The 279730-nt window shown below is 51.6% G+C and overlaps 8 protein-coding genes and 1 long non-coding RNA gene across 33 annotated transcripts; 4 read left to right on the forward strand and 5 right to left on the reverse strand.

The window, feature by feature from the left end:
• Window positions 1-6907: 6907 nt before the first annotated feature.
• Window positions 6908-19020, reverse strand: LOC114020748 (immunoglobulin superfamily member 1). Its single transcript, XM_037877248.2, has 9 exons — window positions 18988-19020; window positions 17951-18050; window positions 16626-16664; window positions 14674-14982; window positions 11636-11923; window positions 10629-10970; window positions 10422-10523; window positions 8086-8207; window positions 6908-7353 (listed from the first exon to the last, which is right to left on the reverse strand). The coding sequence occupies exons 1-9, from the start codon at window positions 18988-18990 to the stop codon at window positions 7303-7305; spliced, it is 1356 nt and encodes a 451-aa protein (XP_037733176.1). The 5' UTR covers window positions 18991-19020; the 3' UTR covers window positions 6908-7302.
• Window positions 19021-19068: 48 nt separating this feature from the next.
• On the reverse strand, window positions 19069-37446 carry LOC114022607 (Fc receptor-like protein 5). The gene is made up of 14 exons (XM_037877132.2): window positions 37251-37446; window positions 36733-36771; window positions 35369-35665; window positions 33244-33516; window positions 31977-32288; window positions 29779-30075; window positions 28561-28908; window positions 27877-27975; window positions 26985-27006; window positions 25638-25675; window positions 25238-25380; window positions 24650-24750; window positions 20393-20484; window positions 19069-20308 (listed from the first exon to the last, which is right to left on the reverse strand). Exons 1-13 carry the CDS (start codon window positions 37279-37281, stop codon window positions 20433-20435), a joined length of 2052 nt encoding a protein of 683 aa, XP_037733060.1. The 5' UTR covers window positions 37282-37446; the 3' UTR covers window positions 19069-20308; window positions 20393-20432.
• A 46218-nt stretch (window positions 37447-83664) lies between these two features.
• On the forward strand, window positions 83665-99982 carry LOC119563652 (immunoglobulin superfamily member 1). 6 transcript variants are annotated; one of them, XM_043526838.1, is made up of 15 exons: window positions 83665-83753; window positions 84318-84606; window positions 85085-85123; window positions 86184-86480; window positions 88785-89057; window positions 90008-90319; window positions 90995-91288; window positions 92877-93173; window positions 94171-94217; window positions 94296-94524; window positions 94783-94887; window positions 96152-96173; window positions 97873-97910; window positions 98844-98986; window positions 99448-99766. In XM_043526838.1, exons 2-15 carry the CDS (start codon window positions 84576-84578, stop codon window positions 99553-99555), a joined length of 2235 nt encoding a protein of 744 aa, XP_043382773.1. In that variant the 5' UTR covers window positions 83665-83753; window positions 84318-84575; the 3' UTR covers window positions 99556-99766. The 6 variants fall into 6 exon arrangements, 5 of the variants coding, with proteins under 5 accessions (XP_043382773.1, XP_043382772.1, XP_043382771.1 ...); XM_043526837.1 differs by having other exon boundaries at window positions 94171-94524; window positions 94786-94887; window positions 99448-99982; XM_043526836.1 differs by having other exon boundaries at window positions 94171-94524.
• A 9466-nt stretch (window positions 99983-109448) lies between these two features.
• LOC119567945 lies at window positions 109449-120463 on the reverse strand. Its single transcript, XR_005227883.2, has 3 exons — window positions 118759-120463; window positions 113697-114044; window positions 109449-109506 (listed from the first exon to the last, which is right to left on the reverse strand). It is a non-coding gene; the product is annotated as an uncharacterized LOC119567945 (long non-coding RNA).
• A 1295-nt stretch (window positions 120464-121758) lies between these two features.
• LOC119567943 (immunoglobulin superfamily member 1-like) lies at window positions 121759-141709 on the reverse strand. Of its 6 annotated transcripts, XM_043526851.1 has the most exons (10): window positions 141474-141639; window positions 141299-141337; window positions 139162-139467; window positions 137465-137770; window positions 134021-134326; window positions 130576-130881; window positions 127153-127482; window positions 126490-126591; window positions 124135-124256; window positions 121759-123003 (listed from the first exon to the last, which is right to left on the reverse strand). In XM_043526851.1, the coding sequence occupies exons 1-10, from the start codon at window positions 141502-141504 to the stop codon at window positions 122857-122859; spliced, it is 1995 nt and encodes a 664-aa protein (XP_043382786.1). In that variant the 5' UTR covers window positions 141505-141639; the 3' UTR covers window positions 121759-122856. The 6 variants fall into 6 exon arrangements, with proteins under 6 accessions (XP_043382786.1, XP_037771795.1, XP_043382789.1 ...); XM_037915867.2 differs by lacking the exon at window positions 139162-139467 and having other exon boundaries at window positions 141474-141709; XM_043526854.1 differs by lacking the exon at window positions 134021-134326 and having other exon boundaries at window positions 141474-141641.
• On the forward strand, window positions 140603-187782 carry LOC119567944 (Fc receptor-like protein 5). Of its 7 annotated transcripts, none has more exons than XM_043526878.1 (9): window positions 140603-141361; window positions 157061-157365; window positions 163563-163664; window positions 171954-171992; window positions 175954-176250; window positions 177398-177688; window positions 179268-179597; window positions 179965-180065; window positions 185879-187782. In XM_043526878.1, the coding sequence occupies exons 3-8, from the start codon at window positions 163589-163591 to the stop codon at window positions 180057-180059; spliced, it is 1128 nt and encodes a 375-aa protein (XP_043382813.1). In that variant the 5' UTR covers window positions 140603-141361; window positions 157061-157365; window positions 163563-163588; the 3' UTR covers window positions 180060-180065; window positions 185879-187782. The 7 variants fall into 7 exon arrangements, 6 of the variants coding, with proteins under 6 accessions (XP_043382813.1, XP_043382812.1, XP_043382814.1 ...); XM_043526877.1 differs by lacking the exon at window positions 140603-141361 and adding an exon at window positions 141642-145059; XM_043526879.1 differs by lacking the exon at window positions 140603-141361 and having other exon boundaries at window positions 156264-157365.
• LOC114019551 (alpha-1B-glycoprotein) lies at window positions 186358-210874 on the reverse strand. 5 transcript variants are annotated; one of them, XM_043526893.1, is made up of 7 exons: window positions 210507-210640; window positions 210366-210404; window positions 206943-207236; window positions 199567-199866; window positions 196300-196629; window positions 195790-195891; window positions 186358-188239 (listed from the first exon to the last, which is right to left on the reverse strand). In XM_043526893.1, the coding sequence occupies exons 1-6, from the start codon at window positions 210535-210537 to the stop codon at window positions 195797-195799; spliced, it is 1089 nt and encodes a 362-aa protein (XP_043382828.1). In that variant the 5' UTR covers window positions 210538-210640; the 3' UTR covers window positions 186358-188239; window positions 195790-195796. The 5 variants fall into 5 exon arrangements, with proteins under 5 accessions (XP_043382828.1, XP_037733122.1, XP_043382829.1 ...); XM_037877194.2 differs by lacking the exon at window positions 186358-188239 and adding an exon at window positions 192363-194047 and having other exon boundaries at window positions 210507-210874; XM_043526894.1 differs by lacking the exons at window positions 186358-188239; window positions 206943-207236 and adding an exon at window positions 192363-194047.
• A 30856-nt stretch (window positions 210875-241730) lies between these two features.
• On the forward strand, window positions 241731-261629 carry LOC114021652 (Fc receptor-like protein 5). 4 transcript variants are annotated; one of them, XM_037877109.2, is made up of 9 exons: window positions 241731-241928; window positions 242042-242080; window positions 242904-243203; window positions 248763-249092; window positions 250170-250499; window positions 252703-253023; window positions 253723-254043; window positions 256644-256748; window positions 261129-261629. In XM_037877109.2, exons 1-9 carry the CDS (start codon window positions 241898-241900, stop codon window positions 261224-261226), a joined length of 1875 nt encoding a protein of 624 aa, XP_037733037.1. In that variant the 5' UTR covers window positions 241731-241897; the 3' UTR covers window positions 261227-261629. The 4 variants fall into 4 exon arrangements, with proteins under 4 accessions (XP_037733037.1, XP_043382849.1, XP_037733039.1 ...); XM_037877110.2 differs by having other exon boundaries at window positions 241911-241928; window positions 242042-242122; XM_043526914.1 differs by lacking the exon at window positions 252703-253023 and having other exon boundaries at window positions 241774-241928.
• A 3722-nt stretch (window positions 261630-265351) lies between these two features.
• Window positions 265352-273667, forward strand: LOC114021661. 2 transcript variants are annotated; one of them, XM_043526917.1, is made up of 5 exons: window positions 265352-265553; window positions 268266-268304; window positions 268893-269206; window positions 272244-272345; window positions 273141-273667. In XM_043526917.1, exons 1-5 carry the CDS (start codon window positions 265411-265413, stop codon window positions 273305-273307), a joined length of 765 nt encoding a protein of 254 aa, XP_043382852.1. In that variant the 5' UTR covers window positions 265352-265410; the 3' UTR covers window positions 273308-273667. The 2 variants fall into 2 exon arrangements, with proteins under 2 accessions (XP_043382852.1, XP_027687266.2); XM_027831465.3 differs by having other exon boundaries at window positions 265362-265553; window positions 268907-269206.
• The last annotated feature ends 6063 nt before the right edge of the window (window positions 273668-279730 follow it).

Consider the following 279730-nt stretch of genomic DNA (forward strand, 5'->3'; position numbering starts at 1 on the left):
AGGACCGGAGTCTATTTGCAGCTGGTTCAGTTCCACACAGGCAGACTCCGGATGGCGCCCCTCACACCTGCCTGGGTCCCCCTCCCCTGGGCTTTTCCCGGCTCCTCAAAGGCAGCTTGTGGAGGCTCGGTATCTCCTTGGGCTCTAGCTCTGCAGCTGGTCATTCTCCGCTGGGCGAAGCCCTGCCTCAGTTTCCCCATTGCCCTGCAGCACAGTGTGTGCTGGTGTGCAGGGAGCTGCAGCACGGAGCCTAAGCGTGTTGTTTGATGGGGAGTTTCCCAGGACAGCGTCCCTGTCGTGCTCTGTTCTGCCCAGACCCTGGCTGAGATCAAGCCCCCCTTTGCGCCGGGTGCTGCCCAGACAAGGATCAAGGCCCCCCTAGTGAATACACACACTGAAACTGACAAGAATCGTGTCAGTTTCACACAGCGGCTGCCAGGGTCTGGGGGCCCTGCCACGTGCCAGACTCTGCCTCCAGGGATCCCGGGCTTCAGGGCCGGCTGGTTCCCCAGCAGGCAGCGGGAAGGCCTGGCCTGGCAGGGCTGCCCGGATCTGCAGGGCTGGGAGCCCAGGATCCCCTGCAGCCTGCCAGGAGCCTGGCCTGTGACCACTGACAGGCTGTCGAACCTGAGACCTTGCCAGGCCCAGCTAGGGTGGGACCAGAACCCAGGTGTCCTGACGTCCAGCTCCGGCCCCATCTGCCGACCCTCCTCCGTGTCCAGCCCCGACTCCTTCTGCCGACCCTCCTCCGTGTCCAACCCCGGCTGCATCAACCAACCTTCCTCTGTGTCCAGCCCTGGCCCCATCCACTGACCATCCTCCATGTCCAGTCCCATCCCAAGACACTGAATGAATCTTTTCCTTTCTTTCTTTCTTTCTTTCTTTCTTTCTTTCTTTCTTTCTTTCTTTCTTTCTTTCTTTCTTTCTTTCTTTCCTTCCCACCCTCCCCATAACATACTGGGATAGACTGTAAATCCAGTATTCTGAGTCCTTTGCCCCACACCCCTTGATCTTGCCCCCCATGACCCATCCCACCCCAGAGCTCTCACCCCCCTCTTGTCTCCTCTCTTACAGCCTGGCTGCAGATCCTCCCCTGGCTGGTGTGGTTGGATTCTTCCCCGGTCTGTGATCGGGGGTCTGTACAGTGTAGTTGGAAGGGGGGCCCTGGCTGGCTCAGGGGTGGGAAATGGGCACGGGGCCTTTCCCCTGTAGGGGGCGCTGGCTCCCATGGCTCCCTGGCGTGGGGACCTGGCTGGCTGTGGGGAGCGGGAGATGGGCTGTTGCTGCCTCTTGTCCCCTCCTCCACTTCCTGTCTCTCACTGGAGCTGTCTGCTCTGACCACAGACCTTGGGTGGGCTGCTCCCTCCCCGCAGAGCCAGGCCCCGGCTGAGCAGACTCTCCTGGGGTTGCTGGGCACAGACAGACCCTGTGGGGCTCTGCATCTCCCGGCTGGCGCTTCCCAGCCTCGCCATATGGGGTTCCCTCTGAGTCCACCCCTCTGCAGCCAGGGACAGGGCAGGGGGGAGCTCGGTGTGGGGTGGGGGCAGGTATTTGGGGCCCTGAGTCTCCCTGTGGAGATGGGGGAGATGGAGATTTCACGACTTGTCTGGGGGTCATGAAACCACCTGGGGTGATGGAATGGGAGGCTGAATGGGGGGGAAAGAGGGTGGGTGAGGACCCAGAGGGGTTAGAAGCTGGGGGGGAGGAGGGGTTGTGTAACAGGTGCTGAGAATCCCCCGAGAGCCATCCTGTCTCCATCGCAAGGACCGGTGAGGCCCCGTTCTCGTGGTGTGTGGGACGAGGGGGCCGGGGGGGTGTCTCTGCTCAGGTCTCCCACAAGCACCAGCTGGTGCCTTATGTAAATGAGGGGGGGGCTGCAGATGACAGACACCCCCCAAAATTCACCCATCTCCTTACTTCCTCTCCAGCCCCCAGCGGCAGCAGATGGTACTGCAGCCCCAGCCCCACCAAGATACCCCCAGTGGCATCAAGCGGTACTGCAGCCCCCAGTCCCACCAGGATCCCCCCAGTGGCAGCAGGCTGTACTGCAGTCCCCAGTCCCACCAGTATCCCCCCAGTGGCATCAGGTGGTACTGCAGCCCCCAGCCCCACCAGGAGCCCCCCAGTGGCAGCAGGCGGTACTGCAGCCCCCAGTCCCATCAGGATCCCCCCAGTGGCAGCAGGCGGTACTGCAGCCTCCAGCTGTAGCAGGATGTCAGGGTGAGGGATGATCTGTTCTGTGGGTCACCTGCCATCTGCTGTTCACAGGCTGGGAGAGTGCACGAGGCAGAGAAATGTGGCTGGTTTTTTATCACTGTTTTCAGGGTGTCACCAGCCCCTTTCCCCTCCCCAGATGTCTCCTCCTCTGCCTCTGTTCCAGGCCCCTGGCCACCCCCTACACTCTTTCTGAGCTCCCTGTACCCTGTGTATTACCGGGGGAGTGAAAGAGCCAGCTGGTTCAGGCTGAATGGAGGTCTGACCCTGCTGCCATAGCCCCACCCCAATGTCAGCTCTGAGATCTCCTCTTCCTACCCCTCAGGTGAACCCGACCATGACATTTCAGCCCCCACGGAGCCCTGTGGGACCCCAGAACCATCCTCCTCTGGTTCCACCACTCCCCAGCCTGCCCCAGCTGCCCTGTGATGGACACGTAACCAACCAGCAGGAAGCACTGGTGCAACATGATGCTCACGGGTGGGTCCCGGGCAGTGGGGATTGACCCTGGGGTCTGAATGCACTGGTTCCACAGATTGACCCATGGCTGGCAGTGCTGGTTGGAGGCACCCACCTCTGCGTGTGGCCTGGTGAGGCTGGCATTGGGGGGGATGAGGGCCATGTGGGGAAGTGGGGCTCTCACTGGTGATCTAACATGCGCCGTGACACCAGCCACTCTGAGCCCGCCTGGGCTGCAGGGAGTGAATGGGGGAGGGGTTGGGGGCACTGACTCACTGGGGGGCAGGGCCCCATCCCTGGGCTCACTGGCAAATGAGCTGGGGGGTTTCTCATCTGAGCTGTCTCTTTCCCCCTTTCCCACCCCATTCTGTCCATCTACTCCAGAGCTGCCCCTTGGCCCCTGGCTTGCTCTGTCTCTCACACACACCGTGTATGTCCCAGGGGAGTGGGTGACCCTCAGGTGCTCAGTTCCCCGGGGCGAGGGTGTGTCCAGGTACAGATTCTACAAGCAGCCAGTGGGGCTGATTGCTGACGGGGATAGCTGGGCTTTATGTCTGTGTACTGGACACTGTGCTCCGGGCAAGAGGTGTCATCCGGGGAGAGCCGGCCCATCACCATGTCCGTGACAGGTGAGCTCAGTCCGGTCTCTGATACCCGTCCCCCTGCACTGCCACACCCCCCTCTGCCTGCAACCCTGTGCCCTGTCCCTCTGCACCGTATCCCCCTGCACCCTGTGCCCTGCCCCTTGCACCCCATCCACCTGCACCCCTGAACCCTGTACCCCATCATCCCTGCACCACACACCCCAGCCCCTTCCACCCCATCCCCTGCTGCCCCTGCACCCTGTCCCCCTACACACCATCCCCCACTCCCCTGCACGCCACACCCTGGAGTGGTTAGTGGGAACTGTCCTCCATTAAGGCCCACCAATCCCCAACATGGCCAGGTCTGCGGTGGAAGGTGACCCCATTGGGTTCCCAGGGGCTGACCAAGCTCAGCTGGAAGCCTGACTCCGGTTCTGGGCACCCGTGTTGGGAGATGCTGAATCCTGGCTGTAGCAGGGGCAGGGAAGGTCTGAGGGATGGGGTGGGTGGGCGCCAGGGGCATGGGGAGCTGGTCCCACCAGAGGGGACTCAGGGAGCTGGGCTGGTTCACCCCAATCACCAGGCATGCGGGGTCTGATGGTGCCTACTTCCATTCAGGGAGGGGTTGGGGAGGGGCTGAATGATGGAGGCCAAAGGAAGCAGGAGAACAAAAAGACAAGCTGGGCAGGGCTCGCTGGAGGCTGGTGATGGGGAGAAGGTTTCTGACCATGGGGGTGGGATGCCCTGGGCCAGATTCTGGCAGAAGCGGGGGCAAAGACCCAACCATCCCCAGCTCCCCCCTGGGTAACTTGTATGGGATGCGCCAACTTGGCGGACAGGTCTTGAAGCCAGTGGCACCGGAAATGCCACCCAGTCCTTCTCCTGCGTCTATGTGCAGCTGACCCAGGGGAGGGAAGTACTCTCTTATTCCAGTGACCCTGTCTCTGTCTCCATGTTCCCAGCTCTACATGAAGGGGGAGATGGTGACAGCTGAGTGCATCCTCCCTGCTGGGCCCTATGTCCCCCAGGTCCCCTGGGTGCTGCGAGATGGGTAGCCTGGGCCCTGGCTTGTCCTGAATGTCACCCCCAGTGACAACATGACCTACTGGTGTGGGTAGAGCTCAGAGCTCCACGGGCGCCACCTCCGCTCACCCCCCAGTGCCTCGGTGCAACTTGGCGTGACTGCTACGGACACCCACAGCGCCCATTCTACATTATAGAGAGCCCTCCCCCGCCCCTGCTGCCTTACTGCCCATTATACAGTATAGCCGCCCCTTCCCCACCCCCACCCTCTGCTGCCCCCAGTGTCCTCTTCCCCATGCTGAGCGTTGTGGTTCCCCTGTTGACTCCTCTCTGTTGCTGCTCCCCTCAGATCCCCCTCCCCAACCAGTACGGCGCACGGATCCCCCGTCCAGAGTGGTGAGTGAGGGGCTCCCCTGCTGATCACCGGTGCAGCCCCCAGGGATGCCAGTGAGAGGAGGTTTCAATTCTACAAGGACAGAGTTGAGATTGTCCCTGTGGACGTAGAGTTTGAGATCAGCCCTGTGGAGCCCGGCATTTGATCTAGGAATGTCTCTGTGCTCAGCATCCTGTGGGCCGGTCCCAACAGCACTCGGGAATTCACCTGCAGGTACCAGGAGAACATGAGTGGGAGATGGATCCCGTCCACCAGGAGCCAGGCTCTGACTCACTGGGAATGTCACAGTGACAGGTGAACTCATAGTCTCCAGCCCTATCACACATAATCCAGCCCCTCTGTGTCTGGCTTCCAGGAGAGTGGCTTGTCTGGAGCCCAGTACCCCTCATGGGGAAGAGTCATAGAGTTCAAGGCCAGAAGGGACCCCTGGATCAGTGTAATCTGATCTCCTGTATAGCACAGGCCACCACCTTTGTGGGATAGACAGAGAGGGAAGGAGCCTGACTGGGGGCTGGAGAGGTGCCAGTTGAACCCTACCAAGTCAAGCAGTGGGAATTATCTCCAGCTGGCTGTATCTTGGAGAGATCCCAACACACCTGAAATTTCAGGAGCGAATCCCTTCTGTCCACAGTGCAGTGCGTCACTTTCCCATTGGCCGTAGATCTTGCAATGGGAGGCTCCTTCTTCATCATCAATGCCCTCATCTTCTTCATCACCCACCGCTGCCTCTAGAGCGAAGGTAGGTGTCCCATTCAAGGCCGGCTGCCTCTTGGTGCTGCATCATTGATTTTCAAGGGCCTGGTGCTTTATGGAGACAGCCAAGAGGTAGGCAAGGAGGGGACTTATCAGCTGGAAAAGGAGGCGAAAGACATGGGTACATTTGTTGATCACAGGATGACTATGAGCCACCAATGTGATGTGGCCATGAAAAAGGCGAATGCAGTCCCAGGATGCATCAGGCGAGGCACTGGTGAGACTTCATCTATAATATTGTGCGTCTCATGTTTAAGAAAGATGAATTAAAACTGGAACAGATGCAGAGAAGGGCTATGAGGATGATCTGAGGAATGGAAAACCTATCCTATGGTAGGAGACTCAAACAGCTTGGCTTGTTTAGTGTAACCAAAAGATGGCTGAAGGGAGATACGATTGCTCTCTGTAAATACATCAGAGGAATAAGTACCAGGGAGGGAGAGGAGTTATTTATGGTAAGTGCCAATGTGGACAGAAGAAGAAATGGATCTAAACTAACCATCAACAAGTTTAGGCTTGAAATTAGGCGAAGGTTTCTAACCATCAGAGGAGTGAAGTTCTGGACCAGCCTCCCAAGGGGAGCAGTGGTGGGAAAAAAACCTAACTGGCTTTAAGAAGGAATTTCCATCCAGGTCAGACTGGCAGAGACCTGGGGATTTTTCACCTTTTTCTGCAGCGTGGAGAATGGGTCACTTACAGGTTTTAACTACTGTAAATGGTGGATTCTCTATAACTCAAAGTCTTTAAACCATGATTTGAGGACGTCAGTAACTCAGCCAGAGGTGAGGGGTCTATTACAGGAGTTGGTGGGTGAGGTTCTGCAGGAGGTCAGACTAGATGATCATGACGGACCCTTCTGACCTTAAAGTCTATGAGTCTCTGAGCAGCGGGAGTTGCAGCCAGGGCTGTGCCCGGTGGGGTGGGGGCTGGAGGCAGAAGGGTCCTGCCCCAACGTGGAAGTGAAGTGCAGAGTAGAGGTGGAGGGAAGGGAGCTGGGATCTCAGCAGCAGAACAGTGGGTGTGGCACATCCGAAAGGGAGATGGTGCGGGGGTGGAGGGTGGGGCATTTCAGATGTCCCAGCATCAGACTCACAACTGGGTCGATGCCTTTTCATTGCTGTCAAGTCTCTGTTACAGTTTTCCCGGGGAGCCCGGAGCCCAGAAAAAAAGTCTTGTTTTTTCCCCGGGATCTCCCTTTTGGTTCTTTGCATTTTGGACCTGTCTCTCCAAAGGGGATAACCCTGCCACAGACCCCACAGCAGCTGCCTGGCCTGGCTGAACCTTCCATTCAGTCTCCTCCTGATGTGATCACCAACGCCAATGGGCAGCTCCCTCCAACTCCCGTAGGTGGGAAGGATGTTCTTCCTGATCCGATTCTCCCCGGGGCTCGGTGTTTCCTTTCTCCTCCCAGCAACAGCACTGCGCAGTTTGGGACAGAAACAGCCATGCCTTTCTAATTGAAATTGAGTTTATTCTCTGTCCTTGGAGAATGAATGTTAATGGAACAGCAAATGCAGCGAAAGTAAGAGACAGTGATAAAGGTTAAGAATGGTAGGAAGTGTGTGTGTGTGTGTTTCCCTGCTGCCCCCTGTTGGAGGAGATGGGACCTTCTCCATGTGTGTGTGTGTGTGTCCCTGCTGCCTCTGTTGGCGGGGACGACCCTGTCCGTGTGTGTATGAGGGCAGCTGGATGATTGGCCACAGGGGGAGATGCCCAGGCTGGGGTGTCTGAGCCCTGATTGTTAAAGGGCCCCTGATTTGGATTTCTGGGTTCTCTCCCTGCCCCTCACCGAGTGGCTCCCTGGAAGTCCCGGGGCAGCCCCTTGTGGCGAAGCAACCCCTCCGTTCCCGATGCTCCATTCCCCTTCCCCGGTGCTCAGGGCGGTGCAGAGGAGGGGAAGGTCAGGAGTGTGTACACATCGGAGCCCTGAGGAGGGAAGAGACACAGTGAATGGGGCAGCAGGGGAGCCATGAGGGGAGAGGTGAATTCACAGTTCCCCCCAAGGGGGTGCTAACTAAATATCAAACCATCCCCTCAACCTGATCCCGATCATTAACTATCCCCTGGCGCTTCCCCCCCATGAGTCACGTTGTGAACCCTGGTGTCTCGCCCGCACCCCTTCTTTATTCCATTCTGCCCTGCTCTGTTGCGTAGGGGATGCTGTATGTCACCCCCTACTTTGCGGCTGTTCCACCACTGTCAGTTTCTAACACCCCCATCTGCCCCAATCTCCGCAGAAAGGGGAGTTAATGAGACTCAAAACTGCCTCCCTCACTCACTGATGTTTCCTCAGAACTCCCCCCACTAGCTGCGGAGCACATCCCCAAATCAGCTGATCCATCCTGCCTGTCTGAGTCCCTCCAGCGGTGTCTATTGGATACAGGGTTCTCCTGCACTTCCTGTCCCAAAGTGCTGCTCAGTGTGACTATGGTGAAGGTGAATAGAAGGGAACTGATGGAGCTGTGGAAGTTTGCAGAGTTATCCCCCATGGTTATGGCCCCAGCAGGAACGGCAGGTTGATGGAGCTAATGTGCATTTCAGTTACTCTCATTTCCCGCCCCCCCCTCCGACTATTTTCTCTGCAAGGAATTTGCAGGCTCAAGGAGGCTCTGGATTGTGGAGGTGTTTGAAACTCTGATGTTAAGAGATCCCGGTTACCTCTTCTGGTAGCTCCACTCTGACACTGTTGGGTTTCAATTCCTCACGGCACCTCCTGGGGTCCAGTCCCCCATCGCCTTCCCCGGGCTCAGATCCCCTCAGATATTGCAAAGGCTCTGGAACTAAACCGCAGATAGAGGAAGAGCATGGTGAGAGAACTGCCCTGACCAGGGCGTGGGGGCTCAGATTTCATTGGTTCACTTTTGTTGAACTGACGAAACATCGACCCCCGAAATTAGGAGACAGTTGAGGTTTTTGAAATCTTTCCCCTTATTCCCTAAACTTAACCCGAACCCAGGACCTTCACATTAACTCCAATACTGAAATTTAGTCCCATCATCTTTTCTTAGCATTCATCTTAGCAGCTGGCTCTAATTTCTAACCTTATTCTTAGCAGTAAATGTGACTCCTTTACAGAGAGAATTTTATCATAACGCTTACATTTAAAATGAACCTTAACCCCACGAGGAAACATTAACCTTTATCATAATCTTAAAAGCTAACCTTAGCCATACTGCTGAATCTGTATGTAGTCCTATCACCTGAGTTTAAAACTAACCCCTAACTTTTACCCTAACCATAATCTTATCCTGTAACCTCAAACTTACTTATAACTATCTACTGGGGAACAAATATTTAATAGTTGGCTCTTTAGTCTAGCAGAGAAAGTTCTAACTTGATCCAGGGGCTGGAAGTGGAAGCTAGACAAATGCAGACTGGAAATAAGGCATACATTTGTCACGGTGAGAGTAACTAACCATTGGAAGAGTTTGCCAAGGGGCATGGTGGATTCTCCATCACTGACCATTTTTAAAACAAGATAGAATGTTTTTCTAAAAGATCTGCTCTAGGAATTATTAGGGGGAAGTTCTCTGGTCTTTGTTATGCAGGGGATCAGATTAGACTAACAGTGGTCTCTTCCAGTCTTGGAATCGATGAATCTATGAACCTAACCTTAAGATCTGAATCTAATTTTAACCCTGAAATCCAATATTAACCTTTATCCCAATCATAAAACCTAATCTTAACTCTAACATCTAACCCTAGTTCTAATTCCTGACTTTAATCCTAACCTCTAGCCTTTATTATACTCATAATCTTTACCCTGTCCATAACCTTTCCCCCTAACCTTAACCATAACCCCTAACAAGCCTAATACCTAGTCTTACCCTTAAAGCCTAACACTTGATCTGAACTCAGACCATATCCCCTAGCCCTGTAAATCATTTAAAACTATTTTTAGTCATAACAAGCTGCAAAAGACCCTCTGTAGAAAGCAAGCATATTCTAGGGGTTGGGGAATTGTCCTTTAACTTGGGAGACAAAGGTTCAATTCCTGACTCTGCCATGGACTTCCTGTGGACCGTAGGCGAGTCATGTCCTCGCTCTGTGCCTCATTTTCCCATTTATAAAATGGGGGATAAAATGGCCTATTTTTGAATGCATAAAATGTTGCAGAACACTCCTAACAGGTTCCCCCCCGCCACCTGAATGTGCAGGTTACAACCCATTGATTGCCAATGTATATACATTGTTATTTCCAGTCATACATGCTTGGTAGGGTGTACATGTTTTCATTGACCTGCCCCTCAGTGGTTCTCATTTTGAGGTAGAGAACATCATTTCAAGTCAGTGTTTACACTGGTTCCCCATAGACTCACTACTGAAGTATTGGATGCTGCTAATGGCATTACAATATTGTAGTGACTAAGAGAAGGGTCTTTTTAGTTTAACGAGGACTATGACCATTTCTTATTATAGGTGCTTTGCCATTTCCACCACGTGTTGACACGCTGATGAGCCACCAGTCCTGTGCTGGAGGGAACCCTAGACATTTCAGCCGGCGTTTGCCCGCTCCTCGTGAGCTGGGAATATTACAGGGGCTTGGTCGAGTCTTCTGCTCCCACGCCAGTCCCATTCCCCATCCCAGTCTCTCCTTCGCCGGAGCTGGTGAGCGGTCTGGGAGCCCCACGGGGGCAGCTAGCTCAACTCTGATAATGAGTACTAGTGGCACCTTAGAGACTAACCAATTTATTTGAGCCTAAGCTTTCGTGAGCTACAGCTCACTTCATTGGAAAGCTTAGGCTCAAATAAATTGGTTAGTCTCTAAGGTGCCACTAGTACTCCTTTTCTTTTTGCGAATACAGACTAACACGGCTGCTACTCTGAAACTCTGATAATGTCACTCAACACCACCCATGTGGCCAGTTAAGGAACAACTCACCAGGGTGCAGAGAAGGAGACTCATGCGGGTCTTGGCTTAGTTTTGGGGTGCAAGGGGGAGTCAAATACCTAGAGCTCTGGGAGTGTCCGGTGGCTATGATTCCCTGACGTACCTCTCTTGTTCCTCCTGCAGTAGCAGACGAGGGCAGCCAGAGCCATGCCCAGAACCACGAGGATCCCACATGGTAGCAGCTTGTTTCTAGGTTGGGCCCAGGCTGCTTGTGACAGAAGAGAAAAGGGGACAAGGGACTGGTCAGGAACCAAGAGGGATGTTCTATGTATCGGAGCTGAGCAGACACTGTCTGGAGAGGGAAACTCACCTGTCGCTGCGATGTTCACGGTGATATTCACGGCCCGGCTCCTGCGGGACGGGACCCACCTCCCGCTCACGTTCTCCTCGTACCCGCAGGTGAATTCCCCAGTGTTGTTGAGACTGGCCCTGGGGATCCTGAGCACGGAGACATTCACAGAGCTGGCGCCGGGCTCTGTGGTGCTGATCTCAAACCCAACATTCCCAGGAACAAGCTCGTCTCCATCCTTGTAGAATTGAAATCTCCAGTCGCCGGTGTCACCGGGGGCCATGCAGCTGATGAGCAGGGGGAGCCCTTCACTCACTGCTTCGGATGGGGGATCTATGCTCAGCAATGGCTGGGAAGGCAGATCTGAGGGGAGCCCAATGGGGAGGGGTCAGCAGGGGCTTTGATAGTTAAATACCCATCTCACCCACCTTCTCTAAAGTCCCATTGGCCCATGGAGGTTTCCTCAACCTTGAGGCCAGGCTGACTGAGGGCATCATGACCCCAGAGGTATCTACAGTCAAAGAGACCAGCAAAGTGGAGCTTTCTTGTTTTTGGCATGTGTTGGTAGCTGATCGTCCCGGTCAGGCTGCCTGTGGAGGACATATGGGGCAGACGTGTTGTAGGCACTTGAGCACTTATGCTGGCTTCATCAGGCAGCAATGTTGCTTGAAGTTAGGTGGCCATGTTGGGAGGCCTTGTTGGCAGTTGGGCTGCCATGTTGTTGGCAGTTGGGTGGCTATATTGGGCTGCCATATTGACAGCAGATGGGCAGCCACCTTAGTCCCAATCCGATTGGATGAGAGACTTCAGGGAAGATAAGTGAAGAAAAAAATCCACAGAACAGGAGAGAAATGCTGCCAGTTCGATGAGGAAAACTGAGCGACTTGATTAGAAAGTGAGTCAAATTCAACGCAGCAGCAAAAGGAGAACAAGACCAAGAGCAAATCCGCATCCATGACTGCAAGACGGCCAAATAAACTATCCCTACACCCAAGGGGGAAACGTGTGAGAGTCAGCGCAGAGCTCACCTGTTACATTGATGGAGATGGGGCGGCTCTCCCAGGACTGGATGCACCGTCTGGATGGGCATATCCAGTACAGGCAGGTGAAGGACCCAGCATCAGCCAGCCCCGTGATGCTCAGGGTGTGGGTGTCATTGCTTCCAGATGAGAGGTTCCTTCCACCAACCCTGGAGAACTGGAATCCTGCAGCTGGGTGAGCTCCAGGGGGAGCCATGCACGGGAGGGTAACAGCTTCTCCAGGGAGGTACACGGGGTGCCGAGGGCTCACGGACAGGGACGGGGCTGTGGGATGGTCTGGAAAACACAAAGTTCAATCGGCAATGTTGAACGAGAGTCTCATATGCATCCCCATGCCCTCTCCCCAAGCTCTGGAGAGCCCTCCCTGACTCCCAGTCATGAGCTCCTAGGACAGGACGTTCTCCGTCCTACGACAGATCAGACTAGCCTGACCTTCTGGCCTGGGAATCAACGAGTCTGTGAATCACCCAGCGTAAGTTTCCAGACTCACCCTACAAAAACCTCACATCTCTGGTTACACTTCAGCCGGCCACCCCTGAAAAGGGCTTCCCATGGTGTCGATCCCCTTACACCAGGGAGAAGTGTTTTGGGGAGAGAGAGGGGCCTGGGAGCACCAGAATAATAGACAGAGAAAGACTGCGATGAAACCACACATGGCTGCAGTTGAATTTGTGTTTGTAGCTGTGAGAGATATGGACACTCAGAGAGCAGCAGCCACGGCATGTTTTGGGAATTTAACGTCAGGCTAGAAGGGACCCAAAAAGGCATCTAGTCCAGCCCCCTGTGCAGAGCCGGGCCTAGTAAACCTAGACCAGCCCTGACAGGGCTTTGTCCAGCCTGGTCTTAAAAACCTCCAGCGATAGAGATTCCACAAGCTCCCTTGGAAGCGGATTCCAGAGCTCAACTCCCCTTAGAGCTAGAAAGTTTGTCCTCATATCTAACCTCAATCTCTCTTGCTGCTGGTGAAGTTCATCACTCCTTGTCCTGCCTTCAGTGCACATGGAGAACAATCGATCCCCGTCCTCTCTGTAACATGTCTGAAGGCTGTTCTCAGGTCCCCCCTCCATCTTCTTTTCTCAAGTGTAAAACATTCCCAGGGTTTGTCACCTCTCCTCGGAGGTCAGGTTTGTTAAACCTTTGATCATTTTTGTTGCTCTTCTCTGGACCCTTCCGATTTGTCCACATCTTTCCTAAAGTGCAGGGTCCAGATCTGGACACAGTTCTCCAGCTGGGGCCTCAGCAGTGCCAAGTAGAATGGGACAAAGACCTCCCAGGACTCACCTACGGCACACCTGTTCATACACTTCAGAATTAAATTAGCCTTTTGTGCCGCTGCATCACATTGATGACTCATCTTCAGCAGGTTATCCACTATCACCCCCTGATCCTCCTCAGCAGTGCGACCTCCTAGCCAGTTAGTCTCCAGTTTGTAGTTGCACATTTGATTTTTCCTTCCTAAGTGAAGTACTTTGCACTTGTCTTCATTGACTTTCACCTTGTTGAATTCAGAGCAATTCTCCAATTTGTCCAGGTCATTTTGAATTTTAAACCTGCCCTCCAAAGTGCTTGCAGCCCCTTCCAGCTTAGTGTCATCTACAAATGTTATGAGCATACTCTCTACTCCGTTATTGAAGTCATCAATGAAAATATTGAATGGTACCTGACCCAGGACCCACCCTGTGGGACCCCCGCTAGATACACCCTCCCAGTTTGACAGCAAACCATTGATAACCACTCTTGGAGTATGCTCTTTCAACCAGTTGTGCAACCACCTCATAGTAATTTCATCTAGACCCCATTTCGCTGCTTTGCTTCTGAGAATGTCATGTGGCACTGTGTCAAAGCCTGACTCAGATCAAGATATATCACGTCTACGGTTTCCCCTCTATGCCTTAGGTCACGAGCCCTATCGAAGGAGGAAATGAAGTTGGTTTGGCATGATTTGTTCTTGCTGGCTCTTTCTCCTCACCCTAGTATCCTCCAGGTGCTGACAAATTGATTGTTTAATAATTTGCTCCAGTATCTTTCTAGGTATTGAAGCTAGGCCGGCTGGTCTGTAATTCCCTGGATCTCCTTGTTCCCCCCTTTGAACAACAGGGACTATTAAGCTATTTTGTGGCAGTGAAACGCGGGCGCCGAGGAAGGCTGAAAAGCAGCGGATTGCGGGTTTTGAGTCTCACCATCTTCCTCCGTTGGGTGGAAAACCGACAAATTCCGATGCCGTGTTTAGCAAGGAATTGATGGGCCGTGGCTGGCGATCACACAGTTGCCAAAAGCTTTGGCAGCCCAATGGAATCACCAGTGATGGAGGCAGGAACTCCCGCGTCACTGGCATCCGCACAGCACTGCTCTGTCTGGGCAGGACGTGTCGCCCAAGTTTCCTTCACCAGTACCTACAACCGTACACCCGACCGGTCCCCACGTCCACCATCAGTTCCAACCAGGCAGCCCCCACGCGGCTTGGGATCTCCTTCCCAGATCCGCTTCCTGTTTTGGGTGGGGAATCTGTACCCTGACGGGAGCTGAACAGGTGAGGGTGATGTGTAGACAGGGTTGGAGATTTAGGGAGAGGTGGAGGCCTGGAAAGGGGGCTGGACAACGCTGGGTGGAGGAGATGACTCTTGCTCGGCTGGAGGGGTCTGGACTAGAGACGGGATGAGTGCTGCGGGGGAGTGGGGCAGCAGGGAATAGGTGGTAGCAAGACCCCAGCATAGGAACATACAGTATACTCTCCTCCCATCTGCCAGCCCAGGACTGAGCTCCTCATCTATGAAATATCCTGTGATAAACCACGGGTAAATTTACGCTCCCTCATAACCCAGTGGGAACATCCCCCCCATCCGCTGATAACCCATTGGAGGTTGCATCTCTGCCCTGACATCTGCTGGGGAGAATATCGTCCACCCCGGGGCTCAGTTTCCCAGCCTGTGACCACCCCGCAGAAAAGGAAACTGCTCTTCTCCTCCCCCTCAATCTTTAATAATCTGCCCGCAGAACCGCAGCCCCAGAGCAGGTGCTCACGGTACCATAGACAGAGACGGAGATGGGGTTACTCCTCCAGGATTGCCTCTGTCCCTTGGATTGCCGTAAGCAGTACAGACAGGTGTACGTTCCAGTGTCCTGCACCCTGAGCTGTGCCAGAGGGAAGCTGTGAACCCGCTGCCCGCGGCTGTCCGTGGGGGGCTGTGCTTCCCCGTCCTTCCACAGCTGGAATTGCACCACCTGGTCCCCTCCGGGCACGGAGCAGGTGAGGTTCAGGGATTCCCCGGGGAGGTAGGCGGGCCTGTGGGGGTTCGCAGACAGCGCCGGGGCCCGGGGAGCCACGTCTGGAAACTCTGTGGAGGTGGGAGAGAAGGAAAGCCAAGGACATGGTGGTTACGGGATCTCTCTGTTTGGGTGGCTCATTCCCACCTGTCTGTGAGCGGCCTCCACAAAGCTCCGAGTGCAGCCGATCTGTCCGAATCTGGAGCGCCCAGCACGGCCCCCAGGGCACAACTGCGTTTCTCTTTCATAGGCCGATCCCACTGGCTCACCCCACATGTGATCCAAGCTGGTCCTCCCAGCCCCACCAGCACGGGAGGTCGCTATCACAGGCCAGGGGAGGCTAAGGCTCCCCAAACCGCCAGGTGTGGCCCTGCCCACGCTCTGCCCCAAGGCCCATTCATGGTTCTGTACTCTTCCCCATGGCCCCAGACTAGGCCGGGACTCAGGGCGACTGGGGCAGGGCTCCTCTGACCATGTGGAGGGGGGCTGGGACTCTGGCAGGGAAGGGGGTGGAAGGGATGGGCTGGGGACTAGCCTCCCCAAATGGGCAGTTCACGTGCTGCCCATGTGAACCAGCTCCCTTTCCCTCTCCTGAGCTGTGTGGCTCACAGGGCCCATGGGAGGCAGCGTCTGTGCAGAACTGCAGCTGCGGGGTGAGAGAGGACGGTGAGAAGTGCTGCCGGATGTGAGCAGGGGGATGGGTTTCCTCCATGACTGGGGTGGGTTTTGCAGCCTGGTTTTCAATTGCTGTTTGAAGGTATCGGCTCTGCAGCGCCTGGCGGCTCTGTGGGCAGCCCGGGCATGTGCCCCCCAAAGGGTCCCTCAAAATGTGCCATCCCCTGCCCTGAATGGACCACTCGTCCGTTGAGAGGGGAGCCCAAGTTCCATGGCCCGTTGCTCTCAAGTATCCCCTGCACCATGGACAGCTACGGACATGGCTTGGCCCTGTCTGGATGGATCCATCTGCCCAGCTCGGCGGGCCCAGCACGTCCAGCTGGACAACCCAGCGTTCAGCATGCCGGGGCTGGGCAGATGGTCGTGCTGAGTGCACTGGCCTAGGGCTGCTGGGAGGCCCTGCGCGGCCCAGGGTCAGAGACCCGCCAGTGGGGTTGCAGTCAGTGACGGGGCTGGCATCTGAAATCACGGAGGGCTTTATACGACAGCCAGTGCTGGAGTCTGGCCCAGGTTAGACCCAGCAGGGCCCCCCAGTCCTGTAGCTCAGTCAGCCCATCTCACTGGCAAATCCCAACCCCACTCGCTCCCCTCGCCCCACAGCTCCGTGTCTGCAAACTTCTCTGGCCAGTGGAGCGCGTCGGGGGGGAAGCCGAGGAACTGCAGCTTAAAGGAGAGACAGATGCTGAGAAGGGGGCTTGTTGGGACCTCCCCCAATCTTTCCCCATGGAATTCCAAGGCCCTCTGTTGTGGCCGTCAGTGCAGGGAGCAGTCAGCGACCCTGGGGAGCCCCTGTTTCACTGGGAACTGACATCCCACAAACTCATCTCACCAAACAGGCCTCAGGCAGGGATGCTCTCTAGTCCCGTCCACCGGAGGCTGGGTCCGAGCTGCATCTGTCAGATCGCAGGAAAATGCAACAGGCCTACCTCTGCGTAACACCTGCAACCCCTGCAGCGTGATCAGAGGGGAGGTTCCCCCACTCCAAGACCCTCCCCCAACCCCGGAGGCAGCATCTCAGGAAGGCAGGAGAGACGATTACCTGCGGGTGAGACCAGCCGTGGGACAGTCGGGAGACAGGCTGCGCGGGAGAGGAGAACAGGTCAGAGCCCCCAGAGGGGCGACACGGGAATGGAAGAGGAAGGGACATCGTTAAGGGGGGGAAGATGTTATGATGGGCTAGCGTGAGGGCGGGAAGAACTCTGGAGGTGGGGTACAGCAGATCTTGGGAGGAAGGACAAATGACCCTCATGAGCCGGGGTAACCCTGGCCAGGAATCTCAAGTGACGGTACTGCTGGATTCCAGAGAAGACATCTCGCCCGTGGGGAGGGGAGAGGGCTAGAAGGGGGGACCCCCAATGTTCCCCACCCACTGGCACTTTCAAATCCTGCCATGGGACGAGAGAAGAGTGCGCCCGCCACCCAACACTCCTCTCTGGCAAGGGCCTCTTAGCAAGGACAGGAGACGTCACGCCCAGTTGGGGAAAGCTAAGGTGACCAGGTGTCCCGACAGGACCCGATAGTTGGGGCTTCGTTTTCTATAGAGAACTATACTGCACACCGTGAAAAAAAGTGTCACAATTTTTCACACTCGCTAGCTGGTCACCCTATGAACACGGGCCAGGAGAGAAGCTGGAAAGGGGCATGTGATGGGTGTAGAAACCCCACGCTGGGCCACAAGGGGTTCAGGGATTATTTTGGGCTCAGCCAGCCCCTCCCCTGTGCCCCACCACACATGCAGCAAATGCTCGGTCTGCTGGAGGCATTACAAGACAGGCAAGAAGCTGATCTGGGGGGCAGAGATGCAGGTGAGCAGACTTGCAGACCCTGGCTCCAGGAGAGCAGAGAAGAGGGATGCCTAAGGCTCTGACACAGCTGCCCAAAGGGTCCCTCCCTGAGGTATGGGAGGACACCCCCCGACCCTCCAGAGACAATCAGAGAGGGAAGTATCCCTGTCCCTCCCACCTGTGAAGCTTGGACATTGGTAACCCCCTCTTACTTATTGGGTTTGGAATTCCCTACCATGGGAAAGCTTTGGATGAAACGTACCCATTTGGGGATGAGAGGAATTGGCCCAGGGAGGACAGCCTTAAGCAGCCTTGGTTGCCAGACCACTGGTAGGCCAAAGGCCCCTGGGTTGGAGCCTGGTGGAGCGGGGGTGGGGGTGGGGGGGCTCCCCTTCCTGCATGCCCCTTTGCAGTCAGGGGTTGCGGCTGTGACCAATAGACCATGCTCCCCAATCGAGTGAGGACCATCATGGGGTGAGAGCTCCTGGGAGGGGACGGGGGTGGAGAGGGATGGAGGGATGGGTTGGGGGGATCTCTGGATAGATAGACAGAGGGATGGAGGCCAAAGGAGGCCACTTACCCAGCACAGGCAGAAGGAGAGTTAGCGCCATGCGGAGCCGGTCGCTCTGGGGTGGGAGCTGGGTTCTTAGCTCAGTCACTGGCCCTGTCTCTGCTTCTCTCTGAAAAGTGACAAACACAGGAAATGCAGTGACAGCCCACAGCCATGCCCCCCCACGAGGCAGACAGCTCCCTTAGTTGCTGCGTGTTCAGCAGCACCTCTGTCTTCACGAGAAACAAGGTGGCAAGGGGAGCCGGCTGCAGCTGGGCTATGGGGTTGGCTCCTGGACATCCCTTGCAACTGGAGCCCCAAGCAGGCTCTTGGGGGATGGCTCTTGGGGGAGGTCAACCCTCCCCCCTCTCTCACCTCAACCCATCTGCATCTCTCTGCACCTTTGCCTCCCTCGGTGCCGCCACCTCTCCCACATCCCTACCCCAAATGCTCCTGGATACCTCCCCTTTAAGGCAGTTTTTCTGACTGTCAGGCTTTTATTTGTGTAGCTGTGTCATGCTGCCCTCAGTGGCCAGCAGAGGAACTGTAGCCCTGGGGAAGGAGGCATCATAGTCCAGACCATGGGAGAAGGAGACCAGGAAAGGTGTCAATGGGTCTGTTGGCAGAAGCCCTGCCTAGTTTAAGACTGAGCTAAGTCCCTGTCATAAATATAAAGGGAAGGGTAAACATCTTTAAAATCCCTCCTGGCCAGAGGAAAAACCCTTTCACCTGTAAAGGGTTAAGAAGCTAGGATAACCTCGCTGGCACCTGACCAAAATGATCAATGAGGAGACAAGATAGTTTCAAAAGCTGGGGGGAGGGAGAAACAAAGCCTCTCTCTCTGTCTGTGTGATGCTTTTGCTGGGGACAGAACAGGAATGGAGTCTTAGAACTTAGTAAGTCATCTAGCTAGAGATGCGTTAGATTCTGATTCCTTTAAATGTCTGAGAAAAATAAGCTGTGCTGAATGGAATGGATATTCCTGTTTTTGTGTCTTTTTGTAACTTAAGGTTTTGCCTAGAGAGATCCTCTATGTTTTGAATCTAATTACCCTGTAAGGTATTTACCATCCTGATTTTACAATGGTGATTCTTTTTACTTTTTCTTCTATTACAATTCTTTTTTAAAGAAACTGAATGCTTTTTCATTGTTCTTAAGTCCCAAGGGTTTGGGTCTGTGTTCACCTATGCAAATTGGTGAGGATTTTTATCAAACCTTCCCCAGGAAAGGGGGGTGTAACGTTTGGGCGGATTTTGGGGGCAAAGATGTTTCCAAACGGACTCTTTCCTAATAATACTGTTTAGACGTTTGGTGGTGGCAGCGAAAGTCCAAGGGCAAAAGGTAAAACAGTTTGTTCCTTGGGGAAGTTTTAACCTAAGCTGGTAAAAGTAAACTTAGGAGGTTTTCATGCAGGTCCCCACATCTGTACCCTAGAGCTCAGAGTGGGGAAGGAACCTTGACAGTCCCAAAGGGGCTGTGTGTTTTCCCTGCAGTCGTGTCTCTGATGGCAGGTTTTCTGGGCAGTTCAGAGGCTGGCATTGGAACCAGACAATGTCCCTCAACACATGCCCAGATCTGCTTGTTCAAAGAGCCCCCATCTCCAGGCCATTCTGCTTTGTACTTTCTAAGGTTGTAGGGTCTTTCTGGCTCCTCTTGTATATCTCACTCAATCGGTGCGCGGCCCCCGCCTCTTCTGAGACTGGCTCGCATAGTTCAGTTTCTTGAGGGCTGGGTCTAATTGGGTCTAATTCTGGTGCGTGGGCTTGTTATGGGGCAGCTAGGTGCTGCTTAGTGGCCCATGATGGACCCTTTTGGGCCTTAAACCCTGTGTCTCTGTCTATGGCCAACTACAGCCCATATCTGAGGCCTGGTCTACAGAGCAGAGTTAGGTTTGTGCAAGGCAGCTCATGTCGACCGAACCATGGAAAAGTCTGCTCTTAAGAGGTTCAACAGTCTTGCTCCCAGTCAAGTGGAGCTGGGATTTGAACTTGTATCTCCCAGATCATGGCTCTAACCCCCCTGGCTCTGATCTCTTCTGCTGGGGGCGGTTCCACTTTGTAGAACTAATAGTCTTTCTTCAGCTTGATTTGGAGAACGTGGCTCTCCCGTATCTGGGCGAGTGCTGGGCGCTTTCGGGTGGATTTTGACAGCTCTAGTTTTCACTCTGAAGAGAAATGAAACCAAGTGTCAAAACGTCCAACCGTCTGGTGAAAGGGAATTCCTGACACCCCCTCTCTTCACTGAGGTTCTCGCTGGAGGTGTCAGGGTAACACCTCTGTACACATGGCCCTGTTTGCTCCTCCCGGCTTCAGTTCATTTCACCGACGATGGCACTGGAGGGGCGGCGGAGCTGGGCATCGGGGTGATCGTGTAGGCGACAGCGAAGTCCTAGAGTGGGAAAGAGACACAGTGAGTGGGCAGGAAAGAGAGAGGAGATGGGAGGGCCGGGCTGGGGGACAGGGTTCATGTTACCTCTGCCTCCAGCCACTGTTCAGGGGGCTCACAGTTTTTATCACAGCTCCTGGACTCCAGTTCCAGAAAGCTGGAGGTTGAAGGCTCCAAATCTAAATGACAAAGAGCGTGAAGAATTGACATGCTGAGAAATATGGAACCCACCCCCCCAGCCATGGGCGGAGGGTGAACCCCCCACCCTTTGGAGAGAATAGCCCGCTGGCCCCACCCCTTCTGCCTGAGGCCACACCCCTATCGACCAGAGTCCTGAGACCCCCCCACTGCAGCTGAAGGAGCCCCGGTCCTTCTGCCCCAGCCACACTGGCCGCCCCCTCACCTAGCATCGGACCAAGCCACCAACCCCCCAAGTGCCAGGCTGGCCCCACCCAGCGGTGGCCTGAGCCGCCAGCCCCCTACCCAGGACTGGGATGGGCTATGCTGCCCCCACTGGCTTCAGGGAGGAGGGGATGGGAGGGTGGGACCTCCTGGCAGATCATGGGCAGGGCCCTAGCTTGGGTCAGGGCAGGTTTAGCCTGCTCTGGCCTTCGATACCCGCCGCCTATGTCCCCAGCTTGAATTTCTGATCCACCCAGCTGTAGCAGAGAAGGTGCCATCCAGGTGTTTCATAGCAGCTGATCCATAAGACATAGGATGGACGGGATCTCCTGCGTCATCCCTGCCAACACAGGCAACCCCATCCCACTCATGAATATATCACACTCCATCTTAAAGCTACTTTGATTGTTTGCCCTCCTTTTCTGGCTGGGAGGCGTTTCCTCTGATGGTTAGTCACCTTCTTCTCTTTCCTGGCCAGTTTACGCCCATTTGTTCTCAGGCCAATATTGTCCTTGACTTTCAGCAGCTCTTTCCCCCTCCGGGGGGTTCATCTCCCTAACGGAGAAGCCAGTGTGGGTGGGTGTTTTAGTTTGGCATAAAACCTGACCAAGCATAAACCCTGCAGAGTCAGGAGGCTGCTAGTGTCAGGAATCAGAGCATGCAGCTAGCCAATCTTCCTGGCAATCTAATTAGCGTTGCTGGCCTGTAATAGGCCGCCCAATTGGCTACATTGCTTGGCTGAGGGGTCGAGTCAAGTCAGCTGGCCGGTACTGAAGCCCAGCGGTGCTGTGATAGTTCTTGCTTCTTCCCAGCCATGCCACTGCTCTGTGTCACTCCAGGTAAACTGGCTCTGTCGTTGGGCTCTGATTCCTGGCTACCAACTCCTGTGCTAACCACTACGCTTGACTGCCCGCAAGCCAATCTCTGACACCTAAATGTTAACCTTATAATTGGCCCTAACATTTACCCTGAGTCCTTTCACCCTAGCCCTATCTTCCCATCTTAATCTTAATCCGCTGTCTCTGCTACCTAACCTCTGACTCTAATTTTAATGGAGGTGACGCATGGGAGGGGGCACATGGGGGTCACAATCGAGAGGTCCTCCAAGCTGCCTAGAGTGGCTGTGTGGGACACAGCCAATGAGAGAGTCTGCAGGGAGCAGCCAATCAAGGCCCAGCAGCCCCATATAAAAGGAGCTGCAGGGCCCAAGTTATTTTGGTCTGTGTGCAGGGAGCAGAGCAGTGGGAGGTGCTCCTGGATAGCTTCAGGAGCAGAAAGGCTGGACGGAGCTGCGGCTGGCAGGCCTGGTGGAGGAGCTGCGAGGGATGAAGCAGGTCAATACAGGGCGTGACTCAGCGGGGAGCTGTGGTCAGCGAGCAGAGTCCAAGAGGGTGGTTCAGCAGGAAGGCTGGGGACATGGAGGACTCCAGGAGAGGCGAGGGGTCCCCAGGGAAGGAGCCCTTGGGGTGCTGCTGAGTTCCAGAGTAGGAGCCTTGCAACCTAGCCGGACCAAGTGAGGGAACCGTGACGGACCCTGCTGGGCAGCACGAGGGCTGAGCCCGGGAAGGGCTGGAGGACATGCTGCTGAGGGGGTGGAATCTAGTTCTATTGCTCAGGAGAAAACTCTTCAAAGAGTGAACAGTAGAGACGGCAGCATGGACTAGTGGGAGGGACGACTCATATCTCTGCACTTGCGGGCGGGGGTGCGATCTAAACTGGAGGACATGTGACCACCCCATGGGTCTCCTCAGCAACCCCCACCCCCATGCACCCTGCACCCAGCCTGGGGCGGTTGGGGCAGGGGGTCCCGGGAGGGGGTGGTTAGGGGACAAGGAGCAGGGGGGTTGGATGGGTTGGGAGTTCTGAGGGGGGCAGTCAGGGGGCAGGAAGTGGGAGGGGGTGGATGGGGTGGGGGCCAGGCTGTTTGGGGTGGCACAGCCTTTCCCACCCGGCCCTCCATACACTTTTGCAACCCCAATGTGGCCCTCAGGCCAAAAACTTTGCCCACCCCTGTTACTGGTTGTAATTTCATGTATATAGTTATGAGGCTGACAATGTGTCCTTATGGCTTAAAACAAGCCCAGGCAAAACTCTCCAGAAGCAGAGGGGCAGTTCACACCTCATCAGGGCATGTATGGGACAAACCCAGCCCAGCCTCAAAGGAAGAAAAGACACTGGTCTAGGCAACAACAAAGGATCTGTTGGACTCTCGAGTGAGTCACCCCCCTTCCTTTGGTCAGTTTTGGATTACAATGAGGTAATGCTCACCTGACCCTGAAGTGGGGGGTAAAGCCAAGAGGGAAAAAAGGACATGATAAAAGGGAGAGATGTTTAACATGCTCTTCCTCTCTCTTCCACCTCCATCTACAGACATCACCACCAAGTGACTGAAGCGCTGATCAAAGGGGAGAGCCTGGCTGAAGGGCAACCATCCAGCCTGTGGTGAGAAGCCTCTAAGTTTGTAAGGGCACTGAAAATGTTAAGATCAGCTTAGAATGCGTTTTGCTTTTATTTCATTTGACCAAATCTGACTTTTTGCCCTTTGACTTATAATCACTTAAAATCTGTCTTTTGTAGTTCATAAATCTGTTTGTTTCTTCTACCTGAAGCAGTGCGTTTGGTTTGAAGCGTGTCAGACTCCCCTTGGGATAACAAGCCTGATACATATCAATTTCTTTGTTAAATTGATGAACTCATAGAAGCTTGCAGGGCCCAGTGGGCAGAACTGGACCCTGCAAGACGGAGGTTCCCAGAGTTGTGTCTGGGACCAGAGATATTGGCTAGTGTCATTCGGTTGCAAGTAGCTGGGAGCAGCTGACATGCCAGGGGCTGTGCGTGAACAGCCCAGGAGTGGGGCTCTCACAGCAGAGCAGGGTCAGGCTGGCTCCCAGAGTCAAGGATTGGAGAGACCTAGCAGATCACTGGTCTAGATAACACCAGGCGCTCGTCACACTCCCATCTCCCAAACAGCTCTGCCAGGCAGCTCTTCAAGAGCTGCCACATTCCACCCTAGAAATGGCTGTGTTTTGGTGCTGGAGGCGAGATTCCCCTTCTGCAGCCTTTGCCCCGAGGCTGCTAAACTGCTGTCAAACCATCCCCCAGAAATGGCTGCATTTCAGCCCTGGGTGAAGAACCCTTTGGAGGGGTAGAGCTAACTGTGTTAGAGTGGTCAGTCCTCACCCCAGAGCTGGCTGCATTTCAGTGGTTTGATTAATGTATCCCAGTATGGGACGCTCTTCTGATGCTGGGGATGTTGCATAGATCTCTTGCTCGCAAGCTGTCCTCCACTCGTGTGTGTGTGTGTGTGTGTCCTTCCCTTCTGCCCCCTACTGGAGGGGATGAGAGGTGTGTGTATGTCAAGGCCACGCCCCTATCTAACCCCTTAATGAAAACCAATTTGATTTCATTTTGTTTAAAGGATTTTTGTAAACACAGACCCAGAACTCCATGGCAAAGGAACAAGAGTAATAATATCCAGGGGGTCCCACTGTCAGAGAAAGTTTCCCACAACAAAAGGGTGCAATGTGCATTTGAACAGATGTAGGGGCCCCTCTGGACTATTTCACATAGTTTTGAGAGTGCTTATCTTTGACAGATTAAAACCCAAACTCCCTCCTCTAACCTGTATGTTGAAAATAACCCAAGCATTAGGAATTCCTACTCTCCCTGCTCTAACCTACTCCCTTCGCAGAGCTTGGCTCCCAGCCCCACGCCCTGCTTTGACCCACTAGACCCCACTCCCATCCCAGTGCCGGGGATAGAACCCAGGAGTCCTGGCTCCCAGCCCCCCACTCCCTTACATTCAAAGTACACCAGGAAGAAGTTTGTGGCCATTAGTAGGTTTTGCAGGGAAGGGAAAGTTTTTGCAGGGGATGGAGCATTATAAGAGGTGTTCTCAGCGGGGGGTGGGACTGGGGTGGTTGCAGAAGCCGTGATCAGTACGGGATTTCGCTGTACACCACAGCCTCTGAGACTTCCTTTCCTCCCCTCTGCTGGGCCACGGCACTAGGGGGACACAGCATGGAATAGACGGTATTGATCGCCTAGGAAAGAAAAGACAGGGCCTCATGTCAGCTAGGGGATGCTGTGCTGCAGTGAGCAGGGTGGGAGGCTCAATAGGGGGTGCTCTCTGCTCAGTGCAGATCACAATGCCCCAGTGTGAGTCTAGGGGGCGCTGTGCTGCAGGCTGTGGGATGGGGGGAGGTCGTAGGGAGAGCTCTCCCCATGCAGTCTATGCTGACCCCAATGCCCCAGTGTGGCACTTGGGGGCACTGTGCTGTGGGGAGCAGGATGGGAGGCTCAGAAGGGGGGGCTCTTCCCTTGGAGTCTATGCTGACCCCATGCAGTGACAGGGGGAGCTGTGTTGCAAGGAGCAGGGTGGAGGCACAATATGTGGAACTATCCCCATGCAGTCATAGCTGACATCAGTGCCCCAGGACGGCGCTGGGGGTCACTGTGCTGCAGGGAGCAGGATGTGGGGCTCAGAGGGTCGGTGCTCTCTCCTGATCTTACCAAGGAGTTGCACCCTACCCTGGCATCTGCATCCTCTTCTCTCTTGCCCCGTTCCTGGGGGTTTCGACCCACTACGGGCTTCTCTCCAGGGCTGTTGGGCCGCGCTGGCTGGTTGTGGGTCACCGGCTGGACCTGCCCATCACGGCTTCGTTGCTGCAGAGCTAACCACACAACAGATCATCCCTCCTGCCCTGTGGCCTGGTCTCCCAGAGGAGCCCAGAGGGTGAATATCTCCTCTGTGCTGTGGTTCCCATCTTTAACCGCTAGGTGATAACCTCACATTAGAGTTACCCACAAGGAAGCCAGAGTGTGGCAGTCAGAAATTCCCCTCTTAAAGGGGAAGTGCTCCAGAGACCCCACCCCAGGGTTCCAGACCCCATGTCTCCCACCTGTGGGGGCACCTGGGAGCGTTACTCACCTGTGCCGGCCCTGGGATGTCTGTTGACATACAGGGGCCTGAAAGAGGGAGAACCAAACATCAGTGGTGGAGCAGGGTCTGCTAGGCTGACCAGACAGCAAGTGTGAAAAATCGGGACGGGGGTGGGAGGTAATAGGAGCCTATATAAGAAAAAGACCCCAAAATTGGGACTGTCCCTATAAAATCAGGACATCTGGTCAACCTAGGGTCTGCTGAGCAGGGCTGTGGTTCTCATCCCAGGACAGGAAGATTTAGGGTCACTGGGGGAACGGCACTGGGGATAGAATAGGTGGGTGCAGTGGTTGGGTCAAGGTTACTATAGCTTTTGCTTTTTGCATTCAATCATTCATTCATCTTTCTTTCTCATTCATCTCTTTGCAAACTTGGTCATTCATTCTCCTTCCTTTATTCTGTGTCTCTCTCAATCATCTCCTCTTTTTCTTTCATTCTCATAATCACTTTTCTGTTCTCTTGGGTTCCCTCTTTCACACACCCCTTCCTCCTGTCTCCCAGTCATCTCTTGTACTTCCTTCCTCATACACTCCTTTAGTCTCGTTCTTTCATTCTGTCTCCCATTCATCCTCTCTCTCATTCATCTCCTCTCATACTCATTCATTCATTCCATGTTCTCTGTTTCATTTGAAGGCTTGGGAGCATTAGATCTTCCTTGGTCAACATCGGAAAAGGTCGACTTTGCCGTACAGACAGACTGACTTGAAAAATATTTCCACTGATGGTGATCAAAGTTTACAAACAGACAAAGTAAGGAAAATGCTGCCTGAGAACTGATTAGTTTGCTTTAAGGATATTTATTTTGCCTATTTTGACATGGGACGATGGCAATTTGTTTTAGTGGTTAGCAGGCTGTGAATTTTTTGACTCTCAGTGTCTCCTGTTCTTAAATAATTAGAGGTTAAGCCCTGCTCCAAATTTCCTGCGACTGTGACAATTTGAAGAGGGAAAAATGGGGGGGACACACTTAAAAATAACCATTGATATTATCAATTAAAATTACAGAAAAATGAAAACCGAACTCTGCCAAGCCCAGTCGTTCTCAACGCGGTTCCTCCCAGCTTGGCCTAGGGGAGAAGATGCCCCATCCCACCAGGTGGCAGTGTTCCATCACAGATTACCTGACCATAGATTAGAAGTTGGGGACGTAGGAAATTTACCCGGATCAGATGCCGGGCTGGGGTAGGTGTTCCCCTTGCCCCTGGCTAACAATGAGTTTCTTATGGGATGGGCCAGTCTGTTGGGGTGGGTGGGATGGACAGCCCTGTGAGGGACGGACAGAGCCAGTCCCTGAGGGGTGGGGGTGTATCGGCCTCTGGAATTGGGGCAACTTACTGTGTCTCTGCCACGACACCACCTGCGAAGAGAAGGGGAAACCGAGCCATGAAACCGGAGCCCGTGTGGTCCAGCGGACCTTGGGGCCTCGGCCAAAAGCGAAGACCTCAGGATCGCCGTGCTCAGTGTGAGGCGTTTGAACGGGGAACCAGTTTAAAGCAACATAAGATATTGTGCGCTGAGCCTGTTGGGAGAGAAACCCACCACCTGAAAGGGGGATCTCCCCGCTCTGCGGATCGGACAAGGCCGCAAGGCCGGCGGTTGGGGTGAGAAGGACTGAAGAGAACGGGGAAGTACCGTGTTCCCAAGCACTGGTTCTCGATTGCATCTCATGGGGTCTTTTCACTTGTCACCTTCTGTTTCCAAATCCCGATTCCTGCTTCTCTGCATCTTTACCTCTAGCCCCATGAAATAACCTTCAGTTTGGTGTCCCTGGAGGCACGGCCAAGCACCTCGCGTGCAGGAGAGCGGTGCGCTATGGTGAAGCCGGTGAACTGGGTCTACCCCGGCCACCCAGAAACTGAGGGACTGGGCAGGCATGTGTGACCGAGCTCGGGAGCCAGTCTGCTTACAGAGGAGCAGGGGTTGGAGCTGGTGGCCAGGCAGCATATCCCTGGCGGCTGCCCACCGGGCTCCCTTCTGCTGATTGACCCTGAAAAGTTCCGCCCCCCGTGTCTGCAGAAGGGGGATCTGATACAGTTTTCCTCTGTTACATGCTTTGAGCTCTGCACGAGGTAACATCCACGGATAATAACTAATAAAGGCCTGTTGGATCCCCCCGATTCCCCAGTCCTATATTCTCCCACCCCCATATCCAGGTGCTGGCAGCAATCCAGGGCTCCTTAGTGGGAGTCCAGCTTCCACCCCTCCTCCCGGTCCCCCCCAGCAGTACCTTTCCTTCTCCTGCAGTGGCAGATGAGGAGAAGCAGCAGGGGGAGCAGAGCTGCGGCCCCGATGCATCCGGCCACCTGGGGGATCCACGGAGGCCAGGCTGGGGATGAGAAGGGGACGGGTGAGCCGCCGGCAAACGAGGGGTATTTTGCGCCCACTGCTAGAACACAGGAGCTGCCCTCGGCTGCAGTGCTGCCCTCTGGACCTCAGACATGGGAGCGACACGCCGGGTCATAAATCCCACCAGAGAGTCTCTGGTGAGGCAGGTTCTGTCCCTGCCCTTTCCATCCCTTATGCTCCATCTCCCAGGGGTGATGCCTGGCTCTGATTTCTCCCCCAGCAAGCAGCTGGCCCAGTGGTTTGGGGGTGTATCTGAGGGTATGTCCCCACCGCATTGTGATCCCGGATGTCGGGACCCAGGCTGGTGGAGCTGGTGTTTCTCAGTCCATGCTGGGATTGCAATGGCTGCACCCGGGTCTCTGGGCCATGCTAACTCATCCACACTGCACCACACAGACCTTCTGAGCCAGGTCTGGGGCTTGAGCAGTGTCCGCACTTCAAACGGATGGGGCTTGAACCCGCATCACAGTGGGATTTGGGCTCTGACCCGCCCCCAGAGCAGGGTCCCAGACTGATTTATTTGTGGATGAGTGAGAGCCGGGCTTGGTGTGAAGTGTAGCCATACCCTGAATGGAGCCTGGAGAAGCCTTCGCTGTCACAGTGACATTCACAGCCCGGCTCCTGTGGGAGAGGATCCACCTTCCGCTAATATTCTTCTTGTACCCACAGGTGAATTCCGCGAAGCTCTTGGGACCGCCCTGTGGGATGCTGACCACAGAGACATTCATAGAGCTGGTGCCAGTGCTGATCTCAGAACCCACGTCCCTGGGGATGAGTTCGGCTCCATCCTTGTAGAAATGAAACCTCCGCTCGCTGGCATCCTCAGGGGCCATGCAGGTGATGAGCAGGGGGAGCCCTTCGCCCACCACTCCGGATGGGGGATCCACACTCAGCTCTGGCTGTGGAGGTGGATCTGAGAGGAGCAGGATACGGGAAGGGTCAGCATAGGAAGAACCTTCCTGAATGTAGGGAAGGGGCGGCTATACTGTGTAATGGGCACTAGGGGCAGCAGAGGGTGGGGGTGGGGAAGGGGCAGCTGTACTGTGTAATGGGCACTAGGGGCAGCAGAGGGTAGGGATGGGGAAGGGGCGGCTGTACTGCATAATGGCACAAGGGGGCAGCAGAGGGTAGGGATGGGGAAGAGGCGGTTATACTGTATAATGGCACCAGGGGGCAGCAGAGGGTGGGGGCGGGGAAGGGGTGGCTGTACTGTATAATGGCACCAGGGGGCAGCAGAGGGTGGGGATGGGGAAGAGGCGGTTATACTGTATAATGGGCACCAGGGGGCAGCAGAGGGTGGGGGGGAAGGGGTGGCTATACTGGATAATGGGCACTAGGGGGCAGCAGAGGGTGGGGGCAGGGAAGGGGCGGCTATACTGTATAATGGGCACCAGGGGGCAGCAGAGGGTGGGGGGGAAGAGGCGGTTATACTGTATAATGGCACCAGGGGGCAGCAGAGGGTGGGGGCGGGGAAGGGGCGGCTGTACTGTATAATGGCACCAGGGGGCAGCAGAGGGTGGGGATGGGGAAGGGGCGGCTATACTGTATAATGGGCACCAGGGGGCAGCAGAGGGTGGGGGCGGGGAAGGGGCGGCTATACTGTATAATGGGCACCAGGGGGCAGCAGAGGGTGGGGGTGGGGAAGGGCAGAGGACAAAGAGGTTTGTGGGAGGGTGGGGGGCATCTCTGCTCCCCCCGAGTCCCACTGCTCACCTGGCTGTCTAGCAGCACCTGAGATGTGGGGAGAGACCCGGCGGGAGCATCCCGGAGGTCAGAGCCTCACCTGACACTGGTACAGTGATGCTGTTACTGTTCTCAGATACAATCTCCTGCCCGGCCTCCCGTCTCCAGTACTGACAGGTGTAGGAGCCGTCATTCCCCATCTGCGCCATGAGCTCCATCCAGGGCCCCCCGCTGGCAGCTGGCAGCTCTTCAGGGGTCTGATCCCCTCTGTGCTGGTGGAACCTGAACCCCGCCACCTCCTTGCCGTGGGGGACTGAGCAGGTGAGGGTGACCTTCTCCCCGGGCAGGTACATGGGGAGCTTGGGATGCAGAGAGAGTTGGGGGGCCAGTGGAGGAGCTGCAATAGAGAGAAAGGGGTCAGTGCAGAGGGGCATCCCCCCAGAGTCAAGAGAAGTCGATACGGGGAGTCCAGTGATCCCCCAGCCTGTGAAATACCCCCCAGCAAACACCGCACAGGACAGATGACAATCCCCAGTCTGAGAGAAACGGCATCTCACAACTGGCAGAGCTGTGGGGAAACTGCTACAATGCCTAACCGAATAAGCACCTCAAAATACAACAGGAGAAATTCCTGGTGAGACTTTCGAGTGATTTACAATCAGAAGTGCTGAACTTTGAGCTGCTCAACGTAGAGCAAATGAGCCTGGACAAGCCCACACTTGGCAAAGGTGAGGATATGACGCCAGAAGGACCCGGTGGTCTCCATAAATTTCCCTACTCAAGAAAAATAAAGGTTACGATCCTGGATGATGGAGGACGAGACACAGGAAATGAGCTGTGGCACTAAAGAGTGAGAAATGTGCTGAATGGTATAAATCAACTCTGTGGTTTGGTAGTTTAATACTAATCGTTCATGATGATGGATGTTGAATGGTCTTTTTCATCTTGTGTCCTCCACCACAAATGTAAATTTCCCAGTGCTGGGCACATGCTATGGCCCAGTCTGCAGATCTTCCCCCAGGAGCCGGCAGACCAAGAGATGTTCCCTAGTTTGCGTTTGCCCGCAGTCACTTGTGTCTGGGTCATTGGACGAGCCCCACTTCCACAGATTGACTTTGGACCTGCCAACTTTTGTTCGGAGATGATTTAAAGATCTCAAGGTCGACCAACCCTTCCCTCCTCTGGGGAGGCATTCGGCGTACCACTGTACATTTTGACTAGCTTGGTGAGTACTTCAAGTCATGTGTGCCACGTTTCCAATTGTGTGGCCGTGGATTTTTGTAAGCAATTCCATTGCAAATAGGAAGAATTCTGTGATTTCAGGGCCACCATTGGCCATGTATTGGGTGGTCTGGGATGGCAAACGCGTGCACGTCACGGCCCATGTCAGACTGTCTCAATCTGCGTATCCTGCTGAACACCTCCCACGGCAACATGTGGAATGGGAAAAATAAGGGCTGTTTTATTAGTTTAATCTTCCTATTCACGACAATGTACACTGAATGGCAAAAGAATCATGGAGTTATGTTGGTGCAATGCCAAGGATTTGTAACAACACAGAAGAATGAAAACAACTTACGAACATTTGGGGAAACGTATAACTGGAGACATGGGAAGACAGACGTAGAAGGACAAATTAATGTATAAAAAGAAAGTGACGGAGGGCCCAAAATGGAGAACACTGGTCCAGAGACTGAGACAAATTTGGATACTTGGACCCCTGCCTGTTCAGTCCAATCTGTCTTATTGTTTGTCATGTGTGTATGATCAGAAATGACAAGTGTCAATGATTCAATCTGAAAATGTATAAATAAATGTGAAAAAATTGACGAAGCCAATATTGGGTGCCTCAGTTTCCCACCTTACAATGGTCACTGAGATTCAACAGGTGGCCATGAAGAGTCTGAAGTCCATGGAAGGAGTATGGCCTCTCTAGAACACACACGGAAAGGGCAAAGGGGTGCTGGAGACAGGGCTGGACTCACCAGCATATCTGGGTTCCCAAAAGTACTGGATCCATCCATGGAGGACAGGTCCATCAATGGCTCTTGGACAAGATCGTCAGGGACACAACCCCATGCTTGGGGTGAGGCTGAACCTCTGACTACTACAAGTCATGATGGAAGCCTGGGCTGAATCCTTCCATAATTGCCCTGTTCTGTATGCGCCCCCTGAAACTCTGGTATGGGCCACCTTTGGAGACAGACTACTGGGCCAGATGGACCAGGGACCAGCATGGCCACTCTTGTATTCTGATGCTGGTCCCTGTTATCACATTCTGAGAGAAAGGGGCCTTACCTGTGACTGTGATGGAGATGGGCTGGCTCTCTAGGGAGGAGATCTCCTGCCCAGGTTCAGCTACCCGGTACATACAGGTGTATGAACCAGAATCCTCCATGCTGAGTCTGCCAATCTGGTAACTCTGAGAGTCCTCCAGCGCCTGTCTTGTGCATGCCACTTGTGCCCCGGCCTTGAGGAAGCAGAACCCCATCTTCTTCTCCCAGCTGGGAGCTGAGCACGTCAGGGTAACAGAATCTCCGGTGGTGAACTCAGGACCCGTTGGTGACAGCTGCAGAGTTGGCCGAAAGGTTTCCGGGAGCACGGAAGGCCCTGAAGAGAGACAGTGGGGACTGAGCCCTCCAACAAACCCCAGTGCTATGGAGCTCCCTCCTCCCAATCCCAGGAGACGGCTGATGTGTCCAAAGTCATTTGCTACCACACCGTATTTCCCTCCCTGGTCACTAACGTTCCTTTCCCACCCAGACATGTTTTCTTTGAGGAGCATCAGCTCTGGGTTCACCCACTTTTCACTTACTGATTTTTCTCTGTTTTCTTGCCCATTTCAGGGAAGGTTGATTGGCCTTTAAAGACCATCAGGTGATGCTCCTGGCATAAGACAGGTGTGAGCCTTCAGCTAACCCAACAGGCCAACCTGTGCTCGGTCTCTTTGGAGGCAGTGAATTTAAGAATTCCTTTGAGTCTCCCACCAGCAGGACTGGGAACTGCAGGGAGATGCCTCTGGGGACATCGACTGAGACCTGCAAGGCCAGGTTTGGACTGGCAGATCTCAAGAAGTTTGCCAGCAAGGCTGACAGGTGGGAATGTCAGGGAGACATTCCCTGACAGACATTTCAGCAGCACCAAAGCTCTCCCTTGCTGAGGAGAACATCACAGGGACTTAGTTTCTAACATGATCTCCCTTGACAAACCAGCTATCCTGGACAGGAGCTCTCTGATTGCCCATAGCAAACACTTTGCAATGGCCGAGCATTTTAACTCAATGACCCTCTTGTGTGATTCTGTTCCCACCTTCCTTCGGAAGTTCAGCCAAAGATGGAGATCAACTGACCACAGCAAAGGTAAAGAATCCCCCATCCAAAGTGAAGTCTTCAGTCTGGCCCAGATACCAACCCCCAATATCAGACAGGATTCATCAGCTCTACAGACAGATTGCTCAGTCCATCGCAGACGTACCGGTCAGTAGCCCACAACCCTTCCAGTCTGCAGGCCGACGTCTGGACAGCCATGGCCTGACCCAAGAGGTGTAGATGGAAAGATGACTCACCTGTCAGATGGATTGAGAGGGGGTCACTCGGTAGTGACTGGATCATTCTCCCTGAGACATTGACCTCATAGCTGCAGGTGTAAGGGCCGGTAGCGTCCAAATCAGATTGACGGAGCTGGAGACGGGCACCCGACTGTGAGACAATGACATTCCCCTGCCTCAGGAACTGGTACCTTTTAGCCACATGTCCCTGAGGGGCTGAGCATACGATGGTAACAGGGCTCTTCCCGGAGGAATCAGAAATCGCAGAGATGGATGGCGCAAGAGGGAAATCTGTGAAGAGCAACAATAGGCGAGAAGAGGGAGTGTTAATGTACCAAGAGTGTGGAAATAGCAGAGCAATTGCGCATGAGGAAGTGGGGTCTAGAGGTCAAATCAAGGCATGGCCTGGGAGCCAGGACCCCTGGGTTCTATCCCCGGCTCTGAGAGTGAGTGAATTTCAGTTCTTGAAAACCTGACACAACTAGAAGGAGAAGAACCAGACAGCGAAACTGAGCTGATGCCCTTGACAGCAGCTAGATTGCTGGTTGTGTCTCAGTCACTGTAGGGGGAGAAATGCCCGCGACCCCAGCTCAACCAGCCCTAGGAAACAGATGCACCCGTCGCTAGGGCCAAGCAGGGATGGCTGCGCTCCGAGATGGTTTCCCACCCAGACTCTGCTCCCCAGTACAGGCAGGTGTATGCTTTGGGGATCCCCATCACATCCGTGAGCCCCAGATGAGCACCCCTGTTCTGAGCGGGGAGATCTGCAGAGACCTGCACCCCGATTTCATTGCAGAAGTCCTATCTCCCTCCTGGGAGCCGAGCACCGGAGAGTAACACACTCCTGAGGAGAGAGACAGAATGCTTAGGGACTCAAGAGAGTGTGAGGGCTGGATGCCCCCTGCACCCCAAGGGGCTGGGAGAAAGCGTCCTAGGAGATGCTGGTTCAAACCGGGCTCCTTTAGGGCCTGGTGAGGTGAAGAGGAAGAGGCCCCCAGCTTGCACGCCACAGGCTGTGCTCACGCAACGTGGCCGGCCCAGGGCTTGTGGTGTCACCACGCAGACAAAATATACCAAGTAAATAGCCTGAAATAGATCTCAGTCGTCATTGTCCTTACTTTGCTGAGTGGTGAATTTCAGTTATGAAGGCTGGAAATATTTCTCTGTTGTAGGTAAACACCGATTTTGCTGCCCACACACAAACCAACAATCTAATGCAGAACAGACCCCTGCTCCGGATTACATCTGCCAAGATACACAGCGGTCACCCCTCTCATTGAACTGCTGCAATGCACCTGGGGGGCTTAGTTCTGAGAGGGGGGCTGGCCAGGAAAGAAGAATGGGGGCCACGAAATACCAGAACTGAAACTCCCATCAGGCACCACAGCCGCTCTGGGCAGATACAGGATACGAACAGAGCCAAAAATAAAGGATTTTGTTTCAAGAAGGAGGAAAATGTCTCATTCTGATCCACAATGTTTAAATGAAACATTTTGACGTGTCCGCAACGAATTTCAACCCTCTCCTCCCGTCCCATGCAAGGACTTTGGAGGACAGCGTGAGAATTCAAAGAACCACAAGCCCTATGGAACAATGTGCTGTATTTGCAGTCAAAGGCCAGAAGGAACCATCAGGAAGCTCCTTCAAGCCAGAATCAAACCAGCGACCTAAAACTTAGCCACGTTCTTGAAATCTATAATCGGCCTCACCGCCAGCTTGGGTGCTGAAGGAATCTCTAGAGCTCAACATGTTTAGCTTAACCAAGGTGAGGGGGTGATTTGATCGTGGTCTCTAAGTACCGAATGCAATGACAGAAATCTGACACCAAAAGGCTCTTCAATCTGGCAGCCAAAGATCTAATGGGATCCAATGGCTGAACACTGAAGCTAGACAAATTCAGACTGGGAAAGTTTCAACAGGGAGGGGAATTCATCACTGGAATAACGTACCCACGGTTGTGGTGGATTCTCCATCACTGGCCATTCTGGTTTGAGAATCTGTGAAATGATTTTGATTTGTCTGGGCGGGTTGTTTCTTTTTTGGGGGTAAGTGGAGAGAAGACAACGGGACCATCCACGTTTCACATGCGATGGAGATGGGGACGGGAATCCCTTGTTTAAACAGCAGGAGAAAGGGGACTCACCCATCACTGGTACCAGGAGAGGCTGGCTTCGTGCAGAGTAGATGGGCCTCCCGTCTCTCACTGCCCAGTACTCACAGCTGTACGCCCCGGCCTTCCCTGTCTCAGCCGTCAGGACCAGCCAGGGCCCCCCGGACAGGCTGGTGGTTTCCGTGAAGACTCGCTCCCCACGCTGATTGTAGAACTGGTAGCTGCTCACGGCCTCCCCGCCAGGGGCCAAGCATCTGAGGGTGAGACGCTCCCCCGGGAAATACACAGGGTGCTGGGGGTCCATGATGACCCTTGGGGCTTGCAGGGGGGCTGAGGAAGGGCAGAGAGATTCAGCAGACATTATGCTCCCCCCAACCAAGTGCTGTCTCCCAATTCCTACCCCCCTTGGCTGGAGCCGGCAGCCCCTCACACCTCTCCGTTCCTCCCACACAAGACACCTGGTGTCTGCACCCCACAGGCCTCAGAGCTCTGGCTTCATCCCTCCTGCCGCACACACCCCCTGTGCTCCATGGGGACGCGGCAGGAGCCACTGTCACCTCTAGGGCGTTCTGGTTCCCACCTGGCCACGCCATACGTCACGGGCTCCACTGGGCGTGGTGCAGCTCAGTCAGCTCCGTAGGGTGCTGAGACCGGACGGATGAGGGAAGTGGGAGTGGGGGTGGGGAGATGAGAGGAGATGGAAGCTAGGGAGAGAGACCTCCCCCCACAGAAACTCCCAGGCTCAGATCCCACCCCACCTCCCAGCTTGCAGCCAGCCCTGCTGAGATTTCACTCTGCATGTGGCCCTGGGGCCAGGGCTAGATTCTTTTCTTGGGGTGCTCCATTTCAAGCCGCTTAAAGGGGCCTGGTTCTAAGGGGGGTGGCTCAGCCCTATCAGAGAATCCAGCCCCTATAAGGCTTCCAGGGGACCCCAGGAAACTGAGCCCCCCACAAATCACCAGTCACTTTGGGAAGTCTTGCCCAGGGCCCTGCAGGTCCCAAAACTGGGAACTGAGTGGAGCAGAACCAGAGTGAGACGCACTCCAAAGTGGGGTGGGAGGGTCCCTGCACCCGATGCCTGGGAGGGCGGTCTCTACACACAGTGCCTGTGACCCCACAGTGAGAAACCAGGCACATAAGCAAATACTGGAATCAGTGTCCCCTGTCTGTTCCCATTCCCCACCCCACAGACCAGCCAGTTTCTCTGGGGCAGGATCAGAGCTGGCAGCCCCTAGAGATGAAAGGCCCCATGTGCCATTGTCTGACCCAAGCAGCCAGACCCCCTACCATGGGGCCAGACTGGAACTGGAAGTCTGCCCCATGGGGTGACCCCTTTTCATGGATGGGACCCACCTGGACGGACAGCTGGAGCGTGTGTGGATCACGTCCCTCCTTACCTGCAGGTGACGCCAGCTGGGGAAGGATCTGGAGAGAAGCTGAAGGAGAGAAGAGGAGAGACAGGGAGTGAGAGCTCCGGGAACGGCACAGGAGGGAAGGGGGCTGGGGGACAGGGAATGTAATTTAGGGAGACGTGGGCCCAGGTGGACGAGGCTCAACATCTTTTTCCCTTGGGGAGAGCGACAGGCAGTAGGTGGAAGGAAATGACCGTTGGGGAAAGACCAGGAGCTTGATACTTGAGTAAAGCCCTAGGAAAGCAGCCACCTGGTTACTGTGAGACTATTTGCTGAAGCCCGAGGGTTAGGGTTTGTACTCCCTGTACAGAAAGGCCACGTGAGCAGACCCCGTGCAGCTAGGAAATGCCAGACGCCCGCCAGACTGTTGCTGAATTGAGACTGGAGATGGAGTCTGGGGGACAAGAGGCCCCAAGGAGCTGGAGGTGGACGGAGAAGGTGAGACGCATGCAGGGAAGGGGGGAAGGAGAGACAGGCTGAAGGAGGAGTGCAGGGTCACTCACCCAGGAGATGGAAGAGGACGCTGAGCTCCATGCTGGGTGTAACAGGATGCTGCTGCCAGGTGAATCTGCTCCTTCAATGGGCTACCTAAATAGCAACTGAGCTCTTACAAATATCTGTGATCGTCCGTCCCTTGGAGCCAGACACTTCCCCAAAGTCTGCGCATCCGAGAGAGGAACCAGCTCCTGGAATGGGTCAGACAGTGTCTGAAAGGAGCACGGACGGGTGATCACGATGCAGCCTCAAGACCTGCTGATGGCTGGGGAACCCTGGTGTCCGGGATGGAGAAACCTGACTGATTAAAGGGAGGGATGGAATGAAAGAGTGAGAGAGGGAAAGGGGGAACGAGACAGAGGCAAAGAGATGAATGAAGAGACAGGCTCCAAATAGAGGAAGTGAAAGGGAAAGAAAAAAAGAAAGGGAGTAAACAGATGAATGACAGAGCAAGAGTGAGAAAAGGAAAGGGTGAATGAGACAGTGAGAAAAGGATGAGTGAAGAGGGAGAAGAAGAGACAGTGCCTGAAGAAGAGGGGAGATGAAGATGGAGAGAGTGAAAGAGAAAGACACAGCAGGAGACGTGCAGAAGGAGGTCACTGACCGAGAACAAAGAGGACAGTCAGAAACAGAACGACTGAACGAGACACAGCCAGGAGGAGGAGTGGAGAGGCGACTGTGGGGGGGGCAGAGAGAGGGGGAATGAAAGTCAGACACACGGAGGGAACATGTGAATGAGGGAGAGAGATGGAGGAGTGGGGAGGATGAAGAGGAGTGTGACAGAGCGAGGCAGGGAAAGGGGGAGACGGAAGGAAGGCGTGAATGAGGCAGGCAGGGAAGGAGTGCAGGGTGAGTCAGTCACCTGGCACAGGGAGACACGTTTAGCTCCGTGCTGGGGGGACCAGTCTGAGCCTGGAAGCTGCACCCCCAACGCCTGTCTCCTGTGAGCCGCCTGCTCCCCTCTGATCACAGCCAGAGGAAGTCCTGCCTAAGGGACGCAGCCACCTCCCCGCCCCACCATCGAGACACCACACGCTGTGGGCTGACCACGGCCAGGCTGGGGGTTCCCAGCATGCCTTGCAGCTCCCAGCCGCTCTGCAGGGCCTGGTCCAACAATAGCAGAGGGGTCAGCTACAGGGTAACCAGGTAACGGCTCCTCACTCCATCCATTTCCCTGGCCAGGTACACCAGGGCTAACGGGCCCAGCAGCAAACCCGCGCTCCCGGCTGTGAAGGGCCATGGGGCCAGCACTGGGGCATGGGGGTCAGCCCTGACTCAGAACATGTAACTGGACAGAGCTGAATTAGACCTGCACTTCTCACCCAGCTCGCCGGTCCCTCAACCTCTTCCTTCCTTTGTAAAAATAACAGGAGTACTTGTGGCACCTGTGACAAAGTTCCTCCTCAAGCTTGGTGGGTCTTGTGCTTATTGGTGGATTTGCTCGCCTTGGAGCTTCACGGCAGCCCTCAGCTTGGCTGTTTTCATTAACCCACAGTCCACGTCAACTTCTCCTGTGTCTGACCAGGAGTTGGGAGGTTTGGGGGGAACCCAGGACCGCCCTCTACTCCGGGTTCCAGCCCAGGGCTCTGTGGCATGCAGCTATCTAGAGTGCCTCCTGGAACAGCTGTGCGACAGCTACAACTCCCTGGGCTACTTCCCCATGGCCTCCTCCCAACACCTTCTTTATCCTCACCATAGGACCTTCCTCCTGGTGTCTGATAATGCTTGTACTCCTCAGTCTGCGGATGATAGACTGAAGTTCTCAGGGTATGTATATGGAGCAGCGTACAGAGGTCCTTCATTAGCTTCGACATAAATGGAGTACCTTGGTCTGTTAATATCTCCTTTGGTATCCCCACTCGGGCAAAGATCCCCACCAACTCTTTAGCTATCGTTTTAGAGGCCGTGTTCCGCAGGGGGACGGCTTCTGGGTAGTGAGTAGCATAATCCAGAACGACAAGTATATATTGGTGGCCCCGGGCTGTCTTCTCCAGGGGTCCCACTAGGTCCATGGCTATTCACTCGAAGGGGACCTCTATGATGGGAAGGGGTACCCTCAAGTGGGTACCCTAAAGGTGCCCTCAAGTGGGAACGGGGACTGTGCAGCTGACACTCTGGGCAGGACGCACAGTACCTCCGCACTTCTTCATGTACTCTGGGCCAGAAGAATCATCACAGGACCTGGGCCAGGGTCTTCTCTACCCCCAAATGCCCCTCAAAAAGATGACTATGGGCAAGACTTAATACAGCATTCTGGTGTTTTTGAGGTACTAGGATCTGCTGTACCTTCTGCCCCTGTACTGGTGCAACCCAGTATAAGAGATTGTTCTTCATTATGAAGTAGGGTCCTGGTCCCTGTGTTTTCCCTTCCTCGGTGACCCCATCTATTTTGGTCACCTCCTTCCTAATGTTGTCGTACCTTGGGTCTTCAGCCTGGTCCCGTCCAAAATTTCCTTTTCCAGGGCTAATCTGCTCGAGATCTAGGGACCAGTCTCTGTTGTCTCTACTGGTTCAGAGGCGTTAGGGTGTGGGTCCGACTCGGGTGCTTCTCTCTCCTGGGCGGCCTCCTTTTCAGCTGCTCTGGTCTGCCTACCTAAGAGAGCGACCCTGTGGCTTTGGGCCAGCGTCTGGGTTCCCAAGGCCTTAGCTGCCCTTCTTTCCCTTTTCGTCTTTCTACGCTGTCTGGGAGTGGAGAACAAATCTGGGGATATTTCAGAGAAGGTTGGGGGTTGATAGTCTACTGTGGATGCCTCACTAATTTCAGGGCTTCCCCCTTTCTCCAATTCCCCTACCGGGAGTAAGTCTCCAAACCCTGGTGTCACGGAGTCCCCGGGCAGTGCTCTGGAACTGCTCCCTACGAAGCCAGTCAGGACTCTGGGGAAGTCTCCTTTCTGTGAGCAGACTGTCTTCAGGGCAAGCAGCTCACACAGCTTCCACCTTCCTGGGTCTGACTTCGGAGCATTCAGCATCCTCTGCCCCCGGGCGGGGTCCTGGGGAAGCCAGAGGGCCCTGCACCCCAACTCCACAGTCAGACGTGACTCTCAGCCGGCCAGTAAAATAGAGGTTCATTAGACAACAGGAACATGGTCTAAAACAGAGCTTGTAGGTGCAGAGAACAGGACCCCTCAGCCGGGTCCATTCTGGGGGGCAGTGAGCCAGACAACCACGTCTGCACTTCACTCCATGTCCCCAGCCAGCCCCCAACTGCCTCACCCTCCAGCCCCTCCTCCTCTGGGCTTTGTCCCTTTCCCGGGCCAGGAGGTCACCGGATTCCTTTGTTCTCCAACCCTTTAGCTCTCACCTTGCAGGGGGGAAGGGCCAGGCCATCAGCTGCCAGGAAACAGGGTGTTGGCCATTCTCTGTGTGCAGACCCCTGCACACACCTGCCCTCTAGGGCTCTGCAATGATCATACACCCTTATCCCACCACCTGGATACTTAAGAACTGCCATGGGGAAACTGAGGCACCCCCACAATATTCAGAGGAAACATTAGGAACAGTCCCACTCTGTCACACCTGGGAAGTCCCTCCCTATGAGCACCGGGTATGGGAGTTTAGGGACTACACCTGCTGCTACCTCAGTAGTGTTCCCCTGAATCTCGATTTTTACTGGGATGGTGGGGTAATAACCAACTGTCCCCGTATGCTTAGCCCACAGCAGCTGACTACGCTTCACGAGCTTCCTCGAGACAAGTGTGATAGCACTCCCTGAATCAACCAGTGCCGTGGTCTCTATCCCATTTAGCTTCACTGGTCTGGTGTACAAATGTGGGGTTAGTGAGACCCCCACAAGGTGGATTAGGGAGCATGGGTCTGCCCACTTCCCCAGGTTACACTGCATAGGCTCATCAGCATTGGGACACTGTGCAGCCATGTGTCCCCACTCCCCGCAGGTGTAACTTCTGTATGGAGCCCTAGGCGTTCCCCGGTCTCTCGATTTGGGTAGTCTAACATCACGATCCTCTTCCCCCTCAGTGCTCCAACTCTTTGTGGCTTCTGGTGGCCTTCAGCCCCTCTCTTTTTCCACCTGGGCTCTCCGGGTGGCCCAGTCACCCGAGCGCTAGGGCTTGGTGCTGCTAGTTTAACCCGGGGTGCTTCTTCCTTAACCGGTCGGGTCAGCTCCCTCGCCGTGCTTCGCCTTTCTAAAAGCGCGACAACCTCGTCGCAGGTGGGGGGTTCGTTCTGGCTTACCCAGGCGTGAAGGTCTGGCGGTAGTCCTCTCATGTACCGGTTGATGACCAGAACCTCTGGTATCTCCTCCGGACTCCGGGACTCAGTTCGTAACCAGTTTCGTGCAAGATGGATGAGGTCATATAATTGGGACCACGGGGTTTTGTTTTCCTGGTACCTCCACTCATGATATCGCTGGGCCCGCACTGTGGTCGTTACCCCAGATCTGGCCAGGACCTCTGCTTTCAGCTGGGGGTAGTCTGCCGCAGCCTCTTCAGGCAAATCATAGGAGGCCTTCTGGGCCTCCCCACACAGGAATGGAGAGAAGATGCCAGACCACTGTTCTCGGGGCCAAGCCTCCTGCAGGGCTGTCCTCTCAAAGGCCAGGAGGTATGCCTCTACATCATCTTCCCGCATCATTTTCTGCAGCCAATTGCTGGCCCGCATGATCTACGTCCCATCATAGCCGCGGTTCAGCTCTGTAAGGGCCTTTACCTGGTTTACCAGTTCCCGCAACATAGCCCAGACTTGAGCAGCCTGGTCCATCAGCAGGCGATTACTCTCTTGCTGCAGCCGCCCTGCGTCCTGTTGGGCGGCTGCCTGGACACAGGTAGCCTCCTGCTGGGCAGTCGTGGCTTGTATCAGTGCCCGCACTACCTCCTCCATTGTGGTGAAAAAAAATAAAAATAAACCCTCTCCCTTTTTAAAATTTTTTTTTCCCAAACACCCTCCTTCTTCCACCACGCTGTGCACATCAAATCCCACTGCTGACACCAGTTGTGACAAAGTTCCTCCTCTAGCTTGGTGGGTCTTGTGCTTATTGGTGGATTTGCTTGCCTTGGAGCTTCACGGCAGCCCTCAGCTTGGCCATTTTCGTGAACCCACAGTCCAGGTCTACTCCTCCTGCATCTGACCAGGAGTTGGGAGGTTTGGGGGAAACCCGGGCCCGGCCTCTTCTCCGGGTTCCAGCCCAGGGTCCTGTGGAATGTAGCTGTCTAGCGTGCCTCCTGGGACAGCTGTGTGACAGCTACAACTCCCTGGGCTACTTCCCCATGGCCTCCTCCCAACACCTTCTTTATTCTCACCATAGGACCTTCCTCCTGGTGTCTGATAATGCTTGTACTCCTCAGTCCTCCAACAGTCCGCGTTCTCACTCTCACTCCCAGCTCCTCACATGCGCACCACAAACTGAAGTGAGCTCCTTTTAAACCCAGGTGCCCTGATTAGCCCGCCTTAATTGATTCTAGCAGCTTCTTGATTGGCTGCAGGTGTTCTAATCAGCCTGTTTGTCTTGTTTCCAGAACCTTGTATGATTACAAGGTATGTAAGGGTGTATGATTGTTCTGGAACCTTCCCTGTTACCTTACCCAGGGAAAAAGGACCTACTTAACTTGGGGCTAATATATCTGCCTTCTATCACTCTCCTGTAGCCATCTGGTCACACACCTTAGAGACTAACAAATTTATTAGAGCATAAGCTTTCGTGGGCTACAGCCTACTTTACTGGATGCATAGAATGGAACATATAGTAAGAAGATATATATATATACATACATACAGAGAAGGTGGAAGTTGCCATACAAACTGTAAGAGGCTAATTAATTAAGATGAGCTATTATCAGCAGGAGAAAAAATCTTTTGTAGTGACAATCAAGATGACCCATTTAGACAGTTGACAAGAAGGTGTGAGGATACTTAACATGGGAAATAGATTCAATATGTGTACTGACCCAGCCACTGCCAGTCTCTATTCAAACCCAAGTGCATGGTATCTAGTTTGCATATTAATTCAAGCTCAGCAGTTTCTTGTTGGAGTCTGTTTTTGACGCTTTTCTGTTGCAGACTTGCCACCCTTAAGTCCTTTACTGAGTGGCCAGAGAGGTTGAAGTGTTCTCCTACCGGTTTTTGAATATTATGATTCCTGATGTCAGATTTGTGTCTTTATTCTTTTGCATAGAGACTGTCAGGCTTGGCCAATGTACATGGCAGAGGGGCATTGCTGGCACATGATGGCATATATCACATTGGTAGATGTGCAGGTGAACGAGCCCCTGATGGCGTGGCTAATGCGATTAAGTCCTATGATGGTGTCCCTTGAATACATATGTGCACAGAATTGGCATCGGGCTTTGTTGCAAGGATAGGTTCCTGGGTTAGTGCTTTTGTTGTGTGGTTGCTGAAGAGTATTTGCTTCAGGTTGGGGGGCCTGTCTGTAAGCGAGGACTGGTCTGTCTCCCAAGATCTGTGAGAGCGAGGGATCATTTTTCAGGATAGGTTGTAGATCTCTGATGATGCGCTGGAGAGGTTTTAGTTGGGGGCTGAAGGTGACGGCTAGTGGCGTTCTGTTATTTCCTTTGTTGGGCCTGTCCTGTAGTAGGTGACTTCTGGGACCTCTTCTGGCTCTGTCAATCTGTTTTTTCACTTCAGCAGGTGGGTACTGTAGTTTTAAGAATGCTTGATAGAGATCTTGTAGGTGTTTGTCTCTGTCTGAGGGATTGGAGCAAATGTGGTTGTATCTTAGAGCTTGGCTGTAGACAATGGATCGTGTGGTGTGTCCTGACTGGAAGCTAGAGGCATGTAGGTAGGCATAGCGGTCAGTAGGTTTCCTAGAGAGGGTGGTATTTATGTGACCATCACTTATTAGCACAGTAGTGTCCAGGAAATGGACCGCTTGTGTGGACTGGTCCAGGCTGAGGTTGATGGTGGGATGGAAATTGTTGAAATCATGGTGGAATTCCTCAAGGGCTTCTTTTCCATGGGTCCAGATGATGAAGATGTCATCAATGTAGTGCAAGTAGAGTAGGGGCGTTAGGGGACGAGAGCTGAGGAAGCGTTGTTCTAAATCAGCCATAAAAATGTTGGCATACTGTGGGGCCATGCGGGTACCCATAGCAGTGCCGCTGACTTGAAGGTATATATTGTCCCCAAATGTGAAATAGTTGTGGGTGAGGACAAAGTCAAAGTTCAGCCACCAGGTTTGCCGTGACATTATTGGGGATACTGTTCCTGATGGCTTGTAGTCCATCTTTGGGTGGAATGTTGGTGTAGAGGGCTTCTACATCCATAGTGGCCAGGATGGTGTTTTCTGGAAGATCTCCGACAGATTGTAGTTTCCTCAGGAAGTCAGTGGTGTCTCAAAGATAGCTGGGAGTGCAGGTAGAGTAGGGCCTGAGGAGAGAGTCTACATAGCCAGACAATCCTGCTGTCAGGGTGTCAATGCCTGAGATGATGGGGCATCCAGGATTTCCAGGTTTATAGATCTTGGGTAGCAAATAGAATACCCCTGGTCGGGGTTCTAGGCATGTGTTTGCACAGATCTGTTCCTGTGCTTTTTCAGGGAGTTTCTTGAGCAGATGGTGTAGTTTCTTTTGGTAATCCTCAGTGGGATCAGAGGATAATGGCCTGTAGAATGTGGAGTTAGAGAGCTGCCTAGCAGCCTCTTGTTCATATTCAAACTTATTCATTGTAGTACAATGGACGAGGTATCTCTCCTCCCAGGTCCCCTGCCCCATACGCCCTCCCCCTTCCTCCCATTCCCCTACTGAGTCCCCATATTGCTCTCCAACTGTTGTCCTGTTTTCAGTGGCATCACAGCTAATATGGGATATGACGGTGAAGCCTGAGGTGGCTTTGCAGCTGTTTCTGGAGAGCTCTTCCTATGAGTGGGGGGCAGGCTGGAGAAAGCACAAAGAGACTTGTATGAAAATTTCACGTGTGCTGTCCGGGTTGGCATCGCGGGCAGATGCGACTAGCAGGGCGTGAGGCAGGGTTGGGGCCTGCAACAAACAGAAAACTGAAGCAAAACAGAGACTAGGGAGAAAGTTAAGAGGGTTTTATTGGGGCTGGAAAATTTCCTCCTTAGCTGCCCCTGAGAATCTGCGCCAGAGAGAAAGGACAGTGAAGGGAAGGCCCTGACTTCCTGGCGTTAGCTCTGATGCTGCTGCCGAGATCCTGCTTATAGACTGCTCCCCAAAACACCCTCTATGGGCTCTGGCACCCCTTGAGACCCCAACGTGCCCCAAATTCCCCAGCTCCAATCAGAACCTCTTATCGTTCTCCCAAATTTTCAAACAAGCCTTTTGGTGTCCCGGCAGGGCTGTTATATCTGCGTCTGGCCAGTTTCTGAATATTACACGCAAGGGGAGAGATGCATATACCACAAGCAACTGACTGGCTGAGTACCTTGTCCTGGCCTCTTCCTGGATCCCAGACTGGCTCAAGGACCCCCAGAGTCATTGGAGGTTCTTGTGCAGAGTGGAAGCCAGTGTCCGAATGAGCTCCCCCTCGCCATCCAGCGATGAACTGGGAATGGGGGCAGTCTTCGGGAGCAGTGCGTCTATTTACGTCAACACAGTTACTCTACCTGGGTGTTCAGTAGCCAGGACTGCTTTGCCAGTGATCAGCTGGGGCCGTTCTGGGATGAAATTCCCTTTAGGATTGAATGCCAGGGTAATGAAACATCATGTCTTTAATTGTACGAGCAGAGGCCAGCAGAAGTGTCCTTAGCAGGCCCTGATTGAGGGCATTACCAAGAGCCGTGGTGGATTCTCCATCACTGGCAAGTTTTAAATCAGGAATGGGGGGTTTCCTTGTAGTTCTGCTCTAGGGATTGTTTTAGGGAGGTGTTACACAGGGGCTCAGCTGGGATGATCACAGATTATGAAGCCAGAAGGGACCATTATGAGTAGCCTCATGGCTATGGAAGTCATCTAGGATGGAGAAGACCCAGGGTCAACTGCTTGACACAGACCAGAGACCTGAAACTGGGTTCTCTACATCCCAGAGCAGGCCTGTGAAGAGAAATTGGGGGGCTCCATACATCACATTCACTTGGGCCTCACTCTCTCCCATGTTACAGACATTTGGGGGGCAATTCAAAACTGTGCCTTTATTGTTTCATCTGCATGTGGCAAAGAAAAATATTTGAAATCTCAAAACATTTCCCAGCCCGGGATAACCTTTTCCCACTGGCTCTAGAGGTGGGTTCAATTCCTGAGTGGGGGAAATGGAGGCAAGGCGCAGGGAAGTGAAAGAGTTTGGAAAGATCAACAAAAATATTTTGGAGGGGGACTAGGAATTTATAATCCATATAGATCCCCCTCCCCCGGGAGGGTATTGCCAAGTCCAGAAAGACATCAAAGGGGTGTCACTAAAGTCACTTATTTTGTAGCGTATCTCAGATTTGAACTTTTGCTCCTTAACTTTATGAGAACCCTAGTTAGTAGCTGGGGATCTCAGTGGACTAGAAGGAGTCAAATAAATCAGCATCCTTGTTGCATGGGGATGACACTGGAGAGAGGCTGGAAGTGAGAAGAGAAGAGAACTCCAGAATGGGAAAGAGAGAGAAAGGCAGGGGGATAATCGAAGAGTCAGCCACTGACCCAGAACAATGAGAACACGTTCAGTCCCCGTGATGCCTTAAATAACCTGTGGTTTGAGGTTATTTATGCTCAGCTGCCAGTCCCGTCTCTGCTCTCACAAAAAACAACAGCTGCTTCCCCCTTGGGCCATTTGGGGATGAAATCACCCCAGCCCCAGGGACTGCAGACACATGCTCCTGGTTAGCGCTCCCTGCTGAGACACGGCAGGGCACAAAATAGCACGCCCTGCAAATATAACATATGTCTGAGCTCTGCAACCGCAAGACTGAAGTGACTACCTTAGCTTAAACTAGGATGTCTTGCAAAACAGGCTACTTTGCAGGTTTGGGGAGGGGTCTCAATGCTGGCTCCAAGTCCCACTGCAACACTAGAGGGTATTGGATTGCACAGGGCAGAGAGTCGCTCTGCAGGGGGGGCTCTCTCCTCACACCCAGTCCTGGCCCCCATGTCCTCATTCAGTGCTAGGGGGCGCTGTGCTGCAGAGAGTGGCTAGGAGGCTCAGTAGGAGGTGCCGTCCCCTACGAATCAGCATTGAGACCCATGCCCTATTTAATACAAACAAGTACTTCTTCTTGTTCGTGTTAAACCTGCAGCCTCTTCATTTCATCGAGTCACCTCTGGTTTTTGTGTCCTGGGAAAGGGTAAATAAGACTTCCCTCCTCCCCTTCTCCACACCATTCCTGATTCAGAAACCTCTGTCATATCTCCCCTGAGTCATCTCTTTTCTCATTTGAGCAGCCCTAATCTATCCTCGTATGGAAGCTGCTTCATACCCTTAGTCATCATTTTTGCCCTTCTCTGAACCTTCTCTGGTTCCTTTTTGAGATGGGGCACCCAGAACTGGATGCAGCATTCAAGGAGTGGGTGTACCAGGGATTTATATAGTGTCATCATCCCGTCTCCTTTTCTTATCCTTTTCCTAATAGTTCCTGATGTACTGGTAACCTTTTGGACACCCTATATGGGAGGCTGTTCAGAGTGGGCCTGATGGGGATCAGGCAGGAAGTAGAGAGGCAAGAGAGTAATGGAGACATGGGAGATTGGCTGCAAATAATTGAAAAGGCTGGCGAGGGTGTGGTGTGGGAATGTCATGGATGTGGGCTTCAGTTTATGGTGCTATGTAATTGCACAATTAGCGGCTGGGATTTGCCCATCAAGAGGCATGGGGAATCATGGCTTGGGATCAGGGTGAAAGCAGCACCCTGGAGCTCTTGGGATGACCCTGCAGACTTCAGGGCTAGGGTGGGATGAGAAGCTGTACTATACTGGTTATTGTCAATATTATTAATTAATTAGCAGTCTTAAGGCAGAACCTAGAGGCTGTGACCAAGACGAGGGCCCCACCCAACACCCTGGATGCTGCCCAGATCCCCACTGAGATCAGGCCTCCACTCCATAATGCTAGCTATGGCACACACTTCGGCCAGGATGCCCCCCTCTCATACCAGGCACCCAGACACTGACTGAGTTCAGGGATCCCCCCTTATTGTACCAGGCACTGCACAGACCCCCCCCCTGCAACTGAGATCTGGCCCGCTCCAATTGTCCTGGGTGCCACACAGGCCCTGACCCAGATCACCCCCTGCAGCCCTCTACATGCTGGGTCTTCACATAGCCCAGGGGGTGTGGAGTGGGGATGGAGACATGTAGTTCTCCCCAGCACTTCCTTGACTTTTGCTTCCCCTTTTGGGTCCCCTCCTTTCTCAGCCAACCTCAATCGCCTCCCTCAGGAGGCTGCCAGCCAACCTCACTTGCCCGACCACCACCAGCCCTCAGATTGAGTTGGATTTCTAAAAGTCCCACATGCATAAAAGGGAGCACATCCAGATGAGATACTCTGCTTCAGGGGGCTCAGGGCCAGTCAGGGTCTTATTCTTTAGGCTGAGGAAAAGAGTACATGGGCAGTGGCTGGTGTCTCAGAGAAATGAAACCTGGGAGATCTTTGAAAGTGGGCAGGAACCTGCAGGGACATTTGCTGGCTCCTACCAGACAATCCCCACCAAGTGGCATCTCTGCAGAGCAATGGGGCCTCATGGTCTTGGAGAGGTGTAAATGCAGTCTCCTAGGAGTGCCTAGAAATCAGCAGTTCTGTGAATTCATGTTGATGCTGGATGGAAGGGGGACCAGGATGACCCCTAGGATTCCTGGGTCCAGGTCTCAGCTCTAGGAGACAAGTATCAGATAATGTTCAGAGAACTCAAAACTGCTGGTTCCTCCTTCATCCATGCCCATTACACAGTATAGCCACCCCTTCCCCGCCCCACCCTCTGCTGCCCCTAGTGCCCATTATACAGTATAGCCGCCCCTCCCCCACCCCACCCTCTGCTGCCCCTAGTGCCCATTATACAGTATAGCCGCCCCTCCCCCACCCCACCCTCTGCTGCCCCTAGTGCCCATGATACAGTATAGCCACCCCTTCCCCACGCCCACCCTCTGCTGCCCCTAGTGCCCATTATACAGTACAGCTGCCACCTCCCTCATAATTTGCTGGTCAATGTTGTCAGCATAAAATGCGTGGCAACATTTTGAGTGAAGTTATAAGATTTCAACACTTTCCAAACCCCACACCCTGCCCAGACAGAAGTCTGCAAACAGCTCTGTCATAAATATAAAGGGAAGGATAAACCCCTTTAAAATCCCTCCTGGCCAGAGGAAAAATCTTCTCCCCTGTAAAGGGTTAAGAAGCTAAAGGTAACCTCGCTGTCACCTGACCACCCAAAATGACCAATGAGGAGACAAGATACTTTCAAAAGCTGGGAGGAGGGAGAGAAACAAAGGGTCTGTGTCTCTCTGTATACTGCTTTTGCCGGGGATAGAACAGGAATGGAGTCTTAGAACTTTTAGTAAGTAATCTAGCTAGGTATGTGTTAGATTATGATTTCTTTAAATGGCTGAGAAAAGAGCTGTGCTGAATAGAATGACTATTCCTGTCTGTGTGTCTTTTTTGTAACTTAAGGTTTTGCCTAGAGGGATTCTCTATGTTTTGAATCTAATTACCCTGTAAGGTATCTACCATCCTGATTTTACAGAGGTGATTCCTTTACTTCTATTAAAAGTCTTCTTGTAAGAAAACTGAATGCTTTTTCATTGTTCTCAGATCCAAGGGTTTGGGTCTGTGGTCATCTATGCAAATTGGTGAGGATTTTTACCAAACCTTTCCCAGGAAGTGGGGTGCAAGGGTTGGGAGGATTTTGGGGGGAAAGACATGTCCAAACTACGTTTCCCAGTAAACCCAGTTAAAGTTTGGTGGTGGCAGTGGATCCAGGGGCAAAGGATAAAATTAATTTGTACCGTGGGGAAGTTTTAACCTAAGCTGGTGAAAGTAAGCTTAGGAGGTTTTCATGCAGGTCCCCACATCTGTACCCTAGAGTTCAGAGTGGGGGAGGAACCTTGACAAGCTCTGTCTCCAACAAAGGAGCATGTGCTTGCTTAATTTGCATTTAAGCGGTAAACAGAGTCATGAGGCAGGAAGGGAAGACAATGGAAGTTCAAACTGGTGAAAAAACCAGCAGGGAACATCCTTCCACAGGGACTCTTTGGCTCCTGGTTCTCAGCTGGAAATGCTTGTCAAGAGGGAAATGGAAAAGGGGGGACAAACACCCCATAGCACCCCTCTTTCTCTGCCTCTGCCCCTTCCCCTCTCAAGGTAGGTGAGGTGATTGCTTTTATTGGCCCAGAGTTAAGTGGAAGTTGGTCCACTACAAGATATTTCCTCACCCACCTTGTGGCTCTGTAATGAAAGAAAACTCCATTAACATCTTGGCAGCAGCATCAGAGCTAACCCCAGGGAGTCAGGGCCTTTCCATGGCTGTCCTTTCTCTCTGGCACATTTGCTCAGGGTCACCTCAGGAGGGAAATTTCCAGTTCCATTTAAACCCTCTTAACTTTCTCCCCATCTCTGTTTTCCTTCCGTTTCCCTGCTTGCCCGGCTGCCTTAACGTTATAGGCCCCGACCCTGCCTCTAACCCAGTGAGTCGCATCTGCCTATGATGCCAACCCGCATGGCCCATGTGAAATTTTCAGAGAAGGCCTTTTGTGCTTTCTCCAGCCTGCCCCCAGCACTTGGGAGGAGCTCCCCAGAAACAGCCGTGAAGCTACCTCGGTCTCACACAAAGTTATCCGTGATGCTGCTGAAAACAGGACAATAGCTGGAGAGCAGGATGGAAACTCAGTAAGGGTACAGGAGGAAGGGGGAAGGTGTGTGGGGCACAGAACCCAGGAGGAGAGTCGCCTCGCCCATTGTACTAGAAAGGAAGGAAGAGGTTGAGGGACATGAGAGACAGAGAGACAAGGGGATGAATAAAAAGACCTGCACTCACCCAGAATTAGGCCAAACTCCACCTCTGTGTCAGCTTGAATGGTCTCTGACATGAGGTTCAGCACCGTCGCCGTTCCTTTAAAAAGTAACAGCCACTTCCCCATTGGGCTGTGTGGGGATGAAATGCCCCCAGCACGATGGACCATACAACCCAGCTCCTGTCTGATCTGCCGGCTGAGACACGTCCGCCAGCCCTGCCCACGCTGCATTTGTCTGAGAGCCGTGACCGCAGGGCTGCGGGGAGAAATCCAAGTGTAATTCTGTCTCTCTGCAGCTACGTGTTCTGAGTTGGGGCTGACCCTGGGACCCTGCTGTGATGCCAGGGGACGCTGTGCTGCAGGGACCGTGTTGGGGGCTCAGCAGGGGGTGTTCTGCCCTCCCAGTCAGTGCTGACCCCCATGCCCCTGTGCAATGCTATGGGGCACTGTGCTGCAGGAATCACGGTGGGAGTTCAGTTGGGGTCGCTCTCCCCTCCCAGTCAGTGCTGATGACCATACCCCAGTGCTGGCCCCATAGGCCTGCAGAGCAAGGAGCACGGGTTGACTACTGGGCAGCACCCCTTGTGCAGCGCTGGTGTCCTGGTACCCGGCCAAGGTAAGGGATGGAATGAGGAGCTGTTACCTGGTTACCCTGTATCTCCATGGCTCCTTCACTGGTCTGGTCTGCCATTGTCAGCTCAGGCCCTGCAGAGCTGCTGGGAGCTGCAAGGTATGCTGGGAACCCCCAGGCCTGGCCATGGTGAGCCCACAGGACATGATGCCTCGGCAGTGGGGCGGGGAGGAGGATGCGTCCCTTAGACAGCACTTCTCTGGCTGTGATCAGAGGGGAGCAGGCAGCTCGAAGGAGACGGGCTGGGGATGCACCTTCCGGGCTCCGCCTGGCCCCTGCAGCACGGAGCTTAAACATCTGCCTCCCTGTACTGGGTGAGCAACTCCCCTGGCACCCCTCCTTCCATGTCTGCCTCATTCACACCTTCCTTCAATCTCCCCCTTCCCTTGCCTCACTCCTCTTCATCCTCCCCAGTCCTCCTTCTGTCTCTTCCTCATTGACTTTCATTCCCCTCTCTCTGTGCCTCCTTCTCTCACGGTCGGCCTCTCCACTCCTCCCTCTGCCTGTCTCTCGTTCAACCCTTCTTTCTGTTTCTGTCCTCCTTGGTTAGCATCCTCCTTCTGCATTCCTCCTGCTCTGTCTTTCTCTTTCATCCTCTGCATCTGCATCTCTCCTCTTCTTCAGGCACTGTCTTTTCTTCCCCATCTTCACTCATCCTTTGGTCAATGTCTCATTCACCCTTTCCTTTTCTCACTCTTGCTCCATGTCACTCATCTGTTCACTCCTGTTCTTTCACTTCTTCGATTTGCGAAGAAACCTGTCTCTTCATTCTTCCATTTGCCTGTGTCTCAGTCCCCCTTTCCCCCTCACTCTTTCATTCTCTCACCCACATTAATCTTTCAGGTTTCTCCATCCTGGACACCAGGGTTCCCCTGCTAGCAACAGGTTTTGAGGCTGCATCGTCGACACCTGTCCCTGCTCTCTCAGATGTACAGACTGTGGGGAAGTGGCGGGTTGGATGAGATGGCCAGATATTCATAAGAGCTCGGTTGCTACTTAGGTAGCCCATTGAAGGAGCAGATTCACCCGGCAGCAGCATCCTATTACACCCAGCATGGAGCTCCTCCATCTCCTGGGTAAGCGACCTTGCACTCCTCCTTCAGCCTCTGTGTCCTTCCCCTGTTCCCTGCATGCATCTCACCTTCTCCTTCCACTTCCAGGTCCTTGGGACCTCTCATCCCACAGACTCCATCTCCAGCCTCAATTCAGCAACAGTCTGGGGGATGTCTGGCATTTCCCAGCCGTGGTGTGTGTGTGTGTGTGTCTCCTCACGGGGACTTTCTGTGCAGGGAGCAATAACCCTGAGCCTCGGGTTTCTGCAAATACACTCACAATCACCAGGTGGCTGCTTTCCTAGGGCTTTACTCAAGTATCAAGCTCCTGGTCTTTCCCCGACAGTCATTTCTTTCCACCTACTGCCTGTCGCTCTCCCCTAGGGAAATAGATGATGAGCCACGTCCACCTGGGCCCACGTCTCCCTAAAATACATTCCCTGTTCTCCAGTCCCCGGCCCTCCTGTGCCGTCCCCGGAGCTCTCACTCCCTGTCTCTCCTCTTCTCTCCTTCAGCTTCTCTCCAGATCCTTCCCCGGCTGGTGTCACCTGCAGGTAAGGAGGGACCTGATCCACACACATGCCCCAGCTGTCTGTCCAGGTGGGTTCCACTGGGCAGACTTCAAGTTCCAGTCCAGCCCCAGGGTGGGGAGAGTGGCTGGTTGGCTCAAGGGGGCAAGTGGCCTTTCATCTCTAGGGATCACTGGCTCCGTTCCCACCCCAGAGGGACTGGCTGGCTAAGGGGCATGGGAAATAGGAGTAGACAGGGGACCCTGGTTCCAGTATGCCCTTGTGTGCCTAGCTTATCACTATGGGGTGCCAGGCATTATGTGTGGGGATCCCCCACCCCCACCTCTGAGTGTGTCTCACTCTGTTTATCCTCCACTCAGCTCCCAGATTCGGGACCCGCAGGGGCCCCCGGGCAAGACTTCCCAAAGTGACTGTTGATTTGTGGGGGACTGAATTTGCTGGGGTCCCCTGGAGGCCTTAGCAGGGCTGGATTTCCTGATAGGGCTGAACCACCATCCCCTTAAAACCAGGCCCCTTTAAGTAGCTGCAAACGAAGCACTCCAAAACCAGACACTCTTGACCTTTTCCCTGGCCTCTGGTCGTCTCTCTCCCTAGCCACCATCTCCCTGCCCCCACTTCCCTTCTCTGTCCAGTCTCAACCTCCAAACAGAGGCAACCCAGTCCCTGCACCGGTCCCTGCAGAGCCCGCCATTCACAGCACAGCCAGGTGAGAACCAGCACCCCCTAGAGGTGACAGTGGTTCCTGCCCCTAGCCCTGTGGAGTGCAGGGTGGTTGTGAGGTCAGGGGGATGCAGACAGGGCTCTGGGGCATAGACATGTGGCATCAGGCATCTTGCTGTGTGGGAGGAATGGGGAGCTGTGAGGGGCTGCCGGCTCTAGCCAAGGGGGGCAGAAATTGGAAAGCATAACTTCTCCTGCCTCTCCTTTCCCTTCCTCAGCCCTCCTGCCGCCTGCCAGGGTCGTTGTGGATCCCCAGGACCCTGTGTATTTCCCGGGGGAGCGTCTCACCCTCAGATGCTCAGCCCCTGGTGGGGAGGCAGTGACCAGCTACCAGTTCTACAATCAGCGCGGGGAGCGGGTCCACATGGAAACCACCGGCCTGTCTGGGGAGCCCTGGCTGGTCCCGACAGCTGAGATGGGGAAGGCCGGGGTGTACAGCTGTGAGTACTGGGCAGTGAGACATGGGCGGCACATCTGCTCTGCACGCAGCCAGCCTGTCCAGGTACTAGTGATGGGTGAGTCCCCTTTCTCCTGCTGCCTAATAGGGATTTCCCTGCTGCATCCCCATCATGTGAGAGACCCCAGCCTAGCCCCTCATGTGTGGGGAGGGTCAACAGCCTGCTCATTTCCACCCCCAGGATCTCCTGCCCTTCGTGGATAGTCCCATTGTCTCTGCTCCATCTGCTTCTCAGCCTAACTCCGCCCATTGCTCTAAACACTCGACCCTCCCAAGACCTGTCATGGGCTCTGCTATTTCTACCTTCACTCGTGTACATTCCTCCTGCTCTCCTTTCATTTCTACTCTCAGATCGTCCAGCAGCCCCGTCCATCTCTGCGACTGCAGGTGGTCCCTGGAATGACTCTGTCACCATTGCGTGCTCACTGCCCGGGAGCTACATGTCTACAACCTTCCAAATGCTCAAGAATGGGCACATTGTGCTGTTGGAATCCAGCCCTCCTCGCAGGGGGCCCGTCTCCAGCTGCATACGGCCGATCCAGACATTGCTGGCTCCTACTGCTCTAGCTACGAGATAGACATGTCCGGGAGGAAGACGCAGTCGAATCTGAGTTCTCCCTTCTTAATCCATTTGCCAGGTGATTAAGTACATTCAACCATCGCATCCCTGTGATATTTCTCCTGAGGGCATTGAGAGGGCTGTTTGGAAAATGCTGATTATATTTGGTGTGAAATTTTGAAACAAATTCGTTTTTCCACCCCAAAACATTCCTGCAACATTTCACTTTTTCCAGGAAAATCTGATCACACTCTTGTTGAAATGTTTTTAGTTCAAATGGCTGGTTTCCAAAGAAACCAAACCAAACAAAAAACCCTTCAGTTACTTTGCTGAATTACTTTTTGCCGAAAAATTTCAAGATTTGGTTTCGCTGAACAAAAACGCCGAGAACATTTTGGCCATAATGAATTTTTTTTCTCCGGTGAAAATGTTGAATTTGGTCAAAAAGCCATTTTTGATTAATAAAAGGTTTTGAGGACCTTTTTTCCACCAGCTCTGGTAGTCACCTACCAAATTCCTAGGGCTTCTGTTGCTACTTCATTTTCTAATTTTACTGATGCCTGGGCCATTTTAAAATATGCTACTACTGTACTATTATAATTATTATTATTTGTATTTCTGTGGTGCAGTTAGGGATGGCAGGATAGTGGGAAACTCAACAATGAACTTATAAGCAGAGCAGGAAATAGAGAAGTAAGGGGAGCGATCTGAGATAGGAGAATGCCTCTCAAGTTGAACAGTAAAATCACAAGATGGTAATTGGGCCTCTACATTTGCATGGCTCCAAATGTTGGGGGTTGAGGAAAAGACCGGGCAGATCTTGAATGCCGTGGAAATGAAAATGTTAAGATGGATGCTTGGCGTTGCAAGGATGGGCCATGCTCAGAACGAACGAACCAGGGGAAGCATGTAGGTGGTACAGGTTATCAAAAAGCTGAGGGACTCCCAGCTTGGATGGTTTGGGCGCGTGAAAAAAAGAATATATAGGAAACAAGGTATCATGTTTAGAAGTAGCAGGTTAAAGAAGGGGTGGAAGGATGTTATATGAAAGGATTTGATTAGCTGCGGAGTTTCTGAGGAACTGCTACACGGCAGCCTGGAATAGAGAAGGACTGAAACAGTCGACCCCATGTAGATGGGACGAAGGCCAGAAGAAGTTAGAGCTGGCTGGGAATTTACTGACAGAAGTTTTTCCCACACAAAAATGCACATTCATCAAAACTGACACCCTTTGCACACAGTTTGAAGGAAAGTAATGAAATCCACATCTATCCATCCATCCCCATACTCCCCATATACCCCCTCTATCTATCCTCATCCTCAAAGGAAACCTGGCCAACACCTTCAAACGACGAGCCTCGGAACTTAATTCCTAACCTGTTGGACACGACAAACCAAGAACTGAATAGAGACACTGGTTTCGTGGCTCATTACCACAATCTGTAACCCTCGCTATTACCTGCTAACCCTCGGCTGCCCACTTCATGGTCTACTTCAGCATGTGTGAGCCCCTTATGCTTAATCTGTTCCACCTTGTTTGTAGCTCAGACATTCTGGTTCCCCTCTGTGGCTCTGCGGCCCCGAGGAAGAGCTCTGTGGAGCTCGACAGCTTGTCTCTTTCACCAACAGACGTTGGTCCAATAAGAGATATCACCTCCGCCACCTTGTCTCCCTAATATTCTGAGACCAACGTGGCTACACCAAGAGTGCAAATATCAGTATATACACATCCATCCATCCACAGACACACCCCTCCATGCATCCCCATACACCCCCATCCATCCATGCATCTCTTCATCAACCCATCCATCCCCATACAGACCCCTTCATCCATGTATGCATTTATTCATCCATCCATTGCCCTGCATACCCCTCCATCTATGCATGTATACATCTATTCATCAATCCATCTACCCATCCACACCCCTCCGTCTATCCTCAGACATGCCCCCCTCTATCCATCCATCCCCATACACTCCCCTCTGTCCAGCAAACCCTACGCACACACATATATGGCAGTATCCAAAGGGCAGGAGCAACGCCAGCCCAGCCATGCAACCCCTGGTGGTGGGAGGCGGTACTGCACCCACCACAGCCGCACTGTAATTGCTGCAGTGGCTGAGACTTTCCAAGCCGCTGAATGCGTTCGGGATAATCGCTCCAGGGAGCCGGGCCGGCGGTGGCAGCATTTGGCCCATGGTGGCTCCCTGCAGAGCTCAGCTCCGGGGCTCCTAGCAGCATTGCTGCCCATCAGGCTGGAGGGCAGGGGGTCGCCCCGCTGGGCGGGGTTTGCATTTCACGTTGGCTTTTCCTTTGTCACCAGGGCTGGGCGACTGAGTCACCTGCCAGGGGTCCCCACTCACTGCCTCGAGGCCCCCTGCCATTGCATGGGTTGCAGGTGCCTAACACCACCACCAGGGGCAGCTTTGGCATCTAAGCCAGGGGCTGCAGCCCGGCAGAGCTGGGGGATCTGGGGTATATCACTGAGGCTGTCCCAGCTCCTCTCCCTCCAAGCCCCTTTTCCGATATTGATAGACATTGTTTGTCTTTTCCAGGACCACCTGGAGCCCCATCCCTCTCCCTGAGCCCCCAATTTACCGTGTACCTCCCAGGAGAGACTGTTGACCTCACGTGTTCGGCCCCCGCGGTAGCTCACACGGCGACAGGATTCCAGTTCTCCGAGGACAGCGGAAGGAGGGTCTTGCCTGGAAGCAGCAACACACACGCCCTGAGCCTCATGGGGCTGGGGGACTCCGCCTCTTACATCTGTGCATACTGGATACGCCCATCCAGCTGGGGGATCCTATCCAGGGAGAGCCAGCCGGTCTCCATCTCTGTCACAGGTGAGCATTGTGTCGATGCCAACTCTCCTGTGATGGTTTCAAGGAGATTCCATGAATACTGGGAGACTCCAGACCTGGCTGTGATCTGCCCCCAACCCCACGGATAAATCTGAGTGGCCCCACTCACCCCAAGTGTGGCTGCTATTGGTGGATGGGTGGTTTTCTTCAAATTGCCCTGTTAAGTCCCCTCTGCCCCTGCCCAGCTCTGGTATTGGCCACTGTTGGAGACAGGCTCCTCGGCTAGATGGACCACGCTCTGACCCACTCTGGCTGTTCTTAAGAGGGTGCAAGCCCTTTGGTGATTGAGAACTCAGAGACTCCGATTCCAAGGCCAGAAGGAACCATTGTGATCATCTAGTCTGATGTCCTGTGTCTCACAGGCCAGAGACCTGCCCCACTATAATTCCTAGGGCAGATCTTTTAGGAAAACTTCCCACCTAATTCGATAATTGTCACTGATGGAGAATCCACGGCGATCCTTGGTAAGTTGTTCCAATGGTTCATTACTCTCACCATTGAAAATGTACCCCTTCTTTCCAGTCTGTATTTGTCTAGCTTCAACTTCCAGCCATTGGATTGTGTTAGACCTTCCACGGCTAGATTGAAGAGCCCATATCAAGTAGTGGTTCCCCATGTAGATACTTAAAGAGGGGGATCAAGCCACCCCTTAACTTTCTCTTTGTTGAGCTACATAAACTGAGCCTCTGGAGTCTATCAGTGTAAGGAAGGATTTCGAATCCCATGGCTGACCCCTCTCCAGTTTACCTTCCTTAGGGTTGCCAACTTTGTTTAAAAACCGGACACTCCAGCAGGAGTACCGGAACCTCCCCTGCTCCACCCACCAAGGCCCCACCCCTTTCTCCTCAGGCCTCATCCCTGCCTGCCTCTTCCCTGAATCCCTACTCCTGCCCTGCCTCTTCCCCCTGAGGCCCCACCCCCATTCACTCCTCTTTCCCCCTCCCTCCATTGCTCACTGCTTTTCCCCACTCCCCCCCTCCCTGCGTGGGTCGGGAGGGACTCACCTGCAGAGGCAGGGCTGGGAGCTGCAGCCACCTGATGCAGGTAGGAGGTGGCCCTGGCTGAGTAGGGGCTGACACGGGTGATGACTCAGTGCCTCCCCACCTCCAGTAACTGGTCTTTGGGTGTCCATTCAGTAGATCTGGTCCCCATCAGGTCCCCTTTTTGACTGGATTTTCCAGTAAAAAAACAGACAGGTGGCCACCCTATGCTGTACACCGTATTCCAGTAGCCATCACGCCAGTGCCAGACGTGAGGGGAGGGCCCCGAAGAACACTCTGACATGGGTATCAGCTGCTGCCATACCTGGCATTCAGGGTAGATCGGGCACCCGCCTTATGTCCTAGTGATGGACGCTCCATTGGATATCGCCTTCCCTACTCTCTCCGCCCAAGGCCCTGGCAGCTACTAACCCTGTCCGCCCCGTACTACCCCTTCCCACCCACTCCCAATTCTGCTCTAGGCCACAGGGCACCCAGTAGGAGGTGCTCATGGGGTGAATGACACCATTTGCCCAAGGCAGCAGAGATGTGTTGAAGAGTGGGTTGGAGTACAGGGGCGCTGTTGGGGGACACAGGGACATGATGAGGGGGGATGGCAGGGCCTTTTGGGTGCATCTCTACTGCACACTGAGGCTGGGTTCTGATTCAGCTGTGAGCCCAAGCTTCCCTTCCCTCCACACACAAATTAGCCTGACCCAGGTCCTAGGGCCCTGCTGGGAGCGTGGGCAGAGGCCAAGTCTCACAGCGATTTGGGTCCCAGCCCTGTCGCTTTGCAGTGCGGACGCGGCCCAAGCTCTGCATGGTGCAATACGGACGTGTTAGCATGACAGAGAGATCCGGGCCCAGCCCTTGGAAACCCAGGTTCACGAAGCAGGGCGGACACTCACACGTAGGCTTGGATACAGAGTCCACCAGGCCAGGTCCCGCAGACGCCAACTCAGCGTGCCTTGAAGACGCGCCCTGTGGGATCACTTGTTAACCGAGGGACAATTTCTCATTCTAAGCTCTCTTGTTTCCTCCCTTTCATCTCTTCCACCCCCTTCATCTATTCCAACTCCCCCGCCACCCCCCACTTTAGTCCTGGATCCCCCACAGCCCATGTATCTCCGAGGGGAGCATGTTGCCCTCCTGTGCATGGCCCCACAGGTGAACGAGAAGATAAGATACAGATTCTTCAACCAAAGTAAGGAGCAGAACCCAAATGAGCTTCCTGCAGCCGCCAAGGAGGGAGCCCGGCTGGAGCTTCATGCTCAGCTAGGGACCGGCAGGAGGTACACCTGCGGGTATTCGTTATACTGGTCTGAATGATGGATCCCCTCTGGGCGGAGTCCACTTGTCTCTGTGTCACTGACAGGTGAGGTGTCCCTCTCGCACAGGTCTGATAGCATGGGGGTAGCATGGGACCAGGAGGCTGCTCCTTCCAGCTCCTTCCCCATGCTGGGACCCGCTAATCCCTGCTCCACTGATGCATGCACTGCAGCTCCCAGGGCTACTGAGGGTCCTTGCCACAGGGAAGCCCCTGACACAGAGTTTACAACGGTTGGGTGGAGAAGACGCCTACTCTTCCACCGGCTCGGCCAGGGAGGACATTGGCCCCCTGGCTATGTTACCCTACTTCCAGGTCAATACCTTTCAGGTGGTGGGTTTCTCCCCCAATGGGTCTTGGTGGATGACGGTAGACTACTGGGCCCTGAACAGGGAGGTGCCCCCCCTCACGGCTGCCATTCCTGAAGCTGTGATTTTAATTGAAGCCATCGGGTGGACCGAGGGGGAATGTTATGCTGTTATAGATTCATAGATTCATCAGAAGGGACCATTATGATCATCTAGTCCGACCTCCTGCACAGCGCAGGCCACAGAATCTCACCCACCCACTCCTGTAATAAACCCCTAACCTATGTCTGAGCTACTGAAATCCTCAAATCATGGTTTAAAGACTTCAAGGTGCAGAGAATCCTCCAGCAGGTGACTCGTGTCCCATGCTACAGAGGAGGGTGAAATCCCCCCAAGGCCTCTGCCAATCTGCGCTGGAGGAAAATTCCTTCCCGACCTCAAATATGGCGATCAGCTGAACCCTGAGCATGTGGGCAAGACTCACCAGCCAGACACCCAGGAAAGAATTCTCTGTGGTAACTCAGATCCCACCCCATCTAACATCCCATCACAGGCCATTGGGCCTATTTAACGCTAATAGTCAAAGATCAATTAATTGCCAAAATTAGGTTGTCTCATCATACCATCCCCTCCATAAACTTATCAAGCTTAGTCTTGAAGCCAGATATGTCTTTTGCCCCCACTGCTCCCCTTGAAAGGCTGTTCCAGAACTTCACTCCTCTGATGGTTAGAAACCTTGGTCTAATTTCAAGTCTAAACTTTCTGTTGGCCAGTTTATATCCATTTGTTCTTGTGTCCACATTGGTACTGAGCTTAAATAATTCCTCTCCCTCCCTGGTATTTTTCCCACGGATATATTTATAGAGAGCAATCACATCTCCCCTCAGCCTTCTTTTGGTTAGGCTAAACAAGCCAAGCTCCTTGAGTCTCCTTTCATAAGACAGGTTTTCCATTCCTCGGATCATCCTAGTAGCCCTTCTCTGTACCTGTTCCAGTTTGAATTTATCCTTCTTAAACATGGGAGACCAGAACTGCACACAGTATTCCAGGTGAGGTCTCACCAGTGCCTTGTATAACGGTACTAACACCTCCTGATCTCTACTGGAAATACCTCGCCTGAGGCATCCCAAGACCGCATTAGCTTTTTTCATGGCCATATCACATTGGCGGCTCATATGGCGGCTCATAGTCATCCTGTGATCAACCAAAACTCTGAGGTCCTTCTCCTCCTCTGTTACTTCCAACTGATGAGTCCCCAGCTTATAACAAAAATTCTTGTTATTAATCCCGAAATGCATGACCTTGCACTTTTCACTATTAAATTTCATCCTATTACTATTACTCCAGTTTACAAGGTCATCCAGATCTTCCTGTAGGATATCCCGGTCCTTCTCTGTATTGGCAATACCTCCCAGCTTTGTGTCATCTGCAAACTTTATTAGCGCACCCACTTTTTGTGCCAAGGTCAGTAATAAAAAGATTAAATAAGATTGGTCCCAAAACCGATCCCTGACCTGGCCAACGTCTTTCTCTCAATTCCCACTGCTGAAGAGACACAAGCTCAATTTGCCTTCACCTGGGGCAGGTGCCAGTACACTTTCACGTGATTGCCACAGGGATATGTCCACAGTCCCACGTTGTGCCATGGGTTGGTGGCATGTGACCTCCAGATGTTTACCCCTGAAGAATTGGTGACTATTCACCACTATACTGATGATTTGATGATTCAGGGGATGGATCATGATGTAGTGGACCGAACCTTGCAGGGGCTCACCACCCACATGCAGGCCAACATAGTACAGCCCACCAGCCGATCCGTGAAATTCCTTGGGATTGTGTGGCTAGGAGCGGGGAGGGTCCAGGACTGTCCATTAAATACAGTAATGGCAAAGTTCTTGGCTCAGGCCTGTAGCAGTGATGGAATAAACTGAAGATTCAAATCAAGTTTCTGGAGTACATCCACAGCTGGGATGGGTCATTCAGTCCTCTGTTCAGAGGCTCAATTTGTAGCAAAGTTCCCTGTTTCTTCAGTGGTGTTGGCAGAGGATGGGGCCAGGGGCCGAGCCAAGAATCCAGCTCCTTGCCCCAGCGGGACTGGCTCAGCATGCGCCAGCTGTCCTCCTGCTGTTGGGTAGGTGACCTCCCCCTGTCCTGAGCAGCCCATCCCCGTAACCCCCAACCTACCCCCTCCAGATTCTCCCCCAACCGGAGACCCATTCAAGCCACACTGACCACATGGCAAGTGTGAAAAATTGGGGTATGACGGGGGGTCAAGATGCTTCTACAAGACAAAGCCCCTAATATCAGGATGGTCCCAATAATATCAGGACATCTGGTCACCCTACCTTCTGGAAATGCTAATCTGGGGAGGGGCATCGTGAGAGGTGGGGCTACAGATTATGAGGGCCAGGGGAAATGGAAACTTGGAGGGGAAAAACCCACCTACCCAAAAACCCACACAGATTTCCCCCAAGGCCCAGTGTGAAGAACTTAAAAGTGTGTGTGTGTGTGTGTGGGGGGGGGAATTGAGAAGAAGCCATTACATGGAATATTTCCTCTCTCAGAACCAACAGTTAAAGAGGGAGGGAAGAAGTAAAAACAGGACCCCACTGAGGATTACCAAAAGAAACTACACCATCTGCTCAAGAAACTCTCTAAAGAAGCACAGGAACAAATCTACACTGACACACCCCTAGAACCCCGACCAGGGGTATTCTATCTGCTACCCCAAATCCATAAACCTGGGAATCATGGACGCCCCACCATCTCAGACACTGGCATCCTGACTGCAGGATTATCTGGCTATGTAGACTCTCTCCTCAGGCCTTACGCTACCAGCACTCCCAGCTATCTTTGAGACACCACTGACTTCCTGAGGAAACTACAATCCATTGGTGATCTTCCAGAAAACACCATCCTAGCCACTATGGATGTAGAAGCCCTCTACACCAACATTCCACACAAAGACGGACTACAAGCAATCAGGAATAGCATCCACAATACCATCACGGCAAACCTGGTGGCTGAACTTTGTGACTTTGTCCTCACCCACAACTATTTCAGATTTGGGGACAATTTATACCTTCAAGTCAGCGGCACTTCTATGGGTACCCACATGGCTCCACATGGCGTGAGAGGTGGCTCTCTCACCATGAAGCACAGCCCTCAGGATTATAAAAGCATTTTTTCTTTTGGCTGATTGAAAACCAGCGTGGGTTTTTTTAAAAAGGACACTTTTTTTTTAAGATGAGAGCAGCTGGAGTTTTTTTTCTTTGCCTGGAGGCAGAGTCATTAAGTTCCTACAAGAGAATTCACAAGCTGTTTTTTTTTCCTTTCTAGCTCTTGGATTAGGCTAGGCTAAGTGCAGAAAGGCTAGGATGACAGAAAGTGAGGTCCAAAAGAAACTAGAATTAGCCAGATTGGAAGCTGAAGAGAGACAGAAAAAACATGAAAGACAAATGGCCTTAAAGCGCTTGGAGTTGGAGGCAGAAACAGCCAGGGAGGAGGCTGCCCATAAAAGAGCCCTGGAGTTAAAAGACAAAGAAATACAGTCCCAGATTGAGGCCCAGATTTCAGCCCAGAAGCATGAACTGGCTGTTATGGAGTTGAAAGGACAGAACGCTTCAGCAGCTGGCTCCACTTCCCCAAAAATCCACAAATGGGAGCGACTATGTCCACAGTATGATGAATCCAGTGATATTGCTGAATATTTCATCACCTTTGAGAGACTGTGCACCCTCCATGCAATTCCTGAAGATCACAAGATGACCACACTGGTAGCAAAATTGACTGGAAGAGCTCTGGACATATTCAACAAGATGCTTATTGAGGATGCTTCTGACTATGGTAAATTTAAGGATTTGGTTTTGAAACAATTTCAAATTACACCTGAAACTTACAGAGTAAAATTTAGACCCCTAAAGAGAGGGGCTGGACTAAGTAATGTTGCTTATGTAAACCAGATGAAGGATCTGTTAGATGAATGGGTCAGAGGAAGGGGTGTAACTAGCTTTGAAGGAATGTGTGATTTGGTTGTGCAGGAGCGGTTGCTGACTATGACCAATGATGATGTAAAACAGTGCTTATGGGATAAGAAAATGGACTCAGCAGAAAGTCTTGCTTCTTATGCTGATCAATATGAGCAGTCCCAGAGCACCAGAGAGGCGGGGCAAATCGGAACAAAACAGGTGGAAGTAGCAGAGAGGAACAACCCCTGTCGTAGTTTGGGCAGACACCAGAAGGGACACCACACCATACCACCGGGGGCAGCCCAAGGGCCCACCTACACCCCAACAAAAACCCCAGACAACTTATCATCCCACCACACCATTCTCCAGCAACCCACCTCACCCCACTGACCAGTCAGCTGGGGGATGTTTTAAATGTAACGAGCTGGGGCATGTAAAGGCCAACTGCCCCAAGAACCCCAACAGATTACAGTTCATTGCACCGGGGTCACACCAAAGGTCCTCAGGCCCAGATGCCTCCCAGATACCCTCAGAACAAAGGGAAACTGTGAGTGTGGGTGGGAAGAAGGTTATCACATGGAAGGACACTGGAGCACAGGTGTCAGCTGTCCACCAATCCTTAGTGGACCCCAAATTCATCAACCCAGAGGCCCAAGTGATGATTCAACCCTTCAAGTCAAACTCTTTTGACTTGCCTACAGACAAGTTGCCTGTCCAGTAGAAGGACTGGTCAGGAATGTGGACTTTTGCAGTCTATGATGATTATCCCATTTCCATGCTGTTGGGAGGAGACTTGGCCAACCATGTGAAGCTAGCCAAGAGAGTGGGAATGGTCACCCGCAGCCAGGCTAAGCAAGCCGTCATGCCTAGCTCTGTTTCTGAGCCTTCTACAAGGGCCCCATTGGTGTTACTAGAGACCCAGATGGAGGTGGTGGAACCGGACCCCAGGCCAACGTCTGCGACAGCATCCAGTCGCAGAGACCCAGCCAGAGCCAGTCCCAGAACAGGAATTGGCAGAGCAACCAGCACCAGAACCATTGCCAGCACTGAGCCCAGCGCTTGCAACTCTGTCTGCAGCTCCAACGCCAGAGGGCACCACTGAGCCCGCACTGGCAGCAGCAGCAGATGACCCTACACAAGAGGCTCAGCCAGAGCCTGAAATACCCCATAGTGCACCAGCAGAGAGCGGTTCACAGTCAACGGAACCAGCCCCATCACCTACATCGCTTCCAGAGGGATCAAGCCCGAGTCCACAATCCAATGAGGAACTGATGGCTCCAGAATCAAGGGAACAGTTCCAGACTGAACAGATGAAAGCCTCCCGGGAGCTTGGATGGCGGCTTGGAGCAACCCACTGCCTCTCAGCTCTTCTAATCAATCCAGGTTTCTTGTAAAAAGAGGACTTTTATCCAAGGAAACTCTTTCTGGTGGGCACCAGGAAGACTGGCATCCTCAGAGACAGTTGGTAGTTCCAACTAAGTACCGGGTAAAGCTCTTGAGCTTAGCCCACCATCGTTGTAGTGGCCATGCTGGCGTGAACAGGACCAAGGACCGTTTGGGGAAGTCCTTTCACTGTGAGGGAATGGGCAAGGACGTTTCTACTTATGTCCGGTCTTGTGAGGTGTGCCAAAGAGTGGGAAAACCCCAAGACCAGGTCAAAGCCCCTCTCCAGCCACTCCCCATAATTGAGGTTCCATTTCAGTGAGTAGCTGTGGATATTCTGGGTCTTTTTCCAAAAAAGACACCCAGAGGAAAGCAGTACATACTGACTTTCATGGATTTTGCCACCCGATGCCCGGAAGCTGTAGCTCTAAGCAAGAAGAGGGCTAAAAGTGTGTGCCAGGCACTAACAGACATTTTTGCCAGGGTAGGTTGGCCTTCCGACATCTTTATGGATTTGGGAACTAATTTCCTGGCAGGGACCATGAAAAGCCTTTGGGAAGCTCATAGGGTGAACCACTTGGTTGCTACCCCTTACCACCATCAAACAAATGGCCTGGTGGAGAAGTTTAATGGAACTTTGGGGGCCATGATACATAAATTCATAAACGAGCACTCCAGTGATTGGGACCTAATGTTAGAGTAGGTGTTCTTTGCCTACTGAGCTGGACCACCTCCCAGTTTAGGGTTTTCACCATTTGAACTTGTGTATGGCCGTGAGGTTAAGGGGCCATTACAGTTGGTGAAGCAGCAATGGGAGGGATTTACACCTTCTCCAGGAACTAACATTCTGGACTTTGTAAACAACCTACAAAACACCCTCCAAACCTCTTTAGCCCTTGCTAGAGAAAACCTAAAAGATGCTCAGGAAGATCAAAAGGCCTGGTATGATAAACATGCCAGAGAGCGTTCTTTCAAAGTAGGGGACCAGGTCATGGTCTTGAAGGCGCTCCAGGCCCACAAGATGGAAGCGTTGTGGGAAGGGCCATTTATGATCCAAGAGTGCCTGGAAGCTGTTAACTATCTCATAGTATCCCCCACCTCAAACCTAAAGCCTAAAGTGTACCATGTTAATTCTCTAAAGCCCTTTTATTTCAGAGAATTAAAGGTTTGTCAGTTTACAGCCGAGGGAGGAGATGACGCTGAATGCCCTGAAGGTGTCTACTATGAAGGGAAAAGTGATGGTGGCGTGGAAGAAGTGAACCTCTCAATGACCCTCGAATGTACACAGCAACAGCAGATCAAGGAGCTGTGCACTAGCTTTGCGCCGACGTTCTCAGCCACGCCAGGATGGACCGAACGGGCATACCACTCCATTGACACAGGTAATGCTCGCCCAATTAGAGCCCAACCTTATCGGGTGTCTCCTCAAGCCAAAACTGCTGTAGAACGGCAGATCCAGGATATGCTACAGATGGGGGTAATCCACCCCTCTGGCAGTGCATGGGCATCTCCAGTAGTTCTAGTTCCCAAACCAGATAGGGAGATATGTTTTTGCGTGGACTACTGTAAGCTAAATGCTGTAACTCGCCCAGACAACTATCCAATGCCACGCACAGATGAACTATTAGAGAAACTGGGACGGGCCCAGTTCATCTCTACCTTGGACTTAACCAAGGGGTACTGGCAGGTACCGCTGGATGAATCCACCAAGGGAAGGTCAGCCTTCACCACACATCTCGGGCTGTATGAATTTAATGTACTCCCTTTTGGGCTGCGGAATGCACCTGCCACCTTCCAAAAACTTGTAGATAGTCTCCTAGTGGGACTGGGAGAATCTGCAGTTGCCTACCTTGACGATGTGGCCATATTTTCTGATTCATGGGCAGAACACCTGGAGCATCTACAAAAAGTCTTCGAGCATGTAAGGGAGGCAGGACTAATTGTTAAGGCTAAGAAGTGTCAAATAGGCCTAAACAGAGTGACTTACCTTGGACACCAGGTGGGTCAAGGAATTATCAACCCCCTACAGGCCAAAGTGAATGCTATCCAAAAGTGGCCTGTCCCAAAGTCAAAGAAACAGGTTCAATCCTTCTTAGGCTTGGCTGGGTATTACAGGCGATTTATACCGCACTTCAGCAAAATTGCTGCCCCACTGAAAGACCTAACCAAAAAAAACAAACAAACCAAAACCAGCCAAATGCAGTTCAGTGAATTGAAGAGTGTCAGAAGGCCTTTAACCAGCTTAAAGCGACACTCATGTCTGACCCTGTGCTAAGGGTCCCAGACTTTGACAAACCATTTCTAGTAACCACAGATGCGTCCGAGCATGGTGTGGGAGCAGTTTTAATGCAGGAAGGACTGGATCAAGAATTCCATCTGTCGTGTTTCTCAGCAAAAAATTGTCTGAGAGGGAAAGCCACTGGTCAATCACCGAAAAAGAATGTTATGCCATTGTGTATGCTCTGGAAAAGCTACGCCCATACGTTTGGGGGCGGTGTTTCCACCTGCAAACCGACCATGCTGCGCTAAAGTGGCTTCGTACCATTCAGGGCAATAACAAAAAACTTCTTCGATGGAGTTTAGCTCTCCAAGATTTTGATTTTGAAATACAACACATCTCAGGAGCTTCTAACAAAGTGGCTGATGCACTCTCTTGTGAAAGTTTCCCAGAATCAACTGGTTAAAATCATCCTTGAATTGTGGGAAATATTGTTAGTTTTTATATAATCAGTAGTATATCTAAAGATGCATGTGTCTTATTATTTCTTTTTTCTCCTTGAGCTCCAGGAAGAAATCACAGCCAGTGTGGAACAGGCTGTCCAGCACCGTCTGTGATTTAGGGGGCATGTCATAAACATACAACTAAGGGTAGCATAAAATCCCACCTTTACCTGTAAGGGGTTAAGAAACTCTAACCTAGGTGGCACCTGACCAGAAGGACCAATGGGGAAAGAAGATAGGTTCAAATCTGGAGGCGTGGGAGAAGGTTTTGTTTGTGCTCTTTTGTGTGTGTGTTCCCTCTTGAGACAAGGAGAGAGACCAAGCAGGTAATCCAGCTGAAATTATACTTCCAAAATTACAGAAATTGTAAGTAATAGCAAGGAAATGCATTAGATTATCTTTTGTTTTAGCTTCTGAATTTTCCCTATGCCAAGTTATTCCTGTTTTGTAACTTTGAAGTTGAGCCTAGCAGGGGAATCCTCTGTTTTAAAACTTTTTATTACCCTGTAAAATTACCTTCCATCCTGATTTTACAGAGGTGCTTCTTTTACTTTTTTTTTTAAAGAACCTGATTGGTTTTTAGCGTCCTAAAAACCCAAGGGTCTGCTCTGTGCTCACCTTGTTAACCTATTTGGTTAGTGTATTATTCTCAAGCCTCCCCAGGAAAGGGGGTGAAGGGGCTTGGGGGGATATTTGGAGTGTGGGGGGATAGGGCTCCAAGTGGCCCCTCCCTGAATGTTTGTTTAAATCACTTGGTGGTGGCAGCAATACCGTGCAAGGACAAGGAAAGGAATTTGTGCCTTGGGAAGTTTTTAACCTAAGCTGGGGGAATATAAGATTAGGGGGTCTTTCATGCAGGTCCCCACATCTGTACCCCAGAGTTCAGAGTGGGGAGGGAACCCTGAGACCCTGGTGCCAACTCTGTCCACATATGTATCCAAGGGACACCATCATAGGACCTAATCACATCAGCCACACCATCAGGGGCTCGTTCACCTGCACATCTACCAATGTGATATATGCCATTGTGTGCCAGCAATGCCCCTCTGCCATGTACATTGGCCAAACCAGACAGTCTCTACACAAAAGAATAAATGGACACAAATCTGACATCAGGAATCATAACATTCAAAAACCAGTAGAACACTTCAATCTCTCTTGTCACTCAATAACAGACCTAAAAGTGGCTATTCTTCAACAAAAAAACTTCAAAAACAGACTCCAACGTGAAACTGCAGAACTGAAATTTATTTGCAAATTGGACACCATCAGATTAGGCTTGAATAAAGACTGGGAGTGGATGGGTCATTACACAAACTAAAAACTATTTCCCCATGCTAATTTTTCCCCCTACTGTTACTCACACCTTCTTGTCAACTGTTTGAAATGGGCCATCCTGATTATAACTACAAAAGTTTTTTTCTCCTGCTGATAATAGCTCACCTTAATTGATTTGTCTCCTTAAAGTTGGTATGGCAACCCCCATCTTTTCATGTTCTCTGTATATATATATCTTCCTACTGTATTTTCCACTCCATGCATCTGATGAAGTGGGTTTTAGCCCACAAAAGCTTATGCTCAAATAAATGTGTTAGTCTCTAAAGTGCTACAAGGACTCCTCATTGTTTTTGCTGATACAGAATAACACAGCTACCACTCTGAAACCTGTCACCATGCAATTAACTGACAATGAACTTTGGGAGATGCCAATCCACATCTGAGCTTTGCTGGGAACATTCAAACCAACATGTAAACAATGGCGTCGGCCTGTAAAGAACTGAGTCATGCATGGACATGTGGCTTGCCCATGTGACTCCAGACTCCATCTTGCTGCTGTGATTTCCACAGTAAGAAAGGAGGAATGTCCTTCCACATGGCAGAGGACATAAAAAGCCCTGGAAACCCCTCCATTTTGTCTTCAATCCTGCTTCTTACTTCTGGAGGAACCTTGCTACAAACTGAAGCTCTTAACAAAGGACTGAATGACCCATCCCAGCTGTGGACTTGATTTGAGCCTGCAGTTTATTCCATCACTGATACAAGCCTGAAACAAGAACTTTGCCATGACTGTATGTAATTGATTCCATTTTACCAATTCTAGCTCTCATCTATAGCTTTTTCCATTTATGAATAAGCCTTTAGATTTTAGATTCTAAAGGATCGGCAGCAGCGTGATTTGTGGGTAAGATCTGATCTGTATATTGACCTGGGTCTGGGGCTTGGTCCTTTGGGATCGAGAGAACCTTTTTTCTTTTACTGAGATATTGGTTTTCATAACCATTTGTGCCCATAACGATTGGCGCTGGTGGTGATACTGGGAAACTGGAGTGTCTAAGGGATTTGCTTATATGACTTATGGTTAGCCAGTGGGGGAAAACCAAAGTCCTCTCTGGCTGGCTTTTTTGGTGTGCCTTTGAAGTGGAGAAACCCCAGCCTTGGGCTGTAACTGCCCTGCTCTAAGCAATTTGTCCTGAATTGATACTCTCAGAAGTGTCCCACCAAATGCAGCATCGTTACACCCCCTCCTGCATTAAAAAATCTCTAACTCTCGGCCGCACAGCGCCTGCCAGCAGCCCTAGGCCAGTGCACTCAGCGCGACCATCTGCCTAGCCCCAGCGTGCTGCATGCTGGGTTGTCCAGCCGGACGTGCTGGGCCCGCCGAGCTGGGCAGATGGATCCATCCGTTTGGGGAGGCTAGACCCCAGCCCACCCCTTCCGCCCCACTTCCCCACCAGAGCCCCAGCCCCCCTCCCCACGGCCGGAGGAGCCCTGCCCCAGTCGCCCCGAGCCCCAGCCTGGGCGGGGCCAAGGGGGAAGATCAGGGAACCATGAGGGAGCTTCGGGGTGGAGCGTGGGCAGGGCCAAAGTCCAGTTACTGCAGGTGGGGAGGTACCAAGTCATCACCTGTGTCAGCCCCTACTCAGCCAGGGCCATCTCCTACCTGCATCAGGTGGCTGCAGCTCCCAGCCCTGCCTCTGCAGGTGAGTCCCTCCTGACCTACACAGGGATGCGGGGAAAAGCAGTGAGCAATGGAGAGAGGGGGAAAGTGGAGTGAACGGGGGGTGGGGCCTCAGGGGGAAGGGGAGGGGCAGGAGCAGGGATTGGGGGAAGACACGGGGCAGAGATGAGGCCTAAGGGGAAGAGCCAGGAGCGGAGCCCCAGGGGACGGGGCAGGGGAGGTTCTGGTACTCCAGCTGGAGTGTCCGGTTTTTAAACATTACAAAGTTGGCAACCCTAAAGAAGGTAAATTGGAGAGGGGTCAGCCATGAGATTCGAAAACTTGCTTTACAGTGATAGCTCAGTCTACGTAGCTCAACAAAGAGAAAGTTAAGGGGTGGCTTGATCCCCTTCTTTAAGTATCTACATGGGGAACCACTACTTGATAATGGGCTCTTCAATCTGACAATGGAAGGTCTAACAGAATCCAATGGCTGGAAGTTGAAGCTAGACAAATACAGGGGTACATTTTCAATGGTGAGAGTAATGAACTGTTGGAACAACTGATGGAGGATTGTGGTGGATTCTCCATCAGTGACAATTATTTAATCAAGGTGGGATGTTTTCCTAAAAGATCTGCCCTAGGAATTATTGTGGGGCAGGTCTCTGGCCTGTGTGACACAGGAGGTCAGACTAGATGATCACAATGGTTCCTTCTGGCCTTGGAATCGGAGTCTCTGAGTTCTCAGTCACAAAAGAATTTGCACCCTCATAAGAATGGCCGTGCTGGGTCAGACCATGGGTCAGACCATGGTGCATCTAGCCCAGGAGCCTGTCTCCAACAGTGGCCAATACCAGAGCTGGGCGGGGGCAGGGGGGACTTAACAGGGCAATTTGGAGAGAACCACCCATCCACTAATAGCAGCCACACATGGGGTGGGTGGGGCCACTCAGATTTATCTGTGGGGTTGGGGGCAGATCACAGCCAGGTCTGGAGTCTCCCAGTATTCATGGGATCTCCTTGAAACCATCCCAGGAGAGTTGGCATCAACACAATGCTCACCTGTGACAGAGATGGAAACCGGCTGGCTCTCCCTGGATAGGATCCCCCAGCTGGATGGGCGTATCCAGTATGCACAGATGTACGAGCCAGAGTCCCCCGGCCCCGTGAGGCTCAGGGCGTGTGTGTTGCTGCTTCCAGGCAAGACCCTCCTTCCGCTGTCCTTGGAGAACTGGAATCCTGTCGCCGTGTGAGCTACCGCGGGGACCGAACACGTGAGGTCAGCAGTCTCTCCTGGGAGGTACACGGTAAATTGGGGGCTCAGGGAGACGGATGGGGCTCCAGGTGGTGCTGGAAAAGACAAACAATGTCTATCAATATCGGAAAAGGGGCTTGGAGAGAGAAGAGCTGGGACAGCCTCAGTGATATACCCCAGATCCCCCAGTTCTGCTGGGCAGCAGCCCCTGGCTTAGATGCCAAAGCTGCCCCTGGTGGTGGTGTTAGGCACCTGCAACCCATGCAATGGCAGGGGGCCTCGAGGCAGTGAGTGGGGACCCCTGGCAGGTGACTCCGTCGCCCAGCCCTGGTGACAAAGGAAAAGCCAACGTGAAATGCAAACCCCGCCCAGCAGGGCGACCCCCTGCCCTCCAGCCTGCAATGCTGCTAGGAGCCCCGGAGGTGAGCTTTGCAGGGGGCCATGATGGGCCAAATGCCGCCACTGCCGGCCCGGCTCCCTGGAGCGATTATCCCGAACGCATTCAGCGGCTTGGAAAGTCTCAGCCACTGCAGCAATTACAGTGCGGCTGCGGTGGGTGCAGTACCGCCTCCCACCACCAGGGGTTGCGTGGCTGGGCTGGTGTTGCTCCTGCCCTTTGGATACTGCCATATATATAGAATCATAGAATATCAGGGTTGGAAGGGACCTCAGGAGGTCATCTAGTCCAACCCCCTGCTCAAAGCAGGACCAATCCCCAACTAAATCAACCCAGCCAGGGCTTTGTCAAGCCTGACCTTAAAAATATCTAAGGAAGGAGATTCCACCACCTCCCGAGCTAACGCATTCCAGTGTTTCACCACCCTCCTAGTGAAAAAGTTTTTCCTAATATCCAACGTAAACCTCCCCCACTCCAACTTGAGACCATTACTCCTTGTCCTGTCATCTGCTACCACTGAGAGCAGTCTAGATCCATCCTCTTTGGAACCCCCTTTCAGGTATTTGAAAGCAGCTATCAAATCCCCCATCATTCTTCTCTTCCGCAGACTAAACAATCCCACTTCCCTCAGCCTCTCCTCATAAGTCATGTGTTCCAGTCCCCTAATCATTTTTGTTGCCCACCGCTGGACTCTTTCCAATTTTTCCACATCCTTCTTGTAGTGTGGGGCCCAAAACTGAACACAGTACTCCAGATGAGGCCTCACCAATGTCGAATAGAGGGGAACGATCACGTCCCTCTATCTGCTGGCAATGCCCCTACATATACATCCCAAAATGCCATTGGCTTTCTTGGCAACAAGGGCACACTGTTGACTCATATCCAACTTCTCATCCACTGTAACCCCTAGGTTTCTGCAGAACTGCTGCCGAGCCATTCGGTCCCTAGTCTGTAGCGGTGCATGGGATTCTTCCGTCCTAAGTGCAGAACTCTGCACTTGTCCTTGTTGAACCTCATCAGATTTCTTTTGGCCCAATCCTCTAATTTGTCTAGGGCCCTCTGTATCCTATCCCTACCCTCCAGCGTGTCTACCGCTCCTCCCAGTTTAGTGTCATCTGCAAACTTGCTGAGGGTGCAATCCACACCATCCTCCAGATCATTTATGAAGATATTGAACAAAACCAGCCCGAGGACCGACCATTGGGGCACTCCACTTGATACCAGCTGCCAACTAGACATGGAGCCATTGATCACTACCCATTGAGCCCGACAATCTAGCCAACTTTCTATCCACCTTATAGTCCATTCATCCAGCCCATACTGCTTTAACTTGCTGGCAAGAATACTGTGGGAGACTGTGTCAAAAGCTTTGCTAAAGTCAAGGAACAACACATCCACCGCTTTCCCCTCATCCACAGAGCCAGTTATCTCATCATAGAAGGCAATTAGATTAGTCAGGCATGACTTGCCCTTGGTGAATCCATGCTGACTGTTCCTGATCACTTTCCTCTCCTCTAAGTGCTTCAGAATTGATTCCTTGAGGACCTGCTCCATGATTTTTCCAGGGACTGGGGTGAGGCTGACTGGACTGTAGTTCCCAGGATCCTCCTTTTTCCCTTTTTAAAAGATGGGCACTACATTAGCCTTTGTCCAGTCGTCCGGGACCTCCCCGGATCGCCATGAGTTTTCAAAGATAATGGCCAATGGCTTGCAATCACATCCACCAACTCCTTTAGCACTCTCGGATGCAGCGCATCCGGCCCCATGGACTTGTGCATGTCCAGCTTTTCTAAATAGTCCCGAACCATTTCTTTCTTCACAGAGAGCTGGTCACCTCCTCCCCATGCTGTGCTGCCCAGTGCAGTAGTCTGGGAGCTGACCTTGTTCATGAAGACAGAGGCAAAAAAAGCATTGAGTACATTAGCTTTTCCCACATCCTCTGTCACTAGGTTGCCTCCCTCATTCAGTAAGGGGCCCACACTTTCCTTGACTTTCTTCTTGTTGCTAACATCCCTGAAGAAACCCTTCTTGTTAATCTCAACATCTCTTGCTAGCTGCAACTCCAGGTGTGATTTGGCCTTCCTGATTTCACTCCTGCATGCCCGAGCAATATTTTTATACTCTTCCTTGGTCATTTGTCCAATCTTCCACTTCTACATATGTGTGTGTAGGGTTTGCTAGACAGAGGGGAGTGTATGGGGTTGGATGGATAGAGGGGGGCATGTATGAGGATAGATGGAGGGGTGTGGATGGGTGGATGGATTGATGAATAGATGTATACATGGATGGATGGAGGGGTGTGCAGGGCAATGGATGGATGAATAGATGCATACATGGATGAAGGAGTCTGTATGGGGATGGATGGGTTGTTGGATTGATGAAGAGATGCATGGATGGATGGGGGTGTATGGGGATGCATGGAGGGGTGTGTCTGTGGATGGATGGATCTGTATATACTGATATTTGCAGTCTTGGTGTAGCCACGTTGGTCCCAGAATATTAGGGAGACAAGGTGGCGGAGGTGATATCTCTTATTGGATCAACGTCTGCTGGTGAAAGAGACAAGCTGTCGAGCTCCACAGAGCTCTTCCTTCGGTCCGCAGAGCTGCAGAGGGGAACCAGAATGTCTGAGCTACAAACAAGGTGGAACAGATTAAGCATAAGGGGCTCACACATGCTGATGTAGACCATGAAGTGGGCAGCCGAGGGTTAGCAGGTAATAGCGAGTGTTACAGTTTGTGGTAATGAGCCACGTAACCAGTGTCTCTATTCAGTTCCTGGTTTGTCGTGTCCAACAGGTTAGGAATTAAGTTCCGAGGCTCGTCATTTGAAGGTGCTGGCCAGGTTTCCTTTGAGGATGAGGATAGATAGAGGGGGTATATGGGGAGTATGGGAATGGATGGATACATGTGGATTTCATTGCTTTGCTTCAAACTGTGTGCAAAGGGTGTCAGTTTTGATGAATGTGCATTTTTGGGTGGGAAAAACTTATGTCAATAAATTCCCAGCCAGATCTAACTTCTTCTAGCCTTAGTCCCATCTACATGGGGTCGACTGTTTCAGTCCTTCTCTATTCCAGGCTATCGTGTAGCAGTTTCTTAGAAACTCTGCATCTAATCAAATCCTTTCATATAACATCCTTCCATTTAGTTTTGGGTCTTCCAACCCTTGTCTAAGCTTCTACTTCAAAATGTAATGCCCTCTTTCCTAGATATTCTTCTTTTCACATGTCCGAACCATCCAATCTGGAACTCCCTCAGCTTTTCGATAACCGGTACCACCTAAATGCTTCCCCTGGTTCGTTCGTTCTGAGCATGGCCCATCCTTGCAACTCCAAGCATCCATCTTAACATTTTCATTTCAACAGCATTCGATATCTGCCCGGTCTTTTCCTCCCCACACTGATTGTAGAACTGGTAGCTGCTCACAGCCTCCATGCCGGAGGCCGAGCATCTGAGGGTGAGATGCTCCCCCGGGAAATACACAGGGTGCTGGGGGTCTATGATGACTGTAGGAGGTGACAGGGGTGCTGAGGAAGGAAAAGGAGGGGCAGGAGAAATTACGCTCTCCAAGTTCTGCCCCCCTTGGCTAGAGCCGGCAGCCCCTCATAGCTCCCCGTTCCTCCCACACAGCAAGATGCCTGTTGCCATGTGTCTGTGCCCCAGAGCCCTGGCTGCATCCCCCAGCCTCGCACACACCCTGGGCTCCACGGGGAAACGGGCAGGAACCACTGTCACCTCTAGGAGGTGCTGGTTCCCACCTGGCTGTGCTGTGTGTGACGGGCTCTGCAGGGACCGGTGCAGCAGTGTGGGCTCCGTTTGGGGGCTGAGACTGGACGGACAAGAGAAGTGGGGGTGAGGAGATGGTGGCTAGGGAGAGAGACTTTCCCCAGGGAGCCCCCCAGAGTCTCCTCCTTAGCTTGCAGCCAGCGCTACACAGCACGTGGACCGGGGGGGCAGGGATAGGGTCAAGAGTGTCTGGTTTTTGGGTACTTCATTTGCAGCCCCTTAAAGGGGCCTGGTTTTAAGGTGGTGGCAACTCAGCCCTCTCAGGGAATCCAGCCCCACTAAGGCCTCCGGGGGACTCCAGAAAATTCAGTCCCCCACAAATCAACAGTCATTTTCGGAAGTCTTGGCCAGGGTCCTCTGCGGGTCCCGAATCTTGAGCTGAGTGGAGCATAAACAGAGTGAGATGCATTCACAGGTGGGGGATCCCTGCACACAATGCCTGGGACCCCACAATGAGAAGCTAGGCACACGGGAACATACTGGAACCAGTGTCCCCTGTCTGGTCCTATTTCCCACCCCCCTGAGCCAGCCAGTCCATCTGGGATGAGAACGGAGCCAGTGCCCACTAGAGGTGAAAGGCCCCATGGCCCCCTGAGCCAACCAGCCACTCTCCCCACCCTGGGGCTGGACTGGAACTGGAAGTCTGCCCGATGGGACCCACCTGGACAGATAGCTGGGGTGTGTGTGTGGATTGGGTCCCTCTTTACCTGCAGGTGACACCAGCTGGGGAAGGATCTGGAGAGAAGCTGAAAGAAAGAAGAGGAGAGACAGGGAATGAGAGCTCCGGGAATGGCCCAGGAGGGAAGGGGCTGGGGAACAGGAATGTAATTTAGGGGCATGTGAACCGAGGTGGATGAGGCTCAACATCTAATTCCCTAGTGGAGAGTGACAGGTAGTCGGTGGAAGGAAATGACCATTGGAGAAAGACCAGGAGCTCGATACTTGAGTAAAGCCCTAGGAAAGCAGCCACCTGGTGACTGTGAGTGTATTTGCAGAAGCCCAAGGCTCAGGGTTCGTGCTCCCTGCACAGAAAGGCCCTGTAAGGAGACCCCGCGCGGTTGGGAAATGCAGGACACCCGCCAGACTGTTGCTGAATTGAGGCTGGAGATGGAGTGTGGTGGACGAGAGGCCCCAAGGAGCTGGAGGTGGAAGGAGAAGGTGAGATGCATGCAGGGAAGGGGGGAAGGAGAGACAGGCTGAAGGAGGAGTGCAGGATCGCTCACCCAGGAGATGGAGGAGGATGCTGTGCTCCATGCTGGGTGTAACAGGATGCTGCTTCTGCGTGAATCTGCTACTTCTAAGGGCTACATAAATAGCAACCGAGCCATCTCATCTGACCCACGGTGAAAGCCACTTCCCCAAAGTCTGTACATCTGAGAGAGGAACCAGCTCCCGGGATGGGCGAGTCAGTTTTTGAAAGGAGCAGGGAGGGTGTTGACGCTGCAGCCTCAAAACCTGTTGCTAGCAGGAAAACCCTGGCGTCTGGGATGGAGAAACCTGAAAGATTAACGTGGGTGAGAGAATGAAAGAGTGAGAGGGAAAGGGGGACTGAGACAGAGGCAAATGGAAGAATGAAGAGACAGGTTTCTTCGCAAATCGAAGAAGTGAAAGAACGGGAGTGAACAGATGAGTGACACGGAGCAAGAGTGAGAAAAGGAAAGGGTGAATGAGACACTGACCAAAGGATGAGTGAAGATGGGGAAGAAAAGACAGTGCCTGAAGAAGAGGAGAGATGCAGATGCAGAGGGTGAAAGAGAAAGACAGAGCAGGAGGAGTGCAGAAGGAGGATGCTAACCAAGGAGGATAGAAACAGAAAGAAGGGTTGAACGAGAGACAGGCAGAGGGAGGAGTGGAGAGGCCGACCGTGAGAGAAGGAGGCACAGAGAGAGGGGAATGAAAGTCAATGAGGAAGAGACAGAAGGAGGACTGGGGAGGATGAAGAGGAGTGAGGCAAGGGAAGGGGGTGTCAAGGTTCCTCCCCCACTCTGAACTCTAGGGTACAGATGTGGGGACCTGCATGAAAACCTCCTAAGCTTACTTTCACCAGTTTAGGTTAATCTTCCCCAAGGTACAAATTAATTTTATCCTTTGTCCCTGGATCTCCACTGCCACCACCAAACTCTAACTGGGTTTACTGGGAAATGTAGTTTGGACACGTCTTTCCCCCCAAAATCCTCCCAACCCTTGCACCCCACTTCCTGGAAAAGGTTTGGTAAAAATCCTCACCAATTTGCATAGGTGACCACAGACCCAAACCCTTGGATCTGAGAACAATGAAAAAGCATTCAGTTTTCTTACAAGAAGACTTTTAATAGAAGTAAAGAAATCCCCTCTGTAAAATCAGGATGGTAGATACCTTACAGGGTAGTTAGATTCAAAACATAGAGAATCCCTCTAGGCAAAACCTTATGTCTGGGTGCCTGGTATGAGAGGGGGGCATCCTGGTCGAAGTGTGTGCCATAGCTAGCATTATGGAGTGGAGGCCTGATCTCAGTGGGGATCTGGGCAGCATCTGGTGTGCTCAGTGCGGCCCTCATCTTGGTCAGAGCCTCTAGGTTCTGCCTTAAGACTACTAATTAATCAATAATATTGACAAATAAACAGTATAGTACAACTTCTCATCCCACCCTAGCCCTGAAGTCTGCAGGGTCATCCCAAGAGCTCCAGGGTGCTGCTTTCACCCTGATCCCAAGCCATGATTCCCCATGCCTCTTGATGGGCAAATCCCAGCCGCTAATTGTGCAATTCCATAGCACCATAAACTGAAGCCCACATCCATGCTATTCCCACACCACACCCTCGCCAGCCTTTTCAGGTATTTGCAGCCAATCTCCCATGTCTCTATTACTCTCTTGCCTCTCTACTTCCTGCCTAATCCCCATCAGGCCTGCTCTGAACAGCCTCCCATATGGGGTGTTCAAAAGGCTACCAGTACGTTAGGAACTATTAGGAAAAGGATAAGAAAAGGAGACGGGATGATGACACTATATAAATCCCTGGTACACCCACTCCTTGAATGCTGCATCCAGTTCTGGTTGCCCTATCTCAAAAAGGAACCAGAGAAGATTCAGAAAAGTACAAGAAGGATGATTAAGAGTGTGGAACAGCTTCCATACGAGGACAGATTAGCGCTGCTCAGATGAGAAAAGAGATGACTCAGGGGAGATATGACAGAGGTTTCTGAAATCAGGAATGGTGTGGAGAAGGGGAGTAGGGAAGTCTTATTTACCCTTTCCCAGGACACAAAAACCAGAGGTGACTCGATGAAATGAAGAGGCTGCAGGTTTAACACGAACAAGAAGAAGTACTTGTTTGTATTAAATAGGGCACGGGTCTCAATGCTGATTCATAGGGGACAGCGCCTCCTACTGAGCCTCCTAGCCACTCTCTGCAGCACAGTGCCCCCCAGCACTGAACGAGGACATGGGGGCCAGGACTGGGTGTGAGGCGAGAGCGCCCCCTACAGAGCTACTCTCTGCCCTGTGCAATCCAATACCCTCTAGTGTTGCAGTAGGACATTGGAGCCAGCATTGAGACCCCTCCCCCAACCTGCAAAGTAGCCTGTTTTGCAAGACATCCTAGTTTAAGCTAAGGTAGTCACTTCAGTCTTGCGGTTGCAGATCTCAGACGTATGTTACATTTGCAGGGCGTGCTATTTTGTGCCCTGCTGTGTCTCAGCGGGGAGCGCTAACCAGGAGCATGTGTCTGCAGTCCCTGGGGCTGGGGTGATTTCATCCCCAAATGGCCCGAAGGGGAAGCAGCTGTTGCTTTTTTACGAGAGCAGAGACAGGTCAGTCATCTGAGTGCAAAGCACAACCTCAAACCACAGGTTATTCAATCTGCTGCAGGGACTGAATGTGTTCTCATTGTTCTTGGTCAGTGGCTGACTCTCTGTTTATCCCCTGCCTTTCTCTCTCTTTCCCGTCCCTTGAGTTCTCATATCTTCTCAATTCCGGCCTCTCTCCAATGTCACCCCTGTGCAACAAGGATCCTGAATTATTTGTCTCCTTCAAATCCAACGAGATCCCTAGTAGCTGACTAGGGTTCTCATAAAGTTGAGGAGAAAAAGTTCAAACCTGAGACGTGCTATGAAATAAGTGACGTTTAGTGACACCCCTCTGTTGTCATTTCTGGACTTGGCAATACCCTCCCAGGGAAGGGGGATCTATATGGATTATAAATTCCTAGTCCCCCTCCAAAATATTTTTGTTGATCTTTCCAAACTCTTGCACATCCCTGCCCTTTGCCTCCATTTCCCCAAGTCAGGAATTGAACCCATCTCTAGAGCCTGTGGGAAAGGGTTGTCCCAGCCTGGAAAATGTTTTGAGATTTCAAATATTTTTCTTTGCCGCATGCAGATGAAACAATTGGGGCAGAGTTTTGAATTGCCCCCCAAATGTCTGTAACAGGGGAGAAAGTGAAGCCCAATTGAATATGATGTATGGGGCCCCAAATTTCTTTTCACAGGCCTGCTCTGGGATGTGGAGAACCCAGTTTCAGGTCTCTGGTCTGTGTCAAGCAGTTGACCCTGGGTCTTCTCCATCCTAGATGACTTCCATAGCCATGAGGCTACTCATAATGGTCCCTTCTGGCTTCATAATCTGTGATCATCCCAGCTGAGCCCCTGTGTAACACCTGCCTAAAACAATCCCTAGAGCAGAACTACAAGGAAACCCCCGATTCCTGATTCAAAACTTGCCAGTGGTGGAGAATCCACCACGGCTCTTGGTAATGCCCTCAATCAGGGGCCTGCTAAGGACACTTCTGCTGGCCTCTGCTCGTACAATTAAAGACACAAAGTTTCATTACCCTGGCGTTCAATCCTAAAGGGAATTTCATCCCAGAACGGCCCCAGCTGATCACTGGCAAAGCAGCCCTGGCTACTGAACACCCAGGTAGAGTAACTGTGTTGATGCAAATAGATGCACTGCTCCCGAAGACTGCCCCCACTCCCAGTTCATCGCTGGATGGCGAGGGGGAGCTCATTCGGACACTGGCTTCCACTCTGCACAAGAACCTCCAATGACTCTGGGGGTCCTTGAGCCAGTCTGGGATCCAGGAAGAGGCCAGGACAAGGTAATCAGCCAGCCAATGACTTGTGGCACATGCGTCCCTCTCTTTGGGTGTAATATTGAGAAACTGGCCGGACACAAATATAACAGCCCTGCGGGGACATCAAAGGGCTTGTTTGAAAATTTGGCAGAACATTAAGAGGTTCTGATTGGAGCTGGGGAATTTGGGGCATGTTGGGGGTCTCAAAGGGTGCCCGGACTAATGAGCCCATTTGGGGTTTTTAGGGAACAAGTCTGTAAACAGGATCTTGGCAGCAGCATCAGAGCTCATCCCGGGAAGTCAGGGCCTTCCCTTTACTGTGCTTTCTCTCTGGCACAGGTTCTCGGGGGCAGCTCAGGAGGGAAATTTCCCAGCCCCAATTAAATCCTCTTAACTTTCTCCCTAGTCTCTGTTTTGCTTCAGTTTTCTGTTTGTTGCAGGCCCCAACCCTGCCTCTAGCCCAGCGAGTTGCATCTGCTCGTGTTGCCAACCCGCACAGCACACGTGAAATTTTCAGAAAAGTCCCTTTGTGCTTTCTCCAGCTTGCCCCCCATGGTTGGGAAGAGCTCTCCAGAAACAGCTGCAAAGCCACCTCAGGCTCCACTGTCACACCCCAAATTAGCCGTGATGCCACTGAAAACAGGACAACAGTTGGAGAGCGGGATGGGGATGCAGTAGGGGGATGGGAGGAAGGGGGAGAGAGTGTGGGGCAGAGGACCTTGGAGGAGAGATGCGTTCCTTCCTTTGTAGTACAATGGACGAGAGGGTGAGGGACAGGACAGAGAGATAGAGGGATAAATAAAGAGGCACCCAAACTTAGGCCAAACTCCACCTCTGCGTCAGCGTGAGCAGTCTCTGGCTTGAGGTTGTTCCTTCAGCTCAGCCACTGGCCCCGTCTTTGTTCCATGACTCAGCTGCTGGGTGATGCTGCCGGCTGAGACATGTCCGTGACCCCTGCCCACGCGGCATTCACCTGAGAGCAGCGACCGGCGAGCTGGGTGAGCAGTGCAGGTCTAATTCAGCTCTGTCCAGTTACATGTTCTGAGTCAGGGCTGACCCCCATGCTCCAGGGCAGTGCTAGGAGGCACTTTGCTGTGGGGATCACGGTGGGGCTCACTAGGGGACGCTCTCCCCCCCAGTCAGGGCTGACCCCCAAGCCCCAGGGCAGTGCTAGGAGGCGCTGTGCTGTGGGGATCATGATGGGGCTCACTAGGGGGCGCTCTCCCCCCCAGTCAGGGCTGACCCCCAAACCCCAGGGCAGTGCTAGGAGGCGCTGTGCTGTGGGGATCATGATGGGGCTCAGTAGGGGGCACTCTCCCCCCCAATCAGGACTGACCCCCATGCCCCAGTGCTGGCCCCATGGCCCTTCACAGCCGGGAGCGCGGGTTTGGTGCTGGGCCCGTGAGCCCTGGTGTACCTGGCCAGGGAAATGGATGGAGTGAGGAGCCGTTACCTGGTTACCCTGTAGCTGACCCCTCTGCTATTGTTGGACCAGACCCTGCAGAGCGGCTGGGAGCTGCAAGGCATGCTGGGAACCCCCAGCCTGGCCGTGGTCAGCCCACAGCGTGTGGTGTCTCGATGGTGGGGCGGGGAGGTGGCTGCGTCCCTTAGGCAGGACTTCCTCTGGCTGTGATCAGAGGGGAGCAGGCGGCTCACAGGAGACAGGCGTTGGGGGTGCAGCTTCCAGGCTCAGACTGGTCCCCCCAGCAAGGAGCTAAACGTGTCTCCCTGCGCCAGGTGACTGACTCACCCTGCACTCCTTCCCTGCCTGCCTCATTCACGCCTTCCTTCCGTCTCCCCCTTTCCCTGCCTCGCTCTGTCACACTCCTCTTCATCCTCCCCACTCCTCCATCTCTCTCCCTCATTCACACGTTCCCTCGGTGTGTCTGACTTTCATTCCCCCTCTCTCTGCCCCCCCACAGTCGCCTCTCCACTCCTCCTCCTGGCTGTGTCTCGTTCAATCGTTCTGTTTCTGACTGTCCTCTTTGTTCTCGGTCAGTGACCTCCTTCTGCACGTCTCCTGCTGTGTCTTTCTCTTTCACTCTCTCCATCTTCATCTCCCCTCTTCTTCAGGCACTGTCTCTTCTTCTCCCTCTTCACTCATCCTTTTCTCACTGTCTCATTCACCCTTTCCTTTTCTCACTCTTGCTCTGTCATTCATCTGTTTACTCCCTTTCTTTTTTCCCTTCCCTTTCACTTCCTCTATTTGGAGCTTGTCTCTTCATTCATCTCTTTGCCTCTGTCTCGTTCCCCCTTTCCCTCTCTCACTCTTTCATTCCATCCCTCCCTTTAATCCATCAGGTTTCTCCATCCTGGACACCAGGGTTCCCCAGCCATCAGCAGGTCTTGAGGCTGCATCGTGACCACCCGTCCGTGCTCCTTTCAGACACTGTCTGGCCCATTCCAGGAGCTGGTTCCTCTCTCGGATGCGCAGACTTTGGGGAAGTGTCTGGCTCCAAGGGACGGACGATCACAGATATTTGTAAGAGCTCAGTTGCTATTTAGGTAGCCCATTGAAGGAGCAGATTCACCTGGCAGCAGCATCCTGTTACACCCAGCATGGAGCTCAGCGTCCTCCTCCATCTCCTGGGTGAGTGACCTTGCACTCCTCCTTCAGCCTGTCCCTCCTTCCCCCCTTCCCTGCATGCATCTCACCTTCTCCTTCCGCCTCCAGCCCTTGGGGCTTCTCGTCCCCCAGACTCCATCTCCAGTCTCAATTCAGCAACAGTCTGGTGGGCGTCTGGCATTTCCCAGTTGCGCGGGGTCTCCTTACGGGGTCTTTCTGTGCAGGGAGCACGAACCCTGAGCCTCGGGTTTCTGCAAATACACTCACAGTAACCAGGTGGCTGCTTTCCTAAGGCTTTACTCGAGTATCAAGCTCCTGGTCTTTCTCCAACGGTCATTTCCATCCACCGACTGTCTGTTGCTCTCCACTAGGGAAATAGATGTTGAGGCTCATCCACCTGGGCCCACGTCTCCCTAAATTACATTCCCTGTCCCCCAGCCCCCTTCCCTCCTGTGCCGTTCCCAGAGCTCTCACTCCCTGTCTCTCCTCTTCTCTCCTTCAGCTTCTCTCCAGATCCTTCCCCAGCTGGTGTCACCTGCAGGTAAGGAGGGACGAGATCCACACACACGCCCCAGCTGTCCGTTCAGGTGGGTCCCATCCATGAAAAGGGGTCACCCCATGGGGCAGACTTCCAGTTCCAGTCTGGCCCCATGGTAGGGGGTCTGGCTGCTTGGGTCAGAGAATAGGACATGGGGCCTTTCATCTCTAGGGGCCGCTGGCTCTGATCCCGCCCCAGAGGAACTGGCTGGTCAGTGGGGTGGGGAATGGGAACAGACAGGGGACACTGATTCCAGTATTTGCTTATGTGCCTGGCTTCTCACTGTGGGGTCACAGGCACTGAGTGTAGAGACCCCCCCTCCCAGGCATCGTGTGCAGGGACCCTCCCACCCCACTTTGGAGTGGTCTCACTCTGGTTCTGCTCCACTCAGCTCCCAGCTTCGGGACCTGCAGGGCCCTGGGCAAGACTTCCCAAAGTGTCTGGTGATTTGTGGGGGGCTCAGTTTCCTGGGGTCCCCTGGAAGCCTTATAGGGGCTGGATTCTCTGATAGGGCTGATAGAACCAGGCCTATTTAAACTGCTTGAAATGGAGCACCCCAAAAACAGATTCTAGCCCTGGCCCCAGGGCCACATGCAGAGTGAAATCTCAGCAGGGCTGGCTGCAAGCTGGGAGGTGGGGTGGGATCTGAGCCTGGGGGTTTCCGTGGGGGAAGGTCTCCCTCCCTAGCTTCCAGCTCCTCTCATCTCCCCACCCCCACTCCCACTTACCTCATCCGTCCGGTCTCAGCACCCTACGGAGCTGACTGAGCTGCACCACGCCCAGCGGAGCCCGTGACGTATGGCGTGGCCAGGTGGGAACCAGAACCCCCTAGAGGTGACAGTGGGTCCTGCCGCGTCCCCATGGAGCACAGGGGGTGTGTGTGGCAGGAGGGATGAAGCCAGAGCTCTGGGGCCTGTGGGTGCAGACACCAGGTGTCTTGTTGTGTGGAAGGAACAGAGAGCTGCGAGGGGCTGCCGGCTCCAGCCAAGGGGGGTAGGAATTGGGAAGCAGCACTTGGTTGGGGGGAGCATAATGTCTGCTGAATCTCTCTGCCCTTCCTCAGCCCCCCTGCAAGCCCCAAGGGTCATCATGGACCCCCAGTACCCTGTGTATTTCCCGGGGGAGCGTCTCACCCTTAGATGCTTGGCCCCTGGCGGGGAGGCCGTGAGCAGCTACCAGTTCTACAATCAGCGTGGGGAGCGAGTCTTCACGGAAACCACCAGCCTGTCCGGGGGGCCCTGGCTGGTCCTGACGGCTGAGATGGGGAAGGCCGGGGCGTACAGCTGTGAGTACTGGGCAGTGAGAGACGGGCGGCCCATCTACTCTGCACGAAGCCAGCCTCTCCTGGTACCAGTGATGGGTAAGTCCCCTTTCTCCTGCTGTCTAATAGGGGATTCCTGTCCCCATCACATGTGAAACCCCAAACCCCACGAGCCTGCTCATTTCCACCCCCAGGATCTCCTGCCCTTGGTGGATGATCCTGTGGCCTTGCTCCACCTACCCCACAAACAATGAAGCCCCCAAAGAAAACAACACTATTTCACAGATTCTCAAACAAGAAAGGGCCCCTGTGATCACCTAGTCCCATCTGCATTGGGTGTTGCCAATGTAATTCCTGTTTGAACTAGAGCAGATCTTCTAGGGAAACATCCACCCTTGTTTTAAAAATGGCCAGTGATGGAGAATCCACCACAACCGTGGGTACGTTCTTCCAGTGATTAATTCCTCTCCCTGTTGAAAATTTCCACCTTATTCCCAGTCTGAATTTGTCTAGCTTCAGTGTTCAGCTGTTGGATCATTGGCTGCCAGATTGAAGAGCCCTTTGGTGTCAGATTTCTGTCGGCGCATTAGGTACTTACAGACCACGATCAAATCACCCTTTCACCTTGGTTAAGCTAAACCTGTTGAGCTCTAGAGATTCCTTCAGCACCCGAGCTGGCGGTGAGGCCGATTGTAGATTTCAATGATGTGGCTAAGTTTTAGGTCGCTGGTTTGATTCTGGCTTGAAGGAGCTTCCTGATGGTCCCTTCTGGCCTTTGACTGCAAATACAGCACATTGTTCCATAGGGCATGTGGTTCTTTGAATTCTCACGCTGTCCTCCAAAGTCCTTGCATGGGACGGGAGGGGAGGGTTGAAATTCGTTGCGGACACATCAAAATGTTTCATTTAAACATTGTGGATCAGAATGAGATATTTTCCTCCCTCTTGAAACAAAATCCTTTATTTCTGGCTCTGTTCGTATCCTGTATCTGCCCAGAGTGGCTGTGGTGCCTGATGGGAGTTTCAGTTCTGGTATTTCGTGGCCCCCGTTCTTCTTTCCTGGCCAGCCCCCCTCTCAGAACTAAGCCCCCCATGTGCGTTGCAGCAGTTCAACGAGAGGGGTGACCGCTGTGTATCTTGGCAGATGTAGTCTGGAACAGGGGTCTGTTCTGTATTAGATTGTTGCCGGTAAACACCGATTTTGCTGCCCACACACAAACCAACAGAGAAATATTTCCAACCTTCATAACTGAAATTCACCACTCGGCAAAGTAAGGACAATGATGACTGAGATCTATTTCAGGCTATTTACTTGGTATATTTTGTCTGCGTGGTGACACCACAAGCCCTGGGCCGGCCACGTTGCGTGAGCACAGCCTGTGGCGTGCAAGCTGGGGGCCTCTTCCTCTTCCCCTCACCAGGCCCTAAAGGAGCCTGGTTTGAACCAGCATCTCCTAGGACGCTTTCTCCCAGCCCCTTGGGGTGCAGGGGGCATCCAGCCCTCACACTCTCTCGAGTCCCTAAGCATTCTGTCTCTCTCCTCAGGAGTGTGTTCAAAGGGGGATGGGCTGTTGCCAGCAGGAGAGTGAGTTTGTATGTGTGTGTGTGTGTGGGGGGGGGAAAGGGTGAGAAAACCTGGATTTGTGCTGGAAATGGCTCTACTTGATGATCACTTTAGATAAGCTGTTGCAAGCGGGGGAGTGGGGTGGGAGGAAGTTTTGTTTCATGGTCTCTATGTGTATATAATGTCTTCTGCAGTTTCCACGATATGCTATGCATCCGATGAAGTGAGCTGTAGCTCACGAAAGCTCATGCTCAAATAAACTGGTTAGTCTCTAAGGTGCCACAAGTACTCCTTTTCTTTTCTCTGGTGCTTGGCTCCCAGGAGGGAGATAGGACTTCTGCAATGAAATCGGGGTGCAGGTCTCTGCAGATCTCCCCGCTCAGAATAGGGGTGCTCATCTGGGGCTCACGGATGTGATGGGGATCCCCAAAGCATACACCTGCCTGTACTGGGGAGCAGAGTCTGGGTGGGAAACCATCTCGGAGCGCAGCCATCCCTGCTTGGCCCTAGCGACTGGTGCATCTGTTTCTTAGGGCTGGTTGAGCTGGGGTCGCGGGCATTTCTCCCCCTACAGTGACTGAGACACAACCAGCAATCTAGCTGCTGTCAAGGGCATCAGCGCAGTTTCGCTGTCTGGTTCTTCTTCTAGTTGTGTCAGGTTTTCAAGAACTGAAATTCACTCACTCTCAGAGCCGGGGATAGAACCCAGGAGTCCTGGCTCCCAGCCCATGCCTTGATTTGACCTCTAGACCCCACTTCTTCATGCGCAATTGCTCTGCTATTTCCACACTCTTGGTACATTAACACTCCCTCTTCTCGCCTATTGTTGCTCTTCACAGATTTCCCTCTTGCGCCATCCATCTCTGTGATTTCTGATTCCTCCGGGAAGAGCCCTGTTACCATCGTATGCTCAGCCCCTCAGGGACATGTGGCTAAAAGGTACCAGTTCCTGAGGCAGGGGAATGTCATTGTCTCACAGTCGGGTGCCCGTCTCCAGCTCCGTCAATCTGATTTGGATGCTACCGGCCCCTACACCTGCAGCTATGAGGTCAATGTCTCAGGGAGAATGATCCAGTCACTACCGAGTGACCCCCTCTCAATCCATCTGACAGGTGAGTCATCTTTCCATCTACACCTCTTGGGTCAGGCGATGGCTGTCCAGATGTCGGCCTGCAGACTGGAAGGGTTGTGGGCTACTGACCGGTACGTCTGCGATGGACTGAGCAATCTGTCTGTAGAGCTGATGAATCCTGTCTGATATTGGGGGGTTGGTATCTGGGCCAGACTGAAGACTCCACTTTGGGTGGGGGATTCTTTACCTTTGCTGTGGTCAGTTGATCTCCATCTTCGGCTGAACTTCCAAAGGAAGGTGGGAACAGAATCGCATTGAGTTAAAATGCTCGGCCATTGCAATGTGTTTGCTCTGGGCAATCAGAGAGCTCCTGTCCAGGATAGCTGGTTTGTCAAGGCAGGTCGTGTTAGCAACTAAGTCCCTGTGACGCTCTCCTCAGCAAGGGAGAGCTTTGGTGCTGCTGAAATGTCTGTCAGGGAATGTGTCCCTGACATTCCCACCTGTCGGCCTTGCTGGCAAACTCCTTGAGATCTGCCAGTCCAAACCTGGCCTTGCAGGTCTCAGTCGATGTCCCCAGAGGCATCTCCCTGCAGTTCCCAGTCCTCCTGGTGGGAGACTCACAGGAATTATTAAATTCACTGCCTCCAAAGAGACCGAGCACAGGTTGGCCTGTTGGGTTAGCTGAAGACTCACACCTGTCTTATGCCAGGAGCATCACCTGATGGTCTTTAAAGGCCAATCAACCTTCCCTGAAATGGGCAAGAAAACAGAGAAAAATGAGTAAATGAAAAGTGGGTGAACCCAGAGCTGATGCTCCTCAAAGAAAACATGTCTGGGTGGGAAAGGAACGTTAGTGACCAGGGAGGGAATACGGTGTGGTAGCAAATGAACTTGGACATCATCTCCCTTTGGACACATCAGCCATCTCCTGGGATTGGGAGGAGGGAGCTCCATAGCACTGGGGTTTGTTGGAGCACTGTCTCTCTTCAGGGTCTTCCGTGCTCCCGGAAACCTTTCGGCCAACTCTGCAGCTGTCACCAACGGGTCCTGAGTTCACCACCGGAGATTCTGTTACCCTGACGTGCTCAGCTCCCAGCTGGGAGAAGAAGATGCGGTTCTGCTTCCTCAAGGCTGGGGAACAAGTGGCATGCACAAGACAGGCGCGGGAGGACTCTCAGAGTTACCAGATTGGCAGACTCAGCATGGAGGATTCTGGCTCATACACCTGTATGTACTGGGTAGCCGAACCTGGGCAAGAGATCTCCTCCCTAGAGAGCCAGCCCATCTCCATCACAGTCACAGGTAAGTCCCCTTTCTCTCAGCATGTGATAGCAGGGACCAGCATCAGAATATAAGAGTGGTCTTGCTGGTCCCTGGTCCATCTGGCCCAGTAGTCTGTCTCCAAGGGTGGCCCATACCAAAGTTTCAGGGGGTGCATACAGAACAGGGCAATTATGGAAGGATTCAGCCCAGGCTTCCATCATGACTTGTAGTAGTCAGAGGTTCAGCCTCACCCTGAGCATGTTGTTGTGTCCCTGACGATCTTGTCTAAGAGCCATTGATGGACCTGTCCTCCATGGATGGATCCAGTACTTTTGGGAACCCAGATATGCTTTTAGCTATCACAGCATCCCATGGCAAGAAGAGCAACAGGGACAAGGCAAAGGGGTGGTCGACCTCAGGGGGCTGGACAGTCAATCTCTGGGGCTCTTTCTCCACCTGGCTTGTCCGTACACTTCTGGCTGGGTTTGGCGCTGAGTAATGCTCCAATTTGCTCTTCACTGTTGGGGTGAAGTGGGTGGTCACCAGGGGATGGGAGGTATGAAGGGATTCTCTGTCGAAGGGTGGAAGTGGGGGTGTAGCTTCTCCAAGGGGCACATGACAGCTCCCCATTTTATTTGCACAATCAGTCAGGTGCTCTTCATTCAGAGCCCCTCCATTTCTCTCCTTGCTTTCTCTGCTCTTCATTCTCTCCAGATGTCTCACTGCCCCCGCCGGCCCCCCAAATCATTCTGGATCCCCTGAAACACATCTATTTTCAGGGGGAGCATGTCAAGCTCACCTGCTCAGTTCCTGGCAGCGAGCAGGTGGGGGGATACAGATTCTACCATCAAAGAGAGGAGCAGATCTCCGAGCTGGACGAGGGAGCTTGGCTGGAGCGCACGGCTATGACTGGGAATGCTGGGACATACTTCTGTGCCTATTGGATAATTCGATCTGGGCAAGCGATCCTGTCACGGAAGAGTGACTCCATCTCCATCATTGTGACTGGTGAGTCCAGCCCTGTCTCCAGCACCCCTTTGCCCTTTCCGTGTGTGTTCTAGAGAGGCCATACTCCTTCCATGGACTCCAGACTCTTCATGGCCACCTGTTGATCTCAGTGACCATTGTAAGGTGGGAAACTGAGGCACCCAATATTGGCTTCATCAATTTTTTCACATTTATTTATAAATTTTCAGATTGAATCATTGACACTTGTCATTTCTGATCATACACACATGACAAACAATAAGACAGATTGGACTGAACAGGCAGGGGTCCAAGTATCCAAATTTGTCTCAGTCTCTGGACCAGTGTTCTCCATTTTGGGCCCTCCGTCACTTTCTTTTTATACATTAATTTGTCCTTCTATGTCTGTCTTCCCATGTCTCCAGTTATACATTTACCCAAATGTTCGTAAGTTGTTTTCATTCTTTTGTGTTGTTACAAATCCGTGGCATTGCATCAACATAACTCCATGATTCTTTTGCCATTCACTGTACATTGTCGTGAATAGGAAGATTAAACTAATAAAAGAGCCCTTATTTTTCCCATTCCACATGTTGCCGTGGTAGGTGTTCAGCAGGATTCGCAGATTGAGACAGTCTGACATGGGCCGTGACGTGCACGCGTTTGCCATCCCAGACCATCCAATACATGGCCAATGGTGGCCCTGAAATCACAGAATTCTTCCTATTTGCAATGGAATTGCTTAAAAAAATCCACGGCCACACAATTGGAAACGTGGCACACATGACTTGAAATACTCACCAAGCTAGTCAAAATGTACAGTGGTACGCCGAATGCCTCCCCAGAGAAGGGAAGGGTTGGTCGACCTTGAGATCTTTAAATCATCTCCGAACAAAAGTTGGCAGGTCCAAAGTCAATCTGTGGAAGTGGGGCTCGTCCAATGACCCAGACACAAGTGACTGCGGGCAAACGCAGACTAGGGAACATCTCTTGGTCTGCTGGCTCCTGGGGGAAGATCTGCAGACTGGGCCATAGCATGTGCCCAGCACTGGGAAAACTTACATTTGTGGTGGAGGACACAAGATGAAAAAGACCATTCAACATCCATCATCATGAACGATTAGTATTAAACTACCAAACCACAGGGTTGATTTATACCATTCAGCACATTTCTCACTCTTTAGCGCCACAGCTCATTTCTTGTGTCTCGTCCTCCATCATCCAGGATCGTAACCTTTATTTTTCTTGAGTAGGGAAATTTATGGAGACCACCAGGTCCTTCTGGCATCATATCCTCACCTTTGCCAAGTGTGGGCTTGTCCAGGCTCATTTGCTCTATGTTGAGCAGCTCAAAGTTCAGCACTTCTGATTGTAAATCACTCGAAAGTCTCGCCAGGAATTTCTCCTGTTGTATTTTGAGGTGCTTATTCGGTTAGGCACTGTAGCAGTTTCCCCACAGCTCTGCCAGTTGTGAGATGCCGTTTCTCTCAGACTGGGGATTGTCATCTGTCCTGTGCGGTGTTTGCTGGGGGGTATTTCACAGGCTGGGGGATCACTGGACTCCCCGTATCGACTTCTCTTGACTCTGGGGGGATGCCCCTCTGCACTGACGCCTTTCTCTCTATTGCAGCTCCTCCACTGGCCCCCCAACTCTCTCTGCATCCCAAGCTCCCCGTGTACCTGCCCGGGGAGAAGGTCACCCTCAACTGCTCAGTCCCCCACGGCAAGGAGGTGGCGGGGCTCAGGTTCCACCAGCATAGAGGGGATCAGACCCCTGAAGAGCTGCCAGCTGCCAGTGGGGGGCCCTGGATGGAGCTCATGGCGCAGATGGGGAATGACGGCTCCTACACCTGTCAGTACTGGAGACAGGAGGCCGGGCAGGAGATTGTATCTGAGAACAGTAATAGCATCACTGTACCAGTGTCAGGTGAGGCTCTGACCTCTGGGATGCTCCCGCCAGGTCTCTCCCCACATCTCAGGTGCTGCTAGACAGCCAGGTGAGCAGTGGGACTCGGGGGGAGCAGAGGTGCCCCCCACCCGCCCACAAACCCTGCTGCCCCCTGGTGCCCTCTGCCCTTCCCCACCCACACCCTCTGCTGCCCCCTGGTGCCCATTATACAGTACAGCCGCCCCTTCCCCGCCCCCACCCTCTGCTGCCCCCCAGTGCCCATTATACAGTACAGCCGCCCCTTCCCCATCCCCACCCTCTGCTGCCCCCTGGTGCCCATTATATAGTATAGCTGCCCCTTCCTGACACTGGGCTGTGGTTCTCCTGCTGACCTCTGTATTTTGCTGCTTCCCTTAAACCCCCTTTCCCAGCCGGTGCTGAGCACGGATTCCCCATCTGGAGAGGTGAGTGAAGGCCTCCCCCTGCTCATCACCTGCATGGCCCCTGGTGACCTCAGTGAGCGGAGATTTCACTTTTACAAGGACAGAACCGAGGTCGTCCCCAGGGACTTGGGCTCTGAGCTCAGCACCATGGAGTCCAGCACTGACTGCATGATGCTCAGTTTCCCACGGGCTGGTCCTGTGACCACTGAGGAATTCACCTGCGGCTATGAGGAGAACGTGAGGGGGAGGTGGATCCCGTCCTCCAGTAGTCAGGTTGTGAACGTCACCATGAAGGGTGAGGATGCGCCTAATCCTACAAATGCCATTGAAGATATACTCCGGAGTCCTGCAGTGGGGAAAACGGTTGTTGAAATGATGCAGCTGTGTAGTGAATGGCTGCCTAACTCAGCTCCCATTCTTTATGCTGCCCCCACCCTCCGCTGCCCCGTAGTGCCCATTATCCCGTGTAGCCAACCCTTCCCCACCCCTCACCCTCTGCTGCCCTCTGGTGCCCATTATACAGTATACCAGTCCCTTCCCGATACTGGACTGTGGTTCCCCTGCTGACCTCTCCCTTTTTCTACTCCCCTTAGACCCCCTTCCCCAGCCATTGCTGAGCATGGATCCCCCATCTGGAGAGGTGAGTGAAGGGCTCCCCCTCCTCATTGCCTGCATGGCTCCTGGTGACCTCGGTGAGTGGAGATTTCACTTTTACAAGGATGGAACCGAGATCATCCCCAGAGTTGAGGGGTCTGAGATCAGCACCATGGAGTCTGTCTCCGGCTCTATGAACATCTCTGTGCTCAGCATCCCACGGGCTGGTCCTAAGAACACTGGGGAATTCACCTGTGGGTACGAGAAGAACATGAGCGGGAGATGGATCCAGTCCCCGAGGAGCCAGGCTGTGAATGTTACCTGGAATGTCACCAGGAATTACAGCTGGAGAGGTGAGGCTCCCAACAGCATTAACAGAATGAGAAGGAATATTTCCCCTGAGGTACGGTTCCCATTTTGGACCCATAGGTGTCAGGATCACATCCTGTATCTGGCATGCAGAAATTCCTTTCTTAAAGGGGAGGGTGCAGATTGTCCCTATTCTGCAGGCTGCCTGGGGTATAGCAGAGTCCACAGTGCCATGCAGGGGAAACGTTTACATTGCAGATCCTGGCATAACGCCTGCTGTCGCTCTTCCCCCTTCTCTCAAGCAGGCTGGGCTCTGCCCCTCCCCTTGGTGGCTGGTTGCGGTGGTGGAGGAGCCGCTCTGGGGCTACTGGCTCTTCTTGGCTGCTGCTGCAGAAAGAATAAGAAAGGTACCGGTAATGCAACCTGGATGGGGAATGGGAGCTGGGGTCTCGTTTGTGCAATTCTGGAGGAGGGTGGACAAGACTGGGGTGAAGAATGGGACCCAGGTCTCCAGGGATCCCCAGGGTTATGAGGCACAAGCCCTTAGTGTGAGGGATTCTTGTCTGTGTCCTGCTGTGGATCAGCTCCCGGACTCCGCTAGTCCCTGGCAACACATGCTCCTGGAAACTTTGCTCTCTGTACAGGATAATGATTACCCCCTGGTAATCTGCTGTCCCCAAAGGAATAGGACACTCCAACTTTGGATGCTCAGTTCGGGGTCCCCACTCACCATGCAGCACTTAGATCTGTTTATAAAGAAAACAAGAGGAAGTTTATCATCAAAGCGACCAGGTGGGTGAGGTTTTATTGGACCAATTTCTGAGGGGGAACAAGACAAGCTTTTGAGTGATACAGACCTCTTCTTCCTCTCATCTGAGACCAGAGATTCAAGGAAGAATATTGGAAACAAATGGTTTCATATCAAACAAGATTGTAACATGCTTCCTAGAGCCTAAACTGAACTCCCAGGACATTTTCCTGTCTCCTACGTCATAGCGTTGTCCCATCGTTTTCAGTCAGGTTGGCTGAGATCCTCCTTCCCTAAGATCAAACCTCATGGCAGGTTGTCTTCAGAGATTGAAGGCTTCCAGGGCGCATCTCTCTGCACCCCCTAATGTACCAGATCAGACCTTTGATCTCCACCTGAGAACAAGTTTTCCCCAGCTGCTGTTTACCTCTTCCTGTTAGTATTGCCCCTGATTCTCCGCAAGCTCTTTGTTGGCATTGGACCCAGAATGCTGGTAGACTTCTACAGGGAGACACGCAGTGGTACACTATGGAGATAAGCATCTCCCAGCTCCTGTCCGGAGTTGTTTGTCCCATGGCACGCTACCTTGGAGCAACCTCCCTTTAACCACGACAAGAGAAAATAATATTCAGCATCTCCGCATAACTCCTTGCAGATTTTCCATACACTTGTCTCGCAATGGTCTTGACGATGCATGTGATGCAGGCTTTCATTAGAGACCTCACGTGACGTTCTTTGGTGGACCCATGGTAGCTCTGCACCCCTGTGTGCCCCTCTGTCTGTTGGCATCAAGAAGACCGTGGGTCAGAGCCGTGCCAGGCACTCGCTCCATGCCCCGTGTGGGGGGAGACACTCGGGGGGGGGGGGGGAATAAGGGAAACCAAACAGCTATTTAATGTCTCTCCTTGACCTTTTCTCCACAGGTAGCAGCAAGACAGCAGCTGGGTAAGATATCTGGTTTTCAGAGGTATCACTCCTCCTCCCCGTGGGAGGCTGTCTGTCTGTCTATCTCCCCCAACAGGGTAATCGATATCCCTCCAACACGTTGGCCCATCCCATCTGTTATGGCAGAGGAACCCGCCTCCTCCCACAACATCTACCTTCGTCCCCCAACTTCTCCCCTCTGGACCGAGCTGTGAGGAGCCAGGCTGTGAACGAGAGAGCACAGATGAGTGAATATGAGAAAGGGAGAATGATAAATGAATGGGAGAGAAGGAAAAAGGGCTGGGCCAATGAGATGTTTATTTTCCGCTATCTGTCCCATCCCACTTTCACCCCAAGTCCTTCCCAATGCTGAGTGGGGAAGCACTGGGATGGGTTCCCTAGGGAGGTGGTGGAATCTCCATCCTTAGAGGTTTTGAAGGTCAGGCTTGACAAAGCCCTGGCTGGGATGATTTAGTTGGGGTTGGTCCTGCTTTGAGCAGGGGGTTGGACTAGATACCTCCTGAGGTCCCTTCCAACCCTGATCTTCTATGAGTCTATGATTCTATGATCAGAAGTGTATACCTAGGTCTGGCAGAATTTTGATTATTTTGTTATAATTTCAACAGGTAATAAGCATTCAAAAATATATATTTTTTCACAGTTGCAAGAAATTACCAGGGAGAAGTCAGACAACAGGGGGCTTAGAGAATAATTATTTAATGACAGGCCATGCCAAGATTCAAAAAAGTAAAGCTTTATATCTGGTACAGCCCAGATTGTCAGCCCCACGTGCCAAAATATGCAACATCAATATCTTCAGATCAAACTTTGATTCTCAAACAGCCTTTCCCCTTACATTGCGTATCTGTACATTTCTGGAAATATTTTCCCCATTTGTTTCTGGAGAATCATCCAGTCGATCGCTTGACTGCACTTTGGTTTGTTACGAAACCTGCTCAAGAGACCAAATGACCAATCTCCGTCAGGTTTATTGCAGAAAGGAAATTATAGGACCAGACAGAGGGGAAAGGTTCAATACAATACTCGTTTGATAGATTTTAAGTCTAGAAGTGATCACTGTGATCATCTAGTTTGATCTCCTGCATAACACAGGCCAGAGAACTGCCCCACAATAACTCCTAGAGAGGAACTTTTAGAAAGGCCCAATCTGGATTGAAAAGTGCCCATGATGAAGAATCCACCACAACCCTTGGTGCTCCATTGCTTAATTAAATGTTCATGCATTATTAGCAGTCTAATGATGATGGCCAGTGTGACACATGCTTTCAGTAGAGACCGTACGTGATGTTATATTGGTGACCCTGTGGGTTCCCCATAGCCCCACGTATCCCAGTGCCCTCTGCCAGTTGGTACGAGGAGGTTTGGGGCCAGGGTGAGAAGCAGAGCAAACAAGCGAGAGACGCAGCGAATAGATAGCGAAAAGGAATGGAGGAATGAGGAAGAGAAAGTCAGGGAAAGAAGGAGGTGATGAATAAAGAGGAGAGAATGAGCGGGAATGGAGGAATGAAGCAGAGAGAAAAGCTACCACCTAGAGCATTGTTGGCCAATGATAGCCCCACCCAAAACTCCCACCCTCGCCCATTATCACACTCCAGGAGCCTGTTCCCCAAATCCTCCCAACCCTTAGGGGTAGGAGCCCATAATTCCCCCCTCTGACCCTCCCAGCTCCATCACTGAGACATAGTTCTGACTCTTTCAGCTACCTGGGTGTCAACGGAGCCCCTGGGGTCAATTTAGGTGAGTAATGACCACCCAGCTCCCCGCCGGACACTCTCCCCCACTTTGTAGCCCATGGGGTCTCAGAGGTGGGACACGGTACATGGGAGGTGTCTGATCGGCCTTCTCATGGCCACTTCCCCTTTAAGAGGGGAATTTCTGACTGACACACTCCGGCTCCCCTACTGATGATGTTGAGACTATGTTGCCAGCTAGTGGGTCAAAAATGGGAATTTCAGCACGGAGAAAAGAGACCTTGAGTCTGACTGTTGGGTGGAGGGTCTGACGCAGGGCAGTGGGTAGGGGGGACCGGGTGCTGGATGGAGGGTCCGATCCAGGGCACCGGGGAGGGGAGATCGGGTGCTGGATGAAGGGTCTGATCCAGGACAGTGGGGAGGGGGGACCGGGTGCTGGATGGAGGGTCCAATCCAAGGCAGCAGGGAGGGGAGACCGGGTGCTGGATGGAGGGTCCAATCCAGGGCAGCGAGGAGGGGAGATCGGGTGCTGGATGAAGGGTCTGATCCAGGACAGCGGGGAGGGGGGACCGGGTGCTGGATGGAGGGTCCAATCCAAGGAAGCAGGGAGGGGAGACCAGGTGCTGGATGGAGGGTCCGATCCAGGGCAGCGGGGAGGGGGGACCGGGTGTTGGATGGAGGGTCCAATCCAAGGCAGCAGGGAGGGGAGACCGGGTGCTGGATGGAGGGTCCAATCCAGGGCAGAGAGGAGGGGAGATCGGGTGCTGGATGAAGGGTCCAATCCAAGGCAGCAGGGAGGGGAGACCGGGTGCTGGATGGAGGGTCCGATCCAGGGCAGCGGGGAGGGGAGATCGGGTGCTGGATGAAGGGTCTGATCCAGGACAGCGGGGAGGGGGGACCGGGTGCTGGATGGAGGGTCCAATCCAAGGAAGCAGGGAGGGGAGACTAGGCAGTAGGGTCTGATCTGTTACGTGATTAGCTCTGCAGCAAAAGAGCCATGACGGGTGGGATCAGCCGGTGATGCACAACCAGCGGCGGCTACCCAGCATCCCTGGTGGGAAATCCAAGAAAAGAGGCAAGGGAGAAGAGGATGCAGGCACCGGGGCAGGATGCACAACCCTGGTAAACTCAGAGAGGAGAATGCCCCCTGCTGAGCCCCCCACCCCAGTCTCTGGAGCACAGCACCCACCGGTGCCATGCGGGAGCACTGGTGTCAGTATTCCCCACAATGGGAAAGGGCCTCCTGTTGAGATCTCACCCGGCTCCCTGCAGCACAGCGCCTCCTAGTGCCGCAGTGAGATCATGGGGTCAGCTCTGAGTGTGAGGGGAGAGCACCCCTGATCCCCCACCCCACTCCCTGCAGTGTCCCCTAGTGCTGCCCTGGGGCAGTGGGACCAGCACTGACTCCAAGGGGCAAGTGTCCACTACTGAGGGCCCTGATCCCCGCAGCACAGCGCCCCCTAGCGCCACCCTGGGGCAGTGGGGCCAGCACTGACTCCAAGGGGAGAGCACAACAAAAGTTCTCTACAGCACAACATAAGCTCTTGGCAGACCTGATTCTTCTCTGTTCTCCACTTTCCTAGTACGCTGTAGCCACGTGCTCCCCTGTGAGCCCAGGGAGCTCCACGTTCCACCAGCGAGGAGGGAATTTGGTCTCAGAGGAAGTTGTGTACAGTGAACCCCTCTTCTAATCCCTGTCCCCCAACTTCCCAGCAGCACCCTGCTCCCATTGCCTGAGAATGCCCCGGACCTCAAGCTCTGCTCACTCTCAAACCTTTGTCACAGCAAACACCTCAGTTTTGTTCTTTTCGTCTTGTGGGGTGAGGGGGATGGGAGGCAGGACTCCTGGGTTCTATACCCAGATCTGGGAGGAGGGTGGGATCTAGTGGTTAGAGCGGGGCGGGGGAGCTGGAAGGCCAGAATCCTGGGTTCTACCCTGGCTCTGGGAGGGGGAGTGGGGTCTAGTAGTTAGGGCAGGGGGGTCTGGGAACCAGGGCTCATGGGTTCTATCCCAAGCTTTGGGAGGAGTTTGGGTACAGTGGTTAAAGCTGCTGCTGAAGGATGGGTAAATACCCCTGTCTAACCATGCTCTTCTGAATTAAACTTATTTCTGCCCCAGTTTGGTTGGTGCCATTTTTTACTCATGTATCAACTGTGGAGCAGTGGGAGGTTTGGGGACCCTGGAATTTTCAGGGTGTCCCAAGGGAGACAAACTATGTCCCTATAGTGGCTTGCACTGAGTCAACTGAAATCTCCCGCTCCGATTGAGCTTTTATGCTTACAAGGCTGAGAGCGCTACGAACGGGACCGGACATCAAAGCTGCACTAGGGCAAACCCTGGATGACAGCTTCCTGATGAACTAAAAGTGACTCTGATTACTTCGATCAACAGACATGCAAATCATGCCCTGGTAAGGAGGGCTGGCCCCAGGCCAGGAGGCTGGTTGCATCAAAGATATAATACTGCAATTTCTCTACTTGCGTTCTGGGCAGAAATACCCTTGAGCACATAGGGAACATCAAACAATGAAAAAAACCCTCCAGCAATGACAGCCATTTCATCACTGTAAATGGCCCAGACCCCCAGCTTGGGTCAGTGGGTCAGATCCCCAGCTGGGGTGAATGGGTTGTAGCTCGATTGGAGTCAATGGGGCAGATCCCAGCTGGGGTCAATGGACCATAGCTCCCAAGTGGGTGTAAACCAGTGTAACTCAAGGAAGATTCCTTTACACCAGCTGGTACCCTGGGCTACCCTGGGAAGATCCAGCCCACAGGGACGGCTGCTCTGGCCCCTCCCCCCAGCTCTGCATTGAAGTACAAAAGCCAGTGCAAACACTGGAGAAGGTGGCGGGAAGTGGTCATCTGCCCTCAGCCCCTCCTTACCTGAGATGCTGCTGCCTGTCCGGCCGCCCAGCTGAGCAGTGACTGCAAATGAGGCTGAGAACCCAGAACCCAGCTCCCAGCCCAGAGCGACCAGCTCAGCATGGCGCTAACTCTCCTTCTGCCTCTGCTGGGTAAGTGACCTCCCTCGGCCCTCACCCCCCTGTCTGGAGACTCCTCCTCCACCCTGCCCCACATCCCTCCATCCCTCTGAATCCCCATCCCCTCGCCGGAGTGCTCAGCCCCTCTCTTCTCTTCTCTTCTCTTCCAGCCTCTCTCCAGATGCTCCCCAGCCCGGCGTCCCCTGCAGGTAACGACGTCTCCTGTCCTTGAAGAGCTGCTCGCAGGGGCAAGGGGTGTCTCAGGGAGTGAGGATCCCCCTGTTCTCACGCTGTGATGTTTGGAATAGCAAGGAGGGGAGAACCCCAGTGTTAGGATATAGATATTCAGGCCTGTCGGTAAAGGCCTAGACTCTAAGAATTTAGGTGTATTCTTATCACTTGGCTAGTTCTAGAGGTATAAAAGAAAGAATCAAAATCACTGTCAGCTGGTGTAAGGTCCTTCTCTCACTGTGACAGTCTGAGGCCCTGTTCTTAGGCCAAGGCCTTTGGCGAAGCAGCAGAGGCAGCCATAAGCTGGGAAGCGACCGGTCACCTCCTCACATCCCAAACTAGTCACATTGAAAGAAGGTGCTATTGAGCTGTTAGGATACAATCCTGTCCTGATAGTGCCTATCACCTCCAGAGAAAGGGAAGTGCCTCGAAGATGTAAAAGGAAACTTAGTTTGATAGCATCCTGTCTGGCAAGAACTCACCTATCAATAGCTGGGATGTGAAATCCTCACTTCTGTATTGCTTTGTCATTATAGTTCCCACTTTGCTATTGTTTATTTGCAAGGTCTCTGTCTGGTTCTGTGATTGTTCCTGTCTGCTGTATAATTAATTTTGCTGGGTGTAAACTAATTAAGGTGGTGGGATATAATTGGTTAAATAATCATGTTAGGATTGGTTAGTTAAATTTCAGGAAAATGATTGGTTAAGGTACAGCTAAGCAGAACTCAAGTTTTACTATATAGTCTGTAGTCAATCAGGAAGTGGCGGGGATGGGAACAGGGAATGGGGGTAAGGAAATTGGAATCATGTTTGGCTAAGGGCAGGAATGGGAACAGGGCCACAGGTGTAAGGCTCTGTGGTGTCAGAGCTGGGAAGGGGGAAACTGAGGAAGGAAACTGGAATCATGCTTGCTGGAAGTTCACCCCAATAAACATCAAATTGTTTGCACCTTTGGACTTCGGGTATTGTTGCTCTCTGTTCATGCGAGAAGGACCAGGGAAGTGAGTGGGTGAAGGAATAAGCCCCCTAACACCCAGGTGCCCCCGTGTCGTCCCCTGGGTGGGCCAGGCCACCCTGTTCACAGGCATCTCCCGTGGAACCTTCCCCAGCAGCAGCCCCTGTCCAGAGCCACATTCGTGGGGGTGGAAGAGCGACCCCAGCCGGTCTCTTCGGTGGGTCCCACCCCAGGCCATAGGGGAGAAGATACTCCCATCCCCCTGGTGCTACCCAGCCCCTCATTGGCAGCCTCATCAGAGAGAGCAAGAGCTGGATGGGCCATAGGGACTGAGCATCCACCTCCGCATTACACTGAGGGGCCCATCACTGTGGGGCTGTGTGTGGAGGGGGGGCTCTCTCTCCCCCAGCTCTGGCCTCCCACAAAGAACTCAGGGCCAGGGGGCACAAACTCAGCCTCGCCCAGCGGGACATTAAAAGCAGGTTCTACAGAGACCGCAGAGGAAATGCGGTGGGTGGAAAAACTCTCCCCTCCCTTCCCCACATCTGCCTGAACCTCCTCATTTCTCTTCAATGCCTTCTAGCTATTGCTAGGCAGGTCTGATGGTCAGCTGGTGGATTCTCCCCCCTCTTCTGCCACTGCCCCTGGATAGAGAACATTGGGTGAATACCCTGATGGAAATGGGGGTCTTGGGGTTGAACCATTTGCATCAACAATCCTCTCCCCTTTGTGCACCCCACTTCCCCCGGATGGAGAGTGTGGGGATTTTGTAGTGCACCAGGTGGATGAAGGATTCTTCTTGCCCCAGCTCTGCTCCTGATGCCCCTAATCCCTGATGAGAAAAACAGATTCTCTCCTGGGCTCCTGCCCCCACCCCTGAATTGTTCCTTGGCACAGTCTGGGTCCCACCCACCCTGTCATCTCCTCTGTGCAAGGGAGGGGAAAGCAGCACATTGTGGGTCAGTGGGGGGATATTATTGTGGGGAGCAGGCTGTGGGATGGAGAGTGTTAAGTTTCACAGATGGGGGGAGCTGGAATTTGCCCAGCCACACAAAGGTTGGGTCCATCTTATAGTGAGAGACTCCAGGAGCTGGAGGTGTTTAGCGCAACAAAGAGAAGGTTAAGGGGGAGTTGATCACAGTCTAGCATTTCCTGCGTGGGGAACAGAAATTGGACAATCAACTGCTCTTCAAAAGAACAAAGATCAAACATGACCCAGTGCCTGGGAGCTGGAGCTAGACAAATTCAGACTAGAAATAAGGTGCAGATCTTAATAGTGAGGGGAATGAACCACTCCCACAATTCCCCAAAGGTCATGGTGGATTCTCCTGCGCTGGCGATTTCTGAATCAAGCCTGAATATTTCTCTCAGAGATCTGTTCTAGGTCACAGAGGAATCAATTCAGGGAAGTCCTAGGGCCTGGATGACACAGGAAGTCAGACTCCATGATCACAATCGTCCCTTCTGGCCTTGGAATCTATAAAAAGACCCCAGAAGGAGAGAGAGACAGGAGGTGGTTTATTTGCTGTGGTGTATTTCCCAGCGTGGGGGCGGGTGCTGGACAATGAGATGAGGCTGGTTTGTGATCATGTCTGTCCAGAAATCATCTCTGCCCCCTTCTCCTCATTCCGTCATGGCCTCTCCCTCAACAATCACCCTTCTTCTTCTGTTCTAGCTTGTTCGCCAGCCCACAAACTCTTGCGGGAGTACTGGTACACAGTGTATCTCCTAGGGGAACGGGTTAACCTCACATGCTCGGCTCCTGGGCATGAGGAGGTTTCAGGATACAGATTCTTCTATCACAAAGGGCAGCAGGACCCTAGTGTAGTCCTCAACCCTAATGCTGGAGCCCAGCTGGAGTTCACAGCAGAGAACGGAAATGCTGGGTCATACAGCTGTGCGTACTGGAGATTGGAATCCAATCAAGAGATCTCGTCTTGGAACAGTAGCTCCATCTCCATAACAGTGACAGGTGAGCCCCTGTTTTTCCTGCTGTCTGATGGGAGAGTCCCTGGAATCTGAAGCCCACCCCAACACCCCAGCGTCTCTCCCGTCTCTGGTCAGGGCCACTCCCAGCATCTCAGACACTTTGTGGTGGCCTCAGGAGGTCCCTACTGATCAGCAAAGACTGGGCACTGATGGGTTACTGCTATGGGCAAGCTCAAAGCACCAGGGGGTGCTGTCAGGCCCACCCTCTGTAAATCTACTGCCCTGCAGCTGCCTGGATTCCTCAGTCATGATTTCTGTCAAGGGAGGCATTGGTTACTATCATGTTAACCGACCCCCTCCGGCACCAATATGCCAGGATCCCTCCCTGCCCATGTGTATGGGAAGGGAAGGTGCTATCCTGACATGCTTGGCCCCTGGGGTGAAAGCACCACAGGACACAAATTAGTCTATCATGGCAGGGATTTGGTCTCCAAAGAGGCAAATTTTCATCCAAGAATATTACAGGAATTGGCATATGAAATTGCAAGCCCATGAGCAAGAATTTTTAATGAATCTGTAAACTCAGGGGTTGTACCGAACGATTGGAGAATTGGTAACATAGTTCCTATTTTTAAGAAAGGAAAAAAATGTGATCCGGGTAACTACAGGCCTGTTAGTTTGACATCTGTAGTATGCAAGGTCTTGGAAAAAATTTTGAAGGAGAAAGTAGTTAAGGACATTGAGGTCAATGGTAAATGGAACAAAATACAACATGGTTTTACAAAACGTAGATCGTGCCAAACCAACCTGATCTTCTTTGAGAAAGTAACAGATTTTTTAGACAAAGGAAACACAGTGGATCTAATTTACCTAGATTTCAGTAAAGCGTTTGATACCATGCCACATGGGGAATTATTAGTTAAATTGGAAAAAGATGGGGATCAATATGAAAAATGAAAGGTGGATAAGGAACTGGTTAAAGGGGAGACTACAATGGGTCATACTGAAAGGTGAACTGTCAGGCTGGAGGTAGGTTACTAGTGGAGTTCCTCAGGGATCGGTTTTGCGACCAATCTTATTTAATCTTTTTATTATTGACCTTGCCACAAAAAGTGGGAATGTGTTAATAAAGTTTGCGGATGATACAAAGCTGGGAAGTATTGCCAATTTAGAGAGAGACTGGGATATCATACAGGAAGATCTGGATGACCTTGTAAACTGGAGTAATAGTAATAGGATGAAATTTAATAGTGAGAAGTGCAAGGACATGCATTTAGGGATTAATAACAAGAATTTTTGTTATAAGCTGGGGACACATCAATTAGAAGTAACCGAGGAGGAGAAGGACCTTGGAGTATTGGTTGATCACAGGATGACTATGAGCTGCCAATGCGATATGGCAGTGAAAAAAGTGAATGCGGTCTTGGGATGCATCAGGTGAGGTATTTCCAGGAAAGATAAGGAGGTTTTAGTACCGTTATGCAAGGCACTGGTGAGACCTCATCTGGAATATTGTGTGCAGTTCTGGTCTCTCATGTTTAAGAAGGATGAATTCAAACTGGAACAGGTACAGAGAAGGGCTACTATGATGATCCGAGGAATGGAAAACCTATCTTATGAAAGGAGACTCAAAGAGCTTGGCTTGTTTAGCCTAACCAAAAGAAGGTTGAGGGGAGATAGGATTGCTCTTTATAAATATATCAGAGGGATAAATACCAGGGAAGGAGAGGAATTATTTAAGTTCAGTACCAATGTGGACACAAGAACAAATGGCTATAAACTGGCCATCAGGAAGTTCAGACTTGAAATTAGATGAAGGTTTCTAACCATCAGAGGAGTGAAGTTCTGGTACAGCCTTCCAAGGGGAGCAATGGGGGCAAAAGACATATCTGACTTCAAGACTAAGCCCTGGTCTACACTAGGAGTTGATGTCAAATTTAGCAGTGTTAAATCGATTTAACCCTGCACCTGTCCACACGATGAAGCCCTTTTTTTTCGACTTAAAGGGCTCTTAAAATCGATTTCTTTACTCCACCCCTGACAAGGGGATTAGTGCTGAAATCAGCCTTGCTGGGTCGAATTTGGGGTTGTGTGGATGCAATTCGACGGTATTGGCTTCTGGGAGCTATCCCAGAGTGCTCCATTGTGACCGCTCTGGACAGCACTCTCAACTCATATGCACTGGCCAGGTAGACAGGAAAAGGCCTGCAAACTTTTGAATCTCATTTCCTGTTTGGCCAGCGTGGCAAGCTGCAGGTGAGTGCAGAGCTCATCAGCAGGGGTGACCATGATGGATTCCCAGAATCGCAAAAGAGCTCCAGCATGGACCGAATGGGAGGTACAGGATCTGATCGCTGTATGGGGAGAGGAATCCGTGCTATCAGAACTCCGTTCCAGTTTTCGAAATGTCAAAACATTTGTCAAAATCTCCCAGGGCATGAAGGACCGAGGCCATAACAGGGACCCAAAGCAGTGCCACGTGAAACTGAAGGAGCTGAGGCAAGCCTACCAGAAAACTAGAGAGGCAAACGGCTGCTCCGGGTCAGAGCCCCAAACATGCTGCTTCTATGATGAACTACATGCCATTTTAGAGGGTTCAGCCACCACTACCCCAACCGTGTGCTTTGACTCCGTCAATGGAGAGGGAGGCAACATGGAAGCAGGTTTTGGGGATGAGGAAGATGATGATGATGAGGTTGTAGATAGCTCACAGCAAGCAAGTGGAGAAACCAGTTTTCCCGATAGCCAGGAACTGTTTCTCACCCTGGACTTGGAGCCAGTACCCCCCGAACCCACCCAAGGCTGCCTCCCGGACCTGCCAGGTGGAGAAGGAACCTCTGATGAATGTACCTTTTAAAATAGTATACATGGTTTAAAAGCAAGCATGTTTAATGATTAATTTGCCCTGGCATTCACGGCCAGTACAGCTACTGGAAAAGTCTGTTAATGTGTCTGGGGATGGAGTGGAAATCCTCCAGGAACATCTCCATAAAGCTCTCCTGGATGTACTCCCAAAGCCTTTGCAAAAGGTTTCTGGGGAGGGCAGCCTTATTTCGTCCACCATGGTAGTACACTTTACCATGCCAGGCCAGTAGCACGTAGTAGGGAATCATTGCAGAACAAAGCATTGCAGCGTATGTTTGCTGGCGTTCAAACAACATCCATTCTTTATCTCTCTGTGTTATCCTCAGGAGAGTGATATCATTCATGGTCATCTGGTTGAAATAGGGTGCTTTTCTTAAGGGGACATTCAGAGGTGCCCGTTCTTGCTGGGCTGTTTGCCTGTGGCTGAACAGAAATGTTCCCTGCTGTTAGCCACGGGGAGGGTTGAGGGGGTAGCCACGCACTGGGGGGAGGCAAAATGCGACCTTGTAACGAAAGCACATGTGCTATGTATGTAATGTTAACAGCAAGGTTTACCGTGAAAGAGTGTACCCATTGTTCTAGGAAATGTGTCTTTTTAAATACCACTGTCCCTTTTTTTTTATCCACCAGCTGCGTGTGTTTTGAGGATCACAGAATCTTCTCCTTCCCAGAGGCTAGCGAAGATTAGAAGGCGAAAAAAAACGCACTCGCGATGAAATGTTCTCTGAGCGCATTCTGTCCTCCCACACTGACAGAGCACAGACAAATGCATGGAGGCAGACAATTTCAGAGTGCAGGAAAGCACAAAATGACTGGGAGGAGAGGTGGCAGGCTGAAGAGAGGGCTGAAGCTGAAAGGTGGTGGCAGCGTGATGAGAATAGGCAGGATTCAATGCTGAGGTTGCTGGAGGATCAAACTAATATGCTCCAGCGTATGGTTGAGCTGCAGGAAAGGCAGCTGGAGCACAGACCACCACTACAGCCCCTGTGTAACCAACTGCCCTCCTCCCCAAGTTCCATAGCCTCCTCACCTAGACACCCAAGAACGTGGTGGGGGGGGCCTCCGGCCACCCAGCCACTCCACCCCGGAAGATTGCCCAAGCAACAGAAGGCTGGCATTCAATAAGTTTTAAAGTGCTGTGTGGCCTTGTCCTTCCCTCCTCCACCACCCCACCTGGTGCTTCCCTCCTCCACCACCTCTCCCGGGCTACCTTGGCAGTTATCCCCCTATTTGTGTGATGAATTAATAAAGAATGCATGAATGTGAAGCAACAATGACTTTATTGCCTCTGCAAGCGGTGATCGAAGGGGGGAGGGGAGGGTGGTTAGCTTACAGGGAAGTAGAGTGAACCAAGGGGGGGTGTTCATCAAGGAGAAACAAACAGGACTTTCACATCGTAGCCTGTCCAGTCATGAAACTGGTTTTCAAAGCTTCTCTGATGCACAGCGCACCCTCCTGTGCTCTTCTAACCGCCCTGGTTTCTGGCTGCATGTAACCAGCGGCCAGGCGATTTGCCTCAACCTCCCACCCTGCCATAAACGTCTCTCCCTTACTCTCATGGATATTGTGGAGCGCATAGCAAGCAGTAATAACAATGGGGATATTGGTTTCGCTGAGGTCTAACCAAGTCAGTAAACTGCACCAGCGCACTTTTAAACATCCAAATGCACACTCTACCACCATTCTGCACTTGCTCAGCCTGTAGTTGAACAGCTCCTGGCTACTGTCCAGGCTGCCTGTGTACAGCTTCATGAGCCATGGCATTAAGGGGTAGGCTGGGTCCCCAAGGATAACTATAGGCATTTCAACATCCCCAACAGTTATTTTCTGGTCTGGGAATAAAGTCCCTTCCTGCAGCTTTTGAAACAGACCAGAGTTCTTGAAGATGCGAGCGTCATGTACCTTTCCCGGTCATCCCACATTGATGGTGGTTAAATGTCCCTTGTGATCCACCAGTGCTTGCAGCACTATTGAAAAGTACCCCTTGCGGTTTATGTACTCGCCAGCTTGGTGCTCCGGTGCCAAGATAGGGATATGGGTTCCGTCTATGGCCCCACCACAGTTAGGGAATCCCGTTGCAGCAAAGCCATCCACTATGACCTGCACATTTCCCAGGGTCACTGCCCTTGATATCAGCAGATCTTTGATTGCGTTGGCTACTTGCATCACAGCAGCCCCCACAGTAGATTTACCCATTCCAAATTGATTCCCGACTAACCGGTAGCTGTCTGGCGTTGCAAGCTTCCACAGGGCTATTGCGACTCGCTTCTCAACTGTGAGGGCTGATCTCATCTTGGTATTCTGCTGCTTCAGGGCAGGGGAAAGCAAGTCACAAAGTTCCGTGAAAGTGCCCTTACGCAAGCGAAAGTTTCGCAGGCACTGGGAATCGTCCCAGACCTGCAATACTATGCAGTCCCACCAGTCTGTGCTTGTTTCCCGGGCCCAGAATTGGAGTTCCACCACATGAACCTGCCCCATTAGCACCATGATGCCCACATTGCCAGGGCCCGTGCTTTGAGAGGTCTGTATCCATGTCCTCATCACTCTCGTCACTGTGCTGTCATCGCCTACTCGCCCGGTTTCGCTTTGGCATATACTGCTGGATAATGTGCATGGTGTTTAATGTGCTCCTAATTGCCAAAGTGATCTGAGCGGACTCCCTGCTTGCTGTGGTATGGCGTCTGCATGGAAAAAAGGCAGGGAACGATTGTCGGCCATTGCTCTGATGGAAGGAGGGGCGACTGATGACATGGCTTACAGGGTTGGCTTACAGGGAATTAAAATCAACAAAGGGGGTGGCTTTACATCAAGGAGAAACAACAACAACTGTCACAGAGAATGGCCCTCTCAAGGATTGAACTCAAAACCCTGGATTTAGCAGGCCAATGCTCAACCCACTGAGCTATCTCTCCCCCGGGAGTCCAGTCAGGACTGAATCTCCATTAAACTTTTCAAAGTACCCCTGACAGACCTCCCCAAAACGATTGTCGGCCATTGATTTCACGGAGGGAGGGAGCAAATGAATAGAAAACAAATCTGGTCTATTTCTTGTTTTGATCCACTCCATCTATCTTTTACATCTTTGGCTGGCAGCAGACGGTGCAGTAGGACTGCTAGCCATCCTCATCTCCTGGCTGCTCGGCAGAAGATGGTGCAGTAGGACTGCCGGCAGGACTAAAGAGAATGACCTGGTCAACTCACTCCTATTTCAGTCCCTGCGCCCATGTCTGCCCAGGCGCTCCTGACCGACCTTACCGAGGCGGCCAAGAGCACCTCAGACATGATGACGATAGTTATCAGGCCTATTGTACCATCTACTGCCACAAGGCAATGAGCTGCTGCTGCTGTGTAGCAATGCAGTACCGCGTCTGCCAGCACCCAGGAGACATACGGTGACAGTGAGCTGAGCGGGCTCCATGCTTGCCGTGGTATGGCGTCTGCACAGGTAACTCAGGAAAAAAGGCACAAAACGATTGTCTGCCGTTGCTTTCACAGAGGGAGGGAGGGAGGGAGGGCTAACGACGTGTACCCAGAACCACCCACAACAATGTTTTTGCCTTATTAGGCACTGGAATCTCAACCCAGAATTCCAGTGGGTGGCAGAGACTGCGGGAACTGTGGGATAGCTACCCACAGTGCAACACTCCGGAAATCGACGCTTGCCTCGGTACTATGGAAGCACTCCGCCGAGTTAATGCACTTAGAGCATTTTGTGTGGGGACACACACAATCGACTATATAAAAACGATTTCTGAAAAACAGATTTCTATAAATTCGACCTAATTTCATAGTGTAGACACACCCAGCTTGATAAGTTTATGGAGGGGATGGTATAATGGGATAGCCTAATTTTGGCAATTAATTGATCTTTGACTATTAGCGGTAAATATGCCCAATGGCCTGTGATGGGATGTTAGATGGGGTGGGATCTGAGTTACTACAGAGAATTCTTTCCTGGGTGTCTGGCTGGTAAGTCTTGCCCACATTAGCTGATCGCCATATTTGGGGTCGGGAAGGAATTTCCTCCAGGGCAGATTGGCAGAGGCCCATGGGGTTTTCGCCTTCCTCTGCAGCGTGGGGCACAGGTCACTTGCTGGAGGATTCTCTGCTCCTTGAAGTGTTTAAACTATGGTTTGAGGAGTTCAATAACTCAGACATAGGTTAGGGGTTTGTTACAGGAGTGGGTGGGTGAGATTCTGTGGCCTGCATTGTGCAGGAGGTCAGACTAGATGATCATAATGGTCCCTTCTGACCTTAAAGTCTATGAGTCTATCTATGAGACGCTGGGCTGCCCCTGGGGTCACAAAGCTGTAGGATCCAATTCAACATTGTGGGAGGGTGGAGCATCTCAGCTGGGGGCTGATCTGAGAACAGCTTCATTATACACTGAATGTTACAGGGCTGGAAGTTTCTGGGTTAAACACCGGTTTGTTCCGGGTACTCCCATCCGGCCAGGATATCCCATCTGGGAACAGCCAGCCTGTCTCTAAGAGCCTGGGGGAGGCTACATTGAGCAGGAAGATTGGGGTGGTTTTGTATGTGTGGGTCCTGGTGCTCATCTATCTACCTTTATTCCAGACCCTCCATTGTCCCCCACATTGTCTCTCCACCCCCTGCACCCCATCTATATCCCATTGGAGTCGGTAAAGCTGAGTTGCTCAGCTCCCTTTGGAGAGGAAGTGAAGAGATACAGGTTCTTCATTCAAAGACAGGAGCGGATCTCCAAAGGAGACTGCAGCCAGGGCACCTGGCTGATCACCATGACTTATGCAACAGACATGCCTGTCTGTACTGGAGAATGGCTCCTGGGTGACAGATCCTGTCCAAAATGAGCCCTCCTGTCCCAGTGCCTGTGATGGGTGAGACCCTATTTCCACCTGTGGTGTGTGTGAGACATGAGGGTCTTCAATGGGGAGGACTCTTCTCCATACCTTCCCAGCTACACCTGCGAATTGTGCTGGTGCAGCCCCAGGCCATGATCCCAGGGCTCCCAGTGCCCCCTGCCTCTCCCCAGCAGTGCCCCCAACCTGGATGCCCAGAGACCCATTAGCAGAACCTGGGACTTTCTCCTTTCCCCCTCTGCACTGACCCCTCTGCCCCAGATGCTCCTCTCCACAGAACAATTGTCTTCCCCTCCCGCTGCTCTCCAGACCAGCTCCCAGCCTCTCTGCTTTGCCCTTTCCACAACTCATTGCTCTTAGGCACAGACCCCGCAGCCAAGGAAGGGAGCAGGTCTCTGACACGGTCCTCATCTCAACCAGGAGGGGCCAGCTGGGGTAACAGCTGAAGCAAAGAAACCAGAGCCCCAGGCCTGTATAATGCAGGCTGATCAATGGGTCATAGATCATACTTCATAGGTTGCCAAGCCATAAAGGACCACTGTGCCCATCTATTCTGGCCTCCCGCATTACACAGGCCAGAGAACTAGACCAGAACCAGCGCTAACGTCCCTCTGGCCCGCACTCCTGCCTCTTCTCATTCCACTTTGCTTATTATCCTCTCTCCCTCATTGTATGCTGGATGCTAGACTTTGCATTTGCATCTGCTCCTTTTATTCCCCTCCTCTTCTGCCCTCTCTTTGCTCTTTCATGTTCCTGACGAGTCTCACGACACAACATTCAGGCCCAACAGTGCTTTGCAGCTGAGAAAATGGCTCCTCACTCTCCTAAATGCCCACACAATTGACAACATGTCTGTTATACCAACATCAACACAGCCACATAACACGGCTCAGCACAGCCAAGGACATCTCTACCCAGTATGTCCCCCTGATTTCCAAATAGAGCCACCCTTCAGAGAGCAGCACAATATATGGCTGCCCAACATGGCCAAGAACATGGCTGCCCAATGGACACAGACGTGGACATTCAACATTGCTGCCTTGCACCTCTACCCTCTGGGATGGTAGAATACCAGCAAGGCCGTCCAAGTCTCAGAAAGTCTGGCCAGAGAGGGTGGGATGGCCAGACAACCTGGGTCCTCCCTATCTACAGAGGGCTCCATAAATACTGGGGGCTAGGGCATTAGTAGTGGAAGGGTGACAGAAAATGAATCATCTCCTGGTGACCCTGGCCACCTTATGACCCCCACATCCCAGCCTCACATTGTATCTGAAGGAATCCATCCCTATCCCCTAGCCTGGCTCTCACTTATTTCTTCAGGGAGCCCCTCCGGATCCTGAGGTGAAGGAAGAGGCTCTGGAGAGAGAGCACAGGTCAGCTCTGGGTAAACTAAATTTGGGCATCATCTCCATTTCCCCCACTGCCCTGTCCTTCCTGAATCCTTCCCTTTGCTCCTCCCCTCAGACACCCTTCCACAGCCGGTGCTGAGTGGGTATCCTCTTTCTGGAGCAGTGAGTGAAAGACTTCCCCTGTTCATCACCTGCATGGCCCCCAGGGATGGTGGCAAGCGGACGTTTCGTTTCTAAAGTGACAGAGCCAAGATCTTCCCTGGGGACATTGGATCTGCGGTGAACACCACAGAGTCCAGGACGTGCTCTATGAATATTTCTGTGCTCAGCATCCTGTGGTCTGGTTCCAACAACACTGGAGAATTCACCTGTGAGTATGAGGAGAATGTGAGCAGGAGGTGGATCCTGTCCCCAAGGAGCTGGGCCGTGAACGTCACAGTATCAGGTGAGGCAGGCTATGGCTTTTAACAACTTCCCACATAAATTCACCCTCGAACCCCAGACACAGTTCTCAAGCGAGCAACCAGCACCCAGTGCCCCTGATGGCCAAGCGAGGTCAGGGCAAGTCACAGTGTTGGAGGACAGGAAGAGAGGAGCAGAACAGACACACAGATGGGAAGAATCAGGGGTCGGTATCCAGCTATCTAAGAGACAAGGGCTGGGGTGGGTCTCACATCTCACCTTGATGGCTCTTGAGATCCAGGAGAGTTTGACATGAGTCCTAGAAGTGCAGACACACGGACATCATGTGCATCACGCTCAGCATTGTTCACCTGCCGGTTCTATTCTTGATTCTCCTCTCTCCGCAGCTCGCAGCTTCCTCTGGGTCCAGAAGCTTGTGGTGGGTGGCTCCTTCTTCCTCATCAACAGCCTCATCTTCCTCATCTCCCGCTGCTGCTTCTAGATCCAGGTAACTGGCTTGTTCTGGGAAGGGGGCCCTTCATTCTCTGCCTTGCATTATCTCCACAAGGTGACCCATTTGGGCTGCAATTGCTCCCCTTGAATTTCAGCCTGGAGGGAAGCAAGGTTCTAGTGGAAAGTCCAAGAGTGAGATCTGAGAAACCTCCACAGAATCTGAAAGGGCTTTAGGCACCATGCAGGCTCTAGCAACCAACCAAAATGCAGCCATATCTGGGGTGGGAACAGGGCATGGCTACTATTTCATAGCTGCACAACTCTCATGCACAGAGTTTGATTGCTCAGTGTGAACCCAGGAAGCCCTGCATTCACACCCTACACATGGCTGCAATGATGTGTGTACCAACCCTGCCTTGCGAGGTATCATTTGAAACTCCCACCACATTGATCAATAATATAATGGTGGTACATATGTGAGAGTGCCATAGGTGGAGATATGGCCGTCCTCTGCTAGTCTCTTTTAAAGTCTGTATTGGAACAAAGGGGAACCAGGTCTGCCCAGGGCTTGAATATAAATGAAGCAGGGTGACCAGTGACAAGATAGTTACGATGTACATGTGCGGGTAACATAAGACCAGCCATACTGGGTCAGACCAATGGTCTATCTGTCCCAGTATGCTGTCATCTGACAGTGGCCAATGCCAGGTGCTTCAGAGGGAACGAACAGAACAGATAATCATCAAGTGATCTATCCCCTGTCCTCCATTTCCTGCTTCTGGCAAAGCATGGTTTTGCAGCCCTGCCCATCCTGGCTAATAGCCATTGATGGATCTATCATTCATGAACTTATCTAGTTCTTTTTTGAACCCTGTTATAGCTTGGCCTTCACAGCTGTTAGGATATAGATATTCAGGCTGCTACTCTGAAACCTGTCAAGGTAAAGACAGCACAGGTTAAGGCAGCTGTGTGGCAATAATTGTACTTGGTGGCTAAATTGTTACAGACAAATTGCACTACCTTAAAGAACTAAATGTAGGAGTAAGTGATTTAAAGAAGTGAGTGAAAAGTTACAAATAGCTTTTGCAAAAATTGATAATCCAGGGTTTGCAGGAAAGTAAACGTTTGGGAGTTGTGGAAATGGTAAAAGGTAACAGTTGTGGTGTTACAAGATGGAAGTTTTTGTTTAATGATCAAACCCAGTTATATAAATGTAACTGTATGTGCAACTCTGTGCAGTCACATTGGATGGAAGCTTGGTAATTAAATTATCCCAGGGGGTCAGGCAGAGTGGCTACTCCCACCACTATGCTTCTGTCCCCAGAAGCCTTTACAGCTATTCTGAGGGAAAATGGGCCCTTTTCCCACAGAAATGGTCTACAAGGGACTGCTGCAGGCAGCAGGCAGAGAGAATCTGATCAAAATTATTTGACTATTGGGTAATGTAATCAAAATCACTAAAGGATGGAAGGGGTTTCTATTGGAACTTAACTTGGCTGCTCCTGGTTGTGTCTAGTTGTACACGATGGAAGTGTAATCGGGGTACAGTTGTGTAAAAAAGAGTAATCACAGTGCAAGGGATGTTAGGCAAAATAGAATGTTGTGTGTGTGTGCAGTGCTAAAATCTGAAGCTGTCTCTCAACTATTACCTGAGAATAAACTTAAAGCTTGGTACAGCAGAGAAACTATTGCAAACTTGGTCTGTTGTACAAGAGGGGAAACTGAGGTACACCACCTCATGATTCATAAATGAGGTAATTCACTAGCCTGACTGTAGAACAAAATAAGGACAGCCTGGAGGTAATTCTTCTGTTTTCCCTGCAATTAGCAAGGAAATTTGTAAAAGAAAGTGGTATTATTATTATTAAGCAATAATCTGTCTCCACCAGGGGGGTGGAAATTGTTTCTTTTGTTTTTCAGACACGCTACAAGCAAGCTGGTGCCAGCGGAAGAATAACTCAGAATACCATGGATCTGTGTTTTGTGTTGTTTGCCTGTGGTGTTTGTCTTGTTGCTAGCATTGCTGTGTTTTAATGAACAGAAAACCTCATGACATGGGTGGGGGATGGCTTCACAAGGCTGACCATGGGGGGGAAGATGTGCATGGGAATGCAAAATGCTCAACTAGGAGGCCAGCACCTGTGTAATAGCTACCGTGGTACCTGGAAATGGAATGGCAACTAAGGTGGTCCCCACAAGCCCTATGGAAATAATGAGAAGGGGAGGAGCTCACTGGGAATCAATGGAGGGGTGTGTAAAATAGTGTAAATCAACAGAAGATGTTTGGATGTGCCCCTCTCCTATGACTATGGAGGAGCAGAATCAATGGCCTATGCAAGGGGTGGACAATTGGGTGTACTGTGTATAAGGTGTTTTGCTGGGAATGTACATATTACTGGGGGCACAATTACACCAGCCCATAACCAAACTACACCCATCTACACGCTGCTATCTGGACTTTGGTGCACACATGGATCTGTGAATCTTATTGCTGTGAATAATCAAACCAGGGCATACTGCCTGATTCCATACCAAGTGGTCAAGCTGGTTTGGACAATATCCCCTTTCTCTGTGAACATTCAATGGACTTACGATATGGACAAAAGCAAGCAAAACCTGCAGGGGCAGCTTGTTGCAACTGCCAGCAACTGGACACATCAGATCGTGACCCTGTCGGAGGAGGAGAGGCCGTGTTTTGGGGGTGTCTCGGATGTTGGACCATACTGCAGTGGTCAGGACTCAGTGTTGCTGTGGATTATGTATTATTAACTGTACTTGTGTTACGTTGCATATGGAGATAACCTATAAGTAATGTAATAAGCCCTCCAAACCCTACAGTGTACTAGACAACCCGGACCCAACCTTCTCAGGCACACTATAATGGGAAGTCTGGAGCACTAATTGGAATAGGTGTGGTATGCTCGTACGAGAGAAGGTGCAGGGCATGGTACTACACAAGGGGCAGTGGGACAGATGGAGCATCGACACCTTCCACCTTGATGCCTGGCCCTATCAGGAAATGTGTCGCCATATGTCCTAGGCTTTTCCAGGGATACCTGGGCAGGAGGATCCCAAAAGAAAAAGAAAAAAAAGGGGTGGAGTGTTAGGATATAGATATTCAGGCCTGTCTGCAAAGGCCTGTACTCTAAGAATTTAGGTGTATTCTTATCACTTGGCTAGTTAGAAAGAAAGAATCAAACTCACTGTCTGCCAGTGTAAGGTCCTTCTCTTACTGTGACAGTCTGAGGCCCTGTTCTTAGGCTAAGGCCTTTGGCTAAGCAGCAGAGGCAGCCAGAAGCTGGGAAGCGACCGGTCACCTCCTCACATTCCAAACTAGTCACATTGAAATAAGGTGCTATTGGGCTGTTTGGAATACAATCCTGTCCTGATAGTGCCCAGCGCCTCCAGAGAAAGGGAAGTGCCTCGAAAATGTAAAAGGAAACTTAGTTTGATAGCATCCTGTCTGGCAAGAACTCACTTATCAATAGCTGGGATGTGAAATCCTCACTTCTGTATTGTTTTGTCATTATAGTTCCCACTTTGCTACTGTTTGTCTGTATAATCTCTGTCTGGTTCTGTGATTGTTCCTGTCTGCTGTATCATTAATTTTGCTGGGTGTAAACTAATTAAGGTGGTGGGATATAATTGATTACATAATCATGTTACAATATGTTAGGATTGGTTAGTTAAATTTCAGGAAAATGATTGGTTAAGGTATAGCTAAGCAGAATTCAAGTTTCACTATATAGTCTGCAGTCAATCAGGAAGTGGGTGTGTGTGGGGGAAATGGGAACAGAGAATGGCCTGTTGTTAATAAATTTGTTTTATTTTAATCTAAACCAACCCAGAGCTGGATGTGAATTTAAGTCACTGGTAACTCCAGTTAATGTGGCGAGCAGCTGTGGATTGTTTCTTTAAAGGAGCAAGCAACCCTTATTATTTCTCTGGATGCTCCAGGAGAGGGCTGGACATTTCCGGGCAGATGGTTTGTGGGGAAATTTTGGCCAGGGAAGCATTAGGGTCCCATGGTTAGTAGTAACCAAAACTTGTGAAGACCAGAGTATGGTGAGAGGTACCAAGCAGCCTGCTGGAGTCAGGTCACAGTGTGACCTGCGATTGTGGGTCAGTGGGGGGATATTATCAGGGGGAATCAGGCTGTGGGATGGGGGCGTGAAGTTGCACAGATGGGGGAGCTGGAATTTGCCCAGCTGTGCCGAGAGAGATGCCAGGAGCTGGAGGTGTTTAGCATAACAAAGAGAAGATTAAGGGGGAGTTGATCACAGTCTAGCAGTTCCTACGCGGGGAACAGAAATTGGACAATCGACGGCTCTTCAATAGAGCAGACAAAGATCTAACACAACAACCCAGTGCCTGGGAGCTGGAGCTAGACAAATGCAGACTGGATATAATGTGCAGATTTTAACAGTGAGGGGAATTAACCACTGGGACAATTCCCCAGGGGTCATGGGGGATTCTCCAGTGCTGGTGATTTCTGAATCAAGCCTGAATGTTTCTCTAAGAGATCTGCTCTAGGTCACAGAGGAATCAATTCAGGGAAGTCCTAGGGTGACACAGGAGGTTGTACTCCATGATCACAATGGTCCCTTCTGGCCTTTAGATTTATGGAAAGATCCCAGAGGGAGAGAGAGGGAGAGAGACAGGCCATGGTTTATTTGCCGTGGTGTATTTCTCAGTGTGGGGGTGGGTGCAGGGCAGTGAGATGAGGCTGGTTTGTGATCATGTCTGTCCAGGACCATCTCTTCCCCCTTCTCCATCATGGCCTCTCCCTCTCCACTGATCCCTCTGCCTCTGTTCTAGATTGCCCGCTGACCGCACGCTCTCTCTGTACCCCGGGTACACAGCGTATCTACCAGGGGAGCGGGTTAACCTCAGGTGCTCGGCTCCTTTGTGTGAGCAGGTTTCAGGATTCAGATTCTTCCCTCAAGAAGGGCAGGATGGCTCAAGCATAGTCCAACAGTCGAATGCAGGAGCCCGGCTGGAGCTCACGGTTGAAAAGGGAAATGCTGGACCATACACCTGTGGAGAGTGGAGATGGGAATTTTATGGAGCGATCTCATCTGGGAATAGCAGGTCTGTCTCTGTCAAAGTGAGAGGCGAGCCCCTGCTTTTCCTGCTGTTTGAAGGGCGAGTCGCTGGGAATCTGAAGCCCACCCAGTCACAGAGCCTCGGGTGCCGTGCTCTTGAGCAGCTCTGGGGGAGTTCTTAGAGGGGTCACATGACACACCTTGCTTCCGGTCATGTGTCCGGCTTCACCCCAGAAGTGATAAGCAGCTCTGGAACAGTCCCTGAGAGGGCCCCATCCACACTCCAGCTCCCTTCAGGTCACAGTCTCTGTCTGGGGAAGGCATTTGGCTTCAGTGCCTCCAGGGATCGAACCTTGGAGCCTTTAGCAACCCTGGGTCACCCTGTGAGCTCCCCTGAGTGAGTCCACCTGAATTGGACACCTGAGACAGAGACTTGCACATCCAAGGGGAGCAATACACCCCCACCTGCCTTAAACTGCTGTGACTCTCAGACTGCCGGGTAACAGCAGGGGGTTTATTAGCTGTCTGGGACACAGCAGAGAAAGTCCTTAGTTACCGTACAGAACAGAAGAGTAGTATAAGGGCCCTACCGTCAACCAAACTTTAACCCCATGTCTTGACCCTTTAAGCCCCGCCCCCCTGTCACCAGAAATCCCAGCCCCTGGTTTATTACTTCTGGGGTGAAGCCGGACACATGACTGGAAGCAAGGTGTGTCATATGACCCCTCTAAGAACTCCTCCCACTGCCCTCTACCAGTCGGGATGGGCTTCAGCCACAGAGGATCGCCCCGAGAGCAGATTTGGCCAAACTAGGGCAGCTTCTGGGGCGGGATGAACTGCCCAGAAGAGGGTCGTGTGACCCCTCTAAGAACTCTTCGCACCACCCACTGCCAATCAGAGTGCAGTACCACCACCCCATAAGTGCCAGCCCTGGGCAGAAGAGGCCATCTCTTACAAAGAGTGCATGTTCTAGAAATCGTAGAAATGCTGAGAGGAAACGTGGACTCCTTCACCATTCCTGTGAGAACTTCGGACTTTGTTTTAGCCCCAAGGGCCTTCAACTATCCACAGAGAAAGTGCTACATCAGCAACAGTTCCGAGGAGGAGGAGGAGGAGGAGGAGGGAGTGGCCGAGGGGAGTCCTTTGGCCCAGTTGTTGATGGATACGCCGGAACCCAACCCTGAAACTCAACTGCTTGTGAGACACCCTGATGAGTGTGGCGGCTTCTCATTATCCACCCCCCTGAGGGATTATTTAGGGGACCTCACGAGTGAGATTCCGCCAGATCAACACAACACTGAGTTTGTGTCAGCAGGCCCGAAAATGTACAGGTACAAGCTGTCAGGAGGAAAGGCCTGTATGAAAGTCAAAGGGATTACCCTGAACATAGTAAAGATCTAGTCCTGGACTATTGCACAGTCCTGTGAGGAAACACTGCAGCCCTCTATCGTAAGGAACAAAAATCAGTGGCAAACAGAGTGTGGCAAATTGCCAGCACTACTATGATGGGTCTCACGCTTTCTTTTCTTGGGTGGCGGTTCAGGGCACCGTTTCTTGCCCCTGAACTGGGGTATTAACTGCCCCACTAGTGTCCTAGAGGAGGGGAGTGGAGAGGGAGGGACCCAGGCCTGCCCTCTACTCCGGGTCCCAGCCCAGGGGCCCTAGGGTTAGCAGTAAACCACTAGAACTAAAGGTTCCTTCCCCTGGGCTACTTCCCTCTCTTGCCCTTCAGCTTGTGGGGCTTCCTACCCTCCCTCTGCACAAACCAAGTGTCCCTTTACCTAGGGTCTTGGTCTTCTTAGCCCACCGCAGCACTTCTCCAAACTCTCCTCTGCTCCCCTCCAAACTGCTCTCTGCTCCAACACCAATCCACTCTGCTTCAACTCCTCCTCTTGTCTGATTGAAGCGGGGGGGGGGGGGGGTTATCATGAGACTGGCTTCAGGTGCTCTAATTGGCTTCAGGTGCTTTAATTAATTTATAGCAAACTTTCTTCCCTCTACAGGGAATAAGGTTCCCTTCTAAAACTCTCCTACTGCCCTCTTGCCATGCTGTATCACAAGAGACAAAAACCCTTAAGAAAATGCAGAAAGTCATTTACAAGAGAGTCCTAGGCTTTTGAAAATGGATACATGGTGGTATATTATATCCAGTGGGGTGAGAAAAACTGCTTAGTCTAGTTTTTGCCCAGTCTAATAGGGTTGAGCATTTAGACTGCATGCTTATATGTTATTTCTGTTGGTAACTAACTCAGACTTTTTGTCTATCACTTAATATCACTTAAAATCTATCTTTTGTAGTCAATAAATTTGTTTAACTGTTTATCTTTACCAGTGAGTTTGCTTGAAGTGTGGGGCAAATCTGCTCAGGTTTGCAAAGGCTGGCGTATGTCCTCTTTCCATTGATGAAGTGCTGAACCAGTGAATAGGTTTTCACAGCTCATCTTGAGCAGAGCAAGAGGGTATATTCCTAAGGTGCAGTGCTGGGAGCTGGGGGGATCTGGCTGGTGCTTTTCTCTGTGTGATTCATGAGTGGCTCTGGGAGCACTCATATAATACAGCTGGGGGTGGGGCTCCACATGCGGTTGTGCTGAGTGATCACAGTGCCTGGAGGGGTTGCTGCTAGTCACTAGCAAAGCATCGTGAGAGACAGCCCAGGCTGCAGAGAGTTCAGGGGGTACAGGGGTCCAATGGTCCCAGCCTGCATCCTGGGGATCCCGTCACAATGGTCACTTACACCAAAAATCACGTCTCTCTTAGGTTGCTTCCAGGCCCAAGAGACCAGTCACTTACCCCAAATCAACTTGTACCCTAGATCCTGCACCAAAAACAATGCCTGTAGCCAATCCTATTATAAAGGTTTATTAACTAGGAAAAAGGAATACGAGAGTTATCTGCAGGTAAAAGCAATCAATTAGAGACACGCCAATGAGCTACCACGTAAATCTGAAAAGTGACAGATTTGTAGTGATCTGTCAATTCAAAGGGTCTTTCAGGGTAGATGTAGGAGGCAGCCCCTGGGGATCTCTGGCTTCAGTTCAGAGTCTCTGGCCTTTCTGAGTTCAGACAGCCAAAAAGATGCAATTTCTTCTTGTCAGGGATTTTTATTTCCTTCCCCCAGATTTCAAGAGCAGGGGAGAAGTTCCCATCCACGTCTCCTCTATATGGGTGGGGGGATGCAATCAACAAAGCGTTTTGTCCTCTGACGTTACACAATGGCTTGTCTGGTATCTATGGGCTTTCTTTTGCTGGGCAGGAAATAACACCTCTTGTGGAAAACTTGTATTTCACACTTGTTCATGTTTCTCTCCAGACTGTGGGCGTTTACAGTTTCAGAGCAAACACTTAACTATCACCTTACACCATGGGATATGGACTCTATCCGTGAGGTTAATGCAGGCAGCAACATACAAGCATTTCGTAGAGTCTAAACACTAAAGACATTCTTAGAAGACTAATACCTATTTAGAGCAAATCTAACACACAGGTGACCTGGTCTGGTCTCCAGTTATGAGGTTGTAAGTTCTCAGCTAATACCTGCAGCCTGGGCAAGAGTGGGCATCAGACCGGCCAGCAGCACACAAGCCAGGCTGTTTTTCTTATCTGCCAGTTAGCCTGATTCACGCAGATGCATGAATCCACTTTCCTTTGTCTAGGGCTGGTTTCTTTATCAACTACCTCCATAACATATTTCCAGCATACAAACATAACACTTTCTACACAATCCGTGCATACATCACGCAGTGGTGTTCATGACCAATGGGTTACTAGTTTTTATACGATACCTGACAAGATGCCGGTTGGCTAAATATTCTGTCTGCGGTGCTTTGGGTGTGCCCATTGCCAAGTGGCATAAAAGGGCTCTTGGGGTATAAAGGGTTAAGGATATGGACGCCTGGAGGAGGGGGGAACATGCAGAGAGACGTATAGAGAGCTTCCCCTCCTTATTTAGTTGCCTTCCAGGTGTGTGTTGTCACTATCTCGCTGTACAGCACATGCTCATCTTCAGCGGGTTTTAGATTTTTTGTCGTCTGGGTTGCGTGGGCCTGTGAGGCCGGGAATACCATGAGTGCGTAGGTGACTTCTGAGCCCTGGTGAGGGAGGAAAGAGAAATGGTAATGGGGAGGGGTGCACGGACACTAAGTTCTTGGATGCTGGAGTGGAGACTACGCCTATAAAAGAGGTAGTTGCAAAGACATTGGAGGAGAAGATCAAAGTGATCTCAAAAAAATGGAGAATTCCCCTGAAATCAGTAAAATGGAATTCAGGGAAGTGCAAAGTACTCCCTTTAGGAAGGAAAAATTAAAGGCAGCAGGACAAAAGGGGGTTAACTTGTACGGCAGCAGTACTGCAGAAAAGGAGTTCTAGTAGAGCACAAGTTGCATATGAGTCGATAGCCTTTGTCTCAGCAGCACCGTGCTAATATCATTCTGGGGTGTATTTACAGGACTGTCGTATGTAAGACACAGGAGGTAACAGTTGTCCCACTTGGCACTGGTGAGGACTCAGCTGCAGTATTGTGTCGAGTTTTGTGCCGCTCACTTTAAGAAAGATGTGGACAAACTGGAAAAGATCCAGGGGAGAGCAACAAAAATCATCAGATGTTTGGAAAATATGACCTATGCGGAAAGGGTGAAAGAACTGGGCATGCTTAGTCTGGAGATGTGAAAGCTGGGGGGGACCTTAGAACCATCTTCTAACATGACATTAGAAAGAGGACAGTGCTCGATTGTTCTCTGTATCCACGGAAGGTAGGACAAAATGTAATGGGCTTAATATGCAGCAAGTGAGATTTCGGTTAGATATTAAGAGACTCTTTCAATCTCGAAGGGTAGTTAATCTCTGGAACAGGTGACTAGGGAGGCTGTAGAATGTCCATCACTGGAGGTTTTGAAGAGCCATTGGACACCCCGTTGGGATGGTCTAGGTTTAAGTAATCCTTCCTTGGCACAGGGGGCTGTACTAGATGGCTTCTTGAGGTCCCTTCCAGCCCTACATTTCTGTGATTCAATGGAGTTTGGGGTGATGGGGAAAGGGATGATGAATTCCCAGCCCTGCCTCCTGTGTGAGCAAACCCTGTGCAGCATCTCTTTGTGGCTGTTATCTGTTACCAGAGAGGCAGCTGCACCACAGGACGGGGCAAAAGATTCAGGCCATGCAGTTTCCAGGTGGTTGGACTGTGCTGGGGTTTGAAGCTTAGCCTATAAATCCATTGACGTTACCTGTTCCATCTGCTCTGCTCCGGCACACGTGGCTTTTGATCCCTCATTATCACGACCAGGATCCAGGTTCCTGGTGTGTTCTCCAGGCTCAGATCCCTTGGTGCTTTTCAGAGGCTTTGGAACTGAAAAAGAACCAGATGAGATCGGAGCTGAGGTGGGGAGAGATTGTGAGGCAATGCCTAGCTACAATGTGCAACCTTGAGAAAGAAGAAGGTAAACTCCGCTGTGTAACTATTGATTTCAGTGCATGTGTGATTCTGGGGCTTCTGCCAGGGCACAGGGGGAAAACGGTCCAACAATTTATCTGTACAGTAATTCCTCACTTAAAGTCGTCCCAGTTAATGTTTGCTATGCATCCGATGAAGTGAGCTGTAGCTCACGAAAGCTCATGCTCAAATAAACTGGTTAGTCTCTAAGGTGCCACAAGTACTCCTTTCCAGTTAATGTTGTTGCGTTGTTAAATCGCTGATCTAGTAGAGAACGTGCTCATTTAAAGTTGTGCAATGCTCCCTTATAACCAGGGGCGGCGAGTTATATGGGCCTGTAGTGCCCAGGCTCCAGGAATATTCAGGGCCTGGGGGACCGGCTCCACCAATGTTCAGAGCTGGGTTTCTCCCCCGGCCCTGTCTACCACCCCCGCTTGCCTCCTCCAGAGTGTCCCCCGGCCCTGTCTGCCACCCCCGCGTGCCTGCCCCGGGCCCGCAGCGTCCCTGCCTCAAGTGGGCGGCTGCCCTGCAGCTCTGCTCTGTGCTCCCTTGCCGGTGGCGGCGGTGGCCACTGCTGCCTACAAGACAAGAGCGGTGCCAGTGGCAGGCTGAGGTGGCTGCTACACCTGCGGAGGGAGGAGGTGCTCACACGATTGGCAGCCCGGTCGCACCCACCGGGAGGTGACGCTGAGGGGGCTTCCGGGAGATGGTGTCTGAACCTCACCTGAGCAGCTGCTGGGGCTTGGATGAATGTCTGACCGCGTGATCCGTGTCTTCCCCCCTGCAGCCACCACTCCTGCCCCATGCTGGGCAAGGGGCAGCCCCATCCCCTATGAGGCTATGGTGAGGGGCAGCAGGCTGTAGCAGGGGAGGGGGCCACATGTGATGGCAGCCTCCCCCCCGGCACCCACTACAGGGGAGGCAAGGGGGCTTCTGGGACCCGAGAGGGGCCCGGCCCCTAGGAGCACATGCAGTGATGGTGCTGGATGAGTGTGCTGCCGGGGGGGGAGAGGGCTGGGGGACTGTGGAGTCCTCTTCTCTGGCCCCAGCCCTGTGGCAGCCTGCCTGCACCCCAAACTCCTCAGCCCCAGCCCCGGCCCCGCCCCATCCCAGAGCCCGCACCTCCAGCCAGAGCCCTCACCTTGCTGTCTCAACTTGCTGATCTACTTCAAAAGGCAATGTACTTAGAGTGAGGTAAGCACACTTAAAGGGGCAATGCACATCTCTCTCTCTCACACACACAGGGTGTGTGTCTCTTTCTCTCTCTGCCATGCTGTCCCCTCTCCCTCCATTTGTGCTGCCTTGTAGAGTGTGAGGCTACATTAACAACAATGTGTTAACCCTTGAGGGCTCAGTCGAGTGCTAGTTCATCATTTAGCAGTAAAGCATCTCCTGGGAAATATCCCACCCTCTTCCACCCTCTAACTTCACCACCTCAACCAAGCTTCACAATCATCATTGCTGTGTACAGTATTCAATTGTTTGTTTAAAACTAATAGTGTGTGTATGTGTATGTGTATACATATATATATATATATATATAATATAGTCTTTTGTCTGGTGAAAAAAATGTCCCTGGAACCTAACCCCTGCTATTTACATTAATTCTTATGGGGAAATTGGATTCGCTTAACATCGTTTTGCTTAAAGTCGCATTTTTCAGGAACATAACTACAATGTTAAGTGAGGAGTTACTGCATTTGTTTATATATATATATTTTCCCAGCACAGAGACATAAAGATGTCTGCAAATTTTAAATTATTTTACCCCTCACTTCACCCTAACCACAAGCAAAGGTCTTAGTGCTCACATCAAATGAAATGATTTGTCTTAACCAACTCAGCTGATGTTTGATTTATTTGACATATGTGTTAATAAATTGAACGTGTACCAATACACATTGGAAAGCCCATAAATATTTTTTAGAACTGTATCTTCTTATTGTACTTTGTCTTCTCGTTCAAAAGTAAATACCTCGTTTACCATGCATATTTTAGAATTTGGTTTCCATACCCACATGGTGGTAGGATTCTTTGTGGTTGTTAATGGTTTAAAACTATTTACACTGATCAGTACAGAATAGTTTTTGATGAGACCATATCACAAAAGCAGGTGGGAGATCACAGCCCCTTGCCCCCTTTCACCCACCTCTTTTCTTCCTATGGCAATAGCAGAGCAGAGCAGCCAGGGCTCCAGTCAGAAGTAAGACACCACCAATTCTCAGCAGAATATCACGGGTATAGTGTGAGGCTGTTCATGCCGCAGACAAAGAAAAGGGAGGGAAGGGGACATGAGAACAGCTAGGCAGCCCTGTCAAAAGGTCTGGTACCCACAGAGGAATCCGCCCTTGAAACAAATTTGCTGTGATGACAGCCCCTCACTATATTGTCTATTGCACATTCTGTCTGGAACAGCCTGCTCCCCTTTCCAAAGAGGGGAAGGATGATCCAGTGGCTATGGGGCTGGCCTTCAACACTGGCTATGGGGGTTCAATTCCCTGCTATACAGCAAACACCCTGTGGGACTCTTCTCTTTGCCTCTATTCCCCATCTCTAAAATGGGCACTGAAGGGCTGAATCCATTAACAACATTGTGAGGAGCTCAGATAATAGGTCACGTGGGTCATGGAAGTATCATAGATAGAAAGGGCATGGGGAAAGAGGGGGGTTTTCATCTCCACTTTGGCTTCGATCGCCATGTGACATCTGTCACCTCATCTGACCTCCCTTTCCCACGAGAGCTCCTGGGGATGGTTCTCCTCCAATGGAAGCAAATCAGAGGGCTGGATTAAAAAAATTAGGGAAGTCTCACCTGTCACAGTGACATTCAGAGCGTGGCTCCTGTGGGATGGGATCCACCTCCCACTCACGTTCTCCTCATATTCGCAGGTGAATTCCCCAATGTTGTTGGGACTGGCCTGCAGGATGCTGAGCACAGAGATGTTCATAGAGCTGGTGCTGGGCTCTGTGGTGCTGATCTCAGACCCTGCATCCCCAGGAACGAGCTTGACACTGTCCTTGTAGAAGTGAAACCTCCGCTGATTAGCATCCCTGGGGGCCATGCAGGTGACAAGCAGGGGGAACCCTTCGCTCACCACTCCGGATGGAGGATCCATGCTCAGCGAAGGCAGGGGAGGGTGATCTGTGGGGATTAAAAAAGGAGAGGGGTCAGCAGAGGCATGGCAGTGGAGAAAGTGGAGATGGTGCCCAGAATTCAGTTTATTTACAGCTGAACTTTATTCTCACTCCAGAGTCTTGTGCTTCTCTTCAGCACCCTGAGGGGCTCCCCACGGAAATGAGCGAGAGCCAGGCTAGGGGGTCGGGATGGCTTCCTTCAGATACAAGGCGGGGCTGGGATGTGGGGGTCAGAAGGTGGCCAGGGGCACCAGGCCGTGACTCATTTTCTGTCACCCCTCTATTACTAATGCTCCAGCCCCTGATATTTATGGAGACCTTGGTAGATAGGGAGGGCCCAGTTCTCTCTGTAGATCCCGCCCACTCTGGCCAGACTGGCTGAGAGCTGGGTGGCCCCTTTGGGATTCTACCTCCCCAGAGGGGAGAGGCACAAGGTGGCCTGTTGGATGCCCAGATCTGTGTCCGTTGGGCAGCCATGTTCTTGGCTATGTTGAGTAGCCATATGTTGTGCTGCTCTCCGAAGGGCAGCCACACATTGGAAATCAGGCAGCCATATTGGATAGACATGTCCTTGGCTGTGTTGAGCAGCCTTGTTTTGTGGCTGTGATGACATCAGAATAGAAGCCATGTTGCCAGTTAGCTGGGCATGTAAGGCAGTGAGGAGGCCATTTTCCCAGTTGGGCAGCCATGTTAGACCTGAATGTTGTAGCGTGAGGCTCATCAGGAGCATGAAAGAGCAAAGAGGGGGCAGAAGAGGAGGGGAATAAAAGGAGCAGATGTTAATTCAAAGGCTAGAGTCCAGCATGGAAGGAGGGAAAGAGGATAATAAGCAGAACTGGAATCAGAAGAGGCAGAAGCAGGGGTCAGAAAGATGTTAGCGCTGGTCCTGCTCTAGTTCTCTGGCCTATGCAATGTTGGAGGTCAGATTAGTTGGACAAAGTGGTCATTTCTGGGTTGGGAAACTATGAAGTATGATCCATGATCCATTGACTGGCCTGGATTACCCAGGCCTGGGGCTCTGGTATCTTTGCCTCAGCTGTGAGCCCCAGCTGGCCCCTCCTGGTTGAGATGGGGACCACGTCAGAGATCAGCTCTCCTCCTTGGTTGCGGGGTCTGTGCCTAAGAGGAATGGGTTGGGGAAAGGGCGAAGCAGAGAGGCTGGGGCTGGTCTGGAGAGCAGAGGGAGGGGAAGACGATTGTTCTGTGGAGAGGAGCATCTGGGGCAGATGGGGCAGTGCAGAGGGGCGTTTGCCCCAGGGTCTGCTAACGGGTCTCTGGGCAGTCAGGCTGGGGGGACTGCTGAGGAGAGGCAGGGCATGGCCTGGGGTGCCAGCAGCACAATTCCCAGGTGTGGCTGGGAAGGGATGGAGAAGGGCCCTCCCTAGTGATGCCCCTCAAGTCTCAGCCACCACCAGGTGGAAATAGGTCTCACCCATCACTGACACCAGGGCTCCTTTCAGATGGAATCTTTCATCCACACTCCACTCTCCAGTACAGACAGGTGTACTTTTTGCTGTCTGCTATGTAAGTTGTGCTAATCAGCTAGGTGTCCTGGCAGGAGACCCCGTTGAAAATCCGCCTCCCTCTTTGATTTAAGAACTTATATCCCCTGTTGTTTCCTTACTCATTGGACCAAAGCACTTGAGTGTGACCGGCTCCTCTCAAATATAGATAGGGTGAAGTGGGTCCAAAGAGAGCATGGGGGGAGGTGGAGTGTCTGGTATAGAGATAGAGAGGGGGACCCCCACAACATGAGGAAGGGAGATATATGAGAAAAGTCCCTGACACACACAGACACAAACCACCCCGATCTCCCTGCCCAGTGCCGTCTAACATAGGATGATGGAGATGGGCTGGTTCTTCCCACCTTGGATCTCCCGGCTGGATGGGGGTACCCGCTACACAGGTGCAGAACCCAGAGACCCCAGAGATGTGATCCTCAAGGGGTGAGTGAAGCTGCCCCTGGATAAGCCCCCAGCTGAGATGCTCCATCCTCCTGCCATGTCAAATTGGAATCCTGCAGCTTTTTGACCCCAGGGGCAGCCCAGCATGTGAGGGGAACAGGGTCTCCAAGGAGGTACCAGAGGTGGTCTGGGCTCAGGGAGAGGGTAGGGGCCACAGCAGGGTCTGGAAAACAGGGGTCAGCGTTAGATACAGAAGAAGGGTCACACCCTGCAGGGATCACTGGAAGGGCCTGGGAGGTGAGGGGCAGATGTTACCAGGTAAAATTCATCATAGGAATTAGAGGGGGATGGAGACTTCTCTGTGGGAAACTCCCTGCACCCCTGCACCTCACTGAGCACCAATGTTGCACTGTGATCACATGTTACCCAGCAGGAGGCTGGGTATCTCTGTGTGGGATCCACTGGCTGGACTGGGTTGCCCAGTGCCCAACAGGGGTAAGGGATGGGTGGTCTGTCTCAGCTTTGAGCATCAGCCGGTCACTCCACTGGGACCAGGGACCTCTTTAGAGACCAAATCCCTGCTTTGAGGGAAGGATTTGTATCCAATGGTGCTTTCATGCCCAGGGCCCGAGCACCTCAGGGCAGCACCTTCCCCCCCCCATACACATGGGCCATAGGGATCCCAATGAACTGGTGCCAGCAGTGGGTAAGGGTGACATCAGAAATTGATCAATCTTCTCATAAAAATTATGAATGAAGTGGCGGGGCTGAGGGCGTAGAACTAGAAGACTTGTGAGCCAGGATGACAGGGCTGAAAGTTCCCCCACAGCTGTGCCCTCTAAGTGACAAACTTCTCAGATCAGCTAGGAGCCTCTCCATGCTGTTGGGGTGCCCAGCCCCCCACCCCCGTGTCTGACATCAGGGCCTGACACTGACAAGAGATGGCCCCCAAGTTTTAGATGTTACTGCTGGCTGGGAGTCCCTGAAACCCAAAGTAGCACTATAGCCCCCCCGCAACATCCACTGGAGGAGCCAGAGATCCAGGGAGTGACGCTAACCAGCCATGGTGGGTTTGAAACTGACCCAGCTGGTGGCCCTGGCTGGAGCTGAGTGACTGGGCTGTGTCTCACCCCGTGAATGGAGGAGAGATACCCTGCCAGAGGGCCAGCAAACAGCAGGAGACAGAGGGGTCTCACCTGTCACTGTTATGGAGATGGGTCGGCTCCTCTCTGATGGGATCTCTCGCCCAGACACTGTCTTCCAGGATTCACAGGTGTACGTTCTGGCTTGTGATCTAGACACCTCCGACAGTGGAATGGACTCAGTGTAACTGTACCAAGGTGGGGGGAGATCCTTGGAGTGGATTTTCAGGCCGTCTCTGAAGAACCGGATCCCGGACACATTGGATGCTCTGTCAGCTGAGCACGTCAGGGTCACAGTTTCTCCCGTTACGTAGACAGGCTGCTTCGGGGACACGGTGAGCTGGGGAGCAGGCAGGGGGGCTGGAAAAGAGAAGGGGGTCGGGGAAGAGATGGTTCCTACTTTGGAGGCTGGTGACACAGAAGCAGAGGAAGATACGGAGAGAGAGCAGAAGAGGGAGGGATCCTGGACACAGACCCCAGCCAGCCCCAGCTCAGTGCCCAGTAACCACGTCCCTGCCGGGCCATGCACACTCTGAGCAGCAGAGATCTCACTGCCAGGAAACCCAGTGGGACCAGCGTCCCCTCCTCGTTACCTGAGGGGGCAGCTCCTGCCCAGGGCCAGCTCAGCCTGCAGGGGCTGGGAGGGGAGGGCTTGTGTGGCTGAGGCCGGGGGTGTCAGGGAGCTGCCCCCAGCAGGCACAGACCAGGCTTCCCTGCACTAAGGGCAGGTGGTAGCGACGTGCCTCAGAGCCCTGGGTACCCCCCGTGGGGGCATCACACACGCCAGTTGGGGTCTGGCCCCATTGACTCCAAAGGAGCTAGGGCTCATTCACATTGATCTAGCTCTACCCATAGACTCCCTCGGGGATTTTGCTGATTCTCACCGGCTGGGATCTCGCTCCTTCCTAGCGAAGCCTCTGAAACCAGCCCCCTGGTCCCACTGGGGCCTTGGGGTGAGTTTTAAACTAATGTTTCTGCTGCATCGCAGGGAGCGTTTGCATGGACGGGGAGCGATGGGGCTGGGGAGGTTTTCCAGTCCCCAAACCTTGGCTCCGTGTGATGGGTATTGACCCCGCACTGGCGCTAAGAGGGGCAACAGGAGCTGGAGAGCTTGTCACCTCCGAATCCTGCATGTTGACGATCCCAGCCCAGCCTGTGAGGGGAACTGGCTCTCCAGGGGGGTACCTGGGGAGATCACGGCCCAGGGAGAGGGACCGGGCCACAGAGGGGTCTAGAAAACAGGGGTCAGCGTTAGATATAGAAGAAGGTCAGACCCAGCAGAGATCTCTGGGAGGTGAGGGGCAGAGGTTACCTGCTGAGCCATGCAAACACTGAGCAGCAGAGATCTCCCTGCTGGGAAACCCAGTGTTACCAGTGTCCCCTCCTTCGTACCTGAGCGGGGCAGCTCCAGCCAGCGCCAGCTCAGTCTTCATGGGCTGGAAAAGGAGGGATTGTGCGGCTGAGACTAGGGAGTCAGGGAGCTGCCCACAGCAGGCACAGACCAGGCTTCCTCACGCTAAGGGCGGGTGGTAGGAGCATGCCCCAGAGCCCTGGGTATCCCCGGGGAGCATCACACCTGCTGTCTGCTGAGTAAGTCGTGCTGATCACCGAGGTGCCTTGGCTGAAGACGCCTTTGGGGATCTGCTCCGCTCTTCGAATGAGGAACCTGTATCCCGTCACCCTCTCTCTCCTGGGAGCCGAGCACTTGAGGGTGACTGACTCCACTCGGATATATACGGGGTGCAGGGAGACAGGGGAGAGCGTGGGGGTGGTGGAGAGTCTGGAATGGAGATCGAGGGGGGAACCACCACAAAATGAGGAGCACGGGGAGATAGATGAACAAAGTCCCTAACACACAGAAGCCACCCTGATCTCACTGCCCAATGCCACCTCCCGCAGGCTGGTGGAGAGGGACTGGCTCTTCCCAGCTGGTATCTCCCAGTTGGACAGGCGTATCCAGTAGAAGCAGGTGCATGACCCAGAACCCCCCTGGCCCTGTGACATTCAGGGTTCGCGTGAAGCTACCCCCAGATAAGCCCTGAGCTGAGGTGCTCCATGCACCCACCACATTGAATTGGAATCCTGCAGCTTTGTAACCCCAGGGGCAGCCCAGCATGTGAGGGGTACAGGCTCTCTGGGAAGGTACCCAGGGAGATCAGGGCTCAGGCAGAGGGTCGGGGCTGCAGGGGGGTCTGGAAAACAGGGATCAGGGTTAGATACAGAAGAGGGTCACACCCGGCTGGGATCTCTGGAAGGCCTGGGAGGTGAGGGGCAGATGTTAGCAGGTTACATTCATCTCAGACATTGAGAGGGGGACAGAGACTTCTCCATGGGAAACTCCCTGCTCCCCTGTACCTCACTGAGCCCCAACCCTGCACTGTGCCCACATGTTACCCAGATGGAGGCAGGGCCTCATGGTGTGGGATCTGCTGGCTGGACCTGGTTGCCCAAGGCTAAGGGACGGGTGCTATCTGTCTCACATGTGAGCAACAACTGCTTTCAACTACCTGAAAGGGGGTTCCAAAGAGGATGGCTCTAGACTGTTCTCAGTGGTAGCAGATGACAGAACAAGGAGTAATGGTCTCAAGTTGCAGTGGGGGAGGTTTAGGTTGGATATTAGGAAAAACTTTTTCACTAGGAGGTGGTGAAGCACTGGACTGGGTTCCCTAGGGAGGTGGTGGAATCTCCATCCTTAGAGGTTTTTAAGGTCAGGCTTGACAAAGCCCTGGCAGGGATGATTTAGCTGGGGATTGGTCCTGCTTTGAGCAGGGGCTTGGACTAGATGACCTCCTGAGGTCCCTTCCAACCCTGATATTGCATGATTCTATGATCAGCTGGTCACTCCACTGGGACCGGGGACCTCTTTGGAGATCACATCCCTCCTTTCAGAGAAGAATTTGGATCTTATGGTGCTTTCACCCTCGGGAGCCGAGCACCTCAGGGTGTCCCTTCGTCTCCCATAGACATGGGCAGTAGGGGATCCTGGTGTATTCATGCTGGCAGGGGTGACAACCGAAACTGATCCATCTCCTGATGATAATCATGAAAGAAGCAGCAGGGCTGGGTCCTTAGACCTGGTTGCTCTGTAAGGCAGGACAACAGGGCTGCGAGCTCTCCACAGCAGTGCTCAGGGCTGTGAGCTTGCCCCACAGCAGTGCTCTCTTAGTGCCAAACTTTAGTGATCAGCTGGGACCCTCTCCCCCCAAGGCATGTCAGACACCAGGGCCTCACACTGACCAGAAAAGGGGGAGATTTGGGATTTGTTTCAATAAACATCGCCAAGTTTTCAAATGTTATTTCTGCCTGGGATCCCGCAAAACTTAAAATAGCACCAATGCCCCCGCAAAACCCACCACAGGATCCAGAGAGCCAGGGAGTGACACTAACCCGGTGGGTAGCCCTGTCCCGAGCTTGTGACTGGGCTGTGTCTCACCCCGTGAATGGAGGAGAGATACCCTGCCAGAGGGCCAGCAAACAGCAGGAGACAGAGGGGTCTCACCCGTCACTGCTATGGAGATGGGTCGGCTCCTCTCCGATGGGATCTCTCGCCCAGACACTGTCTTCCAGGATTCACAGGTGTACGTTCCGGCTTGTGATATAGACACCTCCGACAGTGGAATGAACTCAGTGTAACTGTACCAAGGTGGGGAGAGTTCCTTGGAGTGGATTTCCTGGCCGTCTCTGAAGAACCGGATCCCGGACACAGTGGACGCCCCGTCAGCTGAGCACGTCAGGGTCACAGTTTCTCCCGTTACGTAGACAGGCTGCTTCGGGGACACGGTGAGCTGGGGAGCTGACAGGGGGGCTGGAAAAGACAAGGGGGTCGGGAAGAGACGGTTCCTACTTTGGAGGCTGGTGACACAGAAGCAGAGGAAGATACGGAGAGAGAGCAGAAGAGGGAGGGATCCTGGACACAGACCCCAGCCAGCCCCAGCTCAGTGCCCAGTAACCACGTCCCTGCCGGGCCATGCACACTCTGAGCAGCAGAGATCTCACTGCCAGGAAACCCAGTGGGACCAGCGTCCCCTCCTTGGTACCTGAGGGGGGCAGCTCCTGCCCAGGGCCAGCTCAGCCTGCAGGGGCTGGGAGGGGAGGACTTGTGTGGCTGAGGCCGGGGGTGTCAGGGAGCTGCCCCCAGCAGGCACAGACCAGGCTTCCCTGCACTAAGGGCAGGTGGTAGCGACGTGCCTCAGAGCCCTGGGTACCCCCCGTGGGGGCATCACACACGCCAGTTGGGGTCTGGCCCCATTGACTCCAAAGGAGCTAGGGCTCATTCACATTGATCTAGCTCTACCCATAGACTCCCTCGGGGATTTTGCTGATTCTCACCGGCTGGGATCTCGCTCCTTCCTAGCGAAGCCTCTGAAACCAAGCCCCTGGTCCCACTGGGGCCTTGGGGTGAGTTTTAAACTAATGTTTCTGCTGCATCGCAGGGAGCGTTTGCACGGACGGGGAGCGATGGGGCTGGGGAGGTTTTCCAGTCCCCAAACCTTGGCTCCGTGTGATGGGTATTGACCCCGCACTGGCGCTAAGAGGGGCAACAGGAGCTGGAGAGCTTGTCACCTCCGAATCCTGCATGTTGACGATCCCAGCCCAGCCTGTGAGGGGAACTGGCTCTCCAGGGGGGTACCCGGGGAGATCACGGCCCAGGGAGAGGGACCGGGCCACAGAGGGGTCTGGAAAACAGGGGTCAGCGTTAGATATAGAAGAAGGTCAGACCCAGCAGAGATCTCTGGGAGGTGAGGGGCAGAGGTTACCTGCTGAGCCATGCAAACACTGAGCAGCAGAGATCTCCCTGCTGGGAAACCCAGTGTTACCAGTGTCCCCTCCTTCGTACCTGAGCGGGGCAGCTCCAGCCAGCGCCAGCTCAGTCTTGATGGGCTGGAAAAGGAGGGATTGTGCGGCTGAGACTAGGGAGTCAGGGAGCTGCCCACAGCAGGCACAGACCGGGCTTCCTCACGCTAAGGGCGGGTGGTAGGAGCATGCCCCAGAGCCCTGGGTATCCCCGGGGAGCATCACACCTGCTGTCTGCTGAGTAAGTCGTGCTGATCACCGAGGTGCCTTGGCTGAAGACGCCTTTGGGGATCTGCTCCGCTCTTTGAATGAGGAACCTGTATCCCGTCACCCTCTCTCTCCTGGGAGCCGAGCACTTGAGGGTGACTGACTCCACTCGGATATATACGGGGTGCAGGGAGACAGGAGAGAGCGTGGGGGTGGTGGAGGGTCTGGAATGGAGATCGAGGGGGGAACCACCACAAAATGAGGAGCACGGGGAGATAGATGAACAAAGTCCCTAACACACAGAAGCCACCCTGATCTCACTGTCCAATGCCACCTCCCGCAGGCTGGTGGAGAGGGACTGGCTCTTCCCAGCTGGTATCTCCCGGTTGGACAGGCGTATCCAGTAGAAGCAGGTGCATGACCCAGAACCCCCCTGCCCCTATGACATTCAGGGTTCGCGTGAAGCTACCCCCAGATAAGCCCCCAGCTGAGCTGCTCCATGTCCCCACCACATTGAATTGGAATCTTGCAGCTTTGTAACCCCAGGGGCAGCCCAGCATGTGAGGGAACAGGCTCTTTGGGAAGGTACCCAGGGAGATCAGGGCTCAGGCAGAGGGTCGGGGCTGCAGGGGGGTCTGGAAAACAGGGATCAGGGTTAGATACAGAAGAGGATCACACCCGGCTGGGATCTCTGGAAGGCCTGGGAGGTGAGGGGCAGATGTTAGCAGGTTACATTCATCTCAGACATTGAGAGGGGGATAGAGACTTCTCCATGGGAAACTCCCTGCTCCCCTGTACCTCACTGAGCCCCAACCCTGCACTGTGCCCACATGTTACCCAGTTGGAGGCAGGGCCTTATGGTGTGGGATCTGTTGGCTGGACCTGGTTGCCCAAGGCTAAGGGACGGGTGCTATCTGTCTCACATGTGAGCAACAACTGCTTTCAACTACCTGAAAGGGGGTTCCAAAGAGGATGGCTCTAGACTGTTCTCAGTGGTAGCAGATGACAGAACAAGGAGTAATGGTCTCAAGTTGCAGTGGGGGAGGTTTAGGTTGGATATTAGGAAAAACTTTTTCACTAGGAGGTGGTGAAGCACTGGACTGGGTTACCTAGGGAGGTGGTGGAATCTCCATCCTTAGAGGTTTTTAAGGTCAGGGTTGACAAAGCCCTGGCTGGGATGATTTAGCTGGGGATTGGTCCTGCTTTGAGCAGGGGGTTGGACTAGATGACCTCCTGAGGTCCCTTCCAACCCTGATATTCTATGATTCTATGATCAGCTGGTCACTCCACTGGGACCGGGGACCTCTTTGGAGATCACATCCCTCCTTTCAGAGAAGAATTTGGATCCTATGGTGCTTTCACCCTCGGGAGCCGAGCACCTCAGGGTGTCCCTTTGTCTCCCACAGACATGGGCAGTAGGGGATCCTGGTGTATTCATGCTGGCAGGGGTGACAACAGAAACTGATCCATCTCCTGATGATAATCATGAAAGAAGCAGCAGGGCTGGGTCCTTAGACCTGGTTGCTCTGTAAGGCAGGACAACAGGGCTGCGAGCTCTCCACAGCAGTGCTCAGGGCTGTGAGCTTGCCCCACAGCAGTGCTCTCTTAGTGCCAAACTTTAGTGATCAGCTGGGACCCGCTCCCCCCAAGGCATGTCAGACACCAGGGCCTCACACTGACCAGAAAAGGGGGAGATTTGGGATTTGTTTCAATAAACATCGCCAAGTTTTCAAATGTTATTTCTGCCTGGGATCCCGCAAAACTTAAAATAGCAGCAATGCCCCTGCAAAACCCACCACAGGATCCAGAGAGCCAGGGAGTGACACTAACCCGGTGGGTGGCCCTGTCCCGAGCTTGTGACTGGGCTGTGTCTCACCCCGTGAATGGAGGAGAGATACCCTGCCAGAGGGCCAGCAAACAGCAGGAGACAGAGGGGTCTCACCTGTCATTGTTATGGAGATGGGTCGGCTCCTCTCCGATGGGATCTCTCGCCCAGACACTGTCTTCCAGGATTCACAGGTGTACGTTCCGGCTTGTGATATAGACACCTCCGACAGTGGAATGAACTCAGTGTAACTGTACCAAGGTGGGGAGAGTTCCTTGGAGTGGATTTCCTGGCCGTCTCTGAAGAACCGGATCCCGGACACAGTGGACGCCCAGTCAGCTGAGCACGTCAGGGTCACAGTTTCTCCCGTTACGTAGACAGGCTGATTCGGGGACACGGTGAGCTGGGGAGCCGGCAGGGGGGCTGGAAAAGACAAGGGGGTCGGGGAAGAGACGGTTCCTACTTTGGAGGCTGGTGACACAGAAGCAGAGGAAGATACAGAGAGAGAGCAGAAGAGGGAGGGATCCTGGACACAGACCCCAGCCAGCCCCAGCTCAGTGCCCAGTAACCACGTCCCTGCCGGGCCATGCACACACTGAGCAGCAGAGATCTCACTGCCAGGAAACCCAGTGGGACCAGCGTCCCCTCCTTGGTACCTGAGGGGGCAGCTCCTGCCCAGGGCCAGCTCAGCCTGCAGGGGCTGGGAGGGGAGGGCTTGTGTGGCTGAGGCCGGGGGTGTCAGGGAGCTGCCCCCAGCAGGCACAGACCAGGCTTCCCTGCACTAAGGGCAGGTGGTAGCGACGTGCCTCAGAGCCCTGGGTACCCCCCGTGGGAGCATCACACACGCCAGTTGGGGTCTGGCCCCATTGACTCCAAAGGAGCTAGGGCCCATTCACATTGATCTAGCTCTACCCATAGACTCCCTCGGGGATTTTGCTGATTCTCACCGGCTGGGATCTCGCTCCTTCCTAGCGAAGCCTCTGAAACCAGCCCCCTGGTCCCACTGGGGCCTTGGGGTGAGTTTTAAACTAATGTTTCTGCTGCATCGCAGGGAGCGTTTGCACGGACGGGGAGTGATGGGGCTGGGGAGGTTTTCCAGTCCCCAAACCTTGACTCCGTGTGATGGGTATTGACCCCGCACTGGCGCTAAGAGGGGCAACAGGAGCTGGAGAGCTTGTCACCTCCGAATCCTGCATGTTGACGATCCCAGCCCAGCCTGTGAGGGGAACTGGCTCTCCAGGGGGGTACCCGGGGAGATCACAGCCCAGGGAGAGGGACCGGGCCACAGAGGGGTCTGGAAAACAGGGGTCAGCGTTAGATATAGAAGAAGGTCAGACCCAGCAGAGATCTCTGGGAGGACCTGGGAGGTGAGGGGCCGATATTACAAGGCAAATTTCATTTCAGGAATTAGGAAGGGTTGGAGACTTCGCCAAGGAAACTCCCTGCACCCTTGTACCTCACTGAACCCCAACGCTGCACGGTGCCCACATGTTTCCCAGCTGGGGTAAGGTATTGGGTGGTCTCTGTCTGAGCTGTGAGCACCACCCAGTCACTCTACTGGGACCAGGGACCTCTTTGGAGACCAAATCCCTGCCATGATAGACTAATTTGTGTCCTATGGTGCTTTCACCCCAGGGGCCAAGCACCTTCCCTTCCCATACACATGGGCAGTGAGGGATCCTGGCATATTGGTGCCGGCAGGGGGTTGGGTAACATGATAGTAACCAATGCCTCCCCTGACAGGAATCATGACTGAGGAATCCAGGCAGCTGCAGGGCTGTAGGTTTACAGAGGGTGGCCCTGACAGCACCCACCTGGGACCCTGGTGACGGAGGTACTGACGGAGCTACTGTTCCTAGACAAGATCTCTTGGTTGGATTCCAATCTCCAGTATGCACAGCTGTATAACCCAGCATTTCCCTTCTCTGCTGTAAACTCCAGCCGGGCTCCAGCATTAGGGTTGAGGACTATGCTGGGGTCCTGCTGCCCTTTGTGATAGAAGAATCTGTATCCTGAAACCTCCTCACGCTCAGGAGCCGAGCATGTAAGGTTAACCTGCTCCCCTGAGAGATACACTGTGTACCAGTACTCCTGCAAGAGTTTGGGGGCTGGCGAGAGATCTAGAAGAGAGGCAGGGGGTCACTGTTGAGGGAGAGGCCATGGTGGAATAAGAAGGGAGAAGGCGGAAGAGATGAGTCCTGGACAGACATGATCGCAAACCAGCCTCATCTCACTGCTCAGCAGCCACCCCCACGCTGGGAATTATACCACAGTCCGTCTCGCTCTCTCTCCCTCTGGGGTCTTTTCATAGATCCCAAGGCCAGAAGGGACCATTGTGATCATGGAGTCCGACCTCCTCTGTCACCCAGGCCCTAGGACTTCCATGAATTGATTCTGCTTTGAGCTAGAGGAGATCTCTGAGAGAAACATTCAGGCTTGATTCAGAAATCGCCAGTGCTGGAGAATCCACCACAACCCCTGGGGAATTGTCCCAGTGGTTAATTCCCCTCACTCTTAAAAATCTGCACCTTATTTCCTGTCTGAGTTTGTCTAGCTCCAGCTCCCAGGCACTGGGTCGTGTCAGGTCTTTGTCTGTTCTACTGAATAGCCGTCGATTGTCCGATTTCTGTTCCCCAGGTAGGAACTGCTAGATTGTGATCAACTCCCCCTTAACCTTCTCTTTGTTACACTAAACACCTCCAGCTCCTGGAGTCTCTCACTAGAAGATGGACTGACACTTTGTGCTCTAGGCAAATTCCAGCTCCCCCCATCTGTGAAACTTAACACCCCCCATCCCACAGCCTGCTTACCCCTATATCCTCCCACTGACCCTAAATCTGCTGCTCCTTCATCCTGTGGGTGGAGGAGATGACAGGGTGGGTGGGACTAGACTGTTGCAAGGAGCAATTCAGGGAGAAGGGCAGGAGCCAAGGAGAGAATCTGCCTTTCTCACCAGGGACTAGGGGCATGAGGAGCGGAGCTGGGGGGGAAGGGTCCTTCATGTGCCTGGGGAGCACCAGGATCCCCTCTGTGTCCATCCTGGGGCAGCAAGTAAGGGGATGACAAGTGTGGGAGGGTCCTTCATCCACCTGTGGGACCCCAAGATCCCCCACTCTCCCTCCTAGGGGAAGGGGGGTGCAAAAAGGGGGGAGGGTTGTTAATGCAAATGTTTCAACCCCAAGACCCTCATTCACATCAGGGTATTCACCCCAAGTTCTCTATCACGGGGGCCAGGGGAAGAAGAGGGGGGAGAACCCATCAGCCATCCATCAGACCTGCCGAGCAGTAGCTAGAAGGCTTCAAAGAGAAAGAGAAATGAGGAAGCTCAAGCGGATGTGGGGAAGGGTGGGGGGAGTTTTTCCACCGATCATGTTTCCTCTGGGGTCTCTGCAGAACCTGCGTTTAATGTCCCGCTGAGGGGGTGCTGGGTCTGTGCCCCTGGCCTGAGTCCACCATGGGAGCCCAGAGCTGGGGCAGGGAGAGCTCCCCCCTTCCACACACAGCCCCACGGTGATGGCCCCTGCCCAGGGGGGACTCAGTGTAATGGGGAGGTGGGTGCTCAATCTCCTTGGCTGTTCATCCCTCGCTCTCTCTGCTGAGGCTGCCAATGAGAGGCTGGGTAGCGCCCAGTGAGACGGGGGCATCTTCTCCCCTACGGCCTGGGCTGGGACCCACCACGTGGACCCCCCAAGCAGCCATCAGCTGGAGTCTCTCTTCCAGCCCCACGGTCGTGGCTCTGGAGTGGAGCTGATGCAGCTGCACGTTCCACAGGAGACACCTGTGCATGGGGTGGCCTGACCCACCCAGGATGAGAAGGGGGCACCTAGGGATCCCCCCTTCCTTGAAATGCCAAACATCACAGTGTGGGAGGAGGGGGATCCCCACCCCCACTGTCTGAGACCTCCCCACCCCTACCGCCAGCATCTCAGCCAGGACAGGAGACGTCGTTACCTGCGGGGGACGCCGGCCTGGGGAGCATCTGGAGAGAGGCTGGAAGAGAAGAGAAGAGCTGGGGTGAGAGCTCCAGGGAGGGGATGGGGGGAGTAGGGGGATGGAGGGACATAGGTGGGGGGATCACCAGGCAGACTGACAGAGGGAGGGAGGGCGGCCGAAGGAGGTCACTTACCCAGCAGAGGCAGAAGGAGAGTTAGCACCATGCTGAGGTGGTCGCTCTGGGGTGGGAGCTGGGTTCTCAGCTCAGCCACCGGCCCCGTCTGGGTGCAAGGAGGGGAACGGGCCCCTCCCCTCTGATGGAGGCAGAGGAAGCCACAGCCTCAGGCGTGGTCACCGCTCAGCTCGGGGACTGGAGAGACACCGGTTCCTTGTGCGCAGGGCGTGCGGAGGGGAGCTGGCCTTTTCCCACAGCTGACGCTGGTGGGAGGGGCTGGAGCAACAGCCCCAGGTAACTCACACCTCCAGGGGTGGGCTAGGGACTCAGCGGGGCTAAAGGAACCTAAGGTGAGTTAAACTGGTTTACACCAGCTGGGGATCTGGGCCCATTGAGCCCAGCTGGGGATCTTCCCCTTTGAGTCCAATGGAGCTATGTCCCACTGACCCCAGCTCAGGATCTCGCTCATTCATGGCGATGACTCTAAAACCAGCCCTCTGGTCCTGTTGTGGCCCTGGGGGTGTGTTTTAAACTAACATTTAGAGGTTCTGTGCCTCTGTCACGGACTCACAGGACTCGTGCTCTCTCGGCTCCGTGCGGTCCCTGGGAGGAACCTCCTTCAGAATCACAGCCCTTCTCGGGGGTCCACTCTCTCTTGGGGGTTAAGCCCCTCTGCCTCCTGGAACCTCACCTCTCTGAGCCCTCAGCGTGCCTGCCGTGGGCGCCCTCAGGGAGTCCCCTCGCTCTGGCCCCCCGGGGCCTCCACGCCCAGAGGGAATAATGCCACCCTCATCTCTAGACTGGAGTGACTCTCAGCCAGCATAAAGCAGAAGGGTTTATCGAGCATCTGAACACAACTTAGGAAACTCTCCAGGCCCTCAGGCCTAGCAACCCTCAGCACATTTAGGGTCTCTCCTGCATCCAGAGGGGCTCTGGCTGCTCTCTTTCCCCAGTCCAACAGCCCCCTCCTTCCAGCTGGGCATCCAATATCACTTTCCCCCAAGCCTTGCCTCTGACCTTTATCTTTTGTCCCAGGTAAACAGGTTGCCTGGGCCTCCTCTCCTCTCCTCTCAGCCTCTCCTCTCATCTCATCCATCCTTTGTTTCCCCACTGGCTGGATCCAGCTGGTCGGGTCACCGGGGTCCTCTCTCCACAGCCCATTGTCCTCCCACTGGCCAGAACCAGCTGTGACTTCTGAGCTGAGCCTCGCAGTCACCAGGTCACCGGTCGCTGGGGTCTCCATTCTCCAGGCTGATGTCCAGGGTCCCTAATGCCACTACTGGCCCTCTGTAACACCAAACTCCCTGTCCCAGCACCCCGTGAAACCAGTAATACACAGGGAAACAGAGTCCCACACATCACTGAAAAAACAAGCAAAGCCCCAGCTTCGTCACGTCTCTCCCTGCTCTGAGTCGGAACCGTAGAAAACTCTGCCTGATGAACTTTCAGAGAAAGAAATGGAGTGTCTCAGGGATGGAGGGTGCCAGAGACTTTCATTGTTGTCCTTGTGGGCTCTGCCTGGGAGCCTGTTGCAGACCGTGGAGGACACAAACACCAGGAGCCATGAAGGGTCATTAACCCTCCGGGCTCCATTTCACACCATGTCCTGCCTCGTGAGCTCCGATCTCTCATGCTCAGCAAGGTTGGGCGACCCCAACCACGTTCAATGCATTGCCCTTGGGGCACGGTGCTGCAGGGAGCAGGGCGGGGGCTCAACAGGGGCACTTTTCCCCTGCACCTCCCTGCACCCCAACCCTGCACCATGCTCATATACTAACCAACAGGAGACAAGGTCCGCCCTTTGTGGCATCCATTGGTTGCTGGTTCCACTTGTGATTCTCCTCTCTTGTGCAGCTCGCAGCTTCCTCTGGGTCCAGGAGCTGGCGGTAGGTGGCTCCTTCTGCCTCACCAACAGCCTCATCTTCTTCGTCTCCTGCTTCTGGCTTGTTCTGGGAAGGCGGTACCTTCATTCTATGCCTTGGACTCTCTCCACAAGGTGACCCATTTGGGCTGCAATCGCTCCCCTGGAATTTCAGCCTGGAGGGGGAGGCTCTGGTGGAAGGTCCAAGAGTGAGATCTGAGAAACCTCCACAGGATGTGAAAGGGTTTTAGGCACCATGAATGCTCCAGCAACCTACCGAAGTGCATCCCCATCAGGGCTGGGGCACAGCTGCTGTTTCATAGCTCAAACCCAGCAGTGATTTGTTCTCTCAAGATGGAGCCTTCCAGCCGCATCACTTTAAAGATGCTCCCGTGTGGGGATAAACAAAAAGGCCAGTAAACTAAACCCACATAAACATAATTCTCCATCTCTCCCCAGGCTCCCCCACCCCTGCATCCCCTTCATCCCACCCTAAATCCAAAGCAGGACCAAGGGCCTGGCTTCAGAGTCATCACTGTGAATGAGCGAGATCCTCAGCTGGGGTCAATGGCCCAGATCCCTGGCTGAGGTCAATGGCCCATAGCTCCCCAGTGGGTGTAAACCAATGTAACGCAAAGAAGGGTCCTTTACACGACCTGAGACCCTGGGGCAGCCTGGGAAGATCCAGCCCCTTGGGGCTGCTGCTCCAGCCCCACCCACCCGCAATGCGTTGAAGTACAAAAGCCAGTGCAAGGCTTGGAGATGGTGGCGGGAAGTGGTCAACTGCCCTCAGCCCCTCCTTACCTGAGATGCTGCTGCCTGTCCGGCCGCCCAGCTGAGCAGTGACTGCAAATGAGGCTGTGCCTTCCTCTGCCTCCATCAGAGGGGAGGGGCCCCGCCCCCTCCTTGCACCCAGATGGGGCCGGTGGCTGAACTGAGAACCCAGCTCCCAGGCCAGATCGATCAGCTCAGCATGGCGCTAACTCTCCTTCTGCCTCTGCTGGGTAAGTGACCTCCCTCGGCCCTCACCCCTCTGTCTGGAGACTCCTCCTCCACCCTGCCCCACATCCCTCCATCCCACTTGGCCCCATCCCCTCCCCAGAGCTCTCTCCTCTTCTCTTCTCTTCTCTTCTCTTCCAGCCTCTCTCCAGATTCTCCCCAGGCTGGTGTCTCCTGCAGGTAACGATGTCTCCTGTCCTTGCTGAGATGCTTGTGGTGGGGGGTGGGGATCCCCCTCCTCTCACACTCTGATGTTTGGGATTCAAAGGAAAGGGAGATTCCCAGGTGCCCCGTGTCATCCCCCTAGGTGGGTCAGGCCACCCCTTTCACAGGCATTTCCCATGGATCCAGCCCCAGGAGCAGCAACTCCAGTCCAGACCCATGTCCAATGGGGTGGAAGAGCTACCCCAGCTGATGCCTCCCTGGGGGTCCCTTTGGTGGGTCCCAGTGCAGGCCGCAGGGGAGAAGATGCCCCCGTCTCCATGGGTGCTACCCAGCCTCTTATTGGCAGCCTCAGCAGAGAGAGCGAGGGATGAACAGCCAAGGAGACTGATCACCCACCTCCCCATTACACTCAGTCCCCCTAGGCAGGGCCCACCAGGATGGGGCTGTGTTTGGAGGGGGGAGCTCTCTCTGTTCCCCGGCTCTCTGCTCCCACACAAGACTCAGGGCCAGGGGCACAGACCCAGCACCCCCCAGCGGGACATTAAAAGCAGGTCCTGCCAAGACTCCAGAGGAAACATGGTGGGTGGGAAAACTTCCCCTCCCTTCCCCACATCCAGCCAAGCTTCCTCATTTGTTAGTCTCTAAGGTGCCACAAGTACTCCTTTTCTTTTTGCTCATTTCTCTTGAATGCCTTCTAGTTACTGCTAGGCAGGTCTGATGGTTGGCTGACAGGTTCTCCGTCCTCTTCTGCCTCTATCCCCTGGATGAAGAACATGGGGTGAATTCCCTGATGGGAACGGGGATCTTGGGTTGAACCATTTACATCAACAACCCTCCCCCATTTTTGCACCCCACTTCCCCAGGATGCAGAGTGTGGTGATCTTGGGGTGCCCCAGGTGGATGAAGGACCCTCCCACACTTAACATTCCCTCACCTGCTCTCCCTGGATGGACAGAAAACATATGCTGGGGCATACTCCAGCTCTTCTCCCTATGCCTCTAATCCCCAGTGGGAAAGGCAGCTTCTCTCCAGGGCTCCTGGCCTTGGCCCTGAGTTGCACCTTGGCACAGTCTGGGTCCCACCCAGCCTGTTATCTCCTCTGTGCATGGGAGGGGGGGGCAGCAGATTGCAGATTGCGGGTCAGTGGGAGCTTATGCTCAAATAAAGTTGTTAGTCTCTAAGCTAGCACCTCCCTGGTTACTCAGAAGCCCAAATAATGCAGTTCCCCTAAAGTACCCAGCCTCAGACCTCCAGCCAGACACACCTGTCAAACATGGGATGATAAATTCTGAAAATCTGATTTCATCATATAAAAGAAAAGGTTCTTCCCATCCCAAAGGACCAAGCCCCTGACCCAGATCAAATGATAACTCAGCTCTTACCCAAAATACACACTATAGTCAATTCTTTTTAACTCAACTAAAATTTATTAAAAAAGAAAAGAGAGAGAGAGAGAGAGTGTTGGTTAAAAGTTCAATACACATGCAGACTTGAATTCAATTCTTGAGGTTCAGATACAGAGCAGAGATGAGCCTGTAGTTGTCAAAAGTCTTTTTAGAAATAGGCCAGAGGTTATAGTCCAATGTCCATATTCAGGGTGACTCCAGTCAGTGACTGGGGATCTCAATCTTTATGGCTTAAGGTTTCCCCCTCTTGAAACCCAAAGCAGATCTGAGATGAAGAAGGATCGTGTCCCAGGGTTTTTATACATTTCCAGCAGCCTTTTGGCCTGAGAAAACAATCGGCTTAACTTTCCTTCTCCAAAACATCCTGGCAATTAGCACAGGATAATTTATCCATTAAACAGTTTAGATACAGGTTACCACAGACTTCAAAGAGACAATAATATATTTCACTCTAGTGTCTTCCTAAATGTTAATATTCCTCTTTTGATCTTTGAATCAAAGCTATAGCCATAGACAAGACTTGTTTGCTGACATCACAAGACCTGAGCAAACATCTCCCCTTCTCTCTCTAACAATACAGACTTGCATTTCAAAGCTCTGTTCATTTCCATCTCTTCCTAACCAGTCTTTAAAGTTCGGCCATGGGTCAGGTCAGTCTGTGAGTTAATTAACTCTTTCTGGCCCTGTCACCTTTCAATGAGATATTATATTACACCCATAACGTCATAGGAGGGCGGCTCCATCTAATAATAAGAAACTCCAGGAGCTCGAGCTGCTTAGCGTAACAAAGAGAAGGTTAAGGGGGTCTTGATTACAGTCTAACAGTTCCTATGTGGGGAACAGAAATTTAATAATCCACGGTTCTTCAATTTAACAGACAAAGATCTAACAGTATCAAATGCCTGGGAGTTGGAGCTGGATAAATTCAGGCTGGAAATAAGGTGCAGATTTTAACAGTGAGAGGAATTAACCACTGGGACAATTCCCCAGTCATGCTGGTGGATTCCCCAGCGCTGGCGATTTCTGAATCAAGCCTGAATTTTTCTCTCAGAGATCTGCTCTAGGTCACAGGGGAACCAATTCAGGGAAGTCCTAGGGCCTGGGTGACACAGGAAGTCGGACTCCATGATCACAATGGTCCCTTCTGGCCTTGGGATCTATGAAAAGATCCCAGAGGGAGACAGAGAGAGAGAGAGACAGGCCGTGGTTTATTTGCCATGGTGTATTTCCCAGCATGGGGGCGGGTGCCAGGCAGTGAGAGGAGGCTGGTTTGTGATCATGTCGGTCCAGGACTCATCTCTTCCCCCTTCTCCCCTCTCATTCAATCGTGGCCTCACCCATTACACTCACCACTCTGCCCCTGTTCTTGCTCACCTGCCGGCCCTCACACTCTCTCAGGACCCCAGGTACACAGTGTACCTCCTAGGGGAGCTTGTTACCCTCACATGCTCGGCGTGAGCTGGTTTTGGGATAGAGATTCTTCTACCAAAAAGGGAAGCATGACCCCAGCGCAGTCCAACACCCAAATGGAGGAGCCTAACTGGAGCTCACAGCTGAGAAAGGAAATGCTGGGTCATACACCTGTGCATACTGGAGATGTCACCTGGCCTTCTCGTTAGCCCTTTGTTCTCCAGCTTCTCAGACCCCACTGGCTTCCTGCAGAGAGTGAGCCATGCATGGTCGTTATCTGCTATGCACCAAATATCCGGCAATTGGAGTGACCATTGTCTTCTCAGGCTCCATGGGCAAGGCAGCCCATGCCCTCAGCAGTGAGGCATCAGTCACACCTGGATCTCTGGGTCTCTGAAAAGAATAAACAACCTTTCCCCACCACCTAGTTAGTCATGCAACACATAGGGGAACCTGAAGCATGCACAGTATGCATAGAAAATATTATGGAAAATTCTCACATGGTCACACACCCCAACATCTCAACTTTACCCCCTCTCTCTGGTCAGGGCCACTCCATCCCTCTCAGACACTCCATCTTGGGCATGGGGGTCCCACTTGATCAGCAAAGAATGGGCACTGCTGTGGGGAAGCTCACTGTGCTGGGGTACGAGGGGGGCACAGCTGCATGGAAGCTCACAGCACTGAGGACCTGGCTAGGAATGGTCAGGACCACCCTGCAGCTACCTAGATTCCTCTGTCACGGTTTCTATGACAAGAGGGTTTGGTTTCTATAATTTTACAACATCCCCCTGCTGGTACCAATATGCCAGGATGCCCTGCTGCCCATTTGTATGAGAGAGCAGCATGCTACCCTGATGTGCCAAGCACCTGGTAGCAAAAGCACCACAGGATACAAATTCCTCTATCAAGTCAGGGATTTGCTCTTTAAAGAGGTCCCTTGTGTTACGAATTACACCTGATAGGACACACACACATGTGCTACGAATTACACCTGGTAGGACACGCACACATGTGCTACGAATTACACCTGGTAGGACACGCACACAAGTGCTACGAATTACACCTTGTTAGGACACGCACACAAGTGCTACGAATTACACCTTGTTAGGACACGCACACAAGTGCTGCGAATTATACCTGATAGGACACGCACAGTTCGAATCTAGGCTGAGGCACAGAAATAAAGTCCACAACTGCAGAGTTCCCAAAAGGCACTAAGTTTATTACGCTCGAGCGTGGTGCCCCCCTGCTAGCCAGGAGGGGACCCTGAATACAGATTATACAAAGGTTATATACTTTTTAGCAAAGCATGTTGCCCTCGTGCATCGGAAACCTTAGCCAATAAACAAACCCTTGTCTTATCTACCACCTATCCCTGCTTGGTGCATTCCTCGTGCTATACCAGTATGTTAATTATACAGCATGGTCCTAAAGCCATGCATCAGTAACTTTTATTATCAGGATGGGAGGCCTCACATCAAGGCCAAGAGACAGGGAGTCAGAGGCTGACAAAAACCAGATACTGCAAATCAAGGCAGGCTGGAGACAAGGAGGAGGATTTTCACACGGATTCGGTATCTAAGGATTACTCCTCCTGGTGTATGATGTGCTAGCATTTAGACAATGGTGGGCCCCAAACCAAAATGGAGTCACATGTGCTAACTTTTCTTAACAGTCCTCCCTTTCTTTTTGTACGTCAGTAAGCTATATCGGGGCTGAGTAACCGCGCTGCAGGGTTAGCAACTGCCGACAGCACATACTGCAGCATTGCAGGCATACAAAAAATAACACAAAAACAATAACAGTCAAAAAAAGTAAATACAAAATACTCCGTCCCCAAGTCCCCACATCCGGGAGCCATGCGGTGAGCCAGTCCCAGACCTCCTGGAATCCGGCGCTGGTAGTGTCGAGGCTGATGCGGTGGAATAGGGCTGCCTGTTGCTTGAGGACGTGGATGTCAGTTTCCACCCTATGGTGCTGATTTACAAATACACAACAGCTTGAGTTGACCAGAGCACAAACCCCCCCCTGATTTGCAAGGAGATAATCCAGGGCTAGGCGGTTTTGCAATGTAGTTTGGGATAGCTGAGTGACTTCAATTTGAAGGGCCGACAGAGCATCTGCAGTAGCATTTGCCATTAATTCCAAAGCAGCTGAAATATTAACTATAGCTTTTTCCAGCTCGCTTACTCCCAACCATGGCAGAAACCAGCGCACAAAGGAGTGAAAGCCTTTGGGCTGTTGAGAAAGGGGGTTTAAAGGAGTACTTCGTCGGTCCCTCCATACTAGATTGCGGATCTCTCCCCGGGTCAGGTTCTGGTGTACTGTCACGGCGGGTACTACAGCCCCTAAGGTACATGTACCACACCATCCTGCTGGGAGAACCTTATAGGCTGTATGATTGCATAACCAATACCAGCCAGACCCCTCGGGGACTGGCCACGGGGTTCTGGAGTAGGTAGAGGGGCCTCCTGCACCAGAGCTGATTTGGGTGGTGTCCTTGCACCCCACAAAATTCCCTACAAAAACTGTATTTTCTATGCCCTTACGTCGTGACACACATAAAGCATAATTACCCTGGGCCACCATATCAATAGACCATATTTGGATTGTAACATTCCAGTTAAATGTAGTGTTTGCCCATAGCTTAGCTTGGAGTGTTCGATTAAGGGGGATAGGTACCCCTACCAACGGGACCCCCTGACCTAAATATATGAGGGTATGAATACAAATCCAACACTGCGTTCGATTTACACCCTGTTTGATAGCACGGGTTAAATTCAAGAAGCTATTGCCCTCCCATCCTTGTACTGGACTTGGGAATAGGGAGAGGGCCCCCCAGGCAAACCATACCAATGTCGACATCCTCCCCTGTACCATACAAAAAACACTACCCCTAATGTAAGTCCAATAGACAGGAACACAAAAAGTCCTGGTGGGCTGTGAAGGTCCCAGTAGCTGGAAAGCTCAGTCCATGGGTTGGTTGTAGTGTTCATTCGTGAAGTGGCTCGTCTGCTGGCTCGCCAGGGTCAGGTGGGGGTTCTGCTGCCAACTTGACGTAGCTATGGTGAATCCAGGAACCTTTACCTGCAACTTTTAAAGCAGAATAAGTACATAACAGAACCTGGTACGGCCCCTCCCACCGGGGTTCCAGGGGGTCGGTGCGGGGGATCTTTTTTACCATTACCCAATCCCCTGGCTTAAAGGAATGAACCTGTAACCCTAAGGGTGCGGTTTGAAACAACTGAGCTTCAGACTGGTTGTCAGTCAGCTCCTTTTGCAGTCTAGCAACATATCTGGCCAAAGTTTCATCTCCATCCAAGAGGCTAGCATGTACAGGGACATAAGTTCCCGGGACTAAAGCTGGCCTCCCAAACAGCACCTCAAATGGGGACAGGCCTAGGGGCATGCGTGGCGTCCGTCTTATATGCCATAAAACTATAGGCAAGGCCTCTGGCCACTTAAGTCCGGTTTCCTTACAAAACTTTGCTACCATAGTCTTTATTGTTCGGTTCATGCGTTCCACCTGGCCTGCAGACTGGGGGTGGTACGGGGTGTGTAACTGTCGAGTGATCCCCAAGCACCGGTACAGTTCTTCCAAAATTTTTGCAGTAAAGTGTGAGCCCCGATCTGAATCAATGACTTCAGGGACACCAAACCTGGGTACAATGTCTTTCATTAAGAACTTGACCACAGATCTTGCATCTGCCTTTCTGGTTGGTATTGCTTCAGGCCATCCGGAAAGTTGGTCCACTATAACAAGAAGGTGGTGAAACCCTGCGCATTTAGGCATTTCTGCGTAGTCCATCTGCAAGCGCTGAAATGGGAAGTTTGCCCAGGGTCTCCCCCCTTTTGAGTTGGCATCGAGCCGAGTCTTAGCAGAGAAGGCCAGGCAAGTAGGGCAGGAGCCAAGAACTCGCTTTACCGCAGGATAAACATGCGGTGCTGCCCAGAACTTTAGTATAGCAGCCACTGTGCCCTGAATACCAGCGTGACCCAGGGAATGAAAATAATGAGCAGCTGCGAGTAGATAACGACGGGGGAGAATAGGTTTGTTTCCGATTCGCCAAACCTTATCAGAGCCCTTAGATCCCTCCCAGCGTTTCCAGTCGTGCAGCTCCTCCAAGGAGACGTCAGCAGACAGCAGTGTTCAGTCAGCAGGTGGGAAGGACACATCCGGGGGAGGGAAGCCGAAACCAGAAGGGGCTGTAGAGCTGCAGCCTTTGCGGCTGAATCAGCTAATGCATTGCCCTGAGACACAACACTGTTAGACTGCCTGTGCGCATAACAATGAACCACCGCCACCTGGCGAGGGGCCTGAATAGCTTCCAAAAGGGCAGAAATGAGAGGGCCATTAGCGATTTTCGTGCCTGAGGAGGTTAAAAATCCTCGTTGCTTCCAGAGCTGGCCTGTAGCATGACAAACCCCAAAAGCATACTTAGAGTCCGTATAAATGGTAACAGTTTTCCCTGAAGACAATAAGCAAGCCCTGGTAAGCGCGTGTAACTCTGCACCCTGGGCGCTGAAGGAAGGTGGTAGGGGGGCAGCCTCGATAACGTCTGCCTGAGAGGTAACCGAATAGCCCGAGACCCGGTGGCCATCTAAATAGTACGAGGACCCATCTGTGAAAAGAAGTAAATCGGGCTTAACTAAAGGGGAGTCCACTAAATCCGGGCGGGGCTTACCATCTTGCGCGACGACATCCATGCATACATGGTGAGGGGTACCGTCCTCCGGGAGGGGTAGCATTGTGGCTGGATTGAGGACGTTACAGCGGCGTAAAGTAACGTTGTCAGCAGCCAACAGGATTAGTTCATATTTGTGAGCCCGCTGTGGAGACAATGCCTGTGTAGAATGCTGTTTTAAAAGAATTTCAACCTCATGAGGGACCCAAACAGTCAGAGGGTGCCCCAAAACAATAGGTCGTGACCGTTCAACCATGACAGCAGCAGCAGCAACAGACCGTACACAGGAGACAGAGCCCTGAATTACAGGGTCCAGTTGTACTGAATAATAGGCTACGGGGCGTGGGCGACCCCTCAGGTATTGCAAAAGGACGCCGCTAGCCACTCCCTGCCGTTCGTGAGTAAAAAGAGAAAATGGTTTACCGTAATCCGGGAATCCCAAGGCGGGCGCAGAGATCAGAGCCTTCTTGATGGATTTAAAAGCATTTTCCATTTCCGGGGTCCAGGAGACAGGATCGAGGGTCAGTGTTGTAGTAGCTTGAACTAATGGTTTTACCAATTCCCCAAAAGCCACAACCCAGGGTCGGCAGAACCCCGCAGCCCCTAGGAAAGCCCGTAACTGCCTTTTTGTAGTCGGACGCGGGTAATCCTGGATTGCCCGCACCCTATCAGGGGATAGTAAACGCTCCCCAGGCCTAATTACAAAGCCCAAATAAATTACCTGATCTAGGCACAGCTGCAACTTGGATGGAGATGCACGATGACCCTTATTAGCTAATGCAGTTAACAAAACAACAGAGTCAATTAAACATGCGTTATAATCTGAGGCAGCAATTAGCAAATCATCCACATACTGAACCAGGACAGACGAACTAGGCAAAACAATGTCTTTTAAATCCTCGGTGAGAATCCGGGAAAAAATAGTAGGGGATCCTGAGAACCCCTGGGGAAGACGCGTCCATGTTAGCTGCTGACCCTTCCAGGTAAATGCAAATAAATATTGAGAATCAGGGTGCAAAGGGATACTGAAAAATGCTGCACACAAATCTATGACAGTAAAGCAAGTGGCTGACTGAGGAATTAGCGTTAGAATAGTGCTCGGATCAGGGACAACTGGGTGGGGGGCTATAACATAACTATTTATAGCCCGTAGATCCTGAACAAATCGATAGACTGGATGCCCATCTGGTCCCGGTTTAGGCTTCCTTACTGGAAGAATGGGAGTATTACAGGGTGAACTGCAGGGGACTAAAACTCCCTGAGTCAAATAGCTGTCAATAAGGAGTGAGATGCCTTCCTCCGCCTCCTTCGGCAAGGGGTATTGTTTTACGGAGGGAGGCAGTCCGCCCCCTGTTTCCAGACTCACTGGAACTGCTGATTTAAGAAGACCCACATCAGTAGGATTTGTGCTCCACAAAGTGTGGGGAACACTGGACAATTCAGAGGGCACACCAGGAATAGGGGTAACCGATGCCATAAGAGAAGCAACCGACGAATCCGGGACGGACATGCGGAGCCCCTCGGGGGCACAATATATGTGTGCCCCCAATTTGCCCAGCACATCCCGCCCGAGGAGGTTCGCGGGGCCCTCCGGCATTACAACAAACCTATGTGATAGCTTTAAAGAACCAAGCTCGATAGGGACAGGGTAGGATAAAGGAGCCGGCAGGGATTACCTTCTATACCCTGCACCCAAACCCTGGTATCGGACAGAGAGCCCGGAACAAAAGTTAAAGTGGAGAGGGTGGCCCCAGTATCTACTAGAAAAGGCACAAGGTGTCCCCCAACTTTTAAATAAATTTGTGACTGTAATCCCAAGTCCCATTCCAACTCTCCCAAAATCCCCAAAACCTCCGCCTCTAGTCACTGGGGGTTAACAAGGTTCTGGGGGGCGTTAGGGGGAAAAGAAGGATTAGCCTCTACCTGGCTCTTCCAAGGAGCCCCTCGGGGAATCAGGGGACACTCCCTCCTCCAGTGCCCTGATTGTTTACAATAATTACAATTCCCTTCCCTCATTCTATCCCAACCTCCCCCTCCTCCTGTCCCCCGTCCATGCCCCCTTCCCCTCATCTCTCCGCGCCCTTGCCAATGCTGGTTTCCCGAAGGAGCCTGCAAGGCAGCAGCTAACATACTTACCTCCTCCTTCTTCTGTTTACGTTTTTCCCGTGCTTTTTCCTCATCCCTGCCGTTAAACACAAAGGTGGCCAGGCGGACAACCTCCTGGAGGGGTTTTCCTGGCCAATCGGGCACATGCTTAGAAAAGTATTTTTTTATATCTGATGCTGCCTGATCAACATAAAAGGAGACCATCATAGGACGGTTTTCCTCCGCCTCAGGGTTTATGCCGCCCCCGTATACACGAACTTGTTTGGACAACCGGGCCAAAAAGGCGGAGGGGTGCTCAGTAAGCTCTTGCTGACATTCACGAATTTTAGACCAGTTAGCCGTTTTACTACCAGCTTTACGTACAGCTTCTAAAAGGCCGTCTCTACCCGCCTTTAAAAGGCCCATCTGAGTGGTCACATTAGGATTCCAATTGGGATCAGTCAGGGGCCAAGAAGCCCGGGTACTATCCTCCCCTGCCCAGCGCCTATTAGCATCCAGAATGGAATATTTCTCATCAGGGGTAAAAAGTGTGTCCAGGATTACCTGGACATCTCCCCATGTAGGGTTAAATGCGGTAAATACAGAACCTTCTCTGGATCGTCACGCAGGCGAGGCATCTGCTGTTGCCATGTTACTAAATCGCCTGGGCCAAAAGGGCGGTGAACATAGGGGAAAGCAAACCGTTCACTCCCGTCCGTGCCATGAGTAACAAGGGGTTGCTGAATGAGGGGAGCTTGCAAAGTAACCGGTGGGTCAATGGTGGGCCCGCACGGGCAGGGAGGTGGCGAGCAGGGAGATGATAGGCATAAATCAGAAAGCTGGGGGTAAGCCGGGGGAGGGGCAGAAGCAGGCCGGGGAGGAGAAGAGACAGGCATAGCACAGAGTGGGGCTGAAGACCCCTGAGATAGATAGGAATAGGAGGAGGAAAGAGGACGTCCTTTCGCACGCGCATAAGCCCAGTTGTCCCATACATACCAATAATCCATCTGGGCTGGAGCTTTGTCCTCCAGCCTCCTTCTAAGCGCCGTTAATGTATCCCCAGCAAAAGACCCATCCGGTGGCCATTCAACAGAGGTCTGAGTTGTTAGTGCTGGCCACTCAACCTTACACAAAATAACAGCTTTTTTCCTACCTAACCCATGGGTGCCAGAAATATTTCCCCAATTTTCGAGAATTTCAGCCAAAGGGGTCCCCTTACTTATACTCTGCCCAGACCCATAGTGGGCTACCAAAAGAACACAAAATGTGCCACCTTATCGCCTAAGCGACGGCTCACACCCCCCCTCCTCGGAGTACTCAAAGGTGAACTCACCCTGTGCCGGCTGGAGCTGTCCGAGAGGAGGAGTGTAGTCTCGCTTGTTGGGGCGAGCCTAGAGTCCCATCTGGGTCGCCAAAACTGTTACGAATTACACCTGATAGGACACGCACACATGTGCTACGAATTACACCTGGTAGGACACGCACACATGTGCTACGAATTACACCTGATAGGACACGCACACATGTGCTACGAATTACACCTGGTAGGACACGCACACAAGTGCTACGAATTACACCTTGTTAGGACACGCACACAAGTGCTACGAATTACACCTTGTTAGGACACGCACACAAGTGCTGCGAATTATACCTGATAGGACACGCACAGTTCGAATCTAGGCTGAGGCACAGAAATAAAGTCCACAACTGCAGAGTTCCCAAAAGGCACTAAGTTTATTACGCTCGAGCGTGGTGCCCCCCTGCTAGCCAGGAGGGGACCCTGAATACAGATTATACAAAGGTTATATACTTTTTAGCAAAGCATGTTGCCCTCGTGCATCGGAAACCTTAGCCAATAAACAAACCCTTGTCTTATCTACCACCTATCCCTGCTTGGTGCATTCCTCGTGCTATACCAGTATGTTAATTATACAGCATGGTCCTAAAGCCATGCATCAGTAACTTTTATTATCAGGATGGGAGGCCTCACATCAAGGCCAAGAGACAGGGAGTCAGAGGCTGACAAAAACCAGATACTGCAAATCAAGGCAGGCTGGAGACAAGGAGGAGGATTTTCACACGGATTCGGTATCTAAGGATTACTCCTCCTGGTGTATGATGTGCTGGCATTTAGACAATGGTGGGCCCCAAACCAAAATGGAGTCACATGTGCTAACTTTTCTTAACACTTGTCCAAGTGGAGTGATCACCCGTCCCTTGTCCCTGCTGTGGATAGGGCTATCCAGTCCAGCCGGTGGATCCCACATAGAGAGGCCCTGCCTTCTTCGGGGTAACATGTAGGCACAGTAAAGGGTTGGGGCTCAGTCAGGTACAGGGGTGCAGGGAGTTTTCCCCGAAGAAATCTCGATCCCCCGCAATTCCTAAGATGAATGTTACCTGGTAACATCTGCCCCTCACCTCCATGCTCCTTCCAGGGATCCCTGCCGGGGGTGATCTTCTTCTGTATCTAACACTGACCCCTGTTTTCCACAGCCCCCATGGCCCCATCCTTCACTATGATCACCCTGGGTACCTCCCAAGAGAGTCTGTTCCCCTCACACACTGGGCTGCCTGTGGTGTCACAGACTTGAAGAATTCCTATCTGACAAGCTCCTCAGCTCCAGTTGCCCCTCTTAGCGCCAGTGCGGGGTCAATACCCATCACACAGGGTCAGGGTTTGGGGATTGGAAACCCTCCCCAGCCCCGTCCGTCCCTGTCTGTGCAAAGATTCCCTGCAATGCAGCTGAACCTCCAAACGTTAGTTTAAAACACACAACAAGGGCCCACTGGGCTCCCCAGCAGTGAGATCTCTGCTGCTCAGTGTTTGCATGGTCCGGTGAGGACCTGGTCCTTGGGCACTGAGCTGGGGCTGGCTGGGGTCTGTGACCACAATCGCTCCCTCTTCTGCTCTTTCACTGGCTCTTCCTCTGCTTCTGTGTCACCAACCTCCAAAGTAGGAACGTCTCCTCTCTGACCCCTTGCCTTTTCCAGCCCCCCTCCCAGTTCCCCAGCTCACTGTGTCCCCGCAGCAGCCCGTCTACACAACTGGAGAAGCTGTGACCCTGAAGTTCTCAGGTGTCGGGGCGTCCACCATGTTCGGGATCAGGTTCTTCAGGGACAGGCAGAAAATCTCACCAAGGAACTCCCCTCACTTCCGTACTGTTACATCAATTTGACTCTGCTGTCGGGGCTATCTGGATTACATGCCGGAGTATACAGATGTGATTACTGGAAGACAGAGTCTGGGCGAGTGATCCCATTGGAGAGAAGCTGACCTGTCTCCATAGATGTGACAGGTGAGTCCACTTTCTCCTGCTGTTTGGTGGCCCCATGGTGGGGTGAGACACAGCGTGGTCACTCAGCTCCAGACAGGGCCACCCACCGGGTCAGTTTCAACCCCCATCTCTGGCTCCTCTGCTGGGTTGGGTGGGGGCATCGGTGGTACTTTCAGGTTTAGGGGCTTGCAGCCTGCAGTAACATTTGAAAACTTGGAGAGGTTTAATGGAACAAACCCCAAAACTCCCCCTCCCTGGTCAGTGTCAGGCCCTGGTGTCAGACATGCCGTGATAAGTAAAGTTTGTCCCTAAGAAGACAGAAGAAACCAGAAGGATGCAATCAGGCAGCAGCAGAGACAAAAAAACCCCCACACAGTACAGTACTGCGTTAAACGTAAACTGCTTTAAGGAAAGGAGAGCAGCATTTTCCTTCTGCATAGTAAAGCCATATTAAGTCAATGTTCAGTTTGAAACTTTTGATAGAACAGCCCCAACATTTTGTTCAGAGTTACGAATGTTTCAGGGTTACAACCAACCTCCATTCCTGAGGTGTTTGTGGCTCTGAAGTTCTACTGTACCTTAGATGCAAATGTTCTGCGGAGGGCCTTCGCCTGGAGTCAAGCTGTCCCACTGTCTGGACTGGCTCATGATGGTAGATCCCTACGTCAGGGTGCACTGTTAGAAACAGGGCAGACACCCGGAGCTGGTAGTGGGTCCTATTATTCCATTTCACCAAGCCAGTAACAAATGTGACCTCCTGGATCACTGTAACTGCGTTACCATGGAGTGACAGACTGTCCCCTTAGGCTCTCCAATCCGTCTTGCCACCCAGGCACACTGGACTGAGTGGTAACGTTCACTTACACCAAAAATCACATCACATTCAGGTTGCTTCCAGAACCAAGAGACCACTCACTTCCCCAGAACAATTGGTACTCTAGATCCTACACCAAAAACAACACCTGTAGCCAATCCTGCAATCAACTCTCTAAACGTTTATTAACGAGGAAAAAGGAATAAGAGAGTTATCTGCAGGTTAAAGCAAGCAAACAGATACACACCAGTGAGTTACCATCTGAACCCAAAGAGTGACAGATTTGTAGTGATCTGTCTATCCAAAGTTCCTTTCAGGGCAGCCTCAGGAGGCAGCCCCCGCGGATCTCTGGCTTCAGTTCAGAGTCTCTGGCCCTTCAGAGTTCAAATAGCCCCAAAGATGCCATTTCTTCTTGTCAGGGGTTTTTATTCCCTTCCCCCAGATTTCAAGAGGGTTGGATGTGTTCACATGCACGTCTCTTCTTTACGGGTGTGGGGACAAGAGCAACAAAGTGTTTTGTCCTCTGACGTTCCACAATGGTGTGTCGGTGTCTACGGGCCTTCTTTTGCTGGGCAGGAAATAACACCTCTTGTGGAAAACTTGTATTTCACACTCGGTCAGGTTTCTCTCCAGACTGTGGGCGTTTACAGTTTCAGAGCAAACACTTAACTATCTCCTTACACCGTGGGATATGGACTCTATCCGTGAGGTTAACGCAGGCAGCAACATACAAGCATTTCATAGAGTCTAAACACTAAAAACATTCTTAGAAGTCCAAGGCCTTGTATACACTACACAATTTTGTTGGCAAAAGGCAGCTTTTGTCCACAACACATGGAGGTGTCCACACTACAGTGTGCCTCCCACCGACAAAACTCTCCTGCTTTGCTGACAAAATAAAACCACCTCGATGAGAGGCGTAGATAGGGTGACCAGATGTCCCAATTTTATAGGGACAGTCCTGATTTTGGGGTCTTTTTCTTATATAGGCTCCTATTACCCCCCACCCCCGTCCCGATTTTTCACATTTGCTGTCTGGTGGCCCTAGGCGTAGAGCTTTTCTGCAGCAAAGTGAGATCGGCAAAGCATCCGTGTGGACACTGCATTGATTATGCCGCTGTAACTGGCCTCCAGGAGGTATCCCACAATGCCCACCAGGACCGCTCTGCTCAGTTTTGAACTCTGCTGTCCCGCATCCAGCGACAGAGGTTCACGCCCCTCCCTGTTCAAAGCCCTAGGAAGTTTTGAAACTGCTCAGCATGGAGAGCTCCCATAGCTACTGCCCAGCTGAGCACGCCGGCTCCGCAGCAGACGCACTCCCGCCTGGACGACGGGACGGGGTGGATCTCCTGGGTCTGTGGGGAGAGGAGGCTGTGGGAGAACTCGGAGGGAATCATGGAATCAAAACACTACCGGGGAATCCTGCTCTGCCCGGCCCTAGGACCGCAGCAGCAGGCAGGCAGGGCGGCCTGCTGCTTGGGGACGGGGAGGCTCGTGCCATGCTGTGCAGAGCCAGGGAGGGAGGTGGAGGCTGAAGTTGGGGTGTCTCCTTCCCCCTGCTGGTGTAATGAGCTGGGGTGGGGGAATAGAGGGACACCAGCTGTCTGTGCATCAGCTTCTGCCTCAGGGTTGGTTGCTTCTGGCTGCTGTCTGGACTTAAAGAGACAGCGTGCAGACACACTCACTCTCCCCCAACTCACACTGCCTCTCTCACTCACACACATACACACACACTCCCTTTCACACCGCCCCCTCTCCCCCCCACTGTTGTGGGCTTCTTGTGTTAGTGATCAGGAACGTCAGCTTGGTCTTATTACCGAGCGCTCCTTTAAAAAGTGATTTAAAATGTGTTACTTTGGGGCACACACAGCAATCGTTACAAGGCTCTTAGCATGGTGCAAACAAACAATGCCAGGTTCAGCACCCGACAGCAACACACATTACTGGGGCTCAGTGTTAATATGATCCTTCAAGGCATCCCTCAGCCCAATAGCCCTGGTTGGGCTCCTCTGGTAGCCTTGTGTTCGTAACGCACAGCACAGTACTGAAGAGCAGTGCAGGATCCATGCTTTCTGACAGAGATGGCTGGGTTGCAGGTTACCTGGCCTCTGTTTGTCAGAAGCTGGGAATGGGCGACAGGGGATGGATCACCTGGTGATGACCTGTTCTGTTCATTACCTCTGAGGTACTTGGCCGCTGTCGGAAGAAAGAAGACCGGGCTAGATGGACCTTTAATCTAACCCAGTGTGGCTGTTTTTATGTTCTTATGTGACCAGGACAGTTGAAAAATGGCTGGCAATCTAAAAGGATGCCCATGGAACGATGGGATTGAGAAACCTGAATCGTGTGATGCTGTACCTGGCCCATGAGGCATTGGAAGCCCTTCCCAAGCACCCTGCGATCAGTTGCACCGTGGGATAGGTACCCACAGAGCACTGCTCTCTGTGTCGATGCAAGAGCTGCTAGTGTGGACATGCAACAGCAGTTTAATTAGAGTAGCAGCTGTACGTCAGCACAACTTGAGTCAACAAAACTCTGTAGTGTAGACAAGGCCTAATACTTATTTTGAGGAAAACTAACACACAGGTGACCTGGTCTGATCTCCAGCTACAAGGGTGTCAGTTGTTAGCTAATGCCTGTAGCCTGGGCAAGAGCTGGCATCTGACCTGCCAGTGTCACACAAGCCAGGCTGTTTTTCTGATCTGCCATTAGCTTGATCCAGGGAGATCATAAATCCACATTTGTTTGTTTCCCAAATAGCTTCATAACATATTTCCAGCACACACACATAACTCTTTCTACACCTTCCATATACACATCATGCAGTGATATTCATGACCAGTGTGTCACCAGTTTTTATATGACACCTGACAAGATGTTGGTTGGCTGAATATTCTATCAACAGTGTGCTGGGTGTGCCCTTTGCCAAGTGGCATAAAAGGGCTGTTGGGGTATAAAGGGTTAAGGATAGAGTTGCCTGGAGGAGGTGGAGAAGATGCAGAGAGATGTAGAGAGGGTTTCCCCTCCTTATTTAGCTGCCTTCCAGGTGTGCGTTGTCACCACCTCGCTATACAGCACATGCTCATCTTCATCAGGCTTGGCTTTGTTTTTCGACTGGGTTGTGTGGGCCCGTAAGGCCTGGAATACCCTAAGAGCGTAGGTGACTTTTGAGCCCTGGTGGGGGAGGAAAGAGAAATGGTGAGGGGGAGGGGTGCATAGACGCTGCTGCTGAGAAAAAGGATAATATCATTCTTGGGTGTATGAACAGGAGTGTCATATGTAAGACATGGTAGATAAGTGTCCTGCTCTACTCTGCACTGGTGAGGCCTCAGCTGGAGTACTGTGTCTAGTTCTGTGTATTACATATTAAGAAACACATGGACAAATTGGAGAGGGTCCAGAGGAGAGCATGTTTAGTCTAAAGACGAGAAGGCTGAGCGGGGACATGGTAACTGTCTTTTAAGATGATGTTATAACGAGGATGGTGATGAATTGTTCTCTATGTCCACCTAAGGTAGGATAAGACATAATGGGTTTAATCTGCAGCAAGGGAGATTTAGATTAGATATTAAGAGAAACTGTCTAACTTTAAGGGTAGTTAATCTCCGGAACAGGTGACCTATGGAGGTTGTGCAATCTCTGTCACAGGAGGTTTTTAAGAAGAGTTGGACAAACACCCATGAGGATGGTCTAGGTTTAAGTAATCCTATCTCATCACAGGGGGCTGGACTAGATGACTTCTTGAGGTCCCTTCACAACCCTACATTCTGTGATTCAATGGAGATTTGGGTGATGGGGAATTTGATGACCAGTCCCCTGCCCTTCCTCCTGCGTGAACAAACCCTGTGCAGCATCTCTTTGTGGCTTTTATGTGACTCTCCCACCCCAGAGAGGCAGCTGCATCTCAGGCATGGGCAAAAGATTCCGACTGTATAGTTTCAAGGCAGTTGGACTGTGCTGTGGTTTGAAACTTAGCCTATAAATCCATTCATGCTACCTGTTCCATCTGGTCTGCTCCAGCACCCGTGGCTTTTGATTCCTTATTATCACGATGGCTGGGACCCAGGTTCCTGGTGCATTCTTTGGGCTGAGATCCCTGTAATGATGCTGCCTTTGGTGGCACAGAACTGAGAGTACCAATTCAGGACCAATTGCTCCGAGCAGGGCAGTCACAGCCACAGGCTGGAGGTTTTCCACCTCTAAGGCACACCAAACCAGCCAAAGAGAGAGGACTTTGGTTTTACCCCACTGGCTAACCAGAAGTCATACAGGCAATTTCCTTAGATACCCCAGTTTCCCAGTATCACCATCAGGGCCACTTGTTATGGAGATGAATGGTTATGAAAACCAATACCCCAGTAAAAGAAAAAAGGTTCTCTCGATCCCAAAGGACCAAGTCCCAGACCCAGGTCAATATATGTCAGTTCTTACCCACCAATCATGCTGTTGCCAATCCTTTAGAATCTAAAATCTAAAGGTTTATTCATAAAAAGAAAGAATTATAGATGAGAGCTAAAATTGGTTAAATGGAATTAATTACATCCAGTAATGGCAAAGTTCTTTGTTCAGGCTTGTAGCAATGATGGAATAAACTGCAGGTTCAAATCAAGTCTCTGGAGAACATCCACAGCTGGGATGAGTCATTCAGTCCTTCGTTCAGAGCTTCAGTTTGTAGCAAAGTCCCTCCAGAAGTAAGAAGCAGGATTGAAGACAAAATGGAGATGAGACAGCTGCCTTTTATAGTCTCTTGCCATGTGGCTTGTGCTTCCTTTGTCTTAAATACAAGCTACCCAGCACATGGCATGGAAAAACCTTAGAGTTCTGTCCATAGGCATGTCCCTGCATGCCTTGCTGAATCACAAGGTGTATCTGCCTTCTCTCAAAGGGTCTATTGTGTAGCTGATGCTCCTTAATGGGCCATCAAGCAGGCTAGGCAGTGCTGATGCCACATTGTTTGGAGTTTCAGAGTAGCAGCCGTGTTAGTCTGTATTCGCAAAAAGAAAAGGAGGACTTGTGGCACCTTAGAGACTAACAAGTTTATTTGAGCATAAGCTTTCGTGAGCTAGAAGTGAGTTGTAGCTCACGAAAGCTTATGCTCAAATAAATTGGTTAGTCTCTAAGGTGCCACATGTACTCCTTTTCTTATTGTTTGGGGTGTCACCCAGAAGCATAGCAGAAGTTTGAAATACAGACAGTATAGAGCCAATACTTCTAACTTTAAACACAAAAATGATACATGCATACAGACAGCAAATCATAATGAGCAAATCACAACCTCCTCATAGACACCTCACTTGACCACCTTTGCACAATATTTGCTGCAAATATATAACAGTGGTTGCAACAATTATCTATACGGTCACAGTATATGCCAATAATGTCACAATCCCTCTGTTCTTTTCAGAGGCTGTGGAACTAAAAGAGAACAAGATGAGAATAGAGCTGAAGTGGGGAGATATCATGAGGCAATGCCTAGCTGCAATGTGCAGCCTTGAGAAAGAAGAAGGTAAACTCAGCTTTTTACCCATTGATTTCAGTGCATGTGTGATTCTGGGGCTTCTACCAGGGCACAGGGTGAAAACGGTCCTACAATTCCTCTGTATTTGTTTAAATATGTATTTTCCCAGCCCAGAGACATGAAGATGTCTGCAAGTTTTAAATTATTTTACCCTTCACTTCACCCTAACCACAAACAAAGGTCTTAGTGCTCACATCAAATGAAATGATTTGTCTTAAATCAAACTTCAGCTGAGTTGGTTATTTGACATCATGTGCTAATAAATGGAACATGTACCATGTCATAAATATAAAGGGAAGGGTAAAAACCTTTAAAATCCCTCCTGGCCAGAGGAAAAACCCTTTCACCTTTAAAGGGTTAAGAAGCTAGGATAACCTTGCTGGCATCTGGCCAAAATGACCAATGAGGAGACAAGATGCTTTCAAAAGCTGGGGGGAGGGAGAAACAAAGCCTCTCTCTCTGTCTGTGTGATGCTTTTGCCGGGGACAGAACAGGAATGGAGTCTTAGAATTTAGTAAGTAATCTAGCTAGATATGCGTTAGATTATGATTTCTTTAAATGACTGAGAAAATAACCTGTGCTGAATGGAATGGATATTCCTTTCTTTGTGTCTTTTTGTAACTTAAGGTTTTGCCAAGAGGGATTCTCTATGTTTTGAATCTAATTACCCTGTAAGGTATTTACCATCCTGATTTTACAGAGGTGATTCTTTTTACTTTTTCTTCTATTAAAATTCTTCTTGTAAGAAACTGAATGTTTTTTTCGTTGTTCTTAAGATCCAAGGGTTTGGGTCTGTGGTCACCTATGCAAATTGGTGAGGATTTTTATGAAACCTTCCCCAGGAAGGGGGGTGCAAGGTTTTAGTGAGGATTTTGGGGGGAAAGACTTTTCCAAACGACTCTTTCCCCATAATAAACCCGGTTAGACGTTTGGTGGTGGCAGCAAAAGTCCAAGGGCAAAAGGTAAAATAGTTTGTACCTTGGGGAAGTTTTAACCTAAGCTGGTAAAAGTAAGCTTAGGAGGTTTTCATGCAGGTCCCCACATCTGTACCCTAGAGTTCAGAGTGGGGAAGGAACCTTGACATACCACCATACATTTGAAAGCCTATAAATATTTTTTAGAACTCTATCTTCTCATTGTACTTTGTTGTCTCATTGAAAGGTAAATACCTCATTTCCAATGCACATTTTAGATTTGGTTTCCTTACCCACACCGTGGTAGGATGCTTGGTGGTAATTAATGGTTTAAAATTATTTATGTTGATCACTACAAAATAGTTATTGGCTACACCATATCGAGGTAGCAGATGGGAGATCACATCCCCTTGCCCCCTTTCACACACCTCTTTTCTTCCTATGGCAGTAGCAGATGAGAGCAGCCAGGGCTCCACCCATAAGCAAGAGGCCACCAGTTCTCAGCAGAATATCACGTGTGAGGTTGTTCATACAGCAGACAAAGGAAAGGGAGGGAAGGGGACATGAGAACAGCCAGACAACTCTGGGACAAAGTCTGGGACCCACAGAGGAATCTGCCCTTGCAACAAATTTGCTCTGACAACCCTTCACTGTGTTGTCTATGGCAAGTTCCATCTGTAATAGCCTGCTCTTTGTTCCAAAAAGGGGAAGGATGGTTCAGTGGTTATTGAGCTGGCCTTGAACATTGGATATTGGGGTTAAATTCCCTGTTCTCCCACAGGCCTGCTGTGGGACTTACCCTCTCCTTGCCTCCATTCCCCATCTCTAAAATGGGCACTGTGGGGCTAAATCAATTAAAAACATTGTGAGGAGCTCAGATACTTGGGCCATGGAAGGGTCATAGATAGAAAGGGCCTGAGGGGGAGAAGGGGGATTTTCATCTCTACTTTGTTTTCCATCTCCGTGTGACACCTCTTCCAATCTCCCTTTCCCATGAGAGCTCCTGGGGATGGTTCTCCTTGACTGGGAGCAACGCACTGAGCTGAATTAAGTAATTTGGGAAGTCTAACCTGTCCTTGTGACATTGACAGTGACATTGACAGCCTGGCTCCTGGGGCACGGGATTCACCTCCTGCTCACGTTCTCCTCATACCCGCAGGTGAATTCCCTGGTGTTGTTGGGACCGGCCTGCGGGATGCTGAGCACAGAGACATTCATATGTCAAGCTTCCTTCCCCACTCTGAACTCTAGGGTACAGATGTGGGGACCTGCATGAAAACCCCTAAGCTTATTTTTACAGCTTAGGTTAAAACTTCCCCAAGGTACAAACTATTTTCCTTTTTCCCTTGGACTTTATTGCTGCCAGCACCAAGCGTCTAACAGATATATAACCGGGAAAGAGCCCGCTTGGAAACGTCTTCCCCCCCCCCAATCCTCCCAAACCCTACACCCTACACCCAATCCACCCAAACCCTGGGGAAGGCTTGATAAAAATCCTCACCAATTTACATAGGTGAACGCAGACCCAAACCCTTGGATCTTAAGAACAACGAAAAAGCACTCAGGTTCTTATAAGAAGAATTTTAATAGAAGAAAAAGTAAAAGAATCACCTCTGTAAAATCAGGATGGTAAATACCTTACAGGGTGTCAAGGTTCCTCCCCCACTCTGAACTCTAGGGTACAGATGTGGGGACCTGCATGAAAACCTCCTAAGCTTACTTTCACCAGCTTAGGTTAAAACTTCCCCAAGGTACAAATTAATTTTATCCTTTGTCCCTGGATCTCCACTGCCACCACCAAACTCTAACTGGGTTTACTGGGAAACGTAGTTTGAACACATCTTTCCCCCCAAAATTCTCCCAACCCTTGCACCCCACTTCCTGGGGAAGGTTTGGTAAAAATCCTCACCAATTTGCATAGGTGACCACAGACCCAAACCCTTGGATCTGAGAACAATGAAAAAGCATTCAGTTTTCTTACAAGAAGACTTTTAATAGAAGTAAAGAAATCACCTCTGTAAAATCAGGATGGTAGATACCTTACAGGGTAATTAGATTCAAAATATAGATAATCCCTCTAGGCAAAACCTTAAGTTACAAAAAGGATACACAGACTGGAATAGTCATTCTATTCAGCACAGTCCTTTTCTCAGCCATTTAAAGAAATCATAATCTAACACATACCTAGCTAGATTACTTACTAAAGTTCTAAGACTCCATTCCTGGTCTATCCCCAGCAAAAGCAGCATACAGACAGACGCAGACCCTTTGTTTCTCTCCCTCCTCCCAGCTTTTGAAAGTATCTTGTCTCCTCATTGGTCACTTTGGTCAGGTGCCAGCGAGGTTACCTTTAGCTTCTTAACCCTTTACAGGTGAGAGGATTTTTCCTCTGGCCAGGAGGGATTTTAAAGGGGTTTACCCTTCCCTTTATATTTATGACACAGGGTAATCAGATTCAAAACATAGAGAATCCCTCTAGGCAAAACCTTAAGTTACAAATAGACACAAAAACAGGAATACCCATTCCATTCAGCACAGGTTATTTTCTCAGCCATTTAAACAAACAGAATCTAACGTATCTCAAGCTAGATTACTTACTAAGTTCTAAGACTCCATTCCTTTCTGTTCCCGGCAAATGCATCACACACACAGACAGAGAGAGACATTGTTTCTCCCTCCCTCCAGCTTTTGAAAGCATCTTGTCTCCTCATTGGTCATTTTGGTCAGGTGCCAGTGAGGTTATCCTAGCTTCTTAACCCTTTACAGGTGAAAGGGTTTTTCCTCTGGCCAGGAGGGATTTTAAAGGTGTTTACTCTTCCCTTTATATTTATGACACACACAAAGATGGACTACAAGCCGCCAGGAACAGTATCCCTGGTAATGTCACGGCAAACCTGGTGGCTGAACTTTGTGACTTTGTCCTCACCCATAACTATTTCGTATTTGGGGACAATGTATACCTTCAAATCAGCGGCACTGCTATGGGTACCCGCATGGCCCCACAGTATGCCAACATTTTTATGGCTGACTTAGAACAACGCTTCCTTAGCTCTCATCCCCTAACGCCCCTACTCTACTTGCGCTACATTGATGACATCTTCATCATCTGGACCCATGGAAAAGAAGCCCTTGATGAATTCCACCATGATTTCAACAACTTCCACCCCACCAACCTCAGCCTGGACCAGTCCACACAGAGATCCACTTCCTGGACACTACTGTGCTAATAAGCGATGGTCACATAAACACCACTCTGTACCGGAAACCTACTGACCGCTATACTTACCTACATGCCTCCAGCTTTCATTCAGACCATACCACATGAGCCATTGTCTACAGTCAAGCTCTACGATACAACTGCATTTACTCCAACCCCTCAGACAGAGACAAACACCTACAAGATCTCTATCAAGCGTTCTTACAACTACAATACCCACCTGCTGAAGTGAAGAAACAGATTGACAGAGCCAGAAGAGTACCCAGGAGTCACCTACTACGGGACAGGCCCCACAAAGAAAAGAACAGAACGCCACTAGCCATCACCTTCAGCCCCCAACTCAAAACTCTCCAACGCATCATCAAGGATCTACAACCTATCCTGAAGGACGACCCATCACTCTCACAGATCTTGGGAGACAGGCCAGTCCTTGCATACAGACAGCCCCCCAACCTGAAGCAAATACTCACCAGATCGTGCAGGTGATGAGCAGGGGGAGTCTTTTGCTCACTGCTCCAGAAGGGGGATCCAGCTCGAGCACGGGCTGGGGAGGGGGATCTGTGGGGAGCAGAGCAAAGGGGAGGAGTCAGCTGGGAAATGGCAGTGGGGGAAGTGGAGATGGTGCCCAGAATTCAGTTTATTCAGAGCTGACCTGTGTTCTCTCTCCAGAGCCTCTTGCTTCACCTCAGGATCCCGAGGGGCTCCCAAATGAAATAAGTGAGAGCCGGGCTAGGGGGATATCTTCCTTAAGCTACAATATGGGGATGGGATGTAGGAGTCAAAAGGTGGCCTGGGTCACCAGGATGTGATTCATTTTCTGTCACTTCTCCATTGCCTGTGCCCCAGCCCGTGATATTTATGGACCCTCTGTAGATAGGGAGGGCCCAGGGCATCTGGGGATTCCCGCCCCATCTGGCCAGACTGTGTGAGAGCTGGATGCCCTGCTGGGATTCTACCTTCCCAGAGGGTACACATGCAAGGTGACCATGTCTGATGCCCAGGTCTGTGTCCAGGCTGGTGGAGAGGGAATGGCTTTTCCCAACTTGGATCTCCTGGCTGGATCGGGGTACCCAGTACAGACAGGTGCAGAACCCAGAGCCCCCCAGCTGTGCGATGCTCTATGGATGGGTGAAGCTGCCCCTGGATGAGCCCCCAGCTGAGGTGCTCCATCTGCCCACCATGTTGAAGTGGATCCTTCAGCTTTGTGACCCCAGGGGCAGCCCAGCATGTGAGGGGAACAGGGTCTCCGGGGAGGTACTCAGGGAGATCAGGACTCAGGGAGAGGGACGGGGCCACAGAGGGGTCTGGAAAACAAGGGTCAGCATTAGATAGAGAAGAAGGTCACACCTGTCCGGGATCTCTGGAAGGGCTTGGGAGGTGGGGGCAGATGTTACCAGGTCAAATTCATCTCAGGAATTAGAGGGGGATGGAGACTTCTCCATGGGAAACTCCCTGCACCACTGTACCTCACAGAGCTCCAACCCTGCACTTTCCCCCCACGTTACCCAGCAGGAGACAGCGGATTATCCCTCTCTGGCATATTGGTGCCAGCATGGGGACTGGGTAAGATGCCATTAACTGATCCATCTCCTGATGATAATCATGAATGAAGTGGCAGGGCTGGAGGCTTAGAATGGACTATATAGTGAGCTCCTCACAGCAGTGCCCTCTAAATGACAAATTTACTAATTAGCTGGGAGCCTCTCCCTGCTGTTGGGGAGCCCAACCCCACCATGCCTTGTCTGACACCAGGGCCTGACAGAGACCAGAGATGGGGGAGACTTGCGGTTTGTTTCATTAAGTTTTCAAATGTTACTACTGACTGGCAGCCCCCAAACCCCAAAGTAGCACCTATGCCCCCTCCAAACACACCAGGGGATCCAGAGACCCAGGGAGTGACATTGATCAGAGACAGGTTGAAACTGACCAGGTGGATGGCCCCCTCTGGAGCTGAAAAACTGAGCTGTGTTGCACCCGACACTTGGAGCAGAGATACGCAGCAAACAGCAGGAGACGGGGGTCTGAGTGTGTCAGGGTCACAGATTCACTACTTATGAATATCAAGTACTGTGAGCTCAGAGTGAGTTTGGGGGCAGATGAACGGACTGAAAGAGTGGGGTGGGTGGAGAGAATGTTTGTGACGAAGTGGGTTTTTTCCCTCGTTATGTTGTATGGGAATCTTACTGTTTTGCATGAATGCCGTGTGTGCCTCAGTTTCCCTGTGTATTGCATCAATGTCTAGGTGGTGGGAATAAGGGTGTGTGACTTTTGCGGGGGCTGCTCCAGCTGCCCCCATGGATGCTATGGCCGCCGCTTCGTAACCTGAGACCCAGGACGGGGATGTGACCAGTTGACTCTTGGCCCGGGAAGCGAGACAAAGGCCGGAGGAGGAGCCACGGGCAGGGCAGGGGCCAGGCAGCTGGAAGCAAGTCAGTCTCGGCTGGCTTGTGGCGCACGAGGAGGGCCAGAGCCCTGGCTCTGGGCTCCCCACCCCCCAGGATGGACTTGGCTGAAAGTCACTGATTTCTGTGGGAACAAGTTCTGCCCTACGCTGTGTTCCTGTCGACAAATAAACCTTCTGTTTTACTGGCTGGCTGAGAGCCACATCTGACTGCGGAGTTGGGGTGCAGAGCCCTCTGGCTTACCCAGGAGCCCCCCCTGGGCAGACTTGCTGTAGGAAGCCCACGGTGTGGAAGGGGATGCTGAATGCTCCGAGGTCAGACCCAGGAAGATGTAAGCTTCTTGCCCTGGAGACAGTCTGCTCAGAGAGAGGAGGTTCCCCCAGAGTCCTGCCTGGCTTCATATGGAGTAGTTCCAGAGCATCGCTCCGGAGACTCTGTGACAGGGGGCTGGGAGGCAGGACTCCTGGGTTCTGTCCTGGCTCTGGGAGGGGGAGTGGGGTCTAGTAGTTAGAGCAGGGGGGTTTGGGAGCCAGGGCTCATGGGGTCTATCACAAGTCTGGGAGGAGTTTGAGTCTAGTGGTTAGAGCTGCTGGTAAATGCCCCTGTCCAACCATGTCCTTCTGAATTAAACTTGTTTCTGGCCCAGTTTGGTTGGTGCCATTTTTTATTCATGTATCAACTGTGGAGCAGTGGGAGGTTTGGGGACCCTGGTATTTTCAGGGTGTCCCAAGGGAGACAAACTATGTCCCTATAGTGACTTGCACTGAGTCAACTGAAATCTCCCGCTCCGATTGAGCTTTTATGCTTACAAGGCTGAGAGCGCTGCGAACGGGACCGGACATCAAAGCTGCACTAGGGCAAACCCTGGATGACAGCTTCCTGATGAACTAAAAGTGACTCTGATTACTTCGATCAACAGACATGCAAATCATGCCCTGGTAAGGAGGGCTGGCCCCAGGCCAGGAGGCTGGTTGCATTAAAGATATAATACTGCAATTTCTCTACTTGCGTTCTGGGCAGAAATACCCTTGAGCACATCGGGAACATCAAACAATGAAAAGAACCCTCCAGCAGTGACAGCCATTTCATCACTATAAATGGCCCAGACCCCCAGCTTGGGTCAGTGGGTCAGATCCCCAGCTGGGGTGAATGGGTTGTAGCTCGATTGGAGTCAATGGGGCAGATCCCAGCTGGGGTCAATGGGCCATAGCTTCCAAGTGGGTGTAAACCAGTGTAACTCAAGGAAGATTCCTTTACACCAGCTGGTACCCTGGGAAGATCCAGCCCACGGGGACAGCTGCTCCAGCCCCTCCCCCCAGCACTGTGTTGAAGTACAAAAGCCAGTGCAAACACTGGAGAAGGTGGCGGGAAGTGGTCAGCTGCCCTCAGCCCCTCCTTACCTGAGATGCTGCTGCCTGTCTGGCCGCCCAGCTGAGCAGTGGCTGCAAATGAGGCTGTGGCTTCCTCTGCCTCCATCACAGGGGAGGGGCCCCGCTCCCTTCTTGCACCCAGATGGGGCCTGTGGCTGAGCTGAGAACCCAGCTCCCAGCCCAGAGTGACCAGCTCAGCATGGCGCTAACTCTCCTTCTGCCTCTGCTGGGTAAGTGACCGCCCTTGGCCCTCACCCCTCTGTCTGTCTGTCTGTCTGTAGACTCCTCCCCCTCCCTGCCCCACATCCCTCCATCCCTCTGAATCCCCATCCCCTCCCTGGAGCTCTCAGCCCCTCTCTTCTCTTCTCTTCCAGCCTCTCTCCAGATACTCCTCAGACCGGTGTACCCCTCAGGTAACGACGTCTCCTGTCCTTTCTGAGCTGCTCGCGAGGGAAGGGGCATCTCAGGGAGTGAGGTCAGGGACCCCGCTCCCCTCACACTGTGGTGTTTGGAATAGCAAGGAGGGGGGATCCCCGGGTGCCCTCATGTCATCCCCTGGGTGGGCCAGGCCGCCCCATTCACAGGTATCTCCTTTGGAACCTGCCCCAGCAGCAGCAGCTCCAGTCCACAGCCATGTCCATGGGGATGGAAGAGTGACCCCAGCTGGTCCCTTTGGTGGGTCCCACCCCAGGCCATAGGGGAGAAGATGCCTCCTTCCCCATGGTGCTACCCACCTGCACATTGGCAGCCTCAGCAGAGAAAGCGAGGGCTGGACGGGCCATGGAGACTGACCACTCACCTCCCCATTACACTGAGTCCCTCCTGGTCAGGGGCCCATCACTGTGGGGCTGAATGTGGAGGGGGGGCTCTCTCTGCCCCAGCTCTGGCCTCCCACAAAGGACTAAGGGCCCGGGGGCACAGACTCAGCCCCGCCCAGAGGACATTAAAAGCAGGTTCTTCAGAGACCCCAGAGGAAACACGGTGGTGGAAAAACTGCCCCCCCTCCCTTCCCTTCCCCACATCCGCCTGAGCTTCCTCTTTTCTTTTCAATGCCTTCTAGCTACTGCTAGGCAGGTCTGATGGTTGGCTGATGGATTCTCCCCCCTCTTCTACCACTGCCCCTGGATAGAGAACATGGGGTGAATACCCTGATGGAAATGGGGGTCTTTGGGTTGAACCATTTGTATCAACAATCCCCATTTTTGCACCCACTTCCCCCTGGATGGAGAGTGTGACGGGTTGGATCACAGAAAACCCCTTGGGAACTGCCAACTGATGTGCTTAGACTACCTCTGAGACATTTCCCCTGCCAGCTTGGGACTTCAGAACATTGCCTGGCTTGAGCCAGACACGCCTGCCTGCTGAAAACCCAGACCAAAGTCTGAAGCAGGTCCCCGAACGCTGTAAGCTTAACTGAAAACGGCTTAAGAAGTGTTCCTGTCTCTAACACTCAGATGCCCAACTCCCAATGGGATACAAACCCCAAATAAATCCATTTTACCCTGTATAAAGCTTATACAGGATAAACTCATAAATTGTTCGCCCTCTATAACACTGATAGAGAGATATGTACAGCTGTTCCCCACCCTCCACCCCCCTGGCATTAATACATACTCTGGGTTAATTAATAAGTAAAAGGTGATTTTATTAAATACAAAAAGTAGGATTTAAGTGGTTCCAAGTAGTAACAGACAGAACAAAGTAAATTACCAAACAAAATAAAATAAAACACGCAAGTCTATGCCTAATACAGTAAGAAGGTGATTACAGATGAAACCTCACCCTCAAAGATGTTCCAGTAAGCTTCTTTTACAGACTAGGCTCCTTCTAGTCTGGGTCCAGCAATCACTCACGCACCCCCTGTAGTTACTGTCCTTTGTCCCTGTCAAGGTTCCTTCCCCACTCTGAACTCTAGGGTACAGATGTGGGGACCTGCATGAAAACCTCCTAAGCTTACTTTTACCAGCTTAGGTTAAAACTTCCCCAAGGTACAAACTATTTTACCCTTTGCCCTTGGACTTCCACTGCCACCACCAAACTTTATCTGGGTTCCTGAAAAAACGTAGTTTGGAAAGGTCTTTCCCCACAAAATCCTCCCAACCCTTGCACCCCATTTCCTGGGGAAGGTTTGGTAAAAATCCTCACCAATTTGCATAGGTGACCACAGACCCAAACCCTTGGATCTTAGAACAATGAAAAAACATTCAGTTTCCTTACAAGAAGACTTTTAATAGAAGTAAAAAAGAACCACCTCTGTAAAATCAGGATGGTAAATACCTTACAGGGTAATTAGATTCAAAACATAGAGAATCCCTCTAGGGAAAACCTTAAGTTACAAAAAAGACACACAGACAGGAATAGTCATTCTATTCAGCACAGCTATTTTCTCAGCCATTTAAAGAAATCATAATCTAACACATACCTAGCTAGATTACTTACTAAGTTCTAAGACTCCATTCCTGTTCTGTCCCCGGCAAAAGCATCACACAGACAGACACAGACCCTTTGTTTTTCTCCCTCCTCCCAGCTTTTGAAAGTATCTTGTCTCCTCATTGGTCATTTTGGTCAGGTGCCAGCAAGGTTACCTTTAGCTTCTTAACCCTTTACAGGTGAGAGGATTTTTTCCTCTGGCCAGGAGGGATTTTAAAGGGGTTTACCCTTCCCTTTATATTTATGACAGTCCCAGTTTCTTTCAGGTATCCTTTGGGGTGGAGAGGCTATCTCTTGAGCCAGCTGAAGACAAAATGGAGGGGTCTCCCAGGGGTTTAAATAGACTTTGTCTTGTGGGTGGACACCCCTCTTTCCCCCTGTGTAGAATCCAGCTACAAAATGGAGTTTTGGAGTCACATGGGCAAGTCACATGTCCATGCGTGACTGAGTTCCTTACCAGCCAAGCCACATTCCTGGGAAAGCTCAGATGTGGATTGGCGTCTCCACGTTCATTATTGGCTTAAGTGTTTCTTGATTGGTCACTTATTGAGAATAGTCTTTTCTCAGGAAGCTGACCAACCGCTTCACTGAGGCTACTTAAGATTAAATAGGTTTCAGAGTAGCAGCCATATTAGTCTGTATCCGCAAAAAGAAAAGGAGTACTAGTGGCACCTTAGAGACTAACCAATTTATTTGAGCATAAGCTTTCGTGAGCTACAGCATCCGATGAAGTGAGCTGTAGCTCACGAAAGCTTATGCTCAAATAAATTGGTTAGTCTCTAAGGTGCCACTAGTCCTCCTGTTCTTTTTAAGATTAAATAAGTACACAGCCAATATTCATAACTTCAAATGCAAAAATGATACATGCATACAAATAGGATGAATATATTCACTAGATCATAACCTTTATAGAGATATGTTACATGGCATACGTAGCATAAAACATATTCCAGTTATGTCATATATAAATTTATGAGCATATTCCCATAAAGCACTATGGGGTGCAACATTACAGAGAGTGTGGGGATTTGGGGGTGCATCAGGTGGATGAAGGATCCTTTTTGCCCTATCTCTGTTCCTCATGCCCCTAATCCCTGATGAGAAAAGCAGATTCTCTCCTGGGCTCCTGCCCCCATCTCTGAATTATTCCTCAGCACAGTCTGGGTCCCACCCACTCTGCCATCTCCTCTGTGCAAGGGGGGGGGGGAACCAGCACATTGTGGGTCAGAGGGGGGATATTATCAAGGGGAAGAAGGCTGTGGGATGGAGGGTGTTAAGTTTCACAGATGGGGGAGCTGGAATTTGCCCAGACGCACAAAGAGTGGGTCCATCTTATAGTGAGAGACTCCAGGAGCTGGAGGTGTTTAGCGTAACAAAGAGAAGGTTAAGGGGGAGTTGATCACAATCTAGCAGTTCCTATGTGGGGAACAGAAATTGGACAATCGACGGCTCATCAGTTGAACAGACAAAGATCAAACATGGCCCAATGGCTGGGAGCTGGAGCTAGATAAATTCAGACTGAAAATAAGGTGCAGATTTTAAGAGTGAGGGGAACTAACCACTGGGACAATACCCCATGGGTCGTGGTGGATTCTCCAGCACTGGTGATTTCTGAATCAAGTCTGAATGTTTCTCTCAGAGATCTGCTCTAGGTCACAGAGGAATCACTGCAGGGAAGTCCTAGCGCCTGGATGACACAGGAAGTTGGACTCCATGATCACAATGGTCCCTTGTGGCCTTGGAATCTATAAAAAGATCCCAGAGGGAGAGAGACGGGCCATGGTCTATTTTCTGTGGTGTATTTCCCAGTGTGGGTGTGGCTGCTGAGCAGTGAGATGAGGCTGGTTTGTGATCATGTCTGTCCAGGACTCATCTCTTCCGCCTTCTCCCTTCTTATTCCATCGTGGCCTCTCCCTCAACAGTGACCCCCTGCCTCTCTTCTAGATCTCTCGCCGGCCCCCAAACTCTTGCGGGAGTACTGGTACACAGTGTATCTCGCAGGGGAGCAGGTTAACCTCACATGCTCGGCTCCTGGGCATGAGGAGGTTTCAGGATACAGATTCTTCTATCACAAAGGGCAGCAGGACCCTAGCGTAGTCCTCAACCCTAATGCTGGAGCCCGGCTGGAGTTCACAGCAGAAAAGGGAAATGCTGGGTCATACAGCTGTGCGTACTGGAGATTGGAATCCAATCAAGAGATCTCATCTAGGAACAGTAGCTCCGTCTCCATAATAGTGACAGGTGAGCCCCTGTTTTTCCTGCTGTTTGATGGGAGTGTCCCTGGAATCTGAAGCCCACCCCAACACCCCAGCATCTCCCCCTGTCTCTGGTCAGGGCCACTCCCAGCATCTCAGAAACTTTGTGGTGGCCTCAGGAGGTCCCTACTGATCAGCAAAGACTGGGCACTGATGGGTCACTGCTGTGGGCAAGCTCAAAGCACCAGGGTCCCAGGTGGGTGCTGTCAGGGCCACCCTCTGTAAATCTACAGCCCTGCAGCTGCCTGGATTCCTGTCATGATTTCTGTCGGGGGAGGCATTGGTTACTATCATGTTACCCGACCCCCCGCCAGCACCAATATGCCAGGATCCCTCCCTGCCCATGTGTATGAGAAGGGAAGGTGCTATCCTGATGTGCTTGGCCCCTGGGGTGAAAGCACCATAGGACACAAATTAGTCTATCATGGCAGGGATATGGTCTCCAAAGAGGTCCCTGGTTCCAGTGGAGTGACTGGGTGACACTCACAGCTCAGACAGAGACCATCCATACCGTAGCCCTGCTGGGAAACATGTGGGCACAGTGCAGGGTTGAGGTTCAGTGAGGTACAGGGGTGCAGGGAGTTTTCCATGGAGAAGTCTCCAACCCCTCCTAATTCCTGAAATGAAATTTGCCTTGTAATATCTGCCCCTCACCTCCCAGGTCCTTCCACAGATTCCAGCTGGTATGACACTTCTTCTGTATCTAATGCTGACCCCTGTTTTCCAAAACCCCGTGCGGCCCCATCCCACTCCCTGAGCCCTGGGCACCCTGGATACCTCTCTGGAGAGACTGTTCCTGTCACATGCTGGGCTGCCCCTGGGGTCACAAAGCTGCAGGATCCAATTCAACACTGTGGGAGGGTGGAGCATCTCAGCTGGGGGCTGATCCGGGAGCAGCTTCCTCATACACTGAATGTCACAGCACTGGGAGTCTCTGGGTTACACACCTGTCTGTTCTGGGTATGCCCATCCGGCTGGGAGATCCCATCTTGGAAGAGCCAGCCCATCTCTATCAGCCTGGGGGAGGTGGCACTGGGCAGGGAAATTGGGCTGGTGTGTGTGTGTGGGTCACGGACTTTGCTCATCTATCTCCTCTCCTCATTTTGTGGGGACCTCTTCTACCTTTATTCCAGACCCTCCACCACCCCCCACCCTCTCTCTCCACCCCCTGCACCCCATCTATATCCTAGGGGAGTCGGTAATGCTGAGGTGCTCAGCTCCCTTTGGAGAGGAAGTGAAGAGATACAGGTTCTTCAATCAAAGAGGGGAGCGGATCTCCAAAGAAGACTTCAGCCAGGGCACCTGGCTGATCACCACGACTTACGCAGCAGACAGCAAGGCATACACCTGTCTGTACTGGAGACTAGAGCATGGGCGACAGATCCCGTCCAAAATGAGCCCTCCGGTCCCAGTGCCTGTGATGGGTGAGACCCTATTTCCACCTGGGGGTGTGTGACGTGAGGGTCCTCACTGGGGGGGCCCTTCTCCATCCCTTCCCAGCCACTCCTGGGAATTGTGCTGGTGCAGTCCCAGGCCATGATCCCAGGGCTCCCAGGGCTGGGAGTCCCGTTCGCAGAGCCTGGGACTTTCTCCTCTCCCCTCTGCACTGCCCCATCTGCCCCAGATGCTCCTCTCCACAGAACAATTGTCTTCCCCTCCTGCTGCTCTCCAGAGCAGCCCCCAGCCTCTCTGCTTTGCCCTTTCCACAACTCATTGCTCTTAGGCACAGACCCCACAGCCAAGGAAGGGAGCAGGTCTGTGACACGGTCCCCATTGCAACCAGGAGGGGCCAGCTGGGGTAACAGCTGAAGCAAAGAAACCAGAGCCCCAGGCCTGGATAATCCAGGCCGATCAATGGATCATAGATCATACTTCATAGGTTGCCAAGCCAGAAAGGACCACTGTGACCATCTATTCTGGCCTCCCGCATTACAGAAGCCAGAAAACTAGACCAGAACCAGTGCTAATGTCCCTCTGGCCCCTACTCCTGCCTCTTCTGATTCCACTTTGCTTATTATCCTTTCTCCCTCCTTCTACGCTGGACTCTAGTCTTTAAATTAACTTCTGCTCCTTTTATTCCCCTTCTCTTCTGCCCATTTTTCTTCTTTCATGTTCTCAATGAGCCTTACATCACAATATTCAGGCCCAAAATGGGTGCCCAGCTGAGAAAATGGCTTCCTCAATATCCTAAATGCCCACCCAATCGGCAACATGGCCGCTATACTGATGTCAACACAGTCACATAACATGGCTGCTCAAGACAGCCAAGGACATGTCTACCCAATATGTCCCCCTGATTTCCAAAATGTCTGCTCCTCAGAGACCAGCACAACATATGGCTGCCCAACATGGCCGAGAACATGGCTGCCTTGCTCCTTTACCCTCTGGGATGGTAGAATCCCAGCAAGGCCATCCAAGTCTCAGAAAGTCTGGCCAGAGAGGGTGGGATGGCCAGACAACCTGGGCCCTCCCTATCTACAGAGGGCTCCATAAATATTGGGAGCTGGGCCATTAGTAATGGAAGGAAGAAAAGGAGTACTTGTGGCACCTTAGAGACTAACCAATTTATTTGAGCATAAGCTTTCATGAGCTACAGCATCTGATGAAGTGAGCTGTAGCTCACGAAAGCTTATGCTCAAATAAATTGGTTAGTCTCTAAGGTGCCACAAGTACTCCTTTTCTTTTTGCGAATACAGACTAACACGGCTGTTACTCTGAAACCAGTAATGGAAGGGTGACAGAAAATGAATCACCTCCTGGTGACCCTGGCCACCTTATGACCCCCACATCCCAGCCCCACATTGTATCTGAAGGAATCCATCCCCATCCCCTAGCCTGGCTCTCACTTATTTCTGCGGGGGATCCCCTCAGGATCCTGAGGTAAAGCAAGAGGCTCTGGAGAGAGAGCACAGGTCAGCTCTGGGTAAACTAAATTTGGGCATCATCTCCATTTGCCCCACTGCCCTGTCCTTGCTGAACCCTTCCCTTTGCTCCTCCCCTCAGACACCCTTCCACAGCCGGTGCTGGGCATGTATCCTCTGTCTGGAGCAGTGAGTGAAGGGCTCCCCCTGTTCATCACCTGCATGGCCCCCAGGGATGCCGGCAAGCAGATGTTTCATTTCTACAACGACGGAGCCAAGATCTTTCCCGGGGACGTTGGATCTGAGGTGAACACCACAGAGTCCAGGACGTGCTCTATGAACATCTCTGTGCTCAGCATCCTGTGGTCTGGTTCCAACAACACTGGAGAATTCACCTGCGAGTATGAGGAGAATGTGAGTGGGAGGTGGATCCTGTCCCCAAGGAGCTGGGCCGTGAATGTCACAGTATCAGGTGAGGCAGGCTATGGCTTTTAACAATTTCCCACATAAATTCACCCTCGAACCCGAGACACAGTTCTCAAGCAAGCAACCAGCACACAGTGCCCCTGATGGCCAAGCGAGGTCAGGGCAGGTTACTGCATTGGAGGACAGGAAGAGAGGAGCAGAACAGACACACAGATGGGAAGAATCAGGGGTTGGTATCCACCTATCTAAGAAAGAAGGGCTGGGGTGGGTCTCACATCTCACCCTGATGGCTCCTGGGATCCAGGGGAGTTTGTCATGAATCCTGGAGGCATAGACACACAGACATCATGTGGGTCACCATTAGCAGTGATGTTTATCTACCGGTTCCACTCATTATTCTCCTCTCTCTGCAGCTCACAGCTTCCTCTGGGTCCAGGAGCTGGTAGTGGGTGGCTCCTTCTTCCTCATCAATGGCCTCATCTTCCTCGTCTCTCACTGCTGCTTCTAGATCCAGGTAACTGGCTTGCTCTGTGAAGGGAGCCCTTCAGTTTGTGCCCTGAATTCTCTCCACAGGGTGACCCATTTGGGCTGCAATCGCTCCCCTTGAATTTCTGCCTGGGAGAGGGGTCTAGAAGGTTCTGGTGGAAAGTCCAAGAGTGAGATCTGAGAAGCATCCACTGGATCTCATAGGTGCCGACTCCTTGGGTGCTCCAGGGCTGGAGCACCCAGGGGGAAAAATTAGTGGGTGCTCTGTACCCACTGGCAGCCAAGCTCCCGTCCCCCTCCCCACCTCCTCCCCCCCCACTGAGTGCACCACATCCCCGCTCCTCCGCCTACCTTCCAGTGTTTCCTGCCCGGCCGCCGCCAAACAGCTGGAGGGAGGGGGAGGAGCGGGAACGTGGTGCTCTCGGGGAGGAGGTGGGGCTGGGGCGGGGATTTGGGGAAGGAGTTGGAATAGGGGCAGGGATGGGGTGGAGTTGGAGCAGGGTGTGGGGAAGGGCTGGGAAGAGGCGGAGCAGGGGTGGGCTTCATGGAAGGGGTGGAGTGGGGGCGGGACTGGGGGCAGAGTGCGGGTCAAGCACCCAGGGGAAAGAGGGGAAGTCGGTGCCTCTGCTCAATCTGAAAGGGTTTTAGACACCACACAGGCTCCAGCAACCAACCAAAATGCATCCATGTCTGGGGAGGGGCATGGCTACTGTTTCACAGCTACGCAACTCTCATGCACAGAGTTTGCTTGCTCAGTGTGAACCCAGGAAGCCCTGCATTCACACCCTACACATGGCTGCAATGACGTGTGTATACATTCTGCCTTGCACACTCCCACCACACTGGTCAACAGTATCACTGTGGAGTATATGTGAGAACGCACCAGGTGGAGATATGGCTGTCCTCTCTGAGTCTGCTATAAAGTCTGCATTTGAACAAAGGGGAACCAGGTCTTCCCAGGGCTTGAATACAAATGAAGCAGGTGCCCAGTGACAAGAGAATTACGATGTACATATGCGGTGAACATAAGAACAGCCAGACTGGGTCAGACCAAAGGTCCATCTAGCCGAGTATCCTGTCATCTGACAGTGGCCAATGCCAGGTGCTTCAGAGGGAATGAACAGAACAGGTCATCATCAAGTGATCCATCCCCTGTCACCTGTTCCCAGCTTCTGGCAAAGCACGGTTTTGCAGCTCTGTCCACCCAGGCTAATAGCTGTTGGTGGCCCTATCCTCCATGAATTATCTAGTTCTCTTTGAACCCTGTTCTAGTCTTGGCCTTCACAACATCCTCTGGCAAAGAGTTCCACACGTTCACTGTGCGTTGTGTGAAGAAATACTTCCTTTTGTTTGTTTTGAACCTGCTGCCCTTTTCATTTGGTGACCACTAGTTCTTGTGTTAAGAAGGGTAAATAACACTTCCTTATTTCCTTTTTCCACACCAGTCATGATTTTATAGGCCCCTGTGATATCCCCCCCCTTAGTCGTCTCTTTTCCAAGCTGAAAAGTCCCAGTCTTAGTCATCTCTCCTCATACGGAAGCTGTTCCATACCCATCATCATTTTTGTTGCCCTTTTCTGTATGTTTTCCAATTCCAATATATCTTTTTTGAGATGGTGCAACCAGATTTGCACGCAGTATTCAAGATGTGGGTGTGAAAGGTTCCCCCCCACGGGCTGCCACTTGGAACTGGGGTACCACTGAGTCCCCCTGACCCACCAGCCTGTGCTCCCTTTACACTGTATTGCTGTGACCAGCCTGTCAAGCCCTCTCCCAGGCTCCAGCCTGCACTTGTACCAGCACACATACAGGTAGGGACACACCCAGCTGCAGTTACATGCAGACAGGTTCTGTAACCAGCCACTGCCTGGGAAAGCCCAGCTAGGGCACCTCTCAGTTCCTAAGGCAAGCACCCCCTCTGGAGTGTAAAGCCAAAATTATACCACCTTGCACTGCACAGGGAACTGTACAGCGTAAGCTCATGAAATTTGTCCCCTCCCTCAATGTGGAGAGGACTATACAACAGCTTTCTGCCCCGAGTTATGATTAACAGACACCTTGCTTTTAGAAGAAGCAAAACCAAGTTTATTAACTACAAACAATAGATTTTAAGTGATTATAAGGGATAGCAATCAGATCAAAGCAGATTACCTTGCAAATAAACAAAACATGCAAACTAAGCTTAACATAATGAAATCATGACTGGTGTTGAGAAAGTAAATAAGGAAGTGTTATTTACTCCTTCGCATAACACAAGTAAAAGGGGTCACCAAGTGAAATGAATAGGCAGCAGGTTTTAAACAAACACAAGGAAGTATTTTTTCACACAATGCACAGTCAACCTGTGGAACTCTTTGCCAAAGGATGTTGTGAAAACCAAGACTATAACGGGGTTGAAAGAGAACTAGATAATTCATGGAGGATAGGTCCATGAATGGCTATTAGCCAGGATGGGCAGGGATGGTGGCCCTAGTTTCTGTTTCCCAGAAGCTGGGAATGAGTGACGGGGAATGGATCACTTGATGATTACCTGTTCTGTTCATTTCCTCTGGGGCACCTGGCATTGGCCACTGTAGGAAGACAGGATACTGGGCTAGATGGACCTTTGGTCTGACCCAGTCTGGCTGTTTTTATGTTCTTTTGCTCGTATACTACATAGATCGGATATGAATAGAAAATTCTCACCTTAAATGATGATGCAAGCAGATGCAGGCTCTTAAGAGGTAAGCTGCACTAACTTACAACTTGGAATCCCCAGGTGTTTTGTTCACAGGCTAAAAATACCTCTAGCCTGGGTCCAGCACTTCCCCCAGTTCAGTCTTTGTTCCTCAGGTGTTTTCAGGAGTCTCTTTGGGTGGGGAGTCAGTGAAGAGCCACGATGATGTCCCTCCCCTGCCTGAATTAGCTGTTGGATATGGCGGGAACCCTTTGTGTCAAAGCTTGGTTCCCATGCCAGCCAGTGGAAAAACACTGGTATTCCAAGATGGAGTCCAGCACCAGGTGACCTGGTCACAAGGCCCTTTAGTGTCATATCAGCCATGAGTCAGAGGCTGTTTGTAGGTTCCTCAGGAAGGCCCCCTCCTCCCCCCACCACTGGTGGAGATAAGCTTCTTCTAAGGCCTATTGTTTTCTCCAAATGGCTCATTAACCTGAATGGGCCTTTCCCCTCCAGCCATCTAGACTGAGAGCCTTCTGCTTAGTGGGTGTTGCCCATGTGTAAACATATTTGTAACACAGATACATAATCAATATTCTTAACTTCAGATACAAAAAGGATACACGCATACAAATAGGATAATCATATTCAGTAAATTATAAAATTTTCAATGATATCTCACATGACCTATCTTGCATAAAATGCATTATGATGATGCCATAATCAATTAACAATAATATCACTGTGAAGAATATGGGGTGCCCTGTCACAGTGGGCATGCCATGCATTTATGTAGAGGCAATATGATGTTTTCTGTCTGTAAGGTGGTCGTGGCTGTCTCTCCATCCCTCTGGGACTGAGGCCACACTCCTTCGCAACAAGGCTTCTGAAAGGGCACGGTTCAGGGGGAATTAGCACCGGGGTCTCCACCACTTGGTGGGGTAGAGCAGTAATGAGTCTATGGGGCCAGGACCTCCGACAGGGCGGGGCACCAAACAGAGGGCTCTAGCCTGCAATGAGGTTAGAGCAGCAAGGTCTATAAGCCCAGACCCTCAGACAGAGTGGGGCAGCTAGCAGTTAGGAGGCTCTGGCCTGTATTCAGGACACAGCAGTAATGAGTCTAGGCCCCCAGGCCCCCAGTCAGGATGGGGCACCAAACAGATAGAGGATTCTCACCTGTAGTCAGGGCAGAGCAGTAAAGTCTATAAGCCCAGACACTCAAGCAGGGCTGGGCAGCAAACAATTGGGGGTCCTGGCTCTGGCAAACCACCAACAAACACAGGCCTCTTGGCCTAGAGTGGGGAGCCTGCCATCCCTGGGTGGGTGGCAGGGGGTAGGGGGACCCAGGCCCACCCAACTCTAGCCCAGGGCCCTAAGAGTGGTGGAACGGTCCGCCACTGGGTCAGCGGAGAAATCCAGCCAAAACAATTATATTCAGCTCCCCTGGGCCAGTGGCTTTCAACCTTTCTAGACTAATGTACCCCTTTCCGATTTGTTGTGCGCATCCCTAAGTTATACCTCACTTAAGAACTAAAAGGAGTACTAGTGGCACCTTAGAGACTAACCAATGTATTTGAGCATAAGCTTTCGTGAGCTGCAGCTCACTTCATCGGATGCATTCAGTGGAAAATACAGTGGGGAGATTTATATACATAGAGACCATGAAACAATGGGTGTTACCATACACACTGTAACAAGAGAGTGATCACTTAAGGTGAGCTATTACCAGCAGGAGAGCGGGGTGGGGGTGGGGGGTAACCTTTTGTAGTGATAATCAAGGTGGGCCATTTCCAGCAGTTGACAAGAACGTCTGAGGAATGCTATATATATGGTCTCTATATATATAAATCTCCCCACTGTATTTTCGACTGAATGCATCTGATGAATTGAGCTGTAGCTCACGAAAGCTCATGCTCAGATAAATTGGTTAGTCTCTAAGGTGCCACAAGTCCTCCTTTCCTTTTTGCGAATACAGACTCACATGGCTGCTACTCTGAGACTTAAAAACTACTTGCTTAAAAAATCAGACATAAAAATACAAAAGAGTCACAGCTGCACTTTCTGAAAAATTACTTCCTTTCGCACTTTTACCATGCAATATAAAATAAATCAATTGGAATATAAATATTGTACTTACATTTCCGTGTATAGTATGTAGGGCAGTATGAACAAGTCATTGTCTGTATAAAATTTTACTTTGTCCTGACTTCGCTAGTGCATTTTATGTAGCCTGTTGTAAAACTAGGCATATATCTAGATGAACTGATGTACCCCCTGGAAGACCTCGGGGTGCCCCCAGGGGTACACGTACTCCTGGTTGAGCACCACTGCCCTGGGCTACTTTCTACACTCCTCTTTTGGGGCTGGGGTACCTGAGTCCCAGGGTCATCGTTCATCTTGCCGGGATAAATAGCTAACGGCAGCCCCAGAAGCTCCTTGGTGTCTCTGGCAGCTCTGGCAGTCCCTGTGGGTTTCGGGCGCTGTAGCAGGCGCTGTTGGGTCCGAGCTCCAGCAGTGGATGGAAGACGTCCTTCTCCTCTGGTGGCTCCTCCCCATCTGAGCTGGCGGGCCTGCCTTTTATACTTCAGGTTCCTGTCCTGCCCCTCTGTTTCCGGCGGGGAGGGAGAGGGTGTCCTGGCTCTGCCCACAAGGACGCGGTTGCGGTTGTCCCTCCCTCCATCTGGGAGGGAGGCCATGCTCCCTTGTTACACGTCTTATTATCTATCCCTGTCCTAATGAGTCCCAGCATTCTGTTAGCTTCTTTGACAGCTGCTGCACATTGAGAGAATGTTTTCAGAGAACCATCCACAATGCCTCCAAGATCTCTCTCTTGAGTGGTAACAGCTAATTGAGACCCCATCATTTTATATGTAGAGTGTTGACTATGTTTTCCATGTGCATTACTTTGCATTTAACAACACCCGCCATTTTTTGCCCAGTCACCCAGTTTTGTGAGATCCCTTTGTAGCTCTTCACAGTCTGCTTTGTACTTAACTCTCTTGAGTAGTTTTGTATCATCTGCAAATTTTGCCACCTCCCTGTTTACCCCTTTTCCCAGATTATTTATGAGTATGCTGAATAGGACTGGGCCCAGTACAGACCTCTGGGGGACACCACTATTTACCTCTCGCCATTCTGAAAACTGACTATTTATTCCTACCCTTTCTTTCCTGTCTTTTAACCAGTTACCAATCCATGAGGGCACCTTCCCTCTTATCCTGTAACAGCTTACTTTGCTTAAGGGCCTTTGGCAAGGGACCTTGTCAAAGGCTTTCTGAAATTCTACAAAGCCATCAAGCCACCAAGGACAGGAGGTAAGGACTCAGCTATCAGCAGGGAGTTCAAGCGGCTCCCCCAGGAGACTTTCCTGCTTCTTGATGCAGCATCAGTGAACTTAAAGGAACATGCTCTCAGGCACGATAGAGAGAGGGGCAGTGAACCTCCAAGTTATCGTCCCCCTAAGAAGACAGGGGAAACCAGTGCCCCAAAGTTTGATGGAAGATTATGACTGAGAGCCAGTTGGCCAGGCTGGACCAAGCATAATCGGAGGGCAAAACCATCTTGAATGCAGACCGTGCCTTGCTACATCGAGTTTTAGTCTTTCAGCTGCGTGTTTTCACAGTGATTTTCTTGTAATCATTTTTCCCTTGGATTCTTTTCACTTGGCATCATTTAACCCATGGGCTGTTGTTAATAAATTTGCTTCATTTTAATCTAAACCAACCCAGGACTGGGTTTGAATTCAAGTCACTGGTAACTCGAGTTAACGTGGCGAGCAGCTGTGGATTGTCTCTTTAAAGGAGCAAGTGACCCTTATTATTGGTCTGGATGCTCCAGGAGAGGGCTGGACATTTCCAGGAAGATGGTTTGGGGGGGAAATTTGTACCGGGGGTGGGAGGTGTTGGCATCCCTTGGCTAGTAGTAACCAAGACTTGTAGAGACCAGAGCATGGTGAGAGGTACCAAGCAGGCTGCTGGAGTCGGCATTCCTAAACCAGGGCTGTTGATCGCAGATGCTCCGTACACGCTTGTCTGCTGGCAGGGAGCATCCAGACAGGGAGCTGCAGGAGCTGAGCATTTCAAGGCACCAAAGGTTATGGGGCAGAAGGTTCTGATTCAAACCCCAAAAGATGGCACCCAGCACTTTATGCAGTCCCCCTGCAGTGGGGCATAGTGACTTTTGCACAATGTCAGCGAGCAGTGATCCCAGCCACCATCCAACCTCCCCCAGTGTAGGACACTGCAGCTGTTATACAAAGGCATGGAACTGACATCCATGAACTCAGCAGAGCAAGATTTACGTGCCCAGTCGAAGCGGAGGTGGGAATTTTGGGGACAAGGATTGTGCATGTTAAGAGCCAGTATTTGGGTACTTAATGACCGGGCAGGTCATTCGCTTCAATGCACACCTTCCATGAGATGACAAATCCAGCAGCATGATGCACGCTAAGGAGACACTCATGCCCCTTCCTAACACACAGTGCCCCCTGGCACTGCACAGGTCATGGCAGCCTGCACTGTCTGCCAGGGGAGAGCGCCCCCTGCTGAGCCCCTGCCCTGCTCCCTGCAGCACAGCGCCCCCAAAGGAATACACAGAATATTGTTGGGGGTCACTCAACCTGGCTGAGTGTGAGAAATCAGAGTGTATATCAGCTCATGAGGCAGGACCTGGTGTAAAATGGAGCCCAGATAGTTGATGACCCTTCATTGCTCCTTGTGTTTGTGTCTTCCAGGTTCTGCAAGAGGCCCCCAGGCAGAGCCCACAAGGACTGTAGGACAAAAGTGAAATTCTCTGACACCCTCCATCACTGAGACACTTCATTGATTTGTCTGAATGTTAATGATGGAGAGTTCTCTCTGTTCCTCCCATGTGTTCTTTTGAGGCAGCCAGCAGGGGGATCTGGGAACCAGGACTCCTGGGTTCTATTCATGGCTCTGGGAGAGGTGTGGGGTTTAGTGGATAGAGCAGGGGAGACTGGGCATCAGGATGTATGGGTTCTACTCCGAGCTCTGGGAGGGAAGTGGGCTCTAGTGGGTTGGAGATGGAAATCAACCCACTGCTCTGTTTTCCATTAAACTTTTCAGCCCAATTTGGTTGGTGTTATCTTTTATCCTTCTTTCTGCTGTAGAAGAGCCACAACTTTTGGAAAATGATCCCCATGGTATTTGTGGGTCATGTGAGGGTAGATAAAGTGAAGCCCCAAAGCTCTTTGACCTTGGGTAATTGAAATCTCTGCCTCATATGAAGGCTTGAAACTCACAATGCCCAGAATACAGAGCCAGAGATCAAAGCCGCAGCAGGTACAATGCCGGTCCGTAGGTGGTAGTTTCCTGGTGAACTGGAAATGTCGGATTCTTTCACTTCGGGAAAGAAGGTCTGGCCCCAGGTTAAGGGTCTGGCTGGGTGGGGAAGAGGGAACTCACTGCTGGAGCTCCTCTTCGTGGCAGGGCCTGGCATAGCACCACTTCTGCCAGCAATTCATGCCCTGGGGTGATTTCTCCTCCCACGTTGAGGCCCGTCAGCAGGGTCACTTTAAGGACTCTCTGCTATGGGGATAAACAGAGTTCAGTAAATTAAATTCAAATAAATGTAAGCAGAATCTGAATGAGCTCTACCGTGACATCTGGTGGTGAGCTGTGGAAAAGGACTTCAGGGGCTGATCTCATTTGCATGGGCACACCCACCCTGCCTAACATGATGGACTGCCTGCCCAAATGGTCACTTTGGCTGTTGTGGGGTCCCCAGTATCTTTGTTATTGGGGCAGGAGTAATAAAGCGTTGCTATCCTGGTTATGTGAATCGAGGACAGTAGACCTATACTTGGCATTTTATGATGGAGGGTCTCATCCTCAACTAAGCAGAACTCGCCAGGCAAGGGGGACTCACCCTCAACTAAGCAGAACTCACCAGGCAAGGGGGACTCACCCTCAACTAAGCAGAACTGGCTAGGCAAAGGACATGGGTTCCAAAACCTACTGAAAGGGGGAGGGAGGAGATGACAACAACAAAAAACAAAACAACAACAACGATGACGACGATGATGATGATGCCAGGTATGTGTACCTAGTAGCATGGGCCTCTTCTGTGGGCCCTAAATGCTACTTTGACTCCTTCTCTCTCCACTGTGTGATAACAGAGCTAATTTTGACTCCGTTAGGAGTCTCGTTACATGCTGCAGAGCTGAAATCACTGATACCTAGGTCTAAGCATTAGATCTACTTTGGTGCACCAGCACTGGGGCTCCCCTACTACCAGCTAAAATCACTGAGAGCTGAAGTTACTAAGAGCTGTGTTAAAAGGGGGGGGGAGCTGAAGACAACTTGGTGAGCAGGTAGCAGGCTGGCTAGTGGAGAGATGTGGGGAGCAGAGCAGATAGTAGGGTGGTTGGCAGAGAGAAGCAGCCAGCAGGATGGCTGGCAGAGAGGTGCAGCTGGTGGTGAAGACTGCAGCAGAACCCCATGGAGAGGCCTGGCACTTGGCCGTCGACCCAAGCAGCTGAGCATATAAGATGCCCCCCACCTGCCTCCCCCCACTTCCACCTAGGCTGGGCGGTAAACTCTGCAGATAAACTTATGAACTGGGTGGGGGTTTCACTGACCAAGGACAGAAACTGTGGAGGGGTGACTTTTGGGTTGCTGGACTCAAGGACCACTCTGGGGCTGCACTGACCAAGGACAGAAACTGTGTGTGTGTGGGGGGGTGACTGTTGGGTTGCTGGACTTAAGACCCTGAGGGGAAAAGGACACTGCCAAACTTACTTGGGGATGGGTCTCTTGCTCATGGTTTGTGTTATGAATCTTGTTTGTGGTGTTTCCCACAACATAATGCCACATTGTTTCCCTCCTCTATTAAAAGGCTTTGCTAAACTCAGACTCTGTGCTTGCAAGAGGGGAAGTATTTCCTCTTAGAGGCGCCCAAGGGGGTGGTATGTAATTGTCCCAGGTCACTGGGAGAGGGCTCGAGCCGGTTTTGCATTGTGTTATTGAAATGGAACCCCTAGATACTGAACCTTGTTGCCGCCAACTCTGATGGGCAGAAGGGTTACATAAACATAATTCTTCATCGGTCCCCAGGCTCCCTCTTCTGCAGCCCCTTCTCCCCTCTCCAGGCTCTGTAGGGTTGTTTCCCGGCAGTTCTGCTGAGCAATACCACCTAGGACTTTCCCTCTGGAGGCCCTCTCCCAAACTCAGCTGTCCTTCTCCTCTTTGTGTTGGAGGATCCCGTCCACCATTCTCGGGGGTCAGTACGGGAACCCAAAGCCTACCGGTCCTCTCTGGGCTCCGGTCCCAGGACCCTGTGGTGAGCAGCTAAGATCTGCTCCCTCAGACGCCTCACAACTGCCTCCCGGACTCCTTTGTACCTTGGCTTTCCCCCAGGCTCTTTCCCCAGCTCCTCCCCGGGCTGTCTGCACAGCTGCTGCTCTCCAGACCTTCCCTCCAGCCTCCAGCAACCAGAGAGGCAAGAGAGCTTCTCCCCACATCCCCCATCACATCTGGAATGCCTCCCTTTCTGCTCACCACCCAGCCCTCCCGCAGCTAGGCTCCATTTCCAACTGGGCCTGGCCCACCCTCCACCTCCTGTTACCCCCTCTTAGTGCCAGTGCGGAGTCAATACCCATCACACAGAGTCAGGGTTTGGGGACTGGAAACCCTCCGCAGACCCATCACTCCCCGTCTGTGCAAACGCTCCCTGCACCGCAGTAGCACCTCCAAATGTTAGTTTCAAACACACCCAAGGACCCAGTGTGCTGGTTTCAGAGTCATCGCCATGAATGAGCGAGATCCCCAGCTGGGGTCAATGGGTCGTAGCTCCACTGGAGTCAAAGGGGCCAGATCCCCAGCAGGTGTAAATCAGTGGAACTCCAGGTAGGTCTGATGGCCAGCTGGTGGGTTCTCTTCTGCCCCTGCCCCTGGATGGAGAATGTAGGGTGAAAACCTGATGGGAATGAGGGTCTTGGGGTTGAACCATTTGCCTCAGCAACCCACCCCCCTTTCTGTACCCCACTTTCCTGAGAGTTCTTTACACCAGCTGAGACTCTGGCCCCTCACACAAGCACTTCATTGAAGTACAGCCGCCAGTGCAGGTCTTGGAGAAGGTGACGGGAAGTGATCAGCTCCCCTCAGTCCCTCCTCACTTGAGATGGTGCTGCATGTCCAACCTCTGAGCTGAGCGGTGACTACAACTGAGGCTGTGACTTCCTCTGCCTCCACTAGAGGGGAGGGGCCCTGTCAGGGTTCCCTCCCCACTCTGAACTCTGGGGTACAGATGTGGGGACCTGCATAAAAGACCCCCTAAGCTTATTTCTACCAGCTTAGTTTAAAACTTCCCCAAGGCACAAATCCTTCCTTTGTCCTTGGACGGTATTGCTGCCACCACCAAGTGATTTAGACAAACATCCAGGGAAAAGGGCCACTTGGAGTCCCTATTCCCCCAAAATATCCCCCCAACCTCCTTCACCCCCTTTCCTGGGGAGGCTTGAGAATTTATACTAACCAATAGGTTAACAAAGTGAGCACAGACCCTTTATGTTTAGGACACTAAAATCAATCAGGTTCTTAAAAGAAGAACTTTATTATAAAGAAAAAAGTAAAAGAAGCACCTCTGTGAAATCAGGATGGAAGGTAATTTTACAAGGTAATAAAAAGATTTAAAACACAGAGGATTCCCCTCTAGGCTCAACTTCAAAGTTACAAAAACAGGAATAAACCTCCTTCTTAGCATAGGGAAAATTCACAAGCTAAAACAAAAGATAATCTAATGCATTTCCTTGCTATTACTTACAATTTCTGTAATTTTAGATGTATCATTTCAATAGGAGCTGGGTTACCTGCTTGGTCTCTCTCTCTCTAACCAGAGAGAACAAAACAAAAAGAGCACAAACAAAACCTCCCCCCGCCCAGATTTGAAAGTATCTTCTTTCCCTATTGGTCCTTTTGCGCAGGTGCCAACCAGGTTATTTGAGCTTCTTAACCCCTTACAGGTAAAGGAGGGATTTTATACCACCCTTAGCTGTATGTTTATGACAGCCCGTGAGAAGGGTTGGTGCCAGAGATGCTGCAGCCTGAATTTTCTGTGCATCCCCAGAGCACTGAAAAAGAGTTGCCCTCCAGGTGCAAGGCCCCATATCTCCATCCTCACCCCCTGAGCCAGCCAGTCATCCCTGCTGGGGCCATATCAGAGACAGTGTCCTCTAAAGAGGAAAGGGCCCTGTGTCCCATTACCCGCCCCCTGAGCCAGCCAGTTCCCCACCCTGGGGTGGATCAGAGCCAGCACCCCATCGAAGGGAAAGGGCCCACGTCTCATTCCCACTCCATGAGCCAGCCAGTCCCCACCCTGGGACCAGATTCAAAGGGGAACCTTCTTGCTTAGAATTAATTGAATCTATTCGTTGAAATAATCATCACTTTTTACTTCATTTTGAAACAGCTGTTTCAGAACCAGCGGTGTCTCATGGCCCAGCTTCGATCTTGGATTCAGTGTTCAGGGCTTTGGATGTGAAATTATCTGCAATCTGCCTGTCTATCCCCCTATGCACCCATCCGTCTATCTGTCTGTCTATCCCCATATGTCCCCATCTATCTGTCTGTCCATTCCCATACATACCCATCTATCTATCTATCTATCTATCTAATCTCCAAGAGGGGAACATGATTTAGAGATGACACCTGGTGATCAACATCATCTTTATTTCCACCTAACAAGAGCTGGAGGGAGGAGTTGGCACATCACCGAAGAGCAGTAAACACAAGAGCGTCAGTAACCAGAGTGAGGGGAAAGCCCAGGAGCTGGAAATGTCCCCAGGTGAGAGAAACCAGGTGAGCGTCTCCAGGAGCAGATCTCGGAGATCCCACGTCAGGCCTGCGTCCTGGCCCGGGGAGATGCCAGGCCTGTGCCAGTGGCTGGAGGGTCTGGGAACAGAACCCCAGGGGTGTTTAAGCCCTGGGACAGCATGGTTAGGTTACCTAACCACACCTGGAGGGCAAAGCCAGGCTTGACAGGTTGTGCCACACAGCTGGGGAGGAACAGGCTGGTTAGTATACAGAGAAGATTGTTTGTAGGAGAAGGGGCAGGTGGTGGGGTCTGCATTTGCTTGCTGGGAGGCCTGGCTCCCAGACACACATCCTGCTACTCATTAGTCCCCATTCCTCTCTCAGAGGTGGGGATAGAACCCAGGAGGCCTGGGTCCCAGCCCCCAGTGCTCAAACCACTAGACCCTGCTCCCTTCTCAGAGTCAGGACTAGGACAAAAGTCTGGGCGTGTGGGAGAATGAGCCCAGGGATCCTGAAAGAAGGGTCAAGCCAGAGAAGCTGTGGGGAGGAAAGCTGGAGAGAGGCTGGGCAGGAAGAAACTGGTGGGAAAGCAGCCCCAAGCAGTTGGACAGGCGTAGACCTTGGCTTGCAGCAGACGGGGCCAGGTGCCCTGGGACGGTGTTGTGAAGACCCCTGATTTAAGGGGCTAAGCACACTCTGGAGCACACTCTGGAGGGATGTGCTGATCACAGGGACCACAGATCCCACATAAGGTCTCGGAGTTACTTTGGTTGGCCTTTCAGTTGCTGCCAGTTGTTACCCCTGACTCTCTCTCCACCCCTTGCCCCTGCTTGCCGGGAGCCGATCAAAAAACAGAAGCAACAAGCTACAACAAGCAACAAGCCCAATTTCTGGGTTGGTTTTTTGTGTGTGCGGGTTTGACATGTCTGGTGCTGAGCTGCTGGTGGTTCTGTGAGGGGGGAAGGGAGGTGTCAACAGCAACAGGGCTTCTTGCCAGAGAGCAAAACAAAAACAGCTGCAGGTGATGTGGTAAATGCGGTGCCCACATGAGAGGAGCCCATGCAGCCGTGCTGACAGGAGCTGTTAAGAGATCACTGCGAGCAGCTATAAACAAAGTTGCAAGCTGTTGGTGACAGAGCAAGGAAGGAGTCCCCTAAAACACCCAAGAGAATAACACTCCTTTCCCACAACCAGGGATAGAACCCAGGAGTCCTGGTTCCCAGCCCCCGTTGCTCTAATTATTAGACCCCATTCCGTTCCCAGAGCTTGGAACACAACCCAGGAGTCCTGGCTGCCAGCCCTGCCTGCTCTAACCCATTGGACCTCCTTTCTGTCACAGAGCTGGAAACAGACCCCAAGTGTCTTGACTCCCAGTTGCCCCCTGCTCTAACCCCTAGGCATGCAGCCTCTGAAGAACCCTTTCACCCATGGAAGGACGCAGTTGGGAGCATGGAGAATTCTTGGCCCTCGGCATTCACCCAATAAATGGACTGCATCGTGAAACGGAGAGACTGAGAACGGCTGGGAGCCTTTTATTGATCCAAAATCCCCTACCCGATTCTGCCTGGGAGCGTCCTGCAGACCCTGGGAACACAAACGCAAGAAGCAATGAGCATTCTTTAGCCCTCTCTGCCCCATCACCCAGTGAGCTTCAGCTCCTGCTCTCCTGCCCCAGGGTTGGGATCTCGTAAACACCTCCCAGCTAAACAGGGTTGGCTAGATCCACACCCTGAGGCAAAAAAATTGAAGCGAGAAGGACGTGGGAGGACTCACTAGGGGCACTCTGTTCTTTGAATCCGTTCAGGCCCCAGTTCCCCTGTGCAGCTCTAGGGGGCGCTGTGTTGCAGGGAGCAGTGTGGGGCCCTCAGTAGAGGTGCTGACTCCAGTTCCCCACTGTGACACTAGTTGGCGCTGTGCTGCAGGGAGTGGGTTGGGCGCTCGGTACAGGTGCTGTCCCAGTTGAGTCCTTCCTGACTGTAATTCCCCAGTGTGCTGCTGGGGGGCGCTTCACCGGCAAAACCACCTTCACCACCTGTCACGGAGTGTGGGGGAGTCCGGGCCCTGCACCCCTCTTCCTGGGATTCACCGTGACTCTCAGCCAGCCAGTAAAATGGAAGGTTTATTGGATGACAGGAACACAGTCCCAAACAGAGCTTGTAGGTACAGCCAGGACCCCTCAGTCAAGTCCTTCTGAGGGGCAGGGAGCTTAGACCCCAGCCCTGGGGTTCCCTGCGTTTCACCCGCCAGCCCAAAACTGAAAACAACCCTCCCTCCAGGCGTTTCTCTCCCCCTCCCCCCAGCTCCTCCTCCAGCCTTTGTCCAGTTTCCCAGGCAAAGGTGTCACCTGGCTTCAACCCCCCTCCTGGCTCAGGTTACAGGCTCAGGTATCTTCCCTCAAGTAGAGTGACTTCCTGCTATCCCATCCCCAATGCCGACAGTCTCAGTAAAACCAGACAACATTCCCAGGTCAATCCGCCCCACTCCCTTCTGCGTCACACCACCACTCATGGTCATTCTGGATCCCCTGGCATTTTTCATTCATAGCTTTCATCTCCTGACAATTCCTCCTCCAGGTTCCAATGGATGTAAGAGTCTCCATGTCCCATCTCATGCACAGCTGTTGCATGGTCTTGCTCCGATTCATAGATTAATAGATTCATAGATACTAAGGTCAGAAGGGACCATTATGATCATCTAGTCCGGCCTCCTGCAGGACGCAGGCCAAAGAATCTCACCCACCCACTCCTGCAAAAAACCTCTCACCTATGTCTGAGCTATTGAAGTCCTCAAATCGTGGTTTAAAGACTTCAAGGAGCAGAGAATCTTCCAGCAAGTGACCCGTGCCCCATGCTACAGAGGAAGGCGAAAAACCTCCAGGGCCTGTTCCAATCTGCCCTGGAGGAAAATTCCTTCCCGACCCCAAATATGGCGATCAGCTGAACCCTGAGCATATGGACAAGATTCACCAGCCAGATACCCAGGAAAGAATTTCCTTTACTAACTCAGATCCCACCCCATCTAACATCCCACATTCCTGACCTTGGCTCTGCCCCCTGGCCTCTGACTCTAGTTCTGACCCTTGCCTCCGATTCCTGATGGCTGCTCTAGCCACTAGACAAAACTGCCCACGTCTCGGTCACTGGCACTAGGACTGTCTGCAGCTCAGAGGGTTCGTGATGTCTCACAGGTCACAGCCTTCCCCTGTAAACCCACTGCTCTGAGCTGATATTCTGGAGGGGTGGAGGGAGGGGGGACTTTTGAGATCTCTAAAGGGTTATTTTCTTGGGAACAGTCCATGCATCAGAGCTGCCGCCTTAACCAGTTACCTGTGTGCTACAAGCAGCAGTGGGAGATGAGGAAGATGAGGCCATTGATGATGAAGAAGGAGCCACCCACCACCAGGAACCGGAGCAGGAAAACTTTGTCTGCTGCAGAGACAGTAGAGAAAAGAATTCCCCTGTGAAATGATGCAATGAATCATGTATTTAGCTGTCTGCTGCCCTCCCCACCCCTCCTTTCTTTCTCTGTGTGTGTGCAGGTATGTGCTGCCCCCTGGAGGAGGAAATGAAGCCAGCTCTCCGGATATGTGAGTCACTCTGTGGTGTGGATGGCCGCCCAGAATATGCAAATATTAACCCTGCTGCAGTGACAACAGGCTTCAGTTGTTATACAAGGGCAGGGGTCCGTGCTGTGGGATCAGTGGGTGCCGCCGGGTTCTGCCCCTGATACTGCACATTTCCCAGTATGCTCATGGTGTTCTCTGCTCTCCTTTTGCATCATGTGGCATGGGAGGGGAAGTCTTTATCTTGGTAGCTAGGAAGCAGGAGTTTCCTCACCTGTCACGGTGATGTTCACAGCCTGGCTCCTGGGAGACGGGACCCACTTCTGGCACACTTTCTCCTCATACCCACAGGTGAATTTCCCAGTGCTGTTGGGACTGGCCCATGGGATTCTGAGCACAGAGACATTAGTAGAGCCAGTCCCTTGCCCCGTGGTGCTGATCTGAGACCGTGTGTTCCCAGGGATGAACTCAGCTCCATCCCTGTAGAAGTGGAATCTTCGCTCGCCGGTGTCCCTGGGGGCTGTGCAGGTGATCAGCAGGGGGAGCCCTTCCTTAATCACTCCAGTCGGGGGATCCATGCTCAGTGATGGTTGGGAAGGAGGATCTGAGGGTAGCAGCAAAAGGAAGGGTTAGCAGAGGCAGGTCTCATGTGGCGTGGGACACCACGCTAGTGGAGGAGATTAAAGAGGTGAAATGGTTTTATTCAGAGGGACTTTGGGGGTCTCTGGGACCCAAGACACTGGAAATAAATTGCAATCCCTTCCGAGTCAGTGTCTTTCCATTGCCACCAGCATTGCCCAACTTCCTGGTGTCCGTGGAGGCCTTCATCAATGGGAAAGCATTGAGCGCATACATAAGTCCCACTCCCTGTGGCCAGGATGACTCTCAGTCGGAAGGTCCTATTGGATTCTGCAGTGAGCTGGAGTAGCCAATTAAAGTGGCCACGTTAGACAGACCTATCTTTGGTACTATTGGAGACCATATTGCTAGACATTGGCCAGCATATAGATCAGCAATGTTGCTGGAAATTGGCAAGTCATGTTGTCACTTGGGTGCCAGTCTTGGGCTCTTTGGTTTTGGCCATTGTCCCTTTTGTCAGCCTGTCAAGGTTCCTTCCCCACCCTGAACTCGAGGGTACAGATGTGAGGACCTTCATGAAAACCTCCTAAGCTTACTTTTATCAGCTTAGGATAAAACTTCCCCAAGGTACAAACTATTTTACCCTTTGCCCTTGGACTTTTGCTGCCACCACCAAACGTTTAACCGGTTACTGGGAAAGAGTTGTTTGGAAACATCTTTCCCCCCAAAATCCTCACCAAATCCTTGCACCCCCCTTCCTGGGGAAGGTTTGATAAAAATCCTCACCAATTTGCATAGGTGACCACAGACCCAAACCCTTGGATCTTAAGAACAATGAAAAAGCATTCAGTTTCTTACAAGAAGAATTTGAATAGAAGAAAAAGTAAGAATCACCTCTGTAAACTCAGGATGGTAAATACCTTACAGGGTAATTTGATTCAAAATGTAGAGAATCCCTCTAGGCAAAACCTTAAGTTACAAAAAGACACAAAAACAGGAATATCCATTCCATTCAGCACAGCTTATTTTCTCAGCCATTTAAAGAAATCATAATCTAACGCATCTCTAGCTAGATTACTTACTAAGTTCTAAGACTCCATTCCTGTTCTGTCCCCGACAAAAGCATCACCCAGACAGACCCAGACCCTTTGTTTCTCCCTCCCCCCAGCTTTTGAAAGTATCTTGTCTCCTCATTGGTCATTGTGGTCAGGTGCCAGCGAGGTTATCCTAGCTTCTTAACCCTTTACAGGTGAAAGGATTTTTCCTCTGGCCAGGAGGGATTTTAAAGGTGTTTACCCTTCCCTTTATATTTATGACACAGCCATAATGTTGGCTGTTGGGTTCCATGATACATTGCTCAAATTTTGATCATTGGCCATATTGAAAGGCCATGTTGGGCAGCCATATTGTTGGCTGTTTGGCAACCATGCTGGCAGTTGGGTTGCCATGTTGAGTGGCTTGGGTCTGCCCATTGGCCATATGGAGAGGCTGTTATGTGGTCATGTTGTCTATTTTGGGTCCAGTTTGATATGGTGAGAGACTCACCAGAGAATGGAAGGAGTGGGAAAAAAAATCACAGATCAGGAAAGAGGCAAAACTCTGGAAGGAGGCTAATGAGCAGAAACTAGTTCTGCAGGATCAATTTCACCCCAGTAACATGATCTCACCCTCTAGTGCTGTCAAGGTTCCCTCCCCACTCTGAATTCTAGGGTACAGATGTGGGGGCCTGCATGAAAGACCCCCGTATTTCTACCAGCTTAGGTTAAAAACTCCCCAGGCAGAAATTCTCCCTTCTACCTTGGGTTTAAGTAACGCTGCCACCACCAAGTGATTTAACAAAGAACCAGGGAAAAGGATCACTTGGAGTTCCTCTTCCCCTAGCAATCCCCCCAAGCCCTTACACCCCCTTTCCTGGGGAGGCTTGAGAATAATATCCTAACCAATTGGTTACAAAATGATCAAAGACCCAAACCTCTGGGTCTTGGAACAATGGAAAAATCAGTCAGGTTCTTAAAAGAAGGATTTTATTTATAGAAAAGGTAAAAGAATCACCTCTGTAAAATCAGGATGGTAAATACTTTACAGGGTAATCAGATTTAAAACTCAGAGGATTCCCCTCTAGGCAAAACTTTAAAGTTACCAAAAAACGGGATAAACCCCGCTCTAGCAAAGGGAAAATTCACAGGTTGAAAACAAAAGATAATCTAACACGCCTTGCCTTATTTACTTACTCTTTTTGTAATATCAGAGACCTGTACAGGATGGTTTATAGTAGAAGGACTTTTTTTGACCTGATGCTTCTCTGTTTTCCCCAGAGAACACACCAACAAAGCCTCCCCCGCCCCAAGATTTGAAAGTATCTTCTTTCCCCATTGGTCCCTTTGGTCAGGTGCCAGCCAGGTTATCTGAGCTTCTGAACCCCTTACAGGTAAGGAGGAATTCTAGGCTACCCTTAGCTGCATGGTTATGACAAGTGCAATGGAGATAGGCTTACTCTGCTGGATGGGACATGCCCCCAGCTTAGTAACATTCACTCCTACAGCTGGTCACAAGAATTTCAACTAAACAGGTGTTTCATTCGAATCTGCCAATTTGTCCCAATTGAAATGCTTCATGCAGACGGTTAGATTTCAATCAAAGTTCTGATGGAACCGGCCGAGTTCCATAAGAAACTGCCTGGCTTCCTTCCAGCTTGCCCACCCAGCATGGGCTCCTAGCTTCTTGGTAAATGAGGAGCTGAGGCCTTGGAAGATTTAGCTCCCAGGGATTCCAGGCTCACTTGGTGGATTGCCCTAGAGTCATGGCTCCATTCCCTTCAAGGGAGAACTTTGAAATTCTTGGCTTTTGTTCCAAATTGGAATGAAACCAGATTTTGAACTATGGAAATCCTCTGTGAAACGGGATCAGCTTTCCCCACCCATCCTCCAGCTCCATCAAAGAGCAGCATGAATGGGGGACTCACCCAGCACTGAAACAGAGACTGGTTGGCTTCCCACCGACAGTATCTCTTGCCCAGACTGTGCTCTCCAGTATTTGCATGTATATGGTCCAGCATCAGCCATGTGAAGTGCAAGGAAGACCAGTTTGGCTCCCCCGCTTGGGTCAGGGGCATAGGTGGAGGTCTTCCCATTTCTTTCATTGTAGAATCTGTATCCTGTCACCTCCCCGACTTTGGGATCTATGCAGCTGAGCATCACCTGTTCCCCCAGAAGGTACTCAAGGCAGGGGGGGTCCAGAGAAAGTGACGGTGGTGGTGGTCGTTCTGGAATAGGAGCAGAAGGGTTAGTGAAAAGAGAGTGACTCAAAGTGATTCCCGATACACTGGTACAAACAACCCCACATTTTGGTTCCCAACCCCTAGCCCAATGAACTATCCTCTAAGAAATAGGTTTTGTGATAACTCAACAGGAGCTGATTCCTTGCCAAGGGACGTATCTCAAGAGAAGCAGCGATGGGAGGAGCATGAAGTTGTCTCTGAAAAATGTTCATCCCCAGTTCCTATAACCAGAGCTCTCTCTGTCTGGCATGCATCCCATGCAGGGAGCTGTAGCCCACGGAAGCTTCTGCTCAAATAAACGTGTTAGTCTCTAAGGGGCCGCAAGTCCTCCTGTTCTTTCTGCGGATACAGACTAACACGGCTGCTCCTCTGAAGTCTGGAGATACAGTTAGTTAACAGATAAAACACCACTAGATGGCACTCAAGAGTACGTAGCCTGGTTCTTGGTAGAACTTTTTCCACTGAATGGATTTTTTTTTCCATTGGAAAATGGGGTTGTTGGTTTTTTATTTAAATGGGAAAGAAAATAATTTCCAATGATGTATTTTTCATTTTCTGAAATTATTTCATAGTAAGGGAAAAACTGGAAATCAAACCTGAGGGTTTCCCCCCCACAAAATGAAAAAAATTCAGGATTAAAACATCCAACATTTTGGAAATGTTTGTTTCAAAACCATTGAGTTTTCCTCCACATTTTCTTAATTCACCACTTTGTTACCATTTTCCATTTATAATTATGGAGAGAGAATCATAGAATCATAGATCTCGAGAGGTCATCTAGTCCAGTCCCCTGCACTCATGGCGGGACGAAGTATTATTGAGACCATTCCTGACAGGTGTTTTTCTAACTTGCTCTTAAAAACCTCCCATGATGGAAATTCCACCACCTCCCTAGGCAATTTATTCCAGTTATTAACCACTCTGACAGGTATGATTTTTTTCTTAATGTTCAACCTAAACCTCCCTTGCTGCAATTTAAGACCATTGCTTCTTATCCTGTCCTCAGAGGTTAAAAAAACCATTTTTTTTCTCCCACATCTTTGTAACAGCCTTTTATATACTTGAAAACTGTCCCCTCTCAATTGTCTCTTTTCCAGACTAAACAAACCCAATTTTTTCAATTTTCCCTCCTAGGTCATGTTTTCAAGACTTTTAATCATTTAGTTGCTCTTCTTGGACTCTCTCCAATTTGTTCATACCCATCCTGAAATGTGGCACCCAGAACTGGGCACAGTACTCCAGTTGAGGCCTAATCAGTGCAGAGTAGAGCGGAAGAATTACTTCTCGTGTCTTGCTGACAACACTCCTGCTAATACATCCAAGAATGATGTTTGCCTTTTTTGCAACAGCATTGCACTGTTGACTCATATTTAGCTTGTGGTCCACTATGACCCCCAGATCCCTTTCCCTTTCCTAGGAAGTCATTTCCCTTTTTGTGTGTGTGCAGCTGATTGTTCCTTCCTAAGTGGAGTACTTTGCATTTGTCCTTATTGAATTTCGTCCTATTTACTTCAGACCATTTCTCCAGTTTGTCCAGATCATTTTGAATATTAATCCTATCCTCCAAAGCACTTGCAACCCCTCCCAGCTTGATATCGTCCACAAACTTTAGTAGTGTACCCTCTCTGACTGGCCTGTAATTCCCTGGGTTGTCCTTATTCCCCCTTTTATAGATGGGCACTATATTTGCCTTTTTCCAGTCTTCTGGAATCTCTCCCATCTTCCATGACTTTTCAAAGATAATCACTAATGGCTTAGATATCTCCTCAGTCAGCTCCTTGAGTATTCTAGGATGTATTTCATCAGGCTCTTGTTACTTGAAGACATCTAACTTGTCTAAGTAATTTTTTATTTGTTCTTTCTCTATTTTAGTCTCTTTTGATCCTACCTCATTTTCACTGGCATTCACTACGTTAGATGTCCAACTGCCACCAACCTTCTTGAGGAAAACTGAAATAAAGAAGGTTTCAGAGTAACAGCCGTGTTAGTCTGTATTCGCAAAAAGAAAAGGAGTACTTGTGGCACCTTAGAGACTAACCAATTTATTTGAGCATAAGCTTTCGTGAGCTACAGCTCACTTCATCAGATGCATACTGCAAACTGCAGTTTCCACAGTATGCATCTGATGAAGTGAGCTGTAGCTCACGAAAGCTTATGCTCAAATAAATTGGTTAGTCTCTAAGGTGCCACAAGTACTCCTTTTCTTTTTGAAATAAAGAAGTCATTAAGCACCTCTGCCATTTCCACATTTTCTGTTATTGTTTTTCTCCCCTCATTGAGTAATGGGCCTACCCTATCTTTAGTCTTCCTCTTGCTTCTAATGTATTGGTAGAATGTTTTCTTGTTACCCTTTCTGTTTCTAGCAGGTTTGATCTCGTTTTGTGCCTTGACCTTTCTAATTTTGTCCCTACACACTTGTCTTATTTGTTTATATTCATCCTTTGTAATTTGACCTTATTTCCACTTTTTGTCGGACACTTTAAATTTTCTTTTAGATCATTGAAGATCTGGTTAAGCCAGGGTGGTCTCTGGCCAGACTTCCTGTCTTTCCTACGCAGTGGGATAGTTTGCTCTTGTGCCCTTAATAATGTCTCTTTGAAAAGCTGCAAACTATCTTCAATTGTTTTCCCCCTTAGACTTGCTTCCCATGGGATCCTACCTACTGCTTCCTGGGAGTTTGCTGAAGTCTGCCTTCTTGAAACCCATTGTCTTTATTTTGCTGTTCTCCCTCCTACCATTCCTTAGAATCATGAACTCTGTCATTCATGATCACTGTCACCCAAGCTGCCTTCCACTTTCAAATTCTCAACCAGTTCCTCCCTGTCAAAATCAAATAGAACAGCCTCTCCCCTCGTAGCTTTCTCCACCTTCTGAAATAAAAACTTGTCACCAATTCATTCCAATAATTTACTTGATAATCTGTGCCCTACTCTGTTATTTTCCCAACAGATGTCTGAGTAGTTGAAGTCCCCCATCACCACCAAGTCCTGTACTTTGGATTATTTTGTTAGTTGTTTAAAGAAAGCCTCATCCACTTCTTCTTCCTGGTTAGGTGGTCTGTAGTAGACCCCTACCATGACATCACCCTTGTTTTTTACCCCTTTTATCCTAACCCAGAGACTTTCAACAAGTCTGTCTCCTATTTCCAGCTCAACCTCAGTCCAAGTGTGTACATATTTAATGTATAAGGTAACACCTCTTCCCTTTTTTCCCTGCCTGTCCTTCCTGAGCAAGCTGTACCCTTCTATTCCAAAGTTCCAGTCATGTGTATTATCCCACCAAGTCTCTGTGATGCCAACTGTGTCGTAGTTGTATTTATTTACTAGCATGTTGAATTCATCCTGCTTCCTTCCCATACTTCTCGCATTAGTATACAGACATCTAAGATACTAATTTGATTCTCCCCCCAGTTCTGTCTTGTCTCTCCTTTATCCCTGCTATAACAGCCCATGCTTCTGCCTAAATCTGAACCTTCTCCCAGGTCTCCTTGTTCTTGACTTACCTGTGGGTTGTGGTCACCTGCCTCCTTCAAACCTAGTTTAAAGCCCTCCTCACTAGGTTAGCCAGTCTATATCCAAATATGCTCATCCCCTTCCTCGATAGGTGGACCCCATCTCTGTGACACCATTCTCGCAGCCAGGCATTCACCTCCAGAATGCGTCTGCCTCTACCTCGCAGTATCATTAGTGCCCACATGGATGAGTAGCATGGAGTAGTAGTCAGAGGGCCGGATGATCCTCGACAGTCCCTCCGTAACATCTCGGATACAGCCCCTGGCAGGCAGCATACCTCTCGGGATGCCATGTCAGGGTAACAGATGGGTGCCTCCGTCCCCCTCAAAAGAGAGTCACCGACCACCACTACCCTACATTTCCTCCTAGGAGTGGTGGCTGAGATTCTCCCAGCCTTGGGGGTACATGGCTTCTCCTCCTCCATTTTTGGGGGTGATTCCTCATTACTCGTTGCCAGGGCAGCATATCAGTTTTCCATCACCACGGTGGGTGGGTTGGGAGTAGGGGTGGAGCACTGCCTGCTGCCAGAAGTAACCAGCAGCCAGTGTCCTCCCTGTGACAGAGCCATGGCCTCCTCCCCGAGGGGTGTGACAGCAGTCCTCTGTAGCTGGATAGCTTCCTCAGCCTTGGATGTCTCCATGTGAATACTCTCGAGGAATTCCTCATGGGCACGGATGCTCCTCAGCCTAGCCACCTCCTCCTGTAGCTCTCCCACCTGCTTCCTGAGAGATTCCACCAGCAGGCACCTCTCATACTGGATGCTCCCCCCAGCCTGGGTTTCTGTGAGTGGGAAATGCAGGCCACTGTCTCTGCAAGTCCACACCAGGATCTGGGTAGCGGCATCTATGGTCAGGTATGCATCCGATGAAGTGAGCTGTAGCTCACGAAAGCTTATGCTCAAATAAATTGGTTAGTCTCTAAGGTGCCACAAGTACTCCTTTTCTTTTTGGGAATACAGACTAACACGGCTGTTACTCTGAAACCTATGGTCAGGTTGTTTGTCTGGATACAGGCACAGGTGGAGGAGACAGGAGCAGTGTTGGCAGTGGTGATTCAGCTCTTCCTAACAATAGTGATTGTATTACAACTCCCTCCTACAAACTCCCTCTCAAACTCCCCTTGGTCACTTAGCCTCGGCTTTTAAGGCTTTCTCTCCTAGGTCAGCCCTACCCCCTCATTAGTCATACAGGGGGAGGGTGATCAAACATGATCAAGGATGATCCAGGGAACAAAGGGCCAAACAGTCCCCAAACACACAATCCCACCTAACCCAGTAACTGAAATAACTGAAATAACCTGAAAGAGAAAGAAACACACAAGCAGTCAAACAAACTCACTCACCTCAAGGTTAGTACTTGCACCTTGTTCATTCAGCTGGGGGATCTCCTTCTCCCCTTCTCAAACTGCCCTGTTTGTGGTCCCCTGTTTGCTAGCTGAGATGGTGGGTGAGGTAATATAGTTTATTGGACCAATTTTCTGTTAGTGGAAGAGACAAAGAAGAGCTCTGTGTAGCTTGAAAGCTTGTCTCTTTCACCAACAGAAGTCGATCCAAGAAACAATATTACTTCACCCACCTTGTCTCTCCAATGTCCTGGGACCAACACTGCTCCAACGACACTGCATACAACTATTGGAATGAAACATTTCACAGAATCCTCTAAATGTTGGGCTGGAAGGAACTTTGAGAAGTCATCACATCCAACCTCCTGCACTGAGGCAGGACCAAGTAAACGTAGACTATGCCAGGTGTATGGTTGTCCATCCTGCCCTGCAAAACCTCCAGTGATGGGGATTCCACACCTGTCCCTGGAAGCCGATTCCAGAGCTTAGCTCCTCTTAGAGCTAGAAAGTTTTTCCTGCTATTTAACCTTACTCTCCCTTGCTGCAGATTAAGCCTGTTACTTCTTGTCCTACCTTCACTGGACATGGAGAACCATTCATCCGCATCTTCTTTAGCACAGCCCATAACATACCTACAGACTGTTCTCTGGTTTGCAGATATTTCCAGCCCGTTCCATACAGTCCTCTTTTCTGAAGACTAAACACGCCCAGTTTTTTTAAACCTTTCCTCTTAGGTCTAATTTTTCTAAACCTTTCGTCATTTTTGTTGCTCTCCTCTGGACTCTTTCCAATTTGTCCGCAACCATCCTAAAGTGTGGCCCCTAGAACTGGAGCAGTACTCCAGTTGAGGCCTCACCAGTGCTGAGCAGACCAGGACAATGACCTCCCGTGTCTTACATACGACCCTCCTTTAACGATATGTGCCCACCCTGCAATGAGATACGGCTTTTTCTCAACTGCATCACACTCTTGACTCATCTTCAATGCGTGATCCACTATATCCCCCAGATCCTTTTCAGCTGGACTACCGTCTAGCCAGTTATTCCCCATTCTGCAGTTGAGCATTTGATTTTTTCCCCTTCCTAATGACTATCTAAGTGTAGCACTTTGCACTTGTCTTTATCAAATTTCATCTTGTGGATTTCAGGGCAATTCTCCAGTTTCTCAAGGTCCTTTTTAAATCTAACTTCATCAACCTACAATAAAATTCTGTCTGCTTTCTCTTGAAACTTCTTGAGATTGGCACATTCCCACAGCGTGTTTTGATTTCGACAAAACCAGATACTTCGATAAAAACAGCTCTGGTTGAAACTTTCCAGCCAGCCGTGTGAATAGCTTAGTCTTGTACATAGGAACATAAAAACAGCCATACTGGGTCAGACCAAAGGTCCATCTAGCCCAGTATCCTGTCTTCCAACAGTGGCCAATGCCAGGTGCCCCAGAGGGAATGAACAGAACAGGGAATCATCAAGTGATCCATCCCCTGTCGCCCATTCCAGGCTTCTGGCAAACAGAGGCTAGGAACACCATCCCAGCCCGTCCTGGCTAAAAGCAATTGATGGACCTGTCCTCCATGAACTTATCTAGTTCTTTTTTGACCCCTGTTATGGTCTTGGCCTTCACACCGTCCTCTGGCAAAGAGTTCCACAGGTTGACTGTGCGCTGTGTGAAAAAATACTTCCCTTTTTTTGTGTTAAACCTGCTGCCTATTCATTTCATTTGGTGACCCCCTAGTTCTTGTGTTATGAGGAGTAAATAACACTTCCTTATTTACTTTCTCCGCACCAGTCATGATTTTATAGACCTCTGTCATATCCCCCCTTAGTCACCTCTTTTCCAAGCTGAAAAGTCCCAGTCTTATTAATCGCTCCTCATATGGAAGCTGCTTCATACCCCTAATCATCATCTTTTAACATCTGCTCACTGAAATCTCTCCTTCCCCCCATTCATAGACTCATTATAAGGTCAGAAGGGACCATCTGTGATCATCTACCCTGACCTCCTGTTGTATAACGCAGGCCAGAGAGTCCCACCCAATCATTCGTCCACTGAGCCCATATCTTGTGGTTGAGGTAGAGCACAAAATACTCTTCCAAGCTGCAGTGAGAATTGAAATGCTAACACCTAGTCTATAAGAGCGAGGCTCTAACCGCTGAGCGATGGGGCCATTGTAGCTGGAAAACTCTCTATCTGATAACATGGACTCACCGTAGACATTTATGGTGATAGGATCACTCAGTTTGGATGGAATCTTCTGCCCAGGTGTCCAGTACCGACAGCGGTAGGACCCGGAGTCATGCACGTTTAGACGAGGCAGATTGTAGGTATGGGGAAGCTGACTTTGGGTCTCTGCAGAGTCCACTTCAGCTCCATCCCTTAGAAATTGGAATCGCATGGCCTGGTGCCCTTTGGGTGTTAAGCATGTGAAGGTAACAGAATTGCCAACACGGTAGGTGGAATATTCTGGGCTCACAGTCAGCAAGGGCGTCGGGGAAGCTTCATCTGGAAGCAGAAAGTGGTCTAATAATAATATTTCCTAGCGTTTTTCATCAATTGGTCTCCAAGCATGAGGTCTGTTTCATTATCACCATTTTACAGATGGGGAAACCGAGGCACAGGGTAGGGAAATGACTTGTCCTAGGTCATGCAGCTGGCCAGGACAGCTCTAGGCCACAATACACACAAATGAGTAAAAACTGCAGCAAGCGTAGTGTGTTAGAAGTTAGATGCCCCCGCTCCCACCCCTACCACCATGCCATCCCAAACTTGAAATCGATGGAGTCATCCCAGCCCACTTCCTAACCTGCCCAGGAACTGAACTTCTTCAGCTGACCCGAGGACACATTCCCATAGCAACAGAGGGATTGCCACCTGGATCAGATGCCAGGTACCCCAATGGAGTATCTTGTCTCAGGCACTTTGTAGATGTTCCAGGAGAAGCTGCATGGGACCTTGAGGATGTGGAATAATCTCTCCTCCTGATCTCTAAGAGTTACTGATTGTCCTAAGCCCTGAAGCATGAAGTTTAATATCCCTTCCAGTGTTTTTTGTTAGCATTATTCTAACTCTGGCTATTTCTTCTTAAACATACAACCCCCTCTTTGCATCTTGCTAAACTTGTGTCCTCAACCGTGTCTTGTGGCAATGAGTTCCAAAGCCCAATGATGTGCTGGGCAGAAAGAAATATTTCTTTTGGCTGGTTCTGAATTGGCTGCTTTTCAGTGGCACTCTTTTTATTGCATTATGAGTGGAACTGTTTGAAAACTGAATTTTTTTTTGTTCGAAAAGTCAAAAGAAAAAATATGGTTTGCATTGGACTGAACATTTCTGACATTTGTGGCGCACTGAAAAGTAACAACAGCAAAAAATTGTTTAGCACTGAAGGAACCATTTAGTTCAGACAAAATCAAAATGTCTTGCTTTAACTTTGAGCATTTTTACACATTTCTGACATTTAAAAAAATAGCATGGAAGGAAATTTTGAAAGGAAACACTCTTTCATTTAGAAAAAATCAAAACTCTCCATTTTCGTTTCATTTCCCTAAGTGAAAAATGGCATGAAATTCACACAGAGGTGTGAAATGTTTTGACATCACCAATCTGCATTTCTGGATGGAACAATGTTGTCAGTGGCAAATTTTTGCCCAGCCCGAGTTGTTATAGAATTGTAGGCCTGGAAGGGACCTCAAAAGGTCTTCTAATCCAGTCCCCTGCACTCAAGACAGGACTAAATATCAGCTAGACAGCTAGACTTATGAGATAGGCAGAACAGTAGGTCCCAGCTGAAGAGAAAATTCCAGTCTCCTTCTCATATACACAGCTGCCTCCGAAGGCTTAGGAAAATTAAGTCAATGGAGCCCTGAGGGTGTACTGAGCAAAGGCTGGAACAGAGAACGTGCAAAGCTGTGGGGTCATTGTGAGTAACCTTTTAAACCATGAGCTCCCCCGGCGACTCTGTGGCCAAAAGGGCTAATGTGATCTTTGGGGGCATAAATGGGATTCTCAGATGGGACTAGAGAGGTTATTTAGCCCCTGTAGTTGAGATTGGGGTAACCGCTGCTGGAATCCTGCATCCATCTCTGGCGTCCCCATTTCAGGAAGGATGGTGATAAAGTGGAGAGGGGGTCAGAGGAGAGCTATGAGAATGATTAAAGGATTAGAATGAGAGACGCAATGAGCTCAATCTATTTAGTTTACCAAAGAGCGGGACAATGGGTGCGGTGATTACAGACATGAGGACCTACAGGGGGACCAAAAATGTGAGGACTAAGGTCTAAGAAGATCTAATGACATTAACCCTTAGAAACCCAGACGCTCTTGTAATCCACATAAAGGTCCCTCCGCACTTTGAACCTTGCTAACTCTTGGCCTTTGCAACATCCTGTCTCCAGGAGATCTGCAGTCTAACCACGAGTTTTATGTGTGTGTGTTTAAGGGGGAAAGTCCCTGTCCCACTCCTGTAGCCCCCGTCTCTTAGGGCAGGGCAGGGCTAAGGAAGGAGTTCCTGTCTTACTGTGCATTGTACCAGATTTGTCATTACTAGTCCTGGCCATGACTAGGAAAAATGAGGAAGCTGAATAGCGAGTGCCATGCACAAATGAGCTTTCCTCCACGACTGCAGACTGGGGCTGGGTGGGAGCGGAAGTCTATTTATAAACCATTTTAAACATTTCCTCTGTAGGCCATGCTAGCAGCCCCTGAGGAACAGATTGTCTCCTTCCAAGACAGGCTTCAGCTGGGTGAGCTCTCCGTACGCCATCCTGCTAACATGCAGAGAACCCCAAATATTGAGCAATTACGTGACTCACTCTTCAGCCATTGAGCATGCTTGTGTGGGGGGAAATCACAGCTACTTATTGCATGGGTAGGTGGGTGGGTGTTCAGGGGCTAGACCGTTTTCCCAGCATGTGAGAAATTGTGACACTTTGCAATTTTTGCCCAAACTGTGAATAAAATTCAAAATCGCCCATAAATGCGTGAATCTAAAATCTGAGCAACAATCCAGCTGGGGGGTCAATTGAAATGATTCTTTTGAGAGGCCTGCATTTGGTTCTCCAACTCTTTCATAGGGGAAATTTACTAAGGTTTCTAAAAAAAAAAAAATGTTTGCCTCAGAAAAATGAAAGTTTCTGGTTCAACAATGCCAAATCTTGTTTAACCATTCCCCCACCCAAAACTCTTGCTTTCAATGAAGTGGCATTTCTCAATGAAAAACAAAACAAAATGTCTCGCGTGTGGACAAAGTGGATAGTTGGATTCCACAGGAGACGCTTTGGAAGGGGAGTAGGCAAGTGAGCCTGTGGAAGTCATTGCCACCAGATGGGTTGAGGTAAAGGACTTAAGAGGATTTAAAGAGGCCTGGGATGTTTATCTGACTGCCACAAGCTATCAGAATTTATGCCAATGCAAATGTTGCCAGGGGTATGCAACCTCAAGCTTTGAGCCCTAACCCAATCTCGAGCGACGGTCAGATTACCCCTTGCTTTTGGGCACTGGCCGCTGTCAGAGACAGGCTTGTGGAGTCAACAGACCTTGGTTCCTACGCTCCTATGGGGCCCCTTGAGCCATCCACAGGGTGGACATGGGCTGGGGGTAGAAAAGCCCTCCTTTCCCTCTAGGAGAGAGCATTACCTGCGAGGGACACTGGCCGGGGAAGGATCTGGAGACAGGCTGAAAGAGAGAAGAGAGGGGATGAGGGCTCCAGCTGTGGGACCGAGGGATGGAATGAGCTCAGGACAGACAGAGGGGTGAGGGCTGAGGGAGGCCACTTACCCAGCACAGGCAGAAGGAGACTTAGCGCCATGCAGAGCTGGTGGCTTGGGGGCTAGGAGCTGGGTTCTCCGTTCTGCCACCGGTGCCGTCTCCACTCTGCAAATTAGAGACTCATCCCCTCTGCACATCCCCTGTGGCAGGAAATGCAGATGCCAAGCCAAGCCGCCAGTTTCCCCTCGGAAATGTCAAAACCCCGGGCAGGCCAGCTGGGGATGATGCACCATCTCCCATGATGCCTTGAAGTGAAGCAATGGTCTCTTCTGGTCTTAGAGGCTGGAACCGGCTTTGATCCCCCCGCAGACTGGACCTGGTGCACCCTAATCTCCTTCCACACACACCAGATTCAGTCAGGGTCCATCAAGGTGGGGCTGGATTAGAAAAAGGAACAGATCCCATATCTCATTCCCTGAGCCAGTCCAGTCTCCCCGCCCCTGGTGCTGGATCAGAGCTGGTGCCCCCTAGAGGGGAAAGCCCCCATTCCCCATTCCTCACCCCTTGAGCCAGCCAGTCCCCCAGCCTGGGGTTGGATCAGAGCCGGCACCCCCTTGAGGGGAAAGGCCCTGTGACCCATTCCCCACACCCCCATGCCACCCACTCCCCCCGAGTTGGAATCCCAGTTTCCCATGCTCTAACCGGTAGACCACACTCCCTTCTCAGAGCCATGGCAGTTTATTGATTTAAACACCTCACCCTTTGAAGCTTAAGTATAAATCAACCCTAGAACAGTATCGGCAGAGTTCAGACGCCTTCCAAAGCTGCTGGTTATTTTGTTAGGAGTTATAGCTGGAATAGTCTTGTCTTTCACATAGACGTGTTTCACCCTATTTGGACTGCTGCTTTGCTCCTGGGCTCAAAATGAGGTCATGTGGCAAGATGTCCCACAGGCTAATGCTGCATTGTGGGTTTTTTTTAATGTGACTATTTCTGTGTATTGGTGCAGACTCAGCGGGGAGATGAGGATGGCAAGTGTCGAAACGCCTGTCTGCGTGAGGAGAGGAAGGATGTGTTTTTGTTCAAGGGATTGGAGTTGGGTTCTGGTGACCTGGGTTCATTTGCTTCTCTGCCATAGACTTCCAGTGTGACCGCGGGAAAAGCTAGTGTTGTCAAAGTGCCTAAATCCCCCCTGGAATCCAGTGGGAGTTGGGTGCTTAGCTTCTTTATGCTCCTGTTGCTCTCTGTGATTCAGTTTTCCCATTTGTCAGCTGCTCTCTAGCTCACGAGAGAAGGTTAAGGGAGGGGACTTGATCTCAGTTTGTAAGTACCTAGTGTAACGATGCTGGTTCTGGTGGGACCCAACTGCGAGTGCCAATTCAGGACAAATTGCTCAAAGCAGGGCAGTTACAGCCCAGGGCTGGGGTTTCTGTGCACACCAAGGCACACCAAACCAGCCGGCCAGAGAGGACTTTCGTTTTACCTCACTGGCTAACCACAAGCCACACAAGCAATTCCCTTAGACACTCCAGTTTCCCAGTATCCCCACCAGTGCCCCTCGTTATGGGGACAGATGGTTATGAAAACCAATACCCCAGTAAAACAAAAAAGGTTTTCTCGATCCCAAAGGACCAAGCCCCAGACCCAGGTCAATATACAGATCAGATCTTACCCACAAATCACGCTGCTGTCGATCCTTTAGAATCTAAAATCTAAAGGTTTATTCATAAAAGGAAAAAGCTATAGATGAGAGCTAGAATTGGTTAAATGGAATCAATGACGTACAGTCATGGCAAAGGTCTTGGTTCAGGCTTGTAGCAGTGATGGAATAAACGGCAGGTTTAAATCAAGTCTCTGGAGAACATCCACAGCTGGGATGGGTCTTTCAGTCCTTGGTTCAAAGCTTCAGTGTAGCCAAGTCCCTCCAGAGGTAAGAAGCAGGACTGAAGACAAGATGGAGGAGCTGCTGCAGCTTTTTGTAGTCTCTTGCCATGTGGTCTCTTTCTTTGTCCCAAAGACAAGCTGTCATAGAATCATAGAATATCAGGGTTGGAAGGGACCTCAGGAGGTCATCTGGTCCAACCCCCTGCTCAAAGCAGGACCAATCCCCAATTAAATCATCCCAGCCAGGACTTTGTCCCTCACATGGCCTGGTAAAACCTCAGAGTTCTGTCCATAGGCAGGTCCCTGCACACCTTGCTGAGTCGCAAGGCGTGTCTGCCTTCTCTCAGTGGGTCAATTGTATAGCTGATGGTCCTTAATGGGCATCAAGCAGGCTAGGCAGAGGCTGACACCAACATGTCTGGGGTGTCACCCAGAAGCATAGCCTAAGTTTGAAATACAGACAGTATAGAGCCAATATTCATAGCTTCAACTACAAAAATGATACACACATATAGACAGCATAATCATAATCAGCAAACCATCACCTTCTCTGACACCTCATTTGACTCCCTTTTTACAAGATTTGGTGCCACTACAGGACCTTGGTTGCAACAATGATCTATACGGTCCCAGATTATGTCAATAGCGTCACACCTAGATGGGAACCAAATATGTGATAATGGGCCCTACAATCTAGCTCAGAAAGGTCTAACACAAGCCAATGGCTGGAAGTTGAATCTCGACAAATTCAGACCGGAAATAAGGTGTAAATTTGTAAAACTGAGGGTGATTAATCAGTGGGACAATTTCCCCAGGGCCGTGGTGGAGTCTCCGTCCCTGGCTGTGTTTCAGTGAAGATTGGATATTTTTCTACAGGATCGGCTCTAGGCTGAAGCAGGAATTAGTTCAGGGCATTCCTATGGCCTGTGTTATACAGGAAGCTGGATGGGATGGCCGCCGTGGTCTCTTCTGGACTCAGAAGCCATGAATTGATGGAAATACACGTCATTTTGAGAAGGTCGCACATCCCTTGTCTGAGTGGGGATCTGTGAGGGCAAATCTCCTAAATATTTGGAAGTCATCCAGTAACTTTAGCGATGGAGGCCGTATCAGGACCTGGGTGGAAAGCTCATGGAGCGGAGAACATTGAGTAGATATGATCAACACTCAGAGCGATGGGCTTTCTAGTCTCGGAGACAAGTGGGTCATTGTGGGAAACAAGGAGGTGATGGACCTGGGACTGTGGGCAGATCCCTTCAGTAGCTGCCATGTGACTCAGGAGATGGTTGTGTGACCTTCTCAAGCACCTTGCTTGGGACCTCACCTCTCTACTGGCAGGGCTCCCTCTGGACTTGGGATCTGCAGTTCCCTTGCAATTCCTGGTGGTTTCAGGTCTCGTTTGAGCTCATATCACGCTTTCCCAGTGGGAAAGGAAGGTCGGCGAACCTTCCCCATGACGTTGGAATGAGATCTCTGGCCCACACCAGCTGCAGCTCACATTGACAAAGTCAATGCAATAGTCTCCAAGATACTGTGTTTGTCACCCCCACCTTCACCTACAAGGGTGGTAGGGTGCCCCAACTGGAGGGCTCTGTCTGTCCTATCACATCTCCTCTTAGCACCATTGGCTCCAATCCCAACCCACATTGGCAGTGACCAAGAGTCATTCCCCCCCTTCCCCGGCAGCTCCTTGGATGAGCAGAATTTGCTGGCTCCCTGCCCAGTTTGATGGCTTCCCAAATGGCACAAGTGCCTGGCACTCACCAGCTGCCCTCCGTGACTGCTAGCTAGAGTGAGCAATGGACAATGTCCTTCCTAGAGGGAACACAAGGACATCAGGTCAGTGGTCCACCTAGCCCAGTATCCTGTCTTCCAACACTGGCCTTTCCCAGATGCCTCACAGGGCAGGGACAGAATAGGGCAATCATTGAATGATCCATCCTTTGTTGTCCACTCCCAGCTTCCGCCAGTCAGAGGTTTAGGGACACCTGGAGCATGGGGTTGCATCTCTGACCATCTTGGCCAATAGCCATTGATGGACCAACTCTCCATGAGCTTCTCTAATTCTTTTTTGAACCCAGTTATATTTTTGACCTTCACAATATTCCCGGGCATCACGTTCCATGGGTTATGTTCTTACCATATCCCTCCTAGAAGGGAGGTCCTTCCAGGGTGGGTGGGACTGTGTTTTCTGGTGTAGGGTAGATTCAGTGAATCATGGCCTTCCCCACCCCATGCCCCCATGGCACCATCTGTGCTGGAGGTTCCCCATTTCTCAATACCTGTAACTCCTTCCAGCAAACAGAAGTTTCCCCCCAAGTCCCATCTGGATGTAGAGCGTGAAGCTGAAGATGCAAAGGAGGAGGATGCATCAGAAGCTTGGATGACCCCCAAGATCCCAGATGGGAGATGTCATCTTGCTGGGGTCTTGTGGCTTTCGCCTTCCTAGTGTTGGTCAATCATTCCTTCTGGGAGATTTGGCTTCCAATGGACCCTGAGTGCTCACTGGGAAGTCAGAGAAGGAAAGTATAAAGGGAAAGGAAGAGAAACACAGGGCAGAGATAGTGTCGACCTAAAGGGAAGGACAATGGGTACGACTATCCATGGTGGCACATCTTAGAGCCCAGGTTAACCGACTTGGTCTCACAGGGCTCACACTACAGGGATAGACATTCCCACTTGGGCTCCAAAACCCGGCAAAGGGGGGTGGGTCTCCAAGCCTGACTGGGACCGTCTACACTGCTATTTTTAGCCCTGTAGTGCAGACACAGATGCAGGCTCTAAGGCCTACTGCCATTAGCAGTGTAGACGTACCCAGCGAGGTATTATCCCACTCTCCCGTCTGTCCCCGCTCCGCTCTCCCGTCTGTCCCCGCCCCACTTATTACCCAATAATAATCATCCATAAATGAATTTTAGGGACCTAGATGTTTTGAGAATCCCACTGGGCCCCTAAATAACAGGTATGAAATACTATGATGTCCTGAATTTATATGCCGGTCCGTGGGCCATATTTAAATAGGGAATCTACCCCTCTCCTCCCTATCTGTCTCCCATCACTCTAGTATATGGGACCCACCCAACCTTTAATTCATTCATCCTCATAGCCCCCCCCACCATGAGATTGGGCAGGGCTACTCCCCTCCATTTTTCAAGGGGGGAAAGTGAGGCACAGGATGTCTGTGATAGAACTGGGAATTGCACTGGGCTCGCCCAACTCCTAGGTGAGCATCCTCATGCCAGGTGCATTCTTCCTTGTCGTTAGTGAAAATAGTAAAGATGTTTATTACAGGCTCTGAGTGACCCACTCACATTCACCACAGAATAAATGTTAATTCAATTAAATCCCAGCCCTGAGAAATCCTTAGTGCCATGGGAGCTCAGCTGGCCACTGACCCCTTTCATCATCTGGGAAGCAGTCCTTCAACTTTCTCCGGAGACCCTCCCAGTCTTTTGCAACATGACCAAAAAGCCAGCAATTCCATACCAACGGGGAAAGCTAGAGTCTCAAGCGATCCTTCGGAAGATCAGTCGCCAGTGCCCACCCCGCACTGGAGACCCTGTTATGCTCACCAGCTTGGCACCCAGGGGCTATGAACTGAGCTGATTCCAGTACATCAAGGACAGGACAGAAGTGGCATATGGATGGGCTGATGAGGAGTGCTCGTGGGGTTACTAGACCTCCAGTCCCAGCTTCCGGCAGTCAGAGGCTTAGGGACACCAGAGCATGGGGTTGCATTCCTGACTCTCATAGCTAATAGCCATTGATAGACCTATCCTCCATGAGTGTATCTCCTTCTTTTTTGACCGCAGTTATATTTTGGGCCTTCCCAATGTCCCCCAGCAGTGAGTTCCACAGGTTGACAGTGCGTTGTGTGAAGAAGTACTTTGTTCTGTTTGTTTTAAAACCCACTGCCTATTAATTTTGTCGGGCAGACCCTAGTTCTTGTGTTATGCAAAGGGTAAATAACGCCTCTCTGCTTGCTTTCTCTACAGCCATGGTTTTCTACCTGTGACCCACGACTCCTGGGGGTCCGCAGCCTACGTCTAAGATTTCCAAAGGGCTCCGCACCTCCCTTTGGAATTTTTTCGAGGTCTGCAAATGAAAAACAGTTGAAAACCACTGAGCTCCACCAGTCATGACTTTATAGACCTCTAGCATATCCCCCCTTAGTCGTCTCTTTTCCAAGCTGAAAAGTCCCGGTCTTATTAATTGCTCCTCGTACGGAACTTGTCTATAACTCTTCCAGGAGGGGGGATGGTAGGGTGACCAGATAGCAAGTGTGAAAAATTGGGACACTTATTTTTCCGAGCACGGTGTAGAGTTGCCTGGCTCAGACAGAACCCCTAATATCAGGATGTCTGCTCACTCTAGGGGATGATAATGTAGTTGCTCTGGTTATCAGCCCCTTTGAAGACACCCCCCGGGAGTGGTTCTCATCTATTAGCTCAACCTGGATTCCCCAGGGAGCCAGTGGGTGAAGGAAGGGTTTGTAAATGAACAGCCTGGTTTTCAGTTGGTCTTGGGCCTTTTTCCCAACGGACAGAGGCCCCAGTCCACGGAGGGTCACCGAGCCTTAGGGTACGGTTATAAGGACTTGGCCCATGGGGACCCCCTAAGCTTGGCAGCTTATTCTGAGCTGAAGTTGTGATGAACAGAGAACCACGAGGAAATCCCGTGGGTGGGGTGTCGAAGGAGGGCTCCTGTTGGAGGGGATGAGCTCTGTCTCTGTGTGTGTGATATACCTCCCCCACCCAGCGGATACTGGGCGGGATGGTGTATGTTTGTTGGGATTTTGCTCCCCCATCTCCCCTTCTCTTCCTCTGCTGACCGGGCACTGCTGGGGAGAAGCTTGCAGCCCTGGGGGCCCCAGTTGGGGGTTGATAGGGTACTGCTGTGGGGAAGCTCACTGCCCCAGAGATCTCCAGGCTAGACACTGCTGCAGGGAAGCTCACAGTGCTGGGGGCCCTGGCTGGTAGCTGACAGGGCACTGCTGTGGAGAAGCTCACAGCCTTGGGGGTCATTCCCTTCTGCAGGGGGTAGCGGGAACACATACTCCAGACCTCGTTCCCCAGCCTGGGCAGTACAAGTCAATGAATGTTTCTCTCTCTCTCTCTCCAGCTCTCCGCTGTCCCTGGCTTTGGAAGCTGACCCTGGGAGCAGCTTTCATCATTGTCATCATCATCATCATCATCTTCATTCCCTGCTGCTGCCTGCAGAGACAAGGGAAGTTGCAACCAGCATCTGCTTGAGGTTTTGCCTTTGCCACTTGCAATTATCCGGGGCATGGAGGGTCCCCCGGCAGAACCTGTTCACACCCAAGTTCCTCTAACTGGTTCTCAGCTGCGCTGGGCTCCTACTGGGGGTGTGTCCAGGTGTAAAAACCTCAAGAAAAAGACTAGCCCCCTTCTATCTCGCCTTGCACCACCCTGGAGCAGCCTGCTGAGATGCAGCTGCCTCTGGGGTGGGGTGCAGCTGCTGTTTAGTAGCCACCTAGTGCCACCGGGCAGGGCTAGATTGCCCAGCACTGAAATGCAGATGGCTCTGGAGCGGGGCATGGCAGCTGTTAACAGCCCACGTTTCCATACTGCTTGCTCCAGGCTTAGGGCAGGATCTGAGGTGCTGAGCCCGCGCCCTGCAGCACATCGCCCCCTAGCACAGCGCTGGGGCATTGCGGTCAGCACTGAGTCACAGGAGACAGCGCCCCCTACTGAGCCCCTGACCCTGGGCTTTGCAGCACAGCGCCCCCATAGTATCAGTTTCACCACCCAGGGAGGTCTCCCAGCCAAACACTGACCCTGCCTGACCTGCTCCTCTACAACTGTGACCGCAAGCAGGCTAGGACAGACACAGGCTAGGGACCAGCCTGGGGGCGGGGGGGTTGTCATTTACGGAATCGAAGGAAAATCCCCGGATGGGGACCTGGGGCAAAAAAAAAAAAAAAAAACCAACGCAGTGCCTGATCACCTGCCTCACCCTGTGCCTCAGTTTCCCCACCACTCACAAGAGGCTCAAGAATCCCAGTCCTGCCTCCCATGAGGGAGCGTGTGATGCTTTACAAGTGGGGCTGGGCTGTTCTGCTCAGGTTCCCTCCCAGCTCCTGGACGCTGCAACCCTGTTACGTTAGAACGTCTGGGTTTGCTCAGATCCCACCGTTGCAACCTTCCCGGCTTCTTCGCTACAGAGATGGGAGTGGGTGGCTAATGAGAAAGCCGGGGGGTGGCGGGGGAGAAGAAAAGGAGAGGAGGGAGAGGGTTGTCATGCTCCTCACATTAGCAGAAGCCTCGGTCGTGTTTGTCCTCTGTGGTCCCTGAGAACGGGAAGGAAGCCGGGTTACTCCTCACCCCACCCCCACCATTCGCTGTGACTCAGCCAGCAATGGTTGCCAACCTCCCTGCCCCGACCAAGGAACTTTAAATGCTCCGCACCGTGGAGCCTGGTGGGCCTATCAGCTCACTGGGCTCCAGGACAATGTGCACCTCCCGGACATCTGCTCCACCCCTGGTGGGACCTGTGTGTGATCTGGATTGGGCAGATGTGCTCCGCTGCAAAGCTGGGGTCCCTTATCTTAGTCCGTTTCAGCGCCAATGAATGGGGACTGGCTGGCTCAGGGGAATGGGACGCGGGGCCTTTCCCCAGTAGGGGGAACTGGCTCTGATCTGTCCCCAGGGTGGAGGATTAGCTGGCTCAGGGTGGCAGGGAATGGGACATGGGGCCTTTCTCCTCTAGTGGGCGCTGACTCTGATCTGGCCCCAGGGTCGGGGCTGGTTTGCTCAGGGGAATGGGACATGGGGACTTTTCCCCTCTAGGGGGTGCTGTCTCTGGTCAGGGCGCTAGGTCTGATCCAGCCTTAGAGCAGGGGGACTGGCTGACTCAGGGGGGCAGGGAATGGGACACGGGGCCTTTCCCCTCTAGGAGACACTAGCTGCAATCCAGCCCTAGGGTGGGGACTGGCTGGCTCAGGGGAATGGGTCATGGGGGCTTTATCCTCTAGGGGGTGCCAGCTCTGGTCAGGGCGCTCGCTCTGATCTGGCCCCAGGGCAGGGGGACTGGCTGACTCAGTGAAGGAGGGTGGTCGTCAAATCAAAAACTCGTTTTTGCAGCACTGGCCAAGGCTGGCTTGAAAATTTTCCTCCGCACATGCTGGTTTTGTCGAAATTGAAATATTTAGAAAAAAGTATCAATTTTGGCAAAATGTCACTAAACAAACCTACCGCCAAATGAAGCATGTTGATGATGATCTGTTTGGACCCTTTCAAATCCGATCGCTTTGATTTTTCATTTTGGAGCAACTTGTTGCAGCAGAAATGTTTCTATACGGAAAGGTTTTTAAAAGTCAAAATCAGAACAAAATCTTCTGGCCCTGTTCCTGCTGACAGGTCATAAGACATAGGAACAACCATGCTGGGTCAAACCAATGGTCCACCGAGCCCAGTATCCTGTCTTCCAACAGCGGCCAATGCCAGGTGCCCCAGAGGGAATGAACACAACAGGGAATCATCAAGTGATGAAGCCCTCTGAGATTTGGGTCCCTTTTGGGCCAAAAAATGTTCTGATTTCATCAAAACACTACTTTCCCCTCAACTCACTGGTCGGACAGCTACTGAAATCCAGTGCCCAGCTCTGACTTAGACCGGAGGTCGCACTAGATGGTCAGAACAGCCTTGAAATCTTGAATTATGGACCCCGTAGATTCACAGGAGGATGCTGATAAATTGAAGAGGGGACAGAGATGAGCTACGAGAAAGATTCAAGGATTAGGAAACCTGCCTAGAGTGAGAGACTCCAGGAGCTTGATCTATTTAGCTTAAGAAAGAGAGGATTATGGGGTGACTTGATCACAATTTATAAGCGCCTATGGGGGGAAGAGAAATTGGATAATTGAGGGTTCTTCCATCAGCCTATGAAGATATAACATGATCCAACGGCTGGAAGTTGACACTGGACAAATTCAGCCTGGAAATCAGGTGCAAATTTTCAATGGTGAGGGGAATTGAGCATTGGAACCACATCCCAAAGGCTGTGGTGGGTTCTCCGTCCCAGCAATGTTACAATCAAGATGGGATGTTTCTCTGAAAGATCGGCTTGAGGAATTATGACAGTTTTCAGAGTAACAGCCGTGTTAGTCTGTATTCGCAAAAAGAAAAGGAGGACTTGTGGCACCTTAGAGACTAACCAATTTATTTGAGCATGAGCTTTCGTGAGCTACAGCTCACTTCATTATTGATTATTATTGATTATTATTATTATTATTATATTATTATTATAATATTATTATTATTATTGATTCATTATTATCACTTCATTTATGCATCCGATGAAGTGAGCTGTAGCTCACGAAAGCTCATGCTCAAATAAATTGGTTAGTCTCTAAGGTGCCACAAGTCCTCCTTTTCTTTTTGAGGAATTATGTGTCATAGCAGAGGTCAGGCTGTTTTCTTGTGGTGACCTTCCTGGGATCGCTGATGAGTTCTTCTCAGAATCGTATTTCACGGGACATTTTGAAACTCTTGGTTTTTGTTTTGGAAGGGGAAGTAAAATTGAGCTAGCCAGATCTACCACTGGTCCGTATGCCTGGTTCCTTTGCAGCTCTAGCAGAGACGCTGGCTTCATGGTTAGGTCAAAGGGAATGGCACAGCTACCTCTACTGCAGAAGGAGCCCTGTGACCCTTCACCAGAAGGGACCATCATGATCATCTAGTCTGACTTACTGCACCTCGGAGGCCACAGAAACTCGCCCACCTGCTCCTGTAATAGCCTCCTCTGGCTGAGCGACTGACTTTACTGTTGACTTTGTGACAGGCCCAACACCAGAGCTAGTTCCGTTGGACAAAGCCAACCCTGCTCTCATCCCTGGCCACTGGCGCCATGCCTCTGTGCTGCAGCTGGTTCCCTTTTCCTGGTCTCAGCACAATTTGGGGCACTTCTCTTTTCTGGGGGGACTTCTCTTTTCTGGTTCCTGTGACCCTCCACCAGAAGGGACCATCATGATCATCTCGTCTGACCTACTGCATCTCACAGGCCACAGAACCTCACCCACCTGTTCCTGTAATAGCCCCTAGCCTCTGGCTGAGTTACTGAAGGCCTCACATCTTGATTTAAAGTTCCAGAGAACCAATCATTTCCTCCAATACAAATCAGCAAGTGACCTGTGCCCCATGCTGAAGAAGAAAGCAAAAACCCTCTCTGCCAATCTGACCTAGGGGAAAATTCCTACCTGACCTCAAATCTGGTGATCAGTTAGACGCTGAGTGTGGGGGTGAGACCCACCAGCTAGCCATTTGGGAAAGAATTCACTGTAGTATCTCAGAGCCGTCCCTATCTCTAGCTGTTGGAGATATTTGCTAATAGCAGTTGCAGATGGGCCATATGCCATCGTAGGCAACCTCATCAGACCATCCCCTCCATAAATTTATTGAGCTCAGTCTTGAAAAAAGTTAGGGTTTTTTTGCTCCCATTGCTCCTTTTGGGAGGCTATTTCAGAACTTCACTCCAATGTTAAATCTTAATTCAGGATGTTAAAACTTTATTCAACCCTGTTCAGTAAGGTTTGTCAGGGATCTTATAGGACACTGTGACAATTATGGCGATGGGACGGCATGGGATCTGGCGAGGTATGTCCAGGAGAGATGCAGAAGCATTCATGCCATGGGACAAAGGCACTGTTTGGACCACCTCCGGAATAGCTTGTCCAGATCTGGACACCCAGGCTCTAGAAAGAGGAGTTCTAACTGGAGCAGGTTCAAAGAAAGGCTGGTGGGATGTGCAGGAGATTGGAGAGGAAAGTGAAAAGCATCAAATGCAGGCAGAGGCGGGACCTAGTGCTCTCTAGAAATATTTTAGAGGGCTAAACCCCCAGGAGGAAGAAGAGCTCCTGGAGCTAAAGGAGACACTAGAAAAAATGGGGGAGAACAAATGGTCTCAAGAAGAAATCTGGTTCCAGTTGAGGCTGGAAAGGAGGAAAAGGTTTCTAACCATCAGAAGAGGGAAGCTTGGAACAACCCCCCAGTCGGAGCAGCAGGGGGCAAACAACCTGATTAGCATGAAGACTGAGCTTGATAAACTGGGGAATGTTATTATAGAATGGGGGCTGCCCGGCCTCAAGGACTGGGGAGGTCCCTTTGTGTCCCACGTTCCTATCTCCATATCCCTCTTATTGACTCCTCTCTCTGGGCGTTAACCCCTGTGTCTCTCTTCCAGACCCACCGCCAGGCCCTACGCTCACTCGGGACCCCTCCAAGGTAGCGTATCTCTGAGGGGAATCCCTTAACTTCACATGCTTGGCTCCTGGGCACCAGGCCCTGATCCAATTCCAGTTCTTCAAAGGGAAGCTGCAAGTGGTCTCTCCAGAGCCCGAAGGTCAGCACATCCAGAGTTATCAGATCCCAGCCTTGCTGTGAAAGAGACTGGGTGATAGGGATGTCGTGTCCCAGGAGTGTGGGCCTGCCTCCGTGTCCTTCATGGGTAAGTGTGTGCTACCGGAGTGAGCTTCCTGCGCCCCGAGCATGGTTGTAGGGCAGGGTTGATGGATTCTAGCCCCCTCCCTAAGGACTCGGCTCCTGAAGTCATGTGGTTAGAGCGGCATCTGCTCTGCCATTTAAAAACAAACTTGGTCGCTAGCACCCTGGGCTGGGAGGAAAAATTTGATAATGTGATGGGATTTTCACCGATTCAGTGACTCTGCCTGAGTATGCAGAGAGCCTGATCCCATTGCTGTGAGAGGGGGGAGCTGCCCTGAGTTTAACCGACACAGCGACATAAAGAAAATATTGTCAGAGAACTAGAGAAATCGACTGAAGGGCTGCTAGGGGTGGTTAGAATTGAGCATGATTGAGGATTTATCTTTAATAAAATCCACCCAGTTCTTCCATCTCCCCTCTGCTCCACCCTTGTTTTCCAGCCTCATTGTTCCAGCCCCAGATCTCCTGAGTCCGGACCATCCGGTCTACATCGTGGGAGAGCCCGTCACCCTGTGGTGTTCAGCACCGCCAGGTGCTGCAGCCTCATGGATCCAATTTCCAAGGGACAGCCATGAAATGAACTCCTATCCAGCCAGCGGCACAGGAGCGCTACCGGGCCAGATGCTGGCGTCTATACCTGCTGCTGCTGGAGACCTGAGTCCCGACAACACGCCCAATGCAATCAGAGGGATGCTGCTGGGTATCTGTGGTGAGTGAGTCTCCGTAGGCCTCTTTAGGGTGTGTTGCCCTTGGGGAGAAGTAGATCTTGGAGGAGCTTCCCCCATCCCCATCATCCCCATCCTCAAAGCACCTGGAATCCTACCAGGATTGTCCTGGAGCCCAGGTGACAGAAAACGCCATAGGCAGACACCCATCCTCTGCTTACCAAGCTCTAGCACCCACTCCGATATCTGCGTGGGGCAGAGCACCAGGGAAACAACCCACCACTGAGTCAGGCGCTTTGGGATTGCAAGACAGAGACAGGAACACCCCACACAACTCAATCCCGATCTGATAGAATATAACGGCCCCTTCCGCGCCCTCCCCCGCTGCTGCCCCCTAGTGCCCATTATACAGTAGAGCCACCCCTTCCCCGCCTCCACCCTCTGCTGCCCCCGAGTGCCCATTATACAGTATAGCCGCCCCATCCCCAACCCTTATTGGGGTTAGTTTCCAAGCAAGCATATTCTGAAGCCCTTCACACCAGTCTGGCTTCTCTCTATAAGCCAATAGAGTCTGTTCCCCAGTGTCCCCTTCTCAGCTCTGACACCTCAAAGCGTTGCAAAATTAATTATACAGCAGACAGAAACAGTTAGAGAACCAGACAGATTAACAAGAGAGAAGTGGGGGCCATAAAGATAAAACATACAGAAATGAGGGTTTCACAACCACAGCCACTGATAAGTGAGTTGTTGCCAGACAGGATGTTATCAAACTAAGGTTTCTTTAACCATCTTAAGATCTGTTTCTTTCTCTGGAGGAGATGGGCACTACCAGGACAGGATTCTCTTCCGAACAGCCCAATGGCACCTTATTTCAGTGTGGCTGGTTTGGGATGTGAGGATGCGACCATTCACTTCCCAGCTTAGGGCTGCCCCTGCTGCTTCGCCAAAGGGCTTAGCCTAAGAACAAGGCCTCAGACTATCCTAGTGAGAGAAGGCCCAGACTCAGGTGGACCGTGATTTTGATTCTTTGTTTTATACCCTTGTAACTGTGATAAAAGTGATAAAAATACACCTAAGTTCTTAAAGTACAGGCCTTTACAGGCAGGCCTGCCTATCTATATTCCAACACCCACTATACAATACAGCCGCCCCTTCCCCCCCCACCCTCTGCTGCCCCCTAGTGCCCATTACACAGTACAGCTGCCCCTTCCCCGCCTCCACCCTCTGCTGCCCCCTAGTGCCCATTACACAGTACAGCTGCCCCTTCCCCGCCCCCACCCTCTGCTGCCCCCTAGTGCCCATTATACAGTATAGCTGCCCCTTCCCCGCCCTCACCCTCTTCTGCCCCCTAGTGCCCATTATACAGTACAGCCGCCCCTTCCCCACCCCCACCCTCTGCTGCTCCCCTCAGAGCACTGCCCACAGGTGCTTAGAGTGGATCTCCTGTCCAGAGTGGTGAGTGAAGGGATCCCCCTGCTCATCACCTGAACGGCCCCTGAGGACACCGGTGATCAGAGGTTTCACTTCTACAAGGACAGAGCCGAGCTCATCCCTGGGGATGTACAGTCTGAGATCAATACCAGGGAGCCCAGCATCGGCTCTATGTATGTCTCTCTGCTCATCATCCTGCAGGCCGGACCCAGCAACACTGGGGAATTCACTTGCAGGTAAGAGGAGAACAGGGGTGGGAGGTGGATCCCGTCCCCCAGGGCTGGGAATGTCATGGGTAATACCATATTGTTGTAGCCATGTCTGTCCCTGGATATTAGAGAGACGAGGTGGTTGAGGTGATATTATATATTGGATGCACTTCTGATGGTGGAGGTTCAAGTTTTCATGCTTACACTGAGCTCTTCTTCGAGGCCAAGAAAGGGGCTGAGCACATCACAGCTAAATACAAGGCTGACCAACTCGTTTAGTAGCGTAAGTAGTTAGCTCATATCCTAAGCGACCATCAGGGTGAAGTGGTACCACCAACACAACAGGTGAGGTTCCCCAAGAATTGTAGGGTGCAATTTTCAGAGCCAGCCACAAGATCTGTCCCCCTCTGCCCCCCGCATACACCAATTCCTAGTGATATGTCTGGACATTGGGCATCAAAATCCAATAAGAGTTAGGGGAAACCCATCTTTAAAATCCCCCCAAATTCTCCCTTGCCCCTTGCTCGGCTACAAAAGAGAAGCAGGGATACAGGGACGCTGAGCAGGGCTCGTTCCCTCCAGCAAGGGGCAGCAGGGACACTCACGCACAAAGAGAGCCAGTCTCATTCCCCAGCCAGTTCATTACTGTTAAATTAGAAGAAAGGAAGAAAAGGAATAAAGAGGCAAAGGAGGAGAGATGAAAAAGGAAGGAAGGAAAAAGGAGAGGAAAGAGGAAGAAAGAAGGCAAAAGAGGAAGACAGGAAGAAAAGGAGAGGGAAAAACAAGGGAAGAAAGGAAAGGAGAAGAGAGAGGGAGGAGAAAGAGGGAAGGAAGGAAGAAATGGAGAGGAAGAAGAAAAGAAAGAAAGGGGGAAAGAAGAGAGAAAAGAAGAACAGAAGAGGGGCAGGGAAAGAAAGAAAAGTGTCCATCTTGGTTCCTCAGATCTGATGCAATATGGTCCCGGATGGCTGGATAGATGTGATTTTTTATTTATTTGTATTATTGTAGTGCCTAGGAGCTGTGGTCCTGACCAGCCCCCCGGTGTGCCAGGTGCTGTACGAACAGAACCAATTGCCTCTGTTCTCACTAGCAATTAAATCCCCCCACACCTTTGCCTCAGTCTCCTTTTCTGAGTGGTTTTCCTTTGCCTAAACCCCTTCAGCTGCTTTACAAGGCCACGGATGGAAGTCTGAACCCAACACCCACCCCAAGGGAATTTGGTGGGAAGTGGGATTCCAACTCACATCCCCAGCTCCTGCTGGAGTGCCCTAGGTTCTCCTTCATCCTTCCTTCTCTTGATTCATCTTCAGCTGTGAGTGGTGTCCCAAAATCCACCCCCTCCACTCCCACTCCCACCCCCAGTGCTTCCCTTCTCCAGCGTCTGCCCCAGGCTGGCAGGCCTCACCTGTACAGCCAGCGGCCTCATGCCAACTGGTTTCTTCCATGACTCAGACAGGTGCTGGTGTCTGGTTTGACAATGAACCACAAGGGATGGTGGGTTGAGTGGGAAACCGCAGGGAGCCGACCACAGATGTTAGATTTCAGTTCCTCTGCACATTAGGTGTGTCTAGGCTGGGGGATGAAACCCACGATGATGCCGCTAGAGTTTGTCCCAGTGTCTACATAACATGCCCTGTGTTTGTCCTGTAGGTGGCAGCAAACATAAAGGCACACAGCAGGGCTCAGCCCCTCCAGCAGGGGGCAGCAGAGGGCATCGGGGACACACACACACACACACACACAGAGCAGGGCTCATCTCCTCCAGCAGGGGGCAGCAGGGACACACACACACACACACACACACACACAGAGCAGGGCTCATCTCCTCCAGCAGGGGGCAGCAGGGACACACACACACACACACACACACAGAGCAGGTCCCAGCCCCTCCAGCAGCTGCACGATAATTTTGCTGATTTTCATGACAGGCCCAACACCAGGTCCAGTTCTGCTGAACAAAGCCAACCCTGCTGTCATCCCGGACCGCTGGCGCCATGCCTCCGTGCTGCAGCTGGTTCCCTGTTCCTGGCCTCAGCACAATCTGGGGCACTTCTCTTTTCTGGGGGAACTTCTCTTTTCTGGTTCTGTTTGTTTTTCTTTAGAGAAAGAAACTCACAGGCAATGCAACCCCCTTGGTGGTCAGTTGCCAGAAAATGAAATACAATACTCCCCCCCCCCAAAGGTTGATGCCCCAGTAAGATCACAGGGGTGAGGACTGGACCGTCAGGGAGCTGGGACATGGGGACTGAAAACCTCCCATTTGTAGGCATTGTCCTTGTGCCGGTGGTGCCGGTGTGCCCCAGATCAGAGCAGGGCCTCGCTGTGCTAGCACCATCTATTCACCTCCAGAGAGACAGCCCCTGCCCCAAAGCCCTGACAGTTTAAAGACACAACAGAAGTGATGTCTGGGAGGGAAAACTGAGGCACGGGAAGGGTTATGTGCTGAAGGTATAATCAGTGAGTTGCTTACTGTGCATGCGCCGGTCAGGGTTCGTTCCCTCCAGCAGGGGGCGGCAGGGATGGACACACACATAACAGGGCTCATCCCCTCCAGCAGGGGGCAGCAATCACACAGACCTTTTCAGGATAGTTTTCCCCCTTTGCCTGACTTCTGAGTTACAGTGACCAGGTGAGTGCTGTAAAAGCTTACATTGGACCAACCCCTGTTAGTAATAAAAGCTATCATCACCCCCTACCATGCATCTCTAATATCCTGGGCCCAACATAAGAACGGCTACCCTGGGTCAGATCAAAGGTCCATCTAGCCCAGTATCCTGTCCTCAGACAGTGACCAATGCCAGGTGCCCCAGAGGGAATGGACAGAACAGGGAATCATCAAGTGATTCATCCCCTGTTGCCCATTCCCAGCTTCTAGCTAACAGAACCATCCCAACCCCTTCACCAAAGTCCCCGCCCCAACTCTGCCCCCTCCCTGCCCATATTCCAACCCCTTCCCCAAATTCCCGCCCTGGCCCCGCCTCCTCCCCTGAGCATGCTGTGTTCCTGCTCCTCCCCGCTCCCTCCCGGAGCTTGTTATGCCACAAAACAGCTGTTTTGCAGCAGCAAGAGCTGGGAGGAGAAGCAGGGATGTGGTGCGCTCAGGGGAGGAGGCGGAGGTCAGGTGGGGTGGGGTGGGGTGGGGGGAGCTTGGCTGCCGGTGGGTGCAGAGCACCCACCAATTTTTCCCCATGGGTGCTCCAGCCCCGAATCACCCATGGAGTCGGCGCCTATGCCCAGAACACTGGTCCTTGACCGATAAGTAACCTTGGTCAGGAATTTATTCATTATGCTGTATTTAATAACTCTGGCGTGCCTTCAAGTCTATACAATTCCAGATATTCTTGGAAACCAGCTCCTTAACATATATATAAAATACTGACATAAGGCTCTGTATATACTTGGGATCTAATAAGCAATGTTTGTGATAGCAGATATTTTCTGTTGGGGAAATCAACATGGAAGAATGATTGTGGGGTAAGAAAGACCCCCTGAGAGATATTGACTTGAAGAATTGTTAGTCCTCCCAGCTGTCAGTAATCAGGCCTTCACACATGAGTCAGGTAAATAAGAATGTACAGAAACTGTTCTCTGTGTCCACTCAAGGCAGGACAAAAAGTAATGGGCTTAATCTGCAACAAGGGAGATTGAGGTTAGACATTAGGAAGAACTTTCTAACTTGAAGGGGAGTGGAGCTCCGGAATCGGCTTTCAAGGGAGGTTGTGGAAGACCCATCACTGGGTGCATGCTTGGCTTGCTAGCCCACTCTGAAGTCTGACTGTGCTGTCTTCACTGCTGTTGTTACTTGTGCTAGCTGGATTCAAATTAGCTTTAAACCTAATTAGGCAGCAGAGGGTGGGGGCGGGGAAGGGGCAGCTGTACTGTTTATATCTTTAAACCTAAGGGTGACAGAGGCTGGTAGCACCTTGTCTACATCAGGACTCCCAGCTACAATGGTGGTAGCTCTGGTGGGGAACTTCTTCTACAGTTCCTTCCTACGGACATAGCCATTTTAGCACTGGGTGAATTTCCTCGTGCCAGTAATGTCAGTCTTAATATCTGGGCATCAGGAGAGTATTGCTTAAATCAAGCGTCACCTGAACTCATCCCGGGGTGAGGTTGTCAGATGTTAATTTGTGTGCATTCTTCTATTCATTCTAGTAATGGTTGTGAGTCTCTTTACTGGCTTTCGTGAGCTCATGTTTGTAGTTAATATTTTTATTGTTCACTAAAACGGTGGGTTACTTTTGCAACCACACAGATCACTTTAATTCCCAGCATTATATGAAAGTTTAGACGTCTTTGCCAGGAACTAGGTGTCTACTGTAGATCTCAGATGAGACCACAGAACAATGGCATAGCAGTTAGAATGTGTTTAAAAACGAACCTTTGTTTTTTAATTCATTTTAGTTCATCTTCATTTATCTCCTTTTAACTCATGCTCACAGATTAACATAATACTATGTAACTTTATGTTTACTTAATATTTAATTTACTATTTAAATATTGCTTTCCCATAGTTACTCATCCTCTGACTCCAGATTAAATTGGATCAATTCATTTTCTTAATGCCTGCCTTTGCGTAACCCTGAAAGTCAAATTGGGTTCTTTCTGCTTCTTGTATCTTCAGCTGTAATTTCATAGGCTATCAGGGTTGGAAGGGACCTCAGGAGATCATCTAGTCCAACCCCCTGCTCAAAGCAGGACCAATCCCCAATTTTTGCCCCAGATCCCTAAATAGCCCTCTCAAGGATTGAACTCACAACCCTGGGTTTAGCAAACTAATGCTCAAATCACTGACCTATCCCTCCCCCCATGCATTCAACACTTCTGTTGTTGTCTGAGGCCAAACAGAATAGAGCTTGCGTTCCTTCAGTGATATTGGTTCTTGCACCATTAAGAGGAAAAACATGTCTGTAGCCATAAAATAAGCAGATTTGACCGGAAACAGAGAAAGTTGAGGTCTTTGACTGTGGTGATGTTTTTGCAGAGCCGCTTTTCTGACCACACCTGGACTTTAGAGAAAAACCCACATTTATTTTGGTCAGGCTGGACATACAAGATACGCCAGTGAACAATCTGATTCTCCATCATCTCCGTCATTAGCCAGGAGCGTGAGCGGTCGGGAGGGTAGAGTCGCAGAATGGGGTTCCGGGCTGAGAGACATTTCCAGCTCTAAGACTAACATGTTCTGACATCTTATGGCAAGTCACTTAAGGGACACCGGTTAGGTTTAAAAATGTAACGTTCCCGGCCCTACAGATCTCAATCTAATCCTTATACTGTAACCCCATACGGCAGGCAGGCAATTCTTCTTCTTCCCATTTCCCAGAGAAAAGAAGGGGTATGGGAAGAAATATCCCTAGAGCCCCGGGCAGGTGCAGTAGGCTGGCCCAGGAGCCTGGTGTGTGCCCGGGCTGAGCCCCGGAAATCTGCCAGAGGGGGGTTTGTGCAGCTAGTTGGCTGGCGGAGGGGAAGTGCTTGGTAGGGCCCCAGGCAGGACACGAGGCCAGTGGCTGGGCAGAGAACTCCGTTTCCAGCAGCAGAGGAACCAGGTTAGCATGGAATTGAGTCTCCTTCTGCCTGTGCTGGGTGAGAGGCTTTCCTTCCTTCCTTCCTTCCTTCCTTCCTTCCTTCCTTCCTTCCTTCCTTCCTTCCTTCCTTCCTTCCTTCCTGGAGTTCTCACTCCCTCTCTTCTCTTTTTCAGCCTCTCTCCACATTTTCCCCAGCCTGGTGTCACCTACAGGTAAGTGGGCTGCAATGTACCCAGAGGTGCTGTATCTGCCCTGGGATATTTCCTCCCCTGGAGGGGAAGGCATGGGCAGGGGATGGGTGGGGGCTGTGTCTTCCCCCCATTTCCTCTCCCCCTCACTCCCCAGTGGTCTCCACCTCTGCACTAACCCCTGTGTTTCCATTCCAGCCCCCCATCAACCCCCACACTCTCTCTGCACCCCCCACACCCGGAGTTCTTTGAGGGGGAGCATCTGACCCTCAAGTGCTCAGTTCCTGGGGCTGAGGAGCCGACGGGGTACTGGTTCTTCGACCAACGTGGGGAGCGGATCCTCGAAACACCCCCTGATCCCTACAGGGAAGCCCGGCTCCATCTCAGAGCGCAGCTGGCCACCACCGGGGCCTACAGCTGTGCATACTGGATGGGGGCATCCGGGCAAGAAGCCCCATCTGAGAAGAGCCAGCCCGTCTCCGTTCAAGTGAAGGGTACAGGAACTCCTCCCTGACCGTCCCCGGTAAACGATGTGACGTGGCTGATCTCGTAGAGAACAGGCTGGTGTAAAGCTGCGCAATGCTCCCTTATAACGCCGTTTGGCAGCCACCTGCTTTGTCCACTGCTTGCAGGGACAGCAGCCGGTGGAGCTGGTGGGGGCTTGGAGCCAGGGTGGGCCAGCAGCTCCCCATCAGCTCCCCTAAGTTCCTCCCCCCCACTGCCGTGTGCTGCTCCTGCCCTCTGCCTTGCTGTGCGGGGGGGGGGGGGGGGCGTTTGCTGATGTCAGGGTGTCCCCTCCTCCCACTCCTGCCCCTGCCCCTGCTCCTGCCCCTATCTGTACAGAGCGGGGGCGGGGGACACACGACAGGGCTCAGGACGGAGGGAGCTTGCTGGCAGCAGCTGCTGTCTCAACTTGCCGGTCTACTTGAAAAGGCAATGTACTTAGAGTGGGGCCAGCGTACTTAAAGGGGCAGTGCGCATCTCTCTCTGCCTCTCACACACCCACCCTCACACACACAGTGTGTGTATGCGTGTGTGTGTGTCTTTCTGTCTCACACACGGTGTGTGTCTCTGTCTCTCACATGCACACATGCGCCGTCCCAGCCTGGCACTTTGGAAAGTGGAGGGACGGTGCGCTCCAGTGGGATAGCCTGGGTTCAACATCACATTCAGTTTCCCCAGGGAATGTTTGCAGCCGCTGCCCTGCGTCTATTGTGTCTCCTCCCTCCATAATGATTAATGATTCCTCACATCCTGTTTGCTTTTTTGAGTGCCGCTGCACACTGCCTGCACGTCTTCAGAGAACTATCCACGATGACTCCAAGATCTGTTTCCTGATTAGTTGTAGCTAAATTCGCCCCCATCATATTGTATGTACAGTTGGGGTTATTTTTTCCAATGTGCATTACTTTACATTTATCCACATTACATTTCATTTGCCATTTTGTTGCCCAATCACTTAGTTTTGTGAGATCCTTTTGAAGTTCTTCACAGTCTGCTTTGGTCTTAACTATCTTGAGCAGTTTAGAATCATCTGCAAACTTTGCCACCTCACTGTTTACCCCTTTCTCCAGATCATTTATGAATAAGTTGAATAGGATTGGTCCTAGGACTGACCCTTAGGGAACACCACTAGTTACCCCCTCTCCATTCTGAAAATTTACCATTTATTCCTGTCTTTTAACCAGTTCTCAATCCATGAGAGGATCTTCCCTCTTATCCCATGACAACTTAATTTACGTAAGAGCCTTTGGTGAGGGACCTTGTCAAAGGCTTTCTGGAAATCTAAGTACACTATGTCCACTGGATCCCCCTTGTCCACATGTTTGTTGACCCCCTCAAAGAACTCTAATCGATTAGTAAGAGACTATCTCCCTTTACAGAAACCATGTTGACTTTCGCCCAGCAATTTATGTTCTTCTAGGTGTCTGACAATTTTATTCTTTACTATTGTTTCAACTAATTTGCCTGGTACTGACGTTAGTCTTACCGGTCTGTAATTGCCAGCTTCACCTTTCTAAATAGTGGCGTAATATTAGCTGTCTTCCAGTCATTGGGTACAGACGCTGATTTAAAGGACAGGTTACAAACCATAGTTAATAGTTCCGCAATTTCACATCTGAGTTCTTTCAGAACTCGTGGGTGATGCCATCTGGTCCCGGTGACTCGTTACTCTTAAATTTCTCAATTAATTCCAAAACCTCTTCAATCTGTGGCAATTCCTCAGATTTGTCACCTACATTCCTCAGGTTTGGGAGTCTCCCTCACATCTTCAGCCGTGAAGACTGAAGCAAAGAATTCATTTAGTTTCTCCGCAGTGACTTTATCGTCTTCAAGTGCTCCTTTTGTATCTCGATCGTCCAGGGGCCCCACTGGTTGTTTAGCAGGCTTCCTGCTTCTGATGTACTTAAAAAACATTTTGTTATTACCTTTTGAGTTTTTGGCTAGCTGTTCCTCAAACTCCTTTTTGGCTTTTCTTATTACATTTTTACACTTACCACGCATTTTAAACTGTGAGGGTAATTAACCACTGGACCAATCTACCAAGGGCCATGGTGGATGCTCCACCACCGGCAATTTTTAACTCAAGATGAGATCTTTTTTCTAAAAGATCCGCTCTGTGAATTATTTCGGGGCTGTTCTCTGGCAAGGGTGATAGAGGAGATCAGACCAGATTATCACAGCGGTCCCTTCTGACCTTGGAATCTGTGAAGCCATGAAATCCATGGGAGGTTGGGGCCTACCTCTGTCTTTAGGCATCTAAATAGCTTTGAAAATCATAGTCTCCATTTCTCAAAGGTATTTAGGCACCTCAAGAGGGCATCTAGGTCCCTAGTGGGGTTTTCAAAAGGGCCTGAGCCATGTAGGGACCCAACTGCAATTGTTGGCTCTTCGTGCCATCTGTTATAGGGGAGGGAGTCAGGGGTGCCAGAATAGGGGGCCTGGGCCCCATCACTTTTATAAGTGGGAGGACTATGCCCTCCCACTTTTTACCAGCTGTAAGGGTGAGGGAGCAAGGGTAGGGGACAGAGAGGAGCAAGCTGGGGTGGGGGTTTTGGGGGGAAGAGGTGGCGCAGGGGTTGGGCCACAGGGGAAGAGGCCGCATGAGGACAGGGCCTCGGGTGAAGGGGCGGCACAAGGGTGAGAGCTCAGGGAGGAGGGGCAGGGCCGCGGTTTGGGTGCCCATGGCCCACCCACTTTTAGGGAGCATCCTTTGCTCCTGGGGGAAATAATATCACTGCCCCCCTCCCGAATTAAAGATTGGGAGACACTCAGATACTCTGGCTGTAGAAACACCATAGTTACATTTGCCATACAGAGTCCCCTTTAATCCAGGCCTTGGGGTTCTTGGTGAGTTCTGACGAGGACCTCAGGAAGGACATGGATGGGCCGCAGACTGGGCAGGGGTCCCCCACAGCCTGAAGGCACTGGGTTGGGATTGAAGATGCTGGTCCTATGTTCATTAGGATGGATAGGTGCCAATGGCAATTGATGTTTCCCAGATGCCCCCGCAGCCCCATCCCTCTCGTTGAATCCCCGGCACCGGGCGTACCATGCTGGTGACTCCGTGGGACTTGTGTGTTCAGCACCCCCTCCATGGGACAGGATTAAAGGCTTCCAGTACTTTGGAGATGGAATAGCTGTGTCCGCGCTGGCTTCATCCAAGAGCAGCTACACTTACAACTTGAGCGTCACTGGACCGACGGTATCTGGGTCGTACAGCTGTTCATACTGGGTACGTCTGTCCGGAAGGAATGTCCCAGCCAGGAGGAGTGAGCCAGTGGTCATCAGCATGAGAGGTGAGCTCTGCATGTCTGTAATACCCCTGAGGAGAGAGATGGTAGCACTTCTGTACCTTTTATCCATCATACCAATCTTCACAGGTTTCCATGCACCCTTTTGCTTTGTGTCCCACCTTCCAGCGTCATGTACGTGCGAATTCTTTAGTATTTCTTTGTCTAAAATATAAGTTGCCAGATTCTTCCCTTCTCTGTTGCTCAGATTGATAAAGATGTGGCTGCAGAAGAAATGCCGTTTGTGTTGAAGATGGTAAAAGGAACGTTATCTTCCCCTCCCTCCCTTTCCCAGCTACATAAACCAGCCCTGGCTTAGGTCCCCCACCACCCTTCCCTTGAGAACTGTCAACAGCCTCTTTCTCCCAGGAACTGCTAAGGAGAAAGATTTATGGCAACAAATTGTTGCAAAGAAATGTATCTTCAAGGTAAAAGTGTGTGTAATGCTGTGAGCAATCAATAGAGGTGGGTTTACTAACAGTCGGTGTTTCCATTACTTAATAAGGGTTTTTGGGGTGTTGTAGCGGATGTAGGCGTGTACCTACTAACCTAAACAAAAGGAGTGGGCTGTAACTAATCCAGGGCTTACTGGACAATCGGGTCCAGGGGAACGAGTACCGCGATAAAGAAGCCCATCTACTCAAATCTGCCTCTGGGTCAGCCTGCTCCTTCTCCTAACAACACACACACACACACTCTGAGCAGTGCCTTGCCCCTCCATCGCCATCACGGTTCCTCTCCTCAGCCCACACAGGCAGCTGGTCCCGGGAGTTGGCCGTGGGGGGTTCATTCTTCACCCTCAACAGCCTCATCTTCCTCATCACCTACTTCCTGATGAAGCACGAAGGTAACTGGCTTCTTCCGGGGCAGGCAGCTCTGATTAGCAGGGTCTTGGGGACTTGTCCCCGTGCCCAAAATGACCCACCAAGGCTGAAATTTCTCCCCTTTTCTTTCTCAGCCTACACAAGGCTAGTTGCAGAGGGAAGGTTGCACCTCCCAATACCGCAGTTACAGCTCGTGCCCCGTAGCTGGCTAGGTATCATGTATGTCAGAGGCTCTGTTCCCATGGGCAGCTCTTTGGCCATCGGCTGACATGCAGCCACCTCTGGGGCGGGGTGCGTTGGGTGCATGACAGCTGGCCAACCATTTCGGATGTGGAGCAAAGGAGGCTCCTGAACTGCACTGAAATGGCAGGGGTGGGAAGGAGGTAGGCAGAGCGGAATCAGCTGTGTTGGGATTGAATGCTGGGGGTCACACTCCAGCAGTTGGCCATGGGGCTCCCGGCAGCACAGCGCCCCCGAGAGCCTCACTGCGATATCGAAATCAAGCCCTGACTGCCAGGGGACAGCGCCAGCTACTGAGTCCCCGCCCCACTCCCTGCAGCGCGGCACCCAGTATTGCAGCTCTGGGGAAGTGGGTTCACCCATGACTCCAAGGGGGAGAGCGCCCCCTAGTGACCTGCTCACCCTGCTATCTGCAGGACAGTGCCCCTAGCCCCATGGAGAGCATTGGTGAGTCAGTCACTGATTGTTCCCCCTGCAGTTTCATCCCTCCTTCCTCACTATTTCCCTCCCCTACCCTTAGCTAGAGATCTAAATAAGAGGTGGGACTGAAGCATGGTATGGACTCCAGCATTGTCACTTTTTGTTTGCAGGATCCTAGGAGAATCACAGGATGGAGATCCAAGCCTGAAGAAGAACCTCCAAAGGTCTTTAGCATGAATCTTTCCAATCTGTCTGTGATGCCGAAGCCCAATCAATTGTCCCTGCCCCTGCCTCAGTTTCCCCATCTGACAGATTGTGTTCATGACCTCCATCTTCCATGCGGGGTGTTGTCAAGCTTAACATATTTGCTTTGAATATTCTGCAGGTCTCTTCCCTGGTCATGTGCAGCACCAGGAATGCAACATAAAATACATTTTAGCCTGCTTTTGTAATCTTCCATGTCACATCGTTGCCATTGGTTCCACTGCCGACGTGGGAGCTGCTTCTAAACTGAAAGCAAGCAAGAAAGAAAAGAAAACTGACCTGCCTTCTCCTTCTCCAGAGCCCATCTGCCACTTGTTTCCAAGCTATATGAATTCCTGTAAACTCCCCTCCCTTCCTGCTTCATAATTAAATTTTACTCCAACCCACTTCAGTCTCTGTCTCATTGACGGACCTGGTATTTATGTGCTCTCTCACACGGTTTGTGTCATATCCTCCACATTGCCAGCAGATGGGGCGATTCTCCCTCCACTTTGAGCAAATTCTTTCCCACATAGATTCATAGAGTCCAAGGCCAGAAGGGACCATCGTGGTCACCTAGTCTGACCACCTGGATAACACAGACCATAGGGCTTTCTCAAAATAATTCCTAGAGTGGATCTTTTAGAAAAAATATCCAATCAGTCAAGTCCAGCGAGCTCCTCAGTCATCTCTTTTAAAACTCTTGGCTGCAAGTTATCTGGACTGATTTAAAAATATCTAACTTTACTAGCTTCTGTTTAGCACCCTCAGGAGATACTAGTGGAAAGGAAGAGTGCTATCATCATCATATGATGAGACTACATCATCTGTATATATACAGAACAGAAATATTTATCGAACACTTCAGCCTTTTCTGCATTATTATTGATAATTCTACCATTTCAATCTAGTAATGGCCCAATAACATTGTCAGGATTCTTTTTGTTCCTTATATAGTTAAAAACTTCCTTCTTATTGTCCTTAACACTGCTGGCCATAGATTTCTCCTTGTGTTCCTTTTGCTTCTCTTATCAATTTTCTATAATTCCTAGCTTCTGTTTTACATTTATTACTATCAATTTCCCTTTCTTTCATTCGCAATATAGCTGCCTTCACTTTCCCTCTAAACCAGGTCAGATTTTTAACCAATATGGCCTTCTTGTAGGTTGGCTGGGAATCTGATCCATTAACTTCAGTGGAGCTAGCATCAATCAGCCATAGTGACATTGGAGTGCATGGGCCAGATCCCCAGCTGGTGCCAATGAGCTATTTCTCAGACATTGACTGTGTTTGTTGAATGTCAAAAATTCTCTATCGTCGTGTGTGCATCAGCTAGAGGTACTGGTCCAGTGATCACAGAAGGAGTATTGGGAGCCAGGACTCCTGGGTTCTATCCTAGCTCGGGAAGGGGAGTGGGGTCCAGTGGGTTACAGCAAGTGGCTAGGATCCAGGATTCCTGGATTTTATCCTGGCTCCGGGAAGGGAGTGCGTATGACAGAATATACCCCTGTATTCACACCCTACACACTATTGTAATACTCTTCGTACAAAGCATGCCTTGTAAGGTATCATTTGAAAACTCATAATTTGCTGGTCATTATTGTCCTGGTAAACTATGTGTGGCACCGTTGTATGTGACATCACAAGATTAACACATGCTCCAAACCCCAGCCCTACCCAGGGAGGTCTGTCCCAACCAAAGGAAGGAACGTGTGCTTGCCTTAATTTGCATTTAAGCAGTAAACAGAATCATCAAGCAGGGAGGGAAAACAAAGGAAGTTCAAACCAGTGGAAAAACCAGCAGGGAACATCCTTTCACAGAGACTCTTTGGATCCTGGGTCTCAGCTGGAAACACTGTTCAAGAGAGGGACTGAAACTATCAAAAGGAAGGACAAACACCCCAAGACACCCGCCCCCCCATCCACCTCATTCTCCGGACCTGAGAAGACAAAGGAAACAGCTGTTGGACTCTGGGGAAGGGGGTCCTGATGTCATCTGCTGGAGCACAGGGTGAGGAAGTTTGTTTTGCAACTCCGATAGTTTCTTAAGCAAATACTTGGAAGCATTTTATCTTCATTTTTCCTGGAAGAATTTCTCACTTTGATGCTTCATTGCTCATAGTCTCTTGAAATTTGTCTCATTGTAGTTAATAATCTTGTTTTACTGTTTTATCTAATCCAGTCTGTGGAAGTTGAAGTGTCTGGGTAACTATTTAAGGTAATAAGATGGTATGAAATAGAACAAACTTAATATATTTTTACTGTCCAGGAGAGGACTGGGCAGGACAAGATATGCATTTCTGGGGGAAGATCTGGGACTGGGGATGTGCTGGGGTCACCCTGCCAGTATAACCCAGGCTGATGAGATGGAGTGTGGCTTGCATGCTGTAAGGCTGTTTGTGAGCAAGCCAGGTGGGAGTACTTCAGGAAGGCATTGCATGGCACCTGAGGTTGCAAGACAGGGGAGACTCAACCCCTCACTGGTCTGGATGTAACAGTGGGATCTACTGGTTTAGAGCAGGGGTTCTGGGAGCCAGGACTCCTGGGTTCTAATCCTGGCTGTGGGTGGGGAGTGGGGTCTAGTGGGTTAGAGCAAATGGGCTGGGTGTGAGGACTCTTGGCTTCTATAGACAACTATGGGAAGGGAGTGAGGTCTGGTGGTTAGAGCAGGGGGCTCAATCTCTTTATCTTATCAATAAGAGAGAAAGGTGATGGATAAGGGCACATGAGAACCTTCACTGGGAGAAAATACTGGCTACTAAAGGGCTCTTTAATCTACAGGGGAAAGAAACAACAGCTGGAATCATAGAATCATAGAATATCAGGGTTGGAAGGGATCTCAGGAAGTCATTTAGCCCAACCACCTGCTCAAAGCAGGACCAACCCCCAACTAAATCATCCCAGCCAGGGCTTTGTCAAACCTTAAAACCTTAAAAACCTCAAAGGAAGGAGATTCCACCACCTCCCTAGGGAACCCATTCCAGTTCTTCACCACCCTCTTAGTGAAATGTTTTTTCCTAATATCCAACCTAAACCTCCCACACTGCAACTTGCGATTATTACTCCTTGTTCTGTCATCTGCTACTACTGAGAACAGTCTAGATCAATCCTCTTTGGAACCTTCCTTCAGGTAGTTGAAAGCAGCTATCAAATCCCCCCTCATTCTTCTCTTCTGCAGACTAAATAATCCCAGTTCCCTCAGCCTCTCCTCATAAATCATGTGCTCCAGCCCGCTAATCATTTTTGTTGCCCTCCGCTGGACGCTTTCCAATTTTTCCACATCCCTCTTGTCGTGTGGGACCCAAAACTAGACACAGAACTCCAGATGTGGCCTCACCAATGTTGAATAGAGGGGAACGATTATATCCCTCGATCTGCTGGCAATGCTCCTATTTATACAGCCCAAAATACCGTTAGCCCTCTTGGCAACAAGGGCACACTCATATCCAGCTTCTTGTCCACTGTAACCCTAGGTCCTTTTCTGCAGAACTGCTGCCTAGCCACTTGGTCCCTAGTCTATAGCGGTGCATGGGATTCTTCCGTCCTAAGTACAGGATTCTGCACTTGTCCTTGTTGAACCTCATCAGATTTCTTTTGGCCCAATTCTCTAATTTGTCTAGGGCGCTCTGTATCCTATCCCTACCCTCCAGCATATCTACCACTCCTCCCAGTTTAGTGTCATCTGCAAACTTGCTGAGGGTGTAATCCACGCCATCCTCCAGATCATTAATGAAGATATTGAACAAAACCGGCCCCAGGACCGACTGTTGGGGCACTCCGCTTGATACCAACTGCCAACTAGACATGGAGCCATTGATCTCTACCCATTGAACCCGATGATTTGGCCAGCTTTCTATCCACCTTATAGTCCATTCATCCAGCCCATACTTCTTTAACTTGCTGGCAAGAATACTGTGGGAGACCATATCAAAAGCTTTGCTAAAGTCAAGGAACAACACATCCACTGCTTTCCCCCTCATCCACAGATCCAGTTATCTCATCACAGAAGGTAATTAAGTTAGTCAGGCATGACTTGCCCTTGGTGAATCCATGCTGGCTGTTCGTGATCACTTTCCTCTCCTCTAAGTGCTTCAGAATGGATTCCTTGAGGACCTGCTCCGTAATTTTTCAAGGGACTGAGGTGAGGCTGACTGGCCTGTAGTTCCCTGGATCCTCCTTCTTCCCTTTTTTAAAGATGGGCACTATGTTAGCCTTTTTCCAGTCATCTAGGACCTTCCCCAATTGCCATGAGTTTTCAAAGATAAAGGCCAATGGCTCTGCAATCACATCTGCCAACTCCTTTAGCACCCTCGGATGCAGTGCATCTGGCCCCATGGACTTGTGCTTGTCCAGCTTTTCTAAATAGCTGAAACCAGATAAATACAAATTGGAAATAAGGCACCACTTAGGGTGATCAGCCATTAGAACGCACTCCTAAGGGAAGAGGTCAATTCTCCACCTCCTGATGTCTTCCGATCTGGACTGGATCATTACTGGTAAGGGGTCCGGGCACTGCGGAGATGGAAATGGGACACTTTCCTGCTCTATCTCTGGGAGATATTACTGTGTGTAGTCCCATGGTGGGAGGGGTAACCACAGCTCACCCAGGAACTAAGAACAGGTTGTAACAACTTCAGAGACATACCCCCCATATCCACCATAGAAGATGCTCCCAAATATTGGTTCAAACTGGATTCTCCCAAGATGAGCCTACGAAGAAAGGACAGTGGATAAATAGCTTGGTTGACAACAGGCTTGGGGCTTAGTTGGTTCTGCCCCAGCTAAAGGAGAGGAGCTCCGGTCCACAGAGGGCCCCAGTCCAGGTCCAAGCAGAGAGGCCAGGCCAAGGGTCTGAGGGCTGGAAAGACTGACACCGGCCAGAGCCAGGGTGGGGATGGGTGGGTTGATCTCCGGTGAGCCTATTAGCATGCGTGGAGGGACTTTTGTTGCTTTGAAATGTTTCCCCAGTAGTGCTTCCCCCTCAGGATGCAGTGGGCTTTGTTAGAAAGTGCTGTGTGATCACTGGAAACCGCTAGCAATTGTGTTGTTTATAGACTCTGAGAGGAAGGCAACGCAAACCGGTATAGACAGAAGTACTCGCCGGAGAAGTCCCAGTGAAGGCAGGAGACTGTGCAGCCAGGAAAATCCCCACACCCAAGAGAGGTGACGGCCGAGGAGCTGGGAGCCTAGCGCAGGGACACTTGCTGGATTGCAGAGTGGGAAATACAAGCTCAGGAGCTTGGAGCTGGGAGGGAGCAGCAGGAAAAGGTGTGTGGATGGTCCACAGAACAAGGGCCGGTGGCATCTGGAGGCGAATAGATGGGCTGTGGAGGGGAAGAGGCCGAGATTGTGGTTTCGCCAGGATTTCCTGTGTTGGGTTGGAGCCCGTGACTTCTCAGAGATCATGGGATGGAGGGAGGGAGGGCCGAGGGATGAGCAACGCATCCTGTCATGGGATTGTCCATCTCGTGGGACGGACAAAGGAGAAGGGTCAGTCACCCTTCTGGAGGGAGACACAGCTGGTGGCTGAGCTGAGAACCCAGCTCCCCGCCCCAGAGGGACCCGTGCAGCATGGCACTAACTCTCCTTCTGCCTGTGCTGGGTGAGTGACTTCCCTGTCTGTCTGTCTTCTCCGGGTACCAACCTCCCCCATTCTCCCCAGCATCTCATCTCTTGTGTACCTGGAGGTCTCATCAACTCTTCTCTCTCTTTCAGCCTCTCTCCAGCTCCTTCCCTGGCTGGTGTCCCCTGCAGGTAATGCTGATGCCGGTCCTCGCTGAGATGCCACTGCTGGGGGTAGGAATGTCTTGGGAGCCGGGGTAGGGTATTTCCCCCCTTTGAAGCTGTGAGATGTGGAAGTGCAGGTAGGGGGTAGCTGAGTCCAGAGGTCTCCAACTCCCTCTTTGCTCCTTATGCCTGGCCAGCCCCAGTTCATTCCGACTAACACCGTTCCTGTCCCAGAGCAGGTGAGATGAGTTGGGTGGGTCTCCGCCCAGGTCCCAGCAGAGAGGCCCCCACCAGGCAATGAAAGACGGGTGCCCCCCTGCCCTCTGCAGGGGAGGGAGCCATACACTGGCGGGGGTGGGGGTTTGTGTGTACCTGGGTGGAGAGGAACTCAGGGCTAATGATGATGAGCTCAGCTCCGGGACCAGCTGAGCCAGCACACTTCGCCTGGTGGAGGGAACCTGCACATTGTGAATGCTTCCGCTCAGAGAGGAAGTGGCCTGACCCCACATCTGTTTGGAGTTCCCAGCTCCTCTTTCTCTTGTACCTTGCATCACGCCACAGGGCAGCCCTGGGGGGAGCCGATGCGGGATGGCCTCCCTCCATCTTCCCAAGGGGGGAGAGATTGAGCCGTGTTCACCTCAGCCCTGTCACACACAGGGCAGCTGCCCCTTCTCACAGCGAGGGGCTCAGGCTCTGGGCAGACTCAGGAAGGTCACAGTCAAGTCACCATCTTGAGATTTCCTCCTTCACCACTCTTTCATCTCTTTTTAACAAACGCCGAGATTCTGCTTGAATCCCATGACCCCATGGTGGGTTATGAGCTGGTGCTAATGGAACCTTGGTTCCCCAGCTAACCACCCAGCCCCAGCCTTCTCCGTGCATCCCCAGAAGGTTGAATACCTGCTTGGAGACATCGTGGGCCTCACATGCTCTGCTCCCCCTGCAAAGGATCGGGTGTCGGTATTCCAATACTACAGCAATATGGGATGGGCTGTCTCAGCCAAGGCGTCCTCCGGGTGGAAACACACCTACAACCTCAACATCACGGAGCCACAGAGTGCGGGTTCGTACAGTTGTAACTATTACACGGGCAAGACTGGTCATTTCGTCCGCTCCGAGGAGAGCAACCGGATCACCATCAGAGTCAAAGGTGAGGTCCGTCTGTCTGTCTGTCTATCTATCTAACAATCTATTGTGGCAAGGCATCCCTTTTGCCTTGCCGGACCTAGTGCTCCCTCCTCTGGCAGGGACACGGCCTGGGGTAAGTCAGCCCCACTCTGGAGCGCGTCTGTCTTCCCTCTTCCGGGTTTGTTTCTCAGAGCTTTCCTGGTCGGCCTCGGGGCAGGCCTGAGGAGTGCTCCTCTGCCAAACAGAGGGAAACAAGTCTATAATGCACGGAAGCAAACTTCTCCCCTTCCCCGGAGAGAGGTTTTAACAGGTTTCAGGCAGCCCTTAACTGGACTCGGGTGTCCCTAATTGACCTGAAGTAATCCCTTCCCAGCTTGTAGAAAAAAGGGCCTTTCCCATTCTAGGGCTAACACACCTGTTTTCCCAGCCCCGCCTGCAGCCGTCCGGCCTGACTTTGTCACACTATCTACAGCAGGGGTCTCAAACTCAATTTACCTTAGGCCCAGTGCCAGTCCTCAAATCCTCCCAGCGGGACAATAATGTCACTCATGCCGCCCAAAACTCTGCCCCCCCCAAACTCTGCCTCCCACCTGCCTAAGGCTCTGGGCGGGGGGTGGGGGGAGAGGGTTGGGTGCAGAAGGGGTGAGAGGTTGGGCTCTGGAAGGGAGTTTGGGTGGGGGAGGGGGTCTGGGGTGCAGGCTCTGGGCTGGGGCAGGGGATTGGGGTGCAGGGTGCAGGCTCTAGGAGGGAGTTTGGGTGGGGGAGGGGGTCTGGGGTGCAGGCTCTGGGCTGGGGCAGGGGATTGGGGTGCAAGGTGCAGGCTCTAGGAGGGAGTCTGGGTGCAGAAGGGGTGAGAGGTTGGGGTCAGGAAGGGAGTTTGGGTGGGGGAGGGGGACTGGCATGCAGGCTCTGGGACGTAGTTTGGCTAGAGGCTCTGGGCTGGGGCAGGGGATTGGGGTGCAGGGCACAGGCTCTGGGAGGGAGTTTGGGTGCAGAAGGGGTGAGAGGTTGGGGTCTGGAAGAGAGTTTGGGTGGGGGAGGGGGTCTGGGGTGCAGGCTCTGGGATGTAGTTTGGTTAGAGGCTCTGGGCTGGGGCAGGGGATTGGGGTGCAGGGTGCAGGCTCTGGGAGGGAGTTTGGGTGCAGAAGGGGTGAGAGGTTGGGGTCTTGGAGGGAGTTTGGGTGGGGGAGAGGTTCTGGGCAGCAGGCTCTGGGATGGGGCAGGGGGTGGGGGTGCAGGAGCAGGGGGGAGGGGTGCAGGCTCTGGGAGGGGGTTGGGGGGTGCGGCACTTACCTGGGGCTCCAAGGTGGGATGGGCCAGGGGGCCTCCATGCGCTGCTGCCCCCAGGCACCGTCCCTGCAGCTTCCCACTGGGTGCAGGGGCGCTCGGAGCAGGGGCAGCATGCGGAGGCCCAGCCCCGCCCTGCCCCGGGGCCACAGGGAGGGTCCAGCAGCCATGCGGAGCCACTGCTGCTGATGGTGGGCGGGGCCCAGGGCCATTTTAAATCGCCCGGGGGACGCCCAGGGGGAGGGTAGCAGGTGGGACCAAGGGAGAGACCCGCCTCCAAATTGCTGGAGCCCCGCGGGCCACAATGGGGAGGATCTCGGGTCGCAGACGGCCCGCGGGCCAGGACTTTGAGACCCCTGATCTACAGGAACTCCTCCCTGACCGTCCCCGGTTAACGATGTGATGTGGCTGATCTCGTAGAGAACAGGCTGGTTTAAAGCTGCGCAATACTCCCTTATAACGCCGTTTGGCAGCCGCCTGCTTTGTCCACTGCTTGCAGGGAGAGCAGCTGGTGGAGCTGGTGGGGGCTCGGAGCCAGGGTGGGCCGGCAGCCCCCCATCAGCTCCCCTAAGTTCCCTGGGTGGCAGCCACCCAGCAGGCTACCAATTGCCGACAGTTCAGGTGTCCCTCCCCCCCACTGCCCTGTGCTGCTCCTGCCCTCTGCCTTGCTGTGCGGGGGGCGGGTGGAGCGTTGCTGATGTCAGGGTGTCCCCTCCTCCTGCTCCTGCCCCTGCCCCTGCTCCTGGCCCCCATCGCCACAGAGAGGGGGACACACGACAGGGCTCAGGACGGAGGGAGCTTGCTGGCAGCGGCTGCTGTCTCAACTTGCTGATCTACTTAAAAAGGCAATGTACTTAGAATGGAGTCAGCGTACTTAAAGGGGCGATGCGCGTCTCTCTCTCTCTCACACACACACGGTATCTCTCTTTCTCACACACACCCAGTGTGTGTGTGCCTGTCTCTCTCTCTCACACACACATGCACCACCTGGCACTTCGGAAAGTGGAGCGAGTGGTGCTCTCCAGTGGGATAGCCTGGGTTCATCATAACGTTCAGTTTCGCAGGGAATGTTTGCAGTCACTGCCATGCGTCTATTGTGTCTCCTCCCTCCATCCCTGCTGCCTTGTAGAGTGTGAGGCTACATTAAAAACAATGTGCTAACCCTTGAGGGTTCAGCCGAGTGCTAGTTCATCATTTAGCAGTAAAGGATTCCCTGGGAAATATCCCACCCTCAGACTTCATCACCTCAACCAACCTTCACAATCATCTTTGCTGTGTACAGTATTCAATTGTTTGTTTAAAACTTACACTGTGTGTGTGTGTGTGTGTGTATATATAGAATCATAGAATCATAGAATCATAGAATATCAGGGTTGGAAGGGACCCCAGAAGGTCATCTAGTCCAACCCCCTGCTCAAAGCAGGACCAAGTCCCAGTTAAATCATCCCAGCCAGGGCTTTGTCAAGCCTGACCTTAAAAACCTCTAAGGAAGGAGATTCTACCACCTCCCTAGGTAACGCATTCCAGTGTTTCACCACCCTCTTAGTGAAAAAGTTTTTCCTAATATCCAATCTAAACCTCCCCCATTGCAACTTGAGACCATTACTCCTCGTTCTGTCATCTGCTACCATTGAGAACAGTCTAGAGCCATCCTCTTTGGAACCCCCTTTCAGGTAGTTGAAAGCAGCTATCAAATCCCCCCTCATTCTTCTCTTCTGCAGACTAAACAATCCCAGCTCCCTCAGCCTCTCCTCATAAGTCATGTGCTCTAGACCCCTAATCATTTTTGTTGCCCTTCGCTGGACTCTTTCCAATTTATCCACATCCTTCTTGTAGTGTGGGGCCCAAAACTGGACACAGTACTCCAGATGAGGCCTCACCAGTGTCGAATAGAGGGGAACGATCACGTCCCTCGATCTGCTCGCTATGCCCCTACTTATACATCCCAAAATGCCATTGGCCTTCTTGGCAACAAGGGCACACTGCTGACTCATATCCAGCTTCTCGTCCACTGTCACCCCTAGGTCCTTTTCCACAGAACTGCTGCCTAGCCATTCGGTCCCTAGTCTGTAGCGGTGCATTGGATTCTTCCATCCTAAGTGCAGGACCCTGCACTTATCCTTATTGAACCTCATCAGATTTCTTTTGGCCCAATCCTCCAATTTGTCTAGGTCCTTCTGTATCCTATCCCTCCCCTCCAGCGTATCTACCACTCCTCCCAGTTTAGTATCATCCGCAAATTTGCTGAGAGTGCAATCCACACCATCCTCCAGATCATTTATGAAGATATTGAACAAAACGGGCCCCAGGACCGACCCCTGGGGCACTCCACTTGACACCGGCTGCCAACTAGACATGGAGCCATTGATCACTACCCGTTGAGCCCGACAATCTAGCCAGCTTTCTACCCACCTTATAGTGCATTCATCCAGCCCATACTTCCTTAACTTGCTGACAAGAATGCTGTGGGAGACCGTGTCAAAAGCTTTGCTAAAGTCAAGAAACAATACATCCACTGCTTTCCCTTCATCCACAGAACCAGTAATCTCATCATAAAAGGCGATTAGATTAGTCAGGCATGACCTTCCCTTGGTGAATCCATGCTGACTGTTCCTGATCACTTTCCTCTCATGTAAGTGCTTCAGGATTGATTCTTTGAGGACCTGCTCCATGATTTTTCCAGGGACTGAGGTGAGGCTGACTGGCCTGTAGTTCCCAGGATCCTCCTTCTTCCCTTTTTTAAAGATGGGCACTACATTAGCCTTTTTCCAGTCATCCGGGACTTCCCCCGTTCGCCACGAGTTTTCAAAGATAATGGCCAAGGGCTCTGCAATCACAGCCGCCAATTCCTTCAGCACTCTCGGATGCAATTCGTCCGGCCCCATGGACTTGTGCACGTCCAGCTTTTCTAAATAGTCCCTAACCACCTCTATCTCTACAGAGGGCTGGCCATCTCTTCCCCATTTTGTGATGCCCAGCACAGCAGTCTGGGAGCTGACCTTATATATATATAGTCTTTTATATATAGTCTTTTTTTTTAGATATAGTCTTTTGTCCGGCAAAAAACAATTCCCTGGAACCTAACCCCACCTATTTACATTAATTCTTATCGGGAAATTGGATTCGCCTAACATCGCTTTGCTTAAAGAAGCATTTTTCTGGAACATAAGTACAACTTATGGGGTGGGGGGGAGGAATAGCTCAGTGGTTTGAGCATTGGCCTGCTAAACCCAGGGTTGTGACTTCAATCCTTGAGGGAGCCATTTGGGATCTGGGGCAAAAATTGGGGATTGGTCCTGCTTTGAGCAGGGGGTTGGACTAGATGACCTCCTGAGGTCTCTTCCAACCCTGATATTCTATGATTCTGTGAACTTTAAGCAAGGAGTTACTGTATCTATCTATCCCCATACTCTCTCTCTCTCTCCTTCTCTCCATACCCCCCTCTATCTATCTCTGTACACCACAATGTAGCTATTTAAATATCAAGAGACCCTCTTCTCCCTTTGTTCTTGCTTTTACACACACACGCACACACACACTTATCTTTTGAATGTCAGTGACTGTCAAAGTCATGCCATTATGGAGGAGGGTCTGTCTGCCCCATTATCTGTCAGGAGCAGGTAATATATGCCATGGTTTATCTTTCATGGGTTATTTCCCAGCCATTCATTCCGGAATCATGGACACCTAACATGGCTGTCCGACTGGCAACTGTATGGCTGCCCAATAGCAGGCAAACATGCCCATACAATATGGAGTCTCACACTTATCAAAATGGCCAGTAAATATGGCCGGTCAACTGGCAACAACTTTGCAGCCCAACATGGCAGCCCAAATACTAACATGCCCATCCAAAATGGCTGCTCACACTCGACAAAATAAACATGGCTGCCCAACTGGCAACAACATGGCCACCTAACTTACCCCCCAACTTCTAAAATGGCCACCTATCATGGCTGTTCAACTGCCAACAACATGGCAATCCAACATTCCTACCCAACTGAAAAGAGCCTGATTGCCCAAACATAGCTACCAACATGGCCACCAGTCTTAGTTGCCCAATAAAAACCAAGACCCATAGGGTTCCAGGAGCATGGCTGCCCAACACAGTAACCTAATGGCTAGCAACCCCCCAAGGCAGTTTTCTGAGGAAGGAATTCCCAATTCCAGCTCCAACAACTTGTTCAAAGTCCTGGAGGGAGGGAAGATGCATCCGTTTCATTCTCCGAACCACATTTTCACATTCCTCCATCTCCTGCCCTGGCTGACCCCGACCCTTTGCTGCCCCGTTCAGACCCCCCTGCAGAGCCGACACTGAGCGTGGATCCCACGTCTGGAGTGGTGAGCGAAGGGCACCCCCTACTCATCACCTGCACGGCCCCCGGGGACACCAGAGAGCTGAGGTTTCACTTCTACCAGGATGGAGCCAAGATCATCCCTGGGGACGCTGGGTCTGAGATCAGCACCGCGGAGCCCAGGACTAGCTCACTGACAGTCTCTGTGCTCAGGATCCCGCGAGTTGACACCAACAGCACCGGGGAATACGCCTGTCAGTACGAGGAGAAACAGAGTGAGAGATGGATCCTGTCCACCAGGAGCCAGGCTGTGACTGTTACCTTGAAAGGTGAGGCTGCCCTAGAGAATAAAATCAACCCCTACATACAAACAACACTTCCTACAGTGCGCGCGCACACACACACACACACACACACACACACACACACACACACACACACACACACACACCCCCCGCAACCAATAACTCAGTAAGGCAACAAAGTATTTGGCTCTCAAACAGTGCCACCCAGCGTGGCGGCCCCTCCCCCACCCTCTGCTGCCCCTAGTGCCCATTATACAGTACAGCCGCCCCTTCCCACCCCCCCCGCTACCCCTAGTGCCCATTATACAGTACAGCCGCCCCTTCCCACCCCCCCCGCTACCCCCTAGTGCCCATTACACAGTATAGCCGCCCCTTCCCCGCCCCCTGCTGCTGCCCCTAGTGCCCATTATACAGTACAGCTGCCCCTTCCCCACCCCCTCTGCTACCCCCGGTGCCCATTATACAGTATAGCCGCCCCTTCCCCGCCCCCGCCCTCTGCTGCCCCCTGGTGCCCATTATACAGTACAGCCACCCCTTCCCCACCCCCACCCTCTGCTGCCCCTGGTGCCCATTGTACGGTACAGCCCAGGGGTGGCTATGCTGTGGCTCCGGAGCCACATGCGGCTCTTCAGAAGTTAATCTGCGGCTCCTTGTCTAGGCACCGACTCCGGGGCTGGAGCTACAGGAGCCAACTTCCCAGCGTGTCGGGGGGTGCTCACTGCTCAACCCCTGGCTCTGCCACAGCCCCTGCCCCCACTACACCCCTTCCCGCCCCCTCTCCTGAGCCTGCCCTGCCTTCGCTCCTCTCCCCTCTCCTCCAGAGCCTCCTGCACGCCAGGAAACAGCTGATCGCGAGGTGCGGCGAGGGAGGGGGAGGCGCTGATCGGTGGGGCTGCCGGTGGGTGGGAGGAGCTGGGAGTGGGGGGAACGGGGAGCTGATGGGGGGTTGCTGACGTATTACTGTGGCTCTCTGGCAATGTACATTAGAAAATTCTGGCTCCTTCTCGGGCTCAGGTTGGCCACCCCTGGTATAGCCGCTGCTTTTCCACACTCAGCACTGTGGTTCCCGTGCTAACCTCTCCGTGTTGCTGCTCCCCACAGATCCCCCTCCACGGCCAGTGCTGAGCATGGATCCCCCATCAGGAGAGGTGAACGAAGGTTTCCCTCTGCTCATCACCTGCACAGCCCCTGGGGCTGCCAGCGAATGGAGGTTTCACTTCTACAAAGATGGAGCAAAGATTGTCCCTGGGGATGCGAGGTCTGAGATCAGCATCAAGGAGCCTGGCACCAACTCTAGGAATGTCTCTGTGCTGAGCATCCCACGGGCTGGTCCCAACAGCGCTGGGGAATTCACCTGCGGGTATGAGGAGAATGTGAGCGGAAGGTGGGTCCCGTCCCCAAGGAGCTGGCCTGTGAACATCACCGTGAAGGGTGAGGATGCCCTAAAGTCTCAAATCCAATGCAAGATATATTCAGTGCTTCCTGAAATAGGGGGCAAAGGAACACACATGGGCACCTGTGCACACACTCAGCTGCATTTTGAAGGAGAACGATTGTTGGGGTGACGCAGAGGTGAAATAAATGCCCCCGCAATGCAACTTGCATTCCTTATCCTGTCCCATAGAATCATAGAATCATAGAATATCAGGGTTGGAAGGGACCTCAGGAGGTCATCTAGTCCAACCCCCTGCTCAAAGCAGGACCAATCCCCAACTAAATCATCCCAGCCAGGGCTTTGTCAAGCCTGACCTTAAAAACTTCTAAGGAAGGGGATTCCACCACCTCCCTAGGGAACCCATTCCAGGGCTTCACCACCCTCCTCGTGAAAAAGTTTTCCCTAATATCCCACCTAGACCTCCCCAACTGCAACTTGAGACCATTACTCCTTGTTCTGTCATCTGCCACCACTGAGAACAGTCTAGATCCATTCTCTTTGGAACCCCCTTTCAGGTAGTTGAAAGCAGCTATCAAATCCCCCCTCATTCTTCTCTTCCGCAGACTAAACAATCCCAGTTCCCTCAGCCTCTCCTCATAAGTCATGTGCTCCATCCCCTCATCATTTTTGTTGCCCTCCGCTGGACTCTTTCCAATTTTTCCACATCCTTCTTGTAGTGTGGGGCCCAAAACTGGACACAGTACTCCAGATGAGGGCTCACCAATGTCGAATAGAGGGGAACAATCACGTCCCTCGATCTGCTGGCAATGCCCCTACTTATACTGCCCAAAATGCCATTGGCCTTCTTGGCAACAAGGGCACACTGTTGATTCATATCCAGCTTCTCGTCCACTGTAACCCCTAGGTCCTTTTCTGCAGAACTGCTGCTGAGTCATTCAGTCCCTAGTCTGTAGCAGTGCATGGGATTCTTCCATCCAAAGTGCAGGACTCTGCACTTGTCCTTGTTGAACCTCATCAGATTTCTTTTGGCCCAATTCTCTAATTTGTCTAGGTCCCTCTGTATCCTATCCCTACCCACCAGCGTATCTACCTCTCCCCCCAGTTTAGTGTCATCTGCAAACTTGCTGAGGGTGCAATCCACACCATCCTCCAGATCATTAATGAAGATATTGAACAAAACCGGCCCGAGGACTGACCCTTAGGGCACTCCACTTGATACCAGCTGCCAACTAGACATGGAGCCATTGATCACTACCCGTTGAGTCCGACAATCTAGCCAACTTTCTATCCACCTTATAGTCCATTCATCCAGCCCATACTTCTTTAACTTGCTGGCAAGAATACTGTGGGAGACCATGTCAAAAGCTTTGCTAAAGTCAAGGAACAACACGTCCAATGCATTCCCCGCATCCACAGAGCCAGTTATCTCATCATAGAAGGCAATTAGATTAGTCAGGCATGACTTGCCCTTGGTGAATCCATGCTGGCTGTTCGTGATCACTTTCCTCTCCTCTAAGTGCTTCAGAATTGATTCCTTGAGGACCTGCTCCATGACTTTTCCAGGGACTGAGGTGAGGCTGACTGGCCTGTAGTTCCCCAGATCCTCCTTCTTCCCTTTTTTAAAGATGGGCACTACATTAACCTTTTTCCAGTTGTCTGGGACTTCCCCCGATCGCCATGAGTTTTCAAAGATAATGGCCAATGGCTCTGCAATCACATCCGCCAACTCCTTTAGCACTCTCGGATGCAGCGCATCCGGCCCCATAGACTTGTGCTCGTCCAGCTTTTTTAAATAGTCCCGAAGCACTCCTTTCTCTACAGAGGGCTGGCCATCTACTCCCCATGCTGTGATGCCCAGCACAGCAGTCTGGGAGCTGACCTTGTTCGTGAAGAGAGAGGCAAAAAAAGCATTGAGTACATTAGCTTTTTCCACATCCTCTGTCACTAGGTTGCCTCCCTCATTCAGTAAGGGGCCCACACTTTCCTTGACTTTCTTCTTCTTGCTAACATCCCTGAAGAAACCCTTCTTGTTACTCTCTTGCTAGCCTTTTATAAACTACAGCCGCTGCTTCCCTGCCCACACCTTCTGCTGCCCCAGTGCCCATTATACAGTATAGCTGCCCCTTCCCCAACCCCACCCTCTGCTGCCCCAGTGCCCATTACACAGTAGAGTGGACCTTTTACCAGTTTCCCCAATCTGGATCTCCTGCTGACCCATCCACTTTGTCCTCCCCTCAGATCCCCTTCCCTTGCCGGTGCTGAGCCTGGATCCCCCATCCGGGGTGGTGATCAAGGGGGTCCCCTTAGTCCTCACCTGCACAGCCCCCGGAGATGCCAGCGAGTGGAGATTTCACTTCTACAAGGACGGGGCTGAGATTATCCCTGGGGACATGGGGTCTGAGATCAGCACCAAAGAGTCCAGCACGGATTCTATGATGCTCACTTTCCCATGGGCTGGTCCTGCGAGCTCCGGGGAATTCACCTGCGGCTATGAGGAGAACGTGGCGGGGAGGTGGATCCCGTCCCCCAGGAGTCAGGCTGAGAACGTCACCATGAAGGGTGAGGCTGCCCCTAACCCCCCAAATGTCATCAAAGCTATACTCCAGGGTCCTGCAGTGGGGAGAACAGGGAAACACACACACCCAGGTGTCTTTTGAAGGACAACGGTTGATGAAATGATGCAGCTGTGTAATGAATGGCTGCCTGACTCAACTCCCATTCCTTATATTACCCTTAGTGCCCATTACACAGTATAGCGCCCCTTCCCCACCCCCACCCTCTGCTGCCCCCTGGTGCCCATTACACAGTATAGCGCCCCTTCCCCACCCCCACCTTCTGCTGCCCCTAGTGCCCATTATACAGTATAGCTGCCCCTTCCCCACCCCCACCCTCTGCTGCCCCAGTGCCCATTATACAGTATAGCCACCTCTTCCCCACCCCTACCCTCTGCTGCCCCTAGTGCCCATGTTACAGTATAGCCGCCCCTTTCCACCCCCACCCTCTGCTGCCCCCTAGTGTCCATTATATAGTATAGCTGCCCCTTCCCCACCCCCACCTTCTGCTGCCCCTAGTGCCCATTATACAGTACAGCTGCCCCTTCCCCACCCCCACCCTCTGGTGCCCATTATACAGCACAGCTGCCCCTTCCCTGCCCCCACCCTCTGCTGCCCCAGTGCCCATTACACAGTAGAGTGGACCTTTTACCAGTTTCCCCAATCTGGATCTCCTGCTGACCCATCCACTTTGTCCTCCCCTCAGATCCCCTTCCCTTGCCAGTGCTGAGCCTGGATCCCCCATCCGGGGTGGTGATCAAGGGGGTCCCCTTAGTCCTCACCTGCACAGCCCCTGGAGATGCCAGCGAGTGGAGATTTCACTTCTACAAGGACGGGGCTGAGATTATCCCTGGGGACATGGGGTCTGAGATCAGCACCAAAGAGTCCAGCACGGATTCTGTGATGCTCACTTTCCCATGGGCTGGTCCTGCGAGCTCCGGGGAATTCACCTGCGGCTATGAGGAGAACGTGGCGGGGAGGTGGATCCCGTCCCCCAGGAGTCAGACTGAGAACGTCACCATGAAGGGTGAGGCTGCCCCTAACCCCCCAAATGTCATCAAAGCTATACTCCAGGGTCCTGCAGTGGGGAGAACAGGGAAACACACACACCCAGGTGTCTTTTGAAGGACAACGGTTGATGAAATGATGCAGCTGTGTAATGAATGGCTGCCTGACTCAACTCCCATTCCTTATATTACCCTTAGTGCCCATTACACAGTATAGCGCCCCTTCCCTGCCCCCACCCTCTGCTGCCCCCTGGTGCCCATTATACAGTATAGCCGCCCCTTCCCCACCCCCACCCTCTGCTGCCCCCTGGTGCCCATTATACAGTACAGCCGCCCCTTCCCCGCCCCCACCCTCTGCTGCCCCCTGGTGCCCATTACACAGTATAGCCGCCCCTTCCCCACCCCCACCCTCTGCTGCCCCCTGGTGCCCATTATACAGTACAGCCGCCCCTTCCCCGCCTCCACCCTCTGCTGCCCCCTGGTGCCCATTATACAGTACAGCCGCCCCTTCCCCACCCCCACCCTCTGCTGCCCCCTGGTGCCCATTATACAGTACAGCCGCCCCTTCCCCACCCCCACCCGCTGCTGCCCCCTGGTGCCCATTATACAGTACAGCCGCCCCTTCCCCACCCCCACCCTCTGCTGCCCCCTGGTGCCCATTATACAGTACAGCCGCCCCTTCCCCACCCCCACCCTCTGCTGCCCCCTGGTGCCCATTATACAGTACAGCCGCCCCTTCCCCGCCCCCACCCTCTGCTGCCCCCTAGAGCCCATTATACAGTACAGCCGCCCCTTCCCTGCCCCCACCCTCTGCTGCCCCTAGTGCCCATTATACAGTACAGCCGCCCCTTCCCCACCCCCACCCTCTGCTGCCCCCTAGTGCCCATTATACAGTACAGCCGCCCCTTCCCCACCACCACCCTCTGCTGCCCCCTAGTGCCCATTATACAGTATAGCCGCCCCTTCCCCACCCCACCCTCTGCTGCCCCTAGTGCCCATTATACAGTACAGCCACCCCTTCCCCACCCCCACCCTCTGCTGCCCCCTAGAGCCCATTATACAGTATAGCCGCCCCTTCCCTGCCCCCCACGCTATGCTGCCCCCTAGTGCCCATTATACAGTACAGCCACCCCTTCCCCACCCCACCCTCTGCTGCCCCCTAGTGCCCATTATACAGTATAGCCGCCCCTTCCCCACCCCACCCTCTGCTGCCCCTAGTGCCCATTATACAGTACAGCCACCCCTTCCCCACCCCCACCCTCTGCTGCCCCCTGGTGCGCATTATACAGTATAGCCGCCCCTTCCCTGCCCCCACCCTCTGCTGCCCCCTAGTGCCCATTATACAGTATAGCCGCCCCTTCCCCACCCCCACCCTCTGCTGCCCCTAGTGCCCATTATACAGTATAGCCGCCCCTTCCCTGCCCCCACCCTCTGCTGCCCCCTAGTGCCCATTATACAGTATAGCCGCCCCTTCCCCACCCCCACCCTCTGCTGCCCCTAGTGCCCATTATACAGTACAGCCGCCCCTTCCCCACCCCCACCCTCTGCTGCCCCTAGTGCCCATTATACAGTATAGCCGCCCCTTCCCTGCCCCCCACGCTATGCTGCCCCCTGGTGCCCATTATACAGTATAGCCGCCCCTTCCCCACCCCCACCCTCTGCTGCCCCTAGTGCTCATTATACAGTATAGCTGCCCCTTCCCTGTCCCCGCCCTCTGCTGCCCCCTGGTGCCCATTATACAGTACAGCTGCCCCTTCCCACCCCCACCCTTTGCTGCCCCCCTGTGCCCGTTATACAGTATAGCCGCCCCTTCCCCACCCCCACCCCCTGCTGCCCCCTGGTGCCAATTATACAGTACAGCCGCCCCTTCCCTGCCTCCCACCCTATGCTGCCCCCTAGTGCCCATTATACAGTACAGCCGCCCCTTCCCCACCCCCACCCTCTGCTGCCCCCTAGTGCCCATTATACAGTACAGCCGCCCCTTCCCCGCCCCCACCCTATGCTGCCCCTAGTGCCCATTATACAGTATAGCCGCCCCGCCCCCGCCCCCGCCCTTTGCTGCCCCCTGGTGCCCATTATACAGTATATCCGCCTCTTCCCTGCCCCCACCCTCTGCTGCCCCCTGGTGCCCATTATACAGTATAGCCGCCCCTTCCCCGCCCCATCCTCTGCTGCCCCTGGTGTTCAATATACAATATAGGTACCAGGAGAACATGAATGGGAGGTGGTTCCATCCCCCAGAAACTGGCCTGTGAACGTCACTGTGAAGGATGAGGCCTCAAAATGTGCCTGACAGCCCCCGCAAATGAAGCCACCTCTGTATCTTACCAGCAGGCCCCTGCTACCTTCAAGGAGAGACCTTGGTTGCAAACTTTAAAGGGGACAGTAAGAAGATCCATTCCCCCCTGTTGCAGTATCGCTGATTGACCCACAGGTGGCAGCATTTCACCATGGCTGGTACCAAAAGCATCTGTCAGGCAGAAAATCTTCCCTTATAGGGGAGGGCACACATAGTTCCCTGCCCTGTCTGGGGTATAGTGGAGGTAGTAGGTGCCTATTCCCTGTTCTTCTGTCCGTACGATTCCTGCCGATTAACACCTCTCCTTTCCCCTTCTCTTAGCTACCTGGTCTCTGCCCATCCCCCTGGTGGCTGGGTGCGTTGGTGCCGCTGTGGGTCTGGTTCTGCTCCTGCTTCTCATCTGTTTCTACAAGAGGAAGAAGAAAGGTGTGTAGGGAGAGAGATGGTGATGAGAAATGGGACCCAGGCACCATGTCGGCAGCACAGGGCGCTCACCCCTACCTGGCGCCGCAGCTCTCAGTCCCTCTCCTCCCCCCCCCCCACCTGCAAGATTAATTTAGGATCACAAGACCCTATTGCAAAGGACTGTGGGTAATTGGCTAGAACAGGACTTCCTTTCACGGGCTCATAGGTGATTTGGTAATACAGGACTTCAGTGCAAAGGACGGTGGGTAATTTGGGGTAAAGGAGTGTGGGGAGTTTACAGGAGGGAGGCTCTGCTGCAATGGATCATGGGTAATTGGGTAGTTACAAGGTGCAAAGAATTCTGTTTCAGGGGAGAGATGCCAGGATGGGGATTGGGACCCAGGCATCCGGGATGACCATGCACACAGCTCACCCACAGGGGGCCTCGCAGAGGAGAGCTCAGGGTGAGGAATGGTGGGCATTCAAGCAGTACTGCCAGGAGGTCACATGACTGGTGCTGAAATGAAGCCAACTCTGGGGTGGGGTAGCTGGGCCTACAGGTGCACTGAGATGTCACCCGGCAATCATTCGCTCTAGGCTGAGATGCAGCCAGCTCTAGGGTGGAACACAGCAGCTTGAAGTCAACTGCACAAATGAGTGGAAGGGCAAAAGCAGATGCTAGATCTCATGGAAGCAGCTGGGGTAGAGGAATTTAGGACAACAGAATCAGGTCAGCAGGTCTGGGGATATACTGGAGTTTATGGCCAGAGTCCTGGGCAAATTACATAGAGTGGGGGGCAGGGGAAGGAGGGAGTGTTATTGGGAACCATCTTGTTTGGTGTTTGTGCAGCGCCTAGCACATTGGTGTTCTTCACCATGAGGTATTTCTCCTAGGTGCTACAATGATAATAATAAAGAGGGGATGGTACTTATCCATAGGAAAGCAGCTGTGGCAAAATCACCCTCCCACCTCCTTCCCGCAGCACAGTGCCTCCTAGTGCCATGCTGGGACATTAGGACAGGGAGTGACTGCAAGGGAAGAACTCCCAGAGACGGGGTCCCCTGGGTGCAACCCGGACTGTGTGACTGCTGAGCCCTCTGTCCCACCAACCTGGGGTATCTCTCTGTGACATTCCCCTCTGGTGTTATCTGGACCGGTGATCTGCTTGGTCTCTCCAATCCTTGACTCTGGGAGCCAGGCTTACCCTGCTCTGCTGTGAGAACCCCACTCCTGGGCTGTTCACGCACAGCCTCTGGCATGTCAGCTGCTCCTTGGATTGTGCAACTGAATTACACAAGGCAATATCTCCTGTCTCAGACACAACCCTAGGAACCTCTGTCTTGCAGTGTCCAGTTCTGCCCACTGGGCCCTGCAAGCTTCTATGAGTTCATCAATTTAACAAAGAAATTGATATGTACCAGGCTTGTTCTCCCAAGGGGAGTCTCTGACACGCTTCAAACCAACCGCACTGCTTCAGGTAGAATAAACAACCAAATGTATTAATGATAAAAGATAGATTTTAAGTGATTATAACTCAAAGCATAACAAGTCAGCTTTGGGCAAATGAAATAAAAGCAAAACGCATTCTAAGCTGATCTTAACACTTTCAGTGCCCTTACAAACTTAGATGCTTCTCACCACAGGCTGGCTGGTTTCCCTTCAGCTGGGTTCTCCCATGCTTCAGTCACATGGCGGTGGTCGTATCTGTAGATGTAGGTGGAAGAGAGAGGAAGAGCATGGCAAACGTCTCTCCCTTTTAGCATGTTCTTTCTTCCCTCTTGGCTTTGCCCCTCCCCCTTCAGAGTCAGGTGAGCATTACCTCATTGCAGTCCCAAACTGACCAAAGGGAGGGGGGTGACTCACTCAACTCACCTTTTGTTGCTGCCTAGGCCAGCATCCTTTGTTCCTGTGAAGTAGGGCTGGGTTTGTCCCATACATGCCTCGATGAGGTGTGAACTGGCCCTCTGCTCTTAGATAGTTTTTGCCTGGGCTTGCTTTAAGCCATGAGGATACCTTTTCAGCCTCATAACTATATACATGAAATTATAACCTATAACCTTACTAATACAATTACTACAACATCACTATAATAACCAAGCTCAGTGCATCATGAGCCTTCTGAAGACACCCAAAATGACAAACTTTGCAGTGGATACCACACAATCATTTTATAAGGATGAACATGGGGGTGTAGGGTGTTCCCATGTGGTACCGAAAGTCACACGCTCTCACAGGTTTCAGAGTAGCAGCCGTGTTAGTCTGTATTCGCAAAAAGAAAAGGAGGACTTGTGGCACCTTAGAGGCTAACAAATTTATTTGAGCATAAGCTTTCGTGAGCTACAGCTCTCACACTGTGATGTTGTCAAGCCACAAACCTCTGACAGGCACGGCACTTACACAGCCATCCACAGGCAGGGACATGCCCAACTGAGGTACATGAATGATCTCCCAGGCACCCATGAAACATCAAAAGAGAGGCTCCAGCCAATTCCCCCAGCTCCCCCGCCCCCAGCAGTATCATCTTGCACTGGTCAGAAGCCTGGCCAGGGTAAGCTCATTACCTCGTTCCCCACTTTGTCAACAGAAGTGGACGTGCACCCATCTTTGTAACCTGAGCTGAGATTCCCCAGGCACTTGAACCAAAACACACTGTTTTAGGTAAAATATAGAACAGATGATTAACTACAGAAAAATGGTTTCGAAGTGATTATAAGGAGCAAGTGCAGATATCAAAGTTGGTTCCTTAAGAAATAAAAATAAATTCACAGTCTAAGTTCTACAGACTAAACAGGATTTGAATCAAGCAGTGTCTCACTCTGACAGATGGTACAAGCAGGTTATAGATCCTCAGTACACAGGCTAGGACTCTTCTCCAGCCTGGGACCTGCCTCCCACAGTTCAAGGTCTTTGTCCTCCAAACGTGTTTTGGGAGTGAGGCCAAGTGATGATGTCACTTTCCCTCTTTTATACTTTCTTGCTAAGATCTTTGCTGTGACGTGGGGATCAGGTGGTCCCCATTGGTCAAGCAGTCTCCATTGTATACAGTCTATGGAAAGTGGATTCTTTCCTTGATGGGTGTTGATGAGCCATTAATGCTGCCTGGCTAGTCCACTGTTGTACCTGAAAGGCTGGTTGTGGGTGTTCCCAACCTCACAACATATCTCAGTCACACACACAGCAATACTCCGTAACTTCCCATACACTGACAGCATATGCAATCCAACAGGACATTAATGTTCAACTGATGAAGACTTTTAAAATAATACCTCACAAAGTACCCTTTGTAGCAAACATATCATAATTGTATGAGAGTGGTGAATACGGGGGTTCCACGGTGCTACTTTGAGGTACAGAGCATCACCCCATCCCTCTTAGTTCACTGCAGGAGTTTTAGTCACTGACTAATGCGGAGGCAGTGGACCCAAGGTCCTCTTTAGGCTTTGACCATACAACTCCTAAGTGTTGCTAAGCATTGTCATGTTATCCCCATGAGCTCTTGTAAAGTTCTGTGTATCTTTTAACCCTTTGTGGATCAGTCTGGTCATTTCAGAAGATAGCCAGTGTGTCTCCTCTGGGATGCTAGAAAGCATCTCTTTGTATCTGTTCAGTATTGTTAAACCTTCTTCTTTTCCAACTGGTATTAACTCAATGCAGATATTAATGTTTTCTAGAGTGTAGGTAACTTGGCATTTAGCCAGCAATGCCATGAGGTAGTGTGCCTCGGTTTCCCCTTCCATGCAGCAGACCAGGTTTATTATGGTTTTTCTGCTGTGACACACCCCCTACTGTGCCCTGGCCCTGCTCCCTGCAGCACAGCGCCATCTTGGGGCATTGGGCTCAGCAGTGACTGGCAGGAGAGAGCACCCCCTATTGAGCCCTACCTCGCTCCCTGCATCACAGCGCCCCCTACCACAGCACTCTGGCACTGTGGTCAGCACTGACTATCAGGGGAGAGCCCCCTCACCCCACTTCCTGCAGCACAGCGCCTTCTAGCACCACACTGTGATACTGTGGTCAGCACTGACTATTAGGGGAGAGCCCCCCGTGCCCCGCTCCCTGCATCACAGCGCCCCCTAGTGTTATGCTGGTGCACTGGAGTCAGTGCTGATTAAGATGCAAGAACAGCCCCTACTGAGCCGCCGCTCACTGCAGCTCAGCACCCCCTAGCAATGCATGGGGGCATTGCAGACAGCACTTTTCCCAGGGGAGTGTGTCCCCTATTGAGCTACTCACAATGCCCCCTCCTGGCTTCCTTGCTTTGCTATCCCTTGTTGCTGTCCCATTTAAGTGCCCCCCACCCTTTCCCATTCTGAGCCAGAACCCTAACGTGGAATAGAAACACATTATGAAATGCCCCAAGTACGTTAGCAATGTCACTGATTTGCTTTTCTCATTGGTAGGTTTCAAGTGGGAGCGAAGGAGGAGAACCGAGAACGATGGTTCCATCAGCAGTTACTCACCTATACCTCTGGCAATGATCAACCCAGACACTCTTTAATCTCCAGGGGAAATTACACTGTCCTACCTCAGTGCATGGGGCTGGACTTCAAGCTCCTTGCCTCTGTGTCCCCTCAGCTCCTTGCCTCTGCGTTCCCTGCAACATCATAGGGCCAATGAAGATCTGTGAAGCTTACCACACTCACTGTGCATATTCTCCCAAGGTCTCCTTCATACTGGCAGACACACACCAAGTCTCCAGCCGAAAACATCCCTGGCAAAATGAGATGTGATTGTGTCTCTTTGCCTGCTGCAGAGAGACTGGGACTGTTCAAAAGGAAGGAAGAAGTTTCTATTCTCCCAACTTCTCAGCAAATCTCCCCTTTACCAGGAACGTTCAAGCTGATGTAAATCTCTGTAAATTTCCCATCTCCTGTTTGTCATTAAACCTCCCTTTAACCTCCTATGGTCTTTCTGCTGCCCCCTCCCCCACGATTCTATAAAATGAGACATGTCAGCCTGGAAGGGACCTGGAGGGGTCATGAAGTCCAGCCCTGTGCACTGAGATAGGACGATGTAGACCAGTGCTACTCAAAGTGGTGGTCCGCGGATCGGTGCCGGTCCGCGAGCCATCAGCTGCCGGTCTGCGTGCACACTGGGGAAAAAAATTGCCAGTCCCCCACGTCAGATTGCTCGAGAAGCACTGATGTAGACCATCTCCAACAGGTGTTTGTCCCACCTCGTCTCCAAAGCCTCCAGTGATGGGGCTTCCACAACCTCCTTTGGAAGCCGATTACAGAGCTTAACTCCCCTTACAGTTAGAAACTTTTCCCTAAGATGAGGAACAATTGATCCCCGCCCTCTTTGTAACATCCCTTCACATATTGGAAGACTGTTATCAGATGCCCCCAGTCTTCTTTTCTCAAGACTAAAAAAGCCCATTTTTAAAAAAAAACCTTTCCTCATAGGTTAGGTTTTCGAAACCTTTGATAATTTTTGTTGCTGTCCTCTGGACTCTCTCAAATTTGTCCACATCTTTCCTAAAATCCCAGAATTGGACGCAGTTCTCCAGCTGACGTCTCCCCAATGCAGAGTAGAGTAGGAGAATGACCTTCCATGGTTTACATATAAGACTCCTGTTAATATATAAGACTCCTGTTAATACACCCCAGAATGATATTAGCCTTTTTCACAGCTGCATCGCGCTGGGGACTCATCTGCAATTTGTGATCCACCCTAACCCTGGATCCTTGTCAGCAGTACAACCCTCCTAGCCAGTTAGTCCCCAGTTTGCAGCTGTGCCTTTGATTTTTCCTTCCTAAGTGAAATTATTTGCACTTCAAGTATCAGAGGGGTAGCCGTGTTAGTCTGTATCCACAAAAACTTTGCACTTGTCTCTATTTAATTTCATCCTGTTGATTTCAGGCCAATTCCCCAACTTGTCAAGGTTGTTTTGAATTCGAATCCTGTCCTCCAAAGCGCTTGCCACCCCTCCCAGTTTGGTGTCCTCCTCTAAGCCTATTTTCCACTCTCCATTCTCCAAGTCATTCATGAAAATATTGACTAGTACCAGACCACAATTGAGCCCTGTGGGACACCATTAGGTACACCCTCTTGCTTTAATGGCAAACCATTGCTAACTACTCTTTGAGGATGGTCTTTCAAACCATTGTGCATGCAGCTTATAATAATTTCACCTACACCACATTTCCCTAGTTTGCTTATGGGAATGTTATGTGGGACTGTTGAACACCGGACTAAAATCAAGATACATCACGTCTATTGCTTCCTCCCATCCACGAAGCCAGTAACCCTGCCAAAGAAGGAAATGAGGTTGCTTTGGCATGATTTGCTCTTGACAAATCCATGCTGGCTCTTTCTAATAATCTTCTTATCTTCTAGGTGCTCACAGATTGATTGCTTAATAATTTGTTCCAGCATCTTTCCAGGTATTGAAGTTAGACTGACTGGTTCATAATAAAGAAGGTCTTCCTTCTTCCCCTTTTTAAAGATGGCTACCATGTTTGCCCTTCCCCAGGTCTCCGGAATATCACCCATGCTCCATGACTTCTCTAAGATAATCACTGATGGTTCTGAGATTGTTTCAGCTAATTCCTTAAGTACCCTAGGATGATTTCATCAGGCACTGCCAACTTGGATACACCTAATGTCTCTAAATATTTTTAACTTGTTCTTTCTCTATTTCCTTTGCTGTGGTTATTCCCTCCCCATTGTGGTGTGTGTCATTGGCCCTGTACTGCTGACCCAGAAGGGAGATTCTCCTTAGAACTCCTGTCCCTGCTGAGTTAGGCTGTGGCCGGCTATGTGCACCCACCACTAGCTACACTATCAGGGAGAAGCCACTTTGCCCTGAATCCATGAGGCTGAGGGCTCAGAGTGGCAGCCCCCAGTGAGCTGAATTCAGTTCCTCCAGCTCTGGTCCCTGTCGTCTCATTAGCTCAGTGACACTCAGGGCCCCAATCCTGGCCCCTGACCCTACCTGTAGACATGACCCAGCCACTCCTTCTCCAACCTTCTTGTCCGTAAGTCATCATTCACTCCCATCCCCTGCTCCACCTCTGCTCCATGCAGGGCAGGGACATATAGATCTTTCTGGGGAGATTGTCCTGCCACAGCCCATCTTCTCCATTCCCAGCTCTGGGAGGTGTCAAAGTCAGATTCAGGACTCACATAATTTGTCAGACCACTCTGTTTATTAGCAAAGCGCTTTGCCTATGCACCCAGATATGTGAGCCTCTCTCTGAGGCTAAAGATAACTTATTTATACAGCTAAGCCAAAGCCAATTTAACGTAAGAGAGAAAAGGAAGCAGAAACTGACAAATATACATACATATCTCATTTGCATACTAACGTTTACCAATCTCCTAGTTTGAGTTAGTTTGAGGACCCATTGTCTCACACTCCTTAATGTTTCTCTTCCTGACAACTATATTTCAACAAACCCTTCAAGTAGCATTTCTTTAATGAATTATAATTTCAATATAATTCACTCTACTTTCACAGAGGGGAGTGGGATCTAGTGGCTAGAGCAGGAGGGGCTGGGCACCAGGACTCCCGGGCTCTATCCTCAGCTCTGAGCAGGCAGTGGGGTCTAGTTGTTGGAGCAGGGGGGCGGGGCGGGGCGGGGGCTGGATATCAGGACTCCTGGGTTCTCTCCACAGCTCTGAGAGGACAGTGGGATCTAGTAATTTGAGCTGGTGGGGGGTGGCTGTCTAGGAGCCATGACTCCTACGTTCTCACTACAGCTCTGAGCAGGGAGTGGGATTTAGTGATTGGAGCACAGGGGAGTTGGGAGCCAGGATTCCTGTGTTTTCTCCCCAGCTCTGAGCAAGGAGTGTGACCTAGTGGTTGAAGCAGGGGGGTGCTGGGAGCCAGAACTCCTAGGGTCTCACCCCAGCTTTGGGAGAGCAGTGGGGTCCAGTGTTTGGAGTGGGAGGGGCTGGGTATCAGGACTCCTGGGTTCTCTCCCCACATGGAGGGACTCCTGGGTTCCCCTCCCAGTTCCAAGAAGGGGCATGATTCCTATCAGTTGGGAAGCCATGCGACCAACATTTTCAAAGTTGACTAGGGATTGCGGGTGCTTGGGATCCAGAAAGGCCCTGATCCTCCGAGGGCAATTTCCCAGCAAGCCAGACAGAATCTCTAGGCACTCTTGAAATTCCTGGCCTCTGGTCTTTATCATGAGATTACTAGCACTACCACCCCAGGGCCCACAGCCAGTTGCTGCCGGTAAGAGCCTCAATCCAAAGCTGAGATGACCAAAGGGATTTGGACACCTAATTCCCATCCTTGTTCATGGGCATTCAAACCCCTTAGGCCTTGGCATAAACAGGCAAGTTTGAGCTGCTTAGAAAATCAGGGTGAAAAATTTCAGTGCAAATGGAGAAAAATAATTAATTTTCTTATACGCTGGCCACCACAAAGATCTGATTCTCAGTGGAGACTGTATAAAGGCTGGTGCATCAGCCACCTTGCCTGCACTGTGCCTCAGTTTCCCCACACAGCTGGAGAAGGTTTTTTGGGTGGGTAAAGCCACTTTGAGCTGAGCTGGCCCAGGGCTGTGTTGCTTTTGCAAGACACTGGAGGGGAAATCCAGGGAGGAGGGCCTCAGTTTGTGGTCAGCAACTGCTGTCACATTTCCTAAGAGCCCCGCATGTGACCATCACTGGGATGCCAAAATACCTCCCACATCGCGGAGGAAGCAGTGGCTGGGAGTCACGTCCATGTCAGGGTTCGGCTATCTCACAGGAAGGGAGCCAGTCTCCTCCCTGGGCAGAGACAGGGCTGGTGGCTCAGAACCCAGCTCTAAGCCCCAGGCAGATCAGCTCACTCAGCATGGAGCTAACTCTCCTTCTGCCGCTGCTGGGTAAGTAGCCTCCTGGGGCCCACTTCCTCTCTTGGGCTATCTCCTTGGGCTGTCCTTCCTCTCCTTGGGCTGTCTTGCTTGCTTTCCTCCTTCTCTTCTAGCTCTTTCCTTGCTTGCTTGCTCGCCATCCTTCTTTCCGTCTTTTACTTTCTATCACTTTTCTTTCTTGCTTGCTTTTCTCTTTCTTTGGCTTTTCTCTGTTTCTTGCTTTTTCTTTCTATCTCTTTAATTTCTTTCTCTTGCTATGGCTTTTCTTTCTAGCTTGCTTTTCTGATTCCCTTTTTCTATATTGCTTGCTTGCTCGCTTTCCTGTTTTTTCTTCCTATCTTGTTTATTCTCTTCAATTGCTTTTCTTGCTTGCTTGCTTGCTTTCTCTCTTTTCTTTCTCGCTTCCCTGCAATCTCTCTCGTTTCTTGCTTGCTTTCCTGCTTTTTCTTTTTCTTTCTTTCTTTCTTTCTTTCTTTCTTTCTTTCTTTCTTTCTTGACTGCTGTCTTGTTTCCTTGCTCTTTTCTTGCGTGTTTGTTTTCTTGCATTCGCTTTCTGTCTCTTTTCTGTCTTGCTTGCATTCCATCCTCCTGTTTACTCTCTCTTACTTTTCTTGCTTGCTTGTTTTTCTGCTTTCTTGTTCTAGCTCTTTTCTAGATTTCTTTCTTGCTTGCTTGCTTTTTCTTGCTTTCCTTCTCATCTGAGCTGTACTACCCTGTGACACTATGACCCCATATTCTTCACAGAGATATTGTTATGATATGATTATGGCCTAACTATGAGGTATTTTATACAAGAGAGGTCATGTGAGCTATCATTGAAAAGATTATGGTTTACTGAATATGATTTTCCTATTTGTATGCATTATCATTTTTATAACTGAAGTTATGAATATTGTCTATGCATCTATTACAAATGTGTTTACACTTGGGGAACATCCACTAGGCAGAATGCAGTCAGTCTAGATGTCTTGCTGGGAAGGGCCCTTAGAGAAAACAATAGGTCTTAGAAGATGCTGATCACCCACTGAGAAGCCTTCCTGGAAATGCTGCAAACAACCTCTGAGTTATGGCTGCAGGGTCATGTAACCAAGTCACCTGGTACTGGTCTCCAGGATAATACTTGTGTTTTCCACTGACTGGGGGTGGGGATCAAATGGGGGACAAAGGATTCCCGCCACATGCAAAAAACTGTTTAGGGCAGGGGAGTGACATCATCATGGTTCATTCTTCACTGCCTCCCTGCCCAAGAAAGAAGACTGCTGAACACACCTGAGAAACAAAAAGACTGAATTAGGGGAGAAGGGCTGATGACCCCAGGTTAGAGGTTGTCTAGCCTGTGAAAGCAGAAAGCAAGTGCAGCTTGGCTTCAAGAATATCTGCAATCTTCCTAAAACAACATTTAGGGTGAAAATTTGCTGCTCATATCGAATTTTGTTAGTATACTAAGCTTAGATTGCATTTTTTTATTTGCTAGGTAATCTACTTTGATCTACAAAAAGAACAGGAGGACTTGTGGCACTTTAGAGACTAACAAATTTATTTGAGCATAAGCTTTCGTGAGCTACAGCTCACTTCATGGGATGCATGCAGTGGAAAATACAGTGGGGAGATTTTATATACACAGAGAACATGAAACAATGGGTGTTACCATACACACTGTAACGAGAGTGATCAGGTAAGGTGAGCTATTATCAGCAGGAGAGCGGGGATGGGGGGGGGGGGGAAACCTTTTGTAGTGATAATCAAGGTGGGCCATTTCCAGCAGTTGACAAGAACATTTGAGGAACAGTGGGGGGAGGAGGGGAAGGAATAAACAAGGGGAAATAGTTTTACTTTGTGTAATGACACATCCACTCTCAGTCTTTATTCAAGCATAAGTTAATTGTATCCAGTTTGCAAATTAATTCTAATTCAGCAGTCTCTCGTTGGAGTCTGTTTTTGAAGTTTTTTTGTGGAAGAATTGCCACTTTTAGGTCTGTATTTTCCACTACATGCATCCGATGAAGTGAGCTGTAGCTCACGAAAGCTTATGGTCAAATACATTTGTTACCTCCAAGGTGCCACAAGTCCTCCTTTTCTTTTTGCGGATACAGACTAACACGGCTGCTACTCTGAAATCTACTTTGATCTGTTTGCTATCCCTTATAATCACTTAAAATCTATCTTTTGTAGTTAATAAACTTGTTTTGTTTTGTCTAAAACCAGTGTGTGTGTGTGTGGAGATTTTAACCTGGGGCAGAAAGCTGTGCTTATCCCTCTCCACATTGAGGGAGGGGGTGATTTTCATCAGCTTACGCTGTAGTGTTCTCTGGGCAGCGCAAGACTGTACAGTGTTGGGCTTACCCTCTAGAGGAGGGTGTGCACTTGAGTACTGGGCAATTCCTTAGCTGAGCCTTCCCATGCAGGGCTGATCTCAACATCTGTGTGTATAGCTGCAGCTGGGTGTGTCCCTACCTGTATGTGTGCTGGTAAAGTGCAGTCTGAAGCCTGAGGGAGGGCTTAGCTGGCTTGCCTCAGCAGAACAGTGTAAAGCAACCCATCCTGGTGGGTCAGATGGGATCAGTGGTACCCCAGTTCCAAGTGGCCCCCGTGGGGGAACCCATCACATATCCCACTCCCCATTCTCCCTCTACCCCCCTGCCTTTTTCCTAGCATTCCTGACTCCCATCACACTCCTCCCTCCCCAGATCTCTGACTCATCCTCTCTTCTCTTTTATCTTTCAGCCACTCTCAAGATTCTCCCCAGGCCAGTGTTCCTTGCAGGTAATGCCGACTCTTGTGCTCACTGAGATGATTCATTTTGGGGTGGGGTTGTCTCTAGAGGAGAATTCACCTGTGCTTATGCTTTGGGGTTTGGAATCCCATGGGGGTGGGTCTGTGGGGATCCTCTGTTAGCCCCCCCCCCTTGGACACACCAAGCTCCCGCTTTGTCCAGCTCAGCACCAATGCCAGCCCCATCCAGAGATCCCATAGGTGAGACAAGTTGGTGGGGTCTCAGCCCAGGGAGTCCAGAGGCTGGATGGGTACCCTGATGTCCCCTAGTGGGGAGGGTGGGGTACATCAGCAGGTGGCAGTGTGCTTTTTGGGGGGCATCGTCCCCTGAGGTCTTGAAAGGCCAGTTTAGGAGCAAGCCTCATCATTGCAGAACATTCTCCTCCTGCCCCACCCTCATCCCCCTCTTCTCCTGCCCCCGCTCCCCCAGTTCGGTGCCTGTATGCTCCAGGGGGGTGGGTCCTAACTCTTTGGCCTGGCCTGGCGGTAGCCCGTGTCTGAGGGTTGGATGTGGGACATCTGTGGGCTTCTCTCTTGGCTGCTGCTTCTGCCCTTGCTCCCAACTAATGCCAATGGAAGCTTTTCTTTCCCAGGTGTCCCTGCAGCCCCATCCCTGTCCCTGCACCCCCAGAAGCAGGAGTACCTTCCCGGAGACACTGTTGAGATCAAGTGCTCTGCTCCTCCTTCTGTGGATAGCGTTGGAGGATTCCAGTTCCTCAGTGATATTGGAAAGGCCATCACAGTCCTAGCTTCATCCAGGACAAGCCATATCTTCAAGATGAGCCTCACAGGGCCTGAGGACGGGGGGTCATACCATTGCACATACTGGATAGGCCAAGGCCATTCTTGGAACAGGTCCAGTGACAGTGATGCCGTCCTCATTAGAGTGAAAGGTGAGCTCTGCACAGTCTCTAACATTTCTTTGGGTCAGAGGTGAACACTTCCAAGATGCATAAAGACATAAGCAGACAAAAGTATAGCAAGGAACCAGCCAATGACACAGTCCCCCAACATGCCATTCACTTCCCAACTATGGCTGCCCAACGTGGCTAATCCCTCAGTGAATACAGCTACACAGTATGGGTGACCAACGGCCAACAACATGGACACCCAGCATGGCTGCCCAGCTACCAACTATATGGCCCTCCAACATGGTTTCCCTACTACTGATAACATGGCCATCCAATATTGGTCGCCTACCACACTGGAATTCTGGGCCTGGGCAAGAGCTCCTAGGCACTATAATAATACAAATAAATAATAATTGCTACCCAACTGCTGACAACAACCTACACAGCTGCAAAACTGATATCAAACATCTCAGCTTTCAGAAATATGGCTTCCGAACTACTGACTACAGGGCCACCCCCTGCCATGACTGCCAAAAATATAGTCTCCCAACATGTCGGACCAATTGACAACACAATCTCCAGGCTTCCAGAAACGTAACTTATTAGCATGCTTACCCAAAAGCTAGCAATACCCTCAGCCATTGTACAAATACTGTGCCAAATTATGGAAATCAGGCTGCCAACAATACTCACCAAACATGCCCTTCACTTCCCATATAAGGGTAACCAAAATGGCTGCCAAACTATCAACAAAATGGCAACCCAATATGGGTATCCAACTACAAACTGTTACGAATTACACCTGGTAGGACACGCACACAACTGCTGCGAATTATACCTGGTAGGACACGCACACAAATGCTACGAATTACACCTGATAGGACACGCACACAAGTGCTACGAATTACACCTGGTAGGACACGCACACAAGTGCTATGAATTACACCTGGTAGGACACGCACACAAGTGCTCCGAATTACACCTGATAGGACACGCACACCAATGCTGCGAATTATACCTGATAGGTCACGCACAGTTCGAATCTAGGCTGAGGCACAGAAATAAAGTCTACAACTGCAGAGTTCCCAAAAGACACTAAGTTTATTACGCTAGAGCGTGGTGCCCCCCTGCTAGCCAGGAGGGGACCCTGAATACAGATTATACAAAAGTTATATACTTTTTAGCAAAGCATGTTGCCCTCGTGCATCGGAAACCTTAGCCAATAAACAAACCCTTGTCTTATCTACCACCTATCCCTGCTTGGTGCATTCCTCGTGCTATACCAGTATGTTAATTACACAGCATGGTCCTAAAGCCATGCATCAGTAACTTTTATTATCAGGATGGGAGGCCTCACATCAAGGCCAAGAGACAGGGAGTTAGAGACTAACAAAAACCAGATACTGGGAATCAAGGCAGGCTGGAGACAAGGAGGAGGATTTTCACAGGGATTCAGTATCTAAGGATTACTCCTCCTGGTGTATGATGTGCTGGCATTTAAACAATGGTGGGCCCCAAACCAAAATGGAGTCACATGTGCTAACTTTTCCTTAACAAAACAACATGGCCACACACTATGGAGATCTAACAGACACAGTCGACAACATGGCATCTGAAATGCCTTCCCAACTAACAACAGGATCACTGAACATGGCTGACAAAAAGCTGACAACATGGCCGCCCCACATGGCCGCTCAACATGGCTACCCAATGGCCAGCAACATGAGACTCATCATGACTCTCCAACAGCTAGCAATATAGCAATTCATCATGCCTACTCAACAGCCAACAACATGGCACCCAACATGACTACTTGACTGTCAATAGCATGGAGATCTAGCATATGCCCCACACTCAGGACAACCTGATACATAAAGCGAATAAAAGGTTGTTACAAGGAGGAGGGAGAAGAATTGTTCTTCTTAACCTCTGAGGACAGGACAAGAAGCAATGGGCTTCAATTGCAGCAAGGGAGGTTTAGGGTGGACATTAGGAAAAACTTCCTAACTGTCAGGGTGGTTAAGCGCTGGAATAAATTGCCTATGGAGATTGTGGAATCTCCGTCACTGGAGATTTTTAAGAGCAGGTTAGACAAACAGCTGTCAGGGATGGTCTAGATAATACTTCATCCTGCCATGAGTGCAGGGGATTGGACAAGATGTCCTCTCGAGGTCCCATCCAGTCCTATATGTCTATGATATTTAAGTTCCCAGAACCTGTTCTCCAACATGACAAACTAATGGCTAACAACACTCACCTTGTAGAATCTGGAGGAAGGAATAAAGCCTAGGCTATCACTTGCAGCTACACAAAGGTCCTCATGTAGGGAGGCACGAGGTATCAGTTTGAATCTTACCAGTGTTGAGATTGGGGCAACATCTCTGCTTTCCTCCCATGTCAACCCCGCACCCCATCCCCGATTCATTCTTGTTGCCTCTCCTAACCTCAGACTTCCCTCCCTGGCCAAAGCTGAGTGTGGATCCTCCGTCCGGAGCGGTGAGCTAAGGGGTCCCCCTGCTCATCACCTGCACTGCCCCCAGCAATGCTGGTGAGCGGAGGTTTCACTTCTACAAGGATGGAGCTGAGCTCGTCGCCAGGGACGAGCGGTCTGTGGTCAGCACAACAGAGACCAGGACCAGCTCTATGATGTTCAGCATCCCATGAGCTGGTCCCAACAGCGCCGGGGAATTCACCTGTGCGTACAAGGAGAACATGAGTGGGAGGAGGATTCTGTCCCTAAGGAGCTTGGCTGTGAATGTTACCATGATAGGTAAAGTTGCCCCAGACTCACCAGTCTAAGATATGCCTAATGCTTCCTGAAAAGAGCAGAAGTCATGAATGTACACACACACACACACACACACACACACACACACACACACACACACACTGAGTAGGGCTCATCCCTTCCAGCAGGGGGCAGCAGGGACACACTCAATCACAGACATTGTGCACATCCCCTCCAGGAGGGGGCAGCAGTGATGCACACACGAGCATGCACACACACACACACACTTGCAGCAGGGGGACACACTCGTGCCAGTGTATTATTTCTTGGCAATTTCCTCCTTTTTTGCAGTGCGCAGACATTTCTGGGTCCGGGAGCTGGCTGTGGGTGGGTCCTTCTTCACCATTAATGGCCTCATCTTCCTCATCTCCCACCTCTGCATGAAGGGCAAAGGTAATCCCACATTTCCCTCCCCCGTCCCTGCTTTCACAGGAGCTTGGAGAAGCTTAAACAAACGAACCCTGAAATTTCTCCTCCTGAGTCTCACCTGGCAAAGCGGCTGCTGCTGTAGACAACACTGAGCCTAGTATCTGTCTACCGGCCACACCGTTATATCTCGTCTTCTGACCCCTCGGCTCCACCTGCTGAAATGCTGGGTAACCGCCACCCAGTAACACTGCCTGGAGTCCCCAAGGCTGAAAGGCAGCTGCTTCTGGGGTGGGGCGTGGCAGCTGGCGGGCAGCCGCAGCGTAATGCCACAGAGGGATCGCTCCTCCAGATGCAGCCGTCTCTGGGGCGGGCCACGGCAGCTGTTTAGCAGCTGGGCATAGATGAGAATGCGAATGCAGGCCAGAAAGGAATGCGAATGCAGACTCCTAGGCAAGCTGCAGCAGCTCCACACCTCAGGGACAGCTCCAGCATGATCGCTGCGGGAACAGCACCCCCCTACTGAGCCCCCTGCCCTGCTCCCAGTAGCACCGCGCCCCTCGTGCTGCACAGGGGCATTGGGGTCAGCACTAATTGCGAGGGCAGAGTGCCCCCTACTGAGACCCTTCCCTGCGCCCTACAGCACAGCGCCCTCTACTGAGACCCCACATTCACCCCCTACTGGCTTCCTCACTTTGCTTGCTCCAAAAAGATACCCCCTCAAAACGTGCCCCAAGCTTCTTTCTTTCTTTCTTTCTTTCTTTCTTTCTTTCTTTCTTTCTTTCTTATCTGAGTTTTCTCATGTGCTTTTCTCATTCTCAGCTTCCAAGGAGAAGCATACAGGCGTCTCAGACCCATTTCAATCAGATTATTACCCAGTCCCTGTTCGATCGGTCATTCGTCAGTCTGGTCATTCTGCGACCGCCAAGGCAAACCACATCCCCAGCCCCATGTCCCGTGGGAATAATGAGTACCAGGAAGAGGTGTGAAGGCTCAGCTACTGACTGTGAATATTCCTCCCCTGCCCGCGGATGGCTGGCCAGTTCTGCAGCTCAACTGGCTTCAGGGGAGAATGTTTTGCTCCTCAAATATTACAGGCAAACCAAACTATTACTGTGTGTTGCTTTCTCTGCTACAAATGTGGAGAAACCAGATGGGTGTGTTTTGAAGAAAGAAAGGTGACTGGAAAGAAAGAGGAAAAAATGTAACTAAGAAAGAAAGAAAGAAAGAAAGTTTATATTCTCATTTCTCCTCAGATCTTCTTTCTCTCTGTATATTCACAGCTGTATGAATCCCTGTAAATTCCCCCACCTCCAGCTTTTAATTAAACCATTTTTTTTAGCCCCTTCTGGCCTCTGACCCTTGTTTCTTTCACTGCGGTTATTTTGTCCCCCAAACGGTGTGTGTCATTGGCCCTGCACTGCTGACACCGAATGGTAATTCTCCTTTGGACCACAAACTGCAACTCCTTCCCCTGTTGAGTGGGGCTCAGGCCAGCGGTTTCCATGACTTGCTGAGCTACCCAATGGAGCAGAAAACAGCCACCTAGCCCTGAAATTTGAGGGTCAGAGAGAGAGGCCGTCCACGAGGGGAAGGGGCTTGTCATTACAGCAGGCCTGCTACAGTCCCCGTCATCTCAATGATATTCAAAGCCCTAATCCTGCCCCCGAACCTGACACTGAACTCCCTTTCGCCCCCGTCTCTTTATTCACCCCCCTCTCCTCTGTCTCCCCTATGTGCCAGGCTGGGACATACATGGGGATCTGACACTATCATGGCCTGTCTGGCATCCCTGGCTCGGGGAGGGGAGTGGGGTCTAGTGGTTAGGGGGAAGGGCCAAGAGCCAGGACACCTGGGTTCTATCCCCAGCTGAATGGGGTCTAGTGAGTTGGGAGCGTGACTGGGAGGCAGGACTCCTGGGTTCTATCCCTGGTTCTGGGAGGGGAGTGGGGTGTAGTGGATTAGAGCAGGAGGGGGGCAGGCAGGGAGCCAGGATGCCTGGGTTCTATTTGATGTTCTCCCATCTCTCTCTCGCTTTTTCTTTAGCCGCCCCATCCTGCCTTCGTTCCCAGCCCCGGGAAATCTCATCTCCTCCCTTCCCTCCTCTCTTTGATGCCCCATTTGGGGTGAGGCTGGCTGTGGGGGGGAGCTCTGCTGCTCCCGCCGTGCGGTTTGGAGGTCCAGCAATGGGGTGTGTGTTCGAGAGCTTTCGCTTCACCCTCCCACTTCCCTGGTTCTTGTCACTCAGACAGCAAGCAGCAAAAGACCAGAAGTCCGAAGTGCAGACAAGGTGACGTTTCTTGGGGTTAGTTTCCAAGCAAGCATATTCCGAAGCCCTTCACGCCAGTCGGGCTTCTCTCTGTACGCCGATAGAGTCTGTTCCCCAGTGTCCCCTTCCCAGCTCTGACGCCCCAGAGCCTTGTCCCTGTTCCCCACCCCTTAGCAAGCATGATTCCAATTTCCCTTCCCCCCACTTCCTGTTTGACCCCAGTTGATAGTGTAATAATCTCAGCTATACCTTCACCAATCATTTTACTGAGATTTAACAGACCACTCCCAACATATTGTAACATAATTCTTGAACCAATTATATCCCCCTACCCTAATTAACTTACACCCAGCAAAATTAATTATACAGCAGACAGAAACAATTAGAGAAGCAGACAGATTAACAAGAGAGAAGTGGGTGCCATAAAGATAAAACATACAGAAATGACGGTTTTACAACCACAACCACTGATAAGTGAGTTGTTGCCAGAAAGGATGCTATCAGACTAAGGTTTCTTTAACCATCTTAAGATTTGTTTCTTTCTCTGGAGGTGATGGGCACTATCAGGACAGGATCCTCTTCCGAACAGCCCAATGGCAGCTTATTTCAGTGTGGCTGGTTTGGGATGTGAGGAGGCGACCATTCGCTTCCCAGCTTATGGCTGCCTCTGTTGCTTAGCCAAAGGCCTTAGCCTAAGAACAGGGCCTCAGAATATCCTCGTGAGAGAAGTCCCAGACACAGGTGGACCGTGATTTTCATTCTTTATTTTTATACCCCTGTAACTAGCTAAGTGATAAAAATACACCTAAGTTCTCAAAGTACAGGCCTTTGCAGGCAGGCCTGAATATTTATATTCTAACAGTGTCTATAGGGAATTCCCATCATTCCCGCTTGGAGGGATCAAACTCCCTCGTCCATAGAAGACCCTCTGTTGGAAGACCAAGGTGCTCGGGGATAGAGATCAAGAATGTGGGGGGCTGGTGGATCATCTCTCGTCACCCTCCCCTCTCTATTCCAGACCCCCTGCTGGCCTCTTGCCTTTCCCTGGGCCCCCCACACCCCACGTTCCTTCCCGGAGAGCATGTGACCCTGATTTGCTCAGTGCCAGAGAGGGTGGAGGTGACCAAATTCTAGTTCTTTAGGGGAAAGCACTAGGTGGCTGCGAAGGTCCCAGCCCTGGACCAGAGGGACCAGCTGGGCCTCCAGGCCAAGCTTGTGGTGGCCGGCTTCTTCATCTATGCTACAAGTCAATGCAACCAGGGGGGACGTCCCCTCCAGGGTCAGTGCCTCTATCCAGGTGCTGGTGCTGGGTGAGTGGCTGTCAGTTCCTCCTCCTCCTTGATATCGGCTGGGTGGCGCTGGGTGGCAGGGAGCCCTCCCCTGACAGTCAGCGCTGACCCCAATGCCCCAGCGTGATGCTAGGGGGCGTTGTCACAGTCTCTGAACCCCCGCCCCCATCTCCATGCTCTGATCAGGGAACGTCTCTGTGGGGCGCCGGCCCACTGCAGGGCCCTCCATCTCTTTGTCCATCACTTCTCTCTGTCCCTCCTGGTGCAGTCTAATCCATCACCCCTCTCTGTCCCATCCTGGTGCAGTCTAATCACCCCTTTTATCGCCATGGTGGCTTCACACGGAACCCATCCAGTAACCCAGGAATACCCCACCCCCACCCCCAAGTATTCATACAGAGGTCTATGGTGCCTAGAATGCAGGAGACGTGGGATAAAGTGGGTATCTTGACTTCAAAGATACATCCGCCTGCCTTGCATCTGTCACTCCATCCTCTGGGACTGAGAAGAAAGGAAGAAAGAAAGATGATGGAGAAGAAAGAAAGAAAGATTCTATTCTCATTTCTCCTCAGATCTTCCTTCTCTATTTATAGTCAAAGCTGTAAATTCCCCCATCTCCAGCTTTTAATTCAACTTTTTTTTAGCCCCTTCTGGCCTCTGAACCTTGTTTCCTTCACTGTGGTTATTTTGCCCCCCACAGTGTGTGTCATTGGCCCTGCACTGCTGACACAGAAGGGTGATTCTCCTTCGGACCACAAACTGCAACTCCTTCCCCTGTTGAGTGGGGCTGAGGCCGGTGGTTTCCACCAATTGCTGAGCCACCCAGTGGAGCAGAAAACTGCCACCTAGCCCTGAAGTTTGAGGGTCAGAGAGAGAGGCAGTCCATGAGGGGTACGGGCTGGTCATTGCAACAGGCCTGCTACAGTCCCCATCATCTCAGTGATACTCAGGACCCCAATCCTGCCCCCGAACCTGATGTTGAACTCCCTTTCGCCACCCTGTCTCCTCATCCATATCATTCATTCATTCACCGCACCCTCCTCTGTCTCCCCTACATGCCAGGCTGGGACATATATGGGGATCTGACACTATAATGGCCTGTCTGGTCCATCCCTGACTCAGGGAGGGGAGTGGGGTCTAGTGCTTAGAGGGGAAGGGCCAAGAGCCAGGACATCTGGGTTCTATTCCCAGCTGAATGGGGTCTAGTGGGTGGGGAGGGTGACTGGGAGGCAGGACTCCTGGGTTCTATCCCTGGCCCTTAGAAGGGAGTGGGGTCTAGTGGTTAGAGCGGGGGGGTGGGGGGGATACTAGACCCAGGACTTTGGATTCTATCCCCAGCCCTGGGTGGGGAGTGAGGTCTCCTGGGTTAAAGCAGAGGGACTGGCCAGGCCTTCTGGGTTCTCTGCCCAGTTCTGGGAGGGGAATGGAGTTGAGCAGGGGGGCTGGGTGCCAGGACTCCTGGGTTCTATCCACAGCTCTAGGAGGGGAGCAGGGTCTAAAGTTGCTGCTGAAAAATACAGCCAGAAAGCCATGTTGTCACAGATCCACAGGCTCTGTGCTACTCCCTGGCTTTGAAAATGTCTTTTGGCAGACCCCCAGCAGTGTGCCTGACTCCTGAGGCGTCCCACTCCTCCTTCCGCACCCCAGCCCTCTTGTTTCGCACCATGAGCTCTGCCCAGCGAATCCAGACGATACAGACCCCCACAGCAGAGAAGTGACCCGGGTGCCCCCTCTCTGCAGTGACACCCAGCTGCGGTTCCCAAACAGAGCCGGGGTTATTGCTCAGCAGGAACTCACCAAGGGAAGGCCTTAGCTTAGCCCAAAGAAATAACAGCTAACACACACTCCGTGCTGGTCAAGCCCCAGCAATTCACCCCGAGCTGTAGCGCCCTCAGACTCTCTCCTTGACCTCCTTCGTTAGCCCCAGCAGAGAGGACACCCCCTCCCCCCGACCCCTCTCCATCCTTTGTTCCTGAGCTGGGGTCTCCGCTCAGCTTCCCTTTTGAGAAGCGGGGAAATCTGTCTTCTCTGGGTGCTGGGCAGTGGGTTTGTCCCTGTCTTCTCCATTGAGATGGGGTGGGTCCTTTTAATGACCCAGACAGTCCATTCAGACAGCGAGGGGACACCCTGCCCTCATGTCTCTCCGTTTGCCACGAGAGCAAAGTTAATGCCACTGGGGAGTAACGCAAAGCACAGGGGGAAACTGAGACACGCATCAGCTTCATAAAAATATTACAGCCAGCTCCTGCTTCTTACAGAAGACTTTGCAGAAAGTAGCTCATCACGGCCATGAGGACTCGTGGCTGAATTTCCTGTGCACACAGCTCTTATGGGCTGGTCAGATGGGCAGGGTTGGGTCACTCTTCCTGGGCAGAGACGGGGTCAGTGGCTAAGACGAGAGCCTTGCTCCAAGCCCAGGGGAAGGAGCTCAGCATGGTGCTAACTCTCCTTCTGACTGTTCTGGGTGAGTGACCTCCCCTGGACATCCTCTCTCTGCCTCTCTTGTTGAGTAGAACAGAGGGGGGTTGGGATTCAGGACTCCTGGGTTCTATTCCTGGCTATGGGATCTTGTGAGTTAGCGCAGGGGGGCTGGGATTCAGGACTCCTGGGTTCTATCCCTGGCTCTGTGAGGGGAGTGGGGTGCAGTGGGTTAGAGCAGGCAGGAAGCCTGGATTCTATCTGACGTTCTTCCCCCTCTCTCTCTCGCTCTCCTTTTCTTTAGCCCCATCCTCCCTTCGTTCCCAGCCCCAGAACTCTCATCCCCTCCCTTCCCTTCTCTCTTACAGCCGCCCTGCAGAGTCTCCCTGAGTACAGGTAATGGCTCATGTTGCTCCACCCGCGCCCCACCTCTTCCCACCCAGTTCCGCCCCCTCTACCAGACGTGCCGCTTCCTTGCTCCTCTCCCTTACCCATCAGGCCTCCTGCATGCTACGAAACAGCTGATCTCAGCAGTTGGGAGGCACAGGAAGGGAGGGGGAGGCGCTGATCAGGGGCCTGCTGGCGGGTGGGAGGCGCTTGGGGAGGTGGGGGGGGGAGCTGATAAGGGGGCTGACGGTGGGTGCTGAGCACCCACCATTTTTCCCTCATGGGTGCTCCAGCCCCAGAGCACCCGCGGAGTCGGCGCCTGTGCTGGCAGCAGAGTGGGGACTAGGGGGTTAGAGCTGGGAGGCCGGACACCAGGACTCCTGGGTTCCATCCCCAGATCTGGGAGGGAAGTGCGGACTAATGGGTTAGAGCAGAGGAGGGTGGAAGTTAGGACTCCTGGCTTCTAGTTCCCTCACTGGGCAGGTCACTGGCCACGGCTATGCCTCGGTTTCCCCTCTGCCGGCTTGTGGAGTTGTCATTTCACATGGGCAAAAGTCTCGGCCACCCTCCCATAATGGCAAGGTCTGGAGAAGGGTAAACACTGTTCTTATTATCCTGCAAACCCCTTGTTCGGCACGACTGGCTCATCATTCTAGTGGTATCGGCACCATCTTGCTGCCAGTGCACTGATGTTATCTACGGCTTCCTCTCTGCTTGGTGGCGTAGCTGTTTCACTCATTTCCCCTCTCCTGTTTTCCATCAGAGCTGATGAAACCTTCCCCCCATGGTGCCCATGCTGGGACCCAAAGACCTCGTGATGCCAGCTGACAGAGGGATCCCATGGGTTCACCCAAGAACCTCACATGAGGTATCTAGTGAATGCCCGTGTCGCGCTGGTCACTGTAATCTTTGCAACACGTGTGTATGGAAAATATGGAGAGAGTTATGTAGCATGCTGAAAATTATGTTCTCTGAGTCACATACCCGTGGCAGCAGGGAGGAAGGAGATGCGTATCTCACTCCGGCTGATCACGCATACACGGAGTCTT

This window comes from Chelonia mydas, chromosome 13 (genome assembly GCF_015237465.2).
Source record: "Chelonia mydas isolate rCheMyd1 chromosome 13, rCheMyd1.pri.v2, whole genome shotgun sequence".
Taxonomy (NCBI): Eukaryota; Metazoa; Chordata; order Testudines; family Cheloniidae; genus Chelonia; species Chelonia mydas.

Coding starts and splice junctions, on each gene's coding strand:
- LOC114020748 (XM_037877248.2), bottom strand. Junction 14,983..16,625: donor ACGGCTGGTCTCACCCGCAG/GTAATCGTCTCT, acceptor CCACCTCCACAG/AGTTTCCAGACGTGGCTCCC. Junction 10,524..10,628: donor CGTGAACATCGCAGCGACAG/GTGAGTTTCCCT, acceptor TGTCACAAGCAG/CCTGGGCCCAACCTAGAAAC.
- LOC114022607 (XM_037877132.2), bottom strand. CDS start 37,281: ATGGAGCTCAGCGTCCTCTTCCATCTCCTGG. Junction 27,976..28,560: donor TTCTCCAGGCTCCATTCAGG/GTATGGCTACAC, acceptor TCTCATCCCCAG/CCTGGCCTCCGTGGATCCCC. Junction 24,751..25,237: donor AAGAGGATGCAGATGCCAGG/GTAGGGTGCAAC, acceptor TTTCTTTCCTAG/GCGATCAATACCGTCTATTC.
- LOC119563652 (XM_043526836.1), top strand. CDS start 84,576: ATGGAGCTCAGCGTCCTCCTCCATCTCCTGG. Junction 85,124..86,183: donor CCAGCTGGTGTCACCTGCAG/GTAAGGAGGGAC, acceptor GCCCTTCCTCAG/CCCCCCTGCAAGCCCCAAGG. Junction 96,174..97,872: donor AGCAGCAAGACAGCAGCTGG/GTAAGATATCTG, acceptor TGACTCTTTCAG/CTACCTGGGTGTCAACGGAG.
- LOC119567943 (XM_043526851.1), bottom strand. CDS start 141,504: ATGGTGCTAACTCTCCTTCTGCCTCTGCTGG. Junction 139,468..141,298: donor CAGGCCGGCGTCCCCCGCAG/GTAACGACGTCT, acceptor CCTCTCTTCTAG/ATCTCTCGCCAGCCCCCAAA. Junction 130,882..134,020: donor CATCTCCATAGCAGTGACGG/GTGAGACCCCTC, acceptor TCTCTTTTCCAG/CCCCCCTGCCTGCTCCCCAG.
- LOC119567944 (XM_043526876.1), top strand. CDS start 171,722: ATGGGGCCTGTGGCTGAGCTGAGAACCCAGCTCCCAGCCCAGAGTGAC. Junction 171,993..175,953: donor CAGACCGGTGTACCCCTCAG/GTAACGACGTCT, acceptor CCTCTCTTCTAG/ATCTCTCGCCGGCCCCCAAA. Junction 177,689..179,267: donor GGTCCCAGTGCCTGTGATGG/GTGAGACCCTAT, acceptor TCCTCCCCTCAG/ACACCCTTCCACAGCCGGTG.
- LOC114019551 (XM_043526893.1), bottom strand. CDS start 210,537: ATGGCGCTAAGTCTCCTTCTGCCTGTGCTGG. Junction 210,405..210,506: donor TCTCCTTCTGCCTGTGCTGG/GTAAGTGGCCTC, acceptor TCTCTCTTTCAG/CCTGTCTCCAGATCCTTCCC. Junction 207,237..210,365: donor CCGGCCAGTGTCCCTCGCAG/GTAATGCTCTCT, acceptor TTCTGCTTCCAG/ATGAAGCTTCCCCGACGCCC.
- LOC114021652 (XM_037877109.2), top strand. CDS start 241,898: ATGGCACTAACTCTCCTTCTGCCTGTGCTGG. Junction 250,500..252,702: donor TGTGAACATCACCGTGAAGG/GTGAGGATGCCC, acceptor TCCTCCCCTCAG/ATCCCCTTCCCTTGCCGGTG. Junction 254,044..256,643: donor TGAGAACGTCACCATGAAGG/GTGAGGCTGCCC, acceptor CCCTTCTCTTAG/CTACCTGGTCTCTGCCCATC.
- LOC114021661 (XM_043526917.1), top strand. CDS start 265,411: ATGTCAGGGTTCGGCTATCTCACAGGAAGGGAGCCAGTCTCCTCCCTG. Junction 268,305..268,892: donor CAGGCCAGTGTTCCTTGCAG/GTAATGCCGACT, acceptor TGCCAATGGAAG/CTTTTCTTTCCCAGGTGTCC. Junction 272,346..273,140: donor CCTCTGCATGAAGGGCAAAG/GTAATCCCACAT, acceptor TCTCATTCTCAG/CTTCCAAGGAGAAGCATACA.